General features: G+C 39.5%; 6 protein-coding genes, 1 long non-coding RNA gene and 1 other non-coding gene across 17 annotated transcripts; 4 read left to right on the forward strand and 4 right to left on the reverse strand.

The window, feature by feature from the left end:
- Nucleotides 1–22,012: 22,012 nt before the first annotated feature.
- On the reverse strand, nucleotides 22,013–106,905 carry EIPR1 (EARP complex and GARP complex interacting protein 1). 6 transcript variants are annotated; one of them, XM_065681561.1, is made up of 11 exons: nucleotides 106,783–106,905; nucleotides 97,648–97,731; nucleotides 92,314–92,446; nucleotides 67,006–67,162; nucleotides 52,734–52,833; nucleotides 44,439–44,575; nucleotides 41,311–41,478; nucleotides 39,891–40,058; nucleotides 39,782–39,805; nucleotides 27,011–27,230; nucleotides 22,013–22,499 (listed from the first exon to the last, which is right to left on the reverse strand). In XM_065681561.1, the coding sequence occupies exons 1-10, from the start codon at nucleotides 106,822–106,824 to the stop codon at nucleotides 27,056–27,058; spliced, it is 1,188 nt and encodes a 395-aa protein (XP_065537633.1). In that variant the 5' UTR covers nucleotides 106,825–106,905; the 3' UTR covers nucleotides 22,013–22,499; nucleotides 27,011–27,055. The 6 variants fall into 6 exon arrangements, with proteins under 6 accessions (XP_065537633.1, XP_065537634.1, XP_065537632.1 ...); XM_065681562.1 differs by lacking the exon at nucleotides 22,013–22,499 and adding an exon at nucleotides 24,859–25,821; XM_065681560.1 differs by lacking the exon at nucleotides 22,013–22,499 and having other exon boundaries at nucleotides 24,859–27,230.
- Nucleotides 106,906–107,562: 657 nt separating this feature from the next.
- On the forward strand, nucleotides 107,563–163,124 carry TRAPPC12 (trafficking protein particle complex subunit 12). 2 transcript variants are annotated; one of them, XM_065681567.1, is made up of 11 exons: nucleotides 107,564–108,799; nucleotides 112,978–113,094; nucleotides 121,146–121,259; nucleotides 122,089–122,227; nucleotides 133,966–134,078; nucleotides 140,644–140,716; nucleotides 144,359–144,432; nucleotides 151,721–151,819; nucleotides 159,491–159,591; nucleotides 160,386–160,473; nucleotides 162,788–163,124. In XM_065681567.1, exons 1-11 carry the CDS (start codon nucleotides 107,588–107,590, stop codon nucleotides 163,028–163,030), a joined length of 2,373 nt encoding a protein of 790 aa, XP_065537639.1. In that variant the 5' UTR covers nucleotides 107,564–107,587; the 3' UTR covers nucleotides 163,031–163,124. The 2 variants fall into 2 exon arrangements, with proteins under 2 accessions (XP_065537640.1, XP_065537639.1); XM_065681568.1 differs by lacking the exons at nucleotides 160,386–160,473; nucleotides 162,788–163,124 and adding an exon at nucleotides 154,287–154,351 and having other exon boundaries at nucleotides 107,563–108,799; nucleotides 159,491–159,585.
- An 8,901-nt stretch (nucleotides 163,125–172,025) lies between these two features.
- Nucleotides 172,026–177,756, reverse strand: ADI1 (acireductone dioxygenase 1). The gene is made up of 4 exons (XM_065681571.1): nucleotides 177,522–177,756; nucleotides 176,940–177,059; nucleotides 175,223–175,402; nucleotides 172,026–173,498 (listed from the first exon to the last, which is right to left on the reverse strand). The coding sequence occupies exons 1-4, from the start codon at nucleotides 177,639–177,641 to the stop codon at nucleotides 173,376–173,378; spliced, it is 543 nt and encodes a 180-aa protein (XP_065537643.1). The 5' UTR covers nucleotides 177,642–177,756; the 3' UTR covers nucleotides 172,026–173,375.
- Nucleotides 177,757–180,281: 2,525 nt separating this feature from the next.
- Nucleotides 180,282–187,568, reverse strand: RNASEH1 (ribonuclease H1). 2 transcript variants are annotated; one of them, XM_065681570.1, is made up of 9 exons: nucleotides 187,538–187,568; nucleotides 187,374–187,426; nucleotides 187,145–187,269; nucleotides 185,775–185,974; nucleotides 185,101–185,195; nucleotides 184,573–184,627; nucleotides 183,376–183,460; nucleotides 182,218–182,342; nucleotides 180,282–180,509 (listed from the first exon to the last, which is right to left on the reverse strand). In XM_065681570.1, the coding sequence occupies exons 2-9, from the start codon at nucleotides 187,421–187,423 to the stop codon at nucleotides 180,429–180,431; spliced, it is 816 nt and encodes a 271-aa protein (XP_065537642.1). In that variant the 5' UTR covers nucleotides 187,424–187,426; nucleotides 187,538–187,568; the 3' UTR covers nucleotides 180,282–180,428. The 2 variants fall into 2 exon arrangements, with proteins under 2 accessions (XP_065537642.1, XP_065537641.1); XM_065681569.1 differs by lacking the exon at nucleotides 187,538–187,568 and having other exon boundaries at nucleotides 187,374–187,529.
- A 5,625-nt stretch (nucleotides 187,569–193,193) lies between these two features.
- RPS7 (ribosomal protein S7) lies at nucleotides 193,194–200,272 on the forward strand. Its single transcript, XM_065681575.1, has 7 exons — nucleotides 193,194–193,228; nucleotides 193,827–193,908; nucleotides 194,209–194,280; nucleotides 195,994–196,137; nucleotides 197,634–197,698; nucleotides 199,356–199,506; nucleotides 200,157–200,272. Exons 2-7 carry the CDS (start codon nucleotides 193,834–193,836, stop codon nucleotides 200,232–200,234), a joined length of 585 nt encoding a protein of 194 aa, XP_065537647.1. The 5' UTR covers nucleotides 193,194–193,228; nucleotides 193,827–193,833; the 3' UTR covers nucleotides 200,235–200,272.
- A 6,631-nt stretch (nucleotides 200,273–206,903) lies between these two features.
- COLEC11 (collectin subfamily member 11) lies at nucleotides 206,904–245,539 on the forward strand. 3 transcript variants are annotated; one of them, XM_065681572.1, is made up of 8 exons: nucleotides 206,904–207,779; nucleotides 214,616–214,667; nucleotides 223,332–223,487; nucleotides 228,884–228,955; nucleotides 240,642–240,713; nucleotides 241,421–241,474; nucleotides 242,678–242,773; nucleotides 242,930–245,539. In XM_065681572.1, exons 3-8 carry the CDS (start codon nucleotides 223,358–223,360, stop codon nucleotides 243,337–243,339), a joined length of 834 nt encoding a protein of 277 aa, XP_065537644.1. In that variant the 5' UTR covers nucleotides 206,904–207,779; nucleotides 214,616–214,667; nucleotides 223,332–223,357; the 3' UTR covers nucleotides 243,340–245,539. The 3 variants fall into 3 exon arrangements, with proteins under 3 accessions (XP_065537644.1, XP_065537645.1, XP_065537646.1); XM_065681574.1 differs by having other exon boundaries at nucleotides 207,476–207,779; nucleotides 242,948–245,539; XM_065681573.1 differs by lacking the exon at nucleotides 214,616–214,667.
- TRNAS-AGA (transfer RNA serine (anticodon AGA)) lies at nucleotides 236,874–236,956 on the reverse strand. Its single transcript has one exon. It is a non-coding gene; the product is annotated as a tRNA-Ser (tRNA).
- Nucleotides 245,540–262,541: 17,002 nt separating the features above from the next.
- LOC136015801 (uncharacterized) lies at nucleotides 262,542–264,969 on the forward strand. Its single transcript, XR_010613355.1, has 3 exons — nucleotides 262,542–262,572; nucleotides 264,332–264,436; nucleotides 264,932–264,969. It is a non-coding gene; the product is annotated as an uncharacterized LOC136015801 (long non-coding RNA).
- Nucleotides 264,970–288,358: the final 23,389 nt, after the last annotated feature.

Raw genomic sequence — 288,358 nt, forward strand, 5'->3', positions numbered from 1 at the left:
GTCTCCTTGAATCAATTTGCTGAAACTGCAAGCTAAATCACAGAATGCTGCCAAGATACTAAAAAGTAGTACCTGCAAACTATAGGACTGCAGAGCAAGAAACCTTTTTCTTTCACCTGGAGATAATAAAGAACTGACTGAATGAATCAGAGAAGTTGTGAATGCTCCATCCCTGGCAGTGTTCAAGTCCAGTTTGGACAGAGCCTTGGGTGACATGGTTTAGTGTGAGGTGTCCCTGCCCATGGCAGGGGGTTGGAACTAGATGATCTTAAGGTCCTTTCCAACCCTAACTGTTCTATGATTATATCAAGGAATGTGTATTTTGTCAGCTTTGTAGCAAGTATAGTATCACCCCAGATTTAGTTAAGTATCTGAATCTACATTGTTGCCTTTTAAAGACTAAAGTAAAATATGTTGAAGGAATACATAATCTAAGTTCTCTGCTATTTCCACCTGTCTTATCCAATGGCCACATGCGAAATACTGCTTTTGGCTTTTTCCAAATGCCTTGTCATTGGTCTCCAAGATAACCACCTTGCTTGGAAACAAAAACTAGGCAGAGAAAAACTACAGCTCTGCTCTGCATCTTTATACATATTTCAGAAATGTTTAAATTCAAAATGAAATTAAAACCATAATCAAAAGCATTATTTCCTAGGAAAGCAAAACACACTTGGCTGGCAACGCCTTTGCAGGGCATCCCTCAAACACTGCTACAATGATGCCTCAAAGATGCACCTGATTAATACTACTGGAATCGTATCCTTTGGGAACCTGCAATCAGCAAGGCCAGGGAAGAAACAGAAACTTGTCACTGCAATAAGGTTTTCCATCCCTTACATTTACACAGCTCCGAAGGTGGCTGAGAAACATAAGCCTCATCTAAGAGGGATATCTAGCCTCTTCGTTATTCGGAAGTAGAAAGAAACATGGCTGTTGTGGATTTAATTACTGAAGTGTTAACAGTCAGTACATTTTAAAGGCCAAATTTTTCATAACTACAACATGCATATCTTCCTGTGGGCTCTGAAAATAATTTTCACGTACCAATGATACAACTAGAGGCAACCCCAAGCACACCCTTAAAATCTCCTTAGACTATTAGTCATTGTTATTACTTCCTTTCTGTTTTCCTCAGCAGAATTCTAGCAGGGATATGCTTGATGCATTATGTTTATTAAATATATTACCACTGAAATGTTTTATCTTAATCATTTATTGGAAAACTGAATTATAGTGACTTAGAATGGACTTTGCAAATGTTCCTGAGCTATTTACAGGGTGAAGCTCCAGGAAAAAAACCCACAAAAAAAACAACCCAAAACAAACAAACAAACAAAACAAACACCCCCCCCAAAAAAAAAAACAAAACAAACAAAAAAAAAACCCAAACATTATTTTAGTTAAGTTTGTTTCTTAATTTACTTTGGTGATTCTGAAAAAACAAAGGCAGTGGAGATGTTGCACACATCTGCATCCAACAACATAAGCACAGACCCTCTTATTTTGGTGTAGTTAATATCCTCTGCCTTACTACAGTCTTGCTACACTGGCTACTGCCACTCAGGGACAGATACAGCCCCAACTTAAAAGGAATATGTCTGGCTGTCTGATGCTAATTGCACAGCTTAGCCTTCTTAGTCCTTCCTGATAAATCCACGCCTGTTTCAATGAAGCTATTCCAGCTGCATTGATGAAAACTGCTCAACAGTCATCACAGAAGTAATTCTAGGCTTACACTATATATATTTTATATATAGGCAGAAATTAGAGTAGAATTTGCTCCAATGTTTTTCAAAGATCAACAGAGCTGAAGCTCTGCATTCATGTATTTTCAAGGCTCTTGCTACAGCGTGGGTTTTCAGCAGCTGCACAGCGCTGCAAGTTGGCATAAGTTCTTGTTATACTGCCACGGGCTAAACTCAAAATCCTAGTTTAGCGTTGATGGCAAACTACAATTAGTACTGTTCCTACACTAAGGAAAATAAGCCATGAAATCCATCATTTTCATAGCCACATAAAAATTTACCATGAAAATGTTCAGCTTTGCCAACTTCTGCTCACTCTTGCTATTTTTTTTCTTTGGATTTCGCATGAACTGCTATCTTTTATGAAAGAATAAAGAGAGCCAGAAAACCAAATTTGTATAAGATTTTAAAGTGGGGCAAAATTCCTTTACACATTTGCGGAAGTATCAACCAAAACATACAGACTGTCATTCCAGGTGACAACTAACATTCATCTAATTAAATATCTGTCTCAGACATGAGCTAGCATCAGATATTCAGAGAGGGACACAGAAAACCTATACATTGTAGATGTATGTTTTAATTGTTTGTGTCCTGACACAAGAAAAGGAACTTATCTAATGCAGATGTTCCCATTATTCCTACAACAACGTAATACACTTTTGACCCCTGCTTCAGTATCTTCCTGCAATGAGCTTTACTACTAATACAAACATATCTTTAAAAAAAAATCGCAACAGTAGAATATTTTACCTTATTTTTCCAAATTTGCCTCAGATTATCTGGAGTACTTTCTAAATCCTTGGTAATTTACCAAATAATCTTGCACTTCATCACAACAGTGAAGCCAAACTGTTTTTCACAAGAAATATGTTTGCAAAGTAAAAGCCTTTTAAGTGTTGCTTGAGTATCTTGTAATAACTGAAGTTCCTTATCACATAATCCAGTTCTAGGTCTAAGTATGTTCTTCTATGCCTGTCAGTTCTCTTCCAATATTATACTTGAACATTCAGAATGTAATAGTCTAATTATACATCATTTTAAATAAAAGTCTTATGTCCTTCATCACTGATACAGTCACATCCTATCTTCTATTCCGGTTTCTTTCTTCGTGCAAATTACAACCAATTAGGGTTCAGTACAACAGGGCTGGGTGTTTGGAGGTGGAAAACACAGGAAATCCATTAGTTTGCAACTACCACTAATTCACTAATACTTTCCACGGCCTGATATGTTTGAGCAGTAAGTGAAGAAATTCCTGAAGGGATATAAAGAACAGTGAATAAATGTCGTAATACTCAGAAGACCAATGACGACAAACAGTTCCACCGTAGCCATCTGCTTGTTCTGTGTCTATCTGCAGCTGTGAACCCTGCCATTAGGAATCTCAATACCTTGGCCATAGTCCTGAACTGTACTTGAATGAAGAGACACCACTGCCTGTGTTCCACTGAAGGCTGGGAAAGACATCTGGTTCAATGAGACTTGCCAGTACAAACTTTTAGCAAGAAGGAAACAAGAGGGAAAGCTAATGAATATGGTCAGATATATATCTGTGATCAGGAGGATGCCAAAGTATACAAAGGCCACTATAACAAACCACTCAGCTGTACAGAACAGGAGCCACATATAAAATAACCTAGCGATTGCACGGTTGCTAGTATCATCTAAAGAACAGAGGCTGTTACAACCAGAAGCCATGAGTTTAAGAACAAGTACTTTATCTTGGGACTGGAATTTATGGATGTATTTGACCTTTGGTTTTTGAAATTATGCATTAACTGCCATTCTCAATGCACAATTGAAGCATGGGAGAGAACTGATAACTGAGGACACAAATACTGCCCATATCCATGTAAAAGAACAGAAGTGTTTTAAGTGTCCCAGCGGTGTCCACTCTCCTCTTTTGTTCTGTTTCTAAACCTAGCTGCCAGAGTCTACCTTCCAGGAATGTGTCCCTCTTGAGCATGTTCTCAGGAAAGGAGCAATCTCCTTCTCCAGAGATTTCCGTACAATTCAAAATCCAGCAGCCACAAGAAAGGAACTAAGCAAACTATTAAACACAACATAAAATATCTATGTGGCAAGCTGTAAACGAATAAATAAAGCAGATATCAGCCTTTTCAACTAGAAAGACTACATTAGCCAACTATTCACAGAGAACAGAGATGATGAAGAGAAAGCCAGAGGGTTTAATGACTTCTTGCATTAGTCTTCATGAAGGAGATCTACCGGTGTTCAGCAGAATTAATAGGAACAACAATCAGAGCTCAACTGAGAACAGAGATGATTAATTACATTTTTCAAATCTAGTTGACCTGACAAACATCACCTAAGACATATTAAAAAAAATAGTAGAACTGACATCAAAACTTATAGCAGCCCTGTGATGTCTCATGGAAGACAGGTGAAAGGGCAAGCATATTGGCCACGCTTACAAGAGGAGGAAAGAGAAGCTGTGAAACCACAGACAACTCAAGCAGAACTTGAGATTCAAGAACGTTTCTGGATGAAGCAAACCACGGTGTGTAGCTATGTAAGAACACAGACATAAGCAGCAATCAATACAGATTTGTTAAGAACAAGCTGACAGAACGATCCAATCTTCCTGTGTGGCTAATAGGCGTTTTTTTGTAGAAGAGAACTAATTGTCATACATCTTGACTCCAGTAAGTTATGATGAAATCTGAAAACAGAAATTAGATAACTGTACCCACAGAGGACCAATGTTTCACTGTCAAACAGAAAGATGTATTGAGTGGTGCTTCAAAGGGTCGGTCCAAGGTCCCGTCTTTTTTAGTGCTTAACAACCTAGATGATAGCTAGAAAAAAATTCTTGACAGTTTAAGAGGGAGTGCAAGTATGCTGGAGGACTGGAGAAGGATTCAAATAGGTTTTAACAAGCTGGAGAAACAGCAATTACTCAATCTACAAATATAAGATATGGAAAAGCTAGTTAGTAACTGTTCTGTTAAAAAAAAAAACACAAAACTTCAAGAAAAAGGAGGGAATGTTGCCAACTGGGCACTATTTCCAATCTATGAATCACAAGTATAACACTACCCAATGGTTTTGGATATTGAAGGAAGATGTGAACAAAAGATAGTAAAAAAAAAAGAGCAACAAGAACTGTCAGAGCTGGAAAACCGGAGCCACAAAATAGGAAATTGAGGAAAAAAAAAAAAAAATCTGTTCTCCATACCAGTGATGGACAGAACAAGTAGTAACGGGCTCAAATGCCAACCAGCAAGATCCAGGATAGTGATTTTAGGAAACCCATTCCAAGAAGAAAAACAATGAATGAAACACTGGAATAGATTGTCAATGGAAGCTATGGGATTTCCCTTACTGATGATCTATACAAAATAGTAATGACAACCTGATGCTACATGGGGTGCCAAGAATGGCTTCTCCAAGTCTCTTCCAAGGCAGTTTTTCAAAACAATAAACTACTGCCTCCTCTGTCTTCTGGGCTTTAACACAGCATCCTCTCTTAAGGGCATCCTGTCATACATGTACATGTCCTCTCCCTAAACACCATCTGTTGTACAATGGACATTGATTCAACAGTTTTCATTTTAAAAGACTGGGTTTATAGATGTGGTAGTCCCAAACACGGCAAACACTGTTTGCATCTTTGAAACCAAAAGTAGGAAAAAAAGTCCCACCCGGACAAAAAACACACAGATGTGAGCCACATTTCAGTTTTGCTCATTTAGTGAATGAGACCTATGTCCCAATCATTTTACCCTTTCTACTAATGTGTTTTCTAGTACGGGTTTGGTTCTAACTGCTAAGTATGACTCTCCAATATGATTCAGTTTCCAGTCATAAGACAGGAATCATTAATAGACTTTACCCCAGGATTTTTCCTGATTATGCCCTGTTCTATAGAAGTCAACCTCCAGAGCAAAACTGGAAAGAAGAAGTACTATACCATTAATCACATCATTAATACAGCCCTAATAAGCTGAGGTTCATAACCCCTAGATGCTGATGAATTGAATCAGATAAACTTGCTCTGCCCAACGTTTTAATCAATTGCAATGTTTGCTGAAGGCCACGGTAGCATAGCTTATAAAAATACAGATGCTTTATTCATTTTACAAGTGAAAACAAACTAAGAACTGATCAGACTCAACTTCAATCCATGGAATGCATCAAAGTTTGTAGACAAAGATAAGATGCTCCAGCAAAGCTTCCTTATTTCATTAAAATTGTTCCGAAATAATTTCCAAGTATCAGGAAGATCCAATACCATTCCTTGTTAAGCCTCAAGACCTCTCCCCAAAAAATCATGTTGGCTATCCAATTTAGTTAATTTGATTGAAGTTTGGCACACTATTCTGTCTTACGGTATCCATACCGGGTACATCACAAGCAAGCAGTATCATGGCAGCTCAAAATAACATGAGGTGAGAACAGAAAGGAAGGGGAAAATTACTTACAGAGAATACATGACAGGTGGATCCTAACCTCCAGACAGAGATTTCCAAAATAATTACATTCAAGTATTCACCCATCACCTGCTGAAGAGCATGAGAGTTCTAAGGTAAAAGAATTGCTACTCCACACTTTCCTTATGTATCAGACTAGAACATAGTCTGTCACAAATATCCACAGATACTCTCATACTAGTATTTTCTCCCACCACTAGTCTGAGTGGCGACCTGCCTTCTGAAAACCATATCATTAGGCACCAAGTTTTTTGCTTTATGTTTTCCTGATGACAACTGAATTCTCTCTGGTTATCCTCCATTTTGGTTTAAAACAGAGGACAACTGGGTTTTTGTATATAATCATAGTATATTTAGGGTTGGAAAGGACCATAGATTACACAGTTCCAACCCCCTGCCATGGGCAGGGACACCTCACACTAGACCAGGTTGCTCAAGGCTCTGTCCAACCTGGCCCTGAACACTGACAGGGATGGAGCGTTCACAACTTCCTTGGGCAACCTGTTCCAGTGCCTCACCACCCTTACAGTAAAGAACTTCTTCCTTATATCTAACCTGACCTTTCCCTATATAAGTTTATATTCATTATCCCTTGTTCTATTGCGACAGTTCCTGATGAAAAGTCCCTCTCCAGTATCCTTGTAGGCCCCCTTCACATACTGGAAGGCTGCTATGGGGTCTCCACACAGCCTTCTCTTCTCCAGGATGAACAGCCCCAACTTTCTCAGCCTGTCTTCATACAGGAGGTGCTCCAGTCCCCTGATCATCCTCGTGGCCCTCCTCTGGACTTGTTCCAACAGTTCCATGTCCTTTTTATGTTGAGGACACCAGAACTGCACACAATACTCCAGGTGAGGTCTCACGAGAGCAGAGTAGAGGGGCAGGATCACCTCCTTTGACCTGCTGGTCATGGTCCTTTTGATGCAGCCCAGGATACGGGTGGCTTTCTGGGCTGCGAGCGCACACTGAAGCCAGCTCATGTTAAGTTTCTCATTGACCAGCACCCCCAAATCTTTCTCACTTATTCAACTTACTTAAATAGAGAACTGGTTATAATGCACATTTGGTTCACAAAAAATTTTCATTCACAGTAACTGTCAACTTCAGTGAACATTTCTATTATTCACAATCCTGAAAACTCTTAAGATACAGTTTAGCTCCAGCAAATGACCACAAAAACAACCTAACCCCCCTCATCCAACAGGCTATGTTTTCATACTGCAAGGTTTCTTTCTCAATTATCCCTAGCCCCACAAAGTCTTCTGGAAATCAGCCTTTGGTACAGATGGGTTAGAAATAACAATGATAATGTGATCATAAAGTGGTTTTAAATAGTTAATAAATGACCAGGAAACTATTTCTTCTAGTCATTTTCCAGAGTAAAATTGCCATTTAGCTGCTACCAGAATTCCAACAAAACAAAACCATACACTAGAAGTCCATCTCTTTCCCATAGCTACAGAAATCTGGCACAACTGAAAATGGAAATAAAATAAAGTAAAATAAAATAAAATTACCTATTGAGCTAAACAAGTGTAAAGCTATACACAACAACAAAAGGAACAAGTCTAGAAAAAGTGCCATATTACACCTTTCTGAACACAAGATGTACTCTAAAATGTTGAGTAATTCCAAAATGTACATATGCAGCTATTCATAGTAATTTTTTTATTAAGTATGCCTGTTTACAGAACAAGAGATTTTCTTTTAAATCCCTGTCTCCTATTTTAATCTATTTTTGGAATTAAATGCTTTTAATTAAAATTCCTAACACTGAAATCAGTGGAGGTCTTCTCTGAGCTTCCCTCTGAGACAAAAGAATTGATGTCTTTAAATTCAGTTGATTTACTGGATTCTGATAACAGGACTGAGGTAATCGCAGTCCCCCAACCATTCTCTATCTAGTGAAAAATACGGTCTAGAGGAAAAGACATTATATATATTTACACTGGGATAATAGGAATGAAGTCAGCTTGCAAATCTCCCCACGTTTATTCCTTCTAGCCGTACTTAGTATCAGAAGGAAGAAGTGAACTAGAGATGTCAAGCGATGTGGTTCTATCTCACAAGCACCCAAGGAGAATTTTACTGGGCTGAATACACTCTCTCCAGGTCTCACAGCAATATTAACCTGATCAAACAGCACAAGAAGTCTAAATATTCAACTTGTTTTGTATTCAGTGTACTCTCTCCTAATTGTTTCCAATTACCGTGCTTTTTCTCTGGAAACAGATAGTGCTTGTTTGTGCTTGGAACCTGTTAACATTGCTGCCTCAGTCACTGGAAAGATAGTGGCTACATTTCTGTGCATGTATCTGGGGATGCAAGACCTGACTGCACTGGAAATGTGCTTGACTTGCCTGAAACTTGCAGTTTCACTCTCTTCAATTAACAGATCTGGCTCATTTTTCCAAACAATGAAGAATCACCCTCTCTCATTTTCCAGCAGCATCATGGAGCTTTGTTAAAAGAAGCCGGTGGATGTTTTGAGTTTGCTAATCAGGTCTTTTATGTCTAGCCAGATATTTTTATGTGTTCATGACAGAGGCATCTAAGTGCATTTTCCAGATGTTAGTTATTTACACATTCATCATTCTCCTAAAACAACTCACTCCTAACTTGCATGTTAAAACATATCTGTGGAATGAGAAAACTTCAACACAATATCAAAAAAATAGGTAGATAGGTATTCAAACTACTGTTTATAACCTCACTCAACATCACATTTATAGACGTGATATTACGCTTATGTTTATATATTTATATGGTGGTATAACTCCTCTCCCTTTCTTAGTTGAATGTATTTGAATGAACTTTTGATTATATTGTGCCACTTTGCTCAGTAGAGGAAGCTTGTTTATTCAGTTTAGAAGATAATCTGATTGATGCCTTAAGGTGCGTATTAGAAATACCTGGTTATAAAGAGCCTCCCTCTCATTTTGCTCATTTTCTCTTGGATAAAGTCAAGGTCTGCTTGGAATTTCTGGAGAAACCTTTACTTCCATGTATGGATCTGATTCACTTAAGCTTGTCCTTATAAACAACACAGATTTGCTAAACAAAAGAAGCTTGCATAATTTTGACAACAGATAATGGGTTCACTTTTTCTACAGTTAAATTCATACCACATATTATCGCCTTGAGAAAACTGTATTTCAGCTGACAAAGGGCATTGCCTCATAGGCAAATTTTAGTATCTTTGAGACCATAAACATAAAGAGGAGACCACAAATAATGGACGAAATTACTGTATACGGTACTTGAAGAACCTCTATAAGGAAAGGTATCACCAACATGAAGACAACTAGTAACTTAAATACATACTTGATTTTGTATGTAAGTACATTATTAAAACCTTTCCTGTGTTGTAAAAATAGGAATCGACCAAATTCTTTTCCGACGGATTTCTAAAAGCATTTCCAATGGCTAAGCACAACACAATTTATGTAGGAAAAAAAAGAATAATCTGAGACATTTAAAACTGCTGACTATCTTCAAAGCAGGAAGACAGGAATTCAAGTGTACTGTTTTAATGTTGTTAGTTGTGAAAACTACAGACTTCTGTAAGACATCAGCCAAGAACTATTCATGTACAAGCAACTAAAACCCATTTTTCCCAAGAAAGTGGATCACATTCAGAGGACTGTCTGATAACTAGAGTCAGGCAGATGAATTTGACTTTTGATTAACACTACTCACTGTTAGTACAAAACACTTGAGCTGTACCATTTTGTTCTCTGATTAGTACATTTTAAGAAATAAGAAGATCTTTTTTAGTGTCTTCTGATGAGCACTTCAGATATGTTCCTTCCTATGAAAAGCTGTAGTCTTTACCAAAACATACTACTTGCTGAGATCTGGATGGATTAACAAAGAATCGTGAACACTGACCAGTGCCTTGCTTTCCCATCTAAACCTGATGCTTCTATATTAAACAACTCAGCATCAAGAATGATTTATGTGATTTATAACAAAAGTTAAAAGGTTTTTTAAATTAATTTCAAGATATTTAGAATAATAATAAAAAAGAATGCCTCACCAATAATCCTGATGTAACATGCCCCAAATCATTAAGTACAGAAACTAAACTCAATACACAAAAGCCATAAAAAAATCCACCTGTAAACCATAAGACCTTTGGTTTCTCCTGCACTGTCAGATATGCCAAGCAGCTTTCATGTACCTATACTGCAGAAAGGCTGAAAAATAGGTTACGGTAACAGAGTAGTAAAAATCATAGAATCGTGGAATAGTTAGGGTTGGAAAGGACCTCAAGATCATCTAGTTCCAACCCCCCCCGCCATGGACAGGGACACCTCCCACTAAACCATCTCACCCAAGGCTTCATCCAACCTGGCCTTGAACACCACCAGGGAGGGAGCACTCACAACCTCCCTGGACAACCAATTCCAGTGCCTCACCACCCTGACAGGAAAGAACTTCATCCTTATATCCAATCTAAACTTCCCCTGTTTAAGTTTTAACCTGTTACCCCTTGTCCTGTCACTACAGTCCCTAATGAAGAGTCCCTCCCCAGCATCCCTATAGGCCCCCTTCAGGTACTGGAAGGCTGCTATGAGGTCTCCACGCAGCCTTCTCTTCTCCAGGCTGAACAGCCCCAACTTTCTCAGCCTGTCTTCATACGGGAGGTGCTCCAGTCCCCTGATCATCCTCGTGGCCCTCCTCTGGACTTGTTCCAACAGTTCCATGTTCTTTATATGTTGAGGACACCAGAACTGCACACAATACTCCAGGTGAGGTCTCACGAGAACAGAGGGGCAGGATCACCTCCTTCAACCTGCTGGTCACGCTGCTTTTGATGCAGCCCAGGATACGGTTGGCTTTCTGGGCTGTGAGCGCACACTGAAGCAGGCCCACGCTCATTTTCTCATCAACCAACACCCCCAAGTTCTTCTCCACAGGGCTGCTCTGAATCTCTTCTCTGCCCAGCCTGCAGCTGTGCCTGGGATTGCTCCAACTCACTTGTAGGACCTTGCACTTGGCATGGTTAAACTTCATAAGGTTCATCAGCCACCTCACAAGCATGTCAAGGTCCCTCTGGATGGCATCCCTTCCCTACAGCCTACCAACCGAACCACACAGCTTGGTGTCATCAGCAAACTTGCTGAGGGCGCACTCAATCCCACTGTCCATGTCACCAAGAAAGATGTTGAACAAGACCAGTCCCAACACCCATCTGTGAGGGACACCACTCGTTACTGGTCTCCAGCCAGACATTGAGCCACTGACCATAACTCTTTGCACGTGGATCACCATAGAGCAGCACAGTGGTCAAAGCAGTAATAAACATGCAGTTGCCTTCACTGTAACTTTGATGGCCCAGAGAGCAGAGGTTGGGGAAGGAAAAGGGAAAAATTCTCTATGTAGCTTCAGCTTGCTGAACAAGGAAATGTTATTTCTTTATCTTGCTTTGCCCAGTGTGGTACCTCAATATAATTATTACAACTTCTCTAAAATAAAACCCAAACAAATGAAGCCAGAGTGCCTGCTCAGACTACTAGTATCAAGAGAGACCGTTCCTAATTCCCATACTTTTTAATGTAAATTCAGTTTCCATGCATTTACTACTGAGAATTACATATTGACAAACAAGCAACCAGTGCTCTAAAGCCTGCGTACTGTCTAATAGGCAGGGAGCTCTGTGCTTCTCAGTAATGCAGCATGTGCCAGTATGTTATACGAGCTATTCTTTATTACCACTGTTCTTTTTCTATTGTCTCTGGCAAGTTGTTGCACTTTAGCAGGAGCTGCTGCCTCACACAAAGGCAAGACCTAGCTGCTCAGCTGATTTTCCTAAAAACAGCAGTTCCCACCTCATGTCCCTGCCCAGGAGAAGCAGCCACCTCATACAGGAGCAAGCTGGAACACTGCACAAGAAAGGAACTCCTCAATGTGGCACCACACCTCTTCCCTTTTCCACCTCTTTGATTTGAGCTTCAACTTGTCTGCTAAGTATTGGAACAAAAGTTTACCCACAATATTAGAAGTTCGGGCATGCCTCTTTATCAACAGATACAGTATAAATCACAAAACAAGCTGACACATCACACCTTGGATGTATTTCCACTCCTAGTTGGTGTCCTTTTGAATCAGTTAGGAAAATGGCATTCCCTGCTGTAGGATTGGCTTTGTGTCTCACAGCAACACCTTCAGAACTGAAATAGGCTACAATAGGACCAAACTGATTCTGCAGATGCATGGCAGTGAGTACATGCATCAGGAATAATCAGTGGCAAACTGAGTTTTGCCTCCCAAGCCTGAGGTACTGGTTACTGACAGAAATGGAGAGAAGAAAAAGAGGACCAAAAGTCCTAGAGTTAGGCTTGTTGCTCTGCTCCCCGCTGGAAGCATGAGGGGTGCAGGCCAATGACTACTTTGGGTAACACTGGCCTCCCTCCTCTTCATGCTGACAGTCTTACCTCAACTCAGCTTCTGCTACCACGAAAAGATGCACCAAGCATGGCTTTTTGGAGCCCTGGACTACACACAGCTTTGAGCTCCCTTAAGATGTTTTGCCACCTTCAGCAAATATGTACCCCAAACATTGTCTCAACACCCAACAAGTGCGGAGCTGAGCCTCGGGTCAGAGCCTCAGGGAAGCACCAGAGTTCAGACTTCAGCAGCCACATGCTGGAAGAGCAAATAAGAGTATTGTATCCAAACACTACATCCTAGAACAGTCAGCTATAGTCTTCCCAAACTTTTAAATCTGGAAGATAAGAGACTAATGTGAGCTACTGTGAATTGTTTATCCCAGCTAGGGTATGATTATATCATTCTGCTTGGCAATGTGACATAGAGGGGGCAATGAAATACCCATTTCACAGAGAGGCTGGTATGACATAGGTACTATGGATGGTTAGGCTACTTAATTTAAGTTTCAGAACTCATCTGAATTCATTAAGCATTTCCTACTTACACTCAGCCTTGCTATAGATAGCTGCTTATAAAGGTTATAAGAAATAAATACTTTAGGCATGGGCAATTTATTTCTTCCTTCAACCTGGCTATCTTTTGTGAAATTGCATGATATAGGCCAGTAACTACAATATCTAATTTATAGAAAGCATGAAAACCAAAGACTTCAAACTGTTGCAAAATGGTAGAGAGCTGCAAATATGATAGATGAAGAATGAAAACAAACAAACAAACAAAACAAAAGAAAATGTTTTAGGCACTGAAGGTGCCCCAAAGAGTGAAGATTAATGTTTTATATTGTTTATATATTTTCAAGAATGCTTTCAAGAAAGCCACTTACCTCTTTCAGTGCTTTTTGCATTTGAAAATAATTAACCATGGGGTGGGCTTTTTAAAGAAGACAACAAGGCAAACATCTCCTGAATTCTTACAAAGTGAGAAGGTAAATATGCGAAGACTTGACTGGAACGAAATAGAATCCCTCAACTCTGTGTTGTTTGCTGTCCTTTAAAACCAGGCTAACCCAGTGTGCAGTTCATTAGTATTCTAATTGTCAAGTAGTGCTCAGTGGTCGTCTCAGGCTGTCTGATTAAAAATTAAACAAAATTAATTTTTTTTCCATTGCCAGATGTACTCTTTTTTTTCTTTTAATTAAACTCCCTTCCCAACACTTAAGATCACATACCATCATAGCAGAGCAGAAACTGACCGTACTTCACAAAAGTAGATCATGAAAGACTACTTAATTCTAAATTACAGTGCAGAGGTTTTATTTTTACAATGCATTGCTGTTCTGTTCATTTCAGCTGATCTTACTGTTCTCCAAGGACAAAAGAAAAATTGATGGGAGTGTGATCATACAGCATGGCAAACAGCTTCATGACCTACAACCAGCTATGGAGTACATGAGACAGCTTGCTTCCATTCCTAAATAGACACTGTACTCTGGTAAGGATGTTCTTGCAGACATGATCTTGGCTGCTGAACCGATTCAGATATTAGAAGTAACATCTGGGCACTAACCATCTAACTACTCTCTTCCACTTACACATTCACCTAACATAAAACTGTACTGACAGGTGTTTCCCTGAATCATGATACCATTAATAAATATCAACAAATTGTAATGCTTCTGTAACACAAAAAAGGATGACCTAAAATCTGAGGTTCTGGACAGAACCTCAGGACCCTGGAGTACATTTTCAGGCACATCCACAGGCACCTTCTGTTAACTTTACCTGAGTAAATCACTTAAACTACTTTGTGCCTTTGTTTTCTGTTATTACAGTGGGGATCATTCTTTCTCCCTGTTACAGCTGGATGTTATGCAAACAAAATTAACGGTGTTATGTGTACAGATAGTGTAGTTGTAGAGGACAAAATGAATTCTACATTCAGAATACCAAGATTAACAGGAGAGAGAGCATTCCCAAGATACAAGAAAAATATATAGTTATCATTTAAGCTACAGCCAACTAGAATAACATGCCAATCAGACTGATGAAGGACATGACAGGAGTCATGTCAGACTCAGGGTTTACGGAAGATTAGACCATGCCCTCTTGTTTTATTCGTATTAAGTATGCTGTCAGGGACACCAACTATGGTATTTGTAAATACATCTTAAAAGGTAGGCGGAAAAGGAAAAGTATTGAATGTGCTAAAAAGTGTACATGCAGATACATGCTAAGGTTGCATTCACAAACGTATCTAAAACTTCAGAGGAAATACTGAATGAACCTGTCTCTGGCAAGACAGAACTATTTTCTCCTTTGTAACCAGACTGTCTTATGCTGGGAAAAATGTACAAAGGAAAACACAAATAACATGATTGAGTTAGTTCTTTTTACATTTTGAATTATCATGGTTAAAAGTGATTGCTGGCAACAAACCAGAGCTGAAGAATCACAGAGTTTTTTAATAGAAATCCATTTATGCTTCCCACCATAACTTTTTTGAGAGTTATCAAGTACTGCTAAGGTATCCAAATTTCTTCCAATATTTCCATGTGGCTTCTTCATTTTAAGTCATTGCAGGTGCACAGCCAGACACTAATGTTGAGTTCACTATCATTTTTTTGGGTAAGACTCAACTGAATTCTTTTTCCCTGTGGAAACATTGGTCTCATTTTCAAGATTATGCATAAAAAAAAATCAAAGACTAGAAAATTTAACTGGACCCCAAATTTGTTCCCTTGTAATAGGGGCCATATTCTTAGGAAAAGTAAACATTACCTGCAGTGGTGAACCAGAGCAGATAGAAGGGAAAGCAAGAGAAAGAATTAAAAGAAACAGAGCAACTCAAAGTCATTGAAACTACACAGGTTTAACTAGGTGTGCCACTGAGCCTGGGTTAGCATGTATTTTCTGAAAATTAATTTATTATCCTTTTAAAGTTGATCTGAAAACTTCATATTTTATCCTCGGTTGTCAGAGTCCTTCCCATTCGAACACAGAAAATGTTCAGTGTCCAAAACCTGCAACTATAGCCCACATAATCTAGCAGAAAAAAAAGAAAAGCCAAAACAACAAACCCCAAACCCACCTCCCCCCAAAAAATCAAAAACAAACAAAAAAACCCCCCCAAAACTCAACAGGATCAACAATACAATCTAATAAAAGAACACTAATAATGACACCAAGCTGTGTGGTTCGGTTGATATGCTGGAGGGAAGGGATGCCATCCAGAGGGACCCTGACACGCCTGTGAGGTGGGCAGATGCCAGCCTTAATGAAGTTCAACCATGACAAGTGCAAGGTCCTACACCTGGGTCGGAGCAATCCCAGGCACAGCTACAGGTTGGGCAGAGAAGAGATTCAGAGCAGCCCTGCAGAGAAGGACTTGGGGGTGTTGGTTGATGAGAAAATGAACATGAGCGTGCTTCAGTGTGCCCTCACAGCCCAGAAAGCCAACCGTATCCTGGGCTGCATCAAAAGCAGCGTGACCAGCAGGTCAAAGGAGATGATCCTGCCCCTCTACTCTGCTCTCATGAGACCTCACCTGGAGTATTGTGTGCAGTTCTGGTGTTCTCAACATAAAAAGGACATGGAACTGTTGGAGTAAGTGCAGAGGAGGGCTAAAAGGATGATGAGGGGACTGGAGCATCTCCCGTATGAAGACAGGCTGAGAAAGTTGGGGCTGTTCAGCCTGGAGAAGAGAAGGCTGCGTGGAGACCTCATAGCAGCCTTCCAGTATCTGATGGGGGCCTATAAGGATGCTGGGGAGGGACTCTTCATTAGGGACTGTAGTGACAGGACAAGGGGTAACAGGTTAAAACTTAAACAGGGGATGTTTAGATTGGATATAAGGAGGAAGTTCTTTCCTGTTAGGGTGGTGAGGCACTGGAATGGGTTGCCCAGGGAAGTTGTGAATGCTTCATCCCTGGCGGTGTTCAAGGCCAGGCTGGAGAGAGCCTTAAGTGAGACGGTTTAGTGTGAGGTGTCTCTGCCCATGGCAGGGGGGTTGGAACTCGATTATCTTAAAGTTCTTTCCAACCCTAACTCTTCTATGCTTTTGCCGCTTAACAAAAAAAAACTTCTTCCTTCCCCCCACCCCAAGAGTGAACAACCTTGGTTGAGCTGGTTTTGAATTCAAGAGTAAAGGAATCTCATTATTAATTTTACTCCTCAGCATTTATTTCTCTTAAAATAATTCTATTTTATCAGCTGCATTTTGTAGTTGCAGATAGTTAATATACTGTCGTGGTTTAAACCGATCCACACAGGTCATCCACTCAACCCCCCCCTGAACCTCCCCGCTCCCGGAGGGATGAGGAGGACAATCGAGAGAATGTAACTCCCACGGGTTGAGATAAGAACAGCCCAGTAACTAAGGTATAACACAAATCACTACTGCTGCCACCAATGATAATATTGATAAGAGAAAATAACAAGAGAATACGATACCACAGCAGAACGAGTTCGACCCCCCCGAAGAGAGACCGTGCCCTTCCGGGTAACTCCCAGTTACCTCCCTGGGCATGACGTGCTGTGGTATGGAATACCTCTTTGGCTAGCTTGGGTCAGGTGTCCTGTCTCTGCTTCCTCCCGGCCTCCCCTCATCCCCAGCAGAGCATGAGACTCACAGAGTCCTTGGCCAAAATAAACATCACTTAACAACAATTAAAAACAATCGGTGTTATCAGCTCTCTGCCCAGGCTGGAAGTCAAAACACAGAGCTTGCATGAGTTACTAAGAAGGAGCAAAAAGGCTCCTGGTAAACCCAGGACATATACATCTGGGGATATTGCTAAGGTTGAAAGAGTTTTCTGTATGGGTGTAGAGAGGATTAAAGTTTGTCTCAGCTGCTCCACTTATGTACTTTCTCCCAAACTTTTCAGATCAAATTCTTCTTAAAAATTACAATAATTTGGAAACAAGAATTTACAAATACCACCAATCTGCAACCTAAATTACAAATTTTAGCAATTAACAAAATCTGATTTAAATGCTCTGCCTTCTGTTGAAGCATAGATGCCTCAGGTGAGCAGTGATAGGAACACAAACCATGAAGAGATTAACAGCAGCTGTGGTCTTTGGGAAGTGATCCTGTGACCATGGATGCTTGTGGATCAGCTGCTTACAAAGCCTGATGAGCAAGTGCCCACAAATTTTTAAAGATTGCTAACCCAGATCCTTTAGTGGAGTTTAAATATGTGATATAACAGGCTCAAGGTCGATATAGTATTGGAAGGTAATTGAAAGGGAACTATGGAACTGTTAACAGCAATTCACACAGGCTATTTAGTGGCAGTTAATACTTGTACTCTTACAAAATGCCGTAAGCATGAATAGCTGTACTAAGGTAAATGTCTTAGTGTTTGGAGTTAAACTTAGCTCTATGTGCTTTTATGTTTAAATTTACAGTATCTACTATTACCATAATATTGCAGGTTTTAAAACAAAAAGCATTCCTTTTTGCAACAAAATAGTATTGGCACCTTAAAAAAAAAATAGCAGCTTGTAACTTCCCCAGTATCCCCTACTGTGCTTAAACATTGTATAATTAACAGCTGAGCAACCTAAGAAAACAGAATCCACCCATGAAAAACTTCACCCACCTGACTTCAATCCCAGGCTGTGACTTTGCAAATTCTCTTTCAGGAGGTGAACTAAAGCAAACAGTGCTGGATTTGTGTAAAGGGCACCTCTCTAGCATTAACCATTTTTCACCAGAAACACCTACAGCTTCCCATTCCACCTATAAAGGAAACTGCCTACACTGCGGAGGAAGAACCAAGAAATATTGGCCTGCCCTGACGTTAAATCATTATGGCTATGACAGGCATTCCTACGCATGATGCATGTGCAGCTGCAAATAAGGTCACGGTGTTTTTCTCCTTGGCAGTTAACACTACATGCTGAGCATCTCACCTTCTATTTTAAATTTACACTAGCTTTCCTCTCTTAAAAAGTAGACAAAAAAATTGTGAAGTAATTAGATTCCTCCATCTAATTAGTAAAGACTTAATTCACTACTGATATATTTCACCCTTCTGTGAGCTACTTCAGCAAAGACTTTCACATATTCAGAGCTTTCCATGCCACAGAGCTCCAAACTAATTTACAAACTGGGTATTATTATGTATTGTAACAGTAAATAACAGAATCTCCAGATTGAGAGGTATGGTAGATCCAGACTTTCCTTAAAATATCCACATTTTCAGATAAACATCAGAGCTGCTGGGCTCACCACAGTCACGGTGTATGAATAAACCAGGTCAACATCATGTGTGCAGTCAGTCCTATGTTTCTAACAGCACATGGGCTTCATCAACATCCTGGCACAGATAACATCCAAGTGCTTCCTAACCATTATAATTACTGTGAAAGCACAGAACATCTGGCAGTGTATACACACACATTTCTGTCATCAGTTAGAATAAAACATTACAGCACTGATAAACGTCAATGGCAATGAGCTTATTTAAAACAGATAGGGCCTCAGTCTTGAAGAACCTACCTCTGCCAATTATATGAATTCAGTTTAGCAAAGCAGTGCTTTACTTTCTTAAAGAATCTTATTAGCTTAGCATTAGCTTGACTGCATTTGAAAAATTAGGATTAAATTCACTTCCTTCTTGCAGTAGTATGGCCTAGCAAAGACAGGATTCACTATGAAGTACCGTTGAAGACAGCTTAGTGAGAATGTGCAGGTAAAAAATATTATTTCAATAATCTCACTACTAGGCAGCATCTCTCATCATGGATGCTGGCCAAGTGCTTCCAATATTTTGTGAGTCAGTGCAGCCAGAGGCAAAAACAAACCCAAAAGTCACCAGGAGGATTTGTGGGGCTTCCCCTGGTAGCTTCCCATCGAAGTACGATGCATGCTTTGTGAGATCTGATACTACATGTGGCAGGGCTGCTGCTAAGAGGGTCACCACGGGATTATTTTAATGTTCACTGAAATGGAAGCAATTTATTACATACTGCAGTAGCATCGCTTTCATTCAAATTATAAGAGGTTGCAAGTAGCCTTTTAAATCTACTTTGCCTTTCCCTCTGGTACCAGCTTACCTTCAAGCTTCTTGGAAAGATGATGCTCTGCGAAGCAGGCTTTGGAGGTTATGCAAAGAACAGAGCACTCAGTAAGTACCCTGTTGACCTCCCAAAGCATGCAGGGCTTGAAACATACATTTGCATGCATAAACTGGGTTTCCCCAATGGCCTAAGAATAGGATGCATCTGCGGAACAAGTTTTGCACTTACTTGAATATTATTATAAAACATTTATATGATTTAATTAGATTATGTAAATGCTTTACTCCAGTTTGAAGCTTTGAAAATCATAATGTCATGCTCTAAATTATGCAAGTATTGAAAATGCTTTTCACAGCAGTAGAAGCAAAACCACAAGTGAGACAGTCCTGCCACATGCCCTTCTACTGTTCTTTACTCACCAAAGACCACACAGAATGCATTACTGTAATCCGGACTTTTTCTATTAACATTTTCTGCACAGACAGTAGTTATTCTGTGCCGTGTTTTTATGCTAAGTCCCAAATCCAAATTTGATTTGGAAAATGTTCTGTAGTTTATATGCATATCCTGACTAAGCAGCAGATTTTCCACAATGTCCTCCTCACCCTTCTCTGATACAGCTTACATTTCATGGCAAGAAGACCTCAGCAAGGAGATTCAGTAAGAGTTATTCATTGAAGCATCTTCCTAACTGCTGACAGTGAAAAAGGGAAGAAGGTAAAGCCTTGGGCAACATTTTTCTCTTAAGTTAACTTACTTAATCCTATACACCTGGACAAGATAATGCTGCCACAATACTGAGCACATGTCACTAAGAGATCCTGGACCCCATAGGACATTCTTTAAGCTATGCAAAACAGGCATTTATACAATTTACAGAAATAAGTTACAGTATGTTGGGATGGTACCAAATTATTTGGAAGCAAAAGAACCACCGTTAGGGACAAAAGAACTACCATGAATTAATTCTTGGAATTAATATGTACTCACAGAAAAGTCACCAAACTTGGGTAGCCTAATTTTAACAGGACTCTGCTATTCAGTATATCACTAACTTTAAAATACAAACTGAGTGCACCAGCTGCTTCCTCAATACTGCTGCTTGATGTGTCTGAGACACCAAAGTCTGAGCTGCTCCATCACACAGATTGCTGTAATGGGCTATAAAGCATGTACCACTTGACATTAGGGTCACAAACCTTTCTACGCAGTCAGAATACCTCACTCCCAAATCCTAGTGTTTCCCCCATATTCTGCCACCCCCTTCCCCAAAATCAAGATCATGGACAGAATAAAAAAATAATAAAAAAGAAAATAAACTTTAAGTTAATGAAAAATCCTAGAATGTTTGGGTTCCCAGGCAAGGGAACTTTGAAAATAACAGCTCAGGCAGATATATTTCTTCCTGTACATGCGTAGGGCTGTTCTTCACCACATGGTAAAATTACCTCCCCCATAGCTCTTCAGCCATGGGTGCCCAGAGAACAGTTCACATGTGGGCCAGGTTATGTCATATGATCATCGGTATACCTATGTTGATACAAACCATCTAGAGTAACACATCTCTCTACTGGCAACCTACATACCTGGCTCACCACAGAATAAACCTGCCCATTTTAACCTTACACAGGGCAGGACTCTTGAGAAAGCTGCTCTCTCAGCAACCCTGTGTCATCTATAGGTGGCATGCTGTCCAGCTATAGGTATGACTTTATGACTTTTGAAAAAGCTGAGTTGTGAGAAAAAGTCGTAAGAAAGTCTGTGGGGCCAAGCCACACATGATAAACATAAAATTGCACAGAGAGGTAATACTGCTGCAGCAGGAAGCATTAGCAACTCAAGAAATTCAGTAGGGAAAAGACACCAAATGCAAAGGTATAAATCCTAATGGGATAAATGGACCTGGAAGATGGCAACTGTAGAACTGTGTTCCAAGCAGCACAGAGGACAACCCTTCACTAGTCTACTGACAGCTTCCTGACCAGCAAAATTCACTTACCAGAATGGGAATAACACTAGTACTGGGCCTAATAGCCTGTTCATCTTTCGCCTGTATCCTGTTTGCACATTTCAAAAGATAGGTGAACTGACTCACACAGGGGGACACCCAAACCACTGCCTTTTCCCACATATCCTCCCCTCTGATTTTGCAGCTCTGATTATTATAAATATTTTGTCCATGACAACAGGAAAATATTTGCCTGCAATACACTTGCTCTCCTTCCTCCCTAGCTCTGCTTGCTAGGCTTTCCCATTCATTACTGACCTCCACCAGCCATCACAACCTTCCTGTTTTACAGGGCCCTTTACATTCACTATGCTTTCTAGGACAACCCACCCAAAATGTGATCTTTTTCAGCTACGCAGGAAAGTTACAGCAGACAAATTATAAACTCATAGGGAGAAATTTATTTTTAAAAGTTTCACATAACACTCTTCAGGGATGCATGAGCACTCTCTTCACGGTAAGGGCAGAACTGATGCTGATAACGACCCCAGAAAAATTCACAATCCAGAAGTGAAACATATATAAAACTCATCATATAAAAATATTTTGCTACAAGCAAGTGTAAAAAACCAACAACCTCCCAACTAAACAGTGAAGTGTTTTTAAAACACTAAAACTCTCATTATTCTTCCCAGCAGACATTATCCCATAATGCATAAACCAGAACTGACTCAGTCTCTGTCATGGGCAATACCAGAAGAGCTCAAGGTACTTACTCTCCAGTTCTGATGGGTCTTAAGTCAGCTCATAAGGCTGTCATACAGGCCTGGCAGCAAAATTAAGTTGCTCTTATTCCAGGTTCCACAATGTCTTTCCTGTGATAGGAATCCTTGAGATGAAGCTCCCAATCCAAAACTGCACCCTCCTGTGGTTATGGGAGAAAATAAATTGAGCACAGCTGACGGAAATTATTCTGATTCAATTATTTCATGAACACTTCAACTAACCACATTTATCAGCCTCCTAAACTCATAAATCATAGCAATCTCTGTTGGGAAATTCTAAATTGATGTGGCCCCGCCTGAATCAGAGAAGGCAGTAGGCATCTGACAGCCTTGAGGCGCAGCCTTGTGTGAGCTGATTGGAATTTCTAGCAGTATTAATCTTAATAACCTCAGGTAGCTTCCTCGCCGCAGCCTATGTCGTTACGCACAAGCAGTGCGGGAGGGAGCAGTGCAACAATTATTCCCTCATTCTCTCCAGCAGACTGTTTTCTGATGAATATGAACATGTCAGTCATGCTCAGCCTTCATCCATAGCTCTTCTCAACCCTCAGCAATGACCAGTCCAAAACTTGTAGAATTTAAATTGTGATTTGAGCCTTGACGTATAGGACACAGGAAAAGAAAACAGAATACCTACCAATACAGCAGCATGAAGACTTAAAAACAAAAGCAGCTTTTCCCTATTTCTTACAAGAAGCACCTGTGAACTGTAATAGAAAACTGTACAGCATTTATCCAAGTCATTCAAACAATAGGTTGAAGATATTCAAATAGTATTAACACTGAAAATAGATGATTAAAACACAGATCAGAAATATGCATCTATCCAGGAAACCGAATCCAAGTAACTGTCACTCACAACTGACAGTATGGTCAGAACAGTTGTTGAAGCTCTCTGGTATTCGCTTTGTGAAGGATTAAACAGCTCTCATTGTGAATGAATTTGCGCTTTTCATAATAGACTTTTCAATAATAACAAATCTACCAGATTTCTCCCCTTTTACACAGATTGATTTATAAAAAGTCCAGGGAGGTAAGGCAACACTGGACAAACATACAGCGATTCTCTGCCAGTGCTCTTAGTAGTGTCCAGCGGTTCATGATTTCAAAAGGATTTTCTAAGCCGGAAAATATAAATGTGTATATAATGTCTTTATATTCAGCAGCCTTTAATGGATTCATCTTTCAAGTACCAGTTCAGTTACTTTCAGGTTATGTAAACTTTCATGTTAATGAGATTTTTTTTTTGTTTGTTTCTTTGGGTGTTTTGGTGTTGCTTTGTTTTTTTCAGGGAGAAGGGAATGTTAAAGAGGAGTGCCACAGCTCACCTTCATGCCTCTGGAGATCATCTCATTTTATATGCCAGGAGCCACCACATGTAGATTCCATTTAATAACCTCCAGTTCTGGTATCAGGAGACACAGTGAACAATCACTCCCTATTCATCTTCTCCCTTTGCCACTTGTGATTTTATGGACTTTTATCATTTCCTCTCAACCATCTGCCTTTCAGTCTATTTAGTTATCCTCATACAGGTGTTGCGTGCTATTCATCATTCCTGTCACCCTCTTCTAAAACCTTTCCTGGTTTTACTACATTGGGCTTCAGATGGAAGAAACCAGAACTACACACAGTATTAAAGAGGCACATAGACCAGCAATACTTTATTTTCTTCTCTATTTGCCTTCTAGTAATTCCCAACATCTGAATTACAATTTTAACCTCTATTAAGATGACACCTTTAAAAATCGATGAAAACCCTAACCTTACTTCAAAGTCCTAGCTATATCTTGATAGAAAAATTACTATTTTCTGCCATATCTGCTACTTCACATTTCCTGCACTGAATTTCACCTACTGTTTTATCATCCAGCCACTCTGTGAGGTAAGGCCCTTCCATAATTCTTCGGTCATCTTCACTACTCCGAACAGTACCTGCAAACTTTGACACATTTTTATGCAACCCTTTTCCCAGAAAGGTCATGGGTATACTGTGAAGCACAGGCCTAGGCATAGATCCTTGCAGACTTCCTTGGTAATTTCTTTTTGCTGTGAAATGTGACTATTTATTCCTGCTTCCTATTTCTTATCTTTTAATCAGTTATTTAACCATCTTTGAGCCCTTCCTCTTATCCTACAGCAGCATTCTTTCTCTAACAGCCTGGGATGAAACCCTTTCAAAAGTCTTCCCTTTCTGCAGGTCATTTCCATATTGCTATCGGTGCTGTACGTGTAGCTCGGATCCCGTTTTACAAACAGCTGAAAATGATTAAAACTTGACCCTTCCTGCTCTCTTGATTCTACTGTAATGCATTTCATTCAAGTTCAACCTGCTACTGCCTTCCTTTCCAGTTGCCATCCCCTCTCTTCTTCCCTATCGATACACACATTTTGCAAAACTAAAATACAAATAATTTCTTGGTATTACTTGTTTACAGAGCTTTCCAGCCTTTATAAGTTTACAATATTAAAGGAAACACAGCCACATAAAACACAGTGTGAAAGCTATCCCACGTTTATTATATTTTAAATATCAAATCCCACATACCCTTATGTAATTTCCCATCACCTTCACACTGGTATCTTTATACATTAATAGACAATAAAGTTTCATTAGACCTTTATTGCTAATGTGAAGAAAGTTTAAAGAGTCCTGCTGTAGGGTGGTTGCTTGTTTTGGTAGGGTTTGTTTAGTTTGCATTTTGATGGGTCTTTTAGTTGCCTTTTTTTTTTTTAATCGGTTGGTTGGTTTTGTTGTTTGGGGCGTGGACAGAGCAGGGAAGAAAACGCCACAACATGAAGAACCAACAAAGCTGTCTGAAGATTGAAAGCTCCGCATATATAGCTGCAGCCCAGCCAAGGATTTTTATAAACAACTGAAGCACTACTGATTTGGAAATGTAATTTTTCTCCCAGTGTACAGGTGAATAGCTCATGCCTAATTACAGATTGAGACAATTCAAAATAATAGAAGTTTAAAATCTTAATGCAGAAAATCAGACCATCAGAATTTCCAATGAAGTATTCATTCTGGAGCAGACAAGCAGCATTGTAACATAAATACAAACAATAATATAGATGATTTAATTGGATTACTTCATTCCTATGAATTCTTCCAAACAAGCTCTTTAAGAAAGCCAGAAAAAGAGAAGACAAATTCCATCTTTTCTGGATGTTTTGGCTTACAGCAGTCAGTCATGCTCTCAAAGTGTGATCTCACTGAAGCAGCTGTGTACACACAACAAATCACATTTGAACATGTTTCGATCCAAGAGTGGGTAAGGACAAACAGAGGTGAGCAGCAGGCTGTCCCTCAACCCTAACACCAACAGTTGCCATAGCAACAGGAGGAATCACTGGAAGAGTCTGGGATTGATCTTTCCATCCCATATTCATTGCCATTTCTTCAGAGTGGTCTTACACAATGCTACTGCAACCAACACCACCGCACATACCCAGGTTCTAAAATTAATGGGAAATAATAGTGATGAAAAGGTGACAGAGAATAAATTACTGCTGTGTACCAAGTACACAAAGAATAAGCAGCAGAATTTCCATCTTCATGCAAGCTATGCAAAGAGAAGGGTGGGTGTCAGCACGTACAGGCATGTTTCACCATGCCTTCCATCTACATTTCAAGATTTCCCTGCATTCTCCTGCTGAGCAGCATCTGCCTGTTCTCAGCATCTGTAACAAGACAGTCACCAATGCCTAGGGCAGGTATTGCACAGAGTAGGATATAGCAAAGGTTATTTTGTGCTTAGTTAAAAAGCCTGTTACATCATGTCAGCTTACTACAGAATGGCACAGAGCCAAAAGGGTAAGAAAGAGAGACTACTTACAAATATTAAAGAGATTTTTCAGGTTAACAATGGCATAGCTCCAGAGTCCCTCAAAATATATAACAGCACAAACAAGTTTTGTAAATGTGGGACAGTACATTACATAAGTATACGAGAGATTTCGGTAAAGACTAATATTGATCCCAATAACACACAGCTCAAAATTGCATTTAGTTTGCAAATTACAGGATGGTACTTTGTTGATACGGCCATAAGGTTTAAATGAAAAATATATTTTGATGGTTTCCCCTTCACAATTAGCATTTCTTTTTAGGATATGCAAAATGGTAGAAAGTGTCTAAAATATTAGACTGAATTAAGAAAGCCTTAAAAGACGATTCCAAACTGTATTTATGAACACTGAAGAATGACCAGAATCATTAGCAGTATGTGTCCCTAGCTAACAGCAGAAAACTGCATACATCAGAAAGATAAAATATTATTCTTGTAAATGAGTTGATCACTTCTGCTACATGCACCCAACGTTGTTCCACTTTTAAATCAGCATAGTAATACCTCTGTACTCCACTATATTTGCATACAGCTGAAGTAATATAGTGATAGTATGGGAGGTACCCATTATCTCCAGAAACTTTGTAGTTGACAGTGATTAGCCCCTAAAACAAAACAAACCCAAAACATCTAACTAGAACAGCCTTCAGAAAATGCATCATAGTTTCCAAGGCAAATACAGAAGACAAAAGTGTCTACATTAGCACATATATTAACAAAATTTCATCATTTATACTTAGTAAAAACAGATCCTGAAAATAAAACAAAACAAACCCCAACCCCTAAACAATACCTACCAATTGTGTACATCAAGATAACAACTCCACCATGATCCAAACAAGTCATAACAGTATGTGATATTTAAGAGCTCTGGGAACCCTGTTAATAACAAGTCTCCCATCATAACTTAAAGAGGCAAATAGCCACGGGTCTGCTGAGGACCATTCAACTGCATATACACTATCTTCATGTTCTTCATAGGTGGCTATTACACTGTCCTGAAGGGGCTCTTTAATCCTAAAATTTGGGAGAAAAAAAAAAAAGTAAGTAAGGATCTATGAACACACTTGATTTAAAAGGCAGTATTAAGTGCCACTAACATCTAGATATGCAACCTCCCATGTGAAGTCCAAGAATGCAGCAGTAGGCTCCAAGGAATAATTTTACACCACATGTCTGCACACGCCTATGTTTTAGTGGTGGCTTGACAAGGCTTGACTTGTCTGTGCTAAAGACCCCATTTGCAGGGACGAAGTATCTCTTATTGACAACTTCACTGTACTTCCAAGTCTCTCAGAACCTACACTAAGTACCTCTCTAAATCAAGTAAAACTACTGGGTATGATCTAAATGCACTTAAACACACATTTTTACCAACATCATTTCTCTTGCCATGCTCCATGCCTTCCTTTCCCCATTTGTTGTTAACTGAATTCTTAAGTAATATTTATTCTCATTAGAGATGTGTAAAGAGGTAAGAAGTTGCAGTCCTTAATATCACAGTCTCTCCTGTGCTGCTATCCTGAACCCATTCTCTCCAGAGTACCAGAAGGCAGATGGAGGCACCAATCCAAAAACTTTAATTTTCATCTCCCATTGCTAGAGTTATAACAACACTGGATTCTCATCTATTATTGTATACCTCACCTCTCACTGCAATACCCAAGCTCCTGGTCACCTACACCATGAGACACAGATTCTCTTTTGCAATGCAAATATTTAACAATAGATTCAGGCATTCTCTGACATCCAAACCACCCAGGAGTCATTGACTGTGCTCTGCTAGCTGAGAATAGCTCTTCTTCCCTCCACTCACAGAGCCAATCCCTCCTCTCAGAGCAACACTGCAGCACATTATTCTGTAGCTACAGGGTAGCTGAGTTTTCAGAGGATGACCTTAGAGCTCCTTCACCCACAGAGGATCACCTCTGCTAACAGGAATCAGTCAGCCTTTCAGAAGCATCCCCCTGCCTCCCAGAAACAGCCTTGTATTACAGCTGCAATCCTCCTAACAGAACGCAAAGCCAAAGAGCCTTGTGAATGCCACTCAGTCATTTAAACAGATGCTGCTTCTACAGAAATGAAGTGCTGTTATTGGCCGTCTTTGCCCTTTACCACTGCTCTCTGAGAGCACGCGTCTCTGCGATCACAAAGCGTATATGCTATCACATTTGAATTGCTTGTGGGATATTGCTGCTCCACCTAGCCAGCCTAACCAGCTGTGAATCTAACATCGCAATTAAAATTCAATTGAATTTAATGAATAAACCAAAAGCAGCCCGATACTGCAGAATAGCTTCAGATGTTTAGTTCCAAGGACTTTTATTGTTTACTTATGCTACGTTTAAGGTCAACTAACAAAAAAAAAGGTCATAGCACAAATGACATGCAGCCCCTCGTTAATTGCAAAGAGCAGGCTTGTTCTGCAGTTCTCCTGAATATGTACTTTGATACAAACCATCTAACAGCAGAGAGCTAATAAACACACACACACACTTCATCTCCTGCAATGTGTTTTTCTAACTTCCTGCTAACTGACACGCCTGGTTAAGTGAAAGTTGGTCATGTCCCCAGACAGCAATGTGCTTCACGCAGCGCTCACCCACTTACCCACAACTCCATTATTCCGAAGGTTTCAGATGTCTCTCCGGATAAGCAGGGGAGTAATACACAATGCATACGACTGTCAGGGGACACGACCAACTTTCAGTTAACCAGAAGTCTCAGTTAACCAAAGGTTGTATAAACAAGGACAAATACACTTCTAGATTACAGTGTTTTCTGTATGCTCAGAGTTATTTCAGTGTTTCATTTAAATAACACAATTCATCTATTTTAATTTCCAGAACTCACAGGGGAATGAGTATTCAGGCAAATAGCCTGTAGATGAACTTCTATTTGGCATTTCCATTTATAAGAATAATAAAGAACAATTAAGAATTGTTGTCTATACAATGAATTTCTTCTTGGGTATGAAAGTAATGTTGTGCCTTCCAGAAAAAGAAACCATGCTCTTCCACGTGGATTTTCAAGGCCAAGTGAGTTCAGGATTCAGAGGGGTTTTTTTGTTGTTGATTTAAATAGCATAGGTCTATGATAATATTATGTATAGACTACTTGTGCATAGAAATGGCACAGCCTTGAAGCAGTCATTAAGAATATGAGAAAACCCTTATGGAAGTGATCACTTGGTATAAAAGAGCTAGATACTACACAAGATAATCAGGATGGAAAAAAAGTCATCTCAGAATGACATGTGTCTCAGGAACAACACAGAAGATCCAAAAGAAACTGTCCATGAACATCCTTTATTAACACTGTGAATGAAAACAGATTACTCTTCCAATTATGTAATGGGTAATGAGCCCAGAAAGATTCTGCCATCAGAATAAAGAGCAGAATTTATTTCATGTATGTGAAAGATTGTTCAAATAGTAAAAAAAAACAAAAAACAAAAAAAAAAACAAAAAAAAAACAAAAAAAAAAAAAAAACAAAAAAAAACAAAAAACCCAGGAACAGCAAGGTTGCTTGTGGTGGTGTTTTTCCTCACAACAGGAATCTCACAAGAGGGAAACAGGCCACCTTACTGCATTGTAAGAGATTCCAAGAAAACACCTCAGATTTACCTGCATTTTGGCTATGTGCATGCTTTTTTTGGTAATCCAAGAACAGGCTGAAGACACTATTTTTGAATCTATAAGAATTTAGAATATTTAGTTTCTGAGTCCCACAACTATTTACTCTCAATGGAATTTTACACAGCTTTTACACTTTTTTATTTATTAAAGAACCAGCTCAGACTTTCTAACTCCTTAGATATTAAATATAATCTGATTAATGCAAGAGGTTATGGACTTAACAGCTACGACACTGACATTTACTTAAGTGAGGTAATAAATAACTTGTAAATATATATATAAACAGAGTCTATGAAAAAAGATCATTTTGGTTACAGCACATACTAGTGGAATATATATAAATCAACTTGTATTTAAGTTTTTTTTCTTTATTTAGATATTTTAATTATCCTTCTGTTTTTATCAGTTGCTACAATTTTATTTCTCCTTAATACACAGCAGGTAATTTCGGAGCCTAACTTGTCATAGCACTCTTCACAATGTTGCAATGCTTAAAAGAATACTGCTATATAACAATACTTCCACATTTCTTATATCAATACCTTTCAATATGTTTCAATTTTGTAGCTACCAACTCCTGATGACAATGCCCAGGTTATTTACCTTCTTAGGTTAGCCGCATAACACTGAACACAGAAGAGGAGAGTGTTCAAAGTAGACTGGATACTGACCAAAATCTGCAGATCTTTGGCAAATTTTGGAATAGGGTGGTGAATTCCGGACCTTAAATTTCTTTCCAGTTAGAGAAGTTCACAAATAGGAAGAGTATCTATACAGAGGTGGATATGAAGTAAACTTCCCTCTATGATACTTTAATATATACAATTCAAGTTGTTGCCAAAACACAGATACTTCTGGTTTTGCATAAAAGCTGAAGGTTATGGGTGCAAAAATATAATTGCTATGCTGTAACTATTTTAGTGTACCACAGGAGTAGGTGCTTGGCCCATTGATACCTTCATAGAGCAGTCTGACAAGACTATATTTGATAAGCATAATTTGTAATCACTTGTTAATGCCAATCAAGTTTTGCAAGTTACATTCTTTCTTGCCCTAAATTCACTTGTCCCTTATAAAGTTCCTTTAGGTTCTTGTTTTCCTGTGCTATTTTAAAGACTTTTTCTGGCCGGACTAAAACACCTTTTTTCTCTCCTTACACGCTCCTGCATTGCATCAATGTAGAGTAAGAGATGTGCAATCTCTATCTACATTCGGCATAAATTTAAGACCTGTGCCACACAGAGTTGAAACTGGACTGTTCTTATTCTTATTTCTCGTTCTTATTTTTTATTCTCTTTTATTCACATAGCATGACCCTTACGAGGTTCTTTTATGAAAGAAAGGAGCTTTCATTTTACTAGATAATTTTGAGGTTAATTGTGTTACAGACTTGAGAAAGAAGCCTCTCAAGCTTTGGATAATTGTTTTCATGTAGAGAGCTGTTATTTCCAATTACTTCTCATGCTAACAACCACTTAAGTTTGCAGCGCTTGCAGTTCTGTTTTGTCACCACAATGTTCAATAAAATATGTTTTTTGAAGTCATCAAAATCATCAATTCCTCATCACAGTTAAAATTAAATCTTCTTTAACCTAAAAATACTATGAAATAAATGTGACTTAGTAGAGTGGCAACATGTGCTGCAGCGTCCAAGAACAAATCCTGAAAAGCAAATCCTGAAAAGCACGCCACTGGATTCCAGAATAAGCCCCACAGATGCTCTTTCCCTTTAACTGGAGGAGAAAACTTAGCAACTGTACAGTTTTGTTTCTGGTAAGCTTAGAAAAAAAACACTATTTCCTTTTCCGTTCTCTTACGGAAAACAGAACTCAAGGATGTTTATATTGGAACATAATTGTCATATATATGATTTGACCATTCACATTATTGTGAAAGCATTATTTTTTTCCTCAAAAACAACCTTCTGAACTGCTTCTACAGGAAAATGCCATCTTTAAAACCAAAAAATATATATTTTAATATAACAGGTTTCATAGTTGTCCTAATACACAAATAAATTAAGGAGTGTATATCTGATGAGGGTTAAAGAAAGAAATAGCATAGTTTTTAAAGCAAAATAGTCCGGGAATTGGAAAGTGCTGCTGCACTAGATTTGGCCCAGCTTCTTACATATTTAACCAACTAAAGTCCTGAATTCTGGCATTCCGCAAAACAAAAACTATTTAAGCCGTTTTAATTAAGTCTCTTGGTTGATTCCACAGTATAACCCTATGATTTCTAGATTTCTCTGAGACATAAATACCTGAAACAAAATATCAACAAAATTAACACTATTGGCAACTGTGTGAATACATCCTGGAAGTCTGCCTCACCATGACTGTTCCACAAATATTTTTCAAAGTATCAATGCTGACAATCGCTCTCCTGAAGTCATGGATATGTATACAAAGGTGTTATATTAGATCACACAGCTCATATGTATTAGCATGAAACCATATGATTTACTATTCAAAAGGCTCCAAACCACATTTTTATCACAAAAAGTAGAAATCATCACCTCCTTTGGGTGGAATTTCGAAGGAAATCTCTTTCTACAGAGAGGCCAGCCACCGTCTTCTCTCTGGTCCATTACAATTGCTGAAGACATTGCTACACTTAAAATCTCATTAAAAACTTCACTATCTCAATGATACTCTGTACTCAGAAGACCAGTCCTTTACATCTCTCAGCCTCAAACGCAAAATGGTGAGAAGTGCTTATGTCATACCTTGTTCTGTTTGTATCAAAGAACAGTCTGGCTAACATCCATAGCAGAAAAGATGGAAACCCAAGACTTGAGAAAAAGACTAAATGAATATATTTCCTAATGTGAATTGCTGATACAATCTTCAATAGATAACAAGAATAAGGATAAATTCAAGTCAAAAAATGTAGCATAAGGGAGAAGGCAGCATGTTATTAGTAACCAGTTTTGACACTGAAAACACAGCAGACATCTTAAGCCTGAAAACCCCAAAGAGACCTAAGGGAGCTGGGTAGCTCATTCTGTAGAATTAAAAGCTTAAGGGCAGCTTCCTTTTCAGGACTGATATGTAAGCTCAGCATGCTATGGACCATATAAATCTTTTTATTAATATGGGTACAGAAAAGGTTTTTTTCTCTTAAAACCCAAGTCCTTAATTATCAGTTGAGCCTTGTCATGAAGTTATGGCCATAGAAGTCATGAAGAATGGAAACGCTGCTGTAGATGTAGCATGTAGCTTTCTGCTCGTGATCCTAAGGTAGCAAATGATCTTTTCATGCTGTGTATCATCAGCATACCAGAGACCTACAGAGTTTAAAATTTAAACCTATAAAGCAAATAAATATATTTCAATACTAAAGAAAAGGAATCCTGATTGGTGAGTAATCATGCTAAACTACAAAAACATAGTATGTTTCATTTAGCCTGTCTTCATATGGGAGGTGCTCCAGTCCCCTGATCATCCTCGTGGCCCTCCTCTGGACTTGTTCCAACAGTTCCATGGAGGGTCACAGGGTCACTGTTCCAACAGTTCCCAGAGGAGGGCCACAAGGATGATCAGGGGACTGGAGCACCTCCCGTATGAAGATAGGCTGAGGAAGTTGGGGCTGTTCAGCCTGGAGAAGAGAAGGCTGAGTGGAGACCCCATAGCAGCCTTCCAGTATCTGAAGGGGGCCTATAGGGATGCTGGGGAGGGACTCTTCATTAGGGACTGTAGTGACAGGACAAGGTGTAATGTGTTAAAACTTAAACAGGGGAAGTTTAGATTGGATATAAGGAGGAAATTCTTTACTGTGAGGGTGGTGAGGCACTGGAATGGGCTGCCCAGGGAAGTTGTGAATCCTCCATCCCTGGCAGTGTTCAAGGCCAGGTTGGACAGAGCCTTGGGTGGGATGGTTTAGTATGAGGTGTCCCTGCCCATGGCAGGGGGGTTGGAACTAGATGATCTTAAGGTCCTTTCCAACCCTAACTATTCTATGATTCTATTCTATGATTGATAGAAATAGCAATGTAGAATTAAAATGACTGTCAGACTAGTTTAATACAACCAATACAGACTCAACTAACATGAAGATTTTGGGTGACCAAAGAATGCAGAAAGGATGTAAGACAGTCATCACCTTCCTTGAGGAGGATAGTTCTCAGTGCTCTGCAGATGTCTAAAGGAAACTGACAGACACCTTCAGGAGCTTTGGAATTAAGGCAAATTCAGTATCGCAAGGATGAAGTCCTTGCAACTCCAGAGTGCAAAGTCATTAAAGAAAGGCCAAAGAGAAGCCTGCCTTAATCAGCTGCATCCACAGATGTGGAATGACCTCATGATTTAAACATTTTGTTTAAACTGAGGCACTGAAAAGCATTCCCTATGTTCTTATATCCAGGCACACCAGCTTGTTTTGGGGATGAAAGTTAAATGCACCTGAAATACCCACTTCATCTGTTCTATTTTCATTTATTTTGTACACTTTTTTTCTACCTCTGGATCAAAGTGCTAGAAATTAAGCCAGAAGTACAGCATTTCATTCCCCATTTCTCAGATATTTTTTTCCGTATTTGAACCATGCATCAAATTATCCAGACTAGGAACTTGATCAAAATATACCACAGCTGTCCTCCAGCCACATGCCTATACCTTCTCTCTGTGGATAGCTTGATCCTTTTTTAGACTACCTACTTTCAACAGAGGCTTTGGGCTTCCAAGACAGAAAGCACTGAAGCCTCCCTTTATTCAGAGCAAGCAAACAAATGCAGTTGACATATTTCTCCTAGACACACTTCACAAAGACAGTGCATGCATAGCTAACATATTTTGGAACAAACAAAAACACAGTTAGTGAGAAGAAATAAACTCAAAAATATGGCTCATGGCAACAGAAAACCCTGAAGGAAGAACCAGAAGTCTCCAAAGATGATTCAGAAGGCAGTAAAGGTCCCTGAGCTGCAAACAGGGGCTAGAAGCATACCCAGGGGAAATATCATCTCCTTTTCCTGTTTTTACAATCTTTCCTCTTGGCCACTATCAGCAACATGATGCAGGTTAGGGACACCTTTGATGTGATAAAGGGCTGCTGCTTTTACATTTTTATGATTGATGAGAGAAACAGTAGTAGCTAAAAAGTAGAGAAGAGACTGAAAACTAGTTGCTTTGATCTGAATCAGCAGTTAAGAGGAACTGAAGGTCACTCAATTGTAACAAGACACAGATCCTCATAGAATAGTCCTATTTATATTGTTTATTCAATATTCTGGTCTCCAAGATGGGAGCATATAAAGTCCCAAGATGTCAACACATACATGGACAAACATCAATTATTCAATGAACCTGTATTCTTTTCCTTAAAAACAAAAAGAAGTTACCTCCAAATTATTAGTTTTCAGTTGCAAAACCTAAAAATTAGGCAGTTACTACAGAAAATAAGTGTGTGGGCTACAACAGTTGAGGTTGGAAAGGCCCTTTGAATGCCATCTAGTCCAAACCTCTGCAATAAGCAGGAACATCATGCACAGTATTATGTGGTTCAATACTGAAGGATTAAATTGACATATTACTTGCTTTTGTCTCCAGCCAAGAAATACAATAAAACCAAAAAAGTTTATTTCAAAATATATTAAAATAAAAAGAGAAGAGGTAATGGGCACAAGTTACTCCTGGGGAGATTCTGACTGGACACAAAAAGGAAATTTTTCATGAGAACAATCAATCATGGGAATAATTTCCCCAGGGAAGGGGGCGGATTCCTCAATTTTGGACACTTTCAAGATTCGGCTGGACAAGGTGCTTGCCTAGAAAGGCTGGACCAGAAAACCCTTGAGGCCCCTTTCAACCTGGTATTCTATGATTCTATGATAAGTATTAACATGAGTGTTTAAGATCCCATAAGTCTCAGCTGTGTAGAACAGTATAACAATCAATGTTTTCTAAATTATGGGGCTTTTGTCTAAAGTAGGGGAAAAAAAAAACCAAACAGAACAAACAAACAAACACAACCAAAAAAACCAAACAAAAAACCCGACAACAACAAAAAACAAACAACCAACCCCCACAAACCACCAAAAACTTTGAAGATACGACTGGTGCACACTCTTCATTTTTATATTTAGTCCATGGAGTATTTTTCACAAGTCATTGTGAAATGATTCTAAGTAACTGTATTCATAACATGAAAAACAGGTAGCATACAAGGAAAAGAGCATTCTTACAATCACAGAATCATAGAATAGTTAGGGTTGGAAAGGACCTCAAGATCATCTAGTTCCAACCCCCCTGCCATGGACAGGGACACCTCATGGTAAACCATGTCACCCAACGCTCTCTCCAACCTGGCCTTGAACACCACCAGGGAGGGAGCACTCACAGCTTCCCTGGGCAACCCATTCCAGTGCCTCACCACTCTAACAGTAAAGAATCTCTTCCTTATATAAAATCAAAATTTCCTCTGTTTAAGTTTTAACCCGTTACCCCTTGTCCTATCACTACAGTCCCTGATGAAGAGTCCCTCCCCAGCATCCTTGTAGGCCCTCTTCAGATACTGGAAGGCTGCTATGAGGTATCCATGCAGCCTTCTCTTTTATAGGCTGAACAGCCCCAACTTTCTCAGCCTGTCTTCATACGGGAGGTGCTCCAGTCCCCTGATCATCCTCATGGCCCTCCTCTGGACTTGTTCCAACAGTTCCATGTCCTTTTTATGTTGAGGACACCAGAACTGCACACAATACTCCAGGTGAGGTCTCACAAGAGCAGAGTAGAGGGGCAGGATCACCTCCTCCGACCTGCTGGTCACACTCCTTTTGATGCAGCCCAGGATACAGTTGGCTTTCTGGGCTGCGAGCACACACTGAAGCCGGCTCATGTTCATTTTCTCATCAACCAACACCCCCAAGTCCTTCTCCACAGGGCTGCTCTCTGCCCAACCTGTAGCTGTGCCTGGGATTGCTCTAACCCAGTTGTAGGACCTTGCACTTGGCATGGTTGAACTTCATAAGGTTGGCATCAGCCCACCTCACAAGCGTGTCAAGGTCCCTCTGGATGGCATCCCTTCCCTCCAGCGTATCAACCGAACCACACAGCTTGGTGTCATCGGCAAACTTGCTGAGGGCGCACTCAATCCCACTGTCCATGTCAGCGATGAAGATGCTGAACAAGACCGGTCCTAACACCCATCCCTGAGGGACACCACTCGTTACTGGTCTCCAGCAGGACATTGAACCATTGATCACAACTCTTTGTGCGTGGCCATCCACCTTATCCTTATCCACCGAGTGGTCTACCTATCAAACTGATGTTTTTACAATTTAGAGACAAGGATGTCATGTGGGACAGTGTTGAATGCTTTGCACAAGTCCTGGTAAATGACATCAACTGCTCTACCCCCGTCCATCAGTTCCACAGCTCCATCTTTGAAGGCCACCAAATTGGTCAGGCAGGATTTTCCCTTAGTGAAGCCATGCTGGCTGTCACCAAGCACCTTGTTGTTTTTCATGTGCCTTATCATGCCTTCCAGGAGAATGTGCTCCAAGATTTTGCCAGGCACAGAGGTGAGACTAACTGGTCTGTAATTTTCTGGGTAATCCATTTTCCCCTTCTTGAAAATGGGGGTTATATTTCCCTTTTTCCAGTCATCGGAAGCTTCACCCGACTGCTATGATTTTTCAAATATGATGGACATCTTCCTTCTTTCTAACTGATATCTCAACCTTCTTTTGTGAGAGATCCCATCACTCAGTCTGAAGGTGACTGGCTACAGATATTAGTTGTACAGACATCTGCTCTTCCTGGTGTATTTCAAGGTACACACAAAAAAGACATTTTCTTTTTCAAGATTTGTGTGCTATTTAATAGCAAACAAAACGTCCTCCAAACCAGAATGAAAATGGACCCTATGAGAATGTAACACTATTTTTAAAGCCTAGAATGCACTCAAGCAAAAAAAAAAAAAACCAAACAAAAACGAAAAAAACAACAAACCACCCACCCTCCACTAAAGCATACACTGAAAACGTGTTTTACAGAAGAGACTGTACCTACGGAATGGCTCAACAGATTCTTCAAAGAGGTTTACAGAAGACAAAAGGGGTACTAAAGCCTAAATACTTGGCACTGGGGTTGAGTAACAAGAAGTATTCCCAACAGCTGTTATGCCCTGCTTCATTAGTGCACTCAGAACTAAACAGACATTCACCTGGCAACAGTTCAAGGCTGGTGAGCACCTTGCAAACATCCTTCTAGCTCAATTCATAACAAGGTGGGGGTTGTGGGGGAAACAACAAAAGAAGACTTTGACAGTACCAAGCAAATGTTACAAAAGCCAGTGTTCTTTCCCAGGTTTTATAGAGAGTAGATTAGCAGCTGAAAAGCATATATATGAAAAGCAAATGTGGTGCTGATACTCATGTAGCCTCTGGGAACAGGCAAAGGCTCTACATCATTGCTATACAAGTAATTCATGATGTAGTTTACACCCATCCCATAGCCAAAGTAAAAGATGCATTATACTTGTACTGCTTTGCATATTCTTGGTTTCAAAAATTCCTATTCTAGAAACAAACACTTGTGTTTTAATCAGGGAACCTACACAGTCTACAATCAACAGAAATTCAGAGCTCCAGATAATCTACTACATAACATCTGTCAGAACACTATTTATCTGCGATGCTGTATTGCTACATTCCTTTTGTATATATTTAAAAAAAATCCAAACCAAACAACCTAGTCTCTTTCTCACTCCCATTACAACCTATTTATCTTCCATCCAGAACAGAGTAAGCTGTAATCCCCAGCCAAAGGTAAGGAACCAAAAGGTACATCATACATCATATTTAAAATGCTGTAATTTGGTTACATTACAGAGAGTATGTACTGTTGATGTGAGCAGCTTTCTAGGTACTTAATTTGATATGCCTTGATTTTCAAGGCACCTAAATCACCTTATCACTTCTAGAGACATCCTGCACATTTAAAATTAACTATTTCTATATATGGGATAGCTTCCTTATTTAATATTTCAAAAATGGTTTCCAGGTCCATTATGTGAAACCAAAATGTCAAAACTCTTTGCAGCAAAACTACATGTTTATTAATAAAGGAAAGGTGCAAGACCAACCTTAAAAATGCAACTACAAAACTAACCTTATTTAGAATTGTAACTGAAACATCTAGCAGACACAGCTGAATAACTGGGGATCTTTTTTGTAATTTCCTTGTTCCTCATCCCATCAGGCTATTCCATGTAAGCTAGCTGCAAAATTAGAAAGCCTCAGCCCGCTCTAGAACTCCTATATGTATATACATATACATATTCATAAAGAAGTACAAAGAGCACAACAAGCACCATCTATTACACAGTGAAAAAGTGGAAAGCAGACAAAAACGGAGGATGAAAAATTATTATTTCAGTGTTTCAGTTAACTCATTACTAAAAATCCAATCCCTCCAAAATTCACATGCAATATACGTGATTCCTTACACACCCAAGTGGATGATTTTTAGAAACGCTTGCAGAACATGCATTATTCTCTACCAGGAGTGTCATGAACAAACATCTGGTTTGCTTGAAGTAGGTCTGATGATTTACTGGTTTCTAGAACAGTCAGTAATATTAAGAGAAAAATTTACAAAAATTTATGTGTTTACACATCTTTTCTCCACCTGTGCAGAAGCTCACCATTAGACTGCTAACATCTCCTAAAGGCTACAACACATACACAGAAAACACAAAAAGCAGATTTTCAACTCTCGCTTAACCCAGAGTATTGTATATTCTTGATTTGGTCCAGAGCTCCCGCAAAGTGAATCTTTTCACTGATCCAAAGGAGCTTAGTACTAGTCCTCACCATCACCATCCCCTTCCTACCAGTGAACACACCGTGACCATGCCAATCAGATTTAAAGAGTGTATCCCACTTGAGACTCTTGAGTAAAGAAGAAGTAGGAATTACAACTACTTACCTGAAAGGCCTGTACACAAAAATCCTAGTCAACAAAAAAATAGCACGTTAACCATTACAATTAAAAAACAATCTATAATCATCTTCATAAAACTCAGGAAACTTCATACTTCTCTTCTTGATGCTGGTCCTCTTGGTCACTTAGCTCATCATCATCTACCATATGCCCAAATGGTTCAGAAGAAATTGATACCATATTAGACAGGATAACTCTGCTATCACTGCTTCCTGTAAGGATCAGCTGATCATGAGAATGATTGTATCTGACATTCCATACCCTAAAAATAAAATCAGAAAGAACAAGAGGCTATTCTTGGCAGGCAGTGCATCTACAATAAACGATATATTTTATTCATTTTTTTTAAACAACACTAAAAATTCATCTTTGACTTAAATGTTGTAAACACCCTTAGAAGTGACATGCCTTATTTCAAAGACTGTTTTTGCCATCTTCATTTGGCTTTTAAGTTTCCATATCATCTATTTCTATGAGGTGCCTTTAAAACTCAACAAACAAGTTTTGGGAAAAAACCCACAAACATCAAAGAACAAAACCCACTATTCAATGGCATCATTCCTTGAGGGCAGATACCAATTAATTGTTTAGTGCGACAGATAAATATTTAAGTTCTAAATATAAAAATTTCCTCAAAGCAAAATATGGATTAAAAATAAACTGTTAAACAAAAATCTCACAACATTCTTACAGAAAAGTTTAAAATAGGCCCTAAAACAAAAGTAGGATTATATTTCTCTACAATTTTCAGATTTTACATATCAAGTTAATACTAAATGTCTTATGGTTCTCATTCTATTCTTTTTCCTTTAATCTTCTGGAAAAAAAGTATAAATGCTGCTTTTGTTAATTCACATCTTCATTCCCCTCAAACTAGCCTCAGGGTCCAGATTTATTTTGCAAGAATTACTCCAACCCAAATTCTACAAAATATGTACCGCTCATCTTTTCTCAACCACTGAAGTCTGCAGACGTCAGACAAGATTCTATCCTTGCTCCAGCCAGAGGCCAGAGCAGTAGATACAGGCTCTAAGTATTATCTCAGAAAATAAAATTACTCCCTTGCATATTCTGGCTTAAGGGCTGTAAAAAGTATGAAAAACATGGGGCTGAATTACTGAGCATTTCAACCATTCGACAACAGAAGGATAGACGGCAGCTGCCTTTCTGTACATCAGGTGCAGCAGATCAAGGTGGATTTGGAAAGGCACACCTGTATCCCAGCTGGCCCCTACAAGCCAAGTTTTGTTCTGTGCTTCTCAAAGGAGTACCCTATCTCCCAACAGTGTTAACAACAGTTCCTTGCCAATTAGACTAATATCATCTAAACTCCTAATTTACAATCACACAAGGAACATTCACATGTTGAAACCTTTCCTCTGTGCAGAAAAACGATTATTCACAATAGCACAAAACATAGTTAGCTTGCATTGTTCCTAAACAGTAAAATAATTAGCTGAATAAATTACATAAGCCATCCACCCGCAAAACAGCATGCAGATAATTTGTTCTACCAGTGGGAATGCTCCTCTAGTGTCTTCACAGGTTCGGTGACATTTCTCGTGTCCCAGAATTTCACCTTGCAGTCATCGCCGCAGCTAGCCAGGTAGTACTGTTTATTGGGATTAAAGTCTAGGTCTCGTACCAGCTGTCCGTGTGCATTTTCTATGCAATATATCTGTCTGTAAAACACATTAAAAAAATTAAATGGTCTATAGAAAGCTAACTGCACTCCACCGACAGGAATCTGTTTCCCTGGAAACTTGCATAATCCCCTCAGCACCCGCAGACCTAGAGTTCCCATTACTACTGCATAGTTGAGGGAAATCCCAGCTGTTAACAACAGTGACTTGTATAGATTTTTCTGCTTGATTCAAAGCTTTGCTCTTTTCTTGTTTGCATTAGGATCATCTGAAGCTAAAAGGAAACAGTAGTTCCAGATGATTCTAGCACAGCTCTCTTAACAGCTGTTATGAAATGTCTGCTGTTAAACCATAATATTTTCAGATAAGAGCTTCTCCACTCCTAAGTGGTTTTACTAATTTTGTTTTTATAACATGTACTTCTCCCTACATGAAAAAACCAAGATGCAAGTGATGCAACAGATATGAACAACAGCTTTTTATTACTGCCCAATTTTGTACTTGCCTACCTGAGCTCTGGCATTTATCATTAATTTACCTGTGGCCCTTAAACTCTGCCATGCACATATTCGTCCAACTGGACCACTTCAGAAAACATTTATAGTACTGCTAACAACCTAGCACCCTTACTCAAAACACCATGTTCCGCCAGTTTGTCTCCCTACCTAGTCTCTTAAACTTGGGTTGTGGGCTTTTATTTTTGTTTCCGCTATTGCATTACCAGTTTTCTCAATGTCACGATCTACCAAAGTTCTGCTACGGCAGTCACTCAGGATAGAAGATACTACTTAGGTATCCCATGTCAACACTCTTCTCAGAGCTTGAGAAGTTAAGGATCTAACTCAGGTATGCCTTCCTCCCAGGTATTCCGAGAGCTGTATTCAATATTTCCTTTTTTGTTGAAACACCTTCATAGAATTATTCTTTTTTTTTTAGTCTCAAGCATGCTTCCAGCAATAGAACACTTCTTTCCTCCTTTCTTGCAACTTTCACTTCTTTCTTGCACTGCTCATGGAGATGTATTCAAGGGCTTAAAAAGAAATACCACTGTCCATCCTATATTCAATAGTGCTTACCAAGAAGGCCTTTATCCCAACTTAACTATTATTCTGGCCACTTGCTCCCCTGCCTTCCCAAACATGAATCTGCTTTTCTTTCACTCTCTCACCCTACCTACAGCAATAATACCTACACTGAATTTCCCTCTTACACCACAAGATTAAGGCCAGACCACACAAACATTTTCTTCAGCTTCTGGCTCCTCTGTCTCATATTCTTCTTCCATTTTTTTTTAATCTATTCTCGGAGTCTGAATTTTCCCAATACAATTCTCCATCTAAATCCATTCAGTCTAGTGTCTGCTTCCTAGTGCTTAGTCTCTTCTGCTTCACAAGCCCTATGCTGGATGAAGACTGTTTCCCTCATCTAATCTCAGGAGTCTTCCCAACAACCTCTTTTTTTTCCTCCCATTCTTTGTTTGCTATGTCCAAAATAATTTACTCCCTCTATCTTACAGCTATCATAATCACATTCTGTGGAAGTAGCTATTCTAGCTAGTTCTTTAGAATCACCCTTATTCTTTGTATAGCAGTTTTCCGTTCTTGATTTCTCCCTCTCCCTCATTTTTTGCATCTTGTACTGCCACAGTTTATACTTCTAGCCTGACTAGTCATTATCCAATATTCACATCATTCTAGACACATTACAGTGTAATTGCAGAAACGACTTTTGCACATATTTTTCAAGTTACTCAGAGTATTCACTTCATGCAAGACAAAAAAGCTTTTTCTAATGAGACAGATCATGAAGCAGACTTCACAATAGTTAACATTTTCTACTTAGAAACATAGGTTTTAATCTTAAGGTCTGCCTGCTATGTGTTAAAAAATAGAATTATTACAGAAACATCATAAAAAAATTCAAATTTAAAAAACCCAACCCTTTTTCCTTTGACCCTTCCTTTATTGTACGTTTCCTTTAAAAGCACCTTCATGAATGAAAGCATACACATATATATGAAGTTAGATTTTCATATATTCTTTTACAAGGCAAAGAACAGGACTTTCAAACTGATGATAAGCTTACAGGAACTGACTTTTAATTATTACATTTGTATTTTTAGATTTTGTTTCTTAAATTAAATAAACCTTTTCGGCAAAACCATACAGGGCTGGCAAGCATGGGGATTAATCGTTACACCCCTGAGCTGGCAGGAACCAGAGAACAAAATTGAAAGTCATCCCCCTTTAAGGCAACAAAAGTTATTGCAAGACATCAGCCTTCTTGGTTTAGTGATAAATTACTATGTGCTAAAGGGATAAAGCGTATCTTAAAAAAGCTTGCACAGGCTTTAGTAGTCATAGCAACAGATGTGCACAACATCACTCCTTTGCTTATCAAAATCACAACTGAGCGGTGGGGGGGAAACACCTTATTAGGTATATTCAAAGCTTTAATTTGGTCATGATTTTGACAGATTCAGTAGTTTCATACGACTAGCATATTAAAATCTTTAATATAGCATACTATGCTATTTGTTAAAATAAGAATATTGAGGAGTGAACTTAACCTATGCATTACTTTCAGAAATTAAAGTTATCTTTAAATAATATGCTATCAAGACAGTTCATAGCACAGTCAGAACTGCTGTTAAATCATTCTCAAGTTGAATTACAGAGCAGCTTCATTCAGGTAATGCCCATGTATTGAAAAAATTATCCTGAGACTACCGCATAATTCATTAAAACTCAGTATACACCTTAGAATTGAAGCTGAGAGGGGGAAACAGACAAAACCCTTTACTAAATATATCAGCTACTCAAGCCCAACCATTCCTTTTAAAAGTGATAGCTTTGCCACATTACTAATCCTAAAAAACAAAACAAAAAAAAAAGTAGTAAAAAGTTAGGAGCAATGACCAAAAAAAAAAAAAAAAAAAATAATTCTATCTCCAAAGGAGATTGTCTTTCTTAAAGAACACAACTGTGATTTCTCATTACCTCATGCTTCGTGTATCCCATCCTCGAACTGTGGTGTCATTGGCTGTTGCAATCTGTGTGCAGTTGTGGTGTGGACTCCATCTTCCAGAAGTGAATTTTAATTGTCCCTTCCCTTCCAAGGCTGCAGAACTAGAAAGCTAAAATAATGAAACAAAGCTGGCAATGTTTCTAAATGTAATGCTAAAATGAAATTAGGTTCACTGAAGACAAAACCTGCACAATTGTTCCAAGTGTAACAGACTATCAAAATCCTAGGATAAAAAAAAAATAAAATAGAACAAATGAAAAGCTAGAGCCGATTCTGTATCTCACCAAGTAATTTTTACAAAGGCTTATGCAGTGTAATGTATTCAGAAATATTAGAAGTACTGTTCTACTTCATAAACTAAAATAAACAGTTTCAGATCATTTGTTGAAACAGGGGATAGACAATATGGGCACACTGCACAAATTCATGCTGACAGAGGGTGAGATTTAGGTATCATGAAAAAAAATAAAAATCTTCACTGTGAGGGTAGTGAGGCGCTGGTTGCCCAGAGAAGCAGCGGATGCTCCATCCCTCAAAATGTTTAAGGGCTGGTTGGATGAAGCTTTAAGCAACCTGGTCTAGTAGAAGGTGTCCCTGCCCACGTTAGGGGAATTGAAACTAGATGATCTTTACAGTTCCTTCCAACTTGAACCATTCTATGATTATGTGACTCTGAATACACCCAGTTCAATTCCTCCAGCTGTAGGCAACCATGCAGTCCTTTCATACCTGAACCATCCTACAACTGTTTGCAATTTCAAATAGTCTCATCATACTGGCAGAACAGTCATTCTCAGAACCACATATTTTTAAATGCTGAGTTTCTACATCACAGCAAGAAAATATTTTTATTCCTTAAACACAAGTTTTCTGCTTTATACATCAAAAATTAAACATCAAGTTCATCCTCTGAAATCTACTGTTGCTCCTATATACTGATGATGGGTTCCAAGTTTCTGTCATCAACAATTTCCACCATTTCACTCCTAATTCTATACTACCATTAAGAAGACCATTAAACAAAATGAAACCCAACGCTAACTCTTTAAAAACTGGTCTTCTATCCTCTTTTTGATCTAGTAGGTTCTCTTTCATGTTTCTTCAGACATTTTTTGCTCTCCTTTAATCAATCTGTTTATTCTAGTTGCAGTAATTATGGGGCACTCTACAAAGTTCTCCACTAAAGTCCACAATGTATTTCCTGCCTTGAGGAACAGAAGACATCTTGCCAAGGAAGCATCTCATGCTTATTGTTAACACCCTCCTATATTTGGATACATTACTTTTATCCAGATAAGACTGTGAAATCTTCACCCACAAGATCTTCCATCTTGCCTGGAATGCCACTGCCAGGTATTTCCTGTTGTCATAGAACAGAATCATAGAATAGTTAGGGTTGGAAAGGACCTTAAGATCATCTAGTTCCAAACCCCCTGCCACAGGCAGGGCCACCACATACTAAACCATGTCACCCAAGACTCCGTCCAACCTGGCCTTGAACACTCCAGGGATGGAGCATTCACAGCTTCCTTGGGCAACCCATTCCAGTGCCTCACCACCCTCACAATAAAGAACTTCCTCCTTCTATCTAATCTAAACTTCCACCTGTTTAAGTCTGATGCTGTTACCCCTTCTCCTATCACTACAGCCCCTAATGAAGAGTCCCACTCCAGCATCCTTATAGGGCCCCCTTCAAATACTGAATTAAGATCACCTATACATTAAATGCTACTAAAGAACCCAGAAGGGACAAGAAATCTAAAAGAAATCTAACTAATCTTTTGGATTAAAATTATCAAATATGCATCTCTGCTCCTTCCCTTTGTGAAAACATAAGGCAAAGAGAAAAATATCTTTATTTTAACACCTCCATTTCATTCTGTAACACTCATCTGCCATTCCAAACACAATGCATTTACCCAAGAAGGACTTCTAGCGATTTGGTGACATCTGACCAAAAGTCTGCATACAGAAACATTAACTGTCATCTTTACAGCACAATCCACCCAGACCTTGTGGAATGGTTGGGCTTCTCTTGGGTTCAGCTAATGATTATAAATGACAAAGAATAGCTAATTTAATTGCAAAAGGTAATGATGCAGTGAGCATAAGATTAGTTTCCCCCCAGAAGGTAAAAGTAGTGATCAAAAGGACAGGAGAAGCTTGTCTTAATGCAAATGCAGGCAAATATTCCTGTATTAAGTACTGTAAGGAAGAAAAACCTTAGCAAAAAACGCTGGGGCACGGGAGGGGAAGGAGGAGAACAAAACCCAACAAGCCTACAAAACCATAACTTATGGTTAGTAAATGTTTCCTATGACAGGTTGACCAGATAATTCACAGAATGAACACACCAGTAATTTTATTACAAAAAAGCTCTGAAAATACCAGAACCCTAAAATTCTTCATGCTAATTCTAATTAAACGTGCATCTTGTAACTTCCAGGCAGACAGAAGAGATGCACCCAGTAAAAGACTCTGAACTTTTGAGCACTGTAAGCAAGCACAATTTTTGGCCTATGCAAAATTTTAAGGCAAGTATCAGATCAATTTTTCACCAGTACTACACTTGGGTTATAGATGAACTTTTTCACAAACATGAAAAGTCCATAAAAAGTACCACTGGGTTTACCTCTTGCCACGGAAATTAATACTGGCTATAATACATACCTATCCAAAAAGTAAGCACTTGAAATGTGCTCATGAAACAAGAGCAGTGCTGCACCAGTGTAATGAATACCCACTTATTCCTATTACTTGATACAGATTCAGCAGACCAGATCCTACTACTAATGATGATAATGCCATTCAACTTGAACACTATCACGGTTTTGATAAGAAGGGAAAAAATTCAAGCACACAAATATTTTTATTATTTTAATCCTAGGCTATTGATTTATTCAGTTAAAATAATGTATACACACACAGGTATATGGCTATTTCAGTAATAAGTCCATAGCAACAAAAATATTTTGTAAAGACTTTCTTCCCCTCAACAGTCCCTACAGAACATGCGAGTTTATTAGCTACTTACTGCTTTGTTACTATCTGCTAGAACCAAACAGCATATTAGGCAAGACTTCATGTGGCTAAGACATGCCAAAAATGGACAACCCTTTATTCTAGTGTACAATAAACACCACGTTTCTCATTTAAATAATTTCCTTCTGTATCTGCATAGAAAAATCTAACGTAAAATTCCTGGGAAGAATTTCTGTATAGCACCAACTGATGCCTATAATCGTTTATAGAATCATAGAATGTTCTGAGTTGGAAAGGACCTTAAGATCATCTAGTTCAACCCCCTGCCAGAGGAAGGGACACCACACACTCAACCATGTCATCCAAGGCTCTGTCTAACCTGGCCTTGAACACTGCCAGGGATGGAACATTTACAACTTCTTTAGGCAATCTGTCTCAGTGCCTCACAACCCTCACAGTAAAGAACTTCTAATGGTTTCCATGGACTCTCTCCAGAAAATCTCTCTCTTCTTTTTTTTTTTTTTTCTATTACAAGTCCCCTTTTTCAATGCTGGTGAGGGTTGATTTTTTTTCTGTAGGCTGTTCTACACTTGTTTTCAAGGCCAAAAAAAAGTTTTTTATTAATATTCCAAGGAAGTGTGCTTTTACAACCACCAAAAACACATTAAAACACAAATCGTGCTCTTTAGGGTTATGACATATTTTGCATCCAACAATCCTGAATAAACAGGATATACACAGAAAGAAATCACTATTTCACCAACAGCTGATTGGCCTACAAACACTCCTTGTGTATGGTGACAGGCAACTGCAAAGTATCTTTACTGCTTACCCCTACCAGTGCTGTCTTCTAACCAATTTGTTCTTACAGTTTTCTCTCTCACATTCTAAACACAATAGCAAGCAAAGGATGGGGTACAGGGTTAATTTTGTTTGATTCTGCTTGGGTTTTTTTTTTTTTTTCATTTTGTTTTTGTTGTGGTTTTTGGTTTGTATTTTTTTAACAGAAAGCTATCTCAGTAATGAACCAGTTCTTATTTCTCCTCATCATTCCATGTAACTGTCAGTTCTACATAATTTTTTTCAAGTTATTTCACAATAACAGTTATTGTTTTTCAGCTTCTATGGGTTCTAACAGGGAGGTAATTTCTTAGGCAGGAAGTAATCTTCAAAGATTTCAGAAACACACAGCAGTTGATTCTAAGCCTGGACTTCAGGTTGTCATCCTTTTAATTAGTGGAAAGTTTATGGTAGGCATTTTAAAGAGATGTCCATGCTTTCCTCAGTCTTGCTCAGCTGGACACTTAACTCAGGAACCAGCAGACATGTTTGAGACCATTTTTTCACAGACAAATATTTGCCTGGAATGCAACAATACCAGTCATTTTAGAAGAGATTCACCTGGCTTAAGATTTAGATACCTGGAGTTTTGCCTCTTGACTTAACTTCCAAAGTCAAGTTTCCACAGACTATCACTATTAAACTTCACTTTCAAAGTGGTCACAGACTCAGTGATAAAGTAAGTACCATTAAAGAGTAACTCAAAATTGCTGGAGCAGAAGAGTGATAATGGTAAACAGTTATTTCCAGGCAAAATTTTAACCACAAGCAATTCTAATTTACAGTGCACTCACACGAGATACTAGATTATTTTAGACAGAAATACAGAGAACCAGTCAAATTCTGTATCAGGTCTCCTGAGTACCCAACTGCAAAATCTAAATGACATTCATAACTTCTGCAAACTAAGGTTTTATCAAACATTTCTGAATGATCCTATATGAAGATGTCAGTCAGGGATTGACAGATCTACTTCCATAGCCTTAGCTTCGTTAAGACAAAAAAGGGGTTTTGATTCAGCATCTCACTTTTTTTCTTGTTTCGTTTTATCAAATATAAGCATATAACAAATGTTACAGCTTAAATCCCTTTAGCTCACTTATCATTTACTTTGCCTTCTGGATTTCTTCTTTTGGCATCAATATTTGATGCAGTATAGGCATACTTTAAGAGAATAAAAGATATTCTAGTGTCCTGGGTTCAGCAGTAGCAGTCATTTTTGTCCTTCTCAGTAGCTGGTGCAGTGCTGTGCTTTTGACTTTCAGCCCGGGAACAACGCTGATAACACCGATGTTTTTAGTTGTTGCTAAGTAGTGTTTAATCTGATCAAGGTCTTTCTGAGTCTCATGCTCTGCCAGGGAGGAGAGAAAGCTGTGAGGAAGCACAGACAGGACACCTGACCCAGACTAGCCAAAGAGGTATTCCATACCACAGCACGTCACGCCCAGGATGTAGAACTGGCGGCAGTTACCCAGAAGGGCGAGATCACTGCTCGCTCCAGCTGGGTATCGGTTGGCAGGTGGTGAGCCGTTGTATTCTCTTCCCTTGTTATTTCCCTTATCATTATTATTATTATTGGTGGTAGCAGTAGTGGTTTGTGTTATACCCTAGTTACTGGACTGTTCGTATCTCAACCCATGGGAGTTACATTCTTTCGATTCTCCTCCGCATCCCTCCGGGAGCAGGAGGGAGGAAGGGGGGCAGTGAGAGAGAGACTGCGTGGCTGAGTTTAAACCACGACATCTAGGTAAGGAATGTTAATTGAAATACTGAGAGGATCGGCAAACTGAATATTTCTTTGAGGACAGAAATATTGATTTTCAGATTCATGCTGAGATTAAACTGCTGAAGAGTCTAGTCCTCTGCAAAATTATGTAGATCCCAATTCTATCGATAGAAGGAAAGAAAATGGAAATAATTCACAAATATTTGTGTGACAGAGTGAGGAGGTTAATTTTGAGGAAAGGAATAGTAAAAGGAAGATGTAACATGCAAAATTTAATAAATTAATCTTAAGCAAAATAAAATGAGAAAAAATGGTATTCACTGCAAGACTCCCACATATACTTATAGAGAGACTGGTAACATACTCACTAGACAGCATCCCACAGGACATCATATTTTGGTCTGTATGTTATACAGGCATTAGGAAAGGAATACTGATAAATTTAGGAGTAATACAATTCCAGTGGATCCGATGCCACAGACAAGTTCCTGGAGGCTACCCTTCAGAAACTTTAAACATCAGTTCAACAACTGTTAACAAACAGTACTTGGAAGAAGCCTTGGCAGGTAACATAACACTGACTGAAGTTCCAGGTGGAAAAAACCAAACTTTAGTTTTCTCATCTAGTGAAGTAACCCAAAGGGCTTAATTATAAACACAAAGGATTAAACTACATTATGTTTCACTGACACTATGGAAAATCTAGCAAAATAATAACAACTCAAGCCTTCACCTATTTGTACACAGTCAGATAGTAAAACAGCGAAGAGTTTGTGGACCCAGTGTCTTGACTCTTTAAGCAATTGCTAAGAATCTGATTCAGCAGCATCTAAGAAATGAAATTAACCCTGAACTGATGAGTTAATTCAAGAACTGACAATAGATCAACTGAATAATAATGTCCTTGACATAATCAATTTTCATTTTTAAGGACACTGACCCAAATGAGTCTGTACAGAAAGATTTAAAGTTTTCTACATATGATCTATGTCATTATACATAAATAAGCAAACATTTTTGTTTATCTATAAGAGGTGCTAGCTGGAGGTCTGTGACTAGTGGAGTTCCTCAGGGGTCGGTGCTGGGACCGGTGCTGTTTAATATTTTCATCAATGACCTGGATGAGGGAACTGAGTGCACCCTCAGCAAGTTTGCTGATGACACAAAACTGGGAGGAGTGGCTGACACACCAGAGGACTGTGCTGCCATTCAGCGAGACCTGGACAGGCTGGAGAGTTGGGCGGGGAGAAACTTGATGAAATTTAACAAGGGCAAGTGTAGAGTCTTGCATCTGGGGAAGAACAACCCCATGTACCAGTACAGGTTGGGGGTTGACCTGCTGGAAAGTAGTGAAGGGGAAAGGGACCTGGGGGTCCTGGTGGATAGGAGGATGACCATGAGCCAGCAATGTGCTCTTGTGGCCAAGAAGGCAAATGGCATCTTAGGGTGCATTAGAAAGGGAGTGGTTAGTAGGTCAAGAGAGGTTCTCCTCCCCCTCTACTCAGCCTTGGTGAGGCCGCATCTGGAATATTGCGTCCAGTTCTGGGCCCCTCTGTTCAAGAAGGACAGGGAATTGCTTGAAGGAGTCCAGCGCAGAGCCACAAAGATGATTAAGGGAGTGGAACATCTCCCTTATGAGGAGAGGCTGAGGGAGCTGGGTCTCTTTAGCTTGGAGAAGAGGAGACTGAGGGGTGACCTCATCAATGTTTACAAATATGTGAAGGGTAGGTGTCAGGATGATGGAGCTAGGCTTTTTTCAGTGATATCCAGTGATAGGACAAGGGGCAATGGGTGTAAACTGGAACATAGGAAGTTCCACGTTAACATCAGGAAGAACTTCTTTACTGTAAGAGTGACAGAGCACTGGAACAGGCTGCCCAGGGGGGTTGTGGAGTCTCCTACACTGGAGATATTCAAGGCCCGCCTGGACAAGTTCCTGTGTGATGTACTGTAGGTTACCCTGCTCTTGCAGGGGGGTTGGACTAGATGATCTTTTTAGGTCCCTTCCAACCCTTGGGATTCTGTGATTCTGTGATTCTGTGATTCTGTGATTCTGTGTCATAATTAGACAGAAAATTATGCCAATGACACCTTTTTATATATGTTCCTGAATAAGAAATCTCTAACAGTGAGTGAAATAATCTGAATAGGTAGTATAGTACTAAATTCAATTAATACTAAGAAATCAACACAGTGAATAGTAAATAGAGACATTTATATTATGCCTATGTACACAACAAGGATGGTAAATTACATAGGGGGCTGCATGGTATTAACCAATGAGTTAATATATTATTACTTGAATTCAATAACTTTTGGCTTTACTGACCACCAATTTTCCCTTTTACACATTTATCAAATTAGCATTGTTTTATTTTAGATTGTTCACTGTAAAGCCAGTAAAGTAAGGGGAACTCTAGAAAAAGGAAAATATTTAATCACCAGCAACAGACACAAAATACCACCCTAATGCTCATATTCAAGACAACTCATGGAATATTCATTTCCCCCACCCACATTAAAAGCAACAAGGTGTTTCTAAAAAATAGTTAAAATATTAGCAAATTATAAGCTATCTTATAATTTTATAAGGTAGGTTATAATTTTAGCTTTATAGCCAAAATATTAGCTAGTGATGCTGTTGTTTGTACTATATTCAAGTATATCAGGCTTTGTTCAATAAAAAAATCTTAAAACTTAAAATTTCTTAAATTCTTACCACAGCTTTGGCTGAACTTTCCTGCAAATCCCACAATAATATGTTATTATCAGCCAGCGAAATCACCTTTTTACCGTCTCCCATTGGTTCCCACATAACACTGTAAAACAGAAAGAGAAAACAAAGAAAAACAACCTAACATTAAAACCAATCAGAATTTGCACGAGAAAGCCATTTTAATGCTGTGGATCTAATCTATTCCAAAGTATATTAAAATATTAAACAGTATTTCTTCAGCTGAAATCTGACCCAGATTTTAAGTACAAAATCTGTTATTAGCTAGCAATCTAGCAATTTTACACATGCTAGATGAACATTACTGCTGCATCAGTTACTTAAAAGCTATGTGATACCAAATTTACACTTGCTTATCAAATCTTTTAGTCAGTGCTAATGTACGTATCTTTTCCTTTTTGAGTACCCTCTGACATCCTGTCCAAAACCATCAGAAAAAAAGTAATGCTAGCAGGGTCTCTAGATGATCTAATGGTAAAAAGATGGCTTCTTGAAATCGTTACTCCATTTGTTGTCCATTCTGCATACTGAATCAGTGATTATGCAAAACAAACAGAGATTATGCCATTGTAGGGGGTTGGAACTAGATGATCTTCAGGTACTTTCCAATCCTAACTATTCTGTGATTCTATGCCTGTAGCAATCATTCTGCATACATACATAGCAAGAAATGGACCTTGACGTACATTCACTTTCAAGTGCTTTCTTTAGCTTGAAACCTCAAAGTTCTTCATATGTAACGTTGTGCATTCTTTTTGAAGATGCACCAAAAATCATAAGCCTCATAGCTTTGATGCAACCCTCTTCCAGTTCAGCAGCTGTCATCGTGACTCAGTCAACACACACACTTTACCTGTGATTCACCAGTTTTGTGCTACACATGAAGGAATGCAAGAAATAAGTCCTCATACTCTAGTTCTACCTATGTGAAGCAGCATATTCAAGCCAGTCAGTATGGGCAGCACAGCAAAATATATGCACTATAACGCTAATAAATTCACTGAAGATAACAGTAAGGTTAAAAGAAGACTCCTTGTATTTGATGAGAATAGGCTTCCATACCCAACGCTTCTAAAAGAAAGTTGTACAACCTCCTAACCATTTTACATTGAGTGACACAATATAGCTGATGGCAGAAGATCACAACTTTAGTATCAATAGCTACATGGAGAAACTTCTTCCCACCTCCAGACAAAAACTTAAGCTATTCAAAGGCATTTAACATGCTGTTGTCATCCTCAGTACACATATGAAGTACCACCCCTTGAGGTCTGTCAAGAGTCCATCACTAGATGTAAGCTCTCTAACTTTTTGTACAAATCAATTCAGTATCTGGACTGAGGAAATGAAAGGAAGTTGCATGAGCAGAGGCAGCCTTGGGCAAGTGAGCCCAATGTTAGGCAGCTGCTAACTACCTTCCTAACTTTGTGCTGCACAGTATGTCTGCTCCTGTTTTATCCCAAATTTTGCATTACTCCTACTCTCCCCTAAGACAGGTTCTTCTGTGAACAGCTTAATTGCTTTTTAACCTGCACTTTCAGTAAAACAAGCATTAGATATACAGGCAAAAGACTGCACCTGTTTGCTGCCACAGAGAAGCAAGAGTATGCAGAGAAAACAGAACTATGCTAAAAATAATTAAAGCCAAAAAGGTGAAGAAGCTTGAACTATACCTAAAAAGGTTTGTTGGCTGACCCCTCACCCACCAAACTTTTCCCTACTATATGAGAGCAGACCAAAGAAAGGATTAGCTTCTGCATCTCCTGCTGGAACCACGACTTACATCTTTATTGTGTTGTCAATCCATGGAAATGAACTACTTCTAAAAGTTAATTTGTAATGAGCTCTCCTGAATTAGGACAAAATCACTTCATTTAGCCCATTAAGCTACCATCGTGTTTTTAAATGTGTTTTAACAAGGGCATGGAACTAGAATGATTGTATGATTTGCTTCAAATTGGGCTGGTTTGTCTGTAGTATTCCCCATCTTGTTTTTAAAAGTGTTCCTTGTTAAAGTTGTATGGCACAACTGGAGAAAAGAATCCATCAATTAGATCCTTCACAGACATGAAAACATTTTATGAACACATGTAACAGGATAAAAAAATTAATGTACTATAACCTGTATGTGATCACAGCTAACTTTCCACAATCCAGTTTTCCAAAGCAAAATTCAAATACTTCAGGGTCATCACACAACTGAACGGGTAACTAAATAAATAAACTTGAAAATTTCTTAAGTCCAACATTTTTCTTACACGTTGCTGTAAAAAACATGTGATTTGGTGTGATTTATGAGATAGATTTTTGATTATAGACAATTACAGACAATGAAATCTGGTTTGACCAATTAACTCTTAAGAGTTCTTCCAGTCAGAGTTCAATACTCTTTATGCTTGTTGATGTATTTTCACCTCTTCTGCATTGATCACTGAATTTCCAGTTGTAAAATCTAGGTTGGAAGACTTTCTTTGATGTTTTCAAAGGTAGGAAGCAATTTCACATCTTTAAGTGTCACTGAGCTTCAAGGTAAAGAATTATTATAGCTGAATACAGTGTGCTAATTAGAGCCAATTATAAGCCAGCTGACATACGTTGCAAGGAAAAGGTCTCTCCACATTCCCTCTGTCCTTCCGAAATGCCTGCTTTTCTTCTGTTTAATTTGTCTTTTATGAAAGTTCATTGTTTTACAGGTGTGGCTGATCATTCAGATTTTATAATCTAAGTGAAGGTTATTCAAATCACTCTTCATAACACATTCTGCTGCATTTTGTAGCCATGACTGAATATTAAACATGAAATATCATGGAGAAGAGGAAAAGAAGCTCACGGAACACCGGTGAGTGAAAAAAACCCTGGCTTTCAAAGCAAGATACAAATTTTAGAAAAGCTGAAGTTTTCATTTAGAACAACTTTCAACACAGCAGAGGTGGTGATAATCTTTAAAAAAGGAAAACAGATAAACCAGGCAATACCATTTTCCTGAGTGTGCCAACAGTTGCTGATGCTTACAGTTTGTGGAAATGGACAAGATAATTGTCAAATTCACAGCTGCCACTCAGAAACTGAGTGTCAACTTCATGGCTGCTCTTTAGATAATCTACAAACAGCAGACAAGCAATTATATTTGTTGCCTTTTACCCTATTTTGTTATCATCTGACTCCTGATACTTCAAATTAGCTTCTAGCTAGTAGTTCTTGTTAAAAAAATTAAATCCCACAAAGAATGTTTTCTTAATAAAGAAAAAAGAGAATTTAAAATACTCACTCAAATGCGCACATGAAAGGACTCTATTATCTGTGTTTTATGTGAAAAGATAGTTAACACCATCATTTATTAACGTACTGAGCTTTTACAAATGAACAATTCAAAGTTCTCTATTATAGACTAAAGAAGAATAAAGCAACACGCAAACACTTTCATAGAAGTGAACTGCAGTCAGCCAGAATATGTTGGCCAAAGCAAACATTAACTACTGCTTAACCATAATTACAGAAGTGACAACCATTTATTTCTAGAAGTGCAAAAATTCTGCTAGACTGAAAACCCTCATGCACTGCAAAATTGAAAATACACCCAAACAGTTGGTAACCCAGCAGAACATCCTGCAGCCTCAATGCAGCCCATCAGAAAAATTCATCTGTTATAGACTCAAATATTCTGCCTTCTTTGCAGCACAATGATTCAAATTTATTTATTAATTTCAATTTAGATTGCATATGAGGAAATTCTTTCCTGTTAGGGTGGTGAGACACTGGAATGGGTTGCCCAGGGAGGTTGTGAGTGCTCCATCCCTGGCAGTGTTCAAGGCCAGGTTGGATGAAGCCTTGGGTGGGATGGTTTAGTGAGAGGTGTCCCTGCCCATGGCAGGGGGGGTGGAACTAGATGATCTTGAGGTCCTTTCCAACCCTAACTATTCTAAGGTTCTATTCTACAATTCTATGAAATCGGCACTAGGTAAATAAATAAAGATTCTAAATGCAAAGGCAACTCTGCTAATCATATGATTAGAACATGTATTCTAAGAGGAAGGCGATTAGACTGAGGACAACCTGGAACACACAATTCTTACCCCTTGCCACAAATGTTCTAAAGAGGGGCCACATTTCTGAATGAAAACAGTTCTGGATATTTTGCAGTGTATTAAAGTCCATGCTGCAGGAAGCACTTGTAAATTATGCTTTATCTCAAAATTCTCAGCCACTGAGATATAATTTGGTGTCCAACTTCTCAAGACACAGTAAAACTACAGCTTCCTAAAAAACCTGAAAGACAAGGTGAATTTATTTTAGGTGCCTTTTTAGTTAAGAGGCTGCTGAGAAGAATGAGAAATGAAGTTAAGATTATTTTGGACAAGAACCCCAAAGACAGATGGGCTTTATTCTGACTTTTAAATTTTTACATTCAGAAATACAAAGAGTATCCAAAAAGGAGGCAACTCAGAATAAGTACTTGTCTCTAAATTTTTTTTCCCTAAATTGTCATACTACAGTCTTAGCAACCCCCCAAAGTCCTTTTGAAAAAAATGATAAAGCAGAATGCAAAATAATAAAGGATCATCCTCAATATTTGTATTCACTTAATCTCCTTGCCTACTACATTTACAATTAAACACATTTAGAGCGAGAAAAGGAATTGTGATGCTTGCTTTACAGGCCACATAAATGTCAGCATTGAAAAGGTATTTATGTACACGTAAACATTATATAGACAGCCTGAATCACAGGAGTTCACAATCTAACAGAAAGCATGGTAGTGAATTTGTTACAAGAAAGCAAATACAGGAGTCACTGATTTTAAGTAGGAGCTCCTAAATATCCATTTTGTAGAAACAACTATTAAATTCCTGTTGAGCTATTCACGATTTAAAGTGTTGATCAACAGGTGAACACCCCCATTGTTCGTAACAATCTCAGACTTCTGGCTGGCTGGCCATGGCTTTACATAGTAACACTTAAAACAGAAAATCATGCAAATGTATTATACAGACTCAACATATGAGCTGAACTGAAATAAACTGTCACTGTAACATTTCAAGTCACGAAACATTATAGATGGGAATTAACATCTCTAGTCTGCAGTATAACCAAGTTACCTACATTCTGTACATGCAGCACAGTAATTACTGGTGGATGCAAAGCACAACCTATGCAATCAAATAGGTGAAACACTAAACAGCAAGACCTGCTTTACAGAAAGCAAGCTCTAACTAACCATTTTCAGACTTAAGACATCAGTCAGCCATTTTTCTGTGTTTATTTTTGAAGCAATAAAATATACAAGTTTTATACATGGACAGTCCTTATCAAGTGTGCAGCGAAAGCAGCCTACAGTTCTTCAGATTGCAACAACCTAAGAAATCTTTAATTCCTTCCCACTGACTTGCAGGTGAAGCCAATTATTTCTCCTGTGTTCAGAGAGATAGCCCATATGAAAATCCCACTGAGTAAGAAACTCATGAGTGGGACTAACTGTAATCCATACTACAAAGCAGTTTTGCAGCACAGTGTTATCAAGGTCATGGGGGCTCTCCATGTTCATTTGGTATTGCAGACAAGTCCTTAGAGCTGATTAACGACATTATGAAGCTTACTTTGCCCGTTTGTTGTCACATGTATTTATTCCAGACAGATGAGAAACGTTAATTCATCTTTCCAGACAAAGTTCTGCTTTCAGAGATACAAAAAAGTACACTAGATTTTTTTTAGAACACTGCTGTCTCCTCTAAGGTCTGCCTCTTACTAGCATATCCAGCATATTACTAGATTTTCGCTCAACTTCACACTTGTTGGGATAGACTGTTCTTGAGCTTGAAGGAGTAGATCCTTAAATATTAAACAGCTTTCTTGGACCCTTCTTCCCTCTAGGATCCTGTCACATGGGACTTATTCAAGCTGATCCCTGAAGAGGCCAAAGTCTGCTCAAGGATTGTGAGTTTGGTTTTTGCCCTACGCCCTCTTCTCAGGATCCTAAATTCCACCATGCCATGGTCATTGCTGCCAAGTCATGAATACTGGATTATTTACAAGTGTACTTAAATACTATGGCAGAAATTCACAAATAATACTCTAAGGCAAATACAAAACTCCTCTTAACTTCATTATGTTTCATCCCATATTGGTCAAGTGCTAAATCCACGTCTATGTATACAACATATCCATGTAAACACGTTTTTTTTTAAGTTTCTGTGACATTACCATGATGTGTATTTTACAGTAGTATTTGAATTATCCTTTAATTATCCTACTGTTACTGATGGTTGGAATATCTCAGGACTTAATGGCTATTTAAAACATTTTGGAAGTTCTTTTTGCCTTTTACAAGTGTTTTAGACCAAGTCCATATGACACACGTGTGCTCAAACAGCAAAACGCACTATAGCTGTAAGGGTTTTTTGGCGACATATCTACAACAACAAAAGGTCTGAAGTATATGCAGTTACATTACTTCAGGAATGCAGTGTTTTGGCAGCACGGTTTATGGGAGCTGTTGAACTCTATAACCCAAAAACATTTTACTAAGTGTAAGGCCATGTATCTGCATGTAGGATTTGCAGATACTATTGTACAGACAATTTAACAGTTTAAGGAACAACTCACTCAGGAGCTGAAACCTTATCACTGATATGAAAAAGAATCAATTGACAACATGCTTTGGATATGAAATATGTCCAAAGAGTGAAATCAGAACTGCCTGGGAAAACATGTATGGTTTAAAGATCTACATGAATATTAAAAGTTGTTTTCACCACCTTTCTTAACAACAATAGGAAAAAAGCTTCAAAGTAAGGAGTTATACATTTCAGATAAGCAGACACAATAGATTACTGTCACCCAAAGTTAACTGCTATATACAATGAACAGCACATACAGAAGAATGTAACTCCCCAGCACATATCTGAGTTTCTTCTGTGAAACATGAGGGAGGTGGGAAAACTGCATGCAAAAGCTAGGATTCATTTTCAAAGCAGATGGACAGAAGTCACATAACCTCTATCGTTGTACAACATCCTGCTCATAGAGCAGCTGCTGTCGCAAACACCATTTCCATTCTGTTGAACAGGGCTTAAAAAAACCCGAAGTGGATATTATGGATATGTGACATGTCATGAAATAAACATTTAACTGGCTTGTCTGACAGAGATCAGTAAGGTGATAAACCTAAAAAAACTTTTTAATAGTATGAATGTCTGGCAGGAAAGCACACAGGGAGCTGTCATGCAGAAGTCCTACTCAGTCTCTGGAGGCCACATGATGCCAAAAGCTCTTTCCATGTACTAATGTGAAGATTAAGGGCTGAAACAAGCTTATTTGTGAAACAGCTGGAGTCTCTGCAGACTCATTTTAGAGGAAATATATCTACTTTTGGGGGGACAATCCGAGTTTTTTCCTATGGGATTTTTCAAAAGATGGCAACATGGATATAGCAAATTCTTGCTAATTTATTGCTGTTTGTAACAAACAGGACATCTGCATTGTTAGACGGGAGCAGGGGGAAACAGAATATTCCTCTGAGTACATTTTGCCAATGAATTGAAACATGTGAGAAGGAGAAAATTACGATTGCCTAGAATCTGCATTGATAGTTGGGGTAAATTAGCACTCCTTCTGTTCAAAAGGAGAGCAAACCCAATAAAGGTTTACACAGACCTGGCACAGAACTACCCTCTAACAATCTTAATCCAGTGACTGTATACTTGAGAGTATTTCAGGTAAACAGGCTGCAAGCAGCTGGCACTCTAGCTAGTGTGGCCTCACTTAACAATCTCTCCATCACCACTGCCCAAGACTGAACACCAGTCTGGATGCACTGCTTGAGGCTGCAGCGCGCCCATTAAGTTCTCACATACATTTTACCAAATAGATGCACTTTGTTACAAATTTCAAGGATCATTTTTTTCACCCAACAGACATCCAAAAGACATTTCAAAGCCCTGAATGTTTAAGTACCATGCAAGTAAGTGTCAGCAATATTACTTCATCTACAGTCTTTCCAGAATGTTATGCTAGGGAAGCACAGTACTTACAGGGAAGAATCCTACTCTGAGGAATAAATATTCTAAATAATAAATGCTTAATGGCATTTTGGAGAGCAAACTGGAGTCTGAGACGAAAAAAACAGGGACACCTGTTCAAAGCCTGTTCCTCGTGAACACTTAAAATTCACCCACATAACTATTTTTTTCCACAGTTCTGCAACATCATTTTTAATTAATTAATTTATTTATTTATTTACATTTCCCACTAACCTTTTAAGCAATTCCATCAAAACTGGGAATAAAATCAGCTGGTACCTATTTCACCTGCAAAATCAGTTGAGGCAGACTGCAACTAATTCTTTTAGGGCTAAGAATAGCTAGAGGGGCATTACATACAGGAAAAAGAAAACCAACTTTTAAAAATAGCTGAGTTTTCTTTAGGTAGGGAAAAATCTCAACTAATTTGGCAGTAAAACTAGGGAATATGACAGCATGGTGAAAACTGAAGTGAAAAATTACTTTCAAGTTGGGAAGAAGTGAAATTGTACTCTGCAAACTCATTTTTTATTTGCAGAGTAACACAGTTTCTGTACTGTTTTCTGTATCATGATTTACAAACCCAAGGTAAACACAAACAACTGCAAAGACTTCACCCAAACTAATTTTCATTTTAATGTATGAAATCTATTGAAATTATCAGAAGTGGTCATAAGCTAACTGAACACATAGAGCAAGTTTGCATACATTAAACACAGCATACCTTTCCCTTAGTACTTGCTTCTATGTCAGATTTTGCTTTACAAGACTAGAGTCAAATTCTGATGAAAATTTAGCAAAATAAACTTGGCACACAACACAAGGATTTACTATTTTACTATCTAATTAAAGAATCACAATTATTCCTTAGTATATACAATTACATTGAATACCATAACATTTTAAACTTGCACACTACTAACTACTCCAAATTACTAAAAACATTCAATGGAATGGAAGACATGAAAGTTACAAATTACTCTACTGGTTCCAGACACATTTTAGAGGATGATAAAAGGGGAAAATGGAAGAGAAAATGTGAGAAAGAGACAACAAATGGTTGAACATATGGATTTATATATAATACATGGATTTATTTACAATAAAGGATAATCAAAGATTCAAAAGAGCAAAATCCTGTAAAGAATTGAAGATACCACACAGAATTAAGGCGGGAGAAGTGAAAGTAGAGGAACAGAAGATACAGTTAGGATTTTTACTGTTTTAGAAAGAATGAGAATATAGAAGGTAGAGTGACTGATAAGCTTAAACCACGACAGCGGCCCAGTGAAAACACTTATCATGTAGTAAGTTTTTTCCAAAAACCTTTCCTGTGTACTTCATCTTTGTAATATGAGAGGTGACTGATGAAGAACGTAAATGCATGGAATGAACGAGGTGTGGAAGAATTATTCTTAAACGTTGACAATGTTTTGAATCTGTAATTAACCGGCTTCACCAATATGTTTCTCCTGACAACTCTGAAATTTTATGCATTATGTGAAGAAACTGAAAGGCCTACAGCACAGTACCAGAGCTGGGCAGCTGTTACAAAAAACCTAAACCACCCTGGACTTCGGTTTGTATTCCAGGCCATGCAACTGACACTCCTGATGCTTTCAAAGAAACCTCCATATACAAATACCAAAGAGACCCCTTTCCTCACAGCTGTGTTTCTGGTACTGGGACACATGAAGTGTTAGGATGAGGATTTAATAAAAAAAAAATTAATTGTGATTACATTTATTACATGCCTTTGCTGTAAATCATATATAACAATTAATATACCATATATTAAGACCATATCATCCTCCTAAAAGGAAGTGTTACTTTCAGATTTAAATTCATTAGATGTAAACAATTAATTGTTTTGTACTTTTTTTCTTTATGAAACACTAAGGTAGAATTTCAGACATACTATGATGCCTAACAGAGGGGTACTATAGAAGAATTAATGTTACCAACATCATGATAGGAAGTGAAAGTGTCACCCGAATGCAATGTGAAAGTGTTCAGAGCTATTAAAAATACCACTTTCACATTTTTTTTTGATTTTTGGATTCTCTTACTTTTTGGCTTTTTTACTTTTTTACAATGTTATGGGATGCATTTGTGGTGGTTTTGTTTGTTTGTTTTAAATACTATTGTAAAGGCCAGAAAGAATAAGTAAAATGCTTCAGGATCTCAATTCTGGAATGCACGTACCTGTCTTCAGGCCATCAATTACAGATGTGTTTAACTTCCATCAGGTGAGAGTTAAGCATGTTCATTCCACTGATGAATGTGATGAAACTGAAGCAATAATGTTATGCATAGTACCTTATGTATTTTAAATAAAGTAATCTTCCATTCAAGCTGAAAGGCCTGCTACAGAAAATTTGTGCTTTGGTACAAAGCTGACCTTAAAGAGGTTGTTCCATACTGTGCAGCCACACAGCCAAGGTACTTATCAGTACTTCTCTATTTGGAGACCATAGGTGAAATATACATGGGTATATGTAAGTACATACAAAACCTGTGGGAATAGCTCATTTATAGCAACTTTCTCCTTTGTGAATTCAAAATTCCAGTTTAATATTTTAGTGGTAAGCAACCTGGAGTTCTTGAAACATCTGTGACTTCTAAAAAAACCTATTATTTATCTTCCTCTCTAACTTCTCTTAGATGTAGTAATATCTGCAAATCCATACTCAGGATTGATTGAGTGGGATACAAAAAACCAAACAGGCAACTTCAGCAAGTAGAGGAGCTTAATGAAGTGATGTACTGTTATTCCTAACACCCTTTCCAAATTTTTTTGGCAGCTATTGTTTTCTATATAAAACCTGAATCCTTCATTCCGCACCTTTCAGGACTCCCTTATTTATTTTGCTTTTTTTTTTATTCCAAATTTACTCCATGAACCACCAAACTAGTTCACTTGTTCCTCCTCTCTTTTGAAGCACTTACCTTGCTACTGAGCAGCGTCAGCTGTATGTTATGCCTGCCAAACTTGGAAAGCAAAAAGTAGGATATCAAGCAAATATAGGCATGCCTGCTTTCAGCACATTGCAAGAGGAGAACCTCCAGCTTCACTTCTGACAAAAGTAGTCCCTGCTGAGTTCCAAATTCAAGATCTCACAGATTACATTCTCTCACAGCCTATAGTACCCTCCGCTGAGTACTACTCTGCCAAGTCTACTATCAAAAATCGGAAAATGAAGTAGGCAGTAAGTTACTTCTAAAACGTAAGACTTCAGGATATTAGAAGACACAGTTTTAGAAATTTCTCCAAGCTGCACTCAGAGGAGTATCAAAATCTCATTAAATGCTGTCATGTTTTCTCGGCCTCTCCCATCCAGACTGTACCTTGGACTGCTTCTCGCAAGATACCCAAATGGCAAGTTTCTATAATCACTGAAATTTAAAACACTGCACAAATCAACAGACCTATGGTTATATATGTGTAACACTGTGAATACATACATCTATCAACAACACAAATGTATAGTAGTAGCTTTCTTCTTCCTTTTAAGCACAAAAATGCCCATGTATCTCTGTAGTTCTGGAAGTAATTCCAATGGGAGTTTTGCTCTCAAAATCTTTGCATTTTGGCTCACATGAGGAACAGCAGATAACAGATGAAAAAAGTCTTAGGCTTGAACCACACGGAGCAATTAATAGGCCTACTCATTTGCTTAATTTAAGCATCTGCTTAATTTTCTGAACTCCCTATGCCATAGAAGAGTTTGAATAAAAATTCTAGTGGGTTCCAGATGCAAAGCTTAGAGGTAGCAAACAATCTCAGTAACTGAAAGCAAAAAGTTATGCTTAATTTTTAAACACAGTTATCTCATCCAACACAGATAAAATAGAACTACAGAAAAGCATTTTGTTTTCACTTCCCTGTAATGTCTCAGAGATCAGACCAATTGCATTTTCAATAGTTTTGCTTTTTCCTTTCAATTATAGTCAAATCTCAATTACTTAAGATCTGCAACCCAGATCCGTGAACATTGTAAAGTAACTGCGCTATAGATGCTGAGACACACAAAATACCTTCCCATGAGCTACTGTCTGGAATCACGGAAGTTCACACTAGGTGCCACAAAGGCTGAGATCATCACACCCTGCATCCCTAAACTGTACTGTCAGCTACAGCACTCTGCCCTGCCCAACATATAAAGATGCGATAAAAGCCCATTGTATGTTTTTACTCCCTTTTTTTTTTCTTTTCTTTTTTTAAGCATGCTTTCTGATTAATCACTTCCAAACTTTTCCATCCTTAACCAAGGTAGCAGACCTGGTATGTCACTCTACTGCACTCTGTGGATTAGACAACCTTCTTAAAAGTGCATGTGGTCACATTGAACCCCTGAGTTCAGGGTTCAGCCTGTGTTTTGGGAGTAAAATGTACAGAAGAATGCTCTAATGGTAAGGCAAATAACAGAGCCAGAATAAGTGTTGCCCTTCTTACTGAAAGTGCATGATGCCAGACCACTGCTGATCTCATACAAAGTGACTGTGTACACCAGAATGCTGGTCTTACATTGAAGTTTCAAAACTATTTACACTTTGCATTAAGGAAAATTGCTTTTCTGATTAATGGTTGGTTGCAACAACAGTTGTACCATAAGTGTATAAAATAGTCTCATATTTTTTCTAAACATCTAAAATGTGTAATAGAAAAGAATCTTTAACTTGCTATTGGTAGTCAACACACCACTTAGTGGGACATGGCCTATAAGTGATACACATTCGGCACAAAATGTTTGTCTTACTCGTTCATGTGAACTGTTTCCACTATGATTCAGGCAGGAATAGAAAAGCCTGCTCTAGAACAAGATCCTCTAACTCAGCTGTGCTTGACTGAGATGATGTGAGGGGTGCTAATGCCAAGTGTTCTGTTTGTGCTTTTCATCTCTCTATAACACAGGACATTTTCAGATATTTATGTGCATATATACACACACATATAGAATGGATATTAAATTGTAGAAGATATTTGTGAGTACTATTACGGAACAAAGTCAGACAACAGGAAACAGAAAACTGCACATGAACTTGCTAAAAGCTATATTAGAGAAAAAATGAAAGCTTCATTTTGGCATTCACATAAATTCACATCCTGATACAAAGCAGTAATATACCCCCATTTCTCTTCTGGTGATCAGGCTATCAAACAGAGTTCTGGCATTCCAGCATCAGACAGAAACAGATTATGTAAAATTAAAAGACAAAAAGTACAAATCTTGAGGCGTAAACAGTGAAGATTAAAACAAAAAATAATATTCCCAACTATTTTGGAAACTAATTATCAAAATATTTTAACAATAAAAAGGGATTTCTTTTTAAATAACTAGACTTATAAAGAGAAGTATTCATATGAAAATGAGCAGGAAAGAATTAAAAGATACTACCACGAAGAAATTCGACATTCTGGAAGTTGAGATTTTAGAAAAAGAGTAGCCCAGACAACACACTTCCAAATACAATGATCTCTCCAATCATGCCCAAGAACCATCTAATAAACATGACCTTTAATTTACTTTTGTTTTCAGTTGAAGTTTAATCTGCAAGGCTCAAACTAGAAACAGTGGCTAGAAATAGATGCTTAAAACTTACAGGTATGCCCTGCATCTGTTCAGAAAGCAGTGGGAACCTATCATACACATAGCCATAATGCAAAGCACTTGCAAATACACAATGGACAAGTTTAACTTTCTTTCAAGGAACAGAAAGGAAGGGAAAGGAAAGAAAAACAAACCCCTGTAATACTCTCTGCAGGACTGCAGCTCTCCTTATCTGTTCTTAGGCAACAGAAAAGAGTAGTTAAACAGGTATCATATAATATGACGGATTCTTATCCTTAACAAACAATAAATTACTTGCACTTATGCAAAATCAATTGAGTGAAGACTGAAAAACAAAGATCGAAGTGTAACATCAAATTTATATTCCATAAAAAGATGGAAATGCTAAGGATTATACCTTTGTGCAACAAAGATTTTAGATGGGGGCAGGTGGAGAGAAACACATTAAAACAGTACACAGGCTGTTACTCCATATGTGTTTGCAGGACTACAATAAATGATTTTAATCCATGAAACATCTGGGGCTAAAAATCCAATTTGTACCTTTTTTTTAATGGAATGGTTTTAAAGTGCCTAGTATAACTCTTACAATATAAATCTGCACAAAACTAACAGTACAGGTCTATCCTTTAGGCTTTTTCTAGTAGTATAAAATATGCAAAATCCTACCAGGCCATATTGCCATGGGCTGTGTTGTCAAGGTGACAGAGTAGCTCCAGGGTTTGAGTGTTGCTTGATGAATCATCAGGGGATTCATGACTGCCTGATTCCAATTCCTTCGGCATCCTCCAAACAGCAGCACATGTCATGACTTTACTGTCTGAAGCTAAGCAACAGAGAATAATGTCAACAGATCATTGTATGGGAGATGTATTTTGTATACAGTGCATCAACATTTACACAAATCTATAAGCAATGCACATCTGCTGTTTAAAACATTTAAAAATATTATACCTAGATGAATTCAAAGAATATAGAATGTGGATAAGGATACAGACCTGAGGTTAGCAGTCAAGCCACTGCAAAACCCGTAATTAGCACACATTTAGTACGCTTTCCCTGTTTAAAGGCAAAATTCAGTGCTCATGAAAACATAATTTTTTGGGAGGCAACTTTTCCAAGCTTCATTCCACATATAGATGTTAATGAAAATAACCAACAAGTTTCATTTCTTGAGTCATTCACAAAAAGTATTTAGACATCATTTTCATGTTTTCCTTTTCAGGGTTATCTTCAGCTGAATCTACAGCATTATGTCACATCCTTTACTATCAATAATTGTTCAGCGATATTGCACGTTCTCCATGTAAGTACACATCTCTAATTCTAGCAAATAAAAGCAGCTTCCAAAAGAAAATCTGAACTTCCACATATATAGCAGAATTTTACAATCTATGATGAACACGCCAACTGTAGATTGAGGAGAAAATACCATATGGTCTATGCACATATGGCATTGCCCATCACCCAGTACAGCAATTTGTAGCAGTGCAAAATGGGAGGAGACCAGAGCAGCACTGCATATGCTCATGTTGTTCCAGCCTCTGGTCCAGGGTCTGCAGAAGACGAATAGGTCAGTACTATCCACTACAGCAGGAACAAAGAAACCAGCCACAGCTATGTTAAGCAAAAGCACAGGGAGCAACTACCTGCTGGAGGATGTGCTAAACATGAAGTCCAGAGGATAAGCAGCAAAGAATGGCATGTTTTCTTTTCTTAGGTCACTTTGCATGCCTTTCTCTCACAGCTCTGTCTCCAAGTACATTTTAGCTGATTTTACTGCCGAGTGCCTGATTACAGAGCCATGAGCAGACATGACCAACTTACAACAGTTAAAACAAAAACAGGAACAATTTTAATGACAGTGGTTTTAAGAGAAGGACCGTAACTCTGAAAAAGGCCTTCTTCAGCTAAAATTACATTAACAGGGCTAAAAACTTCTTTATCATAAAGCCTGTGAATCTGGATATTCTATATGGAAAAAAAAAAAAAAAAAGCACCCAAATGATAGGGAATAGGATAAAAAGGAATTGATGGGTACTAAATAACCCCAAAATGCAAGAATGCACACATGTTTAAAGAGTAGCCAAATGAAATAAAAATCATAAGTAGCTAGGTCAAGCCAGTAAGAGAAACAGGCCACTTCTGTGAGAAGGAAAGAGGGGTAGGAGGTGGACTTTAAATTCAAGCACAGAATTCAGAACACACAAGCACTGGGTATTTGATAGACTGTACTAAATATAAAATATAGGTATGGTGCACATAACTGTAATTTGGCATGTTACAACTTGACTACAGTATAAGGAGACCATGCATCTAAAGATGATGGACAGTCCCTTACTTCTTAACATTTAACTGAACTTTGACTAATTGTAGCGCATACTAACTAAACAGCTATTTCCAAATCATTTGAGGCAAATCCTTTACGTTAAATCCATGTGCCACTGAACAAAGAGGAAGAAGCAACAACAAATGGCTACCTTTAGCGAAGGGCAAAGCAACATGCAGCATGCATTATACACCATACGAATAATAAGTAAACTAAACTGAAAGTGCAATATAGTTAAAGAAGGTAAGATCTATCCAGTGTTCTGCCTCAATACTTGGTATGTGACAGAACATTAAAGAACACCACAGAAAAGTTTCTGGTATATTATGATTACCAAAAGGGCTGTACCATACATACAAAGCATTAGCTTTTCTACTAATAACAAGATCTGTGTGGAGAATCACAAAAGCAAGTAGCAGAAAACAAACTATATGTTTCTCAAGCCATCCATCCTCTCAGCACAACACCACAAGTCTTAAGACCACCTGGAAATGTCATGAAGTGCAATGGTCAGGAAGCTGAGATTTTAGAGTAAGTAGCCACACAAGATACTTCTGAATACACCGATACGTGTAATCTTGTCCAAGAATTGCCTAATAAATATGATCTCCTGTTTACTTTTTTTTAGTTGAAATTTAATCTACAAGGCTCAAACTAGAAATCAGTAGCTAGAAATAGATGCTTAAAACTTATGGTACAATGCATGACAATTTAAAAATCAACTGAATTAACTATTACTTGTAAAGTCTACTTTTTCATTTACTAGCTAGCTAATGAATAGAAATTTTTATGCAGACAGTTTAAAAAAATGAGATTTTAAATTATATCAAACAGGAACAATACTTACTAGAATATATTTAAGTATAATGAGATTATGATGGATACCTTACACAGCAGGTATCTGAACACACAAACCGAAGAGACCCTTTCCACTCTTATGTGAGACACTTACAGCAATAGCCAACATTGATGTTGAATTATCTTTGTTCAGATTCAGTTCAGAGTTGTCACATTTCACTTACACAAGTCTGATGTGTTATTCCACGGTTTTTGGGTTGGGGTTTGTTTTTTTTCCCCCTTAAAATTCTCTGGTAATTGTGAAATGGACAGTACAAATTTCGTGATAATTTCCCACTCCATATTCTAACAGACCAACATTCCTCAGACTACAGCAGATCATATTTGTATGGTTTCAACTTTTCCTGCCAATGGAAGATGTTCACATGCTCCCAAAATTATATCAAACACTGTAGTTGCTAAAATATGGACTGAATGTATGAACATTTGGTTGGCCTGCATCTGTTCAGAAAGCAGTGGGAACCGATCATATACATAGCCATAATGCAAAGCACTTGCAAACACACAATGGACAAGTTTAACTTTCTTTCAAGTAACAGAAAGGAAAGGAAAACAAACCTCTGTAATACCCTCTGCAGAACTGCAGCTCTCCTTGTCTGTTCTTAGGCAACAGAAAAGAGTAATTTTACAGGCACCATATAATATGATGGATTCTTATCCTTAAACAAACAATAAATTACTTGCACTTATGCAAAATCAGTTGAGTGAAGACTGAAAAAAAAAAAAAAAAGAAAAAAAGACCGAAGTGCAACATCAAATTTATATTCCATAAAAAGACGGAAATGCTAAGGATTATACCTTTGTGCAACAAAGACTTTAGATGGGGGCAGATGGAGAGAAACCCATGCTCAAGCCATCTTTTCTCTCAGCACAGAACCACAAGTCTTAATACTGCCTGGAAAAGCCATTTTAACTTTGTAGAACTGCAACATTTTTGGAATTCTGATGGTGTGTTCCTATGAAGTAACTTTTTAAAAATGTTCAGTTTCTTGCACAATCAGATTTCCAGATTGAAGACCCTAAAACAACTAAACAAGCACTGGCTAGAAGACTGAGTGAGGCCAAAGGAAAAGATCAAAAGAATCATAAAACAGTTTAGGTTCGAAGAGACATAAAAGACCATCTAGTTCAAATCCCCCTACTACAGGCAGGGACAACTTCCATTAGACCACTTCCCTCTTCCCTTCAGGGGTTTATCCCATGGTACTTTACCAAGCAGATGCCTAAATAGCCCGAAATCTGCTCTCCTGAAGTCCAGGGCAGTGAGCTTGCTGTTCACCCTCCTCACCACCCTAAGGATCTGGAACGTCACTATTTCATGGTCACTGCAGCCTTGGCTGCAAAGTGAGGCTTTGCAATGTGAACCTTTGAGCTTCATTCACATTCTCGGCCAGCCCCTCCTTGCTGGTGAGAACAAGCACCTCTCCTCATTGGATCCTCAGTCACTTGAAGGAAGTTATCATCCATGCACTCCTGGAACCTCCTGTATAGCTTACACCCTGCTGTGTTGTTTCTCCAGCAGATATCGGGATGGTTGATCCTAAGCCATAAACTCTCAGTCAGCTCCTCATCCGTCTCCAGACAGAGCTCCATGCACTCCAGCTTGTCACTGGAGGGTGACACCCCATCCTTGTCTCACCTGTGTTCCTTCCTGAAGAGCCTGTATCCTTCCATTCCAACACTCCAGTCATCAACACTCCAGTCATCATATCTCCATGATGCCAGCAAGATTATAGCCTTTTTATATCATGTATACATATTGAAATCCCCCTGAAACCTGATGTCACTGAGGCTCCTATAATTCTTTGGGATTTTGAAAATCGTCAAAAGCCAGCAATTAAATGAATCTGCTTGAACTTTTAATATGAAAAGCAATTCTACATAGGTTCTGTGCTTGTTTTCAAATTATTACTACAGATGCAGGTGCAGAGCAAGATTGAAATGTACCTTGATACTCCAGGCAGAAGATATTTGTTATAGTAGTGAAAATAAATTACCAGTTTTCCAGATTTTGCAGGCCTATCTATGCCATTCCTTGGAGCCCAGCATATTCTGTCCTCTCTGGAAAGCTCTGCAGATGCTTTGATGTGATAGGTATCTGATGCCATTTGCTCTTTGAGTACGCAAGAGAAGCTTAGCGTTTTGAAATGTAATTTGACCACATTAGATTTCTATATTAATGGCTGTTATTATGTAGTATGGTAGGCAATTATTTTTTATATTAAATTTTTATCATTAAAAAGATTGCTTTAAGTCTTGTGTATTAGCATATACCTTGAAAATACAACTCTAAAATTAAGGATGCCCATCAAACTTACTAGGGATCCCAACAGCACAATAGTCATTCATTCTTTCTCAAATTGTGTAATTAGTTATTTTCTTCAGTCCACACTTACAGATACAGAAATTAAAAATACCTACCTACTTTTAATTGAGACATGCTCAGTGAGATCTGAAGTACAAGTGGGCACAGAATTTCACAAGCAGAATTTTGTTCCATTCCATGCCTGTTTCACTTCATCAAGACTAGCACTGAAGGATAAAATTCACTGTGTATCAGAAATGGACAACACTAAAAGCCAACATATACAACTCCTTAACACTCAGCACCGACATCATTCTCTGCTTTCAGCTGGTTTTGAATATGCTCACAGAAAATGACAGACTGCTTTCCAGAAGCTGAATGACCATCTATCATGAACAACTGTATGCGCATCACAAATCTTCAGATTCTAATTTTAACTTTTGGATGAATTATGGAATTAGATACATGGCTGAAATCTGCAGAGCAGACTTGATTCAGAGCGCTATTAATGTCTCCTTTCACTTTTTATGTACTTATCTAAAGTTCTGACACTTTATTAATTCCCAGATGTGTGAAACCAAAGTGGAATTGTCGTGGCCTCCTACAGAAGCAATTTTAGATATGGCTAGCCTTAAGGAAGGCTTAATTTCCTTTTATATAAGGATTTTTTTTTAAAGATACCATTTTCTCCCTGGTAAAAGAGAAGACAAATGCTACTGCTGAGTGAATGTGTCACTCTTATGACAGACAAAGCGGAGCCTTCCTGTGTGTCACAACTCCTCTTAATCAAATAACCACTGACAACAAATCTACATGTATCCACAGACACAAGATAACTCTCATTGCATAGAAATCCAAGTCCCACAACAGGCTGCTCACGGCTGTATGACAAGCTTGTTAGCAGTGCACGGTACTGCTGGAGTTACTTGCATAGCCTTATTTCCCTAGTAATATTACAATTTTAAAATCCAGCATTACTACATAATTTCACTACAACCACTGCAGTACCACTGCTTACCTAGAATACCTGCAAGCAAAGAGAAACTCCAAATTTTCCCATCTTTTACTATCTCATCACCTTACTGCACATACACATACAAAATCACATGGTAGATGTAGAAAGCTAGATGTACTATTCCAACTGCAACAACCCCCTTTTAAGCACTGTTTCCCAAGTACATCAACACTATCTCCTGGGTAGAAAAAACCATTTGCTACAATGATTGTACAGTTTCGTCTACCTGGTTCTGTGGAAATGATCCAGGTTTACAAACAAGCAAACCAGAATTCAAGAAATAAGCAAATAACCCCACATTTTGACAGAACAAATTTAGGAAGGAACTACACATGATACTGGCAGCAATGAGGGAGCAGTAACCAACTACATGAAACAAACTTTGGTGACTTCAGACAAAGATTAAGAGAGATAACCATGGCTACAGAGGACAACACCGTCTTTAGATGCCTACTTTACAAGATGAGCAAGTGAGAAAACTCTCTGCATGCAGAGCGTGCAATTTACAAAGGGTCAAAACTTGGTCAAATCAATACCAATTTTCACTGCAGCACTCAAAAGGACTTCTCAATGAGGGCTATTTCCATGACAATTTTCAGCTTTCTACTACCAGCTGTTCCAGCACTGAAAAAAAAGTAAAAGTTGCAGACAGGTGGAAGCATCCCGTTTATCTTACTCCACACACTGTACCCCTTGGAGAGCTGCTGCAACTTAGTCACCTCTGAGAAAGGAATAAGCCTGGGGAAAAAAAAAACCCTGCTCAGAAACTAAACGGAACAGAAAGTTATTAATGAGAATTTGGAAAGAAACATATATAACATTAACTACAAGCACTCGTTACTCCTTTATAGAGTTACACCACACACAATAGATCAATTCACTGTACTGATGCTGCTGGAATGCAGTAGCCAGCACATATTCCTTAACAACTATACAATCATCTTGGGATTAGGTGCAAAAAGAAAAATGTGTCTGTAAGAACATAGACTGCTGATTCCAGATGGAAAGCATTTGCTCAGGATGAAAAAAAATAAAAAAAAAAAAAAATCACTCCTGACCTTCTGGCAAGTTACTTTTTGTTTGTTTATGAATTTGCAGATTTTTAAGGCAGAAGGGATTGTCCATGCACTTCACACAACCCTTGATTTTGCTTCAGCAAATTGGACACTTAAAGACTCACATAATGAGAGAAGTAAGCTCCATCACATTCCCAGATTTAAGGAGAAGGACCAAAGCATTTAAGTCATTTGGAATTATTGCAAAGATTCCTTAAGAAAATGCCACAGACTGCAAAATTACAAAGAACTGAACAATCATATTTATACAAACTTCTTGAGTGATACTTATTAAAGAAAATAAACTGTAACAGCTTTAAAAAGGATATTACATACAACCCCAGTAAACATACTGAGAAACCAACTGAAATCCGGAAAACTGATGCAATAAATCAGAACAGATGCACAAGAAAGATGCAGTCTAGTTTGTCACTGTAGAGACTGTGTTCTCACTTAGACCTCTATTTGGTTTTATATCCTTGAGAACAAAAAGCCATACTTGCCATGTTGGAGCTGTAGGAGATTTTCTAATTGAAAAGAACACGGTAATTTCATTGTTTTTTTATACTGAACCCCTTTAAGAAAATTCTCCCTCCCCATATGTGTTTTTTTAAGGAAGATACAGAAAGAAACTATCCTACTTAACAGCTTGATGGTTTGAGTTTTAACGCACACAAAAGAAACAAAGGCAAAAAACCCCACCTGAAAGCGGAGACATGTATTACTAAAACATTAAACAAAAAGATATGTATGGAATATAAAAAACAAACCCTCACTGGAAGTAGGACGCTAATCAATACTCTGCAGTTTCAACAAACAAAAGGTCTGAGTACACACAGAAACTGACCCATCAGCTCCATTTCCCTTCCTCTTTCAGGTGTGGATTGAGGCACACCCAGAAATTGGTAGAAGTCAGTAAGTGATATCACTTATCCATGTTCTGCTTGCTATCAGTTCACGCACTGTCATCGTTTCTCCAAAAGTGAAGTTAGTATCTTTTACAGGCAGCAAACAGACATACTAGAAAAAATAAAGGAGAAACTTCTTTTAAGATGAGTGATTGAAGACAAGTCAATCGTTATTATTTGATAACAAAATTTAAAACAAGATTTTAAGAAGCTAACCCTCCTCTTAAGCAAAGTTTTGAGTAGGTGTTGCTGTAAAAAGAAAAATGTAAGAATAGAGTTAAATGGACACATAAGAAATACTACCACCTGTTTCTCTGACCCCCCATGCAACAGACTGAAGTGGATTTTGATCCCAATTAAACAGGTCCACATCAGCCAGCATTACAGCTCATTGCTGTTCAATCATCCACCTTTCATTCTTCTGGCGCCACTTGCTGAATAAAACCTATCACACCACTGAAGCATGCTTTGACATACAGAACAACTGCAGTCTTGTCCTGTCAGAAGCTTACAGCAGCCACCCAAAGCAGACCAGATCCTGCTCTGCCCAGCACGCCCTAATTATAGAATTCTACAAAGCATTTTAATTGTTGTGTTCAATCATTCTTTATGATCTTTCTGAACTAAACACATGTGATAAATCAACCTTGATTCTTTTTCCTTCTCCCAAAATTCCACCTGGCTATTGCTAGTCTCCTATTTGCTTTTTGAATAATTTCTAAAAGCATTTTGTGTGTACATTAGTAATTGAGTATTTTCAAATTTATTTTCTTAAATCAATAGCTATACACATCATATGGTAGTATCTACAGGAACCATGTTTTCATTTTACTTTCTGCTGTCATTCTACTTCATTCCCCTGTGTTTAACCTTGAAACCTGAATGACAATGCTTCCTACATCACTGCCTGCAGACATTCACACCAAAGCTGGAGGAGCTGAAGTATCAGTGCCTGACAGGTTTTGCTCTTTGATCAGCTCAGGTGGTGCAAAGCCAGCTGGCTGCAGCTATTCTGTTGCCCAGGGAACAACAACTGAAGTGTATACTTCCTAAATCTGCACAGGAGGCCATTCTGCAGCACTGCCATAGCAGCTCTTGCTGTGCAAGGCTGAAGTGGTGAAGCTGCTATAGCTACAGCCCAGCTGGTGCCCATTAATGCTCTCTGTATGACAGGAACAAGCAGCTAGTGTTCAGAAGCCTCTTTCTTTCCATTGACAAACAGAGTTATCACTCTCCCTTATTAATCAATGTAAACATCCTCTCCTGGTTTAATAAAATGAAGAAATAAACCCAAATGATTCAAGTGTGCATCTTTTATCTTTTAAACAAATAAAAACCTTGTAGCCTTTTTAGTCAATTCATAAAAAGACAAACCATATTCTACTTAATCGACAATGTGTCCTTCACAGCAAAAGAGGGTGGAAGGAGGGAGAATAACATACCATTCTTTTTTGGGGTTAAGGATTTCATCGTTTGTGCTAAATGCTTCTGAAGTCTTTGATTTTAAATTTTTCTGAAATACATGGGGTGAGATATATGTAGGAATAAAGAAATGGAGGTAGTTTAATTTTTCTTTCCATCACTTAGATGCACATTTTCGCTACCAAAAGACAGCCTTTGATTTTTAAAGAATACAAACATGGAAACAGGGCAGAACATAACACAGCAGCTCACATTGTATCCTAATAGAAGTATGTTTGCAAGTAGAGCTGAAAGCAGAAATAATTATTAGAAAAACAGTAACATGCAACAGTCCAAATATTCATACACAAGACATCTGTCACACTTTGCTGCTGTCCCATTATTCCAGACTGTGGAAAACACTGTATAAATGGCAGCATTTACTGCACATCAGTACACCACAGTCAGCAGCTTAGGTCTCTAGACAACATGCTCCCTTGTTTGCATTGTGTGAACAGATGTCTTAAGGATGTTTTAAAAACCTCATATACTGGACAGTAATGCAAAGAGAATGAACTAAGAGTGTGCAAAGGTGTGGGGTATGACACGGAGAGACAAGTAAACCCATCATGTTGTACAGAAACAGGAGACAGAACCCACAGAGAGCAGGCAGTCAGCAGGCTGAAATATTGGAGCAGGTATAAATTGCTTTTTTTTTTTTTTTTTTTTGTACAGTCTGATGTCTCTTACACTATCCAGAGGTGACCTGAGACAACGTTTCAGCACATACCTTTTTTGGGGGGGTATGCTCTGCAGATATACACCTATTTGAGGGAGCTCAAAATTTACTTACTGCATTTCTGGAACTCTGCCACATGAAGACAGCCCGAGTGAAGAACTGCAGTCATCTCTATATTGATGAATTGAACTTTGCTCTTCAGGCAGAATCTGGCTGCAACACTGTAAAAGGTGCTCAGCAGCACAAATAGGCATGCTTTCTTTCTGACACTTCACATGACCAAATCTCGTAAGTCACAACGATGACTTACGGCTTGTTTGATACCTCATATATATCTCTCTAGGCGTTTTAACAACATAGGAAAGAACAGAGAAACTAGGACTCACTACACGCTTTTCTTCGTTTGTGATAATCCTCCTGCTATTGTCACCACCAGCACACTGTATCTGCAAGAGCAGGAGCCATAAAATCAGCTAGGTATCAGCTGGTCATATAAAAAGCATTGTGAGATTTAACCCTGTGCTGAAAAGAGCTGCACAATACACCAATAAAAGTTAATGAACCATATTTACATGCTAGCTTCCATCATCACTAAGGCCAGCGAACCTGAACACCATTATCAATGTTGGAGTATAAACAAGATATGTTATAGATATGCATACACCTGCAGAGCTACGATCTAATTGGCAGCATAGATGTGGTGGGATAGCTCCTATGATTGAAATGTGGGAATGAAAGGATACAGGCTCTTCAGAAAGGACATGCAGGGGGACAAGAGGATGGGGATATTGCCCTCTATGTTCATGACCAGCTGGAGTGCACAGAGCTCTGCTTAGGGATGGATGAGGAGCTGACCAAGAGCTTATGGGTCAGGATAAAAAAGGAGGGCAGGGACATGTGACATTATAGTGGGGGTCTGGTAGAAGCCACCTGACCTGGAAAACTGGGTGGATGAGGCTCTCTATACAAACAGGAATGGCCTCATGTTCACAAGCCCTGGTCCTCATGACGGCTGTAGCACCTCTCCTATGAGCACAGGCTGAGAGAGTTTGGATTCTTCAGTCTGACGAAAAAAAAAGGAGAGACTTTCTAGCTGCCTTCCAGTACCTAAAGGGGGCCTGAAAGAAAGCTGGAGAGGGACTTTTTATCAGAGCATGTAGTGACAGGACTACATGTCACTAGAAAGCTAGTTTCAATTATACAAGAAAAATAAATTATTTATGTGTTTGGGTTTGGCTTTTTTTAGCTGAAATCCACCTACCTGACACCTCAAGATATCAGCAGCTAGTACATCCAGAAAGTCCAGAGAAAGAAAAAGAATATTGTTCTGTACTAAATAGCCATTTTCTCAACTTGGGTCATTCAAACAATACACGCTATTGATAGTCATCTGCTAACGATTATGCAGTTCTCCTCATCTGTTTACAGCTCAGAAGTCCTTATAGGAGATAAATCCATAGGTTTTTTTGTAATCAAACTCAAGTGGAGAAAGACAAGACATATAGCTTCTCCCTAAAAAGCCTGTAATTTAAGAAGAAAAAGTTAAAATGTAACCAAATAAAAACAAAGACCCAAAAGACTTGCTGAGCTTTTTTTTTAAACCTAAGTTATTCCACAACCAAATCTTCAGCTCAGGATGGGATACAATTTCTTTCCTAGTACTGAACAAAAACATTTCATGTTTATTCCAAATGCAGAAACTGCTGGGGTGTACAACCTGACTGGAATCAGAGAGGCACGGCTTTTTAGGAGGGACAGATCAAGAAGGTGAGAAGAAAGAACTGCACTTTATGAACAACAGCAACTAGAGTGCATGGAGCTCTGTGGAGAGATGAGGGCCAGCTGAGAGCTTATGGTTTAGGTTAGAACGTAGAGCAATATAGCAACATTGCAGTTGGTGTCTGCTAAAGGAAGGATGAAACAAGGGATAATAGAACCTTTACAAAGAAAAAGGAGCTTCATATTCATAGGTCCTGGTCCTCGTGTAAGAGTTGAACCACCTCAGTGTCTACTGGAAAAGAAATTCAGCAGGGTACAGGCAATTTCCAAGTTCACTGATGATTGCGAACACCAGCGATCAACGAGACAATGGGAAGGTGTTTCTGCTATACCTCAGTTACAAATATCAAAGAACTGGTCAGAGATGCAAAGGTTGGGGGAAGCCTAGGCTACAAAGATCATGAGATGGAGGACTTCATCTTGTTCTCTTACATGAAGGAACAAGGCAGACAGCAGAATCACACATCACCCTGGGCTTCAGGAGATCAGGCTTTGGCCTGATCAGGGAACAGCACTGAAGAATGTCATGGAAGATGATCCTGGAGAGAAAAGAGATCCAGTAGAGTTCTCTTAAGAATCTGTCAAATAAGTGACACTGCTTCAGCCTCTCCAGTTTTTCAAGGAAGATGGGATAATGCAAGCTAAAGCAGGCTATCTTTCTGTAGGAGAAAGAAAGACACAGAACATGGAATGCAGGAAAAATGAGATCACAAGATGTCTTAATGTTCACTGGAAGGAACTTGTATAGTATACTTGATTTCACTTACATGATTCAGGAATACCTCTGAAGTCTAATACAAACCAGAGAAAAGCAAGCTCCTAAGTTTAACTTATTTAACAAGCTACTTGGACAAGAATGACTAAACACATACTAGTAAGAGCTTATGTGTATCTGAAAAACGTTATTTACTGCAACAATAGCATTGATTGGAGATGGAGAAAGAAACATTTTCTTTCAGTTTATTATACTAGTTCAGTTCAATATTTGACAATTTTGGGTTAAAAAGCTATTAAAATTTGAAGAAGGAAAACCTTTTTTCTTGTTCTGAGATAACAGGTAAAAAAAATTGGGGAGGAGAAAGAAACCTCCTAATGCTGAAGCACAGAGCAGCCTGATAATTCAAGTTCTTCTCACGGTGACAGTTCTAATTCATACGCATTTTATCCACTTTCTGTATTTTAGAAGCATTCTTTTCAATATCATGACCATCATGTAATACTTCAATTTCAGTCACTTTCTCTCCTCCTTCTTCTTTCTAACAGTAGTTCTATTTTGCTCCATAGCACAAATGTTACAATTATCAGGATAATGACTGTCAAATACAGATGAAATCCTAAATCAAGGGATAACAAGCATCTGTGCTTCAAGTTAATTATATAATATATGCTCTCGCAGTTCTTACACTTTTCCCTACGTGTCTGCTCTTACACACTGGCTGAGACACTACTAAGCTCGACTCCTACAGCAGTCTTCAATCTTCTGATTATAGCACAGATCTGAACGGCAATTAATACGGGACAATTTCTCAAGCCATTCACCACTTCTGTAGTGGTTTTCCATCATACAGATCAGATAGTCAATCATTTCAGCTAAAATTCACAGAATCACAGAATCCCAAGGGTTGGAAGGGACCTCAAAAGATCATCTAGTCCAACCCCCCTGCAAGAGCAGGGTAACCTACAGTACATCACACAGGAACTTGTCCAGGCGGGCCTTGAATATCTCCAGTGTAAGAGACTCCACAACCCCCCTGGGCAACCTGTTCCAGTGCTCTGTCACTCTTACAGTAAAGAAGTTCTTCCTGATGTTAACGTGGAACTTCCTATGCTCCAGTTTACACCCATTGCCCCTTGTCCTATCACTGGATATCACTGAAAAAAGCCTAGCTCCATCATCCTGACACCCACCCTTTACATATTTGTAAACATTGATGAGGTCACCCCTCAGTCTCCTCTTCTCCAAGCTAAAGAGACCCAGCTCCCTCAGCCTCTCCTCATAAGGGAGATGTTCCACTCCCTTAATCATCTTTGTGGCTCTGCGCTGGACTCCTTCAAGCAATTCCCTGTCCTTCTTGAACAGAGGGGCCCAGAACTGGACGCAATATTCCAGATGCAGCCTCACCAAGGCTGAGTAGAGGGGGAGGAGAACCTCTCTTGACCTACTAACCACTCCCTTTCTAATGCACCCTAAGATGCCATTTGCCCAGAAAAACAACAGGTACAAGCTACAAAGAACATTAGGAGAAAACCACGCAGATTTATTTCTTCACTCAAACTATGGGAATAAACTGTACATCTCACCACTACTGCTGAGAACACTAAAGAATATTTAAAGAGATGCATTCAAATTTCTTCGCTGTTTTAATGACTGTACCGTGTCACACAGCTGGCTGTAGCAAAGACTTCCCAACGTAGATGTTTTCACTACAGAAAAGTGAAACCAGTGAAGTCAGTGTCACCTGCTGGCTCCAATACTAAAGAATTGAAAGCATCACCGCAGCATTCTTTCTGATACTCTTACTGACAAATTTTCTCTACAGGAAGTTTTTTTAATACACAGGTTTACTGTGCAACAAATGCAGTGCACCAGAGAGCCATAACTCACACAGATTTAATGTTTTTAAAGGATACTAAATGCAAACTTTATTTTCCTGTTCATCAAAATTAAACATCAGGTTTGTGTCTGTATGCCTTTTTGTTTTGGTTCTACAAACCCAATCTAATTATACCGAGTCTTCATATGTACTGCACAGTGGCATCTGTCCTGTTTGGAAAAAAAACAAAACAGCAGACCAAGATGTGTGTTCGCTCGCACACGTGCCTGCCTGCATGTGTGAAGCGGCTTTCTCCATTCACAGAATCACAGAATCACAGAATCCCAAGGGTTGGAAGGGACCTAAAAAGATCATCTAGTCCAACCCCCACTTTCTTTCGCCCTCTGGTGGCTTTCTTTGACCCTACATGTAACGGAAGTGCAGAAGCTATTTTTGTAGGAGTTGAAAACCACATTTGCACTGGGAAAATAAATCTGTTTCCACACGTATTTCAATGGATTTGAATAAAAAATTAAATTCCTAAGAGAAGCAGGGGCAAGCACATAGAGATGGCAGCAACCTAGGAAGTTATTTGTTTAGTATTTCATTTCAAAATCATCTGGTAAAGGTTTCTAACCAACTTCAAGTGTGCTGCTTTCATTAGGCAGTCACTTTACAGCTAGACTATTTTTGTTGCAGTGCTAATAACCTGAATTGTCCATCATACTTAAAAAATCGTGGCAGTCAGTTGAAGTTCCCGATGACTGGAAAAAGGGAAATATAACCCCAATTTTCAAGAAGGAGAAAATCGATGACTCGGGGAACTACAGACCAGCCAGTCTGACCTCTGTGCCTGGCAAAATCTTGGAGCAGATGCTGCTGGAAGGCATGCCAAGGAACACGAAAAGCGATAAGGTGCTTGGTGACAGCCAGCATAGCTTCACTAAGGGGAAATCTTGCCTGACCAATTTGGTGGCCTTCTATGATGGGGCTACGGAACTGATGGACAGGGGTAGAGCAGCTGATGTTATCTACCTGGATTTGTGCAAAGCATTTAACACTGTCCCACACAACATCCTTGTCTCTAAATTGGAGAGACATCAATTTGATAGGTGGACCACTCAGTGGATAAAGAACTGGCTGGATGGCCGCACACAAAGAGTTGTGGTCAATGGCTCAATGTCCGGCTGGAGACCGGTAACGAGTGGTGTCCCTCAGGGATCGGTGTTGGGACCGATCTTGTTTAACATCTTTATCGCTGACATGGACAGTGGGATTGAGTGCGCCCTCAGCAAGTTTGCCGATGACACCAAGCTGTGTGGTTTGGTTGAAATGCTGGTAAGATGTTTCTTTTAGTCATGTTAGTACAGCAGATAACATAGTTTCAGGTAAAGCATACATATTAACCTGTTAAAATGTTCATTTTGCCTTCACCTGATGGTGCATTTCCACCAGCAGTTAAGATTAATCAGATATCAACGGGCACTTAAACATTTTTGGGCTGCATTTCCTACTAACAGTTTTCTTTTATATTGTTGAAGTATTTCCTTCATGAACAAGACACCCTTAGAACAACGTTATAAGTATTCTTCCTGATGATTTTAAGATCTGTGACTGTTGTCTTAAAACCAAAAAAAACCAAAACAATAAACCCAAAACCAAAACAAAAAAAAAAAGCCAAAAAAAAAAAAAAAAAGCCAAAAAACCCAACCAAACAGCTATGGAAAACACATATTCACTTCTTTTTGACCTTGCATTTCCATGTACTGTTGTACATAACCTGCCTTTCATACTCTGATCTTGAAGGAATTTTAAAGAAGAAAACCCTAAGAGAAATAACTGATGAGTGTTCTTCTCCATGTAATACAGGATAAAGTATTCTATGAAAAACTGCCTTCCTTCAAAACAGTTGCCATTTTTTTATTGTTCTCAATGAGACTGAATTCACACATTTCAACCATGACAGAAGTACAAGACAGCATGTGACACCAGCATCTTTGCTCAGGACTGCCTACAGCTCCCAGTGTCATCAAGAGCAAGAGAAGATGTCAGCTGCTTTTTAAAAACAAAAAGCTCTGTTGAGCATCATTCAAGTACAAGTGAAAGAATCACAAGCAACTTCTAAAATAATTCTTCAGTACGTTCCATAAAATTTACTGACGTTATTTAAGAGTTTTACTTAATGTCCTTTTAACTAGTCAAGGCATGAACATTTGTTAACCCTCAGATTACTCAGAACCTCTCTACAAACTCAGAAATTACCCTGCTGGCAGAGACCTTTGGTCCCAAATCTAATTCAGAGTTTAGTATTTGAAAGCAACTAGGAAAAAAAAAAAAAAGTACCCTCTTCAGAAGCGAGAGCTGGAATAAATTCAACAATTACCATCGTTAGACACAGATTTTTGCCTCAATGAATGTGTGCATCTAATATGCAGTAATTAAACGTTCACTTCAAATTGACAAGCGTGAAGCTTGCTTTTTAATTCATCAGCATTCTTTAAGATGTAACCTGCACAATACCTAGCAATTCTTATCACAAGACAACCATCCCACAGAACCAGACACTGTATAAATGCTATACAAAAAGGGTAACTGTTCCAAAACATCCTCTTCTCTAGAAGGACCAAATTAACTTTAACTTATTTATCTTAATTTCATGGAATAAACTGCACAACAGAACCATCAGACTTTCTGAGATTAGCAGAACAGAAATTCTTGACCATATTCCTCACACCTTAACTTGTTTCATATGCATCTATATCATGCCTTTTCCTTAATTTCTCAAGTATTTGCATGTTCCTCTGCAATACAGTTTCCAAAATGAACTTGTGTATTGCAGAACAATCTGCAATGGAGAATCATGACAGAGATTTTATTTTTTGCCAACTCAAAGTCAGGTACATTTCTACAGCTCTGAGGCCACCTAGCACAGCTAAGCTCAATTTTTTTTACAGGGTAAACTGAAAGGAGGGGGCTACACTCCAACCACTCATCATGTTCTTGGACTACCTGTGGGCATCATTGCCTGAAAGTGCTAGGTGGCCCACACCAAAACTGCTCATTGAGCATCCCAGCACTTTAACAGTAGGCACTACTGAGAGTCAGTCCCTAGGCGAATGCTATGGCCCTGTTCACACTACTGGAATATATATAACCTAAAAATATTCATCTAATTGCAGAATCATGGAATCAGCTAGGCTGGAAAACACCTTTAAGATCACCAAGTCTAACCATTACCACAGGACTGCCAAGGCCACCACTAAACCATGTCACTGAGGACCTCATCTAAACAGTTTTTGAACACTTCCAGGGACAGTGATGCCACCACTTCCCTGGGCAGCCTGTTCAAATGTCTGACCACCCTCTCTGTGAAGAAATTCTCCCTAATATCAAACCTAAACCTCCCCTGGCACAGGTGGAGGCCATTACCCCTTGTCCAATAGCTTGTTAGTTGGGAGACTGACTCCCACCTCACTACAACCTCCCTTTTACATAGTTGTAGAGAGAGAATATCCCAAGACTATTTATTTTATTTTATAGGTTGCAATTTCCAGCAAAAAAATATCATTACAAAAAAAAAAAAAGAGCAGCCAATTGTCTAATACCATAGCTTGATTATTTAATGTTAAGGTTTTTATAGTCAGCAGATTTTATCCCCCACAAGCTAGCAGGTATGGATTGTTTTCTTCTTAAATCATTTTCAATGTTGATATAGCTCACACACAGACATGTTCTACACCTGCTCCCACCCTGTTCAACATCATTAAAGTAAATCATCCCAAACATCAGACTTTAATGCTGTTATTTTTTGTGGCCCATTATGTCACATTCTGATTTTCAAGTTTTCAATTACATGAAGGTACTCTTGTGGCTGTGAGAATACCCTTGCAACCCAATTCACAATTGCATGAATAATCAGCATAAATATTTTGTTTAGTTTGCCAGCATAGCTCAAAACGATAAAAAGAGAGTTTTCAGTCTCCAGACAATTGTTCATCTTATAGCAGCATCAAAATTAAAGGTAGACACAAGTTAAAAATTACCTAATTATATTGCTGGTAATTTCAGTAAATGGCATGGAAAGGAAGAATGTAAGGCCTCTGGAAATCAGGGGAAGTTGCCACAGATAAAGAACAAAATACAAAACAAAGCACTAACTCAGAAACAGAACAGGCAGACATTTAACCACAGTAAGATTTTTGTTTTCTATTGACAGACACTCCAGAAAACACCTTCAAACTGCTAACACCTCAGGGCCACAGCTTACCACCAACTTTTCTACAGCCTTCCACAGAACAGAACTGATTACCCAAATGCTACATGCCACCTCATACCTTCTTGCTTTCTCCCAAGTGGTTGCAGCATGTCCTTTAAGTGACCTATCCCTTATTTGGTTTTGATATCTCCTTCCTTCAGAATCTCATTTTTCCAATTATACCATTTCCTTCATTTCTTCACTTAGTCTTTCAGTAAGCATTTTCCCTATCAGATCTGTGATAGTTAATAGTACACTGGCATTGCCTACGATTATGCTCCTGAGATATGGTCATTTACTTTTGCCTTCCCCCAGCACATCCTTCACCTGCTCAGAGGAGATACAGCTATGTAGCTGCTTACAGTCACTTCCCAAAAACTCACCTTTACAGTAATAGAGATAGGTACCTAGATCAAATTAGAGGTTCAGCAGGCAAACTATTTTCTACTAATGCAGAATTTTCAAGCTGAATTATCTCTATTTCCTCCCCTGTATTTCCCCATCACTCCATGTAAACCCACCTTACCCCTTGACTTCTCAATTTCGTCATTCCTTCCAAGCATCTGTAAAACATCTTCCAGAATGCAGTAACTAGCCAAGTAACTAGCTACTGCATAGTATTGAAATTTAAACAACCACTAGTTTCTCACTGAGCAATGACCAAATCTGATGTTTTGTTCTAGCTTATAGGATATAATGAAAGCTATATTCAGGTTCTGTAAAGAATAAAGTAGAAATGATCGGATTAAGAGTTCCCTTTATATTTACAGAAAAAAAAATATTTTAGAATGATAGTTTTTTCCAAACATCATCATGAATATTTACTATCTTTACTGAATATTCTGCAATGCAGAGACCAGACCCAAGTCATTCAGGAAGAAGCCATCCATTGCTAGCAAAGTGGCACAGATGCAAAACTCTTTAAATGGCCTACAGAAAAATCCCTCTGCAGTCCATATTCTTTTAATGAAATCTACTTTCTCCTTAGAAAATAGTCCACCCCCATTTTAACAGTATCCTAAAACAGTGGATGAAAGAAGGGGAGAGATGTATAAGCAGATTAAAATTAAGTTCTGTAAGAAACAAAGCATATGGCAAGGTACACACGCACTATCAAAACACATATACAATCTTTAACTGCCACTACGCATCCACCTAACTGGTAAATCTTTCAAACACCTGACAACAGTGTATTATAAACTGGACTGACAAAGTGGGAAATGCATCATTCAGAAACTGATGTATTTCCAAGTATTCTCTGACTTCATGTTAACCCAGGGATCCCACATTTTTCAGACAGCCTTACAGCTAAGACTTTCATCACCTACTTTACATACAAGAACTGTATTAGACACACTCTAGTCTGCTGACTGTTGCTATTTCTCCCTGCCTCGATACATCATCAGAAGTCCATTCAAATGGCTTTCGTATTTCTCCTCTTGTAGCCTGAAACTTCAGCAATACTGCTATCATATATGGATCATATTCCAACGGGGTTTGGGGTTTCACTTCCCAAGTGACTCTGCTCTACCGTGATCAACAGGGTTTTGACATTTCACCTTATCACCACAAAAAATTTACCCTAGCATAGGCTAGGATGCTCTTCTGAATACTGAAGCAAGACTTCTTTCAAACTTTAAGTAGTAATACACATGGGAAATGATTTTCCCCTTAGTGAGTGAATAGAGTTCTTGGATGGCTACCAACTTCTTGCACATTTAAAGACCAATTTATCTCAATTTATAAACTTACTATTATACTTAGTGTACCATTATTCTCATTGGTTTGTATCATAATTTGAAGGGTACATTCTTGACCCTTACCCCATCATTATTCTTTTCTGATATTTAAAAGTACATTTCTACTAAGACACTATAATCTCCTTAATTATTTTGTCACCTTTCTTATTCACTTTTTTTAAAGTGTCACTCCTGTCACCTTTTAATTAAAAAAAAAAAAAAAAGAAAAGTAAAAAATTAATAGTTAACTGACTACAGGTAGTTAGAATAGCGAAAAAAGAAGGATGGTATAAAACTCCTAGAATTTTCCTGACAGGGATTTTCCACTAAATCCAGTATGCTCCATTTTAATTCTGGGCCACTGTGAAGCAAACGATTTGATTTCTGTTTTGCTGAACATAACTTTAAGATGATAAACATCAGAGGCAAATAAGTGAATGTAAAGTAAACATTAACCAATCAAAATGCAACTGTAGCACTCTAGCTTATTGCCACTTTTATCATCACCAAAACCTCTGCACCTTGTACTCTTCTCTCAGCAATCCATCCTTTCAGCTTTATCTTTTAAGCCTAATCTGTACCATACTGAACTTTAACAATCTACAGCTAGAAGACTACTTTTTTTTTCTTTTTTTTTTTTTTTTACCTACTTTAAAGCTGTCAGTAGCAATCTGATTCTTTGGTTACAGCCTGACTACTATTTGAACACAAGACAAGCACTTTTTAATGGCAAAGGTAGCAAACAACAAAAAAAGCAGAAAAACATCACCTCTAATCAATTACTATATCTACCAACTACACATCTTATCTATTAGCAATGAAAGTCACACAGGAATGTTCTTACTACATTTCTAGCATACAATACCGCCAAGTATGTTAGATATGCACAGTTTAGGCAAGTACTGTGCCGCCAGCGTAGTAGATTTCTGATCTTGGCTGGAAGTTAGGCAATATTATACGTAACTAGTAAGCCTACCACTTGATAATAAAATCATTTTCCTATAACATCAGTATGAATAGTGTAAAATTCTCTGAGATATATATCCATCATTGGTGGGAGGAGGGACCACTGTAACTGAGAGAGGAACTGAGTAGAAAAAGTGCTCCCATTACAATTATGTGATTTTTCTAAATCAGTATTTTTAATGGTGGAGAGATAGCTGCATCATTTTATCTTAATACAAAGACAAAATGGCCTGCAAAATGGAATTTCTGGTTAATATCCAAAGATGTCTTTGTTCCAATGCTATTAGAACAAATATGATTCCAGCCAATACCACCATCCAGAATTAAAAGACACAAGGCTTTATTAATGATGCAATATCAAAATTAGAAATCAAAGTAGTAAATACTGATGCTAACAAGAAAAGGAGTTTTCCTTGGTTTTGACTTGAGAGCAAAGAAGCTTTTTCCTTTTTAAAACCTACTTATATAATGATACCCTGGTAAAATATCTTGAACAAAAGAATACAAAACATCATTTAAATTAACTTTATTAATTGTTTAGAGAATATACCTCTCAATCTGCGTATTCAGCAAGGATTTAAATTTCTTTGTGACTTCTTGAGAAGAAGAAAGCTATCTAAGCCACCTTATTTTTTAGGGAAGTTACACTTCTTGAAAGCATTAAAATTTAAGAGAGATTGGAATATTTACTATTTACTCGTGTACTGATTCTTCAACCAGCTTTATGTAAAATAGAATTCTCTTTTGACCTGTAAAAAAAATCATTCAGAATGATGCCCAGGGGGTGACGTGGGTAGATTGTTTCCACATTACCATCACTTCTGTTGAAGGAGGTTTCCTACCTGCAAGATTCGAGGGGGAAAAAAAGCCTCATAACTATGACTTTGGAAGAAGCTGCTGTATATGTATCATTGGAAGAGACCTTAAAGATCATGTAGTTCTAATCCCCATGCTATGGGCAGGGACACTGTTCACTAGACCAGGTTGCTCAAGGCTCCATCCAACCTGGTCTTAAACACTGCCAGGGATGAGACAGCCACAACTTCTCAGGGGAACCTGTGCCAGTGTCTCACCCCCCTCACAATGAGAGTTTCCTCCTGATGTCTAACCTTAGACTCCCCTCTGACAGTTTAAAGCCATTTGCCCTTGTCCCATCACTACATGCCCTTGTCCCTCCCCAGCTTTTTGTAGCCCCATTCAAGTACTGGAAAGCTGCTAGATCTTCCTGGAGCCTTCTGTTCTCCAGGCTAAACAAGCCCAACTCTTTCAGCCTGTCTTCATAGGAGAGGTGCTTCAGCCCTCTGCCAGAAGTACTGCTCAGACACAAAAGCTGTTGACAATTCCTATGACTCTTCCTGACAGTACCATCTCATTTGACTAGTACTTTAATGAGTAAAATAGTTAAGAGTCTTTAAAGTAACAAAAAAATACAATACATGAAAAGGCATTTTAAAGGTTTCGTTTGCTTAATTCAGTTGCATTACTACTTGAAATAAGTTGTCTGCTAAACTCAGTATACCTTATTATTAGAACCCCATGCTGTGTGCTTTCTGTTCTATACATTTCTAATTAGAGTCATCAATAATCATTTAAGAACCAGATCTTGTTTTCTGCAGCAAGTTTATGGGTGATGTTTGTAAATTAAGATGCATGAAGTATAAACAATACAGCTTAATGTTCAGAAACTAGGTAAACTAAATCTAGAACACGAAGCAGCTAGAATAGAAAACATGCATATGAATTAATAGGTCCAATAATGGAAGTCAGAAATCTCACAGAAATTTAGAGTGTTTGGTTAGAAGCTCAATTCTAGCAATCTCAATATGCTCTCTCCCAAAGATGATTTTCAATTAATATGCATATTGCTATAAGAAATTGCTATAATGTGCTATAAACATAATTTTATACTCTTTTCTCAGAAAGTTCTATATTTAAGTTTTGTTTTCACCGTATGTTCTAGAGCAATACTTGAACTCTAAAACAGATACAAGTAGAACAAATTAAGACTGTTAACATTAAATGGTACATTACATACATGAAATACTAGACTTGATAAGCTATTTCATATCATCTTGCTGTTCAGTTATGTAGGGAAAAAGAGAGATAAATACATTTTTTAAAGTGCTTCACACTGTTCTGTGCAGAACATCATTCTTTAAGAAAAAAAAATGCAATCAACTAAGAAACACTAGAAAAAGAAACTCAGAAATTTGTTGTGGTTTTCTCTAAAGGAGACTTCAGACAACATTCTCAGATTCTCCTCTGAAACTAGCCAGAAAAATTAAAGACAACTTTAGAATTTCAGGCTTGATAACTGCTTTCTCATTTTTGCTATGGATCACTGGCAAGTGGGGGGAAGTTATGTGCAGTAAAGTCAACCAGAGATTAACAAGTAACAAAAAAAAATGCTCTCTTATTCAAAATGCCTATAATAATTTTCAGTTTAGAAAACAAAAAGACCTCTTTATACTTCACTTATCTTCTCTAATTGTCCCTAGAAGAGTCACATAATATTTGTGAAATTCACATTTCAACACTTTTATTTCAATCAAAGAGAACTAGAACCAAGCAATCCTGGAACCTTCTTCTCTAACATAGCCACAAGGCTGAGCAGTGGGAATTCACATCTCTACAGCTGCCCGCAGATAGAAAAAGTCTGAAAATCACTACTTACTCTTATATTCTTGGACTGTATTTCCATGAAAGAATGAACTAATATTTACTAGAAGAAATAATATTTATTCCAATTGAAAGCACAGATTTCTTGCTCATCAGAGACAAAAAGATTCCCTTTACCAAGTGGCCTGGGTTCAGCAGTAGCAGTCATTTTTTCCTCCTTCTTAGTAGCTGGTGCAGTGCTGTGTTTTTGACTTTCAGCTGGGAACAGCGCTGATAACACCGATGGTTTTAGTTGCTACTCAGTAATGTTTACTCTGACCAAGGACTTTGTGAGTCTCATGCTCTGCCAGTGAGGAGGGGAAGTCGGGAGGAAGCAGACAGGACACCTGACCCAAACTAACCAAAGAGGTATTCCATACCACAGCACGTCATGCCCAGTATATAAACTGGGGGCAGTTACCCAGAAGGGTTAGTTCACTGCTCAGTCAGCTGGGTATCGGTTGGCAGTTGGTGAGAGGTTGTATTCTCTTCTTTCGTTATTTCCCTTATCATTATTATTATTGGTGTAGCAGTAGCAGTTTGTGTTATACCCTAGTTACTGGACCGTTCTTATCTCAACCCATAGGAGTTACATCCTTTCAGCTCTCCTCCCCATCTCTCCAGGAGCCGGTGGGGAGAAAAGAGGGGAGAGTGAGAGAGAGACTGCACAGCTGACTGAGTTTATACCACCACACCAAGTGATGCAAGAGTATTTTTCAAGCCTCATGACAGAATATCTTCACATCTGCTTCACCCATGAAACACAGACTGATCCTTAATCTCAACAGCTGTACACTTAGCATTAGGTCACAAAAGAAGCATTCCTACTGGTTTTGGTGAGATACATAGATAAGAATTTATAGCTCTCTGTGGGCATATCTGCATTTAACATATGACAAATGACATGAAACACAAACTTCACCTGCCATTTTAAATAGAGCTTGATCCCTGTTCAAGGCCAGGTTGGACGGAGTCTTGGGTGACATGGCTTAGTGTGTGGGGTCCCTGATCATGGCAGGTTGGTTGGAACAAGATGATCTTCAGGTCCTTTCCAACCCTAACTATTCTATGATTCTGTGTTGGTATGATGTTGTTTCAAAAGACATTTACTTTCACTTTCAAAAGCAAAGCACATAAAACAATAAAAAGAATGATGACTAAAATAACAAATATATTTTATTTGCTGTTCTTCACATAATCAGAAGAGCAATACTTTTTGGTTTTCCTCCTTTCCTTAACGTGAACGCCAAAGTAGACTACTAACCAAGACGACCGTCAGGATACGAGACAAAAGAGATATAAGCAAAGGTACAGGAGATCTTTTGAAAAATGCCTGTGTTGATAATCCCAAGTTAAAGTGTTAGCTAGATAGTAAAACTTCACACATTCAAAAAATATCAAAATACTTAAGTTATATACCGTTAGAGAGGACTTACTTTTATTGTAGCAGGTTGCTAGCACACCTTTATCTGCAGGACTGGTACTAATGTGCCAAATTTCACCCACTTGATGAAGGAGAACGTTTTTGTTTATAATGTTATTTTCATCATCAAAGTCTATGATGTGAATCTGCAAACACAATAAAAGAGAACATTAGGGTTTCAAATGCTTTCCTGTGGGTCTTAATTATACATGATGACTGCACAGAACAATTTAATGAGAATTTTATAACCGATATCTACTTTAATTAATTGTTATACTAACAATTTCATATATCATTGATTTCATGCAGGATTAACTTTTCCAGAAAAAACACAAGCAATTTCCCTGTTTTGAGGAAATACTGTGTTTGTTCTTCTCCATTTTGCAACTTTAAGCTTGAAGGTGATTTTTCATTTTATGGCTAATAGTAAATAAGCCACTTGTATTGCAACTCAACACTTCTTATAGCAATAAACAGAAATAACAACATTGCAATCCTTAGTCTTAATGTCTTCACCAATTCTGTATCTAAACCGCTGAATTCAAACAACCTATGAAGAAAGAAGGGGAGAGGGGGAAAGAACTCTCATTTCAAACAAACACTGTCAACTCAGCAAGAAACTTCCTGAGAGTTCACTTCAGCAATCACATACCTGTACCAACATATAAATCTGTAATACTTTTTGTATTATATGGATAAAAACACATTTAACTGAAAGATGAAGAAAAACAATAACATTTAAATATACAGGTTAGGGTTTTAAGAGAGAGCTAGGTTTGCTTTTTGTGATTTTGATTTTTGTTTGGGTTTTTGCCTTGTTTTTTTTTTACTAGGTCTACATTATTTTCATTTTTCCTCCTGATTTTTACTTAGTTGTTTTTGTATAGTTGCCTCATAAACGGAAGAAATTGAGAAAGATTCTAGCCTAGCACAACATACACAGGTAACTTTACTCATGGGACTAATTCTACTAAAGCTCAACAGTGGACAAATAAATTCTAGAAGACTCACAGTTTTCCGACAACTGTATCCCCATTAAAAATTCATCAGCAAAGTCAGGTGAATAATGAAGAGAAAACAAAAAAGTAAGACATCTCATCATAATGACCGAATTAAGTCTACTGAACAACTGCAAAAATCTTAGCTACAGAATACAGAAAATTTTCTTAAAATACAGAAGCTGCTAAACAGGTCTCAAGCCTAAATTGGTAATATGACATATCACCTTTTTTTTTCACCCCCTAAGGACTGACCTTACATATTACCTTTTCCTTTCTCATCCAAACACTGTCACCAGTAACTCCTCCTTGAAATATAATGCTAGATCCTCATCACCTTACATTATTCTTCCATTTTGTAACCAAAGGCATATAAGCACTTCTGTATTTGATTAGCAACTTGTCTTTTCAGACTTCACTTGTTGCCCTGAACCTAGAAACCCATCCAGGAATCAGGACACTATACATAAACCCAACAGCTGCCTATCAATCTTCCTGTCCAACTCAAAGAGTGACGTTCCTGCCTTTCAAAACTCTCTAGAGTAACATCATTTAGATTTATCTACTGTTTCACTTCATTTTGGCATTCTGTACATCCTTCTCTGACCTATTCCCTGTATCACAATTCAAGAGTTTGTCTATACAGAAAACTCTTGCTCCTTTCATTAGATACCAGTTTAACCTCATCCCCTGGTTTTTGGTTTTAGGGTTTTGAATAAAGACATTATCTATTCAACCTTCTATGCTGCTCTTATTAGACAAGTTTTGATGTCGTGAATAAACTTACAACTCAAACACAGTTGAAAATCCAAACAGCTACTTTACAAGCATGAACTGGAAGGCAAACAATAGCAACATATTCACAATTCTAAGATAAAATAATTTTAACAGACAGCAAGAAGAGTAACTCCTGCTATTATTTTTACACAGCAAAATAGTTATAATTGGCTTTAGCATAATAGAGGGGAGGGGATATCTCAATTTACTGAACTGGGTATTTAACAGAGAAACAGTGTGAACTATGCAAAGATATGTCAGGGAAAATGGAGAAACACAACCCTCCACTAGAGTCACTGAAGTGTCTTGCAGCAGCTCAACTCAGGCCCCTAAAGGTGAACCACAAATTTAAGTCACATTTACAAATCACCCGCATTCTCCACCCACACTAACCAGGTTAAGAGGGTTACTCAGCACATAAGCTAAGGGAGAACTCTTAACTACCCCATCTAAAGCCCCATGAAGGCACAGATAACCAATTATTTCTCTGCTGTTACACTCCTGCTTCAGCTAACATCATGAATAGCTACTGGAACACATAGTCAATCACATGTCCAGACAGAGATTTTTAGACAATACAAAACCTAATTCTTATGCAAGGGTATTGTTTATGCCCTTCTTAGTTGAAAAATTACATCCTTCACAGCTATGCCAAACAACACAGCCTACTGGAAAAAGCTGATCAGCTTAACAGAAAGAACTGCAAAGGTTCCTCAATGTTTTTCTACTAAGGATCATCATCATGTCGATTTAAATACATGATACATTGTATTCATCAAATGGAACAGTGACTTCACTAAATACTAAGGACAAAAGAGTTTCCACAGAAAATATACTAGTACCAAATACTGCACTGGTGTGATACCATGAAGACAAATATTTGCAGAAAAGAATATTCACCTGTAATAAATGCCTGACAGAACTGGTCAAACTTCAGTTCTGCAGACTGTCCTTCTTCAGTTCCTGAATCATTATCTTTCTAACTTACCTTGATGGAGTGCAAAAATGAGCTTTACCATGGATTACTTAGCACAGCATATGGACACCATAGGTGTGGTTATAAGAACCAGTAAGTGAGAACTTTCTCAACATGAGAATATATTAGGTTCTAAAAACACATGACTGAAAATAACTTGGAGATGTCAGGGAATGAGAAGGGTGAGAAAACAATAAGTGACGTATACTGCCTTTATGTTTCCAAAGCATTCAGTAAATGCATCAAACTAAGAACAATATAAAAAGCCACAGTTTAACAACAATGAAAGGACCGAGGACAAAAGTTCTAAAAGGACACTGCGCAGAACACCATGCAAATACAAACTACTTAAGCAATTTCCATGGAGTTATGAGGACCAAGTGACAAGTACCACACACTCTTAGTATCTCAAATATTGACAAAATATAAAATTGTGTAAACAATTCCTTTGAAATACCAGTGTTAATAGGAAAATATTTTCACCAGATCTCTCACAAATGCCTAAATTGCTTCATATAGCAATAAACCTCAGAGATGCAGAAGTTACCACACCAGCTATCATGTACAGAAGTTACCATGTACAACTACTGCACTACCCCTTCCTGTGACCAGAAGGGAAGAAATATTCTGCACGTGATGGCACTGCGTAAGAAAACTCTCACAGTACAATACTTGGTCAAGCACTAGAGATTACAAGCAAACTCCTAAATTAGGTCAGGTAACTAAAAAAGTTTTTAAGCAAATCTAGAGAACTTAGTGCTGAATTAAGCAATAATGACTTGAGGCCTAGGGCACTTCCTGGGGATTATCAACTAGCTGAGAGGAGCTGATGGCCTGAGGCACAGCTAAAGGCCAATAACCTCTAAACATTTGTTAATACACCTGGAAGTGTCCTGCATTTCTATCAATGTTATTCATTAGAAAAAGAAAACCATACTCAAAATATGTATTTCCAAAATATATAGTATATGTCCAATCAACTTATCTAAATCAGAACCCTTAAATTATTGAAGATTTGCTAGATATCAACTAGTGAGAATCAGTCTCCAAGTTTGTATCAAGATTTAATTAGTTGAACCAAGAAGTAAACCAAAAACCAACAAAACAAAACAGACAGAAATCACAGTAGAAACCACCTTATAACCAAATGTCTGAACAACATCTGAGACTATACAAATATGGTATTGTGTGTATTCACTTTTTAACTAAGCTTGTCTGCCACTTCTTTTGTTTCTGGTCTCGCACGTATTACCTGAAATGTAAAGAAACTGAATGCTCCACCCCCTTAGGCCTCTGAATATTTTTTAACTTGAGTCTCATCTGGTATTATCTTTGAGTAACAAACTCAAAACTTTATTGGTAATTGACAGCTCACATCTTGCAGAGATATATATACAGTTCCAAATTCGTTTTGTGCAGTCCATTACTGACCATCTTCAGAATAGGTGACTGTATCCATTCTAGGGGCTTCTGTGGGGGGTGTTAGCCTTGGCTCCCACCCAGCCACTTACTAATTTGGTAGTGGGAAAGAAAACCCTTAGACCAACACCATCTTTCCCACCTTTCCTAGGTTTAACTTCACTCCAGACTGCTTCAACCCCCTGAAAGCAGCGCAGAAGAGTGCGGGGCAGTGGTGGTTATGGTCAATACATGGGCCACAGTTCCTTCACGAACACCCACCTGCTCTGGCACAGGTGTTCCCCAAGCTGCAGTGGATACCTGCTCCACTGTGTAGCCCTTCTGATTCCTCCACTGTTTTCAGTCTTTGTTCCCTCCTCTTTCTTTCCAGCATTTCTTCCTTTCTTGTTTTCACAAAGCTGCCAGCAGGCTGACTGGCTCAGCTGTGTTCCATGGCAGGTTCACCAGAACCTGCAAGGGCAGCCCCTGGCCTCTTCTCATGGAGGCCACCACTGCAACACACCTGTCACCAAAGCCTTGCCACCTGCTCTCAATACAGCTTTCTAATTCTTCTGGCCTCAAAATCTTCCTTCTGTGTGAAGGCATTTACTGAAATTTAGTCACAAAAATAAAAATTGCTGTACAATTAGAAGTATTGTACTCTTAACTGCAGAGGAAACAGACTAACAGAAACTGAGCCACAAAAGTCTCTTAAATTATTGTTAAACTTGTATCAGAAAGGACAGTTGATTGCCAGTAATTAATAATGAAAAATCCAGTTTACGAAGCTTCACATACACAGAACTGTGCACATACCAGCAGTCCCATTAGAGGCAATCAAGACTTAAAGACTTTTGTTTTATTTTGTATCTCTTCTGTGATTTAAAGATAGCTCCAGAGAATCTAGGGATTTAAAATAATAAAAATATGGCAGTTTCTTTACCAAACCAATCTGATTTAGTCAGACAATTTATAAGAGTCATTTAATCTTCAGAAAAATACACATAGCTTTCATTCAGTTACATTTCTTACCAATATCTTTACATTCTATTTACAGAAGGCTTCAACTTGACTATATCTTAATGTTCAAATTCAATGGGAGGGGGGTGGGAGAGGAAGGAAGAAGAATGATATTAGAACAATGTTCTATAAAAAAAAAAAGAAAAAAATTACAACTGACATTTGACAGAAAAATTACCTGATTATCATATCTAAGAGACTGTGTTCCAACCAAAAATCTTATTGCATCTGTTTCTGCTGTCTGAGGTGTTAAAGCTCGTGCCTAGGGAAGAAGAAAGCCATTAGAAAAGTCCAATTAATACAATCCATTAATTCCAGAAAAAAAAATATTCTTGAAGTTTATATATCAAATATCATGCAAAACATGACATTCATGCAAACTGCAGACCTTCCTGCCCTTTATTTTGGTTAACACATTTTTTGTACAGTTTCTCAGATTTGTGAGGTGCAGGGAACATACAGGTGCTGAATGCATTATAACAGTGGTAATATTTGATATGCATAGAACTGTTTGGGTTGGAAGGAACCTTCAAAGATCATCCAGTTCCAAACCCCCTACCATGGGCAGGGACACCTCACATTACACCAGGCTGCTCAAAGCCCCATCCAACCTGGCCTTGAACAGTGCCAGGGATGGGGCAGCCACAGCTTCTTGGGGTAACCTGTGCCAGTGCCTCACCACCCTCATAATAAAGAATTTCTTCCTTATGTCTCATCTGAATCTACACTCTGTCAGTTTAAAGCCATTCCCCTTTGTCCTGTCACTACATACCCTTGTACAAAGTCCCTCTCCAGATTTCTTGTAGGCCCCCTGCAGGTACTAGAAGGCTGCTAGACCCTTCTCTTCGCCAGGCTGAAAAAGCCCTATTCTCTCAACCCGTCTTCATGGAAGATGTATTTCAGCCCTCTGAGCATCTTCATGGCCCTCCTCTGGACTCACTCAATCAGGTCTGTGCCCTTCTTATGTTGCAGGCCCCAAAGCTGAACAGGTTGGATCTCACAAGAGTAGAAGGGGAGAATCACCTCCTTCGATTTGCTGACCACACTCCTTTTGACACAGCCCACTATGCGATTGGCTCTCTGGGCTGCATATGCACACTGCTGGCTCATGTTGAAGTTTTCATCAAGCAACACCTCAGACCTGGTCTCAATACATCCTCTGCCCAGCCTGTAGCTGGGTTTGGGACTGCCCTGACCATGGTGTAGAACCTTGTTGAACTTCATGAGCTTAGCACAGGCCCACCTCTCTAACCTGTCCCACCGGGGTCCCACTGGACAGCATCCCTTCCCTCCAGTTTAATTATCTTCATATTATAGTAGTACTTCCAAGCTAATTCTCCTTTAGCAACTAAAAATAAACTCCACAGAACAGTGGACAGTTCTTACATATGTTTGCTACAATATCCAGGAAAGAGACTGCTGTTGCAGAAATTTTCACACCATTCAGACTGAAGATGCCTGCATAAAAATGAATTCTTTTTCTCACCAAGAGAACCAAGTTTAGAAGGAAGTTAAAAAACTAAACCCCTTCCTTGCCTCTGCAGACCACTGGATATAAAAACTGTCAGGATGACAGGAGAAATAATTTATTATTTACCTTTTCCAACTTGTACCAACCAGTCTTGGAAGAAGCAAAACATAACAGTTAAGGGCCACAGAAGACACTGAGAAATAAAGTATAGCTTGAACTAAAACCACAATTGCTAGTTTGCACTAGTCATTAGTAGAGGTTCTCTTAGCTAATTTTGAGTAATTGGGAGGTAAACTTAACACTCAAAGGCACTTTTAATAACCATAACTAAACTGTGAAGAATATCCACTACTTCCTCATGCCAAAAACACCCTGATGTTATTGTTCAATGCAAATTTTTTGTCAAAACAGAAAAAACAAGCCTTTGCAATTCACATCCTATTTGACATAAAGGAGTTCACATTTCTTCAGGCACTAAAGCCTGTATTGCAAGCAAATATTTCAGAAGAAGTCAGGTCTGTTGAATGGCGTTTCTTACTGCCACCCTATTGCACAGCCAGTTAATGAGCACATTCTGGATTCAGGAACATTTAGCTTCAGTATAGTCCTGTTTGGTACTTATTTCAAATATTCCCTTCCAAGCTTCTAGGCATCTTTCTGATATTAATATAAAAATACATTGTATCACAATACATAAATTTGGAACAATTTAATTCTAGAATAGCAACTTGAAGAGATTTGATTTTTCTTAAATAAGGCAAAGCAATCTAAGCCCTTTCCTGGCAGTAACAATAAGAACCAATTTCATTTTTTAGAATAAGACCTGAACTCCTATAAAGCAGATACGTCTCATGTTGCTTCTGAAATGAGCGATTTAGACAATTAATATTTTATTTAAGATTGAGTATATATAAAGTTTAAAAAAAAAAAAAAAAGACAATGAGCTTACTAAGTATAGGCTAGTAGCATAACATTTATATAGAAAAAAAAGGGACTAGAGAACACAATTTAGTGAGCAGTTTGTGTTCAAAACATACCCAAATGAGGATCAGAGATCAGTGTGAATCCATTCTGATTCATTTATACTGTCCTATTTATGCAGCACTTAACCTACAAGAAGCCTAGACAATGTTTCTGACTGACAGAAACAACTGAAGTCCACCAAGAAGACTGCAAAAACCTTTTATTTTGTCTTGAACAGAATTTGCAGACCTTTGGCAAGAGCTCCTTTTCATTTCAGATCTGCTTTCAATTATTTTGAAGAAAACATTAGCAATAAACAAACAGCTATGTATCTTTCAATCAGGCAAGCTTCTTTTGTTTAAGTCAAGCAGAAGAGACTTCCAGGGGAGTTCACCCCTATTAAAACCTTTTGAGTGGGTCTTAGCATGTTGCTTTAAAAAAGCATGATTAAAAAAAAAAATAAAAAAAAAAATACATTAACCCCAACATCTGAATATTTGTACTGCATTTAACACAATGCAAAGAATTTCTGCAACCCATGTATCATTTGAAATTCATACAATCGATCTCTAGTAACAAGCAGTGAGCTTGCAATACAAAATGTGAAGGATAAAGTATTTGGCTTGCAGTCCCCAAATCTGTATTTAAAGTTATTTGACCATCTGTTTATGCTAAAGACCAGAAATATTATACTGCCACTTTGGTGATGCCTCATTCTGGAGGCAAAATACAAGTTCTCCCCCCTACCCTAGAGAAGGCCCAGAGTGCTCATGTCATGAATATTATTTTTCCTTCTGGCATAGTTTCAATTTTCAAGTAGGTACACTTTGATTTTTACTTAGGACAGCCTTGCTTCTCCCACCCCAGCAGGAGACCCACGGTCAGTGACTGTAATAAGCTGCAGTGACTCTGCCAGTGAAGAGGCTGGCAGCACACATGCCCAGGTTACCTTTGGTGCTCTCAGACAGCTGCTTTCCCTAAGTCTTTCACAGCACAAGAATTCCCACCACTGATGTATTTAGTGCTCTGACCCTATTCCTAAGCCTGACAGATACCATAAACTCTCCCAGCAACATAAGGAACACTTGGACAGTCTTACACAGCACAATTATCCTTAGAAATCTCATTCACTTGTCATGAACTGTAATGGTAAACAATCATCTTTTAGTAGTTTCTTCAAGTTCACATAACTATATCTTCATATTGTCATTAGTCTGTACCATACCTAATATTAGTAATATCTTGCCAACTGCTTTAGGGTCCTAAAAGATATATCTTCCACCTAGTCCACTTCATGCATTGTGAAGGTCTTTGGGTGATTAGGTAAGAGAGTTTTGCCACTTATCTACTTTTGTTCTCCTAATAAAACTTTAAACCTAACTATGTTAGGACTGAAGTTCCACGAGAAGTCATCCCAGCTGAAATCCTGCCCTCAAGACAGATGCTGAAGAGAGAAGAAGACAGGAAAACAAGTGAGAGAATAGACACTCAGCCTGGATTAAAATATGCAGGATTGGCACTCATGAGTCTAATAATCTTTGAAAAGAAAGAGGACTGAGACAAAACCCAGGAATTTCACCAAGACATTACCATGCAGTTTATTGAACTGATTCAATTTTTAGAAGAAATCTTCTGAAGCTTTATCAATACAGCTGTATAAAAATTATTATCTATATTCTGTTCTATCCCACATTCTCTCTCATCCCACAAGAGACCACAAAAGCTCTCCCAGAGAAGAGAACAGGACTGCCGACAGAAGTTATAGGCCAAGAACCTGCTCCACTCCCATACTGGGAACACAGCTAAGCCTGAAAGGCAACACAGGTTTCCCTGAGTACAGCCAAGTGACACACATCTCCCTAAAAAGTCCCCTTTCCACACTCCTAATAAATCTACACCTACTTTCCACTCCATCAAAGGAAAGTCAATTGAGCTATTCTCAATACACACCAACATTATACATATACACACATTGTGTAAGACCTCTGACCAATCCATTTCAGTTGGTATTTTGCACTGCTTTAAAAATCTCATACTAAGAAATCACATTTAGCTTTACAGAAATTAAGTTTCACCTTACTCTTGAAAACAGGCAAGAAAGTCCTAAAAATCAATAGTCTCTATTCAGACTCATAAAACCTGTTAATAACTGACAATATAATACGGGCCAGGTATTGCTTATCCAAGAAGCACAACAGGACCACAATGCAGTACAAGAACTCTGACGAAGCATTAGTGCACATTTTTAAGACTACACTATCTCAGGGTGCAGCTGGAGTTGCCCTTGTGTAGTATGGCCCTGCTGTCCTTCCCTCCTCCACGTTACTGGTCTCCCTTTCAAGTCTATGTACTTTTGACATGTAACATGCAGTAGGAGTATCTACCATGCTGAAATTCATCTCAGTACTGTGGTATCCCCAAAATCCATCAACGGTGCCAAACACATGCTTCATAATTACCAGTCTCTGGCACAAGCAATGTTACTCCTCCATCCCCGCATGATGCTGGCTATCTGCGGGTTGTTAAACAAGCAAGATGTAGGCTGTCCCTGCAAGAATCACAGTTGGTACTGAGACTGAGCTAAATACCTGTCCCAGAAAGCACCCCTCCAAGCAGCTCATTCCCAGGTGTACAAGCATCACCCAGTCAACCTTAAACTAATGAATTTTGAGACATACAGTAGTGCTTATTCAATTACCCAAAACATCACTATTTAACCAATCAAAGAATAGGATGGGAAAAATTGTGAATACCTGAAAACAAACACCCATTCAACACAGGGTAAACAAAGCTGGTACTCCAGGTTATATAACAAACATAGGTCAGCTCTACACCGGACAAGTAAGAAGCACATACACTGACAACAAATGGCACTTAGAGATACCTCTAGAACCCCATTTACCACATTCCATAATTCAGGATATTAGTGAAGTCGACCAAGATCCCTTTTAAAAGAACAACCTTGCAGCAATGAAATGTTCTGCAGCTACTGCTGCTGCCCCATATTCACCATCATGAGCCACAGTCACATCACTCAGTCTCAAGTTCAAGCAGTATCTCACATTTCCACCCACCATGCCCCTGTAATTTCAGCATTTTCACTACAGTTAGTAGTGAAAACCCCACTACGATGGGTTATTGTCTTTTAAAGTGAAAAAGTCACAGAAAGAATCACCCTCTCTTAAATTCACACATATTTTGTATGTCTCTACAATCTTCATATAGCTCACAGACACACTAAAGAGACAAAAAAAAACCCACTCCAGAAAACTACACTGTTGGGGTTATACAAATGTGCCAAACAGCACAAAAAGAAAAAGCTGCAGCCATCTAGTAAAACAGGAGGAACTAATCAGATCAAAAATTTAACTAATCATACAGAAAATGGAATTCATCACTAGTTTTAATCTTGCTTTGCTGTTAGATGTTCAGCTGCACCTCTCTGCCCCAGTAAAACAAAACTGTTTCTCACTGTTACTTGTAAAAATCCTTGCACAGCAGTTACACATGCTGAGTAACTATACATAGTTGTATAAGGGCTCGGGATTTGTATCTTTCCATTCTCACATGCCAGAATGTGAGTGGTGCAGTGGTTCTATGCAAGACAAACCTGATTCCCTAAGCCTTTTTTTTTTTGGTGAAAAGTGAACTTAAAAAAAAAAAAAAAGAGACAGAGAAATGTGTATTTGTTAATTATTCTAAGTTACCTTAATTAATTATCTGGATACAATCAAACATATTTTGCACGTAAAAACGAACAGAAATTTGCACATAAAAATGAACAGAAACTGTGCATAAACAATTTAAAGTTAGTCAGTACACAGCACCCTAGAAGGAATCACATTTATGTCCTTATAAACCTAGCCACATTGGATCAGATGTAGCTGTGCAAATATGTCTTTCATTTTCTCCAGCAGTGGCCAAATCACAGAATGGTTGAGGCTGGAAGGGACCTCTGGAGATCATCTAATCCAACCTCCCTGCTCAAGCAGGGTCACCTCAAGTACATTACTCAGGACTGTGTCCAGACGGGTCTTGAGTATCTCCAGGGAAGAAGACTCTACAATGTCTCTGGGCAACTTATTTTAGTGCTTAGTCACCCTCACAGTAAAGCTGTTCCTCGTGCTCAGATTTTCCTCTGTTTTAGTTTATGCCCATTGCCTCTCATCCTGTCACCACTGACAAGAGCCTGGCCCCATTCTTTTGACACCCTCCCTTCAGATACTTACTCCCATTGATCAGATCCCCGCCAAGACTTCTCTTCTGTGGGCTGAACAGGAGCAGCTCCCTCAGCCTTTCCTCATAAGAGAGATGCTCCAGACCTTAATCATTCTAGCCCTTTGCTGGACTTGCTCCAGGAGCTCCATGTCTCTCTTATACTGGGGAGCCCAGAACTGGACACAGCACTCCTCATGAAGCCTCACCAGAGAGGGAGGCTCACCTTCCTCTACCTGCTGACAATGCTCTTCCTAACACAGCCCAGGACACTCTTGGCATTCTTGGCCACATGGGCACACTGCTGGCTCATGGACAACTTGCTGCCCATCAAGACCCCCAGGTCTCTCTCCACAGAGCTACATTTCAGGAGCTTGGCCCCAGCCCGTACAGGTACAGGGGGTTATTTCCCCCCAGACACAGGACCCTGCACTTCCTGAACTTGCCTATGAGGATATCATGGGAGATAGTGTCCAAAGCCTTGATGAAGTCCGGGTAGACAAAATCCACTGTTCTCCCCTCATCTATCCAGTCAGTTGTCACATCATGTAACTTCTTAGCCTGCAATTCCTTATGTAGTTTCTAGATGTCATGGTTTTGTGACATTCAATTTTTATTTATAACAAGAGTAAGAAGATCCCTCCCTCCTTTTAAATACTTTATAATTTCAAATCTCAACTTTGAATAAGTTCATCATAGAGTTGAAGTTGGGAAATAGTGACAAAACAAACAAACAACAAAAATAAATTAAAAAAAAAAACTAACAAAATTATTCAAACTGGGCTGAAAAACTCATCTGAAGAGATGCTTTCAGACACAGTGCTTCTGACACACACTGGAAAGAAGAAGTAGTTGTGCTGATGTAGCTAGCCATTAAGGTCTAGCAACAGAGAATAAAACAGGCCTGAAAAACATAATAATCTTTCTTACTAGGCCTGGAGATTCAAACTGGAAAAGCCAGACCAGTTTTAGGTTTAAGTCTTTCCATCGCAGCCTTTTTCAGAAAGTACCAACATGCAATTTGGTTGAAAGCCACACTGGCAGTTAACGGACATGAAGAACAGAATTTTCACCACAACGCTTCTTTTCCGAAAATAAACCACCTTTTCTTTCCCCACTTTCTCTTTAAGTGATCTGTATTAACTGCAATTCCCTCTGATTAAACCCACTTTCTGAGTCCTTTTCCTTTATGCAGCCACCAGACAGCCCAGTTGCTTTGCAAAAAGATAAGAGATCTGAAGATGTATGATTTGAGGTTGTGGGGACACAGGACCATGAAGGCCCCATAGAACACACAGACTAGCTTTTCAAACTTTCTGAAAGAGTTATTACATATGACCTACTAGAAGGAAGCTATGAGTTTTATTAAGTACAGGATGCATGTTCTATTTTGCAAAAAGATATTTCCAGTTTGAAGTGTAAGTTACAGTCATCTCTAGCCAATCACAAAACAATAGTATATTATCAGATTTTAGTAGATTCAATGTTTAATACAAATTAATACTACACACTAGCTCCTATACAATAAGAAATCCAAGCAAATATACCACTTTCTAGGGATATCTATTGGTATAGTCAGGATGACAAAGCACACAACTCAGAGGCAAAGACAACCAAACCTGTTACAAAGAACCTTCATGTATTATTTTCCACAAGCACTTTGGTTAAGGTGCCTAACAAAAAATAAGTGCATATGTACATATCTATATTACCGCATCTACTGTAGAATGAAAATATGGCTCTGTAAGCTGCAGAAGAAACACAGCAACTCTTACTACTGCCATAATGGCAACAATGATAAGCCAGCTGTTGCCAAAGTGAACACGTAAAAGCTAAGTAAAACCCTTATTGTGGGAAAGAATCTCTAATTAGGGTTCCTCTCAACGCCCCAGCTATCTAGCTGTTTGTTTTCCCAGAACTTGTAGAAACTTTATTAAACATGAGACCTGTGCTCCTCTGTGAAGATGATCAGTAAGTTCTTGAGTCTGACAGTCCCCTTTGCTTATAACCATAAATACCAGCGTGATGGCCAAACTTGTTCTGTGAGACAAATGCACAGAAATGGAACCTACAGCAAGAGATCCCACAGACATCAAGTAGCTTTACAGATGAGTATAACCAAACAAAACTGGCCATTTATAAGAAAGAGTTTCATGCCTTTGCCTCACAACAGCACTTTTTTATTATTATTATTTCTGAAAAGGAATAAACATGTACAAGAACGTCATTGAGTCTTCTGCTAGCTTCCTACAACCCAGAGCCAAACACTCCTCCAGAGGCGGACCAGGGACTCGTGACAGAGCAGGAGCCCCCAGCCAAGCTGGGCACGACTACGAAGGAAAACCGCTGGGTCCTCAACCCCTGCACCCACACTGGTGCACCCGCCCTGCAAACAGCAAGTTTCAGAGCAAACTCCTGTTCCCTGCTCAGTCACCTTTAAAATTTCCAACGCGAAGGGCAGGTACCAAGAACTACCAAAAGCCAGTGGTGCCACCGGCACCGCCACAGGGGGACGAGGGCACGCCGGTCATCCCCCTTAACGGGCCCCGCAGCCCACCCCAGCACTCCCCTACCCCACTACACACAACCAAACTGCAACCACCGCCTTCCCAGAGGTAGGCTTGACACCTGCTCTCCCTCCTTCAGCCTACCCCCAGGGCCCACCTGGAACTCCAGCCCGTAAATCACAGGCGCATCGTCCTCCATCGTAGCTCTACGACCCGACACACCCTGCTGCCCACCGCCTTTCTGGTCCTCGGCGCTGCCCGTCGCTCGCCGCTTCCGGGAGGTGCTGTGGCGCATGCGTAATGCTGTCTACGGCGCAGGCGCTGTGTGGCGCGGTGCTCTGAGCGGCGGCGGAGCGGGGGTGTCGGCGCTGTGGCGCGAAGGTGAGGGGGGAGCGCGGGTGCGTGTGTGTGCCTGGGGGTGGCTGAGGAGCGGGTGGATGCTGAGGTGGCCTTGAGGCCCCAGCCCCCGGGGAGCGCGGCGGGGCCTACGCGGGGTGGAGGCCGCGTCCCCCCTGCCGCGGGGCGGTCAGGGCTGGGGCCCTGCGGCTGTGGGTCTGGGCTGCGGGAGCTGGGTCCGCGGGGTGCGAAAAGACAGCGCTGCTGCTGCTGCTGCTCAGCCCCCTGCGCGGCCGGCACGGGCTCGTCGCCTGCCCTGGTGACTGCCGTGAGCCCCCTCGTTTCTTTTCCTGCATGGGGACCGAGCCAGTCTGTGCGGACGGAAAACCGGATATCGTTCTGTGCTCTTCAGTCCCAATATTTTTGCGACTTGCAGAAAAGAAAAAGATAAAGCGTTTTTCAGAATTAGTTCTGTAGATAGATGTCAATTAGTGAAATTACTGTATTTTTAAAGCAGGATTTAAGTATTTGCGTGATACTTAGGAATTTCAGAGTGGCACCTGAGCAGTACCTGAGTAGTAAAACTAACACTTGTTTTGGTGGGCATTTCCTCCTCTTCAGCTACCATGGAGGATAAAGAAAGTAATCCTAAGGATGCGAAGAGCACCTCAGATCAAGATGACAGCAGAGACCTAGTTCAACAGAAAACTCAGGAAGAAATTCTTTTTCACGAGGAAACCATTGATCTTGGTGGGGATGAATTTGAGTCTGAAGGGAATGAAACTGTGTCAGAAGACTCAAATAATTTTGTGGATAAACTTAATGAACAGATGATGGAGAGTGTCATTATTTCAGATTCTCCAAACAACAGTGAAGATGACACAGGTGAACTTGGTTGTCTCCAGGAGATTGTAGAACAAATGGAAGCTAAAGATAATCAAAAAACACAAGTGCAAGTGGATAAAGAAGAGTTTTTAAGTAATGAGAGTGAAACTGAGCGTGAAGAAACCCCCAAAGACATCTCTGAGATTGGAACAGATGATCAGGCTTCTTTAAAGGAAGAATCAATTCAGGAAGAGGTGAAGGAGGAACCAAAGTTGGAAAACAATGTTCCTGTTGAAACAAAACCAAATAATACTGATGAAAGCAAACCTGAGGATCAGATATCATCACCCAGTACTAACAAACCATCTTCTGAGGCTGAGCCTATCCCCGTGTGTACCATCTTCAGCCAAGCAAACAATGTTAATAACCAGCCACAGTTGTTTCTACCTGATGGCTTTGAGCCTCAGATGGTAAAATCTCCCAGTTTTAGTAGTATAATTGAGACTCCAGTGAAGCCTAATCCGCAGGTGGTTCAACCAAGTCCTAGTCTAAGCAAGTTCTTTGGCGATACTGTTAACACTAATACATTAGCTTCTGATTTTTTTGATTCATTTACCACATCCAATTTTATTTCCGTTAGTAATCCCAATGCAAACTCTTCAGTTCCAGAACAAATGTCCTCTCTTTCTAACGGTGGAGACAGTACCTGTGCTTCATCTAACCCAACTTTCTCTGTGCGAAACAGGAGATCTGAAGCAGGTGGTCCTCCATCATCTCTAGAAACCACTCAGTCCCCCAAGCCATTCTCACAAATCCAGGCTGTTTTTGCTGGCAGTGATGACCCATTTGCCACAGCCTTAAATATGAGTGAGCTAGATAGAAGAAATGATGCTTGGCTTCCTAGTGAGGAAACCAGAAATGTTCTGATTTCAGTTGCCACACAACAGTACAGCACCGTGTTCATAGACAAAGAAAATCTCACTATGCCTGGATTAAAATTTGATAATATTCAGGTAAGACTGATACTGTATCTTAGTGTATTATTATATTTAAGAAATACAAGAACTGTCTAAGAATCTGCATATCATAGGGCTTCATATTATTATTGATCAGAGAATCATAGAATAGTTGGGGTTGGAAAGGGCCTTAAGATCATCTCATTCCAACCCCCCTGCCATGGCAGGTTGATGGTCACTTTGTGTGTATTGCTTCAGTCCTTACTAGAAAATTCAGTGTTGCTGCCTGCTCATACATGAAGGGGCTAAAACCGTATCTGATTTATTCATAGTGAAATTTGTTGGGTGCATTGAAAATCAGTGTTGATAGTTTCCGTAGAATCCAAAGCTGGATGTACTTTTAAATAGTTTGTTTCTGGTCCTCCTAATTAGTAAGATAATTCTCACATTTGAATCAGTATACAGTACTACAAAGTCTGAAAGCAGGCAGCTTTGTTTTCATGTGGAATTCGCTGTTGCAACCAAGTGGGAAATAACATTTTTCACTGATATTCCGAGTGCTCTCTATAATATTAACACTGACTGAAATTACATCACTTGTATCTTCCCTAAGTAGTGGAAAGTGTAAACTGTAAGAAAGACTGACTGCTGGAGCAAGCTACTGAGAAAAGATAAGCCCCAAATTAAAGGGAAAACTCCAGATGACATCATGAAGGCAAAAACATAGTAGTGGAAACTCATTTCTTTCTCTTCTGTCGGAGTACCTAACTAGTGAGAAGGCATAAAATGGGGTGGGGTTTTTTCCAGAATTCAAGAAATTTCACTTGGATCTGTTCAGTATTTCTCATGAAGAAATTTCATCCTGTCTGCTCAGGCAAGGGATCATAATGGATTTTTTTTTTCTTTTTTGGTGAAATAGGCTAATCCTATTCCTTCCTGTCTTATGTTTCTGGATAATAGAATTGTTGTCTGGAGAGGTGGTGTTGAGGGTTTGCATACTTTAATCCTTAATTGTAGCATAGCAGAGATTATCAGTCAGTAGTCAAATACAAGCAGAGAGCAGTCTGCAGTAATTTCCCCATCTTCAGGAACAATTAGAAAAGTTTCTGGAGTGAATAAGGTCCAGATTTGTAGCTGAGTTATCTGACAAACCTTAGGCTTCTGTCACAAGCAATACATGACACCAGTTTTAGGCATATGCCATGCTGCTGCTACTTCTTGGGTTAGCTTGAGCTTAAAAAATTTCTGTGTCATCACAGAGCCCAATAATTAGCCCAGTGAAAGAAAACACTGTAATATGAATTTACTCCTCCTCCACACCTTCCCCAAAATTCCCTTAGACCTCGATGAGTAATTCAAGAGTGTGTAGCACATCTCTCCTGACAGCTAGTGGGATGGACAGCAGGAAGGATTCCTTCTTCAGGCCCCAAGGATGAGGACCTCCTATTGCAGGCCTTGTTTTTCACAGTATTTCTTTCTCACCTTCCTCAGCCCAGTCAAGGATTATAGGCTTGTTTCTGCTGATAATTACCTGAATCTGGACATGTGCATGTATGCAGATCTACCATTTAGTACCTAATCAAAAAGAAATGTGCCGGACATTGCCATATTTCTACAGTAAGACCTGATGTAAAGCCATGGGTGGAATTGAAGGGCATTCCTGCTGCCTTCTTCATTGATTATAATTTATAAGCAGTCCCATAGGCATGTCAGCGGGACAAGTTTTGAAGTGCTTTATGTTTACATAACTTACTTCCAGTTACTGCTTTTCAGTGGCCTGAGTACATGCCTTGACTGACCTGACAACCCCTCGTTTCGTATCATTGTTCATTATGATTCTAGTACTGCAAATTGTGTATTTAACTGAAACTATAATTGTAGAGTACATGAAGTGTCAACTAAAACATTGTAGGAGGCATGCTTTCAGTGTTAAATCAGCTTCCAACAATGGTCATGAATGGTTTGCTAATGCCAGATGTTAATGCAAGATGTTAAACCAGGCAGCATGCAGTAGACTAAGACTTTCAGGTTTTTAGTTTTGATTGGTTTGGGTTTTTTTTTTAGTTGAAAAGTGCATTTCCAGTGAACTGTAAGTGTGCTTCAGGGAAGGACTGAAATTTTGTATGATGTGTTGAAGAGCTCAGTCCTTTTTTATTCCCTGCTCACTCAGAAAGTGTTTGTTCCTATTACAAGTGTCTTCTCTTAAAAGTGGATAAATCACATCAAGAAAAATACTAAATGTACTTGGTTTCAGCTGTGTGCTACCTTTTGCTGACGATTCAAGAAACTTTTTTTTTTTTTTAACTATCTTGAATTGGATATAGTAGTTTATCTCTAGCCATGCTCCCTGAGTGTGGAAGCAAGCTGGAGTACTGCTTTCTATGCTCTTTCCATTATGCCTTACTTCATCAGTTACTGTCTGCTGTCACTATGTCCTTTGTTGCATTGCATTCATTTGTAATGTTTCCTCCTCCAAAGTACTGAGAGGGGAGGGAATTAAAAATTCTTTTGTATTCATGTCATTTTGCACATGCTGTCTTTTCTTAATCCTTCAGACTCTTCTGTTCAAAAGATGGAAATCTTTTTTTATTCATAGGATAAATGACAGCATTAGAGTTAAAAATTTTCAGCGTAATGAAACAGTAGTTGCAGTCTCATTCCTCACAAAACTAGACAGAAAATACAAACATATTTCCCATCGCTGTCCCTGGGGAAAATGCAAACATTTAGTATCAATTATCTTTATCGTTGCTAAGCTGTACTGTATTTATGTAGCTCACCTTTTTTTTAGGCAAAAGGCTTTGTGGCTTGCTTCATGCTCTCTGTGCTAACAGCTTCCTACCTCAGTTCTTCATGTTAATATTTTTGTGTTTCTTTAGAGGGATCTTCAGAAGTATTCCATTGTATGTTTACATTTTTGCATAGCCACTTTCTGCTTTACCATGTTAAATGTTGCATGCTGTTTTAGTTACCATAGGTCTGAAAAGATACGCAATTAAATTGCAGAGAGGAGGAATGGTGAGGAGTGCAGAGGTTCTCTCTGGTGAGTGGTAGCTAAAAGGAAGAGGACCTTTTGGCTTACAAAAGCAATAATGATAAAAAATTTGTCTATTAATGTTAATATTTTTATTAGTAGATTTTTATTTATTTTCTAGATTAAAAATGCATTAAAATATAAGATTGGGGAAAATGCTACGGAAGTAATTTTTGTTACCTGCTTTTGACATGTGGTAACTTCTAACATCATAAGGGGTTCTCTTGTATATAGTAATGTGTACAGTCCCAGCAAGAATAGGGGACACGCACCCCCTATACCTTGCCCTATACTCTGTATTGATAGACATAGTGCCTGAAGGGTGTGTAGACAGTAATATCCACAGTTTTTCAGTAGCTGCTTGCATTTCTTTATTATCTGTTGAAAATCTCTTGTACACAGAACCATAAGGATGTCAGCCAGCAGATGGGAAGGCACAGAAATGGATGATTGAACAACGATTAGAAGGGGAAATTTAGGCACAGGGGGCATCATATCAGTTACTCAGTTTGTTGCTAGCAAAGCTGGAGTAGAACCTGGATTTGGACACTCTTCCTCTTAGCTGCTTCATATTGTAAAGTCTAGAATTAATCTTGTCTGTCTTTAGAAATCTGTTCAAACATCTGTGTCTCAACTAGTCTCAAGTCTGAAGTTTCTGAGCTCAGATAACCTGATTTCTCCAAGGCGATGATTCCTCTAGTTAATTCTTTTGAAATTAAGCATACATGTTAAAATGTGCTGTTCACTTGGGTTTACAGTCTCTTAAAGTTTTTCGGTGGCTACTTAAGGCTGATAATGTGCATGTTTATCTTCCATCAGTAGGTTACACCTTTCAACGTTAATATCCATTTGAAAGTACATAAAACTTACTGGTTTTTACATCTTCGAGGAGTATTTTGTCAGATCTTTGAAGGATAATAATGAGAAGCAAATAAGCCTGAATGTTTCTATGCTAACAGAAATCTAAACATTGAAAAAAAGAGTATAGCAAATAATGTGGAGTAAATCTAGAAGTTTTCATTATGATGATGGAAACATATATACATTTATATTCGTTACACACAAAAAATGCTGGAAAATAAGCATTCCTCAAGGGGAAAGAACTATGTTGCTCAGCTTTAATTCAACATTTTATTTCACTAAAATAATGTTTAAAAGTGTCTTTTTATGTTTCTTTTTTTTCTGTTCCATGAACACCAAGGGAGATGCGGTAAAAGACTTAATGCTTCGCTTCTTGGGGGAGCAAGCTGCAGTGAAGAGACAAGTTTTAAATGCCAACTCCGTAGAACAGTCATTTGTAGGCTTGAAACAGCTAATTGTAAGTAACAGTCTTCATAATTCAATATATGTTAAATACCAAGCTTCCCTCCAGATAATTGGGAGCTACTGACTGTGAGGAGAAACTGAAAAAACCCTACATATCAGTCTGTTCATGATCCTGCCTAAGTACCAGCTAAAGTACAGTAGTTTTTAGTGGGAATGACACTAGGATTTAAATATTTGGTTTTAAATGCCATAGTAAATATTTTTAATATGCAAAAGTTAAAGAAAAAGCAATTTCAAGTTGCTGTGAATTTTATCAGCTGTTAATTTTTATGTAATGTAAATGGTTACAAAACAGATTTTTTTCTGTATCTACGTGTGTTTTCACTTTTTTTTTTTTTTTTTTTTTTTTTTTACAAAATATGAGACATAGCAGTCATTGTGAATGGTAAGCAAAGTTGATGCGGTAATTTCAGCATTTTAATTTTTCATTTTAGTATGGAAAAATTAAACTAAATTACTTCCAAATGAAAACTAATTTTTTTATTTTTAATTTCCTGTCCTTAATGTGAATGTTTCAGACCCGGAAATCGTTACATGTAGCAGCCTTGTGAACCTTGCCATGTTATTTCAACCACTGTGTTCCTGTTTGAAACAACTATTACATGACTGAGCCTTACTTAACCTGTTGAAATGTCTAAATATTTTAGGCTCATTTTGGTTTTGAAAAAATGGATGACAGTCTGTATTTTATATTTCACATCTTTTTGATTTGTGTTACATAGCAAACTCCAAAGGAGGCTTTTTTTTGTCATGTTAGGAAAACTCTGGATGGTCTGTAAGCACTGTTAAAGAAATTCAGAGGTAATTTTAGAATTTTTAGCTTGTGATCTCCATTGTGAAGGTAGATATCTTTCTATTCATCTCAATGTTGTGCTTAATTTGAGAGTTTAGAGGGGAAAAAAAGTCTTGGTAAGAAAGAAATCTTGTCTCTGTCAGTGTCAAAGTAGGAGAAGCTTTTTGCTGTGTTTCCTTTCCCTCTTCCAGGAGTTTTTATGTATGGGAAATGTTTTTCTGTTCAGCCTTGTAGCTGTGTCCATGCCAAATTTTATTCTACACTACAGATCATCTTAAATAGAATCATAGAATAGTTAGGGTTGGAAAGGACCTCAAGATCATCTAGTTCCAACCACCCTGCCATGGGCAGGGACACCTCGCACTAAACCATGTCACCCAATGCTACCACTGTTGCTGTTTTAGCTTTGAGTGTGCTCTTAAGCTCCAGAGGAGCAGTGTCAAGGACTTCTAGGATCAAAGCAAAGATAGAAGGCAATCTGCAGCTGTCAGATTTTGGTTTTGCTACCTGTAGCAGATTCTTTTCTTTTTTCATTTTTTTTTTTTTCCAATTCTCTTATTAGAAGGGGTTTGGGGTTTTTATAAAATTGCAGCCAGTCAGGTAGAAGTCAGGATGTTTGTCAGTTTTCAAGGCTTCTAGCCATTAGCTGCTGGTTGTTCTTAAGTATGCAATACAACTGTATCTCGGGGGTTTTGCAGAAGTATTCCTTTTTATTATTAGAATAAGTTTTGGGGCATTTTTTTCTTTGCAAACACTGCTGGGGTTTTTTCTGAAATCCTTAATGTGGAAAAATTATTTCAGATTGGCAACAATCTTAAAGTTAAAAGGTATTTCAGACTTAGAAACATTAAAATGCTATGGTAGACAATATTAATTAAAAAGATGCATGCTTTTTACATACACAGTAGGCCAGAATGACTTATAGTCAGTGCTGTGTTAGCAGCCTCTGATTTTGCTTTCTTCAAGTGAATTCCAGCCAAAATATGTTCAATGAATGTGTCTTTTCATAGGTAAGGTTTTCCCTTTCTATTATTTTGATACTACAAGTTGTCTGATCCCTGTTTAGTGATGTGATCCTTACGTATATTGACACTACTTCCTAGATTAAAAAGGACCACTTACAGGCAATATTAACATCTGGTAAAATAAAAACTAGTGAAAGTTAGAAATACTGCTGTGCAATTTTCACAAAATTAAGATTTTTTTTTTTTTTTCCTTAGCTGTTTGGTATCCATGTGAACATGAGTATTAATGAGATAGTTTCAGTCACCCAGTTCAATCCCTTGCAGTGATGGACAGCAACTTGAGAGTCTATTTCAAATAGGTCCTCAGTACAGAAGAGAAATGCATAGAGTTAGGATAGACTTCAGCTCCAGACTGATACCTATTATTTAGGTGTTTACATGTGAGGTGATGTCTTGAACTATTAAGGCAAAGGAAATCTAATATGTACAGTTACCAATCACATCTAAATTTGATGTGTAAATCTGAGATCCTGTCTGAAAATCTTAAGAACTATCATTTGCTGTATGAAGACACCAATGGCAGCTGAAACATAAAAAACCCCAGCAAACAGTATTCCAAGCCTTCCTAGTCCAGGGAAAACTGCTTCATTTATATCTGGTTACTGTTTTAATCCTGTGTGGATAGGAAAAGTATGCTCAGTGGCTGATCAATATCCCAAATCTTCATGCCACAGGTCTTCAGCTGCAACTCTGAAGCTTCTCTATTCTATTGGTTAATAACATCTGTTAGTGTATTTGGCTGTTTTAACAAATACATTTCTGCTACTTTCAAAGGCTATTCCAGAACTTAATTCCTTTGGTGGTTAATCAAAGAAATTCTAATCAATCCGCTCTCAAAATCTTTTTTCTAATCAAAGATAAAGTTGTTTACAACAGTTTAAGTATTTTGATCTCATGTTGCTTTTTAAGTCATTTTCTCTTCTTAGTATTTGCTTCCTCTCCACTGCTACTTTGTGTGGGTAGACAGCAGAGACATTTCCACTTTTCAGAGTTTCTTTTTAAAGGCAAAAATTACTCTTCTCTAGTCATCTCATCATGAATGTCTTCATAATCATCCTGGGAGCTCTTTTCAGAACCTCTTCCAATGGAAGCTAACATCTTTTTATTATCACTGTACAGAACTCAACAGATTCTATTGTAAAGTTACATGACTTTCCCTATTAATTATTGTGGTTTACATTTTCTATTATTCTTACATTACAAGCTATCTGATCTCTGTTTAGTGATGTGATCCTTACGTATATTGCCAATACTTCCTAGATTAAAACTCAAAATGCGGATACTAGTTTGCCAGGGTCACAAAATAATATGTTAAATTTATTCTAGTGTACATCCTTGAGCAGTGACTTCTCATCAGCCTTATAAAAGTTCCATTAAAAAATATTTACTTGTACAAGTTAAAAAACAATTCTGTGTTGTGTTGTAATTTAACTGACAGTGGATAAGATGCAGTTAGTGCTTTAAGCAAAGAATGTTGGAGACAGAAGTCCTTTTTGGGGGATTGTAGTGCAAACAGTCTGCAAAAGTTTCCTTAATTACAATTAGTTGTCAAAAAACAAATGGTATCAGGAAGGTAGTAAGCTGAACTTCCAAATGTGCACCTATTCTGATGAGACAACCAACAGCACCATCATTTCTAGGACAAATAGTTGTTCGCCAGGAACTTAACTCCGTGCTAAACTCAGCTAATAAAATTGTTTGTTCAACATGAATTTGATCTAGTTGATTTGAGTGAGATTTGTAGCAGTAACCCAAAGATAGATAGATGGTTTATTGAACAGCTCTGATTTCACATTTTAAGTTTCTGCTGTGGAATGGGTAACAGTGAATTGTAAATGCTGTACTGGTAGGGTAACGGTGGGGAGATTGTGCAGTAGAACTAGCTTTACAACTTTGAGGCTTTTAAGCAACATGGGAATGCTGGAGTGGTCCAGCAAAGTAAGTCCATAAATCTATGTGCTTATCATAGAGGTGATAACTTGTAAATAGAGTTACACATCTGTAGAAGCTTAAGTGTTTTGTTGGGGTTTTTTTGCAACTGAAAACAGAAAATCTGAGTTGTCAGTTTCTGAAAAGTTTTATTAGTCTGGTATAGGAACATGCATCTACCTCTACAGCAAATAAATGCAAGCAAGAGCTTGTTTATCTTCACAATGTTGCTTTGTTTTACAGCAGCAAATAAAAATTATACATACAAGGTGCAAGCTGCAATTAGGCTGGTTCCAGTTATTCCATATTTTAGATTAATGGTTTTTCATTTGAACAAATAGCACAGTATTTCTCACTAGAGGCATTTCTGATATTTTGAGTCATAAGGTGTTTGCAGACATGGGAAAATTATGTCTTTGATAATACCATACCTAAAAAAAGACTACTGGATCTTGCCACTATAAATACACAATGTTTGCCCTAAGTATGCAATCATTTCATCAAGCTACTGGACCAGGAAAGGGTTACTAACTCCATTTTCTTAAGTGATGTGGAAGTGCTCTACCAATGTAATTTACAGGGGAGAAAAATGTCATAGCTAGTGGAGGAGGACATTTTAATCACTTTAATGGTGTTACATGTAGAGTTAATGACTCCCTTTAAGTCTACTTAAAAAAAAAAAAAATCATATACTGTTACTTTTGCACATGATTAATGCTGTGCTGTTCCATATATTTTCAAATACAACAAACTTGGATGCAGTGGTATGGCGTATATATTCACTTTAGTGTTACAAAGTTATCCTTAAAAATTGCAGGCAGGGGGCTTTATTTCTAAATCGGTGATTAATTTTCAACATTTTTGCAGCCAATTTGAGAGGCAATGGGAGACACATGTAGCACAAACAGTAACTGGGGGCTTGTGAGAGAGGTTGCCATTCTATACTAAAAAGCATCAATTTATCAGATAAAATTTCGGCAGCTTATCTCTGATTCAAAATTGTTTTCCTGAGAGACTGAGTAAATTGGCTTCATGTATCAGGTGAGTTCCCTTTTCGTTAAACATGTTTTCTGTCGACATCTAGTCTGCATGACTCTCTTTGCTTGACAGAAGAATTCCACCTGGGTGTTAGCCGTATTTGTTGCATCACCTGAGTTTCACTGCTTTCATTCGGGAAAACAACATGCAGTATTGTATACACAGGATAAATGTGAACATTTCTGCAATCACATGTCTAAGATCCAATTTTATGATTTTAAAAATAAAAAAAAGTCAAGCAAAATTGGAGCACGAGGAGGCTTCCAAGAAACAGTTGTGTATGTGAGACAGTGGTATTCAGCTATTTGATACTACTTTTTTCAGTCCATACCAGTGAATATCTTCACAATAAAACAACACCACGGTCTTTCAGATATGTTGCAAACTGTGATAATTGAAGTTCTTATGACACTTTATTAGAAAAGGAAGAAATGTAAAAAATGTTTTTCCAGCCAGTTATTTGGCTTGTGTTGGGTCATTTACTCAATTGGAACTTTTCTTAATTTCTGAATCTAAACAATACAACATCTTCAGGGCTGTTCTTGAAGTTGAACTAATACCGTTCTATTTTTAATCACTAGAATTATTTTCTGCTACATCCCATTCCTCCCATTCATCTCTCTTTGTAGAAAATAAGCTTATTTGAAGGCATTGGAATGTATTAAATATCTCAGTTACTTGCTTTCACCAAATGGACTAGAAGCATTGCCAGATCTTTAAATGTGAACTTATCAGAATTTGTAACTAATTGTTGACTCCATTTCAGATTATTTTAGACTGTTTTATTGCTTTTAATAAAAGGAGATCACAATAGCCTTATTCAGATTCTTCTTTTGAAAATGGTGGAATGTAAGTCAGTAAAACGAGGATTTGGAAGTTGATCACCTTACACTAATTCTTGTCTCTTAAAGCTGCAGATACAGTATTTGATTAGGTTGTTGGTCAAATCAAAAGAAGCAGTAAGATAGTAAACATGCTATAGTTGTTTCAAAAAACAACGATTTGTGTGCAAGGTAAGCTGTCGCTGGAAAGAGGGAAAATAAAGGAGGGGAGGAGCTTTGTAGTCGGTAGCACACAAGTCTTCTCACCTCAAGCTATGTTAAACTTTTAGTTACTACTTCTGCAGGATAACAGTCTGACAAAATCCTGGAAATACTGTCTACATTTTTTATTTAAACCTACAGTCATTGTATTCAGATCTCGTCCTAAGAAGTTCAGTAAAAAGATTAAAATATATTGGGCTAGTTCTGTCATTCCTAAAGAAAAATAGAAATCCCTTGAATCTGAAACCTGGTTTACTATGCAGTTTTCCCTGCAGTTTTCCCAGTGGATGGATTGTTAGGACTGTGCAGCTGTAGACCACAGGAACTGTGAATATAACTGACCTGCAAGGTTTTGCGGGGTGTTTGAAATAACTGGGTAAAGATTTCTGGTGGACTGGCAACAGTAAATCTGGTACAATTTGCCAGAGACAATAATGTGTCCTGCTAATTTAAAATTAAGTTACAGTGCCCTGCCAGCAGCCTTCTATTAAGTTTCCACAGGGAATTATGCTCCATGACCAGCAGGCATCTCTAATTTTGAAATAATGATGAATATTATGTTTCATTTTCCAGCAAAGACTTTTTACAATGAATATCACATTTACTTCTCCTGCCAGTCTTGTTCTATAAAGGAAAAATATCTTCTGTCCACACCTGAAACAGAATTTTAAAAGTTGTAGCACCTAAGTTTGTCACAAATGCTCCATTACTGTTTCTGGATCCTAACTCTAACTTGGGAAGAAAAGTTGGTTTTAGAGTCCGTGTATGCTTCTGTTCTGAGGATAATAAGAAATTAATTTGTCACTGCAGAACAGGAATAAATTTCACATAAAGCATGTCAACGTCTTTCTGCTTTTCTAAGTTGATGCAGCTATATGTTGAAGGATGTTAGAAATGCATTATCAATTCCTGCTCTTCCATAAGTGCATAGGCGTCTCAGAAGCTGCTATTCTGCTTCATGGACTTGCTGACAGCTGACTTCTGTATTTCCAGGTGGATCTTAAATTTTTATCTGAGATTTGACGATGCAGGGGAGAGAGATGAGGTTGTTAGTGCATGGTGATCTCAAACTGGGGGCTAAAGAGTATGAAAACTTCAGCTGTTACTACTGTGTTTTTTCTATATAGTCGTTTGCTTTACTGACTAGACTCTAAACACTGGGGAGAATTTAATAAAATCCCAGTTCAAGATGAGTACCTGAACTTTGCAGACATATATAAATGCATTCTGTTCCTTTACATTTTGCCAGACAATGTGACAGTTTTGTTTTATCAAAATGTTTACCTTTTTTTTTAATGTATTTAAGAAACTATATGAAAAAAATACTACTTTCAGGAACAAGACGTATTTAATTTATAATGACCTGCTACATACATGTCCCCTGAAAAACTCTTCTGTGAGATAGAGAAGTATGATGGCTTAAAACCTGAGAAACATCATTCTGTGTTTTAAGTTTTTGGTAATGTTAGCTATACACGTGGCTTCATTAGCATATTCAAGTCAGAAACATTAGTAGAATGACAATACGACAAGGTAGTTTGACTTGTTTAACTAGGAATGTTGGGTTTTTTAATGAATTAAAGAAATGTATTAAAGAATATTTGAAGTTAGTCATGCAGTGGAAATTCAAATGTTTACATTTTATAGGTGAAGCAATTGCTATTGTTCTGAATTTATTGGTTGCTAAATTATATTGTTTCTTGTTCTTTGATCATAATTGATAGGAATTCTGTGTTCTGGGCAATGTTAGCAAAGTCTATTTTCGTTAAATAAACTACTAGAGGTTATAATCTGAAATACTGAAGTCAGTGAGGTAGGAATAGGCATTAAATATTTAATAACAGTAGAGGAACTTTGATGTGATTATTGAAATATGGCCAGCAATTATTATTGTCCTTTTAAGGAGAAAACAAAATTGTGGATATTATAGTATACTCAAGCATATTAGCAAACATGTTATACCTTTAAGTTTAGAATTCCATATGGTGGTGTGCATATCCTTTTGGTTTAGTGATCTGATAATATTAATGCTTGATTTCCCTTTCTGCCCAATTAGATGTGCAGCTTTGACAAATGACATTCTGCTTCTCACTGGCCAGCTCTCCTGACCTTGTCATTATTACTGATGGGAACCTGTGGTTGCTTCGGGCAAAATAAGCAGTTGTGCATTTTAGGGACTTTATGATTTTGCTACTTACACTTTTCTTCTTCCCAGAGCAGTAAAAACTGGAGGGCAGCAGTTGACTTGTGTGGGAGGCTTCTAACTGCCCATGGTCAAGGCTATAAAAAAAGTGGGCTGCCTACTAACCATACAACAGATTCTTTACAGGTATGTTTAAAGATACACCCTTGTAATTTTTTTTCAACAATATTCACATTAATATATTTTTTTAACATGATCAAACTTCTTTTTGTAATTTTTACCCCAAAACTGAGCTTATTAAAGCATTTTAGTAAGTCACTTTTTCTGTTTGTTTGCTTGTGTAAAGTAGATCTTCACTTAAAAAGGTAGTCACTTTTTAAAGGTAGTCACACTAGTAAAGAGAAATATATCGTGCTATTTTGGAAGATTCATTTTGCTAAAGTTCATGGACACTATCTAGACTGTGAACATTGTAATAAGATTTTAAATGTTAGAAATACGTTTTGTGATGATAAGGAAATAAATTAATAAGGGATCGTGAAACATAGCAAGCATTTTACTGAACAAAATATGACCTGATGACAGCATGGTTCTGGCCCTAGTAACTGTAACGCTCATGGAATTCTACGAAAATCATAACAGATTTTAAAAATTGCATAAAATTGGAAAAGCGATTAAAAAACAGTTTGATAATTCTTACATGCTAACTCAACTTAGATATTCTAATTTGCAATAGCAAGCTAGTTTTTAAACTTCAAAACTTCCAAACTTCAAAATCTCAATACCTTTACAAACAATTAAAATACCAGTCCTCTATGTTTTATTTTAATAATTTTGTGAAAAGTATTCAATGAATGCATGTAAATATGCTCCTCATTCTTATCAGTTAGTGACACACTCTTTACTGAACTTTATCAGGAAAAAATGAAAAGTTGAAATTGTGTTTGATTAGCTTGTTATTGAAGCTAATAACAGAACTTGTCTTTTCCTCCTTTTCATATGTATTAATTTTTAGCTGTGGTTTGTGAGACTAGCACTGCTGGTAAAACTGAATCTGTTCCAAAATGCAGAAATGGAATTTGAACCATTTGGAAATTTAGACCAGCCTGACCTTTATTATGAGTATTACCCTCATGTATACCCTGGACGAAAAGGTAAGATACTTGATTTTTCCTTATCATTTTTGTCAGCCATTATAAAATAATGGGTTCAGGGTTTTTTAATTCTAAAGCATTGTGAGCTTTCAATGTTTTCCCCCAGAACAGCATGATTGATTACTATGTTAAAGCATTGTTTGTGTTATGGGAGGTATCAATAAGGAGTAACAATAAGGGGTAAAATTATTCCATCACAGTATAGGTAGGCAATGTATTTCATGATACTGATACAACATTGATTTGAAAGCGGAATGTTTTTAAGAAGTAAATATAATAAACTAGTTTATTTCTAGGGTATTGTTAATTTTAAAAAGACAAACTTTAATAGTTCATTTTAACTAGAAACCTGTTGTGAAAGGCGATGAGAGAGTTTGTGGGAAGAGAATATATAAGCTTTTCCTCTTACATTTTTCCAGGTACTATCATTATCTTATTTTTAGCATTCATGTGTTCATGCACACATGGTAATGCAGGTGCTACTTTCTTATGTTTCCTGGATTGTAGGATTAAAAAAAAAAATAGATATCATTTAAAATTTTTCCTTAATAAAAGTTATTAGTTATATGCAATATTATTTGCTTAGTAATTGACCAGCCACAATTCTTCATAAGCAGTTTGTCCTGAGTTTCAAATGCGCTGCTTCCCTACTTGCTTCAAATAGCCCATAGGTTAACTATATAGTTCTAATAAGCCAGGGTATTCTAGTCCTCCAGGAGTCTGGATTTGAAAAGTTGGTCTTCGTATGAGCAATTTCACACCTTTTCAGGCTATTTTAAAAATTCTTTTTTTCTAGATCTGTTATTTAGAAATAAAATACTCTCTGATGCCTGTACATCATCAAGTGATTGTACTGTTCTTTGGCTTTCATATTTGAACCGCAGTGTATAATAAAATTTTAACAGTTAAAATAGGAAGTGCCACACTCTGAAAAAAATACAGTGTATTTTACATAAGATGCTGGAAGTCTCAGTGGAGTAACCTAAAAAGATACTGAGACTTTCAGGTTGCTGAGGAAAGGAAGTTGGTGTCAAGAATGATCAGAATCTCTTGCAGAGGACAGTTTCATCTCTTAAGTGATGCAGATCTGTTGTAGCCAGCAAAGCTGATACGGACTGCCTGGAACAAGTCCTTCTGACTTTACTTATCATTTTCCAGGCAAACACAGGCAAAAATTTCCCCTTTTGTCTTGAATACATTCAATCCACTGAGAAGGAACTGTGTTATTTTTAAGAGAGAGTTTTGGTCATTAGTTTGGGCAGCTCTTTGGATTTGGTTATCTTTTGGCAGCTGTGCACATGATGCACTGCTACTCAGGAGAAGTAGTCTTCACCAGGCCATATGCATATTTCCATATCTTTTTCAGTATTAAAAACAAGTTATTGTGCTTAAGGGAGAAATCCTCACAGGTCATGTCAGTATTTGAGGTATTTCAGTCCTCGTGCCACAGAGCATACAGGTAGCAGCAGTTCTGGGCAGTCCAGCTAGCTGTCGCAGGAGCCTGTCCTGTGACTGAGCTTTTGATCCAAACTCTCTTTGCAGCAACCAATCAACTAGTGCAGCTGTTTCATACAAATTATGAAGATATCTATGGTAAAAAGGTGAGCATAAGGAAAACACTGTATTTCATTATTATGTTCCTCAGTTCATTTTTAACGGTTGAGCATACCAACTGGAATCATAATCTGATCATCTCTAAGGAAAATACAGTCAAGGTTGCATGGAGCTGACCTGCTGATTGTACCTATCTTGTATCAATACAGCGTGATGAAGATGAAGGAAGAGCTATCAAACCTTCCTTATGTACTTTCGAGGAGAGAGAGATGTTGTTTGCAGGGATGTAGGAAAGAACAAGCAATTCTCTTCTGGCTAGCATTAAATTACACAGTGCTGGATTGTAGATAAAGGAATTTAGTATGCATGCATCTTTAACCAGCTAATTTAAATAATAAAATAGATAGAAATCATTCATGTATTTTGATTGTATTAGTATGAACACACAATCCACTGCTGTTTGGTAATTTTACATATCATTTTGTGGTGTAACAAGCATAAAAGGAACAGCTTTGTTTCAACACTTTAATTTTGATTCATGGTATATAAACGGAGTAAGCACTTAAAAATCAATTTAATAAATGAGAGTATAGATATAATGTACACATTAATTGTAAAACATCTAATATTTTGTATAATTTCTTTGTATTCAAAACATTCATAACAAGAAATGTAATGAATTAGAAAGTTTTCTGTCTTTCCTATGCTTGAAGTAAGGAAAGCTTATGTACCTGAGCAGCAGTGAGGATAGTCACTCATCCATTAATCTCTGACAAATATACCTCAAAGAATTTAAAGTAAATTCCAAGTAAATGTATGAGGAGTGGAAGATGGTTTTTCCATTAATTTATCTTAACATGGCCAACACAGTCATCTTAATTTTCTCCTGAAGCTCTCCCAAGGCTGTTTCCCTCCCAGCAACGCTATTAATCTGTTTTCCCCTAAGATTTTGTATGGCGTTTGCAGCCATGCTGTGCAAGATTTTGTCATCTTCAGGGCTCTAAGATCTAATCTTTCTGAAATCTTCCTTGCCTGATTTCTATGGTCTCTTCAGTCATCTCCGTTGCCTGTAGGTGTGCACCATCTGCGAGGTGGAATCTGCTGGGATCCTTCTATCAGCCAGTGAAGTTAGCTAAGTTCCTCTTGGATCATTCCTGTTTGATATGGGGCACAGAGCACACAATTCTCATTTTCTAGTGAAATCTTTAAATTGTTCAGTTGCACACTTATTTTTTCTAAATTCATCTGCAAGCAAAGTCTGATTTTTTTTTTTTTATATACTATTTTTTTGTCTTCTGATAGGTCTGTACTTTGGTCAGGAAGTTGCTTCCTGCACATCTCTGTTGTACTGTGAGGTACATAAGTCTGGATTTTTGTCACCATTCTCATGACTAATGGCTTTCAGGATTTTATTTCTTCATTTTTTTTAAAGATTCTGTCTTTATCTTTACACTTCTATTCATACTGTTTGTTTCTGTGTTCCTCATGATACTTAGTAAACTCTCAGGTGATAGATTGGCTAACCTGAGGTATCCTTCCCATTGGTAATGCTGATGTGTTTCTGAAAGAACGAGAGCCAACGATTAAAATGGAACATTAAAATGCTATTTCATTCTTTTATGAGATAATTTGGTCTTGTTTCTGCTTAATAGACCAATAAGTTATAGAAAAGTTAATGCTACCAAAACCAGTGTTCTAAAGCTACAATAATTGAGAATAATTTATTTTGAATTACGAAGGGGAAAAAACAAAACAAAACAAAACTGTGCACAAGTGAAAATAGGACTTTTATTCCCCTGACCAGAGGTTTATCGGCTTGGGGTTTTTTTTCTTTTTCCTTTTCCCTTTTCATTCTCCTTGTGATGGTACAGCATCATCTGTACTTTTCTACCATGTCTTCTGGTGTCTGGTGGCAAGTGCCTAAATAAGGAACATATTGTTAAATATTTAGTTGTATGTGCTGTAGAACTGATTTCATACTGTACACCTTCCCCTATATTAGCACAAGTGTTGGGTTTTTTAAAGTGTGGCTCTAGTGTGATCACAGGGATATACTAGTGTGTTGCAATAGGCTGACACTTTCAGATGGATAGTGACAGTTAAAAATATATATACGTGGTATATAAAACCCATGTATTTCTCTCAAACTAGTGCAAGTCTAGACATCACATTATTATAGCATATTTCACCAGGTCTGTATCACTTTTATAACTTTATTAATATCCACTGTAGTTAGAAGTTTTAGCAGAAATACATTAAGAAATTGGTACAAAAAATACGTGGATGTGTGAGATTTTATTTTTTATGTGTCCTTATTTACTTAAGCAGTGCTCTTAATTTGTTTCATCTATTCAGCTTTGAAATTCAGATCCCCCTAAAGGAATCCTTTCCTGCCTGGTCTGGAACTGTTGTTGAAACTCACATTGTAAACAGATTTTCAGTGCTGATATCTAAGGTGAAATGTAATAAATTACTATTATCACATTTGGATAAGCTCATAAAATAGCAAAAGGATGTAATAGGAGACTTGTCATATGTGTGCTGACACAGAGACACTGTGCTTACTGTGAAAGCACTCATCCAGAATTTTTCTCAAATACCCACAGAAGGCACATCTGGACTGCATGTAGTGCAGAGGACTGGGCACAGCTCCAGGGTCTACCTGCTTGCTGAAGCTTGGTCCTGCTTATAAATATCAGCCTATGCCTACGACAGGCATGGAGTGGGGAAATTAATAATGCTGTGTGCTTTCACAGTAAACCACTTTCATAGTGGCTCTTCTACAGTGATGTTTGGCCATTCCTTTCTGCTCGTCTATGCTAGTAGGAGGCAGCTTTGCTGAGCCTTCCTTTCCTTTTTTCTCAGCATGGTTTTGTATGATGCTATAAATGAAATGCCCTTTGGTTTTTTTCATCTCATCAGCTTTTGGTTAGTGGGAGAACTGTGGCAGGATGGGAAGTGGTGTGGGGAAAAAATTAAAATAGTTGTGTGTGAGGAAGCAAAAGGGCATAATCAAGGTAAAAACAGAGATAAGAAATGCATAGACTAAAGAAATTATAGGATATAGAGAGCTCCTATCTGTTAATAAGTTTTTCAGGAAAACAGAATTAAAAAAAAGCCTTATCATTGTTATATTCTAATCATTGTTTGAGGGTGGTGAGATACTGGAACAGGTTGCCCAGAGAAATTATGGATGCCCCATCTCTGGAAGTGGTCAAGGACAGATTGGATGAGGCTTTGAGCAACCTGGTCTAGTGGGAGGTGTCCCTGCTCATGGTGGGGGTTGAAAATAGATGGTCTTCAGGGTCTTTTCTAACCCAAATCATTCTGTGGTTCTGTAATATGTGGTACTAGCTTTCTCATAAGTTACCACAAATACTGCTGTGCCTGAACTTACACCCCCATGTTACACCAGTTGTTTTGACAGCTGATTGGAAGAGTTCTCCATTCAAGCTTATGTGGACAGTAAAAAAGATATTAAAGCCTTTAGAGGAACTGGTTTGCCGATTATTATTTACAGTACTATGTACCTTTGTTGTCTCTTTAAATTTGCTATCTGTTCTGTTTCTTTAGAGCTTTTACCTATGAAATCAGCTAATACCACTTGAATAAACACCACTCAAGTGTTGTGGTTCCAGTTGGCTACTTAAGGTTGTCAGACTTGCAAATACAATTTTTTATGAACTCATATTTTAGTCTAAGAAATATATGTATAATTTTTAAGAGGATATAGTGCTGCAAAAATAATTGTGCCATCTTTCTCAAGGCTATGTAGTCTCACTGTAGCTAGTACCAGCTTTATGTGGTATTTCTTAAAAATGAACAAGTAGCTCACTTCTGTATTCTGCCTTACTACTGGTAAGATTTGTGGTGATGTTTTCTTGGTATGGCAGTTGTTGCAGGGTTTTTCTGCATTTCTGTTATGTTTTCCTTGCTTCAGTGCAAGTAACTCCAGGTTACTCAAACTTTGAAACCTTTCAAAACCAAATCTTGAGTCACAGTATCTGTGTTCTTAGGTCATGTGCAGTTAAATTGTGAAGTATATAGAAATATGTAATTTCAGATAAAATTTTCAAACCCTTTTCTTTCAGTGATTACAAACATTCAGGCTCCTACCTCTTCCTCAGTCTCTCTGAAATGGAAGTAATAAAAACTTGGAAACTGGTCTGTTGAAGCTGGATTTTATTTTAAGTGTACTTTTAATTGACAGATTCAGAATCAAAGCTACTGAATCATCAGTTTTAAAAATCTCCTTATAAATTATATGAGTACACTGTTGCAGAAGTATCTAAAAGTGTGTTTGTGCATATAAATGCAAGGATATACATCCCTGTGTGTATATGTATGAATAAAGCAGAATGTCTTCCTGATACTGTATTTTCTGTATTTTTCTTTTACCCAGTGAAGGAAGGGTTTGTTTCTCTGTTTTGCTGGTTTTCACTGTTATAAGACCCCACTTTATGTTTTCAGTAAATAATAATTTGCCCTGCTGCTATTTTTTGGTATTTTAAGATTTGTTGAGTAAGCTGTAGAAGGCAGATCAGAAAACATTTCTGGTTACTGATTCTGCAACAAGAAAATACAAAGGTAAAATGACTGGCCATTGGAATTGTCTTTCTTCTGCTCTAAAAGGGCTGCAGATGAGGGCTGCAGTTTGAATTTGATTGACATGAGGTGATGTTTATGTTATGACAGTTATGAAAATGTGCAGCTGTTCATAAAGATACAGAAACTGAAATCTGTGGTCTTAGAAAATTCTGCCTGATCTTACTATCTATTCCATCTGTTCCCATGCTTTTGGAGTATCCATTTTCCTTTCAGCACACCTTTTTCACTTTTTAGTTTTGCCTTTTGTACGCTGCTAATATATATATGAATGAGATTAATTCATGCCAAAGTGACAATCAAAAGTCATATTCTTTGGAAAAAGTTCCCCACTGTGTTCAGAAATGATAGCTAAGAAAAGAATTGTCTTAAACCATTTTTCCATTACGAATTTTTTATAAATAACATTATTATGAAACCCCTAAAGAGGAGCAACAGAGGTCAACTGTAAAATAGCAAGATAGAATAAGACTTATTTAACTTAAAATTTCAATACAGAACAGTAATTGTAGGGTACTGCCTGCTGTTGAAATCATCTAAGTTTAGTTGATGTGGTTTTCCCATGTCAGAGGGCATTGCATCTTTAGAAATGTAAGTATGAAGTAGAGAGCAAAATCTATTCTCCTGTGTTCTTAAGTAAACATTTCAATTACAGGATACGCTGCTTGTTTAAAACATTTCCTCGACATGTTGCCTTGCTAAATTCAATACTGAGTGAAATATAATGGAGGACATAGGTTTGATTCCAAACAGTTTTGCCAAAGAGAGCACATGCCAAAATCCAGTGTTTATATAAAATTCCTTTATCCCTAATGGTATATCACAGGAAATTATATACCTACTTGTATAGGACCCTGTTACAAAGAAATATGTGTTTTGCTGTGTGTCTTAAATACGTGGCATAATAGTAAGCAAGTAGGTGAAACCGCCCAGACAATATAATGTCAATCTAAGCAGCAGCACTTATATCTCTGTTACAGCTTAGTGTACATGTAGTCAATCTTACTTTCTTGGGTTTGGGGAGTTTTTTGTTGTCTTCCTCTTCCACCCCTCCTAATATAACTGTGTTTATTGAGGCAAGTATAGGGGCTTTATTCCTGTTGTTAATCTGTTTTTTAATGAAATTGTGTACAGTGAATTCTACAGCCTGCCTTTCAGACCTTCATAACACTATTATTATTGATTTACTGAAATCATCAGCAAATGCTTTTTACCTCTTCCCAATTGTTTTCTTCTTAACCTAGGCAATGTAAGGAGTACTTATCAGAAGGCTAAACTTCTGTCCTGCAAAACAGTGTGGAAGCTGTGCTTTTGTAAATTCATGTGCAAATTCTTTTTCTGTTACATTTATTAGCAATAGGGATGGGCTCCTATGCACTGTTTTTCTTTCAGCTGAAAAAGTGTGAAGTGCCTCTGATACAACATGATACTGTGATGTCATAGAACAGCAAATGTGTGTCCTGTTATTTGAGCAAAATTCTTCGTGAGCTCAGAGTTAACCGTTCCAAGCACTTTCTGTAATTCTCTAATTTTTATCTTTTTACCTTTTTACCCATGAACTGATGTAGCTTTGAAGATTCACAAGCGTCATATTATGGTTTGCCTTTCCCTTTTTCATCTCCCACTCACCCCATGAAGCTCTCTGCAGGGCCACATTTCAGACCTGATATGCTTACAGTGTCCTCTTCCATCATGGTACGCACACAGGTCACCTTGCTGGGTCCTCTGAGAACAAGTTTTCATAACCATCCACCCTGTGGAAAGGTGTTTGGTAACTTGCTTTTGCTTCTGTCGGGCCCTTTCTTGACAAATTCTATTTCAGACAAATTCAGAGATCATTGTTCCATTTTCTTAGATTGAGAAAACCATAGATTTGGATTTTGTCTACTGGAGACAGTACAGTAATAGAGAACTCAGGGAGTGGGTGTTGTCAGTTGTTACACAGCTGTTAACCAGGGGTTAATATTTTGGTGAACAGGTATCTTTACACGTGTTTTCTATTATTGCCATGTATTTCTTCCTGAGAAGTGTTACCTGAATTGTATTAGCACCTCAAGTAGCACCAGAAGATCTGTTTATTAATGTAGGAACTGAATTAGATGTATTATCCATACCTCATAACGCTTAACTAAAAAGAAGTTTACTTATGGGAAGATGTACTTAGGAAAGAAACTTTGTGATTTTTGGTTAAAACCAGTATGTAAGGAATACGTTTGGATGAGTGGCTTGGATAAGTGCTGCAGTTTTCTTATGAGCAATTTGCTCATCTGATTTGACTTGTTACGAAATAACTGTTTACATGGAGTTGTAAGACAGCCTTACCATTTTCCTCAGTTAGCATGCTTGTGTGAGACCATGTGTACCATTTCGTGCTTTCTTAACAAAAAACTTATGCTATTCAGAAGGATTACAAGGAAACTGAGGAAGAAGGCAGAAACAGTTGATGTTTCTGAGGTTTTAAGTAAAGTTAGCAGCGTGTTTAATAAGCAGTAAGTAACAGAAATTTAATGGATGGCTGTACTGAATGCTTACAGTAAAATTTCTTGCAGGATACTAGTTATGTCATGAATTTCAAAAGGAAAGAGAAGAAACATGCTGGAGTTTTAGATCATCCTGTGTGAAATAGTAATATAAATTCTGGTTTGAAAAGTCACTACACTGACTACCCTTACACCGTGGGCCAGCTTTCTTGTTTTTTTGTGAGACATCTGTCATCACACTTGATGTACTTATTTAGGATCACACTGGAATGAATTTTGGTCACATGGTATGAAGGAAATACTAAGTGGTTGAGAAATAGTGCGTTAATAAAGTAACTTTTAAAGTAACACAGTTCTGAATGCCTTACATCTAAGGTCTTAGTTGTGATAGCAAATAAATGAGATTCTCACAGAGTCTAAGTTAGCCTGGGTTTGCATTCATAATTCTGACATCCTCTGATAGCACTTCTGACATTGTAGATTGGTAATGGATTATTCCTTCCCCTCAAATGGATCATAATAGTGTGGCTTCATTCAGCAATATGTAAGATCAGTAATTTACTAAATATGGAATCCCCAAAAGTGTTTTACAAATCAGTTTAATTAAAATTGATAATGTAAGATGTTTCATGTGTGCTCCATTAAATACCCATCTATCTGCACACTGAGCTGTTCTCTTACCAGTTCAGATTCTCTGTATGAGTATTTCTTGAATTGACCTTTTGCTGCATTTTACAAGAGAATGTAACGATACAAACTTGTTCAGAGTTGAAAATATTAGAACACAGTCATTAGCAAAAATGCTGTTAAATCTTCAGATTATTTTTGTCTGTATTTCAGATTTTCCAAAGCTTTGCTTATGGACAAAAGTTTTCCTTTTTTTACCTTTGCCTTAGAAATCCTGTTGAGTGCAGCAGTAGGTGTGTGGTTTGTGGGTTAGCAGTAAATTAAGGCTATGTTCTTCAAAAGAACAGTACCAAACCAGCTGATTTTAGGCACTGCTTAATCTTTTTTGCAAGATAACCAATGAAAGGTGGAGTTAGAACGTGGTCACCAGAGGAATTGTAGAGATGGAACCAGATGCGGGTCACATTTGCTTCTATAGGTTTGCAGTACAGGTTCTTAAGTTCGCAGTGTGCCTACAAAGCAATTTTTCTGTGTTGGTGTGATACGGAATTACTCTTGTTTTATTTACACGTTCCTTTTCATTGTTGTTCACTCCTCGCACTCCCGGCTGTGCATCTTCACTTGAGTCATGCTAGGTACATAAGTAGCATGTGTCAAGATACGTACATAAAACATTTCACATCTCTTATTACTGGTTGAGTGACTTTTCGTGCTTCTCTTACTAGATTTTCAAAGGCATTGTTTTCTTAATCCCTGTTCCACTTATGATGATGCATGAAACTCCTTTGTACATCTGTTACAGAAACACAGCAGTCATGTAAGCCGTGGGGAACAGTTTGCAATGGCAAAAGAGAACTTATGTAGATATAAGTGACTTACTCTGTAGGTCTTAATTAGTGAGTTCTGTGATTAAAATCTTGTGAACCTTTTAAAAAATGTCTAGAAGCAGTGACTCACTGTATATAGCATTTACATCTTTGATATGCAAGCCTGTTAAAAACAGGTGCAGAAATCTCTCTAAAAAGCTTCTCAGTCACATTTTTGAGAAAAGATGAGGCAAGAGGCCAGGTTGAATGGGGCTTTGAGCAACCTGGTCTGGTGGAAAGTGTCCCTGCCAATGGCAGGGGGATTGAAACTAGATGATTTTTCAGCTCCTTTCCAACCATTCTGATTCTAAGAGGTGGCTTGAGAGGGAAATCCACTTAGAATATGTCTGAAGTAAGCAAAGATATTGAAATATTGGGACTGCAGCAAGGCCTGTTTCCTCATTATGCTACCTCTGATTTGTTCTTGATAGTATCATTTAGTTTATGTTCAGTAGTATTGTCTGTGTATCAGGATACGCAGTTGTCTGAAAGCAGGGTGTTGCACAAGCTAGGATTCTCTAAAGCTCCTGAAAACTGCCTTTGAAATCAGCCAGGATGCTCATAAACCTAGAGGATTTGGTCTTTGGTAAACACTGTACTAAAGATGGAAGTAAACTAACATGAAAAGGAAGGAATTTCTATTTTCTCCCCAAATACTGCTTAAAATTCTTTCCCTGTTCTTTGATGTTTTCAATAAACCAGAAGATACAAAAAATACATCATGTTTATGAAGAGTAAGTCTCACAGTATAGAGTAATCCAGTAACTCTTCGTGGAAGAGCTAACATTAGTGGAGTAAAACTCAGACTAAAAGTCATCATTAGAGCAATGGAAAGTTCTCTGCACAGCATAATGGACTCAGACTATTACACAAAGCTATAATATTTATAGAAAAAAAGAAACAAAATATTTTGTAATGTATTTTAAGTTACCAGAGGACTTGATATATTGTCTATCATAGTAGTATTATTTTTCTCTTTCATTGTACTGTTTTTATGTTTTATTTCTTTTGACTCATGTTGGTTTCTGTTTTGGTTTTTTTTTTTCTTCTGTAGTATAGGGGCCCTTCATATCAGCTTTATATGGGAAAGGTTTACATAGATGTGGTTTTTCATGCCCCAGTTATATAACTCTTTCACAAGCATGCATTTAAGAGCAGTAATTTAATCTTATTTCTTCTGCATTGATTGTAAAATATGCAGAATTATAAAAGTTAGGACTGATGTTGTAGCTGCAACCTGAGTAAACTTCCGTTGTTTTAATCCTTTGATTTAATTAGTTTATAAAAACCTTTAATGAAACATTGTACTTCTGCGTGCAACTTGGTTATGAAAATTTGAATTAGGTGCACCTTTTTCTTGCCTTCTTGATTGTTGTTACGTGTGTGCTTACCTATTGAAAATGTTTTACAGTGTGTCGCATTGTAGCTGAGAAAAAGTTTGCTGCTTTTTTAATTTTCCAAATCTTTCATGAGGAGAATAAAAAGATACAAAGATTAAATGAACTTCGTGTTATACACACAAGTGCAAAATACCTCATATAATGTAGGCAAATCATAAGCTGATCATTATAGCAATCACATTTAATAAAATTAATTATGTTTCTAGGTTCCATGGTTCCTTTCTCTATGCGAATTTTACATGCCGAGCTTCCTCAGTACCTAGGTAATCCACAGGAATCACTTGACAGACTACATAGTATGAAGATAATCTGCACCAAGGTAACAGCTTCTCTATGCACTAGCATTTCTTAATGTTTAAGAAATATATTTTATTGTCCTGACAAAGAACATTAAGTTTCAAAACAATGAATTTTTTTATGCCATCTTGATACAAATAAGGAGCTCAGTAAGAGAAGTAATTGTGTCTTCAATTTTAGGACACAATCTCTTTTCTGTGGTAGCTCTGACTAAAATGAGTAGAACGGTGGACAAAACAGATCTCTTCCTTTCGTGCTCTTGCCAGACAAAGCATGGAGGACACTAAGCAGATGGTGTAAGGGCAAGTAGGAGAGCTTCATTGCCTCACTGAGCTGTGTCTGGCTAGCTCAAAACACAGTTGTTAATGATCTTGATCCTTCAGAAATAGTTTGAATATCTGGTTTTGGAAACAACAGTCATTTGGAAATATAAATACAACCTGCTGAGGTTTGTTCTGCAGGTTGTTTTGTTTTGTCAAGTGCTACAATACAAAATTTTGGTGTGAATTACATCATGGGGTTTGTTAGTGCTGAAATTGGAGTGATGGCGTTACAAGCACTAACCTTATCCACTAAACCTACTACCCTTTTTGTTAAACATTCACACTTAAACGTTTTTTTTCTGAAATCTTTCCTGAGTTGTCAAACGCAACAGTTTGAATGTTACAATGAGGTAAACTCTACAAGAAATGCAGCGTTATTGTTTTATCTGTAACACTTAAAAGTTCAAAACCAGAAAGACAAATACATGATTTATTTTTATTTTCAGTCTTCCCTGCAATTGTTCTGTATTTGCTCCTGAAAGTAACTTGGATAACAGAAGTAAAGGGATTTGATAATTGACAATCATATAGTTGTAATGGTCTTAAGTGTGTAAAATCAACTTGCTTCTAGCACAGTAGTTACTGGGATAACCAAATGTTTATAGTGAAAAAACGAAACAGTTCTTTGTATTATGAGGGGAAAAAATTAAAGGTTTAGGTAATAAGCGATGAGTGTGACATTTTTTTATAGAATTGGAAAGAAGTGATTTGGAAACAGTCGAGATGTATTTAATTTGGACCAGAAGTGTTACTTCTTACCATTTTACGAATGTTGTTACCTGTTTGTGGCCATCTAATAATACTACTGGCAGATTGTTCTCTCCAGCTTTTGCCTTCATAAACAGTTATCCTCAATTTGAAGTAATTTTTTTCTTCTAGGAAATGCCATAACTCTGTTGCAGGGTTTCACAGTGCTTCTGTTGATGTTTGCATGCCCTGGTCTGCAGCAGATCAGCCATTTCATATCTTGGTTTTATGCAGTCTGTAACAAGTGCTGCATTGTCTCCCTTCTGTCATGCACAGGCCACTAGATTCCATAAACTTAACTGGAACTTAGATAAAGGAATGAAAAAAGAGGAAATTAACTGCCCCATTCCCCTTTGCAAGACCTTCAAATCATCTGCAACCTTGAGGTGGCTTTGTCTGCACTCTTAAGTGCAGAACCTTAGAACATACCCAGTGTACTAAGGAAGTTTTTAAACTATAATACAAGATATTTTACTTTTTTTTTTTAAGCATGAACTGGGCTTATTATTTGTTGAAATAAAGAAATAAATCAGGATGTGCTGGAGAAGATGAAATAGACAAAAGGAGATTTACAAATTAATATATACACATTCCCCTTCCAGATGAGTTGTTTAACAGATCTGTTTAACTCATATTCTCACTCTATCAACTGCTAGTGGCCTAGGTCACTACAAGTTCCATATGATCCCTGGTGTCCTTGTGGAAAGCTTCTTTGAAGCTGGCTGAATGTTTTTCATTAGCTCTTCCAAGGAGCGTCCTGTTCACTTGCTGTCGGTTCGTGGGATGCTCTCTCTTTCTCTCTGCCTTCCTGTGTCTGAGTTTCCAAAGTTTCTTTCAGGTTAGTGTGTTCAGTAGTGGACAGAAAGAGAACCAGCTCCCTTTGCTTCTGACAGCTTCCGCTACAGCCAGGATCCAGTAGCCAGGGCAAGCTATTGTCTGTGCTGATGGATGCTCCTTTTTAAAGTACAGTACGTAGAAAACTACAGTTGAACAAATAACATACCATCCTTCTCAAGGGAATATTTCTGATCAGTTATTCTAGGCACCTCACTGCAGATTACTTCATCTGTTTGCATTCAATTAAATACCTGCTCTTTTAAAGCAATTCAGAAACAGCTGTAGAAACTAGAATGTGAAGAAGGACAGCTTGTAAAGATAAATATGTTGTAAAAGAGAGTTGTAAATTGGTGATAATTTAACCATTTGGGGTTATGGTTGGCTGACAAAAAATGTTGTATAGCTGTTTTGATTTTTGCACAGAATGCTACTTGTCTAATAATCTTGATTTCACATGGAATGTTCAAGAATAAAGTTTAGAATACTTATGAAAACCTATGGCATAACCAAGAAAATAACATAAAGGATCTACACTCATTAGTCTTAATATTTGTATATGACACTTGGGAACCATTGGGGTTATAACAGAATTAATTGGGGTGCTTTCAACCAAAAGCCTCTGGTGTTTTACTTCCTTATTTTAGAAAGTGGAAAAATAATCTTTGGTCATCCGTATTTACAGAAGGGCATAGCAATAGTCATTATGTAAATGAGATGATCTTGGAGTCATAGAAGCTGGAGGAGAGAAAAGACCTATTAGCTCACCTAGTCTGTCTCTCTGCAACACAAGGTTGTTTTCTAGTTTTTAATGAGCCACCCTATGGAGCTGAGGCCACGTCCCCTGGGAGGCTATACAAGACTAATGCTAATGCATTCTTATCATAAGAAAATTTGTCTTTCTGTTTCATTTCTCTTCCTTAATGTTGTTGTGGGCTTTTCTTTCCCTGTCTGACAATTCCTTTTAACCTGGTAAATTTCTCTCTTGCTTTCTGTTGTATGCATTCTACAGACACTTGTCAGCATTGTATTAGCCACTCAACTTAAAGACCTATCCGTATTTACTTTGTCCCTATTTTGGTAATTCATTCTCTTCAGCCCCCATCTACTTACGTATTTCTGGTACCTGAAGCAGGATTGGTGGTTGAGTGCATAAACATAATTTTCCTTTTCCCTGTACAGGTAATAATGGGTTTATCTTTTTCAATATTCCTGTAAATTTGTAATCAAGGTCTGGTTGGATATTTTACATCTCTTTCCATAAGTACAACATTTGGGAAAGAAAAAGCCTGTAGTGCCAAATGCATATTACAACCTGGGGGAGGAATTCAGTGAAATTGTTACTCGCTCTGTTATTGCTGGTCTTCCCAACATGAATTGCCACAATGAGTTATTGCCCTTATAAGTTTGCCTTGAAATAAATGGCTTCCAAACAGCCAATCAGTAAGAGTACCAATAGTAATTTAAATCACCAAATGGTTTGTTCTTTTCAAGTATTCATTTAAAAACATAGGCATGATCACTTTAGAACTCATAATGCTGAGGGCATGCCAATAAATGCCTACCTGGAGACCAAAATGTGGAAAGAGCAACAATCAGGCTTAATCTGAACTCCTCCATTGTCTGTGCCTAGATGAGTGAGGGAAAGCTCCTGGAAATGTGAACATCTCATAGTGGAGCTATTTCCCTTTTTAACCTTAACCCTTCAAGTGTCAGAGCCATACTGTGCAATTCTGTCAGCTGAGTGAAGCACTGGCAAGTGGTTTAACATTCTTGCTTCTTAAAAAGACTCTGCAAGAGTTACCTCTGCAAAACTTCAAAAACACTTTGTGCCATTTCGCCATCAGCCACTCCCTGTATATTTCCACTGTTCTCCTTCATGAGTAGTTATGTTCTTCCCTGGCCCGTGCATAGAATCTCTTCATATCTCCTGGACTTCTGATTTATTTACAAATTGATGAACTCTTGAATGTCTTAGCTACTTATTTGTTTGGGTTTTAATTTATTCAACTTCCAGTTCTGGCTCAGTAGCTAAGGTCACTTAAGTATTCTGTTTCTTATACATTACTTCAGTCTTGGGGGTATTTGTCCTGATGTAGTTTGATGAAATTTGTAGAAAAGACGATCCTGCACTAGTCTGAGTACTCAAAAGCCACAATTCCAGAAGCACCAGAATGGGTTATTTTGAGTAAGAAGCTAATGCTGGTGAAAACCTGTGGAAGAAGTAAAGCATTGAAGAGACATATGTAAGGATAGGAAACTAGGAGAGAAAATGGTGGTATGCATAGGCTAGTAATTAAAGTATACAGGTGGTTGATAGGGAATGAAACAGTGGACTCAATGAAGTAGTACTGCTGGTGAAGCTAATGAGTGTGTACTTCCAATACTCAAAACAAGAAAAAAACCTAGGCTACACGTAAAACTGATATTTAAAGTAAATGATAGAAGTGTTCAATCATTTATCTTTGTACCTGAACAAGGATGTTTAGAGCTATCCCGTGTGACACTGCTAGAATAGTTTGCCTTCTGTAGAAAAGTAGGATGAGGGGATTTGCTAAAATTACTTTGTGTCAACTAACCCACATAGCTTACACTGAGGAGCTACCTGAATCGTGCATGTTATTATTAAGCAGTACTTGGAAAACTGGTGAAATGCCCAAATGCTGAAAATCTGCAGATGATGTTCCTATACTTACAAAGGGCAAGAGGAGATGAACCGAGGGAATAGAACAATTAGCCTCAAATCAGCACCGAGTTCTGTTTTAATTACATTGAGCTTGAGGTGATGGCTAGATATATCCAAGTAATGTCACAGAATGGTTAATGTAATACTCTAATTGTATGCTAATATCTAATTCTTTCTCTTTCGATGTTAGTGAGCACGTTTTAAGATAAACACATTATCTTTTTTAATAGTACAGTGTGTCTTTTTGATGAAGATACCTCATTGCGTTTAGACCATTTCAAGAGTAAGAACTTCAAGCCTTACTGAGAATGGGAAGTGATCACTAGATGTTTTCCCATGGAAGAGAAATGGTTTTCCAGGGGAAGATCATGGGGTTTAGACTGTGCAGGAAACAGACAATATGGTGGTTTTGATTTGTGGGAAAGCAGAATGGGTTTTTTTCTCTGACAAGGTGACTTATTATACACTAAGCATTTAACACTGAAATGTGGTGCTTTTGGTTTCTAAGTGAGGTAAAAGTGGCTACACTGCTTTTGAAAGTGGGACTGAGACTCAGTCTTGCAGGTGTGTGCCACTGTGATCTTATAAATTGCCACCTATCAACTAAGCTGCAGTATCTACTGGTGTACGCTTATAGCCTCTCAAAATCTGAGGTAAGGCAATGTAGCCTAGCCCTTTGTGAACAAGGTTCACACTAAATCGTATCGCCTTGTATTTGTCATGGGCTAACAAGTCTTACTGGGAAAATTACCCTGGCTCAGCTGGCATGTGGTAACTGCTGTCATTTCATCATGTGTCTCTCCTTGTTCTTAAGTTCCTTGTAGCTAAATTTATGGCACCTAACTTCATGCTTTCACTCTCATCTGTGACAAGAGCTTGGTATCTTGTAGAGCAATTCCTTCCACCTTAAGATGACTAAAATAGGTAACATGAACTGGCTTCCTGGAGGTACCAATTGCTCTTCATTGGGTGTAAAAGGCACCAACATGGCTGGCTGAGCCCAGATTAATTCTACGTGTCTTTGCTTTGGAGGATTTCCTATGTTGTTTTTAAATATTTGCTTACAAAGCTCTGAGCACAATTTGAATGCTTGACTGGTGTAAGAAAAAACAATTACTTCTTATACTGACAAGAAGCTGGGAGCTCTCTATTTGGAAGTGCACTCAGTCCCTGGAAGAAGCAGCCTTGTATTTCCCTCATCAGCTAACCACAGCGGCTGATGAAAGAGCAAGTGGCCTTAATGGGTTTTTCAAGGATATCTCAAGCATTGTCCTACAAGCAAAGTTATAAATCTGTAACAGGAAAAGTGGGGTGATATGTGGGAATCAGAAAACACATTTGGAGAAATTGTAATGGGATTAAAAAAAAAAGGAAAGTCAACTTGCATTTCAAATGGAATCTTACCTACAAATTTTAAAGTGCTTAAGACACAAGCTTCATTAAGTATACATTTTTGTTCTTCCAGTAAAACAACAAGTGTTTTGTTCACTCAACAATTTATGTGATTTAAAATTTATACTAGAGAAAAAGAAGCAATAAAACCCAAGCTTTGAGGAGAAAATTGCATAAGAACTAAGAGGAGTTATTCATTAAGGACAGAAGGACTAAACTAGAGCCTCTGCTTAGGGTCGGGGAATCAAGAGGCAGTAGCTTTCTAAGAAAAATCAGATTGACTTTCTTTGTGGACATTAACATTCATTCTCTGGTGAAGCACGTTTCATGTTTTGCTTAACAAAAATGTGTATGTCCCTAGAGTGTGCTGACATTCAATGTTCTGTTAGTATCATAAACCTGAGCTCTAACATCCTTCTCCTGTACAATGGCTTTCTTACTTTGTGCAATTGATCTAGCTGTGGTAACAGTAATTTGGAACTATTCCTAGGTGAAGCATTCCTGCCTGAATTGGTTTGCATATAGACTGTCAATTGTAGATAATTTGCATTAAATGTATAGTGCTGTTTAAACTCATGTTGATTACGTCAAAAAATTTACTACAGATACTAGAAAATTTGGAGCAAGGCTTAGCTGAAGATGGAAGCATGACTAGCATTACACAGGAGAACAGACAAGGTAGGTATTCTTGAAACATTTTTTTCACAGGCAGTGTGTTTTTATTGCTTGCTTAAGTATGCCAGAAGTTTTCACAAGACTGACCCAGAGTTGTTAAAAACAGTATTTTTGGAATCTCATAGCCTACTCAGCCTCTCAAATGATACACCTTGTACTTTTATTTGCTGGAATTAATTTCACAGTTTTGCCCTTGATCAGACTGGTGCCCTAGATCAGCTTTTTTTCTCAATTTAGAAGAAACAAAGAACATGGCTGCTGGCCTTTAGGGATGAATATATAAGTGTATTGATGTCACAGCTAGATGGATGTTTTATCTTAAGCCTTGGCTGACTGACTCCTCTCGGTCCTCATGTCTGAAATCACTGTTTTGTTTTTGGATTGCTTTTTCTTTTAAATTGAGCTCCCATCATTCAAGGGCTGCACTGGCTTAGGATGCTGCTGCATCGATGGCTGAGTCTCACTAGCTGCACGATAGACCCTTGAAACATCTAAGTCACTTTTTAGAATAAGAGATGATACAAATCTCTGTTGTCATTTTCATGATTTTACATGCAGCAATGTTTTTTCCTGTTCTTAGTCATTTAGCTTCAATAGTAGAGGATACATTACTGCATAAAAAAAATTGGACAAGAAGTGACATTCTGGGTTATATGAACCACTCATAGTGCCTACCTAGCAAGTTAAAAACATCATACCAAGAAAATAAAACTCTTCCAGTTTCAGCTAACAGTCTAAGGAATCTTACCAACTTCTTTCTAGGATAACATTCACCTAGAGCCCGTGGGAAGCAAAAGTCTGGAGCTGCGATAGCAAGAGGCCAAGCAGAGTTGTTAGTGGAGTTAAAAAAATAATAACAATTCCCTAAAACAGTGCCTATATGGAAGGGTGTTCTTCAAACCGACTGGATATAAAGCAGCTTTAATGTCTTATTGTACTTGATTTAATACACTAATCTAGATATGTCCTAAAAAAAACCCAGATGGACTCACATGTGAGCAGCATATATCATAAAGGCATAATGTGCATGTATAGTCAAATGAATTCATTTACTACTCAAAAGGGTTAGGAAAAAGAGATGTAGTCAGATACTAAAGGTTTTTCTACAGTGCTCCAGGAGTTTCCGTTCTTCTCTCCATCTATCTACTATTTTTCTTGCCTTTGTTCTGCTTGCTTTTCCCTGTTATCCCTTTTTTACTATTATTTCTGTCCTTATTATCACCACATTCTTTTCTGTTTTACTTCTATAAAATCAAGACACTGATCCCCCTTTAAGGTACAAGGACTTTTTTCCTAGCTGTGTCATAATCCTGTGTCTTGCAGTCTGACTCGCTGCTGAGTTTCTGGCTCCTTGCTTTTTCTCTCTGCTGCTGCTTTAGAGCTGCGATGAGCTCAGGAGGAGACATAGTTAGAAAAGCAGCAGCTAGTAGTTACCGAGGGACTATGCTGCTGAAAATTTTGAGGGATCTTCCTATGTCTGCTATGCAGCTGCCTGTAGGTTTAAGGCTGCCAAAAAGCCAATGGGTCCTTTGCAGAGACTGTTGACTGCTATTGTCTGTGGAGGTCAGCCAGGTCTGCTCCCTGTCTACTTCTTTGCTGCATTTGGAGCTCCAGAAAGCTGATAATGGATTTGGTTTTTTTTCATGTGAGACTAGCTGAAGCAAACTTTATTAACTTTATGTGAAGACAGCCTTAATTCAAATGGGGATTATGCTTAGCCTGTAATTTCCTTATAACTAGCGTGAGAAGGCACCATACCAATTGACTTACCACGTACATTTCCTCTAGTCTGGAACATAGCACCTCATTTGCCAGTTTTTCAATGGGCAGAGATTTAGCATTGCACCGCTTGCTGGTAACACATTCTATAAGATCCTGGTTTTGCAGCTTCTCCATGCACAGAACTCCTACTGAAATGGATGGCAATGTGGAGTCCTTGATATGTAACAAGGAAAAACAAGCACTTGAAGTAGAAGTGTGACTGCCTGGACCTGCACAGTGGGTTTCAGGCATCTCAGTAACATACAATGATCTGCTGTTGGGTTTTTGGTTTGTCTACTGCTTTGCAGGTTTTCTTTAACCCCTTTTCTGCCAGTGCTAAGAAGCCTCATCCCACATGGGTACAGAATTTCCGCACCAGGTTCACATTTAGTTCATTACACAGACTGGGGGCATCTGGTCCGTATGTCTTGTGGTCCTTTCTGAGAACCATAGCTGATCCTATTCCATTGTTAATGGGAAATCTAGATGTCTCCACTGCAGGAATTGACATCTAATTTGTTTTCACTTAAGTCCTAGAAAACTGAATTTGGTTACCACACTGTCAGGACATACAAAAAGATGCATTAATACAAGTGAAATAATAAAGGAGAGTAATTACATCCTGGTTTTACACACACACACACACACACACACATGCATAGGCATGAAGGGAAAAACAGAAATACATCATACAATATTTGCTCATGGTTTACAGCTTCCTCTCCTTTAACAGCAGTAATGATATGTGATCAAGGGGGAATCTCTGAAACAAAAGCTAGGAGTAATGAATGATTTTTAAGTACAGTGGATTAAATACTGGGTCCAGTCTTGGGCCCCACGTTGTGCCCTTCTTTTGGCAAAGGTAATTTTGGAATATTCATGGGGGTTTTTTCTTTCATTGTTTAAGAGTATTGAAGGAGTTTTTAGGAAGGCATTTCACTAAGCTCTCTTATTATTTGTAATGGCATTTATGTGTGCTGAAAGAATTACCTATGTGACCTGCCATGCTTTCAGCAGAGACTACATTATTGATACAAATGACTGGTCTCAGTTATCACAATCTCGTTGAAATAGTCTCTTCTCCCTTCCTCCCCTCCTTTCAAATCGTTACAGTGACCTTGACAGCTGATTGACTGAGATACATTCATTTTCCAAATGAACTAAATTAATAACCCTAATGTTTATTTTTGAGGGTTAGAGGAATATTTCTAGCATTGATCTGTGGTACTGTAATGCAAGAGAAAATAAGCATCTGTGTGAACCATTTTCCTCCAACCTTAGGAGTCTGTCTGCAAAGCAAGAGAGGGAAATCTGCTGCTGCAGCTTTTAATGCCTGCAAGCTCCAGGAGCGTGGGGAAAGCAGACAGGCTTGGCAGATTTTTTCCAGCATTTCTCTAAGCCAGAGGCAAGCACAAACAGTCCCAGACTCAGACAGTTCTCACCCTGCATGGTTTGGCTTTGAAATGGCATTTTAGCTGTGTTTGATTTTTGATTTTTATCACATTTAATGCCGTAGATTACATGTTTTTAAACTGGTGCTCATTATCACTTGAATCTTTTCAGGCACCTTTTGTTCTGATATTGGAAAATGTGTGGCTTCTTTTGGTGTTTAATACTTGGCCTGAGCTCAAAGCTGAGCTGTCTATTGCTCTGCGTTGTTGCATCGTGTATGGTACCCAGAGCTGCTTGAGCAGTTCCCTTGGAGAGGTGAAGAATTTTCTATCTGATGGTGCAGGGTGACTGAGAATTACAAATTCTAGGCAAAAACCCAGCGGTGTTAACAAGGGGATCTTTCGAAATCGTAATTCACAGCACCAATAATTGAAGGCAAGAAAGAACCTCTAATTTATCTGTGCAAATTCACAAGCTGGTCTTATTTTGCAGCCTCTGTTCAACTGTGGAGGTCACGTCTGGGCCGGGTGATGTACTCCATGGCAAACTGTCTGCTAATGATGAAGGTACGTGGGTGGCAGCAACTGCAGAGGTACCGTATATTCCAGAATAGATTGTCAGAGAAACTGCAAGAGAATTACTGGTGCATAGGTAAGGGAAGACTGCCTGACCGTATGTGAAGGTTTTGCTTAGTGAAGAATTAATTAGGCTTAATAATGTCTTATTTAATAGATAACTATTGGCAGTAATGTTCTCTGGGAACATATCTGTACTTATTTCTCCCCAAATCATCCTGGAGAACATGCAATAACAATACAGAATTTGCATTTTTAAATTGGATTTTTCAAACACTTAACTAAATGCTGTAATTAAAAGCAAGTGTATGCTGTGTCTTTTTCAAACTGTGCACTAGGAATGTTGCTCTGGTTTGAGCATTAATAATACTGTAGCCTTTGTATATGGTGAAGATCCAGGATATCTAAATGCATCCTCCCTTGTCAACCTATCTCAATTGTAAGGTACCTTCTTTCAAGTTTAAATCCTCACAGGAGGGCATGGGTAGAGGAGAAGGGAATAAAAGCAAAACTAGCTTCCACTGTTGTGTTTTTGTTCCCTTGATACTTTCTTACTTTTTCAACCAATCCTACTGCATTTGGTGCAACACTCTTAGCTTCTCCTTGTATTCAGAAAGCAGAAATAAAACAACTGCTGTTCACCTCATGGTCAGGGAAACAGGGAAACCAGCATTCTTGCAGTGTACTGCTGTTAGCTTGACTGTATTTCACAAATCAGTTAGCAGCAACAGCCTCGGAGCAAAGCTTGTCAGTAGTATAATCTTCACAGGCCAAGATTTGCAGTCCTTGTTTCCTGATCTTTGGTTGCCCAAGGTCATGCCAGACCCGACCCTCTGATGTTGGCTGAGCTTCTTCCCAAATGTGGCTCCATTCTTAATGATACAATACCTCAAAAAGCATGCATTGTTTAGAAGAGATCCAGTTACCGAAATAGTGCCTGGCATGAAATGGAATATCCTTTTTATGAGAATTACAGAAAACAGAAATAGGTATTCATAATGATATTGTGGTGAGGACATTTCTGTCTGGAATAAAGATAATCGTCCATTAAAACAGGAGTTATTTTTAAGAACTAGTCAACATTTGTGTTTTGAAGTAGGTACTTGACATAGGGGTTTTTTAAGGAACTTCGGTTTTCAAACACCCAAGTACAGAAAAGCAGGGGTTTCCATCCCAAACAAAGTAGAAGATAGAAATAAGAAAATGCTGGTAATACTGTTTTTGTTTGGGGTTTGGTTTTGGTTTTTTTTACTCTGTCTTAAGAATTTCACTTTACTTTTGGCAGTGAGTTGTTTTTAACACTTTAAGTGTTTTTCTTCTCGTGTACACACAAATTGACATGCATGCATAGTTCTTTTTTTTTTCTGGTTTGGTCCCATTATTACTGTTTTCTTCTAGTGATGGAAGAATATTTGTGAATACTGATTATCACCATTTTGGAAGTGGTACTCCAGAAATACTGCAGCTCAGGTGCTTCTTAAGGTCGGTTGTATTTAGGGCTGTCAAGCAGCTGTTAAGTTAGAGATTCATGGTTAAACAGTAACTTCCAGGTGACCCACAACCACATATTAAACCATGATTACTCTCATGTGAAATTTGCGTTTCAGTGCATTGGCCATGGAGTTGCAAATGTCTCAGTTTTTAGAAATATCCCTATATGGAGTAGTAAAGTTTTTAAGAAAGATTTTCCAAACATTGTGTCATGGTTTAAGCCCAGCTGGTTACTCAAAACCATGCAGCAATTCTCTCACCCCTTCCACGCCTCTCTGGACATGATGGGGAGGAGAATCAAAAGAATGTAAACCCCACGGGTTAAGAACAATTCAATAACTAAAGTATTATATAAAACTATTACTACTGCTGCTAATAATAGTAATGGTAAGGGAAATAACAAGGGGAGAGAATATAAAACTAAAAGGGGAAAGGGAAAAAAACAATAAACACAAATGATGCAAAATATAGCTGCTCACCACCCACTGGCTGATACCCAGCCTGACTTGAGCAGTGATCTGCCCCTCCAGGTTACTCCCCCCGGTTTATATGTTGGGCATGACATGTTGGGCTATGGAATACCCCTTTGGCTAATTTGGGTCAAGTGTCCTGGCTCTGCTTCCTCCTGGCTTCTTGTGTCCCTCTTCACTGGCAGAGCATGAGGCTGAAAAGTCCTTGGTTGGGGTAGACATTACTTAGCAACAATTAAAACATTGGTGTATTATCAGCATTGTTCTCAGACTAAAGTCAAAAGCACAGCACTGCATCAGCTCATAAGAAGGAGGAAAAAATAACTGTTAAGAGCTGAAATCAGGAGACATAGTCATGTTGCAGTTAAAATCAGAGTAGTACATGAAGTTACTTTTTCCACTTATGTGACAGATCCTTTGTGAAATAATTATATGGGTTGTTTATAAATTTAATACTTTTAAGACCATTCTAACATGCAGCAATGCCATAATCATCTTCTCCACCTTCTAGAGTACTCAGTGTAAAACTGTTTCTTCAAATAGTTTCTAAACACACTTCTGTTAATTCTCCAATGAACAATTATATTAATTGACCAGTTCCACTTTTTTTGGCGATTGTGTAATACACTTTAAAAACTGCATTTGTTCTTATTCAGGTATTTCAAGTGTGTAATTTAGTAAGAAAAAACATCACAGATTTCATTCCACAAGTCAGTGCCATCTATTGCCATCTAGTGAACTTTTACAATATTGCAATATGGTCATATTTGAACCCCGAATGCTATTAGTTGAATGGAATAGCTTGTGCTATTAGTAGATTGATAATAATAAATTATTAAAGTAAAACTATGTGACATCATTATAAAAATAGAAAAACTTTATTACCTTACTTTTGCTAACCTCCTTCTTCGCCCAGAAAACTTCAGAGGTATTTAACAGGGAGCAATCTTGTTAGGGTTGACTCTTGAAAATAAAAATAAAACCCAAACACTTTGATTAGCTGTTGGGCCTATAACTGTTTAAATCTACTTCGGATATCCTCAACTCTAATTAGGTTTATTTCCTGTCATATCTCTTTTGTATTACTTGTCTGACTCCAGGAATTCTGTTTATGTAGCACAATGATTTTTGTCCTTTAAATATGGCCTCATTAGCTTCATAGCTAAATATCTCGTTAAATTAATGAGGAGGGGCATACTGTTTTGGAGGTAACCAATTAAGCTTAATTAAATTAACCTTAATTAAAGGCACTTTTTTTTTTGTGTTTTAACTTTTTCAGAACTTGCCTTTCATAAAAACAAAAGCATTAGGATTTATTTTGGTTTAGGTCTAATACAATTAAAACTGTACAAAGAAGGAGGTAACAGCTTGTATTAGTGACGCAAAGGATGACGAAGAACTGTGATTTAAAGGAGAAAAACTGCATGAATCATCATGTATTTTGCCTAACTGTGCTGCAATACTGCTCTTTGGATTCATAACACTGAATCTCTGCTTTCATAACCCTTCCACAAGTGCACTAGATAGAGAGGCTGGATAAGTTATCTCTGTCCTCTCTTCCAAAAAAATAATATCTATGAACTCTGCACTTTGTATAAATAAAGCTAATTTTTAGTCTAGGGTTTATTGAACCTGCTCTCAGCATTTGCACTTGGTGGTCATTTATGCTTATTTCTAAATACGTCACAGTTAATATTTTAAGTACTTAAGGTGGTAGTGAGGGAAACATGAAAATGTATAATGCATGAAGGAAAGTACATTTGTACTGCAGTGCATTAAATAAAAAACAAACGCCGCTTGCCATTTTTGTGCAGGTAGATCCAATGGCTTACTAGAACTACCTTGGATTAGAGTATTTAATATTCGCTCCAAATTTTATGATAATACAGATACTGAATTATAAAGCAATTCCATAACAAAGAGGCCAACTGTCATACTGAATTGTGTAACTTCAGTCATTTTTGCATGAAGGTGTGGAAAATCTGAAGGCTGATAATCTTTGAAAATGAAAGACTATGACAATGCATCAGCCCCACCTTTAAGTCTTCAGATCACAAACTGTATCATTGGGTTCTTTACTGGCAGTATTTAATATCTTACTCCTCACAACCACAACTTGTATCAGCCAAGACTTTGCCCTTCTGGGAGCGCACCTGGTTATCATTCTCTCAGGCAGTTCTTCTTGTACATTAGCAAAGATGAAAATTAAAAGTGTTTAGTAAATGAGACCCAATCTCATATACTTCACAAATATGCTCCTTCAGAAGGAACTTTCAGATAAGATGCTTTTATAACTTACCGTGGAATAGTGACATTCTGTATGACATATAGGATACTCTAGAAATACTGTACCTTCCGTAATAGTGGAGCAGAGGAAGAAATCCATATAAAAATCACCATGGGATCCTGGTATAACTACAAAATGAGGCTGTATTTAGAATTGAGCCTGGATATTGTGATAATGTTACAGTTTCATCCTGGGGCCATCCTTGCCTGTGTTTAGGGGTTGCTTTGGACTAATTTAGTCTCTTGTCATATCCTGGAACAAATGAGTTCCATTTCTGTGATAGGTACTGCAAGGCATGAGGTAGATAAGCACAGACACTACGTGCTGTCATATGGAAACAGGATGCTGTATGCACACTATGCACAGTGCATAGACTCTTAATGCTTCACCTATACTCTAACATTTTAGGAGGTGTGAATGTTCTTGTACTCCTAGTTATAATGCATGGTGATGAGTAATCACTTGGCAGGGAATGCAAAAGGGGAGGAGGGTTTCTTTGCCTGACTAGGCCAAGTCTATGAAAATCCCACAGCGTGAGCCTCTTAAGACATTACTGGGGTGCTTGTTCCTGCCAAGGCTGGCTACTACTTACCCTAGGGAGCCTGTGGTGGTGTAATTGTGCAGACAGTGCCCACTTGTGCAGCTGCATCTGGCCAAGACTTTTCTGCAGTCAATTCATGCTAAACTGTAAGCTGACAGAAGAGCTTTTCTATCAGCTTAACTGCATGATCTCCTGGGATTTGTTCTACATCAGTTTGGGGATGTGATTGTAAGGTCCCCATAGCTCGTATTGTGTGTAGCCTAAGCCTCAGAGTGTGCAGGAGACTGAGCACTGGGTAAGGGGCAGCTTTAGACCATGGAATAGAAGACACTGAGCATAAAAGTTAGAATTTTATATAATAGGAAGGGATAAAATTCAGTCATAGACAGTCAGATTTTATTAATGATACTCTTTCAGATATTAATAGTTAATACAAGCATGGCTCCTTTAAGGAGCCAGATCAGAGGGTCCCTATTCCAAATTTTTTTATGCCTACCTGATGTGTAGGACTCCATAATCAATGAAGTCCTTTAATGAGAGCTGTTACAGTAAAAGTTGAGCTTTTCATAAATCATAAATTTATGAAAATTTTTGTTAGTAAATTTCATCACATTTGACCTCTGGATGCTAAATAAATCCATATTTAAATAATTTTTCTTTTTGTATGTATGGCTTCTTGTCTTTGCTGTGAACTTTTTCCGTTACCAATAATAATCACAAACATGGATGGCACACTAGAATTGGGATAAAATGTTAACTGTTAACATGCAGTATACATGTTTGCGAGTAAAGGTCACACAGAGTACATCTTGGACTGTTTTAAGTCAGCCTGTGGTGGTATAGGACATGTAATTTCTCTCATATACAGATTAGACTCCAAAGACTTCTCTTGACTTTTTGTGTGTATGAAACAATTAGTATGTTGACCCTGGTGCATGGGTCAAGTAGTCATAGAATGGTTTGGGTTGGAAAGGACCTTCAAAGGTCATGTAGTCCAACCTGCCTGCAATGAGCAGGGACATCTTCAACTAGATCAGGCTGCTCAGAACCACATCTAAGCCTGGCCTTGAACTTTGCCAGGGGTGGGGCACATGCCACCTCTCTGGACAACCTGTGACAGTGTTTCACCACTGTCACTGTAGGAAGTTTCTTCCTTATATCTAGGCTAAGTCTACCCTCTTTTAGTTTAAAACCATTACCCCATTTCTATTGCAACAGGGCCTCCTAGAAAAGGGTTCAGCCTTTTTGGGTGCACTCTCAGGAAAAAAAATCAGTTACACCACAGACTAAGTGTGAGATGAAGATAAAGGACCTTTACCAGTAGCTGTGATCACATTAGGGACAAGTTAAATGGGTACTGTAATTTGACCAAGAAAAATAGTAGGGTAGAGAGTACTTCAAGATGTCTGTGCAGTTATGAAAAATTACTCTTTGTTGTCATTTGCTTCCCGACACCCACCAGAAATTCTTGTATTAAGCTGAAGGGCAGGACTGTCAGGAAGCATCAGATTAATACAGCGCAGTTTTTTGTGTATGCCTGCCAAAGACCATGTAGCTAGCTCTTAGAGGCATTTACTGCGCAGATCGTTGAATGACTGTGATTTAACCATAAAAGAGCTCCACTGCTGTGACCAGTCTCATGGATGTTTCTTTGATGTGGGAAATGGGACGATGATTTTGTTTAATCTTCTGTTACTTCTCATTATCTGGAGGTTGCTGTTGCACTGCAGCTTGAGTGGACAGATCTCAGAACTGCCACTTGCCAGCAAGTGGCAGCTTTATGCAGGTATTTATGGAGGAGGTATTTACAGTCTTTATGTAGGTATCGGCAGGGGAAGGGTTACTTGCAAGGCTTTCTGGAGTTCAGAACTAGCCCACTCCTCACTTAGTTTTAGCCCAAATCAGTTTTCTACTTAGATTATTTACTCCTTTTACTCTGTATGGTAGAAGGGAAGAGGGTTTGGGTGAAAGAATGGAGAAGGTCTCATTTCCCTTGGCAGTAGTGCTGGCTTGTCATCTGAAAATGTGCATGAATTGCAGCTTCTGTCACATTATATTTTTCAGAAGTTAAGAGCATGTGCACAAGCAGTTCCCAAAGCTTTGGAGCATAGTTTGTTAAACCATGTAAATTATACATATATTTGAAACATGAGACCCTGGGCACACAGAAGGCTTTTGACTTTCATCCTAAATCATAATCTAAGATGAAGAGTAAATGTTCAGATTTTTTTGGTCTTGGCATTTAGCTACAAAGAGAATATTATCCATTTGGGGGAAAAAGGAGGAAGATCCCCTGTGTTTGCAGTTCTAGTATAACTGAGAAATAACCAATATAGTCAGCTCCTACTGCCTGCAATGATAAGTAGAAATCCTGTTCCACTGACAAGTTGCAATTACTTTAATTCTGTTTGAATATGCCTTTAAAAAGGAGACATAAAGGCTGAAGAATGCTGAGCTTAAATACCTGGTCATGTTCTTTTCACTCCTTAGGACTATGTGCTTGCTGTAGATGCATATCACACCATCATCAGATATTACCCACAGCAAGAGCCTCAGCTGTTAAGTGGAATTGGAAGGATTTTCCTTCAGGTATGCATTTTATTCTAAATCTCCTGGGTAGTATTGCTGTTGACAGCTGTGTAGTGAATAAGTGTTGCATTTAAAACTAGAACTGTTTTACAGGGTATGTATCAAATTGTAGAGGCAGTGGTCAAAACAAATACTTCTGCCGTGTGATACTAGGTAAAGTTAGGAAATATGAAGCACCTACAATATTGGAAAAACATTAACGGACAAAGAACATGCTGTAGAAAATAATGCTAATAACCGAATCAAAGGACAACATTCTGCTTTCCCTGAAACTAATGGTAAAGCTCCCATTGACCTCAGTGAGCTAGAATTTCACTAAAAATTTCATTTCTCACTGCCTCAAACTGCATGCACCTCTCAGTCACACTGTATAGCTGCTATCATCATCTAGCAAAAACTTGAGAGTTTCCTTCTTTTGTCCAGGTTATATCCCTGCGGAGACAGGGGAGGGCATATTAAAAGCAAGAACAGGACTGCACAAGTATAATAAATACCCATGTAGATAGGTACTTACAATAATAAGTGAAAAAGATGTAAGTACACTAGTACTTTATCAGAATATGATGCAACTAAATTATTAGTATCTGATTATTTTATTATCTTGATTTTAATTTGTAGTATTTCATGAGTTCTCAGTTCTTTCATATTTCTTATACTGGTATTTCAAACTTTGCCTTTTTATCTACTTCCTCTTACTTATAAATCTGAGTTTACAAACAATTTTACAAACAATTATATTTGTGGCATTGTTATAAAATTTTATATTTTATTTTATAATTTGTGTTTATAAAATTTACTCTTGATAGATAATTCTATCATTAATATTGCTTGCTGGAAATCATAGAATGTCATTAAAACTCAGTTATGGATTTTCATTTCTCAGCAGGAACATGTTTTCACAGTGTAGTAAACATGTTTGTCATTAAAAGTCTCTGGTTGAAAGTGGATCTCCATCACTATAGAGGAATTTTGTGATACTGGCTGTGTGCATTAATTATTACCTAAATAAGCAACCTAGTAATTATACTTATTAAAGAATGGTACTGTAAATATGCATAATACTATTGAAAATACAAGTTATTAATAGCTTTTGTCTTCCTGGGAAACGACTGGGTATGTTACTGGTGCTGCCTTGCTGATGGGAGTATCTGCCCTACTGTCACTCCAGTCTGTTAATAGCTCTGTTTGCTATAGGATAAAGTTTATTCTCAGGAGGAAAGCATCTCCCAACTATGTCTGTCCAATTTCAAAAGCAGCGTTTGCAGGCTCTGCACAGTCATTTGGAGTTGCTGATGTCCTCAGTGTTGGCTGTGACAAACTTAGTGGTTTTACTGTCAGAACTGGACATAGCAAGAAAGTATGAGGAGCCCTTGAGATTTTCATCTGACCCTAGACAGTAGCTGATAAAAAGCATCACTTTTAAATTCAAATGTTTCCTTTCTTCTAGCACCTTAAGGAGATAAATCTTTATTGTTTCGCTCATTGGTTTTTTTTTTGTGACAAGATCTTCAGCTCTGCCTGGAGGGTACTGTTGCAACAGTTGCAAGATTTTGACGTATAAAAAAAATAAGCAGTGTGCAGGTAAACAAAACCAGGAAGTTCAAATGAAAGAAAGATAAATGTGTTGCAGGCCTGGGCACCATCATTTTTGTAAGATCACTGTGAGATATGTGAGCATTGTTGATGAGGCACTCTATGGAAAAGAAGAAGTCTTGCAGGTAAAATGGGAAAGCAGTTTTCTGGTATTGATGTCACAGCTTCTCAAAACCAGGTAGTGATTCCCAAATAACCTCAGACTGTTCTGTTAACTTTAAATATTATCCAAGAGGGGAATAAGAGAGCCAGATTTTAACTGCTTATCAGTCACAGATACTGTTTGACAATAGACATTACGCATGAAACAAAGCAATAATGTAGAAGTGTAAGTCAGAAGTTTTAGTAGAAATAAAAAGGTAATTTTTTTTCCAACATACAAAACCTTATTTTGTGTGGTTTATTTTTTCTTAATTACATTGAGCACACTAGACTAAGCCACCTTGTCTTCTTCATCTTCACATGTACTGGGACATAAAGGGGCCTGGATGCATGGTCTTTAGCTGGTGTCTTAATGTACATGGGAAATGAGGATGAGAGAAGTGGAGAATGCAGGAAAATACAGAGGCTATTGCAGAGAAATTCTCAGAAGCACTGTAATTCTGTCAGCAATCACCTGACCTATAAAACAGAAATTCACATGAAATAGGGAAACAGTGAACACATTTTAGTCTCTAGGATTATGCTGTGTGCTACTAATAGAGTCTGCTTGCTGGGTGACCTATCCAAAATTGCCATTTAAATAACAACATTAAAGAATTTAGAAAGTGTATAGCTGCCTGACTTTAGCCTCTGCAATAGACTGCTGCAAAACAGAGTTAAAAGCAATAGGTAAATCCAAGCAGTGCTTAAGAAGAATCATCTTGTTTTCTAGGCGAACAACAAACTGAAGTGCATACTACTCTGGAGATTCCATGTTGGAAGCTATGATTATTTGAGGTTAACAGAGGAATTTTCATTTTTATTCAAAGTGATAACTATTATTAGATACTGAAGTCAAATTTGTTGAACTAAGTTAAATAAAATTTAGTCATGAAGACCACTTTAAACTTTAACATGTTAGTGACTAATTAAGAGTAATTCTTTCTTCTAAGTGCTCTGTGTGTCGTGTCCCCCCCAAAAAAAGTAAACTGTTTCCCCTCAGTGGGATAGCTAAGAACTGAAAGTTTCACATGTTTCTTGAGAAGATACAAGATACTGCTATGAAATTAGAACCCTTCATGATCACAAATAAGTTATGATTAGTCTCAAAGCATATTAGATTTGGACTCATCAAGCTCCCAGTGGAGCAAACTGGTAGCTTGCTTTAGAAATTGATTAATCTGATAGTTAGGGGCTTCCTTCTAATTTCCAGGCTAAAAATATTCAAGGACAGATTCATTTACGCTTGTGCCAGCATTATCCTTTAGTTAAATGTAGTTTATTTTCTTGGTGGCTTACACCTTTACTGGTATTTATATAGAGAAACTGTATTCTTTGTCATTACAACTGAATGTATAAGCTTTTAGAATGAATGATATTTGGTTTCTTTGAGCCATTTATGTAACATCTGGGAGAAATGTGTCTCTTTCATTAGGTATTTGGTAGATGGACAGTTACATATAATCATAGAATCATAGCATAGTTAGGGTTGGAAAGGACCTTAAGATCATCTAGTTCCAAACCCCCTGCCATGGGCAGGGACACCTCACATTAAACCATGTCACCCAAGGCTCTGTCCAGCCTGGCCTTGAACACCGCCAGGGATGGAGCATTCACAACTTCCTTAGGCAACCCATTCCAGTGCCTCAGCACCCTTACAGTAAAGAACTTCCTCCTTATATCCAATCTAAGCTTCCCTGTTTAAGTTTTAACCCGTTACCCCTTGTCCTGTCACTACAGTCCCTGATGAAGAGTCCCTCCCCAGCATCCCTGTAGCCCCACCTCAGATACTGGAAGGCTGCTATGAGGTCTCCACGCAGCCTTCTCTTCTCCAGGCTGAACAGCCCCAACTTTCTCAGCCTGTCTTCATACAGGAGGTGCTCCAGTCCCCTGATCATCCTCGTGGCCCTCCTCTGGACTTGTTCCAACAGTTCCATGTCCTTTTCATGTTGAGGACACCAGAACTGCACACAATACTCCAGGTGAGGTCTCACAAGAGCAGAGTAGAGGGGCAGGATCGCCTCCTTCAACCTGCTGGTCATGCTCCTTTTGATGCAGCCCAGGATACAGTTGGCTTTCTGGGCTGCGAGCGCACACTGCCGGCTCATGTTCATTTTCTCATCGACCAGCACCCCCAAGTCCTTCTCCACAGGGCCGCTCTGAATCTCTTCTCTGCTCAACCTGTAGCTGTGCCTGGGATTGCTCCGACCCAGGTGTAGGACCTTGCACTTGGCATGGTTAAACTTCATAAGGTTGGCATCAGCCCACCTCACAAGCGTGTCAAGGTCCCTCTGAATGGCATTCCTTCCCTCCAGCGTATCAACCGAACCACACAGCTTGGTGTCATCGGCAAACTTGTTGAGGGCGCACTCAATCCCACTGTCCATGTCACTGACAAAGAGGTTGAACAAGACCAGTCCCAACACCCATCCCTGAGGGACACCACTCGTTACCGGTCTCCAGCCAGACATCGAGCCATTGATCACAACTCTTTGTGTGCAGCCATCCAGACAGTTCTTTATCCACCGAGTGGTCCACCTGTCAAATTGATGTCTCCAATTTAGAGACAAGGATGTCTTGTGGGACAGAGTCAAGCACTTTGCACAAGTCCAGGTAGATGACATCAGCTGCTCTACCCCTGTCCATCAGTTCCGTAGCCCCATCATAGAAGGCCACCAAATTGGTCAGGCAGGATTTCCCCTTAGTGAAGCCATGCTGGCTGTCACCAAGCACCTTGTTGTTTTTCATGTGCCTTAGCATGCCTTCCAGGAGAATCTGCTCCAAGATTTTACCAGGCACAGAGGTGAGACTGACTGCTCTGTAATTCCCTGGGTCTTCCATTTTCCCCTTCTTGAAAATGGGGGTTATATTTCCATTTTTCCAGTCATTGGAAGCTTTACCCGACTGCCATGATTTTTCAAATATGATGGCCAGTGGTTTAGCAACTTCATTCGCCAGCTCCTTCAGGACCCATGGATGGTTTTCACCAGGTCCCATGGACTTGTGCCCATTCAGACTCTTAAGATGGTCTCAAACCAGATCTTCTCTTACAGTGGGCCCAAGATCTTCATTCCCACAGTCCCTGCGTCTGCTTTCCAAGACTTGGGTGGTGTAGTCAGAGCATTTGCCAGTGAAGACTGAGGCAAAGAAGTCATTCAGAACCTCAGCATTCTCCAAATCCAAGGTAGCCAGTTCTCCAGACAGCTTCTGGAGAGGGTCCACATTGTCCCTAGTCTGTCTTTTATTTGCAATGTACCTATAGAATCCCTTCCTGTTATTTTTCACATCCCTAGCTAAGTTTAATTCTAACTGGGCCTTAGCTTTTCTAACCTGCTCCCTCGCTTCCTGGATAACATCCCTGTACTCTACCCAGGCCGCCTGTCCTTGCTTCCACCTTTTATAAGCCTCTTTTTTCATTTGAATTTTCCTCAGCAGCTCCTTATCCATCCAAGGAGGCCTCCTGGCCCTCCTGCTGCACTTCCTTCTAGTTGGGATGCAGCGCTCCTGAGCTTGTAGCAGGCGATCCTTGAATATCAACCAACAGTCTTGGGCCCCCCTGCCCTCTAGGGCTCTATCCCATGGAACCTTACTAAGCAGGTTCCTGAAGAGACCAAAGTCTGCTCTCTTGAAGTCCAGGGCAGTGAGCTTGCTGCACGCTCTTCTCATTGTCCTGAGGATCTTGAACTCGACCATCTCGTGATCGCTACACCCACGGCTGCCCTGGAGACTCACATTTCCAGCCAGCCCTTCCCTGTTGTTGAGCATGAGGTCAAGCATGGCACCTCTCCTTGTTGGCTCCTCTATTACTTGCAGAAGAGAGTTGTCTTCCACACAGTCGAGGAACCTCCCGGATTGCTTGTGCCAGGCAGTACTGTCACTCCAACAGATATCAGGGTGGTTGAAGTCCCTCCCCAATGTGGACAAGGGTCTGCGAGCATCTTTGAGTGCTATCACTGCTGCTATGATACATAAGCAAATTGGGAAGAAATCTAGATGAAACCTTAAGATGATTGTTTGCTGTGTCTGAAAAGTGTACTTGGAAAGTCATTTACTGGTAGACTAGAAGGACTTGCTACATGATCTTTTCCACAAGGTTCTCTTTAGGGGTTGCAGTGTTTGTATTTTTGGTTAGGTGCTCATATGATGAAATCAGAAGCATGCTTGTAAAATGTACAAGTGGTGCAGACACTATGAAGGGCAGGATCAGAATGCAAATTAATCTTGACAAGTTGAGAAACTGAAATGTTAAATTGGCTGTGATTCAAATAGCAAAGGCAAAATACTACCAAAGACTGGAAGCAGTATACAAATACAAAATAGGAAATAACAAGAAGACACTGTTCTGTGGAAAGGAATCAGCCTAAGGGTAAGCAAACTACACGAGTAAACAAACCAGACTCCAAAATACTGTGGCATAAAAGCAAACTTCATATTCAAATGTGAAACATAAAGTAATTCTTCCATTTTCACTGGTGGTGAGAGGTCAGTTGGAGTGTCATGACCTCTTACGCGGGCATTTGGGAGGATGTGAAGTAACAGGAAAGAGTTCAGAGAACAGCAAGAATGATGAGGGAATCCAGAAAGCATTAACTGTGAGAAACTGAAAATTGATTCTCATTCTAGAATTAAAAACATAGGAGAAAGTGCAATAAACATTATCAGGTATGTAAGAGACTGTTAAGAAAGAGGACTTGGACTGTTATCGCTGAACTACTGTGGACGGGACAAAAAGTTGAGGTAAAAAATGAAACAAGATAGACTTAGGGTGTATTTTTCCAACACTGAGGTAATTTAAGAACTCTGGAATAAGTTTCCTAGGGAGGCTGGAATTCACTATCTGAGAGCATTAAGGACACTTTAACACTTTTATCACAAATGTTTTTGGTAATGTCCTGTTCTTAAATAGGTGTTCACTTCAGAATCCCTTGAATCTCCCCACTGAGGGCTGCCTGGTTTCCATGGCTTTATGCTCCTGAACTAGATTAGTTTTACTTCTTTTCATAGTTGATTTTACCCAGTAATAAGTTTTCTTCTCTTTCCATCTCTCCAGCCTGAAATTAGGCACTGCATTGTGAAACCACACCAAAAGTAGTATATCCTTCTGTGAAACACACATTGCTAACTTATTTACCAAAGGGCCTTCTTCACATGTTTGTGTTGGGGGCTTTTTCATCTCCAATAGCAATGTATGTGACATACCCTTAGGTGAAATATCCCTTGCTTTCTTGGAATCCCCTTTCCTGTTCCCCATAAAATCTGCTCCTCTTTATGCCAATTTTCAGATCCCTCATTCCTTCGGCCTGCATAATCCACACTCCAGTGTTTTTTGATCTGCAAATAGACTGTCTTCCCAGTACCCCCAATAGCCCATTGCATTGGGATTGTTTTGAGACATGTTTTAGTGTGATGCTCTGAGGTCATCCTGTGGTCCCTGGCTATGACCCATAAGCTGTGGGTTAACTGAGTATGGGTCCTACACCAGCTACCAAGCTACTGTATTCCAGTTCCCTTGCCTTACTGGCAGCTTGTCTGTGGGCATGGTCTGTCTTCACTTCCTGCAGAATAACACCCATTCTCCCTGGAAGTAATTCTGACCTTTTCTCATTTTCAGCTAATTTTAGGAACTCTGGAGTCAATTACAACAAAAGAGCTAAATGAGGAGGTGGGGCACCCCTGCCATACAGTCCATGAATGCTCCACAACCACAGCTGAGAAACACTGCCTTAGATAAAATTTCTGGTGTTCTTTTTCCATGACCTTAATGTGGTTCTTCAAATACCTTGTTTGGTAACAGATGTTACCCAATCAGCTTGGTGCCAGATAACTATATAATGGACCTTGATATGTTTTCTCGTTCTTATGCTTTGTAAAAGATATAATCAGGCTGGACCTCTTTTCTTCTTATTGTAGTAACTTTCTTGTGATTTTACTGTCTAGATCGGAGACATAAAAACTGCAGAAAAGTATTTTCAAGACGTTGAGAAAGTGACTCACAAATTGGATGGACTACAGAGCCAAATTATGGTTTTAATGAACAGGTAGATAATAGCTAAATGAAAATTTAAAATACGGTTTTGCAAAGTATGCATTGTGAACATTAAACTACCCTTGAGACAGTCCTGTTCCTTTTCTCTCTTTTATGTAACTACATCTGTCATAAGTGAGACTGAATGGCATTTAGACCCAGGAGATCTGTATCACTTGGTACAGACATATTATCCTGGATTGAAATTGTGATCCTTCAGTTGATTTTACAAAGCTTTTTCTCATTCTTCCAGGCATTGCATATTTTCACTCTGCTTTTTCAATATACATTTGCATAAATAACTTTTAGGAGAGGAGAAGCTGTTTTGAGCCTTTATCCTACAATCAGATCTGCTGGTAAAGTTACTGCCTGGTAGTTTCAAATACTGGAATACGTTGTAGTAAAACAAGCTGCATGATGGGGGACCAAGTTTGTAATGGTTAGCACATTGGCTTAATATATTTGGAAGATACTATTCGCAAGTGCTCTGAAAATTACATAGCGTGACTAATTTCCTGAAGAGAAATAATTCCAGGAAGAGAGTATCTGCATTTAAATTAATAAAAACACAGTGAAGACAGTTGCTTTGGTAGGCAGAATATGTAATAGCCAAACGATCCAAGTTGTCGTTCCATTTGTCTGTAAATCAGTGTCTCCTTGCTGGTTGTAATTATACCTTGAAGAGCAAATGTCAGAAACTCTCACATCTGTAAGAAGGAAAATAAAAAATGGTGTCCATTCTTTTTAAAATAGATTATCACCTTGGGTTTCTGAGGAGGACTCATTCATATGTCACTTACTTTCCAGAGCCTTTCTCCACCTTGGTCAGAATAATTTTGCAGAAGCTCATCGATTTTTCACAGAAATTTTAAGGATCGACTCATCAAATGCTGTGGTAAATCTCCAAATTGCTGCATTTATAATGAACACCTCAATTATTCTCATAATGCTTTATGTGTGGATTTAATTAGTACCCAGAGTACGCTTAGAGCTTTATAGAAAAATTGGATGTGGCATGTGTGCCAAAGGGTTTTTAGTATACATAAGATACAAAGGGGATGGGAAATGAAGAGCCAGTCTATATGAATACTTAGACATGCATGTAAATATCATGAGGCATTAGGTTTAGTGGGATCTTCGCAAAAGCACTTCTTTTTGCATTCGCTGTTTTTAGCATACACATGCATGTCAGGAAAAGAAATGGCAGCTGCCAACGTATATCCGATTAACTTGATTTCACATAACATTGAAGAGATACTGTAATTTTAAACATGGCATTTTTAACACGTTGCGTATCAGAGCCTTGGATTCCCATCACAAGAGGAGATCAAAGAAGAGCTCTTTATTTACTTACGGGTTTTCCACATTTGGCAGCTTTCAGTGCGTGGTCACAGAATCACAGAATCACAGAATCCCAAGGGTTGGAAGGGACCTAAAAAGATCATCTAGTCCAACCCCCCTGCAAGAGCAGGGTAACCTACAGTACATCACACAGGAACTTGTCCAGGCGGGCCTTGAATATCTCCAGTGTAGGAGACTCCACAACCCCCCTGGGCAACCTGTTCCAGTGCTCTGTCACTCTTACAGTAAAGAAGTTCTTCCTGATGTTAACGTGGAACTTCCTATGCTCCAGTTTACACCCATTGCCCCTTGTCCTATCACTGGATATCACTGAAAAAAGCCTAGCTCCATCATCCTGACACCTACCCTTTACATATTTGTAAACATTGATGAGGTCACCCCTCAGTCTCCTCTTCTCCAAGCTAAAGAGACCCAGCTCCCTCAGCCTCTCCTCATAAGGGAGATGTTCCACTCCCTTAATCATCTTTGTGGCTCTGCGCTGGACTCCTTCAAGCAATTCCCTGTCCTTCTTGAATTGAGGGGCCCAGAACTGGACACAATATTCCAGATGCGGCCTCACCAAGGCTGAGTAGAGGGGGAGGAGAACCTCTCTTGACCTACTAACCACTCCCTTTCTAATGCACCCTAAGATGCCATTTGCCTTCTTGGCCACAAGAGCACATTGCTGGCTCATGGTCATCCTCCTATCCACCAGGACCCCCAGGTCCCTTTCCCCTTCACTACTTTCCAGCAGGTCAACCCCCAACCTGTACTGGTACATGGGGTTGTTCTTCCCCAGACGCAAGACTCTACACTTGCCCTTGTTAAATTTCATCAAGTTTCTCCCCGCCCAACTCTCCAGCCTGTCCAGGTCTCGCTGAATGGCAGCACAGTCCTCTGGTGTGTCAGCCACTCCTCCCAGTTTTGTGTCATCAGCAAATTTGCTGAGGGTGCACTCAGTTCCCTCATCCAGGTCATTGATGAAAATATTAAACAGCAGAAGAGTCACAGAAGAGTGTTCCTAAGAAGTGACACAGCTTACCCCCAGTAGCCTGGTCCAAGGCCCTTTAAAGACTGAGGGGACTGAGTTTAGGCAGCATGTGAATTGCATCATTTTGCAGCCCGTAAAACAGTACCTGTTGTAACTCGCACAAGTAAGGTTTCCTAAAGGAAGAGAAAAGGTGGGGGTTTTAAAGCCTGTGTTCTTCCCTTATCTGCAGCTTTCAGAAAGTGACAGTGTTTCTGCTGCTAAAGACCTTCTGTGACTATATTGTTTGAATGTTCTGGTAGCTCATAAAACCTATTTTGTGTGGAAGAGAAAATGGAGCCTGACTTGGTCATTTATGATGTATTTAGACTGCCCTATCTGCTGAATTTACTAGAAGTCAGTTGTAGATGCCTTTGTGATAGGATAATTCCTTCGTATGTGTAAGCCAGAGAGAAAAAAAAAAAAAACACTTGTGAAGATATAGTGAAGTCATTAAAAAAAAATATGAAAATGACAGTGTGCAGAGGCTCATGCAGGGCCTGAAATCCATTTCAGGTGACTTTCAGAATTAACTGACTAATGTCCTGTCCTATTTATATTGCATTTTAGACTCTGTTTTCTAGAGTTTGAACTCTTTAAAGTCAGCAGGTCCTTCTGGTACAGGATAAATCTTGAGAACAAGCAGAAAAGGATTGGATTGTATGATTGAGAATGTATTTTAGTTACTTAAGTACCTGCACACACAAAACACTAATTCTTAGCACACAGTATATCTCTTCTAACTCCAGACACTAGACTTCTTTTTTTCCTTCTCTTTCATCACTTGTAAATACATACATATACACACACACTTACTTACTCGTTTACATTTTTTCTCTAGGCTAATAATAATGCTGCCGTTTGTCTTCTTTATCTGGGAAGACTGAAGGATTCTCTCCGGCAGTTGGAAGGAATGGTTCAGCAGGACCCTAAACACTACCTACATGAGAGTGTTCTCTTCAACCTGACAACAATGTATGAACTGGAGTCATCCCGCAGTATGCAGAAGAAGCAGGCACTTTTAGAGGCTGTAGCTGTCAAAGAGGGCGATAGCTTTAATACTCAGTGTCTGAAGTTAGGGTAGATAATTCCCAACTAATTTTTTCCAGCAAGGCTGATTTTTTAAATTGTATATACTCTTGCTAATGTGTAAATGTGAAATAAAATCTATTCAATTACGAGTGTTCAGTGGCATTACTGCTGAGTTTGTTGTCTCTGACAATCGTGTCATTGTGAAGACTTTGTGTTGACCCAGAGCCAGCTTCATCCTTACGAGTCTTATGTACAAGTCAATTACCCAGGTTCTTTTTATATGAAAAAATGAATTGGACCTTATTTTGTCCTGATGGTTGTTACAGTTTTTCAGTAATCAGCAAATCACATGAGCTAATTTCATTAGCTAGAAGTTACTGACAGAGTATCAGTATGTGTATTGTAGAAGTGACGTTCTCACTGCACTTCCCTTCACTTGCTCCTACTGCATGTGTCTCATTTAGCCCCATCAGACTGTTGAATATTACACCTTTCTGTGTTCACTGCTCTTAGCAGTGGTTGCTTGGTAGTCATTATGCCACATCCAGATGGCATATGAGGGAGTCACACAGTCCCCCACAGTATGAATTTCCCACATTATGAGGGACTATCATCTGAATGACACTAAGTGGGCTCCCTGTACTTTCTTGGTGTTATGATCTTTCAGATCTTTCAGATTAAAGCATTCTGGGAAGTTGTGAGTGGGAGTGGAGGATTTCTCTATTCCCAAACTAATTCTTGCTTCAATACGTATTTCCTCTCTCCCACTCTCTGTCCCACATCTCCACTTGTCTGTCACTAGCAGATGCCACAAGGTTGTACTGAGGGCCCGTAACTTGTGCGTGTGTACTTCAACTGTTACTGTACTGTCTTCCTCATGCCTGCCCTGGAGGCTGTGGATTCCTCTCCGTGCAGACAGGCATAGCTGCTCCGCTCTGGCATCCTTCTCGCAGGGAAAGGAGCACTGCCGTGTAGGCAGAGCACATACGCAGCCCATTTCAGCTCAGTTCCCCTCCTCTTGCCAAATGAAAACACAGTGCAGAAAGCATTTCCCAGGGAAGAGGATGGGGAGACTGAGGTAGAGGTATCTAAGGGTTAGGCCACACAGTGAAAGCAAATGGAGTGATGCAGAGCAGAACAGAAGGAAGTTACCGCTGATGGGCCAATACCATCATACAGTGATTATGGCATCCCTTGGAACACACGTTTTTGGAATCACAGTACCGCTGTGGTATTTGGGAATTTCACATCCCTGCCCACATTTCTCCCTTCAGCTATATTGTAGATTAAATCCATATACTTCCTTTCCTTGTTCTTGAACATATACATCTGTTCATTGGAGGATTTTGTTGTTTTGAGACAAACGTGATGTTTAACAATTGGAGTAGCTTCTTGTCGTATACCACCGCCATGGGATAATTCTCTTACCTTAATTCATTTTTTATACCACATCCATCAGTTAATTCTCGCTATCTTTAAATACCCCTGCCCATATTTTTAAGTAACTAATAATTTGTGTTTGTCCAACTGGAGATACTGTACAGGGGCCAAACAGCTGTCTTCAAAAAGCCAGGTCATTTGAAAACTGCTGCAAACCGGACATGTGAAAAAATGAGAACGCCTTAAGAACACCAGGAATCTTATAAACCTACAGCTTATACACACACAGAATTTGTCCCATTTTTACAGGATATATATGGTTTACAGGTCATGCTTGTACACAGAAACAATGGCTGGTTATGTACCAGTCAACTGAAAAAAGTTAAACCAGTCAGTACTCCTGTTACTGGCTTGGCCACAGCTATATCTGAATTAAACTTGTGCAGCACTTGGGTAGACTTGTCCTGAGGTACCACTACTGAACTCAAAATTATGAATTCTGCACCACCTACTTCAGTTGGGTTTAGACACCATTTATCTATCTTCAGTGAGTACTAAAATACAGTGAAATAAAAGTAGTTACTTCTGCATTGCTCTTTATGAGGTTTTACATTTGTTTTAAATACTGCTATGACAAGGTTTAACAGTAACTGGACAAATTCTCAAGTTTACACTGTCACGACTGAGTTGAAATCAGGGTAGTTTTCAGTTTGTCACAACTATTAATCTGATCTGGTATGTTACGTACTGTTCTTATTACAAGTAATCTGAAGGTCACTTCTTGGGCATGGAGAGGTAGATAGAAAGAAATCCTGGTATGTAACCACCACTGTTTTCAAAGACTCTCAGAGCACTGAACAATTTACCAGGGCATGTAGTGACAGGACAAGGGACAATGGCTTTCACACTGACAGAAGAGAGATTTAGATTAGATACTAGAAAGAAATTCTTTACTATGAAGGTGGTGAGGCACTGGCACAGGTTGCCCCAAGAAGTTGCCCCTGGCTGCCCTATCCCTGGCAGTGTTCAAGGCCAAGTTGGACAGGGCTTGGAGCAACCTGGTGTAGCGTGAGGTGTCCCTGCCCATGGCAGGGGGGTTGGAACTAAATGATCTTTAAGGTCCATTCCAACCCAGACCTGTCTGTGATTCTTTGATTCCAGTTAGAATTTACAATGATGTGTAAATCAGTAAACTAGAGATTCCCATGCACTTAACTGAAGGTCAGGGGTTGTGTTAGATTGCTACACTATCAAGAAGCTTCATTTGTCTTTTCCTAGTTGTGAGTGGAAGTAGCATGATCCATCATCATCCAGCTTCAAGCTGAAGCCACTTGCTGCTTTATAATCTCGGAGTAAAATGCTTCCTTTTTGAATTCAGTAGTACCTTATACTCACTGCACGTGTAAATGACAGCCTGTGTTCTGCGCAGCAGAGAATAAAAATTTACGATCCCAGTCAGTCAAATAACCATTAAAAAAGAAACACTGAAAACATAATCCCCTGTTCTCCAAGTTTCTCTGAATTCTAATTCATACATATTACTGCATAGGTCTCACTTCAGTATGTTTGCTATGCTCTTGTTAGTAGAAGCTTTTACTTGGATAAAAACACCCTCAGAGGAGACTTGGACTGGGTGACCTCTAAGCTCAGTGAGCCATTAAACAAGTGACATCCTGGTAGACTTGCAGAATAATTAAAATTTAAATGCAAAGGCATATTATCGCTGCTGGATGTATGCAAATTGTTAACTGTTTATAAAACGCAAGAAAGAGGTGGCAGTGTCACTTTATGGTTTAGATTTAACATACGTACAAGTGTTTGACTTCCCTATATTCAGCCAGTTGCACATCTGAATGCTGTATATGGTGTTAAAGCATTAAAGCTAAGGACAAAATTTGTCCTCAAAACATTAATTACACCAGGCAATCCTGTTAAATTCAATGAATTCAGCTGAATTTAATGAGGGTTCCTGGTGTAAATGAGGGCAGAGCTCAGTTCTGAAACACAGCATGCATGTGTCATCTGGCTAAGTGAGAAAAGCTGTGGAAGTATAGCCTGAATGAGCTGATTGTTGTATTCAAGTCTTAAAGCTTAATGTGCCTTAACAGAAGTTTTGCATTTAAATTTCCTCTTCTATTAAAAGAGGAGCAAAGAAGCTGTACTTCAGACATCCAGATAATTACATTATGCACAGAGACCCTGATCCTCAAAAGGACTTCAGCAGCTATCTGCCATTTCTAGTACCCAGTGGCTGTTCAGGTGATAATGGCATCCCCTCACCAGCTGGTCGTTTACATTTTCCCAGTGCCTCAGGTTTGGGACTGGACCCGTTAAATGCTCCCCAGAAGGCATGTGCAGACGTGCCTGAGACTCCACACTGGACCTCAGCTAGTGTCCTGGAAATGATCGCTCTTCCTACTACCCTGTCCTTCTTGTCAGCAAGGGCCGGGTGAGCTCACTGACCCTGTGCAGAAACTCACCATGCCGGCAGACACCCTCTGCAGATTCATCTTCATCCTGAGGATGAAGCCTTCAGCCGAAGGATGTGCTGAGAATTCCCCCCTGCCTGGGTAGGCTGCCAGCTTTGCTGCGCTGCAGTGGCCTGGGAGGTGGTAGACAGGCAATCCTTCTCCAAAGCCTTTGCTGCAGTTGTTTTGCAAATCAAATTGGAGAGGGGAATAAGGGGTGCAGTCTGCCTCCATAGCTAAGTTACGTTGTCTTACTTGTGTGTCAAGTGATGCACTTAATCCATCACATGCATTGCAGCCATCCAAATGGAGATTGCAAGATGTGTGGTACTCCCATCTCCTGTTGTATTTCTCTGATAAGAAACATACAGGCCCTCTCTGCTTAAACTTGCAATCAAGAAATGTGTGAAAACAGGCCCGAAGCATCAAATACAGGTTTAATTGTATTCCACATAAGTAGAACAACAGTAGCCAGAGTCAGTCTCTGTGAGGCGGCTCAAGTAGCAGCCTAGATTGCTGTTGTCCTGGGCAGAAGCCAGGGAAACTAGGGATGTTACAAGGTGGGTTTAATCCATTAGCCCATGCCTCTAATACAAGTTGTAAGGAACCTGGCCATCCACCCTGCCCCACCCTGCTTTCTACCCACTTAATAAAACACTGGGGGAAAATGTGTTTTACCAGTGAGGTACTTCGCAGGGTGGGAACCTGCACAGAGTTTTTGGCGTCTGAACAGCAGCTCAGTAGCACCAAATGCAAACAAGCTCCCGCACTAACTTTGAGGCAACGATCGTGGAAAGTGGGAAAGCTGCTTTCCCACTTAGTTCTCTCAGTCGGCTTCAGAATTACAGATGCAGAGATCCTCATCTTCAGGGGGTGTGTGAGATGGTCACAATGCTGGATTTAGGGAGGACAGAAAGGGGCTGGGCGGGGAGGAGGACCCAGGTGCCACCTTTCCAAGCTGTTCTGGAGCAGCACCCGATCCTATCCCAGATTTGGACAGCCATTCGCAGATGTTTTATGTATGAGAGTTACTAAAATGAATCCATCTGAAAGCCAGGAACAATGGCTTGTAATTAACCCACAAAGAGAGAAAAGATTGGATGTTGCTTGTCTGAGGCAGGGAAGAAAGGAAGGAGGGAGAAGGCTCCTTTCTAGCTTTGAAGAAATGTCAAATCTGACAGCGCTAAACTGCAAATATTGAAGTGAAAGGATGCAGAGCAGAATTACTAGAGCCGTTTAGTAAAAATCCAGTGCAAGGTGTGAGCTACTTCAGGTGCTGGCACACGCCCCAGTGGCAGGCGGCAGAACTACTGAGCCCCAGCCTCTGCAGCCCATGCATAACCTGGCCACCACTTGTGTCCGTTGTCACGGCATCACCCCGAACAGCTTGGCTCTTCCCATGAATAGCCACGGGTCAGCTTTAAGTTGCCTGAATCATTCTGGAAAAAAAGAGAAAAGAAGCCCGAGGGTGGGCTCAGATCACTTCTCCAGGCTCAAATGCCTGTGATCACAGGGGAGACCAGAACCCTGAGCTTGGTTTGGCTGCTCAAGGCCATGTCTGTGACCAAAGGCAGTCCTGGAGCATACCTAGCCCAATTTTCTGCCAGTCAGTGCAGCTCATTGACAGGCACAATAGTGAGTGATCGGTACCCTTAGAAGCAGCAGAGAAGGAATGGAGAAATGAAGGGGCACTTTTAAATATCAGCACAGGAATCCCAGAGAGAACTGCAGCAGGGGAAGCCAGCGTTAAGAGAGATCCACAGCTCTTTGACTGCTGAATCTTTCCCCAGGAATCTGGGGGTTTGGCATTCTGCTTCCCTGTCTTATCTTGGTATTTATACAGTTATTTGAAAACATGAGCTAATGGCTCATGAAAAGTAGGTTTTTCAACTTGCAGGTATAGCAGAGCACCTTTTTGCCATCACCCAAAATGTTTTGGGAATCAAGCTGTGAAGTCACAACGAAGGCAGCAAATCAGATCAAATCTGGATCTCTGAGACAGAAACATTTAAGTTGTAACACTGATTCATCCCACAATGAGTTGATAACTTTATCTGGCTTCAGGAGATAGCAGACAACTGGCAGTGACATTATTTTGGGAAGAGAGGAGAGGATCTCTATCATTTTCACAGGGAAGACTCCCAGCCTGACGATGTAATTTTCAAGCATAGCACAGGTCAGGCCCACAGCCTCTGCCTGGCCAGATATCTAAATCCATTATTTGGCTACTAGGGATATTCTTCAAAGCAGTGCTCAGATGCCACCTCAGTCTTTACGCGCGATGGTGTCTGCCAGCTGATACTGAATGATGGCCTTTGTCAGAAAACTCTCCCTTCTCATAAGCTCCTACGTTCAAGCCAGATCCTGGGGTCAGGAACCAGGCAGGCGAGTGCCTGTTCTGCCAGTGGGACCCAATGCTCTGAGTGCAGGAAGATCTTGCATTTGTCAAGCTCAGCGACCAGGACAGGGCAGCTGCCAGCTCCTGCAGCTGCTGGGAAGCAGCACAGCCCCTGATTCGGGCAGCCTGGGGTGAGACACCCCTCACAGCAGCATTTCCCTTCACCCCTTTGTAGGCAACCCTAAGTGCCTGGCGTGGGTAGTGATAGTGCCTGGTAGTTAACTACCAACTGTCTGTGAAATGCCTTTGCATCAATATATCCATCCAGACACTTGCCCCAGGACATATAACAAGGGAGGGCAGCATCAGAGACCTTCCAGCTACATGTTTACCCACCTAATTTATTAAAAAGCCCAAAGCCCATCCACAGTTTGCCTTGAAACCATTCACGGAGAAGCTCTCTCAACATGGTCATGAGAAACTGGTATATATGGCACATGGAAAAAGCCTGGATTAAAGTGGAAAATAATACACAGGTACCAAAAAAGCTGTCTTCAAACCCCTCAATTCAGTACCATTTTTCCTACCATTTTTTTTTTTTAATCTCTAATCCTGAAGGTGTTGAAATATTCCCCTTGCCAGAGTTAATGCTGCCAACATGATATTGCTGGACCCTCCTACATAAATTTTCATTCTACATCAATGCACCAAGATTTTCCACTAGCTGCAGTAAAACACTCACGGGTTTCGACCAAAAATCCATTTCACTTTGCACTTTTCAACATGTGGGGGAAAAAAGAAAAGAAAAACCCAAACACATAAAATCACCATGAAAATAAACTGTGTTTTTCATCTGCAGGAACGGCATGTTCTCCCTCCCTTCTCTCCACTCTCTGGAGCATTTTCTATTAATATTAATGCTTTTTTCCTGCCCAGCTGTTTCCTCTCAGTGTAATCTCCCATGTAATCTCTTCACAGGTGTGGAATCTTTATACCAGCCCCAAATTGCTTTTTTCCTGGCTGACAAAAAACCCCCACCTTCAGAGAGCAAAGCTTTCACCCTTTCAAAGACACTTATAGCACTAAAGGGCACGGACTCAAAAGCATTGACAGCAAGACCCCCACAGCCTTCACCACCTCCCTGCAGCAGAATGCATTGTGCTGTGAAAATGATGAACGATCTTCAGCAGGGTGATCGTGTGTTATCCTTGACAGGGAGGAGATGGGAGCTGTACCTGGTGTATATATTCTTCCAGAGAGGCAACAAAACAAAGTGGCTTAGTCCTGCTTCCCAGGTCACATCTTACATCAGCAAGCTGCTGAAAGCAATTGCTGTGAGCAGCCACTTTACTGTCCATCCCTCATCACTGCCTCCAAACTGCAAATCTCTCCTGAGGAGAGTGTGTTACCTGCTCTCTCGTCCCAGTCGCCCTCCAGTCTGTTATGGGCTGGCTGTGCTGTAAACAGGGGTTCCTGAGAGCCCACACTATTGCTTCCACTTCTCCTTTTGCAGAGAGAGAGAACAAAATTGAAAGGCCCACAGGAGGAATGAACAGTGTCATGCTGACTTCTGTTAAAAAAACCCAACAAAAACCACAAAAACCCAACCAAACAACGAAAAGCAGGAGGAAGATGAATTAGATTGGATACCAGGGACTGATACCAGCAGCAGGAGGAAGCAGTCATTGTACTTTACATTCGAAAACACAATTTTCTGTGGCATATAAGTCAAAGGAATAAAACTTGCTGCAGGCAGTAACTGTCATTTATTCCTGTAGCTGTACCTTGAAAAATCCCCACAATTTATCGTGGGACCAGGATGCTGCAGTGTGCTGCACAAGAGGACACTCAAGTGCTCCTTCCAGACAAGTGGCACACAAATCCCTGAGCCGATGAGGCCCAGGATACAGCACAGCTCCTGTGCGAGCCCACCTGAGGTGTAGCTGACTATAGTCAAATGCCGTATTTGCTAGCAACACTGACGCTTCAGCCAGGCTTATCACTGCACAAAAACCGGCACAGGCTGCATTTTGCAGGCGTGGGTTGTGCCTGCCTCCTCTTCCACAAATTGAGCCTCCACTGGCACGACGAAGGGCACTGTGTCACGGCAGCTCATCCAGCTCACCACCCGAGACCCGCAGGCAGGAAACGTGCCTTTTTTGCAACACAAAGATAAAAACTAGCATAAATTCGCCTCAAAATTGCAACTTTGTTTTCAGAAACACTGGTTAAAAGTAACACTCAGTGAGAAAACATTGTTGCCTGCTGAAGACCAGCTGTGTGCGCACCCATAGGGAGGAGCCGCTGTGGGACAGTTCAGTTTTCTACCCTATTTCCTAATGTCTGCTACATTAGGAAAATTCACGTAAGCGCAAGTTTCAGGTTCATTCTAGAATCACGTTTATTCAGGAAACTGCAAGGCAGGAGCTTGTATTTTATCTGGCTGAAACGGACGCACAGGCTGAGGCCAGCACAGAGCCTGTGCCCCCATCACCCATGGAGAGCTGGCGCAAGAAATACTTGTCATTATAATGTAATTCATCACTGTAAAGAGCAAATTCATACCAAAATGCTTCAGTGCTCATTGCTGAGGAGCTACACGTCCTATGTGACAGCATGGCATTTACTGAGCACCAGACCAGCGTGTCTGTCTAGTCTTCTTCATTTTACAGCTAAAGAAACTGAGGCACATAGTGAGTGATTTGTCCCATGTTACAGAACAAGTCAGTAGCAGCACAAGGACTAAAAGCTGATTAGGAATTATAGTTTCACTGTTATTCAATGTGTCCTTCATGTCAGCACAAGAAAAAACTAACCAACCAACCAAAAAACCCCAACCCATACAAGCAAAAAACCCCATATCCAAGTCAAAGTAATTTTATTAATAACTCACAAGAGCCAATTGCTACATTGTGCTGAGAGAAAGCCACAGCTTTATGTACCAGGGCAGAACTTGGGAAGCTGCATATGAAAATGCCGATTATGCAAATGTCTCTTATGAACATTTTTAGACAAGAATGAAGCAGGCTTTATTTTCTTTAATTAAAACCAGAATCCTACATAGCTCATTAGCATGGATTCAGAGCAGAATGAATATTAATGTAGCCCACCTCTCCCAATTCTACCTGCCACAGATATCAAGGAAAACAAAAAAAAAAAAAAAAAAAAGAAAAGGTTAGAAAATAGATTCCTGAGCAAGTGTAAATGCAACTAGCTAATGTCACTGAGGCACTGGCATCCTTGAAAGGTCACAGAGATCAGGAAAACCTTTTTGAGTGGAAGAAGGCAAATGATACAGCCACCTTCAAAAGGGAAGAAAGATCTGTGGAACTATAGGCTGGACAGCCTCACTTCACTCCCCAGGAAATTACTGCATAAGCTGTTACAGAAGCTTTTTCAGGTACATGAAACAGCAGGTGATGAGGAGCAGCCAGCCAGTGCCAATTTACCAAGAGCACATTCTGCTGGCTCATCCTGACTGCCACCTGAGAGGCAATGGCTGGTGCTGTGGCAGAAGGAAAGCAGCAGATGTCATTCACCTTGACCACAGCTAGGCTTCCTACAGTGTGCCCCGCAGAAGCCTTGTGGCCAGACTGAGGGTATAAACTACCTGGACCATCAGGCTCAAAATGGTCAGCGGTTCAAGTCTAACTGTCAGGTGGTTACAGATTATATTCCTTTGTAGTCAAAGCTAGGGCAAAATGCGTTGAAACAACTTACTTAACAGAAAAATGGCCAGCTAAGGATGCTGGTTTGTCTCGCCTTGAGAAGAGCAGTTAGAGAAAACCTGTTTCCTACTGGAGAAGGGACTGTGGAGAAGACAAGAGTCACACTCTTCTCAAGCATTCCATGAAAGAGCCAGAGACAACAGCTACAAACTGCAACCAGGGAATTGGCCACAAAGGACAAATGCTTGCTCACAAGAGCAGCTGAACACTGGAAAGAGTACCCAGACAGGCTGTGGAACCTCCACCCCTGGAGGTTTCCAAACCCCATATTCTTTAGCTTGGTCTAGCTTTAAAGTTGGCCTGGTACTTCACAGCGGGTTGGACTTGATAACCTCCAAATGACCTTTCAATCTGATTATTTTCTGTAATTCTGTGATTCCAATTGTATACATAAGTAGAAGAAATCTAATCAGTGAAGAGCCACCAGTCACATTTATTCTGACAGGGCTTCAGGCTGTTCCACCTGCCAGGTCTCAGACACTGTTACTGCACTTCTTCAGCCAAAAACTTCATATATTGTTTCCGAGCAGGTAAATCATCAGCTGGCCTGTTGTATGGTGTCCAGACAGGTTCTCCAACGAACAGCCTCATCGCCTTGATGTAGTTCTGTCAAAGAACAAGAAGTAATTTAAGAGATCCTTTCCAAGGGATCTTCGTTCTGAAGTTAATGTTTCATTTGCAGTTCTATAGAAATTACTGAAACCATCTTAAGATGGACTGAAAGCTTCACATGTTTCACAAAACTACAGTGCTCTAGTGCTGTTCCTGCTCCTGTCTACTGCCCTGGGAGATTTTGCACCTATGCAGTGCAAACTCTATGTTGCAACATGTGTCTCCAGGTCAGGCAGAGATGCTATTTCTCCCTGTTTCAAGAAAAAAAACAACCCCAAACCTAAAACTGCTCTCTTATGCAAATCTTTTGCACTGGATCCACAATACTGAGGAATGCAGCATCTAAATCCTACTTGCTTAGTTAAACAACAGCAATCAGAATACCCAAGATGGCTACTCAATGCTTTGGAGGAATACCAGAAGCTTCAAAATGAGAGCCATAAAAGCTGAATGGGGAGTGCATATACAAGCCAAAAAATAATGCTTCAGGAAGTGAAGTCTCCAGATTTCAACAGGAAAAGCAACAGCCCCTGCCACAAGCTAACCAAAATTATGCCAGGTGCAAGGTACAGCTGTGGCAGTAGAAAATGGGATTTTACATCCTACAGAAGCACTCCAATCACTGAGTTATGGGGAACTCTCCTCTCCTGTCCACTATGCTACAGATTTAGGCCCTACCTACTTCGTAAACACTGCTAAGCACTTATCTTGCACCCAGGTGCTCAGCAATGTCAAGAATAAAGCTAGGTACCTAAAGAACTTAGCTGCAAAATAGCAAGGGTCTAGTAGCACCTGAAGAATTTACTTTGAAGCCACATCCAGACCAAATTTCCTGAAGTGGGCAAACATTTAAGACTTCCGCATTCAATCCATAACCCCTGCATTTTGTCTACGTAAAGGAGAAGCCTTAAACTAGCAATTGTAGCTGATTCACTGTGGAGCAGAAAATGCAGACAGGAAAAGCCACGTTTTTCACCAAAGCAGCTTCTCCCTTTTTTACGTATATGATAACTGCTGTCTGGATGGCTGACTCAAAATTATACCTCTCTCAAGATTACGCCAGAGATGGGATTTTGCCACACAGGAGACAGCATACATTTTCCAGGGATAAAGCTGCAGTTACAAACATATTTGTAAAAGCCCACAGGGACAGACACACAGATCAGGACTCCATGTGCCAATCTCACAGTCCCATTGCCAAAAATACCCTCTGAAAGCAGGTCACCTTCTGTGAAGCCAGCATCCAACCTGGCACATGCTAGCTGCAAGTAGTGGCCACTTAAATCCTTCTTTCCCTGAAGGTGAATTTAGCACTTATCAAAACACCACTGCTGGACACAGATATACTCTGTCTATCCTCATGAAGATACACAAGGCAACACAGAAGGATCCATCTACACCATCTCCACCTTAACTGACAGCAGGGGCAACTGGGAGAGGGACAGCCATAGGTTTGGCTCTCACGCTACTGTCACATAAGATATGCTACGGATATCACATGGCAATGACTTGCAGTTACAGCTGACAAAAAGAAGCTGGATTTCTGATCTGGAGATGAAAGGTTCAGATGCTGTGAATTATTTAGTATTTTTCATATTCCTACTTCATATTTAATATGTTTTGCTAATGAACTGCAAGTTTCAGGGCATGTAGTTACTAATGCGGTATCTACTCACATGATTTGTCATCAAAATTTACAGTAATCTATAACAACATACATTTTCATCCAGTGTAAATCGGTGATATATGCCAGCAGGGAGGGTTATCATGTCTCCTTTCTCCATGGAAATCCGGATCCATTTGTCATCCTTGTCTCGAACATCAAAGTAGCCAGATCCATCTAAGATGTAGCGAATTTCATCGTCTAGGTGTAAATGCTCTTCATAAAATGTTTTTATCTAGGAATAGCAAGTCTCTTAAAACTGCTGAACACAGAAAAACTGCAAAGAAATCTGGTAGAAACATGTAACAAAGCAGACAAAGGCTTTCAAAGGGTAACTGCACAACGACTAACGGATGAGACCATAATGGTTAAAAGAGCGAATCCAGCCAGCCAGACCCTGTCTCGGGACACTTCTAAGCAAGGTGCTACATTCCATTTTAAGACAGGATTTTCTCTGACAAGAAACAGCAGCCATAGCTGCACATAAGCAGCTGCTGAATAACAGCAAAGCTCGCATCCGTTTGAGAGCGAGAGAGATGGGTAGAGTTTCCCACTGTGGGATTTGGTCCTCGCAGTTGTTCATTTTTATAATTTTGTGCCTTTTTTTTCCCAAAATGCAAAACCTAAACAGAGTTACAGGTTATCCCCCCTCTTTTACACTGGTGTAGGGCTGAATCAGTCACACAAGCTACTACAGCTGTGTGTGAAAATGCAGTTATTGCCAAACTTGGCCACCTACAGCAAACTGATGTAAGCAGCATGTCACGCCTGCCCCCAAACAGCGAGCCCTAGCTCCAGGCTCTCTCCCTCCAGGTAACAGCAGCAACGTTCTGCTTTTTTCTGGAATGATGAATTCTTTGTATCTGGAATGGTGAATTCTTTGTACATTTCACAGTATTGAACAAAACTGTGCTTTAAACATTTAATCAACAGAGGCCTGAGCAGGTTAGTACGATCGCCATATACCATCACCTGCTCAGGTCTGGATGCTGTTTAGCCACACTAGTGCCAGTGTCCCTGAGCCAGTACCAATATAGCGCTGCAAGAGGAGCAGAAGTCCATACACCCTGTCAGTAATGGCTCTTTTTGTGTTCAGCTAGAGCCTGCCCAGGCAGCCCGAGTTACTACCTAGTCATTCTGACATCTATTTTAAACCAAACTTAAGACAAACTGGTAAATAGAAATATAATGAAACTATAGAAGTGACACTGGGTTGGTGTCCTCAGATCAGAGCAGCACGCCAGCACCCAGAGGCTGGGAGTAGAAAGCTCCTTCTAGGAGGCCCATCTGAGAGCCGGCACCATTGGCAATCAATTGTCGAGAAGCAGCCAAGGTACCAGCTTCCCAAGGTAAAAAAATCTTCTTGTACAGGGAATGCATCCCTCTGATTCCATATGGTTAACATTAATTTTGAAAAGACATGTTTTGCAAGCAGCCATTAGGATGTGTGAGCCTTCAAAGCCCATGCCCAGCTGGCAACCACCTGCCTTCATCCTGGGAGGCTCTCTGAGGACAGGCCGACATTGGCAGGGCTCTGCAGGTAGGAATCTTAGTTTCAAAACGACACAGTGAGGGAAACTAAAACCTTTGAAGGCAATCTACAGAAGCAAAAGCCCTCCGGTATTTCTTAAATCAGACCAGCACTGCTTTTTTAACGTTAAGGACTTCAGCACAGGATGTGTTTGACACCTGGAAAACTCACCCTGTGCCCCTGCTCAGCGTGGCGCAGGCGGCAGGGCGCAAATCCCCACCAAACATAAAGACTTGCATACCTTCTCCTCATAGTTCGGAAGCTTGTCTTTGTGTATGGTTATTATATCCATCCAAGAATAGTTTTCTGCTCTCCGGATCTCTTTCAGACATGGATCAGTCTCATAGTTATCAGCATCCAACTAAGAAATAAGCAAGGGGAAAAAGGAGGGGAGCGGGCATTCGGACACACGGCACAACTCAGGGCACTAACGCGGAAAACCCCAAGCCCCCAGGAGCGGGAGGTGAAGACAAGTTAGCCGCCATGGGTACACAAGCCGTGCCAGCTTCGGCAGAGGTACCTGCACCGACTGTCCCCCCTCTATCCCCTCACAGACGCTGCGGGGCCCCGCCTACCGCCTGCCCTGTCCCGGCCTGGGCAGCGCTGCTGGCACCGATCCGGCCGGTACCGGCTGCCACCGTCCGCGGCCGAGCACCGCCCCGGCCCCGTCCCACCAGCTGCCGCCGCCGCTCCCCTCCCCGCTCGGGTGCCGGGCCGGGCCTAAGGCACTGCCTCCTCCAGGCCACCCGAGGCCCCGCCGGCTCCGGGCCTTCCATGCGGTGAGGCCCGTGCGGCCCCGCCACCGCCGTACGCGCTCACTGACTTTGCGGTAGACCACGCCGAGGCGGCGCAGCTCCTCCAGGCCAACGGCGCGGTTGGGCCGCAGCCGGTGGGGCGCCCGCTGGTCCTCCGGGGACTCGTCCATGTACCAGGCCTCCACCATCCCGTCACCGCGGCTCCGCTCCGCTGGGCCGGGCTGGGCTGGGCTGGGACGGCCCGCCCCGGCCGGGCCGGGGCAGAGTCCTGGTGCAGCCCCGCACTGCCAGCCTATGGGTATTGCCGTAAAGGGGCACAGTCTGCAACTGAAACTACGCCGAACCGGGAGTGTTGTGCGGCAGACACGGCTTTCATTTTAGTGCACGGCCTTAGGCTCAGCAGCAAGAGGTGAGGAGAGGCCTCCATAAAGGAGATCTGTCCGCGTAAGGGGCTTCTCACCTGCACAAGCCCTCTGGGTAACTTGCTGGTTATAGCACAGGTCTTGCCTAAGTTCATCAGCAGCTGCGTTTACATCCAGCCCGCCCTTGGCAGTAGCACTCTGAAGGAAGTTAACAATAGGGCTCAGCCTCAATGACCTGCCCTGCAACCCCACAGCATGGAAAAATAAGAAATGAACTGCGGAGCGGCAGGGGAGGTATAGTGGTAAGAAGCATTCTGCCCAGAAAGCTCATGTCTCTATCTATGGAGATATTCATATCCTCAGTAAGCTGCTCGGGATGACCTGCTTGAGCTGGGCTGGACAAGACACACTCCAGCAGTGCCCATCGGCCTCCTACAGACTGCATACTTCAGCAGTTCTACCTGGCAAATAAACAAACAGCCACCTAACACAATGTAAGGGTCGAGAAACAGCTGGAATAATCCCTCCTTAAATGCTTTTCTTCCTAAAAAGTTTTATACTTCTCAGAAGATCTTAACCAGTGTTTCCCAGATTCTTAGAACTGGCAACAGATCCCTTTGAAGTATAGTATTCATATATAAGCACTACTGGCTTTTGATTCTGGGTAAAATTTAAGCCCCATAACATGACATCTGATCCAGTGCTGGTATTGTTTGCATTTTTAGAAGCATATAGGAATCCAGCCAGAGGTTCAGTGCCCATCCACTGGATGTCATGGCACTAAATGCCCTGAAAGAATGACTTTAACAGCCACCATCCTCTGCAGATCCTCAAGTTAAGTCCCATTAAGAAGTATTATTTGCTTTCCATCCTTTAATCAGCCTTAATCTTGTAACTTTCCTCTTAGCTTTGTTTTGTCCTACATTTCCAGAGCAAGAATGATAAACATTGGTACCAATTAAGCTAAAACTCTTTCCTATTAGATTTCTTGTTATATTCTATGTAATAGATTCAGTGAAGTTGCTGAAATTCAGTATTACAATGATGCTATGATTTACCCACTATTATCTGCATTTATTTTCCAAAGCTGCTGCTTCAAAACAGAGATTTCCATTCAGTAAATAGGATCTATGTACAGGCAGATGATTAGATGCCATGCCTTCAGTATGTTGTTGGTCACACTGATCCCCCAACCAGATCTGATCAGGGTTGATGGTGTGTCTTCCTTCAAGCCCGATTTCTAAAATAAACAAAGAGATGGAAAATTGTGTGCATATAAACAAGAGGCAGAGGGGAAGAGCTAATCAGTGGACTACCTTCCCCCTACATGAGCTTTACTGTGCAGTTTCAGATGAGAGAAAACAAATCTAAAACCTGCACTCATCTATTAACTACTAGTTAGCTGGTTTCCTCATTCTATCACAATCCACGTGACTCTAAATGTGTAAGAGCTTATACTTTGCCTCAGTAAAGATATTATAATGCATGAGTACTATTAAGACATCAAATTTCGGCAGCTCTACCATTCTGTATCAACAAATACAAAGTCAGCGACCTTCAGCTGAAGCCTTGCTGTTCAATGGTACAAAGGTACCTTACAAAGAAGCTGACAAAGATAACATACCAAACCTGCTTGCTCTTCCCATGTATATGCATAGAAAATAAAACTGTGTTGATTACTCGTAATTATTCTCTAATTCAACTGCACAACTGCACATTAGCCATTCCATTAATCTCATCATTGACTGGAAAAAATGAAGTCAAACACTTGACATCTGGAAGACCTGGAGAAGCTGATCATCTTCTAGTTCCATTTCAGATAAAATGGCCAACTATTTATTACCTTTGGGACAACACTGAAAAGGAACCAACAATGCTAATGTGAACCAGTGTGCAGAAAAATATACTTAATGGAAATGGAAGGCCAGAAACAAAGAGCTTGGACATTAAGCAGCCAGTGAAAACTGTAAAAAAAAAAAAAAAAAAAAAAAATCACCATTCAAGTTCTCTAAAGACCTGGCTTTTTACTTTATTCATGCTGCCTTGCAAAGCAAGTAAAATTGTAAAGAAATTTCAGGTGCTGTAGCTGGTGATGCTGTGTGGCACAGGTGAGTGTTACAAGCCCACCTGCTAATGCCAGAATGTCAAAGCATACCAACAGAGATCACTGTGTTAGGTCCCCTCCCCCAACTATTTTGGGCTGTTAATATATACCTCTGTACAACAAAATAATATGTTGTACAGAAAAATACAGAACACAAGATAAAGATTCAATATTACTTCTTCTGAAGTCTGTCTTTATGGTGAATTCAGAAGTCTGCAAGACGATTAAAACTACTGACTGAGGCCCTTCAGTAAGATGGGGCAAAAGCAAGCACTTTGTATCATCAGATTAAACAAAAAATACAAAAAAAAATTTGACTGTAAAACAAATGCTATAAAAGAAAACGTGAGGGTTTTCTCCCATGAAGTTGGTACATGTTTAATACTTCAGGCCAGAAAGAAGTACACTTCAAAGTTCAACTCTGAAATAACTGCAGCCGTTCAAGTTGTCACTGTGATGCTGGCCTTTTCCCTCCCACTGTGACAGTCTCTAGTCTCTGTACATCAGGATCATTGTTTACTAGCTCCTTCTCTTGCTAGTCTATCAGCTTCTTCATTTCCTTGGAAGCCAGCATGACCAGGAATATGCATCTGTTACGACAAAAGAATAGGAGTGTTAGATATGCAAGAAAAAGGTACACACATGGAATTTGATCAGTCCACACACTTTCACCCACAGTACAGCAGCACCTCTGTAGAGTCCCCCTCCTCCCATTTAGTCCCTACATGTTCTTATCAGGAATGTTCAGTCTCCCTTCCTCTAGGATAGTCTTGCCAAACTGTGGAAGTCATCCTGGGAAGTAGTGAACTGGCTATAAAGACTACCTAGCCTAGCCTTTAAGAAATGCAGACAACACCTCCAACTCAAAATTCACACTTTCAGAGAAGAGAGGAAAACCTATCTGTATTCAGTGCTTAAACCACATTAACCTTTACCCAGAAAGCCAGAGACCCCTATGCCACTAACAGCTTTGGTGGTTATGGCACTCGCCTCAGATACAGGAACCCAGTATGAAAAGAATCTCTCAATTTGAGGTATTGAACTGTCCATCCTTCAATTAGCAACTGAAAACACTTTCAACCCTAAGTCTATCCTTGTCAAAAGCAAGGGTGGAGCCCATGGAGATCCATAGGTCCATGATGGAGCAGATATCCACGTGCAGCCCATGGAGTACCCCACGCTGGAGCAGGGAGGTTACCATGATAAAGTGTATACATACATCACTCTTCCCAAAATTAAAAGTCTTCCCAAGTTTTGATTCAGCTGTTACAAGTGTGCACAAAGCAACACTACTTTTTTTCTTTCATGTAAATACTTGAAGGACAGTCGAACTTTGCTTTTAGTTTTAAATTTTTGCACAGTCTCCTCAACAGACAATAGGAGTAATTACATACAATTCTAGTCAGCCTTTAAATTGGAGTCACCAGCTCTAGAACACAGACCGACATGAGTGAAAGAGTATCTGTAATATTTTTCTCATAGGAAAAGCGCACATTAAAGATCTAATTCATCCTGGTTTGTACAGAGTAAAGACAGAAGCCCAATAAATATACCATTAGCAGCCAAAATGTCAATGGTAAAGAGATTTAGTTCTAGGATCAGTGGGCTTACATCACAATTAAGAGTAAAATTTAGAAGGAAGGGAGAGTAGATATCCCCTACAAAGTTTAGTGCTGAGGTCACAGAAAAATGTTTTATCAGGAATACCTGTATTCCTATTGTTTTTACTTCTTTACTGGAAAGCAAAACAATTTTAAACTTAACAATGGGTATTTTAAAGACCTTTACATGCAGTTTTCATGGAAAAAAACACAGTTATGGTACAGAGAACTAGAGCTGGTTTACTTGGGATTATAATCTCTTAGTTTTCCCATCTTAAAGACATCCATGCGATTAAGCTGCACCAATGAACCAGCATCTTAAGAGTGCTGAAAAGCAAATCCACAAATTCAGCTCTGACTTGAAAAGACAGTAGTGTTTTAAGCTTAACTTTCCAGGAACAGAAATCTCATCTACTAACAGTACTAATGAACTAGAAGTAATTACTGCAGGCATCTAAGTAGTAACAAGAGACAGAAAACAAATACAAGCATGTATTTTAATAAATGAAATCCTGGTTCCAAGAGTCTAGTTATGTTGCTTATTTACTTTAAATAAAAACAGCAGCTTCTTTGTATTTATGGTTTTACTTATGGATGTACAGTATTATGCTCTATAAAACTCTTAGTTACAATCATACTTGTCAATTTCTACAAGAAGCATGCTTAAGATGTCATTAATAAGAAATCAGGTGCTTACCCACTGAATTTCTATATCTTTTGATAAATTAGCAAGCCTTTCAAAATCTTCTTTATTTATTACACTTCTTCCTGCACTTGTCCTCCAGCCATTTGTTTTCCAGTTGTCAACCCAATTCGTAATACCTACGTAAAGGGGGCATCACCATGAAAATGCTATCAAAGAAGTCAGCATGATGATGACATTAAAGGTCTCTTCCAACCCAAACCATTCTATGACTCTAAAATGGAGTAAAGAGCCTTTTAACAAGACATTAACAGTACAAATTCTCACACAAAGACACTGGAGATAAAAGATATTCTTTTCCTGGTTCTCTATCACTGCCTTTCAGGATTGTATTTTTCCATTATTACTTGCATTACTAGAACATGTTTTCCCTAACAGATATTGAAACACTACAATCCTATGTATGCATTACACACAAAATTACAACATGAACTTTACTAAACTGAAACTAACGATTGCCTGATGCTACAGTAAGCTAGAACAGATCTACAGTTTTATTTATCCTGAGGAACTGGGGAGACACATGCATAGAGAACAAATAGTTGACCACCTGTCTTATGGCCTCTGCACACCAAACAGAATCCTTTAGAGAAGGACCACATACAGAGATTTCTACAGAACAATATTGAACATTCTGGCCATCCCCTGCTGGCCAGAAAATGTACTGTATTACTCCTTAAATAAGAAGGCAGATATAGCCTGAATGTTTGGAAATGTAGTCTACATGTAAAAAGCAAAGAAACTTGAATGGACTTCACAAGTGTGTATGAACACAGCCTCTCCAATCTGAGCAAAACAAAACACCTACAGGGTTACTACACCAACATCCAAGTACTTTCCTAAGTACATCCTTACCACAGTACATACGAATGACCTTTCTTCTAGATTTTTGTATCATACTGAATGCCTTAAGACAAAAATCCTGTAGTTACCTTTATCAGCCTTTAACATACAGTTTGTCTCTGCTTGAATTTCATGCAGTTAGCAGGAGATGCTGCAATATTCTGAATTCTTTCCCCAAGCAGTCCTCAGTGTTGAAGTTATGTATTGTATTCTGTATATCCCCCTTCCCAAGCCCATATTCTGTGGCCCTTATGTAATAAACATGCAGCATGTCTTTAAGAATCAGGAAAACTAACATCATTAACTTACCATTAATAGTGAACTTGCTATCAGTGTAGATAATTAGTTTCTTGATGTTTTGACTCTTTGCTTGCTCTATTGCTTTGCAGGCTGCCTTAAGAACATTTCAACAGAATCGAAGTTCAGACCGGGACTTCGAACACATGCAACTAAAATTAAAATACCAGCAAAATACCCGATGCTAACACAGAACTACAAAGAATATTACTGCAATCTCTCCATCAGTGAGTATCACCACACTTTAGAGCACAGGTTCCCAAAATTATGCATGCTGATGGCCACTTAACGAAACAGGCAAACAGGTAGCCACTGAAGCTTCACTGGCAAAGAGGAAGGATGCATACCAGTTCCAACAGACTGGAACCCCTAAAAGCTTTGCGGGGGGGTGGGTGGGTTTTGGAGTAGGGTTTTTTTTTTGTGTGCTCTGAAATACAGTAAGAGGGAGAAGTGGCCAGGTTTGGATGTAAAGCTGAAAAGATCTTTAGTGACAAGTTTGATCCCTGGCACACCACTATCACCTCTGCTTGTCCCTCACTAAAATGAACTTCCTGTCATTTTTAAGCAGATAAATTCTTCATTTCAGTTAATCTCCAAAACCACAGTGCAGGATAGCAGCAATACCAGAACTGAGCTGAGAAGGGAAGACTAAGTCTGCTGTTGCCAACAAAGTTTACTTCGTAAGTAACAGAAGTTGCTCCTGCGAGCCTAGAACTGCTATATTTATCTAAGGAATACAATACTCTTGAGACTACTGTATGGGTGCTGCCATAGTCAGGGATTTGGTTATTTAGAACACTGGACTCGCTTTGGGAAGCCAGGTCTACTAGATGCTGATTGGGGCTGGTCTGTCAAAGAAGGGAAGAGATTCTCCTGTTTATCACTACTCACCCTAAGATCCGAGATACACACATTAAAAATGCAAAGGATACAATACAAATTTGAGAATGAGGATTTCCAAATGCCAGACTGTTATAAATAGCTGCGCTTGGCCTGATGGTATTTGGGTATTCTCAAGGTGAACTACCTTATTCAAAATACAATAAAGATCAATAAAACTCAAAGAGAATGATTTGTTTCAAGTCATAACTCCTCATGTTTTGTGTACTTCTCCCACAGCTTCCCGTTTCTGAAGGCCAGAGCTGAAATAGTCATGAGTGTGCTACTGTGGTCTAACATGCAGAAGTATTTTAGCCATTTACTACTTACATGTATTTCTGCTCTTTGATTAGTCTGCCGTCCAGGAAGTCTTTCACTGGTATTTCTGTGTCCAAGGAATGAAGAGTTGATCAGTTACCCCCAAATTTCAGAATGGTGTATAATGAACACACATTCTAAAAATATAAAAGAGCTACCTTTCATTTTATAAAGGAGGATAAATAAATAAACTAGCTCTAACTTCCACCTGCATATTTGGACCTGTTATCAATCTGCAGTTAAATTTGTCATCTTCAGTGCACACCTACACCTATTTTAAAACTTTCTGCATCACATGAGTTATTTGTATACTATATATACATATATATATATTATTTCAAGTTGATTTTCCCTCACTCTTACCTCCCAAAGAAGCTGATTTCTCTTTTCACCTTAATAACTCACTTGTCTCATAGCACTGTCATTATGAGTCTCAACAGCATGGTTTCATATTCAAAAGGAGGCTGGTATTGTAAATTGCATCCACAACAAACAATAATATATATAAATAAAAAAAAAAAAGTACATCCAGCTACTTACAAAGGGTGGCCTGGCCCCCAGTAGACACCTATTCCAGCACGTGCCCTGCTACGTCCATTACCTGAGCAACAACCATCTGTATAAACGACTGCAAACTCACCTGCAAAATAATTACCAAAAGCAGAAGCTCAAGAACTCCTTCACAGGCATAGACTCTTTAAGCAAAAAGAAACGTCTACCAGCAGATTAATCCCCGAAACTTCCCTCCCACAGAATCCTTCAAAAGGTTCACTACAGAAGCAATGTAAATTAATAATGCAGAACACCAGAAATCCCACTGCAGCTTCACACCCCCAATTTGACTGGTGTCAAATTAGTCAGCCTCAAAAAGCACTTCCGCCCAGCTTCCGTATTTTCACTATAGTTCCCATGCTCTCCAATCAACTTAAAACTTCCCAGCTACATCAGTATATTTAAATATAATCTGTAATCCAGACACACACGATGATCACATCAAGCTCTATGTTGATACCAGTTAAAACCAACTAAATTTACCGTGAAAGACAATGTGAACAAATGTATCATGGCTCACATTTCCATCTTAAAAAGAAATTAAGTTAGGCTGGGCCTCATGTTGCCATACACAAGCCTTCCTAAAGGCTGTCTAATAACTACACCTGTTACTTATCAAAGAATGCAAAGAAGTTAAAAGAATTACAGGAATAATGAAAGACCTCACCCATATATGAAAATTTATCTTCACTGACTGTTGGTGCTGAGTATACTTCATCATGTTTTACACGCTTTGCAATGTGTTCTTCGCCTGTAGACTGTTCATATGGCCTTTTGCACGTATTGCAACACAAAGCATTTATTTCTGGATCCTCTCTCTGGCTACCTTTTTCCTGTGTTACATACGCAGGACACAGTGCTCCTTCCAAACAAACAAACAAACAAAAAAAAAAAAAAAAGGAAAAGGAAAAGAAAAATAAAAAGGAGAGAGAGAAGAAGTTTAACTACATAGAATCACAGAATCAGCTAGGTTGGAAAAGACCTTTAAGATTATCAAGTCCAACCTTTATCCTAGGACTGCCAAGACCACCACTAAATGATATCACTGAAGGCCTCATCTACACGGTTTTTGAACACTTCTAGGAATGGTGATTCCACCACTTCCCTGGGCAGCCTGGTCCAATACCTGACTTTTAGTGAGTTGATTTTTCCTAATATCCAGTCTAAACCTCCCCTGGATCAACTTGAGGCCCTTACCTCTTGTCCTATCGCTTGTTACTTGAGAGAAGAGACCAACCCCCACCTCAATACAACCTCCTTTCAGGTCATTCTAGAGAAGGGTCCCCCCTGAGCCTTCTTTTTTCCAGACTAAACAACCCCAGTTCCCTCAGCCATTCCTCATAAAACTTATGCTCCAGACCCTTCACCAGCTTCACTGCCCTTCTCTGGACCTGCTCCAGCACCTCAATGTCTTTCTTGTAGTGAGGGGACCAGAACTGAACATCATATTTATGCTGCAGCCTCACCAGTGTCCAGTACAGGGGGGGTGATCACTGCCCTAGCCCTGCTGGCCACACTATTTCTGATACAGGCGAGGATGCCATTGGCCTTCTTGGCTGCCTGGGCACATATATAAGATCAAATCTTACCTGAAACAACTGCTTCTAAAAACAAGAGCCATTATCACTTAATGCTAGCCTCTTAACTGACATCACTGCAAGCTACTGTGCAAAACATTTTATAGTACACACCATTCTCGATCTTTGATCAAACTGAAGAGGAGACACACATAGCCCCACGTAAGACACAGTACAAGCAACGCACAAGCACCTACAGGACTCCTTCCATTGCACAGACACACCCATCGCTGTGTTCAGAGGGCAGGGCCACCGCCGCACTTACCACTACGGCGCTCCGAGAGTTACCAGGCGTCCACCAGAGGATACGAAGGAGCTGCTACCCACGTGTAACATTGTTTACAGTGAGTCTACGCTGAAGCCAGACAGGCCGAGTCTCCCTCTCCCCCACCCGCGTCGGGCCGCCCTTCCCACCCGGACGAGAAGACGAGGAAGGCGAGGAAAAGACGAGCTACCTGCCGGCTCAAGCTGCTGCTGTGCCAGGAGGTCGGAGCGAACGAAGGCCCAGGCGTCCTTCTCAGTAGCGAACTTCTTGAAGCTAGCGGAGGGGAACTTGTTCACTTGCTCCTGACACTCCGCCCTGCAACACAGGGAGGGGACGGGGCTGAAGCCGGCCCGAGGGCGAGGGTGGGACGGGGCTGAAGCCGGCCCGGCTGCATCTCCCTGTGCTGCCGCGGCCCTTACCAAGTGCGGTAAACGCCCGTCCGCCGGCCCTTGCGCACCGCGTAGAACATGTCCTTGGAAACAAAACAGGAGTGACTGAGCACCGCCACAAGCCACCGCAACATGGCGTAACCCCGCCACCATCCGGCCCCCCGGGCCCAGGCCCGCCCCCGGCCACCACACACCGCCGCTCAGCGACCGCGCACTCATCCGCCTCTGCCTACGCATGCGTGGTGGCCGCTGGGGTAACGGGAGCGAGGGCACGTTGAGGGCTTTCCTACGGGCCGCGAGAGAGGACAAACCTGGTGAGAGAGGCTTGCTCTTGAGTTTTGTTTGTTCAGGGTTTGTCTTCCCACTGTTACCCGGTTTGTAAAGGACTATGTGTGGGAAAGCTTGGAAATCTTGAGTTTATAATTGCATGTAGCAAGGAAAAACAGTGTTTCCTTACAAGCCCATACACCTTGAGGAGTGACAGAAGTCTAAGCAATGAAGCACCTGGATCAGAAGACTCATAGAAAGGTTTGGGTTGGAAGGGAACTTTAAGACCATCCAGTTCCAACCTCCCTGCCATGGGCAGGGACACCTTCCACTAGACCAGGGTGCTCAAAGCCCCATCCAACCTGGCAGTGAACACTGCTGGGGACGGGGCAGCCACAACTTCTCTGGGCAACCTGTGCCAGTGCCTCACCACCCTCACAGAGAAGATATTTTCCCAATATCTAATCCAAATCTACCTAAGAGTAACATCTATCTAAGTAACAAGAGTAAATCTAAGAGTAACAACTAACTTCAGACAGATCAGGAAGGCAGAAGTAATTTTGAAAAGCCTAGCAAAACAGAGGATAACTCTGTTCCTAGAGGAACTTGTTTCATTACAATACTAAAAATCACACTCCCGGAGATAAGAGACCCTTGTCCACAGACCTTTATTCATGGAACATGAATTGTGTAATAAATATATACTTTGTCTTTAAACAGATATGTGAGATTGTAAGAGCCAATGATTGTAGATACAGACTGTTAACATGTACAGAATCCTGATTTTGAGACAACACCACCATAATAATTGTAATTTAAAAGCCATCTAAATCAGCTTTTGTTTTCTGGGGGGACACACAAGATGTATGGAATCGCAGCAGTTTACACAAACTCCTCATTCTGAAAGCACCTGTTCTTAAAAGACAAATGAATTCTCACAGGTGCCCTCAGCAGAAGTTCTCCTGTGCCAGCCCAAATACTGGTCCCGATCCTGTGACCAGCTATCATGAGTGCCCTCATGGCCTCTAATGAGTCATTAGAATGGTGACTGCACACCTGGGAATGAATGTACCCTGCAACATACTGCACAGGCCCCACTTGTCCTTCTCGGCTTGACAAGCACCCCAGGAAGGACTGCCACTAAAACATGGTACAAGTATCAATGTATTTAGTACATTCAAAAGTCTAGAGCTGATGAAGGTCATAAAACTGGTTCTCATCCCACTATTTAAATCAAGGGTTCCTGGTATGTGTGTTCCAGCAGAGCCCCATACCATGATGGCCTCTGAAGTAAGAAGAACCGCCTTGTCCAAGCAGGTTCAAGTTCAGACTGTTGTGAGCTGCAATCTGCTGTCACACATCCTCATATCAGGAGTGTCATGTGCTTGGGGACCAAAGCTGAGGGGTCCAGGTATGTGCCAAATCCAGTGCCTCGGCTGAGCTGCTGCTGAGATCAAAGAACAAAAGCTGGGGGCACTGGTGTGACTGCTTCCAGAAATAGCCCAACACATACACACTGCTGTTTTCAACTGCTAGGTTTCTCTTGTAGCTCTACCATAGCTGTGTTGAGACAAAGCCAACCTCAAGATGCCAGAGCTGTAGAGCTTTCTATTCAGATTTACAGGGTTGGCCTAGTAAAATGCCAAGAATGTGAAACACTGACACTAATTTTATCTTCCCTTGCAGAGACAACAAACGGGTTCAACTTCACTGCGTGTATCAGCTAGGTTACACCTCTCTTTAAAAAGAACCCAAAAGTAAACCAAAGTGCTTATTTATGTGACAGGCCTTGGGGGAATACAGAAACAATTTGGTTGAGGTTGTATCAGAATATAATTACTGCATTTTTCTTGCTTTTTCCAACATACTGATGACAATTCATAGACTCAGAGAATCATAGAATAGTTAGGGTTGGAAAGGACGTCAAGATCATCTAGTTCCAACCCCCCTGCCATAGTCAGGGACACCTCACACTAAACCATCCCACCCAAGGCTCTGTCCAGCCTGGCCTTGAACACTGATGGGGATGGAGCATTCACAACTTCCCTGGGCAACCCATTCCATATTTCTCCTTTCATATTGCACTTACTTAAAAAATGCTTACATCTGATTTTCTCAGATCAAGATTATTTACATTAGTTATCCCTGTAAAGGTTTCCAGTGAGACTTTCAGGCTTTTCATTACTTCCTGCTTGTGATATTTTTATTTTATTGCTCTTGGTTAGCTTTTAATTATGGTTTTCTATAGCAGATGGATTTCTTATTCCTTACATGTTCATACACATTACTCTTAGTCTTCTTGAGCAACACGTACTGAATGGAGTAATGAGCAGTCAGTGATGGAGAAAGAAAAGACCGTCTGTTACACTCATTAGTTCTCTAGTTGAACAGATTCAGACATCCAATTTATATGCAAGGACTAAACAGTAACTCTACTGCTGTCATGGCCAACATGCAGAGCTCAGAATAAAACAAACAAACAAACAAAAACCCCCAAATTTTAATTCCACTGAGTACCATACACATTACTTTCATTGCTTTTTCTCCTGGTTGGTGAAACTGAAGCTGTATATAGCCAGCCAACTCTACTGCTGCATCTCTGTTGCTGATTTTTCCTTGCTGTCATGCTGCAGTGGCAGGAGAGATGGATCCTTTCCCTTTTCTCATGTGGCAGCTGGCATTTTCACTATTGTGGCATTTAGCACCATGAGGCTAAGCAATACCTGTGCTTGCTTCATGGTACTTCCTCTCTGGTTGCTGTAGCACTAGTGAATTCATGGGGGTTTTCAGCCAGCCCAGGGCAGAGAGGATGTTTCAGGCCCTCTGATTCACATTTTTGTGAAGTGAGTGAAAAGACCCAAGAATTGACCCATTTAGTCCCCACCTGCAAAGATGAAGGCTCTAGATGAGCTCTCCTCATCTGAATACAGAATGTAAATCTATACATGGATAGGACTTTAAGTGGGTTTCCGAAATGATTTAGCACTTTTAATTAATGCCAGTTACACACGACAATTCTGTGTAGCCGCTGTAGAACAGGCTGATGAGACATACAAATCTAGCCAAATTTTGCCATATCAAAGCTTCCATGAGTGCTGAGATATTGGGAATGAGTGGCTAAGTGAAAAGGAAGGAGAATAAGTGCCCCTGTTTTGGTGGAAACATGGTGGCACTATGCTGAATGAGAGTGGTCACTGAGCCATGCATGGCCTGGTAATGAGCGCCACCACACTGCACCATAAATCAGCTGTGTCTTACTGCCCCTGTTTTTCAGCTCATAAGAGGTGCTCTGCTCTACACCCCCTTCCACCCCAACTTGTGTATTCATTTATTAACATATATTCTTGGCAGCCATTTCTGTGTTTATAACAGTCTGCAGGAAAAAACACACGACTTAACAGAAGTATACAAAAAATATACTCATCGCTTTAGTAAGGGCATGTGTCTTTAGGGCATTTTTATTTAAACTCACTGTAAATTTATCTGACTACTTTGCCTCACACTAATGCATGTATTGTAAACATTAGATAAGCATTTTAATCTTATTTGATAAATATTTTAGCTTGTAACATGGTTAACCACAAGGTAGTTCCTCACATAAGCTTTTAAAGCCAAATTTGATGTGACCTGAATCAAACATTTCCTATTTAAAACTGAGATTTTAGGTAGGTAGGCAACTAGGTAGTCATTTTATCTAGCATAGCCTGCGAGTATAAGTTATATTGCTAGCACATTACCTTGATTGAAAACATGACAGGAAATGGAGCTGTTTCATCTTCCTTGTCACAACTGAGATCTTTCAGAACAAAAAACTTGCTTGCACTTCAGTGTAAAAACTATGTATCAGTGAAGCTGCAAAGTAGTAACCCCTGGTATCATCGCAGTTTTTAGCCGACCTTTAGTGGAACAGCCCACCCATGAGCTTTGAAACTCTGGTGTACTAGCCTCTTTCAGGAAAGTGAGCTGGCAGTTCTAGAGGTAGCTCTGACCTTGACAAGTTCCGCCTTCTGTCTCTGTGTCTTCCACTTATTATATGAGATATTGTCCTACTGCTGTTGGGATACTTCTGTAACACACCTGACATTCTTTCCACTTCTTCATCCCACCCATTCTGAGTCTGCGCAACATAAGTACCTTATTCATTATACTACTTTGTCATGACATAATTTCTTTTAAAGATCACATGCCCACAGTGACTTTTGAAAACCTGTCAGCCACTTTGCATACCAGACACTGTTGACTGGGTAAAGCCAACATACATCTCAACATTGCATCTTCCCCTAATGCACAGTCAGTATCAGAAAGAAATCTATCTACACCTTTTCTCATTTCTCCAGTGTAGCATTCAGGTCTATTCAGCAGCACTAATAGCATGAAGATGGGCAACTGTAGGCAGTCATCTATATTTTTATTTCTTCATTAGCATTCTGAACAGTCAAATTTTGATCCACCTGTGTGTCACTTAGTCCTTCTTCTCATGAAGGCTTTCACAGTAGAAACTGCATGTGGACTACTGAGGTGATTACTTGTCATCTTTCTTTTTTTACTCTTCAATAAGATCCTCATCACTGTTGTGTAGATAATTTCAAATCTCTATAAATATTAATCCTGGCCATCAGCATGAGCTGGGCAGTTTTTCCTATTTGTTTAATTCATGCAAGGGAAGAAGAGTGACTTGGGAGAAAATGGGAACTGAACAATCTGCTTTTCGGACTATCATAAATACAGCAAAAAGCCCACAAATGTTTGAAAACATGGGCTGCCTTCAGCAGCTGCTGAAGTTGTTCAGGTTGGGAGTGGTAGTGTCCTTGTCCGGTTTTTTGTTTACAACAGGACAACACAGTAAATGACGGGAGATGAATCAGTGAGGGGAAGAAAAAGACCGCCCACTTTCATACTGCTTTTTTACAGCTGGCTGCTGGTGCTGTTTTGCACAGCACCTGATGCGGGTGAAAGAGCTCTGCAACAGAGGCAGCCGCACGCTGCGCCTGCGGGCCCTGCCACCGTTGGAGCAAGCCGAGCTGCGCCGCAGCGCCAAGCCCGGGATCCCAGTGACTGCTTACAGACCAAGCATTGCGCTACGAGGCGGCACAGGACTGCAGCCTGTGAGGAAGCGGCGGACAGCCCCTGAAGGCGAGAGGGGGGGCGGGAGCCGCCTCACGCTAGCCGGGCCCCCGGAGAAGCAAGCGGCGGCCACGACTTCGCATAACAGCGATGGACAGGGCAGAGCAGAGCAGAGCAGAGCAGAGCGGGCTTTCTTTCCCTCTGTTCCCTCGCTGTGTCAGGGGGAGCACCGCTGAGAGACGAGAAGAGGGGAGAAAGCACCACACTCCCGCGCCCGGCGGCTGAACACATCTCCCGCCACCAACCCCCGTCAGCGCTGCGCGCAGCAGCTGGCGATGATCTCATCCGCAGGCGCCGCGCCAGGACTACTCATGGTCCGCTCGGGCCTCGCCCTTGCAAGAGCCGCGGTGGAGTCGCGAGGCGCGCAAGTACGCTCGCTGCCCGTCTTCCGGGTTTGGCTTCACGCTGAGTGGGCGGGGCGAGAGCCGCCCACGGCCGCGGTCTGCGCCGCTCTCGCGAGAGCTCTCCCTTTTCCTAGGCCGGCGCTGAGAGAGGTGGGTCGGTGGCTTCGGCCGTCTTTTCCCCGGCCGCCGCCTCAATACGGACCCGGGCGTTGAGTAGTGCTCCCCGCCGCAGCCTCGGGGTGGGGATGCTCCCGATTACCGCCCGCCCGAGGCCCGATGGTCGCCGGGGTGCCCGGTGCCGGGGAAAGAGATGGGATGGAGTTTTCCTTTACCCTCCTCTGGTGGCGCCCCGGGGGAGGCCGCGGCAGTGGGCAGAAGGTCGCTGGGCGAGAGGAGGGGGCCGGGGCCGGGCGCGGAGCCCTGTGAGCTGGGTAGCACTGCCTGACCGCCTGCCCTGCGGCACGTGTGGCCCGGGGAAGGGCCGGGCAGCCTCCCCGGCGCTCCTGAGGTCTCACAGCTGCCGGTGCCACACGTGGGGCCTCGGGGTGGGCCAGCCCTGCTTGCCCCAGGACCGTTTTCCCAGGCTGTGGTTGGCATCCCCTGCAGCGACGTACTGGGGTTTGCGTGGCCCATGGGGGTCTCCCTTGGTTCGCTCTGAAGCATGTGGCCGGATGGCAGAGTCTCGCTGTGTTTGTAGCAGAAGATGACGTGTTCCCTTTGGCAACTGAGATGTTCTTTTGCATTGCAGAAAGGCCATGTTCAGCTCTAGTGCAAAGATTGTGAAGCCTAATGGCGAGAAGCCAGATGAGTTCGAGTCTGGTATATCCCAGGTATGTGTCTTTTCCTTCTGCTGTTTGATGATTGATTGTGAATTACAGAGGTAGTGCTGTGGCAGTTGTCTTAGAGCACGAACTTTGAGGGTGATGCTGTGTGTACTTTTTCCTAGTTTGATTGGGGAACGGGGCAGTCAGCCTGTGTTCCCAGCTGTTGCCTCTGCCTGCGTGTCTTTGATACTGACTGTGGTAAAAAGTATATGGGTGCTTTCTGGTGCTGTGGACAGACTTTGGGCTCAGTGGTTCTTACGACTTGATTTGTATGTTATGTATTATTTTACAACTTCACTTTTCTAGGCTCTACTGGAGTTGGAAATGAACTCTGACTTAAAGGCTCAGCTGCGGGAGTTGAATATCACAGCAGCTAAGGTAGGCTGCACCTTCCCCACAATTAATTGCTTGGTGACCTGCTGTCTGCGTGTTTAACTTTTCCAAATGTTAACATTTTAAGTGAATAGTGTCTTTAGCCTTTTCTTATAGTCTGTGATTATTCTACTATATGTTATTGTGGTTTATCTTACAGTATTTGCTGTTAACGTATAAGAGCTTGTAAAAGTTTTTGTTTTTTTTTTCTGAGGAACTGGTTTGAAAAGTCATAAAACCTTAAGTAGCAGTTTGGGGGCTTAAATATTCAGAAAATGGTAGTTCTGCTTTCTCTGTTAAGTGGGCTTGAGGTCTGAAACTGATTTTTTTGTGTGTAGATATTGGCTGGTGTCCTGCTTTTGGACCAGGACAGCTGGCAATGTAGGTGTTCAAGAACCTGTCTTAGGGACATAAGCTATAACACTTTTTGTAAAATCAGTTTGTTGTAAATCTTCTGTTATGTATTATGTAGTAGGTAGGTGGATGAAGGTACTAGAATGACTTGATGGCATAGGTTAGCCTGTTTGTAAATTTTAGTTCATAAAGGTATATGAAACCTCAAGGAAGAAAAGTAAGAAGAAAATTACTGTTAAAAATTGTCAGCTTTGCAGACTGTGTGGAACTTATGAAGTGGTTGCTGCAATCAAAAACTGAAGTAGGTTGCTTTTTCGTTCTTGCCCTGGCCCAGCAGTACAGACAAAGATGCATGACTGCTTGGAGTTAAGTTAAAGAATCTGGGAATGCAGAAATCTGCTTGGTATATGGGGCCTTCAGAAGCAGCACTTCGCTGCTGAAGTACATCAGTGTGTACTGTCCTCAGTTTAAAAATATCTTTGTTGTTTATATAGCTGCTTGGTTTTGTTTGTGAGAAATCTCCTGTGGGCATCTGAATTCAGCTTGTGTGGGAACATAGCTGGTGAAGAACAATTCAGCTTTCCATTCTGTTGGAGAATGAGGATGTCTCTGCAGTTAGGTTCATGGGAGAAGTACCTTGTAAGCCTATCCAAACTCTTCCAGTTTTAATCAGCTGTTGGAGAAGCAAACCAGGAGAAAGTAATCCATGTTGGTGTGATGTAAACACGTTTGGAGGAGAAGGAATTTTATGTTGGACACTTCTAAGACAGGGTGATGGGACATGCTTCTAGCACTGCCTTGCCTAGAAAAGTTGGATGAGATGATACTTGAGGTGCCTTCCAACTTGGTCTTCTATGAGTCTATGACTTTGTTAGTGATGATGCAGGCCTTGGCACGCAAGTGGTGGACAGAAGATGATTTCCATGAAGAGCTCAAAAATAAAAGATTTATTATTGTAAACTTTTGTCTAGAGTCTGCATTAGAGGCAAGTATTTTTTTTTTTGAAACTTCCTGTCAGCATGTAAGTAACCACTGCAGACACTATGATAAGCATTCAGTATAGTTAGGATACTAGCAATGTATCATCTTGCAGAAAGATTGAGCTTTGCAGTTCAGAGGATGTGACTCTGAAAAGAGCGGTGGGCTTTATTTACAGCAAAACAAGTGCTTTTACAGCTTTTATTTCCTTGTAAGCGCAATCCTCTTATATAGATTAAAACTAGTACTGCTGTGTGATGCTTCCCCTTTCTTTTCCCCCCCTCCTCCAGCAGTGTTACAAGTAAGACTGTGTTCAGAGAATTCATAATCAAACCAAACATTGCTTCTCAACCCCTAGGTAATGTTTACTTTCTGCTTCTGTTTCAGGAAATTGAAGTGGGTGGTGGCAGAAAAGCCATCATTATCTTCGTACCAGTTCCTCAGCTGAAATCCTTCCAGAAGATTCAGGTGCGGCTAGTTCGTGAGCTGGAGAAGAAATTCAGTGGGAAGCATGTGGTGTTCATTGCTCAGGTAAAACACTTAGAATCATAAAAATGTTTATTTGAAGGGATCCCTGGGCCAGCATTAGATCAGATCAGCCATTGTTTTGTCTAGCTGAGTCTTGAGAACATCCAAGGATGGAGGTTCCACAGCCTCTCTGGATAACCTGTTACAGTGCTGTGCCACCCTTTCTGTCTTGTCTACTCAGGGTAGTAATGATGCCATGCGTATTTTTGTACCAGCAGGAAATGTAATGAATGTCATTCAGTGCATGTGAGCTAAAATGCTTCAGCTAGCAGCCAAGGCTTTGTAGACCTGGTGAGATGTGAAACTTTTCGAAGAAGCATATAACTTTCTTGTTCTGGCCTCTCTTACTCCTTCAGAAGCTTGAGAAGCAAAGCTTAAAAAGTAAAAGGGAACAAATATTAATAGGAGCTATACTACATTTTCATAATCTAAGTACTTAAAATTCAGGTTAATAGAGGAATTAAAATCTGACAAGTTTTGAATTTATTGAAGGAGCTAAGCCATGAGAAGGTGATAGAAGGCTTTCCTGGGTAGTACTAAGGGATGGACAGACAACAGAGATCTCTGTGGCGTGGACAGTTAGTTGTTAGACTGAAGCTCTCTTTAGCAAAAATTCTTGGTTAAATAACTTTAAGAGCCAGAGCACCTTATCCTGAATATTTATGTGGCCAAGAGGATTTCTTTCAGTTAAGTGCCTCTGGCTCACTAAAACTAAGTGCTTGAGAATTTTCTGTCAGTTCAGTAATCTGTATTTTAGAGCTGAATGTGTATAGTTGTTCTGCTGTAGGTGAAATGTTGCTTTTGAATATGATGAGACCTAGTTTGGGTTACAGTAACCCTGTCATTAATACAGTCATGGAGAAGCTGTGATGTGATGTGTTGGTAGAAAATAGCTGCTGGTGGCCATAACTGCTTCTAAACTCAGTATAAAATAAGTTTCAGTAATCTAAGCTGGTATGCTTTTAAAAGCACCTTTAGATGCTGCTTTTGTGACAGATTATGCTTAAGACAGGGTTTGATCTGGATTGTGTAATACATCTCACTGTTTAAACTGGTGTTTTGATCTCTAATGACACCTAGCAGTCTATGGGGCTGAGACAGCTTACTGTTTCACACCAGAGGCTCAATCTAATAGGAATTGTAGAAATCTTTGTTATTTCTGTCCCTAAAGAAGTGTGTTCAGATTGCTAATGTGACACAGTAAACTGCCATGGTTGTATTCATGGGGGAGGAGGGCTGAAATACGAATCTTTTATTTCAGTGCACTGAATATAGGATGAGTAGAATACCAGTAATTAAGCTTCTGCAAGTATTTATCAGCTTCTAATGCTGGTGTAGCTTTGGGCATACTTAAGTTTTCCTTTTTGGTGTCTCAAGTATTTGCTGGGTGGGGAGTGCATGTTGCGTGTGTGTGTAAGTCTTTTAGGAGTTTTTTTGAGTTGATTGTAAACACTAGATACTGAGAAATGCGTTTTTTGTTTCTTTTCCTTCTTTGACAGAGAAGGATTCTGCCCAAGCCAACAAGAAAAAGCCGTACAAAAAACAAGCAAAAGCGTCCCAGGAGGTAAGTAGATAATACTGATTCAATAAGACAGCCCCCTTTTGTCACTTGCTAGTGTAGTCAAGTAATGTGTAGTTGAGTTTTTGGGAAGTCATTCAAGTGGTTGGGTGGTGTTGTCCTTTATCTTACTGCTTGAAATAGTATCTGCTATTTGACTGCTGAAGTGTGCAGTAAAAATCTTGTATTTGGGCACTGTGTTCCATTTCTTAGAACTTTCTGTATTCCAGCTACAGCTGTAGCCAGGTTTTAGCCAGCAATACTGGCTTAGGAAACCCAAATCTGTTGTCTGTTACCACAGTGTGCTGACAAGAATTATTTTTAAGCTGTAGGAAGAGCCACATCCACATCGTGTGTTAGACTGTACAAGAGGCAGGGGAGGCAATGAGGGTGGGAGTGGCAGATGACAGGTGTAGGTATAAGTAATCCCTCTGAGTATGAATTTAACAAGAGTTGTGCGGTCACTTGCATTAAATGGCCACCCTGCTCTCTTCTAGTCTCTTATTGCTAGGTGTGCAATACTGCTATACCCAAATGGATGTCAGTGCCTCTTCTGTACTGTGCTCTATCTTACTATATCATTGTGTTGTCAATATCTTTAAAGTTTGTCTTCTACGTGACATGTGGCGTGTTCCTGTAACTTTTCTTATCCTCAGTATTATGTTGTATCGCTATTTTGAAATCTTCAGCCATAGATTTTTGAAGTGCTGTTTCATAGTGCCCATTTAGCTGTGGTCCTGCCTTTGGAGGACTCTTTTATATTAAGACTGGTATTACACAGTGCTTAGAGAAGTTGGCATCTGTGTATGTGATTAGGATGCTGCCTTTCAGCATGAGGGAAGGGGAGTCCCAGGATTGTCGCTTTCTCAGCCCGAGACTAGATCAGGCTAGAGGCATTGTAAAACTTGAGATGTATAGGGTGAAGCATAAAAGTGCAATTGATGCTTGTCTCCCTTAGTGGTCCCAGTCTTTGCAAGTCTGAAATGCTGCTGTAGACACAGGTCTTGGTTACTAGTGATACTGCCTTGAAACTGTAGATAGAGAAGCTGGAAATCTTACTAGTCATCTAGACTCACACAAAATAACCTGGATTAATTTTTCTCCTTTTGACTGGCTTATGGAGAGTTCAAGAACACAGATGTAGATATCAAACAATCTTCTAAGTGTGAACTTAACCAGCTAGACTTTTCCTGTAATACATTGGTGTTTTAAGCTGCTTGGGCTTAGGCAGATGAAGAAACCAGTGTTTTCAAAACTGGGTCTTCTATTGTGTAGTTGAAGATGCTTACACACTTAAACTCTTCCAGGTGAGTCTCTGCCAAAAATGCAGATGGGACAACTTCATTCTCATTTAAATAAAATCTTCTTTTAATATGTAGAAATAACATTTTAGGACTGCAAAGCAACATGCGATACAAAAAAGGTCGGAGACCTGGCTGCTTTTTCCCTTCATGCAGTCATTACATTTCTGCACTTGGTGTAGAATTCAGCTTTTAATTTTTGCATGACCTGTGAAAAAGTGTGTATTGTCACACTGCAGCATTAAGGCAAAACGAAACACCACTGAATTTCAGCTAAAGCGTGCTGTGGAAGGTTTAAGCCTTGGAAAGCTGGAAAATCTGGCAAGAGGACATGTTTTAATGATATAAATATGGCATTTCAGCCGTACACTTACTGCAGTGCACGATGCTATTCTTGAAGACCTGGTCTTCCCAAGTGAAATTGTGGGCAAGAGAATCCGTGTAAAACTGGACGGCAGCAGGCTCATAAAAGTCCATTTGGACAAAGCACAACAGAACAATGTTGAACACAAGGTAAGTGAAAAAACTTTCTTGTGCAGGATGGGATGGCTTTCTGACTTAGCTAAGAGGCTGCTTATGTGATACAGCAGAAGGCTACCTTTAAGCTTGTGGTAATGGAGATATTTCTGTTTGTATTTGGAGTAAGATGCTGAGGAGGAGGCAAGAGTTTTGAACTGAAGCTCTAGTTCAACTCTCCAAAACCCCTGGATTACGAAGTACCTATACTGGTTCCCTTGTGGGACCAGACAGTGGTTTTGTTGTTGGGGGTTTTGTGTATTTGAGTTTTGAGGTTGGTTTGTTTTGCTTCTTTGTTCTGTTGTTGCTTTAAGTGAGGCACTTTGCTTAGACCATATGCGCTTGGTACAGCCTGAAGTCCCCTATTTTTTGCGCTTTGCTTAGGATTTTTCTATTGGGACATGTTTATGCCTGCTCAGTTCTCTGTGTCTCCTATGGTTGCAAATTGAAGAGATAACAAATATTTTCCAGAAAATACATCTTCTGTGTAAATGCTCAGCTACTTAGTCTAAAAGAAAATAATAAATAAGCCTCAGTTCACTTCAGAGTGAAGGCACAGTGAGAAATAGTGTAGTACTTAAAGTATGCTAACACAGATTTTTACTTCCATACACAGCATATATAAACAAAATTGTTTGTCTTCACAGGTGGAAACATTTTCTGGTGTCTACAAGAAGCTCACAGGCAAAGATGTCGTGTTTGAATTTCCAGAATTCCAGCTGTAAAGTGCAAAAAATGGCTGAATAAACAACTGTTCATATAACAGAGTAGTTTAATTTAAATTTTGAATTCCATAAACATAGATGGGAATTTACTGATTCATGGGACTCCTCCACTGTCTGGATGAGTGACATTTGTCTATCAGAGTATTAAGTCACCAGCATTTTAACAAGAGGCCTCTTAGGTTGTTCTTGGCACTGTTGCAACACAACTCTGGACAAAAGAGCCCAGGGCCTGCAAAAAGAATTAGCATTGAAAAATAAACACAAGTTTGTTGAGACTCACCTTTTAGGGAGTATATGGAGGATTGCTGTAGAGCGGTGGAACTCCCGAGTTCTGCACAAAAGTATACCAGCTGAAGATCATGTTCCTGACACACAGGAAGAAGTCTACATGGCATGTGATGTGACATCTGAAACATGGAGATACAACATCTGAAGAAGGGCACTGAATTTTTAGGAAATATGTTGGGGGGAAGGTATAGTTTGAATTTGAGGTGACTTTCTTGCCTTTTAAGTGGCAAAATTGCATACCAGTTCTTACCTAAAATCAGGCCCTGCAGCTTCTCACCTCTAGCAGAATGAAACAGGGAGATATTTTCACTTCTGAGTGTTTGAGTACCTTGCTGAAGAAAGATATGTTTTTTTAGGTGTTGCTTTTGCTTTGGGGAATAATGGATTTTTATATCTCCATATGGTAGCAGCACATATATTTGTATACCTAGTGTTGAGGTAACCTTTCTCATGGCCAGTAAGTGAAGGCATGGATAGATATGCCAGAGTGAAGTAATTACTACTGGAACATTTGGGGATTTTTTAGATGGTGTGTTAACATGGCTCAATACACATTTGGTTATACGGGGAGAAATAGGGAAAGGCTAGCTTTGTCACAGCAGCCAAAAGCTGCGTGTAGTGTTCTGGAAATCTTACATTTTTGACTTGGGTTTCTGTTTAGAAACCCTTTCAGCATATAACCTTTTTTTCCAGTGCAGGGTTTAACATAGATAATGTTCTGTGCAATTTATATGGATTTAGTACTTCAGTGTACAGATCAGGCTATTCTGTTACTTAGAAGTGTGTAATCTAGTAAAAGACACCTAATCATGGAGACAGCCTGTTGGGTAGAGAGCAGAGTAACAGTCTCTGTACCAGGAGCTCATAATAACTTGTATCTTTCTGGCTGAGAGGAGTGCCATTTAGGTTTTTTATACCTTTACTTCTTTTCCCCATTTACTGTGGTTTTGGTTGCTTCCCGTTTCATACCTCTCTTCTTCAGTTGTGAAGAACTGAAGGGTTAAAACAAATTCTACATTTCTTTTGCATTGAAAAAGTTAAGGTTTTTAAGTCATGCCATAACTTCTGTTTAGTTGGGCAAGACAGCTGTATGGTGTTGGTTCTGGTGCAGAGAATGCCGAGAGAAGGGAAACACATGTGCCTGGCTGCAATTAGTAGTAAATTTCTTGCTACTTGCTGATAAAGCTTGAATGTTTGCTCAGAAAAGCAGGTTGTTTCTTTGAAGAAGTTGGCTTACCTTAGGGCCTTTTCCTGTCCTTTTTCAAACTTCCATCTCTGGAGTATGACTTTATTCCTTATTCATTCCTCAACTATTTGTTGTTCATCTTGGATGGTTCAGCAAAAGTGAATTTGTCAACTTCCATTAGAATTAGATGAGGGGAGTTGTGGGTATAGAATAACCCCAAGTCCTGTCTGCTTGCGTGGAAGAGTAGTCACAAAAGATCTTACAGGAGGAATGCCAGGACTTTAGAATTCAAGTTTTCCTTGTTAAAATTGGTACTACGGAGGTTGGAAATGCCACCCCCTCCTCCCCACAGTCTCACCCAAATAATTCTAAAGTCAGACATGTTACTAAGCTTCCCGGTACAACAGTCCCAGATGGTAGTCTGGGCAAATAGGCTGGTGTGGGTTGGAAAAAGCAGCCTGGGGAGTATTTGGGGACTTACCAGATGTTAACTACCTTTAGTTAGAGGTTGGTGAGTCTGCTGGGGCTGTGTAACATCTGCAAGAAGAGGTGATGCTCAGGCAGCAGGCTTGAGGAGACTGTTTCCTTTTTAATGGTGAAATGTAACTCAGGTCTGATATCTTCATAGCAATAAAAATGTCAGTAGTGTTTCTAGTTTTAAAAGCACTGGGAAGGGGTAATAAGCAGGGGAGGAGAAATCTGTTAAACTGAATGAAAAGACTGCAAATGTTCCCAGGCGTTACCAGCTGGCTATAGATTTTTCTTGGCTCTTGTTGCAAGCCCTTTGAACTATGTGAAATGCAAAGCCTGGGATGGCCCCATAAGCAAATTCTTTGAGTGAAAGGATAATGCTGTCAAAGCCATTTGTGGTTCTTACATCAACTGAGCTGTAAGTGAAAGTGGATTTTCATGGCATAAAAATACCAGGCTGTGTGCTTTGCAAAAGGCTTTAGTCCTAGTTTACCTTTATCCATGAACTCCCTTGTGTGCTAGTGTCAGTGATACAGTCAGACAACTCTCACTGTCCCTTGACAAGCATATCAAGTGAATGCTTGCAATCTGGAAAGTCAGTTGATGCCATCTGGCTCAAGTGCTAATGAGGCTGATGGCATACTGGTGTCAAATGTTACCTTAACCTAAACAGACCCCATATGAGATGATGCTAGACTTTCCCTATACCTTTCATGCACTGGCACAATTGAACTCTCAGCTCAAGATTCCTCAGGAGTTTATCAGCTTATCTTTGCGAAAAAGCAATGGTGTATTTTGTACCAAGACCCTGTGCAGCAGTAGTACATGGTTAGTGACAATGTGAAGAAACTATCACATACTGAAAAGTGTAAAAGATCTGATTACTTCCTGTAGTAGCCCAAAATGAGAAGCAAGGGTTTTACATCCATTAGGCACTCTTGAGACTTACATCTGATATTATAGTTTTCAGTGTTTATTCCATACAAATCCTTTTACAGATGTTTTCAGATATTTTTGTTTGTGAGGAAGGCTGTTCCTTGTTGATTCCCTTTCCCAGAATTCTAGTGTGGCAGAACTTGCTTGAAATTCTGTGTGGTGTTTGACCTATCTTATGTTAGAGATAATTTGATCCATGATAACATCATGTCTTATTAGCCCCTTTTGAGTGTGAGAGCATCTAGAGAGTTTGAATGTAGTGATCCTCACACTAGGCAGTATTGAAGGAAATCCTACCGCTCCTGCATCGTGAACTGAAATATCTTTCCTATGCCTTTTTTTTTTTTTTTTTTTTTAGTAAATTTTGTAAGTGGAAGGCCTGAGTTTGGGTCCCTGTAATACCTGAAAGAGCCATGCTGAAAAGCTAGACCTTTCTCTGTTCATGGCATTCCTAGGTCTCTAGAGGTGTATCAGAACAACAGGAGAAAATATATTGATTACAGAAAGTCATGAAGTCTCATAAAAAGAAGTCTTGTGGTTAGGTTGAGGGGAGTGAGTTCTGTTCTCCACATGGGCCTGACTGCAGCATTGATCAGTAGGAATGGTTGGCTGCTTTAACAAAGTATCTTTGCTGTGTCTCTTACTGCCTACCTTCAAAGTGCTCATGTGGAAAGCGTGTGTTCTGCTAAGAGCCAGAAGGGACACAAGCATCTCTTTGTACTAGTGCTCTGTTCCCTGCAGAGAGCTACATTTAGAGGATTTTACTTATGTCTGGTGATGAAGAGGAGAAAGTTTGTTGGATTTGTTAGTCTACAAGACCAGGGTATCCCCTCCTTTACCCTGCAGTTACTGTCATTCTTTTTTTTCAGGAAAATCATTCTTAAGCTTAGCAACAAGCAGTTGCTGCCTGGTGTTGCTAAATGATTAACAGGTAATGCTTTTCATTATTGGATACTGTGCTGACATGTCTGGCTCAGTTTTGATCTGCCCCTGGAGCAGCAAAGATAGAATTAAAGCCAGGCACTGAAGAGGTTATTCTAATTTTAAGAGATAGGGAGTAACAGAAAAAGCACTACTGCTGCTGTGAATGCTGCTCAGGAATTTTGGGGAAAAAACATCAGTTCCACACCACTAATGAATGGATCTTACACAGCTGCAAAGTTAAACCTGTGTTGCTGTTTCTGCACTGACCATTCCCAGCATACATCCCCTATATTGCACAGAAGGGGTGGTGAGGATTGTAGCTTCTGTTGTGTCCTTCCTCTTGGAGGTCCAGGTGGTGCTGTGTGCCCTTTGGGGCTGTGCTAAGGCGGTGAGGTTCACATGCGTATCTTCATGGGGGGCAGCTCTACAGGCTGTTTTTTCTTTACCAGGCGTATCTTAATGTTTAATAAAATTTTCTTTTATCTTGGCTAAACAGTTATTGATCGGTGAAGCTAAAGGGAATGGGACACAGCATTAACATTATTGTTGGGAGCAAAGGAGGGGATGCACACAGCATGCCAGCATCCGGATCCATACTATGGTGGAGTCATGCGTTTGCTGTACCTCATTGTCACCTTTGGGGGATTGTGCCTTGGGAGGTTTATGGGGGATGGTTAGTGAGGAAGCCCCTACTTTCAAGAACTTGAACAGCATTTGTGATGGTCCACAATAAGCTGAGCTCCAGCAATTGAGCTCAGATACTGACTTACTAATTAATGAGTTTGGATACTGGCAATTTTAATCCCCTGGGAAAATCTGATTGGGAATGCTGCTGCTAATATTGGATGTTTTGCCAAAGCAAGGGGAGAATTAGGGCCTTGTCATCTTCTCGTAAGAAAAACATTCTTAAATGGCCATTGTGTTTTTATGTTTAATCCTTTCACAGACACAAAGATAATGCCAACTGACTATGGAAAGAGTCAAAAAAAATGCCTGAAAGCTTCTAAAATATAAAACACCCTCCCCTGTTTTCTAACAGGTGACTTGTCACTTCTGTTTGTGATTTTGGTTGGTTTGAGTCCAGGACTTACCTGTAGTTGTGTCAACATGGTGTTTGATCTGACCATAAGGGCAGGGTGAGTGTTGGGTTGTGTGTCAGGCTGAGATAGCTGGTCTAGCTGGTGTATCTTGCTGTATGCCCTAGACTCTGAAGGGTATAGGTCAGCCACCCTTGCATCCCAATCCAGCAAGGGTGGCTGAAACACTTGTGAATCAGCTCTTGAAGTGTTACAGTTTCTCAGACAGGCATATAAAATGAAAAACTAGCTTAATAACAAACAGCTGTTGTGACCTGATGATGGTTTAAGCTGTACTCAATGTGTCAGTATCCCAGACTGCAGGTGTTAGCCTGATTTAGATGATGCACCGATGTGGTTATATAGTTGGCTTTCTGGGTAGGTGAAGGATGCTTATGCCTTTCTGTAAGGGGTCTGCACCCTTTTCTCTCTTTAGATGAAACAAAACCAAGTAGTTGCCTATTTCCCCCTTTCCTAGGGAAAGCACTTTCACTACGTTTATAGTGTTTGCTGTTTGGTTTATTTTGAACTCTGGCCATTTATGTTCATTTTTTACTTCTGTTTCCCCAGTGTTTAATCCTACCTTTTCTACTAACTTTCCCTGAAATGGCTCTCTTTCTCCTTGAATTCTGTTTCTGGCCTCAAAGTTATTTGCCTGTGTTTACAGGGAGAGTAGATATGTATGTAAATGAACGTTTCCTTTGCCATTGTAATATGATCTTCAAAGGCTTGGACTGCAGTCATTCTGCTGCATTCTTTACATCAAATGTTTGTCTTGGCAAGTTGCTGGCAACAGAGTGCTGCAAGGGCACAATCCTGTTGATTGCATTCTGCTGCTGCTGAACTAATGGGGTTTGTGTGCATAAAAGTGAACTTTCAAGTCAGCGTTGTGTGGTCCTGACATAGTTATGTTCGTGTTGTCCTTACTGATGTAATCTGGAAGTGATCACCAGTTCTTAACTTTTTATGACCATTTGGTGTGTGTTAAGATACAGTAGTTCATAGCATGTTCCAGCCCAATGTGGAAACAGGGTGGTTTAGGAGAGGTTTGCCTTTATGAAGGTCATCCATAATGCAAAGCTATGATACCAGCAGTACCTGTTTTCATCTTCTTGCTCAGCAGAGCTGCTCAGTATGTGCAGTGCTGTGGGGTGGCAGAGCGGGAACTATGGCAGGAATGAGGTTGCTGCACACCCCAGGGCTGGGGAGAGGTTTGATGGGAGAGAAGGGGATATGACATATTATGGCCAAAGCAGTAAAAGTGTGCATCAGTACCGTGTGTCATCAGCTTGTATTGCAACCCCCACCACAGCATGGAATGCTCAGTGAAGTGGACCTACACCTCCCACAAAAGCAGATCAGTAGGTGGTAAAGGAGTGAACGCATACACATGATCCTATTACTTTCTCCATTTCCCTCAGTCTAAAATCTTTTTTGTGTTCTGATACTTTTTTTGATTTTGTACTGTGGAAGATGGAAAGGAACCTCCCGCTACTGCCCATCTTCCAGCGAGAGGTCACGGACTGGGAGTATGTGACCCAGGCTCAGGTCCTGCTGGGTGCTTGCTTACAGCATGACCCCTCAAACCTTAGCTGAGGAAACTGGGGGGAGGAACAGTGGTGTGAGCAGGGGTGGGGGGATGGGTGGCTCACAAGCCTTTTGTGTAGAAGCAGCTTATCAGAGCTACAGCCTTGCAAATATAGCAGCTGTTTCATTAGAGTGTATTAATTGGTGTAGTCATAAGTGGTACTGTGTATTTGCCCTGGGAGTTGAGGGTGAAGCCAGTAATATCTGTTGAAGTCTAAACTGCTATAACAAGGAGGTGTTCTCAGAATTCTGCTTCCCACCATTAGCTGGCATCGTAAACTGTGGTTTACTCAGGGTTCAAACTAGTCTAGCTGTTTAAGATGAAAACCGCAACTGTACAACTATCTGGGAGCTAGTGAACGATTTATATCTCCTCTTTTTCCCTTCCTATTGACACAAAAGGTGATATTGCAAGTTATTAGAAAAACCAACCAACCAAACAAAAAAACCCCAAAATTTTGTGAAGCAGCCTGCCATGTGGATAATTTAGCGTTTATGTTACTGTGTAGTTTTGAGACTCAGCTCTCAAATAGTTCCGTGTTTTACTCAGGAATGCTACAGCCAATTGCAAGAATGGAAAGAAGGGGAGAGTGTGTTAATTATCTGCGTAAGATGTTCGTGTTTGGTGCCACATTTCATGTGTTTTTGTATCCACTGAAGCAAAGTGAGGAAAGTGCTGTGCTGGGGCAGTGTGTGTGTATGGCTTAGAGCTGGATAGATGGAAATGGTTAAAAGGGGTTCTCTGCTAGAGAGGAGGAGGGGAGAGTAAGAGTGCATTCCCAAAAAAGTACATTCCCAAAATAAAAGGCTTACATCATGGACCTCTTCAGCTTTCCCACACTTCTTTCCTAATTATTGTCCTGCAGGACAGCTGATCTATTTCAAACAGGAAGCTGTTTACAGATAACACTTGCAACTGTTTTGTCTGATTTGTTGAACTGTCGAAAAGCAAAAGACAACCTCTTTTCAAATTAAAAACTGTCAGACTTCTGTAAACAGCAGCAATGAGGTTCATCTGTGCAGTGTCCCTGCAGGCACAGAGCGTTCTGCAGTTCCCGTTTTCTCAGGAACCATAAGGTAAGAAACTTTACTTTCACTCTTTAGAAGCACGTAGAGGAAAAAGCCTGGGTGTTTGTTAGGGGGCTGCCTTGTTAAGTAGCAGAGTATGATTGATGACCCTCAAAAAGTAGGGGAAGGTAGGGAAAATAAGAGCTCTCTTGATTCTATGGGTTAACATTGGACCTTTCTGTTGGGAAGCACCCATGATCACTGAATTCCTGTCTAGTGGAGGGTTTGTATTTTAAATGTATAAATGACATTGGAAGAGCTCACTTTCCTTTGTGCAGGAAAGGACAAAACAATATATGAATTTTAACTTTCCCTTCAGCTGAAACTTATTGCAGTTCATTATTAATTATTCAGTTCATAATTATTAATCCAGTTCATTAATGGATTGCAATTCCCAATAACAGATAATCAATATAAGTTCAATTTTTTAAATGCTAAATGCTTTTCTCTATCCTGCTACTTCTATTCCTAAGCATCTGTCTGTTTTCTACTTTAGAATTGAGCTTTTAATACAGTTGCAAAGCAGGGAGTTAAGACTGATATTGCAGAAGTGAAACAGATGACAGAAGATCTAGTAAGGGCTGGAAATATACCACTGGATAATTAAGAACAAACTCAGTGAAAACCAAATCAAGTTGGAAGTAGTAGTATGCAGGAATGCTTAAGAAATTTAAGGATGTGTAAAGATCTAAAATCTTGGTCTAAATGAGCTGGAGTATGAGCGTAAGCTGTTCTCTAGTAACCAGAAGGCTACATGCCTGCTTTTCAGTCATGAGGTATGAAAAAATGAATTTCCATTCTGACCTCTGTGCGTACATACATATATGTTTGATATAGACAGTGAAATTTAGGAGGGGGATTGTTTCCTAGGAAAAGTCAAATCACTGTGGAGAACTGAAATACCCATCTTCCCTTGCTGTACAGTGAAACAGCAGGAGCCTCTGGACTGGAAATACTACAACTTTGGTCCTTGGGTGCTGTAAGATTTTAAAAATACAGCTAATGTCAAAACTATTGCCCTATACTTTTCTCTCTGTAGTGGAGATATTTTTGTGGTTCATATCTGTGATTGTTTGCATGGTTGTAATTGTTGAAGGCATTATAGTGATCAAAGAATATAAAAACCCCACTGATACAAGGGCCTCACTTATAAGAATGACTTTGGGATCTTTTAGCCTATGACAACTCATTAAATATATCCCTAATATTTTATTATGCTACTGATGCAGCATAAATAAGGTATGGAGATGTATGGGCAAGAAGTAATACTTCCAAGTTGAGTATTCCTTTAAAAAATGTTTGGGCTGTCATTCAGAAAACTTAGATGTATCTGTTAAAAATAAAAATATTTTTTAAGTTAATAAAATAGCTAACTTAAATTCATAGTTAAAACAGCATTTTAAACATGGCGTAGTTCTAGAGTCAGCAGAGAATTGCACTGTGGAAGCAGCAGAAATCTACTGTGTAATTTATAGATTGTACATTATGTTGAATGCTGTTTTTTCTGATTACTTTTGAGTGATTTTACACTGTTTCTATAGCTCTTATTTAGTCATCTTCAGGGCTGTCCAAAAACTCTTGAACCAGAATCCTTTTGAAGTGGGAAGGCTTTTGGCAGAGTAGCTTTTTAAAGAAAAGTGTCAGTTTGCCAGGGCAGTTCAGTTCTTTTGTCAAAGTATTTTGGCTGAAAACCAAAAGAGTTTAGCCAAAAATACTCTCATGGTGTCTCCTGGGAAGTGTAGTTTGTGCTTTGCATTGCATTTCACTACTGGCAGAACTTCACAGCTGAACCCCTTTTCCCATAAGGCCCTGTGGTCAGGATCTTGCTATTTTCATTTCCCTTGGAGAGGGGAGCATTAGGATGTATTTTGGGAAAAGTAGTCTAGTGAAAGAAGAATTACTGGGCTTGTAAGGCATCAGCTGTAGGCAAAGCCTCTCGGATTACTGGTCGATAACTAGCTGGCAGCTTAAAATTTGAGCACTTCCTTCTGTTTTGCACATGAGCTACAGACAGTCCTGTTTGCGGGCCTGGAGAGTAGGACCCTTCAAGAAGATTTAGTATGTCATTAGAAGACTTAAAGCCTTTTGACGGTTTTTAGCCATGGAAACACCTGTACAAGGGAGAGAACATTTAAAAATGTTTCTAAGGCTTTCTTAGTGCTTCTGCTAACTTTTTTTTGCTGAAAGTACTCCTTTTTTGTATTCGGAATTGAAAGCTGCAAGGGGGTATGGCTGGATATTAAGTGTTAGGCAAACTCTTAATTCAGGAGGAAAATGACCCAATAGGAGCCTCAAGCTTTAGAAGGAGGTGGTTTTGAAAATCCATCACGTTTTAATCTTGCCCATCTAAATGCCTCATCAGAAAAATCTATTCCTGGATGATTTATTTGCCTATAGTTGTAGAAGAGGTCTGCAGTCAAAAAGAGAATGGAAGGTGGTCTGCTTGAGTTCATCACTGGACCAGTCTTATTTATTTATTAACATCCAAGGATCCTTAGCTGCTGTAACTGTTTAGGTGTTACTTCCTCAAAACCACATCAGAAGATTGGTTAAGTCTCTAGGGTGTCCCAGAGGCCAGAACAGGGCAATAAGATGGATGGTGAGGAGTTTCAGGGTTTATATTGTTTTCCTTCTATACTGAATTATAGAATGACTTGGGTTAGAAGGAGCCTTTAAAGGTCACCTAGTCCAACAATAAAACACATTAATACAGTTTCACAGGGCTGCAAGTTAGATACCTGACTCCAGACCAAGAATCAGCAATGTTTGCATGCTACATGGAGCTAATGGAGAAGAACGAAGTGCTTAAGAAAATGACTTGCTACAGCCAGCAGTGTGTGATGGCCACAGCAGCTATCTGGAAAATGCTTGTGAGGGAGATGCTCTGGGATTCCCTCTGCTGGATGTGGGAGTGGATAAATTCACCAACTTTATTGCCAAGTGCCTGCAGGAACTTGAGTTCCAGAAGCTGTAACTTCAGCTTGAATGTTTGAGCCCAGTTGTCCTACAGGCATGGAGACTTAGAAAACTGGCTCTGAGAAAACAGGTTTCTACCATTCTTGTTGAAAAATGAAAACTGCTGCTACCCAGCTGTTGTGCAGTAATGTACTGGCTGGGAGCACTTTCCTGGAAAGCAGGAGCTCTGCATGCAGCTCATTGCACTGCTTCCAACCCCACTTCCCATCTGCTGGCAAGTTGCCCTTGTTCTAACTGACATGGTAATTTGGAAGTGGGACCACTGAACGTCTAAGATTGTGTCCACAGCTCCCAAGACAGTTTCTGATGTTGATACTGCTTTGATTTTAGAAAAGAAAAAGTCTGAACAGTCAAGGGAAATACGTTCCTTGGAAATGGCAGTGTTTTCTATTAACTTTTCTGCTTACAGTGTGCTTAGCGGATATTGAAGGAGTTTGGGCGTGTTTTCTTGATGGGCATAAATGACCTATGCAGAAGAATAGTGTCTTGTTGCCCCCTTCAGGCAATATGTCGGCCATCTCTGGTCTGTGAAGTAAGAAAAGCTTAGGCATCCAAGTTTTCTGCTAAAACTATAGGCATCTTCTGCTTTAAGGTTGCTGAATTGTTGGGAGATGGTTTTGGATGCTTTATTTGGACTTGGGAACAGGCCATAGATAAAGATCAGGTTGCTAGTATTGCCAATAGTGGCGTAAACAACTTTCACCTGGAGATTTAGGGGTGAAAAATAGAAAAGGATGGAGAATGCAAAGAGAAATTTCTTCAGTTCTGGCTGTTTTTTGAGTGAGATCTTGAAGAATGTAGCTGTGTCCATAGCTGTACTCAGGTTCCTGGTGTCCGTCTTTGGTGCTAAGCATTGCTCACTTTGTGATAATTTCTCTTTTGCTCCTGTTAGTATGATTAGCTAACTGTGGAAGAAGTATAAATAGTAACAAGAAGTCCTGGATAGCACTCTTAAGATTTTCAGTTTAATTTGGGTGATTTTCAGGCTTAGTTGTGGAACCCTTCAGATTCACCTGTGATGGTGCTGATGATTTCAGCAGGTATTGAACCTTGCTGATAATAGGCATGCATTTATTCATCTTTAGTGGACTCCCTAGAAGGAGTGCGTGGGCCTCCAGGAGACCACAGATCATGGGTTGATTTGATCTCCAGCTGGGCTGCATGCTGGGACAGTCTGCTGGTTTCTGTGCTGTGAGGGCAGGACAATGCAGCTTACATGAAATGGTTTGGGTGGTTAACAAATGTACTGCACAGAGGCTGAAGGGCTCAAAAATCATTTATCTTCACTGAAGAAGGCACTAAAATAACTCATATCCATTTAAAAAGGCTTCATGAGCACTTCTTAAAGTGATTCTTGTACATGAGAGGCTGTTGATTATACTGGAGTTCAGGAGAGATAAGAAAGCATGGAAGTCTTTGTGAGGACATTATTTAATATAAGTAGAATTTTATGATTATCATCAGAGAAGGATTCATAAGAGAACATCTAATTTGGGGAAATTAAAGAGCTTTAAAAATAATAGTATGAGAAGTTGCTAGCAAGGTTAGATGGCACAGTGATCGTGGCCAATATAAACATCAGGCAAGAATGTAATGAAATGCTAGCACAGGAAACAGCAAAAAAGTCTTGTTACATAGGAAAAGTGTCTCTCAATGAGCTCTCCCATCAGAATGGTGTAACGAGAAAACAGGTCTCTGATGGCTGAGTGGTTAGTGGAGTGCAAGAAATGCTAAGGAAACAGATATTGAGAACATGTGGCGGAACAAGAGAGGCGCTGCTTACGTGTGCTTGAGATTCCAGGGTGGTAGATCTGTCAACTGCACCAACAGATGTGTTTGCAGTGTTTCTCTCTAGTCGTGCAATGAACTTACAGTTTAAAGTTGATGCAGAGATGAGGTGAGGTGACGTTATGAGAGCCGTGTTATGAGCTGCAGCTGAAAAAACTCGTGATTTGGAGGTTTTCTTCCTTTGCTGTTTAGTATCTTCATGACAGAACTGCTTTTCATGTAGTTGTGAAGTGTCAAAAACTGTAGTCACTGCCTGCTTTCCTTTCTTTTTTTTAATGAATGTTATATAAACCCCTCATGAATACATGAGTATATAACAGTAACTTACAATTAAATACTTCAAAATTAGTTTAAAATCTGTAGACAACATACATAGCTATTTCCTTATGTCTGCTCCATTTAAATAGTTCTGAACGTAGTCCTCAATCTTAAATCTTCAAGGGAGAATTACTGATTTTTCGGTACCATTTTTCTTTTTTGTTTTCAAGGGCAGTCCTAGGCGTATTTCTTCACAGAGCATTCATAGATAATCTTTTCTTGTTTTGTTGAGGAAATAGCGAGGAGGAAGCTGATTTTTCTAAAGAAGTCCTTGAGATGTTGTTCTTGGGTAGAATGTGAGAATTTCTACCAGTTTCCAAATATCTTCACGTCTTGAGTATCATGTCTTCAGAATTATTTAAGCTCAAAATGTCTGTGTGTTGTATATGGACGCAGCTGTATTATCTTCAGTTTTGTGGATTTAGGTAAATAGGTGATGTTCCAGAAGTACTCTAAATGGCCACTGATTTTTATGCAGACTGTGCTCACTGCTGCATCTGCTTCCACAGTGCAATAGGTATAATGGGAACTTAGGACACTGTTGAAAAAGAGTGCTCTCTATAGAGACTGGGGCAGTTTTACTGTCAAATTGAAACCCTCTCATCTGTAAAGAGACCAGCTGGGCATTGCAGGTCTTGCAAATCTGGAGTTTAGTTTCTGGATGGCATGTTTCTGGATGGTATGTACCAAGCTTGTGTAAACAACACCAACTTGATATGCTGAGAGAAGTTGTTGTATCAACTGCAACAAGGTGTGTGTCCTTTCATGTAAAACAATCTGTTGACACTTGACGCTGGGATCTGTCACATGCTTTGTAAATGATTCTGATGTATAGAGTCTGGCTGAGATGGAGTTAATTTTCCCCTATAGCAGCACTGATAGTGCAGTGCTTTGTATTGGCTTCTAGAAAGGTGTTGGTAACATGTGAGTGTTTTGGCTACAGCTGTGTAGTGCTCACACAACATCAGGGCTGTTTCTCCAGCATCCCCCTCATCAGTAGGCTGGGGGTGGGCATCTTGGGAGGGAACATAACCAGGACAGCTGACCCAAACTGGCCAAAGAGATATTCTATACCATGTGATGTCTGCTCAGCAACAAAAACTAAGGGAAAGAAGCAGGATCAGGGTATTCGCTAGTAACTGCTATGCTCAGGGCAGCTGGTTAAATGGAAGGACTTGAATTAAAAATTTCCAAAGGGATTTGTTTACCTCAAGAATCTTTTGATCGTAGAAGCATTATGGTATACAGATAAGGGAAGCAATGCCTTCAGTTTATACAAATTCAGAGAAACATCCTTGTTTGCAGGTTGTATTCTACACGTTCTGTTTCTTTCAGAATTCACATTTCTTTTTCCAAACGAGATGGGATTGTCAGAAGCATCTCAAACCTGCATAAAATCACTTGTACTCTTTCTCAGTTTTAAAAAATATTTGTACACCATGCATTGTACATGGCAAAGGATTTCAAATGCATGTGTTGTGGTATATATAAGAGCTGCTCTGGGGAATGTTTTGCTCCTGAAAGATGTTCTTTCAGCCTGGTTTCCATTTGGTGTACCTTTAAAAATAGGATAGTGACTGTTGCCAGTGATATAGACTAATCAGTGAAAGTCTGCTGTAGCATACTAGTGTAAGAATACTTAAATTTCTGAAAACTAACTTTGTGTCTAGTCATCTGCAGGAATATACATCTTTGCATGTGCTTTTACTAAGTCCTATTAGACCCATATAAACCTGTTTTCTTTCACTGTTTTTCTTCTACAGCTATTTCTATGTACCAGCCGTATGATTTCTCTTAATCTGGGGAGTCGCTTTGGTAGGTTCCCATTACTTTTGTCTTCTTTCCCTTATCTGTTCTTAGAAAGATGTTTCAGGGCTCTGAGAGTGAAAGGACATTGTATAGTTGTGTTGCTGTCAAGCTCACCCTTCACTTGTCCGGTGAAGATACATGGTTGTGTTTCCTGTGAGGCTTTCTTCTGATGCTCTTACTTTTTCTCTCAGAGTGAGGCTTGGCCATTTTACTGAAAGTATTGTTGGTCTTTGTGTCAGTAATATAGCTTGTTTTCCTCCTTTTCCCAGGTTCCTGTGAGCTGATATGAAAGTTTCAGTATAGAATCACGTATAGAGTGTTATTTGGTCTCTGCAGATCCTCAGCCTGAGAACAAAAATAAGCTTTTGTTGAAATTGCATTGACACTGCCAAGTTCAAATGCAAAATTTCGATCATGTGTGCTTTTGTACCATCGTGTTTTGTTATATTGAGGATATCCTTCCGAGAAGTATGTCCTTGTCATTTGAGGATAACACTCTTGGATCATGTCCATGACTTTTGGTGGCTTGCATGCCTCATGTTGCTCTGTCTCCAATGCTCTGTATCTTTTGCTGGATATTATTTTCCATTGCAGCCTGGTGTTTTGCCATATCTTTCCTCCTTTTAAAATGTTCTCACTGTAATTATGTGCCTTTCCCCCCCTCCCCCTTTCTTCCCTGGTGTATTTGGTCCCTTTAATTCTTTCACTTACGCATCTTTCGGTTTTCTGTATGCTGCTGGCATGTGAAGGCGCAGTTTTGTAACACGCTGAAGGCCATCTTGGCTGCTGGGAAGGGCATTTGTTTCCCTGACTGGCAACATTTGTCACAGGAATGATGGCCATGTTTCCCTCACCAGGAACCAAGGAACTAAGTCAACTGAAACACATTACAAAAAGAAGAATAGCTTTCTGCTGGCGTAGCAGCCTGTGCTAGCTCACGATGGGATCAGATGGTGACACTACAGAGAGGGGGAGGGTAACGTGTGACTGCAGTGGGGGAGCTAGGCTGCTGTTAGCCCTCCCATAGATTGGTTTAGCTAATTGGCAATGGTGGGACTCCCCTCACCTAACTTTATGTACCTACAAGGCTGAGCTAGTCGTGCTGGGCAATTAATAGGTACCTCCAGAGTCAATTGTGACCTGTTTTAGGATGAAATGACCACCCATGTCAAGGTGCCTCTCTCTGACTTAATTATACAGGACTCTCAGGGTGACTTTCTCAGATCGAGCACCCCAGACAGAATGGTTAAATCACACCCAAAGGTTTGCTTATAATTTCTACTAGCTTGAGATCTGGATCTAAGCAAAGTTGTCCCAATAAACAGGCATCTTCTAATGCTAGCTGTGTTCTGTCTTGTGGCTCACTTTTTGAGGTATCATACTTGCAGCACTGGGGAGGACTGAGCAGCAGTCAAGTGGCTTCCCTTTATTCTTAAAAGCTCCTTTAAATATACCTGTCACGTAGCTCGTGGGAGAAAATGGGGTCAAAAGCTGTTTCTGTTTTGTTCTCCTTCTCTTCAATGAGGACTAGGATACTGGCACAACCAAAACCAAGTGTATCTCATATCCACTTGTACTTTGGGATGGTGCCATCTTTCCCTCTGCCCTTTGCCACTCTCCCCTAGTCAGGCCTCTCTGTTTTTTCACTTTTGCTTTGTGTTTGTCCTAGTGGCAATCTGCATCCTGTGTCTTTTCTCTTGCTTTCCTCTAGCCTCATAAATAGCTTTGCTTAGCTTTTTGTCTTCTGTCTGGGCATTCCTGACCTGTCCATGTGTTTATACATAAGGCAGTTGGGATCCATTAAATAAGAAAGCAGGGAAGGAAGAAAACTCATTTTGTCCCTTCTTAGTCTTATGTCCTACCACTAGCCTTGAGCTGGCTTCTTCACCAGACCTCTTCCCTGCTTGCCTTCCATTCTTTAATGTGGCATGCCTGAGTGTAGTCTAATTCTACCTTCTGTGTCCATCCAATAGGAGAAATTACTGTCAGGGTGAACTGGAGCTTTGGGATTCAAATTCTTTTAAGTTGAGTATGTTCCGTAGCTGGTACTTCTCACCTTTTGGGTCAATAGTTGAGTGCCATTTCTGTTGTGCAAAGGCATACACTGCTGCTGACATGTCTGGGGTGCTTGGATAGGGCCTTCCTACACCTTTCTGTCTCTTTGCACCTCCAACAAAGCAGCAGGACTGGGACCACCCTCCACAGGTTACGTTTGCCTATTGAGCCTATCCAGTGCCCTCAAGAAGAAAACTGTCAGGCCCACCTGAAAAACTTCTAGGTACATGGAGGGGGAGCACATGTTGGAAAGCAAAAGTTAGTTGAATGGGCATTAAGCACTTAAACATTGCACAACTGTGCCAACTTCTGCAGCCATTCCTAAGCCTCTGTGGATATGGAGGGCTGAAAAGCAATGCCTTAAAGCTTCAAAAATAAAATGACATGCATATGTAAATAACATTTATTCACGTAAAGAAGTGTATCCTGCAGCATTCTCCACCTCATTCACTGGTTCTTGCTGAATCCTTTGTGGTTTAGTTCCTACATATAGGTCTGTGGGGATAGAGTCAGGATTGTATGTGGTGCTTTGTAGGAGTGGGGCTGAACTGAGACAATTTAGACACAAGTTTTAGAACCGACCCCTGTATTTTCTTTAATTTTGGGGTGGTTAAGAACACTGAAAATTTGATCTAAGGACCGTACCCAAAATCACAAACTGTTTCTGTAAATTATAGCTGAAAATGAGGCTATGGCAGAGATCTTGTATTCTTATAAGGGCTTTGGTTAAAACATAGCAGAAGAAATTTTGTTTAGCATTTCCAGTTATCCCTGACTGACGTTTTATACAAATCTAAAATTCTGCTTGAGTGTTATTCTTCACCTAAGCATACAGAGCTATCGTGAGAGATTTGACACTCAGGTCCCACTGCCCTCTAGTTCCAGGGTTTGAAAACATACTTGTCCCCTTCTGGAACTGCTTTCATCTCACCCTTGCTGAAGCCCTGATTTTTCAGCAAAAAACCTGTGTTTTCAGCACAGATGCCAATAAGTTAATTCTGACATAAACTCATTGACTTCAACAGAAATACATCGGGAAGAAATTTGTCTCAATTTAAAAAAACATTCTTCTAGGTGAAAAGTGGAGCTACTATTCCTACATATGACAAGGACACCTACATTGTACACTCAGAACTAATAGCCGCTTGCATTTCACAAACATCGTCTGAGGAAATAGCTCTGTTGAGCCAGAATTAAGTGTGCTTTGGGGGGTAACCAATGACTTCCTATCAGTTAGGTTTTCAGGTAATGTTAGCTTCCCATCAGCTTACACTCACTCTTTTGTCCTCTGCAGCAGACCTTGCTGCTGTTCAGCATCATCAGGACCTGAAATGTATTATGTCTCTGCTTTATGCTGCTTCATGCTCCATAGATTTCACAGAGACTTCATAGCCATGGCAGTTACAATCCTTGGTTTTGCAATTCTATTATATTAACATTTAAGGATTATATATATTTAACTTCAGAGTGTTGCAATGGTATGAAAATAATCACCCATAGTTTAAGAAGCTTTATCATTGATTCTGGGTTTTTATATTCTAGCTAAATAGTGAACTCCTGATTACTCAAGGTAATGCACAAAGGAGCTCGGAGGACAAATGAAATGAAGTAAAAGCTTAGCTACACAAAACATCTGTAGGTTAGGATTATCAGCAAGGCTGTAATGGGGAAAGAAGAGGTCAGTGACACAGATTTCATATCCAGTGTGAAAGACATCTCCAGGGAATGATCCACAGCCCTCAGGCCACGGGTGAGAAGCAGCTTGCATGCACAGGCTGGAGGCTTGTCCCTTCTGTGGCTCCCTGCTTTCCGTAGAAACATATCCCTGGTCTGTGCTGAGCCCTGGTGGTGTTACCCTTGTACCCATGGGACTTAATTTTTGGGGTTTTGGGGTGGGGAGGTTGTCTGTTCAGAATGTTTGAAATAGTGTGAGGTCTGTGTCACAGCCTGGCATTTCACTGGCATAACTGTGTGGGCATGTGTTGCATCTGTTAGGTTGAGGCTCTGGGCATGCTGGGGCGTTTGAGGATACACAGGCTGCCAGATAGTTCTGGGAGGTGTGGGGATGCAGATGACGAGGACTGGAAAAGTCAGGAGAGTGAAAACTGTTGAAAGCTGTTGATTCATCTGTAGTGCTGACTCAAACCTGCTTGGGAAAATCACCCACCAAATGGCTGTGGCTCTGCAGATTTTTGTGCCTGCCTGTACCAGGAACATTCTCAACTCAGAATATACATAATTCAGCTCAGATCCCTGAGAATGAAGTATAGTTAAAAAAAATCATGAGTGAAAACAGCTCAGTGATAATGAAATAAAAACAGATCCAAGAGGAGCCCCTTAGGATTATACAGAGGATAACAGCCACTCCATAGCTGTTGGCTTGCTGAGCATTAATGCCAGTGAGCAGCATTTTCCTTCTGCATTTCTCAGCCGTTTGGATTCAGCTGGGCAGATTATCTGTGTTGTTGCTTCTAGATCCGAAATAACAGTGTGCAATAAGCCCCCAGCCCTTGTGGAACAGGGTCTTCCAGCCTGAGGCGTTTGCTGGTTGAAGTGATCTCCAACCTTTCCATTCACAGCCTGTGGTGGAAAGCTGGGGAGCTCAAGGAGTGCTGGGTGCCAGCTGCCTGGCCCATCCTGCAGCAGTTCTGAGTGAGCCTACGGTGCTTTGGGGATTCTCTGACCTCTCAAGGATTTGTTTCAAGCCTGGCTTAATAAACCTCTTCTGTCTTGGCAACTGAGGCAGATCTTTTTAAGGAAAGGCCATGTAATTGCTTCCTTTTCCTATTCCTTTATTTATTTTTTTTTTCAAAGCTTTCAGCTAATGCTGATTTAATGGCCACCATTGTTAATGCTGCAGATTTGACTCCTGACCCCTGTGTAGACAGAGAAAATATTTATACTTTTACAAGTGCTGAACATCTCTAGGTTTCTCTGTGGCACTGGTTTTCTCAATGCTGAAGATAGTCCAAATACCAGAGCTAAAATTGTGTTTGAAAAAGCAGGCTGGCACCTTTTTCTGAGGACCAATTTCAGTGGGATTTAGTTTTCTAAATGCCTTTATGAATCTGGGGCTGAAAGGACTTGAAGGTAGGTCAGAAAGGCAAGGAATTTTCCAGGATTTTAAAATGAAAGGTACTGCTGTAGCACATACCTGGAGATCAAACACTTATTTCAATCATATAAGGTAATTTTAACTGCAGAAGAGAAGGTTTCTTTTTAAAGCAGGAAAAGGCAGAGAAGGTGATATCCAAAGTGATTTTGGTTTGATTTCTACTCTCTTTACTGCAGCTGCAGACTCTATAAAGTATTTGATCTGCAACCTCCAGAGGTTTCCTATTAGTGGCTCTTCTCAGACCAAGGTAATTTCCCAAGTATTCATGAAGGTCTGGATGTTGTGACCTGACTGACACTAAGAAGCTCCGTTTTATAGAACAAGTCCATTTTCTTTGCAAGTCATCATGAGATTGGGTGAGGTGTGTCTCTGTCTCTGAGGCTCTTAAGCCCTGCAGCATCAGCAGGTGGTGGGGAATGTGATGAAGCCTCATTGGAGGTTTTGTTTTCCCCAGAAAATCCTTCATAACTGGCTGCTGAGCAGAGCCACCAAGCAGCCCTGACAGTTCTCTGCTGCTTCATGCTCGCATCATCTCTGAGCTGTGTAGGAGTTGGCAGATTAATATTTAATGTATCTGGAGGCTTTGATGTTTCAGCTGTAGTCTGGATACATCTAAAACCTCGTAAAATGCAACCAAAGGAGGTGTTGCTGCCTTTTTATTCACTAATGCAGTCTGGAGCACCCTCCTAATTTCAATTCCTTCTTCTGTCTCCTTTGACTTGTCTGTGGAGAATCCTTATCACCAGCTGGCTGGGTGCTCATGCTGAAACTCTAGGCTTTCAGCTGTGTATCTGAAGCGCTTTGCTTGAAAGACTCTTTGTCTGATCTTCTTCTGGATCCTGAAGTATCTCTGCTACCAAGAAACAGTGGGGTACCGTGCCTAGGGTGTCCTGCAGGCTGGTGGCCGGGTGTGCTCCTGGGCTGCGGTGTGGGTGCAGGCTAAGGCAGGCAGGTCCTCTCTTTGCTCAGCCCACAGAGCATCAGTGTGACTGTTGTCCAGGATGGTCCCACTCCCTGTCCTGCAAAGTTTTCCACTATTGAGGGTTAAAAACCTACATTCAGGTGTCAGGAAAAGACTACCAGGCACAAGTTTCTTCTGGCTGGCTGAGGTAACCACACACACTGCTTTCCCACATAGGGAGCATTGATCCTCTACTCGGGATTGTGAAGCCTTTTGTTGCCATGGATCCCCTCACTTTCCAGTCTGCCAGCACTATTTAAGTGCTAAGAGTGGCCATAGAAGCCTTTGAAAGGAGGATCTGGAGCAGTATCCTTCTCCTCAACCATTCCTCTTAGCTAATTTTTATTGCTCTCTCTTCTGCTTGCTGGATCATGGATTTGGCAAAAAGAGGCAGGACCATCCACTGTTGATACTGTGGGCTCCTCTAGGCCACAAAGAACACCAAGATGCAGTGCCTTCTACCCTGGAGTTAGAAATCTGCATGTGGGGAGGTGTGGCCAGATTCAAGCTCAATGTGTGTGAACTAATTTGTTTGGTATTCATATGAGGATATTTGGAGAAGAGTGCTATCACAGAGGTCTGATACTTCAAGACTGTGGTCAAATAGTTTGCATAACCTTAGAAAATAGCACTGAAGTGGTCAGTGGCCTGGCCTGGTTTCTGGTAGTTTGGGCTGTCTCTCTGCATAGGCAAAAGAGGCAGTAGCCCAGGACAGAAGAGGACAGCAATGCAGCAAATGTTTTCTTGCTGGTTTTGTCCATCAAAACTCTGGGAAGCTGGGTTGGTTGCTGCTTCTCCATAGCAGTAGAAGCTTTACATCCAAATTCCCGTTACTCTTCCCTTGAGTGGCAAAATTCAGTTTTGCCTGAATTCTTGAGAAGCCTTGAGTGATGTACCTGCAATTGTGACAAAACTTAATGTGGCCTAAATACTTGAGCAGCCAAGGTTTGCACTTCTGTGGCTTCTGTGCTCCTGGCAATGCCTGAGCTAGGTATTTTGAAGCTGATTCAGACATGTATATATGAGCTGCAGTCATCTTATTTGTGGTATCATAAGTAAAACTGTGGGAGCTGAGCACTCTTGAAAATGGAAAAAGTACTGTAAGCATCCGCATATGAGTGAGCGTTGTCCCTCCAGAACCTGTACCCTGAGATGTGAGAGGCGACTTTGTAAATGACGTTAGTACTTAGTAGTCTGACAGGAGTGTTGGTAAGGGTACAAAATGCATGTCTATTAAGATAGTCTGTATTGTCATCTGCTAGACTCAAAGGTAATGAAGTCGAAACAGGAGCCTTGAGTGGTACAGGCAAACCTGATTTTTCCTGCACATGGATGGTAGTCTGCCCCCTTCTTGCTCTATCCCATAAATCTTTGGTATCTGCTTCACCAGGACATTCTCACCCTGAATCTCCTTATTATTCCATCCCTGCCGAAGGGCAGTTATACGTTCAGGCCATCCCCAAAATAATAGATCCACTGTCCTACATCCCCAGCATGGTGGGACACACAGACCCATATACTGGCCCGCCACCTGTGCCTAATCCTACTTGGCTTATTTTTGAAGGGAATCAGGGAGTGCAGAGTAATACAGCCCAGTTTTCTTGCTCTAGATGTAAAATGCACATCTGTATTGTGGCTATAAAAGATGATATACAGGTTCTTTCTCTTGAAACCCTGATATGACTTTCAGCTTATTTGTGTAGTACAGAGACTTGGTGAAAGAAGGACTGGAAAAGCATACTAGAAGCACATAAATAACATTTTTGTCAGAGTATTTCTACAGGCCCCCTAAACATCAGCTTTTGAATGTCTTTTCACACAAACTCAATTTCTGTATTGTTTTTTTCTGAGAGATCTCTTCACAGTGTAATACCAGGCAAGCCATTTCACTTGTAGGCTTAGACAAGGGTATGTTTCAGAGATGAGTCTTTTCAGGATTTATTGAAGGCTCTGATGTAACTTCATTGCATGATACAGTGAAATATTATCTACCTTCCACCCTCAATGTGCTACATGAGGGCTGTTATATCAGCCAATTTGCTGGGCATGATTTCAGTGCTCAGGTAGATGTGAAGTGAAATTTCAGGCCTTTAGGTTGGTCTTACCGCATGTTGAATTGCCTCTTTAGAGCAGTATGCACTCTTTCTAAGTGGCAGCTTAGTACTAACAACTTTCAGTGCAAGCCCATGTGCTGTATTTTCCCCTTTGACCTTTCCAGATCCCTGCCTCTAATGAGAAATTGTGAACACAGAATTGCTTATTATTAGCATTTTTTAGTCTCCTATTTCTTAACTAAATTTCTTCTGAGCTTTATGCTACCCAGTCTAACACCAAAATAAACTGCTGAATGTCTGTTGCATGTTTCATGTATGTCTGTGGAGCATACAACCTGCTTGGAGGACCTGCACATGTCCTTCTCATGCCGTGTGGGTTATGGCATGCAAAAATACTGAGTGTTTGTAGTAGGATGCTGCATATGTTCAGAAACTGTTGAAAGTCTTTGGAATTCTTATAACTGTTTATTCATTCTTTTGTTTAGGAGTCAGTGACCTGTAAGTGCTCATTATGAAGAGAGATCTGGTTTTCTTGGTGACTCTAATTAGCCTTGCCTTCCTGTCACTGCTAAGGTCTGGATATCCTCAACATATTGCAGAGGAGTCCTGCTCTGTTCAAATTCTTGTTCCAGGCCTCAAAGGTAATGTGGAAGCCTACTCCATCATTCAAATACTAATCCTTTCTTTCTAACAGGCTCATCTGCGTCACTGACAGTTTATAACAGAGACAAAGAAGGTGCCTTTCAGGTGTCCTCTTGCTTGCCCATTTGTAGCCTCCTTAAAAATAGAGTGTTAAGATCTGTGGGATGAACTTAAGTCAGTTAAAATAAACACAGTTCAGAGAATGCATGCCAAAGTTTCCCAAACTTGCTTCTGATCAGGAGCCTGTTACTCTGACACTCTTACCTGGTTGCTGTCTCTGTGTTCGTACTCGGGATTGGTACACATACCCAAAGACTTTAAAATCAGACCCTACTTTATACCTGGAAAGGTTTTCATTGCTATTTTGCAATATAATGAGAAGTATTTTGTATTTTATAGTCTTATGCTTATCTTCCCTTGATTTTTAAATGCTGAAGTGCCTTTAGAAGAAATAGAAAATCAGGTTTTTGGTATTTCTATAGTTTCTGTGGACAAAAGCAACTTTTTACTGAAATATGTGCCCAAACTATTGCCCCAATTTTTTTTATTGTTATTATTATTGTTAGTATTAGTATTAGTATTATTGTTATTATTATTATTATTATTATTATTATTATTATTATTATAAAAAACTGCGCAACTAACCTTCAATTTTTTCTGGTAGTTTCACATTGTAATATCACAAAACTCACCTAGCAATACTGGTGCCACTAATGTTATCTAGTGCAGATGTGGGCTTTACCCTGGCCTGAGGGCCATAGTATGGACTGCAGGTGCTGCCTGTGTTGGTTGATTGATTGGTGAGGGCAAGGCACATAGAATCATAGAATAGGGTTGGAAATGACCTTAAGATCATCTAGTTCCAACCCCCCTGCCATGAGCATGGATAACTCACACTAGACCATGTCGCCCAAGACTCTGTCCAACCTGTCCTTGAGCAGTTCTGTCCTGCAGTTGTTCATACAGTTAAATTGTGAGCACAGCCTGGCCACAGGCTTGGTTGTGGTGTAAACTGCCCTTGTCAGATCTTGCCTTGTTTTAATGTGGTTGTGCTGTGTTGGAAGCAAAAGAATTGGGCTGTTGTGCTTGACCTGTTAGCTTCAGGAACAAAAAAGCTCTCGTTCTGCTTATTATTGATGCAGTTTTGGATGCCTGAACTGAACCAAAATCTGTATTTTTTGTTTTACTTCAGTAAGCAGCCTTTAAAGTCTCAATATTTTCACCTTCAGCAGATGTTCTAGTTAGAGAAAAGAGTACAATATCCAAGTCTTCTGAGGTTTGACTAAGCCTTGAGTAAAGTTGTTTCACTTGTTTGATATATTTTGGTGAAATAGGCATAAGATAGTGCTGTTGATGTGAGTCACAGAGAAGAACACAATCAAATTAAATATATGTTGTCTAAAATTACAGGGAAGATCAGTGAAAGAGTCAGACTCCACAGCACTGGGGACTGAAGCTTTGAAATGACTTTTCATTTCAAAGAAGTTGACAGGCTTTCACAAGTTTTCTTACTGCTTTAGTTTCCTTATTTGTGTAATCAGTCAAAATTAACACCTGTGATTACCATTTCAGTGTGAGGACCGTTATTATATGAAGCAGAGTTTTCTAAAGCGCATAAACTGTGCAGGATCCTGGCCCTTTTTAGAAGGCAATCCTGAGCCAGGAAACAACAGAGAGGCCTGAAAACCTTCACGTGTTAATGATTTCACTTTGCTTCATGAAATGTAAGCCTCACAAAAGTGAGAAATTGATGTACAAATTCAGTGAAGCACAAAATGGCCTGATGCAGCCCCAGTTAATGTGACCCCCCCTAAAAACCTATCAGTGTTCCAGCTACACTGCCAGGGGGACTGGCTCTGAAATTGGTAATGAGATGCTGCTGTCCTCTCTGGCACAGCTCCAACCCATTTCAGTGGCCAAGGCTTCCTTTAAGCTGAGCATATATGTGGCCGTGCACCCAAATTTTGGCTCCCACGCAGTGGGTTTTGCTTGCTGCAGCTTTTAGATCTGCCCCATCTCCTCCTCTGCTGGACTGCTGGCACCATTTCCTATAATGGAGGAACAGAGCCCCGCACTGCTGCTGGGCACCAGCCTGCCGGGATTTGGGAAAAATAGGTACAGGGAAGAAGTGGAAGAAATGAGGCAGACTGTTGGATGTGTGAAAGGGAAGAAACAGGAGGAGAGGGTTCAGCCTAAGAGGTGGTGAGAAAGTGGAGCCCAAATAGAGGGTGGTGAAGGAGAAAAGTACCCCAAAGTGGGGGAGCATAATGGAGAAATTTTAGAACAGGAAGAGGTAAAGGGAAAAGAGAAAAGAAAGGCACAAAGAACGAGACTGAGTGGAGAGACTGGAAACTAAAAAATAAAATAGAATTAAAAAAAGAGGAATAAGAAAATGCCACAAAGCCAATTAGGACCCCACAGAATAAAGAGGTGAATCTGAAGGGGGATGAGATGAGAATGGAAGATGAAGACAGCCAGTAAAGACACCAAGAATAGAAAAAGGCACAAATGAGTTTAAGGTCAGCAGCTTAGGTCTTAGGAACTGATTTTTTTATTTTATTTTTTTCTTTTTATAACCCAAACAGTGTAAAGGAGTAAGATGAAATGTGGAAGGGAAAAATACTGTGGCTCTGAGAATCCAGACAGCAGACTGATCCATGTTTTTGAAAGCCGACTTAATGGCAAAAGTGTGTTGTGTCTGAAGAAGGGATGGATGATGAAGCCTCACTACATTGCTACTCATATTCTCCCTGAAGCCTGGTTCCTTTTGATAGGCCCATGAGATTGAAGTTACTGTTATTGTGGTGAAAAAAATAACATGGAACAGTCCTTCAAAGCTTGAATTCTCAGTTTGCCACCTTGTTTTGTCACCCTTCTAGAATCTAAGGCAGGAATTGTCTTTAATAATCTCAGTGGCATATAGTACATACAAACATTGATACTACGTAAATAAAATAAACCCAATATTTTTACACCCAGGCTTCATTTGTTTATTCACACAGGGAATATGAGTAATGGAATAAAGTTATCACTAGCCAAGGAATGCTTAATAGATCAGGTAGTTAATATTTGTCTTGCTATTTTCTTTATAGTAGATGGTACAGCTTAAGGTAGGCAGGATGCAGACATAATCAGAAACAAATCCTGTCCCAAAGAATTAACAGAAGGAGGCAAATCAACAGCAGTGGTAAGATATATAATCTGAAGTACGAAAGATCTCTATCAGAGATAATGGGAGAAGTTTGTAGTAGTGTCAGGGTTGTGCCTGATACCGGCTGCAATCCTGCTGCAGTTCAGTTCGGTATCAGGGCTGGATTTCTTTTGGGAGTGTGGGGCATCACAACACTGTGGAGTGCTGCTGGGCACATCGTGCCCTGTCTCAGCTGCCTGGGCAAGAGCTGCATTGCACTGAGGATGGAGGTACTCTTTCATGCAGAAGGACTAGAGCAAAGAGCCGTCCTGGAAGGGATGGAGAGGAGATTAGTGTTAAATGATGATAAATGAAATTGATTGAAATGCCTTGACAGAAATCTGTTCTGTTGCCTGTGACACTTGTACCGACTTTGCTTCCTCAGCTTGCATAGTGCTCATGGTACGTACAGCAAAATTAGGGACTTAAACACAGCAAAGCTGAACTGGACCACTGATCAGTCCCCCTTGGCCAAGGTCTTACTGCTTGAAATAGCAGATAACAAAAAATGCAGAATGGTTTGTAGCTGGGCCTGTAATGGGGCTGTCTCTTCCCAGGGAAAGTTTCTTAAACACCTACACTAAGGAATGCAGTGTCATCTTATTATAGGAATAAATGCAGGCAAGTGTAATGGCCTGAAGCAAGAGTGATCTATTTTATTGATCCCTAATGCACAGCTTTCACTCTGAAGAGCGTGTAAAGCAATAGGCTGTAATAGCCTGCTCTCAGCCTCCAGAGAGCAGGGAAAAGTCATTGTCAGGATTTATCTTTGGGAAGCAAAGAACTCATAACCAGCCCTGAGGGGGGAAAGGCAATCGTACAAAGCCGATTGGTTACCTGATAATAAAAAAAAGTGACGTTCCCAAATGTGCCAAATAATAGCCTGTTTCATACTAACAATATTATCCGCTGGGGATTATGTGGAGTTTGTCCTCATTAAGGTCAAAGAATGGCCTACTTTTGATGTCTGAAGGTAGGTCTGCAGTCGCCTGGCAGCCTGAAGAAGGAAAATATAACAGATGGAAGGCCAAGTTCAGCTCACAACCACCTATGTCTGCAATAAGAAGAGAGAGTGAGCTGGAGGCTGTATATTTGAAATATGCCATGTTGTGGCTTGTTTTTACATGTCATTTCTATGGTTCATCTCTGAACCACAGCTGCCAGCTATGCCAGAGAGCAGAGCTTGAGGGGGGTATGATAACCATTGAGTTTCCTGCTATAGTGCTCCCTTCAGCTTACTGGAGAGTAGCTATTGCTCACTCTTCTCTGTAGATACACAGCATTGGGCATCAGGTGTGCTCTGCTAGCCATGGCTTTTAGATCCTGGCATTTTCTTGTCTGTGGAAACTGTAGAACTTGCTGCTTCTTTGTATATTTTTTTTTTTTTGTAAAAGTGGCTATGTAAATCATTCTTTAAACTTCTGTTTGTTTAAGAGATTGTAATTTTATGTCGGTGGCAAACTACAATAGTAGTACAATAGTAGGGCATGAAACAAGCTAAGCATCCTCAAATTTCCAATGAAATGCAGTAAGGAGGTGAACATTTACAGAAAGTGATGTTTAAATATGCTGAATATAGTAATCCACCATGAGCCATATGCATGTCAATACAATGCACAGTGGTTCATACCACAGAGATTAAAAGGCACAGTATATAACTGAGAATATGGATTAGGAGATACTCTTTCATGCTAAAACATCGTCCTCTAAATGAAGGATGCCTTCCTGTATGTCTTTGTAAGTGGCATAAACTTTTTTCTTTTTCTTTTTTTCTTTTTAATTTGATGTTACAGTTAAGCCATTTTCACTTGAGACTTTAGTGTATCTTTGGCAGATAGTTGTGAAGCATTTGAACTCGGTGCTGACTTGGGTCCTAATTCTGAAGCTTCTGCTTAAAGCAAATTGTGCTGTTGGGCTTTTTGGAGGTTGACAGTATGAGTAACATCCACAAAACTAGACCCATTGTGTGAGACTTCAGTAATGTACTGACTGTGGTTTTGTCAGTGTTACCCCAGTTTCAGGAGACACTTTTCTCCATGCATCAAGTAAAGCTAAGTCGGAATGCATCTGCTTTTAATTTTTTCCTGTCTTGTTACAGTAGATATTTATGTTCACTGGGGAAAATGACACTTTTGTCACTGCCGCCAACACAGAATAGTCCAGGTTTAATGCGATTCGTATTTTTGTTTCCTTTTGTATCAACAGGGGAGGCTGGAGAAAAGGGGGAGAAAGGTGCTCCAGGTCGTCCAGGCAGAGTTGGGCCTCCAGGAGAAAAAGGTAACTTTATTAAAGAAGATGTTTTGAAAGTCATTCCTGACCAAGTGGTGCTTTTTCTTGGAAGGCAATGATGATGGGGATCCTCTGTCCCTTTGCTAGGTGACTAAATCATGCTTGGGTATTTTCATATACCATTGTTGTGTTTTCACCCCGTTGGCGGCTCATCCCCATGCAGCCACATGTTCATTCACCGCCGCCCGCAGCCCGGTGGGAAGAGGAATAGAATTGAAAGAGTGGAAGCGAGAAAACTCATGAGTGGGTTGAGATAAGGACAGTTTAATGGGTAAAGCAGAAGTCTCACATGCAAACAAAGCAAAACAAGGAATTCATTCACTACTTCCTATTGGCAGGCAGGTGTTCAGCCATCTCCAGGAAAGCAGGGCTCCATAATGCGTATCAGTGACATGGGAAGACAAATGTCATCACTCCAAATGTCTGCGCCCCTCTTCTTTCTTCTTCACTCAGTTTTTGCTGCTGAACATGATGCCTTATGCTGTGTGATATCCCTTTGGTCAGTTGTGGTCAGCTGTCCCAAGCTGCGTCCCCTCCCAGTATCTTGTGCACCCCCAGCCTGCTTGCTGGTGGGGTGAGAAACAGAAGAGGCTTCGTTGCTGTATATAGGCACTGCTTGGCAATAACGAAAACATCCCCATATCAACACTGTTTTGGTCACGAATCAGAAATATAGCACCCTACAAGCTGCTATAAAGAAAATTATCTCTGTTCTAGCCAAACCCCATACAATGGGATGCACTTCTTTGTAGACTAACTATTGTTTTCTGGTAAAAAAGATTCACTTTGGAAAAAAATATTCTTGATCTTCTAGGAAGGTCTCTGTGAAGAAAGGCATTGTGTCTTCTTCATGAATTTCCTTCTGCAAATGAAAAGCTCAGATCAGAGGGAAAAACTCATGAGGCTCGATTTTCTTGGTTCCTTTTGTTTGTAAATGTGAGCACTCACAATTACCTGAATTAAAATGCTTGAGGGAAGGCGATAAGCTATAACAGGCAGAGATGGCCAGGAGTGGTTTTCTTTGGTAAGTCGTGGGAAACGGGAGAGGTGCCTGAGGATTGGCAGATGGCAAATGTCACACCAGTCTATAAGAAGGGCAAGAAGGAGGACCCGGGTAATTATAGACCAGTCAGCCTTACCTCCATCCCTGGAAAGTAACTCCATCTCTAGGCATATCAAGGATGAGGGGGTCATTAAGAACAGCCAACATGGTTTTATGAGGGGGAAGTCATGTTTGACCAACCTTATAACCTTCTAAGAAGAAGTGACTAGGTGGAGGGATGATGGTAGAGCGGTAGATGTGGTTTTTCTTGATTTCAGTAAGGCATTTGATACTGTCTCCCACAGCATCCTCATAGATAAGCTAAGGAAGTGTGGGCTTGACGATCAAGTAGTGAGGTGGATCAAGAACTGGTTGAAAGGAAGAAGGCAGAGAGTTGTGGTCAATGGCGCAGAATCTAGCTGGAGGTCTGTGACTAGTGGAGTCCCTCAGGGGTCGGTGCTGGGACCGGTGCTGTTTAATATTTTCATCAACGACCTGGATGAGGGAACTGAGTGCACCCTCAGCAAGTTTGCTGATGACACAAAACTGGGAGGAGTGGCTGACACACCAGAGGACTGTGCTGCCATTCAGCGAGACCTGGACAGGCTGGAGAGTTGGACGGGGAGAAACTTGATGAAATTTAACAAGGGCAAGTGTAGAGTCTTGCACCTGGGGAAGAACAACCCCATGTACCAGTACAGGTTGGGGGTTGACCTGCTGGAAAGTAGCGAAGGGGAAAGGGACCTGGGGGTCCTGGTGGATAGGAGGATGACCATGAGCCAGCAATGTGCTCTTGCGGCCAAGAAGGCAAATGGCATCTTAGGGTGCATTAGAAAGGGAGTGGTTAGTAGGTCAAGAGAGGTTCTCCTCCCCCTCTACTCAGCCTTGGTGAGGCCGCATCTGGAATGTTGCATCCAGTTCTGGGCCCCTCAGTTCAAGAAGGACAGGGAATTGCTTGAAAGGGTCCAGCGCAGAGCCACAAAGATGATTAAGGGAGTGGAACACCTCCCTTGTGAGGAGAGGCTGAGGGAGCTGGGTCTCTTTAGCTTGGAGAAGAGGAGACTGAGGGGTGACCTCATCAGTGTTTACAAGTATGTAAAGGGTAGGTGTCAGGATGATGGAGCTAGGCTTTTTTCAGTGATACCCAGTGATAGGACAAGGGGCAATGGGTGTAAACTGGAGCATAGGAAGTTCCACATTAACATCAGGAAGAACTTCTTTACTGTAAGAGTGACAGAGCACTGGAACAGGTTGCCCAGGGGGGTTGTGGAGTCTCCTACATTGGAGATATTCAAGGCCCGCCTGGACAAGTTCCTGTGTGATGTACTGTAGGTTACCCTGCTCTTGTGGGGGGGTTGGACTAGATGATCTTTTGAGGTCCCTTCCAACCCTTGGGATTCTGTGATTCTGTGGTTTTACACTTTTTGGACAGTTCACTAATATTTATGGAAAGATGATGGTAATGCTGTTTGCATTGTAGTTAAATGTTTTGAGCTCTTGAGAGGACCATTGCTCAGTAGTAGTCCATTATACAGCTGAGAGAAATGTGGCATTTCTGTCTTGCAGGAAATTCTGTCTTTTTAAATCTGTGGGGTTTTTTTTGTTTGTTTTTGTGGGGTTTATTGATTGGTTGGTTGGGGTATTTTTTTGGTTGCTTGTTTTTTTGGTTGCTTGTTTTTTTTCCAGAAGCAAGGAGGAAATTTGACCGTCATAAGTTTTCCAGGAGATGCACATTCTGAAAAATTCACATTAGGGATAGTCAAAACCTTGTATTTCAATACTGAAATTAAACATCTGACATTCCTGTCATCAGAACGATGGAGTTAGTTTTTACTGAACTTGAATATACAAACTTCCTTTCAAAGCAAGCACAGAGGTAATTTATACTTCCTTATGATGGTGCATGATCCATTATGTAGTTCTTCTGGGCAATTACAGAAGTCTGATACATGTAGGTTTTCCTGGGACCAAAATGCATAGCTAGAGCTCTTCCCCTTACAATGCATTGAAAAATTTATAACTCCTGTTAGGAGTGTGTGTGTTCAGTCAGTGTATTTCCCTTATGGAGATGTACTCTTCAAGGATGATTCTTAATAATGGAAACTAAAGTTTTAACTCCTGCAAGGTAATGCTGCGTTAATGCTTGCATTTAATGCTTGCAAGGTAAAGCAGAAGTGATGTTAAAGTATCACAGAATAATTTAGATCAAAAGTGTATAAACAGCTCATCTAGTCCAATCTCTTGTGTAAACAGGTCAGATTCAAATTTAGATCAGGTTGCTCAGGGTCATGTCCAGTAGACTTTTGGAAATGTCCAAGGATGGAGATTCCATATCCTTTTTGATTGGTCTGTTCACCACTGTAATTGTGAAAGACCTTTTCCTTAAAGCCAACTGAATTTTTTCTTCTTGTAATTTATGATCATTGCCTCTTGTCCTTTGTATGTGTCTGAGAAGAGAAGGCTTCATCTACTCCACAGACAACTTGTAGTGGTGCAAGACTGCAATTAGGTTCTCCCTTACCTTTCTGTGCTCCGAAAGACCATCAAAATCTTGGTGTAAAGTTTAGACCTGTGATCCAGGTACTTAATAGATACCTTGGTAGATAATGAAAGATGGATAAAACTGTTGCCTCATTTTGGATTTGCCCCTTTCTAAGAGCATGCATGAATGAACACAGCAGCCCTGTTTCTGTGCCAGCAGCCCTGTTTCTGTGCCAGCAGCCTGTGAAACTGCAGTTACTGTGTTAACATGTGTTTGATGCCCTATTTTTCTATTGAAGCCTGGTAATTGTTGTCTTGTTGGACTAATATTTGTCTCCTTCTGTTGATGGAAACTGCTAAACTTCATTGTATTTTTCTGCTAATTGAGGAAGTGATGGTTTACGTGAGGGGGGAAATTAATTCTTCAGCAACATTTGTAGAGTTTTTTCCTTCTGGTTTTAATTTACATTGTCACAATCACAGTAATATTTTTTTCCCCCCTTTATTTCATTTCTGAAGCAAGTTTGTCCCAAGAAAATGTGCTTAGTGTCTTCGAGCTCCTTAGGTACGCAATAATCAGTGAACAAATAACTTACTTACAAAAGAAAAGGTTTTCTTATGGTATTGACCTGAAATGAACACCTCAAGATTAGAATGTGCTGCAAATGTTTCTGTTATCTCCTTTCCTCATGATCTTTTCCAGTTTTGGTAGCTCTGAAACAGATAAACATTAAAACTTTCTGGTGCTTACCTGAAACATATCTGGTTCTGAGTGTCCTGATATTTCAGGGTGACATCAGACATCCTGATGTCTTTGGGAACTGATTAAGGTTAAGTTCCACTTACATTCCTCATTGCTTTTAATTAATTGTATAGGTCAATTATGATGCATAGCATGTCAGCAGAATATAAAACTGTGTTGGCCTTCTGCAAAGCATAGAGCGCTGGGTCATGTACAACAGCTAATTCAGATGAAAGCAGCGTGTACTGCAGTGCAGGTTTTGGAGTGTGAAGTTAATAGATGTAACTTTCCCCACTTGCACTGGTTGCTGCAATGCGTGCTCCCATGTTGGGAGTGAACTCAATTATTGGAGTCATGATCCAATCTGTGAGGCCATAACAACATCCATGTATACAAATTCCACACAAATACTTTAATAACAATACAATCCTGTGAATATTCCCAGAGTAGCATGGATTCTGCTTATGGCAATCAAAAAAAGGGTGAATAGAGGGTGAATTTACTGTTGGAATGCATAATTGAAGGAGCAGCACAGTCCAAATGTGTTCTTCAAGATATTTTAATTTTTTTAGAGCCATAACCATTTGAAAATATTTTAGTATTTTAATTTCAGCCTTCATACACTGTACTTCATTTATAGGTCATTATAATGGTATGTGAAGCGGAGTCGCATACTATTCTTAGGGGTGGAACTCAACTGTCTCTACCTTTGCAGTGTTAGCACAGTAATTCTGGCTTTTGCCAGCTAACACTTTTCCAGGCAATTCTTGGACACATCTTGTAAGATAACACAATGAGCAGCTTGCAAGTGATTATCCTGGCTTGAAGAATAAGACAATTTAATATCATTGAGTGTACCATTCTCAGCCACCTGGTTCATACTGCTAGGGAACCTTCCCAGGCATTTAGTTTACTAGTACAGACATAGCCTCTTAAGTAGGAGAGAAGACTCATTAATTTAACTGGATTGGAGCCAGAGTGCTCAGTCATTTGTATAATCAAATTCTAAAGAGAGGTAATAATATCTTAATTTATATTTTAGTATTACTGATTGCTCGTTAATATGTAATCAATCAATCCTTTACATTTCTGAGTCAACTTTTACATGAATTTATTGCTCACTAAGGAGTGCTGCAGGCAGGATTCCATATAAAAGTCCTGACATTGACAGTTGTGGATTCACAAAGTGGATATGTGTTTCAGACCTGTCTTTCCATTCATCTGAACTCAGTCGAATTTTGCGACAATCCGTGTTAAATGGAATGGGCAAAAAAATGGCAGATGGGCTTTAGTGTAAATAAATATATAGCCTAGGGAAATTAGGGGTGCATAATTTAATCCATACTTACACAATACAAAAAACCAGAATTGTCACTTAAAACTCAAGAACTGCTCTTAAGTTATTAGCAGCAGTCCCAAAGCTAAAAAAACACTGCCCATCATAAAGAAGATACCAAGGACAAAATAGGAAGCTCATTTTTGTGGCTGATTTGCTCTGTGTAAAAGCCTGATGTGCACCATCTCATGCAATGAGTGTGGTTCTGGCCTCTGTCTCTCAAAAAGGACATGAAAGGTTAGAAAGGGGCACCAGATATGTGAAGAAGATGGAGGAGCTGCCTCATAAGGAGAAACTGGACAGGTTGAGACTCTTGCATCTGTACAGAATAGTCTGAGAAGGATATGATCGAGGTAACAGAATCACTAGATCCCATCATACCTGAACTAAGAGGCAGTTACTTAAACTGCTGGGGAACTGATTCAGCAACTCTGTCTGCAGTGGACTGCAGATAGTGGCTGTAGTTGCATGATCTCCATTTATTGCACCTTCTACTGCCACTGTGTGAATCAAAGTCTTGGGCTTAGGTGGACCACTGATCTGATCAAACTTGGTGTTATGTTGTCAATGTAATTCTGGCAAGGTATGTGTTTTGTAAGGGAAGTTATTTGTATTTGTGTGCATCTGAATATACAGTCCCCCATTCAGGAATGGATCATGCTATTTCCATTTCTTTTTTTGAATGTGTTTTAAAATTCTTTAAGCTTTTCTGTTGCCTTCAGATTGGATTGTGTTTTCTTACTATCTTTAGTTTCCTTTGCAAATTTTCTAGCCTTTCTGATTTCTAGTCCGTATGGATTGATAAGTTTCCTCCTTTTATTTTTTTTCCCTGTTTGTTATACAAAGCTTGTAGAGTTTCACTTCGTCATTAAGATACCTATGTACCTGTCCCACTAGAGTGGGAGATGTGGGGTATTTATTTCTCCACTGCCTTCCAAGGGAACTTGGAGAAATAGCTGAGACTAAACTCCTAACTTTCAGGCTGGCTAATGAAATGAATTTGTCTCAACTACATAAAATGCCACCTAGCATTATACTAGGGGGAAGATTCTGTAATCTTGGACTATATTTTGCATTCTTTTTCTACGTATCCTTTGCAGATTGCTGTCAAATATGGCACTAGAGTCAAGAGGCCTTTGGTTTGGTACACTTCTACTTTTGTTGGTGGATAGTTGTCTGTGATGTCTGCTATGTCAAATCATGAAGAATTTTGTCGTGGCTTAAGCCCAGCTGGTAACTCAGAACCATGCAGCCGCTTGCTCAGTCACTGCCTCCCCTTCCTCCCCCTGCTCCCAGGGATGTGTAATTGCTAAGCACTTCTATTATATACCTCCCAAAGTATAGAGGTGGTGACCACACTGGGAACACAAGCCAGATCAGTTTCATGACCAGTGAGTCTATTGTATTACAAGTCATTACCATAAAGTACAGTGAAACGAGAACCTTAGCCCAGGCCACCCAGCTGATAAACACTAACACAGCAAATACCGGCTGTAAGTAAGGTACGACATGCTGAAACTCTGAGATCAAGAGCAACAACTTTGAGAGCCAATAAATCAGCATTGTGACGAGTGACTATTAATCTGAAACAATGAATTCTTATCACAAATACGATTAGACACACTCTGGTCAAATCTGTCGTTATCTCTATCCTTTGTGCCCCACGTTGGGCGCCACAATATTCCAGAGATTTAACACATCAGCATAAGAAGGTAACATGAAAAATAGTTTTAATATCAAAAAGTCACTACTGTCATTGTGTAATTACTTTTCAAGTTTTTCCTAAGGTTTTGCAATTACTTACTAAACATAGTTATTATCATAGAAAATGTTCTTAAAGTTTACTCCCATAAGGATATTTTCCACACTCATATGTCTCTCAGTTCAACTAACTTCAACCCAAAGAGCTTTATTATTTCATTTTTGACTCCAAGATCAAGCTCATGTTCTGCAATGGATATTACTTCTACAATGTAAAATTTCAAGTAAAGGTAACCAACATGTTAACTCTCATTTGAAATATAACCGTGCCAATCTAAGTCCATCTGAGCCACTTCAGTCTTAGTAGCTTTGTCCACTTGTTGGTTGTTCTGGTGTTCCTCAGTGGCCCAACTCTTGGGTACATGCGCATCTACATGTACCTTCACCACCAGGTTCTGCACCCGGGCAGTGATATCTTGCCACAGTGCAGCAGCCCAGATGGATTTACCTCTGCATTGCCAAAAGAATTGAGAAAAATGCATTGGCAGTATAAATTGTGGCATACCACTTGGCTGCCTTTGAGTCCAGAAAAACAGCCGGGCACCGTAGCTGGCAGGATTCAAACTTGCACAGGGAAAACCCAAATGGATTTCTAGTCCATTGCCTTCACCACTTGGCCACAACTACCTGCTGCTAAAAGAATCTGTCTGATTTGTTGAAGTTTGAGAAGTAAACTACTGCTCTCTTCACTTTGACACAATTCAGTTCACCTGTGACACGGTGAATTTCTGTTTCTGCTGTATTTGTCTTTCTGACACTTTCTTGTAAGTACTCTTAAACCTTCTTGTCCCAATTAATCCTGTCTGAGATTTGCCACGCTGTATAGAGATCACCATTTATAGTGTAGCACCCAGACAAAGCCTTCACTTTTTCACTGGTTGTGCAGCCCACCATTTATCTCTGGTATTTTATTTATTTTATTTATCTCTGGTATTTATTAGGCTACTAAGAAGATCATTTCGAGTTTCCTTCTCTTCAGTTCCTCCCAAAATCCTTCAAGTCTTCTATAATTGGTTTCAGTGTATACCACCTTCATCTGAAAGATGACAGATGACTTACTTCATATTTTCCATTCAAACTTTCTGTTAGATTTCCTACTTTTGGTCTATGGAGACTTAATTTCTTTCATTGTCCTCATTTCTTTCCAGGTCTGACTTCCTGATTTCATTAAGACTCTTTAGACTGCAGTTTTGGCAATCATAGGGCCACTAAAAAGGACTTTACAAAAGGCATTCAAACTTTTGAAACCCTCAAGGCAGATGGGTCTCTCTTGAAACCTTGTGATTTATTCTGCAGAAGCAGCAGAATAAGCAGGCCCCTGGAGTAGAAGCAGGGGTTAGTCACTGTAAGAGAAAACCAAATCCAAACAGTTCTTTTAATGAGCGCAGGAGGCTTAATGTATGTCTTCATTGTTTGAGATAACACACTTTTACTTCTGAGCAGGTCATGTAGCTTTTACTGGCTGTTACTGAGAAGTAGTTCATTTTCTGGGCAGTATTTGTGAGAAGGAAAGTGAATTAATTTTATATATTTATGCATTAGATTTATTTAATTTCTTTCTAGTGTTTATTTAATTTCAGGTGTAGCAGCCTGAAGAGAGAAAGCATTAAAACACTTGACAGTCTTTTATGGTAATCTCAATTCATAAATATCCAAAGCAAGAAAGGTCACTTTTAAAGCAACTCGATAAACACATTACAAGCTGATACTTTAGAGATTTGTGAGGAAATACCTTCTCAATATGCTGCCTGTATTGGATAAATATCCAATGGTAGTATCAGTACCTTTATAACCCACACAGCCTGATGGAATGCATCTTTAGGGCAAGCCATGAATCTGTTCTGAATGTGAAGCTATATTCAGAAAGTAAATCTTCAACTGGCAGAGTGGATTACTTCCATTCTTCCAGTAGGAATATATAGCATAAGAGAAAAATATTTGTGTTTTCTGGTAAAATTTCCTAATTGTGTCCATGTCCGGTAGTGACTGAATTTGATCCTTGTTGAAAAAAAAGGAAAATCATTGATTGTAGGATTTACCAGTAATTAATTAGACCAAGAAGTCATACACCTTCATTTTCTCTCACTTCAGAGGAAATGATTTCTTTCTGACTCATACAATCAAGTGACAGTTGCTTGAGATTTTATGGAGTAATACAGAGGACATCTCTTAGCTCTGTGGTGATCAGTTTATATTCTGAAACTTGTTACTGATTAATTGGTCATAAAATTATCCAGCTTTGAAAAATAGATAGAGGAAATACACGACTGTCCAGTTGCACTAACAACAGAGGGCGACAGATTTTGAGTTGTCATAAATCTGTAACTGAGGCTGAGCTGTGACAAATTACACAAGTTCAGTTGCTGTATCCCTATGGTAGATTGTCCTCCTAACTTGTCTCTCCTTGCTCCTGTGTAGCTGAACAGTGTATAACAGATGTTGCTTTGAGCAAAGAAACAACCTTTTCAACAGTCCTTAAAAAACCTGCATCAGTATTTCCTTTGGTCTTGGGTTTCTGCAGGATGGGAGCCTCAGAAGGCATTTGGCTTCTTTTCTCTGTAGTTCCTTCATACCTGATCTCCATTAATATTGGGTGGTACAGTGGGAAATCTATCTCATATGAATGACATAGCTGTGCTGCCTCCAGACCACATTTCTCCTCAAAATCATGATACAGAGAGGCCTAAATCTGATGGTGGAGCATTGATTTGTTCAGGTGTTGCACCCAGGAAAGGTTATCGCCACGTACAGTGAAATCATAGAACCAACAAGGCTGGAAAAGACCTTCCTGATGTTGCTCCGGCCATACGAACTGCACCATCAGGCAAGCTGTGCCACATGCCACACATGTTCATGAATGTAACAAAACGACAGGTCTCGTTTCATAGGTCTCAAAGTCTACCTAAAACAAACCAGGGGATTCTCTTTAAACCAATGCCAGAACCGAAGTATCATTTCAAAATAATAATCTGGCAAGCTTAGACTATTTAGGGTTTATTGACTAGAAGTGGCTTGGTTTCTAGTCAATAGAAAAAAAAGCCAAAGCCTTCAGTCATGTGTAAACCTGCTGTATTTACTTTATTAGGTGAGTAGCGCTTATTAATTTCAACTGCTGATCTCCTGAACTTGTACATGAGCTCTGTAGACATGTGATTGAGTAAGTCTTTGCTATTAGAGGCTAAAGCTCTTTTCTCAGATTCACACCATCAAGATACTTATTTTTCATAATGTTTGAGAAATGTCATCTAGAAAAACTGTACGACCTAACAGGGATGTTTTATCTGTTTCATTCTTCAAGCTTTGGAGGAGCTCAGATCAGTGACATCAGTACTTGAATTGTGGCACACATTTTATTAGTAACAGTGCTTCAGCTTGGTTTGTGAAGACAGTGGTGGCAAAGAGACTGCCTGTTCCAGTGCAAATTCTGTTTCCCCTAAAGCCATTCTAATATTCCCTTTACATCACACAGGAAAGTACAACTAATAGAAAAGAGGTCAAAGTTAGACAAAGTAGGTGAATCAACCTGTCTTGCATCAGATTTCTGGGTATGCTTCATGGACACAGATAGGTGACAGTGGCTGGTTCATGCAGATTTGCTGACAATTTCACTTGACCTTAAGAGGTGAATAGTTCCCTTTTATTTGCAAGAACACAGCTGAGGAAAATTACTTTTTTAGCAGCTCCTTTGCTACAGTTGTACTTCAGTGGCTTCAGTCAGATTTTATATGAACATGTGCATGTGTCTGTGTGTATATATATATTTCCATTAATTTTCATTTTTCAATAATGTCCTCTTCAAATGTAAGAGCAAAGAATGAGGCTGTGACTGCTTCCACAGTGTGTATATTGTATAAATAAGCCATTTAGCCCAAATTTAGCCCTCAGTTACAGTGGAGCTACTGTGTTAGATGAAACTGTCACTTGTGTTTGGATCCTTTAGGTTTTCTCAACTCCGTAATAGTTTTAATCCACTGATCAATGCTTGCATGCAACCCCCATCGTTTTCAATGTGACTCTGGCATGATCATCTGAGAGTTTGCAAAAGCTTTTCCAGTGGATCTGAGCCAAGATCTGTTTTCATTTACACCTACACACCTTGTTAATGTCAATTGCTTTGCTAAGATCAAATCACTGTCTAGGTTATTATACAGAAGTTCTTCACAAGGAGTGAGCTGGACCTCTGGAGTTCAATTAATGTTTGGGATATAGTTTGTTTTCACTTATCGTAAAAGCTGGTACTGAAGCATGCTGGAATCTGAATGAATTGGTCTAGATTCCTACCTTGTGTTTGTCATTTTTCTGTTCTGTGTAGGAGAAATAGGGGACAAAGGACAGAAAGGCAGTATGGGACGGCATGGAAAAATTGGTCCTATTGGTTCAAAAGGTATGCTCAGTTCAATTTTGTTTTCTCCATTTGTGTTTCAGATGAATAATCTAGTGATTTATGTTTGAGAAAAGCTTAGGGGCTTGAACAATGGTTAATGAGTCTCAGAGTTTATCAGCCAGGGAGTTACGCTGGTGTAGTCAGATACATGACTGATATCTCTCAGGCAGTTACCTTTCCCTCTAAGAGCAGTGTATTTAGGCTTATAACAGGGTAAGAATCCTGGTTTAAGGTTACCTAAAGAACTTTGTGCACTATCGTGCAAGTGTGGCAGTTAAGAGCAGCACATGAGAAGATGCACAGTATTTTGGCAGACTTTTAAGCTCCAATTCTAATTCTAATTCTAAATTCTAGTCTTGCCTACCCCATAGGCCTCCTATGTGACTTTGATTAAGTCATTTGGACCAATGGTTACTTAAACATCTAGATTATGAATTTAGATTTAGGCACCGGTGTAACATGTCCAGCCCTTTTCCCTCTACAGCATCTGAACTTACTGGTTCTGTGAAGTTCATGAATGTGAAAAAATGGATATTGGTACATATTCTTTGTGTTCAAGCTTTGGCTGGACAGGAAAATTTGTATTTTTGTTTGGGCATATTTCTACTTTTCGTATTTGAATGTTACTAGAGAAAAAATAAACCAGTGCTAATGAACTGTTGACCAAAAAAGCTGCTTTAAATTTATATTCTTTTTCATGTCTTTAGGTGAAAAAGGAGACATAGGTGACATAGGACCACCGGGTCCTAATGGTGACCCAGGTAAGCCATCTAACACCTTGTGTATGTGAAGGATTTTATAAGATGCATGCATCATCACCAAAGACACATGCCAGTTTGCATATTGGGGAGATAAGAAATAGTTTTTGAATAGGCACTGTAATGTTTCAGTGTAATATTTTCACATTACTTAAAATTATTGAAACTGTGGTAGTTGCTGGACATGTAGTGTATTTATCGAAACAGTGTCTCATAGCTCCTCAGAGCTGTGATCGCTCCAGAAGACTAGCGGGAACTGAAGTGCAACTGTCCGTATCATTCATCACCAGTGCAAAGGGACATCTCTGAGTATTTGGGTAGTCAAATGCAGATTTGAATAAATACACAGAGAACCGGATTGATCCTTATTTTGAGATTTGGGTTCATAGCTGTAACGATTATCCTTTTAGCATTCTCATTCAGATTATCTTTGTCAAACAAATGTAAATTTGGGTTAATAGATTGTTATTACTGTAAGGTTTTGGATGTGAAGGTGTCACAACTCTTTAAAACAGCCCAGGCAAACCAACAAATCAGGAGTCCTACCAGTTTTGTAACATAATTTTATTAAACTGTTCATAGTTGTATGGGAGACACTTAAGTAAACTGTGTTTCAGTGCTGAGAGAGGACAGAGTTCTTATAATTCAGTATTGAAGGAGGGATCCAGCCAGATGGTTGTTTTGAGGTTGACTAAAGGTAAATGTGAGACTTTGGTTTTCTGCATTCTGTAACTGAGAATGATTCAGTGCATGAACTATTTACGCCCCAAATGATTTCTTAAAGTACACACATTTCACATTTGCATAAGGTGGTCTTGGTGCATCTTGTTACAAACCAAACAAAATACCACTCTCCATAGACAGACAATCTATGTTTCATTTTTGGGGTTTTTTTTTTGGTTGGTTGGTTTGGTTTTGGTTTGATCATTGTTTTAGTGTATTCTTAGGGAATATCCATCTGTTTTTAGGTTAGCTGTAATCATGCAGGGCTGAAGCTTCATGGGAAATGAACTGAGCTGTTCTGGGTAGGCATAGACACCCCTGAGAACCATATGATGCGGGGTAGTGAAGGCTCTGCATTTCTGTCTGTTAGTTGCCAGAGAGCTCTTTCCAGAGCTTCCAGGCTGGGCCTTTTTCTATAATTGTTTAGATAATTATTGCGGTTAGATAGCTTTTTAATTTTGGTGTATCTGTGTCACTTCACAGGCATCCCCTGTGAGTGCAGCCAGCTAAGGAAGGCTATTGGTGAGATGGATATCCAAGTGGCCCAGCTGACAACGGAACTAAAATTCATAAAAAATGGTAGGTTAATTTGATATGAACATTTTCCTTTCTTGTTGCCTCATTTTACCAGTGTGATTGCTCGTAGAGAGTGTCACTGTTCCGCACCTGATCTGTGAAGCTATTTTGGGGTGTGCAGTAACTTGGTTTATAGAAATGCGAGTGCTCACTTTTCAGCACTGCCCTCCCCCGCAGCTGTTGCTGGTGTGCGTGAGACAGATAATAAGATATATCTGCTGGTGAAGGAAGAAAAAAGATACAAGGAAGCCCAGCTCTACTGCCACGGAAGAGGAGGGACGCTGAGCATGCCCAAGGATGAGACTGCCAACAATCTGATTGCCTCGTACATCAACCAAGCTGGGCTCACCAGAGTTTTCATTGGGATTAACGACCTAGAGAAAGAGGGAAATTTTGTCTATTCTGACCGATCACCCATGCAGACCTTCAACAAATGGCGCAGTGGGGAGCCCAACAATGCCTATGACGAAGAGGACTGTGTGGAGATGGTGGCATCTGGAGGGTGGAATGATGTTGCATGTCATATTACCATGTATTTTGTGTGTGAATTTGACAAGGAAAATGTGTAAGCTTGTCTGTTCACTCTTTATTTTAAGAAAAGATTTAAAGCCAATTGTACAAGTTACCCCATGTTTATAAAGTACAAATGATATTTTGCAAGTACGTAGCATCAACGTTGTACAGCTGTAAATACAATTTAGGTATTTCAAATATCAGTATATACCCTTCAGAAGGGAAGAGCAATGATGAGACAGCTTGTTTTTTCTGTAGGAAAATATGTGTTTAGATAAAAATGTGGTTTGGGGCCAGATTCTGCCCTCACAACAGTTAATAAATGTGACTGCATGACTGTAAGGAAAGGCAGAATTTGGCCTCTAGTTGTTAGAATGATTATTTCTGAAGAAGTAGATTCCTGATATTCTTTTATCTTAGCAAAGTTTGTAGTTATAAATGTTAATTGCTTGTAGTGCTACAGGGATATTTCTGTAACAAGGCAACTATTTTATATACTCCAGTTAATAAGTACAAATATTACTGTAAGGTTTTGGATGTGAAGGTGTTAACAACTCCCTTCTTTTTAAAACAGCCAAAGCAAAACAACAAATCAGGAGTCCTACCAATTATGTAACATGACTTTATTAAACTGTTCACAATTGTATGGGAGACACTTAAGTAAACTGTGTTTCAGTGCTGAGAGAGGACAGAGTTCTTATAATTCAGTATTGAAAGAGGGATCCAGCCAGATGGTTGTTTTGAGGTTGGCTAAAGGTAAATGTGAGATTTTGGTTTTCTGCATTCTGTAACTGAGAATGATTCAGTGCATGAACTATTTATGCCCCAAATAATTTCTTAAAGTACATGCATTTCACATTTGCATAAGGTGGTCTTGGTGCATCTTGTTACAAACCAAACAAAATACCACTCTCCACAATTTAATGCAGACTTCATAAATAGGCAACAAATTGTCAGATTGTAAGGTTGACCCCCTGAAAAGCAGCAAAAGTTTCCAAGTTTTTCTTCGTTGGGTATATAGCAGTAATAAGTAACTTTGCACAAATGATGTATGTACCACATTTACAATTGCATGTGATGGAAAAATGTGATGTATATTAAAATAAAACCCAACAACATCATTTCACAAAGGAAATGATGAATTACTTTGGATCTTCCTAGGAGCCAGTTGCATAACATCTTATCTTCCTGTCAGGCATAGAAAGATTACTTCAGAATCTCTGACTGTGTTTCCTCAGCAGTACCTTGCAGAGTGATTTTTAAGGAGGAACGGTCCTTTGTATAACATAGTAATCAAAATACGTATCTGATCATTATCAGATATTAGTCTACAGCATATCCACAGAGGATGTGGCATGTGGTTCCAGAGATTTCCCTGTAGCAAGACAAGACCAACTCATATCAACTTTACAGTGCTGTGGTATATAAACGATCAATGACCATACAATTCTGTTTCTATCCACAGAGTCTGAACATATTTGATGCAATGCTATTATTTTATACCTAAGAAAACAAACCATTCTGCTTGATGTATTTGCTCTGTGAATTTGAATCCATTCTATATATAATTTTATATATATAACGGATATTATTATTTTTGAAGATAAGTAGCAAATTCCTATATTATTTGAATATCAGCCTGGCTCCAGAGCGGTCGTTCTAAGAAATGAACATTCCTTTGATTGCTTTGCTTTCTTTCTAATAAAAGTAGGTATCATTCCTGTATGTTAGGCATTCTTCCAACTGTATATTGAAATCTATTAAATAATGTGAATATGGTTCTACAATAATATTCAAAGACTCTTTACATTTTTTGCAGGGAGCTAAGAATTTAATGGTATGATTTGTTTGTTTAGAATAGTGCCTTTTGAATATTATGATTGTTTCCTGCCTGCTATAGAAATCCTCAGAAGCCGTTTAAATCTCCAACATACTTTTGTTGAATCATTGTAGCTATATTAAAACAGACCAAACCTGAATTACAGATACCTGGAGCTTCCTCATTATGTATGTGCTGAAGTTGCTAACTTTATTGTTCACCCAGGTTTTGAAAGTCTCTATTGTAATGTTTGATTTCCTCAGAAACATGAAAAGAGGCCTTTTGAGGAGGTGGGAAGCTTTTTCAGATGCCAAATACTCCTATTTTAGCTGGAAGTCACACCACGTTTATAAAGATTGATTTGACATGTAGAGCATTTAAGCGGTCTCAATTCCTATTAAAATTTAAGATGAAAAATAAAAGCAATGGAGAAAACATTTATTTCCCCCAGTTTTTGTGTTCTTTGGGATATATTTTTGCAGCTCTTGATATAGAAGACGGGAAGGAAATTGTATTGTCACACTTGCAAGAGTCCCTATTTCACCATTTGGGCAAGTAGAACAAGGCTAGTGTGTAAGAGCTTTAGCTCTCTGTCCTGCAAGGAGCAAAGACTGCACATATTACATTTACCCACGCAGGGAACTGGGTAAGAAATGATGGAGGGATTGGAGATAAATGAGCCCTTCATTTATTTCACCCTCCAGTTGCTGATCCCCATAAGTGGACGCTTGCTGGGGGCAGAAATCAATGTTGCATGTAGCGCTCAGCCTGGGCAGAGCCTGCTGACGTGCATGGTAAGATTTCCACTGCTCTCAGAGGAATTGTTTAAAGGGGAAAAAAGAAATCAAATGATACTTTAGCTTTACTTGGTGCATTTTCCATGTGTATTAAAACCTGCATTGTAATGTCATTAAGCATGTCGTGTAGCTTTATAGAAACTTTTAGAACATGTCTGTCTGGCAAGCATATGCTGAGGTTTCCCAGGCTTTTCTTACATGCTTTAATTTTGATGGATGATTTTTCTTCATAAATATTTTGTTATAGCCCTTACTTATTCATAATTAAGAGGCATGTTGGTGCATTTTAAGAAGGCAACAATAACGGATTATTATTTTTTGTAATATAGTCACCCTTTCATGCTCTTGAGTAACTTCTTCACATAAAACGCATATTTCATTCAACTGTATTCCTCATTTTAGCTTCTAGGGCTATGTTGTTGTGTTACTGATGTCAGGGCCAGATATGCAACCCCTTTCTAGGAGATGACTTGGCACAGGTAAATTATTTAGCTGGCTCCAAGGGGAGCTCCACTGTCGGGAAGAGCCTTGCGTCCCTGTAGATCTCCTGACAGAGCAGTGGACAGTGTCTGAGTCTGATAAAGACCTGGATTTGCCACTCTGCATCCTGGATCCTTGGTTGAAGGTGCTGCTTCCACCTGCCTTGTTATCCTGCTCGGCTCCTGGTTTACCATCCTTCATGGACCTACTGTTCTCACTGTGCCCTCACAGCTGACATGATTATCCCTGAACATACAGTTTTGTGGCAGGTTGCAGGTTAGCAGCAGAACTTCCCCCTGGCTGTAAGTGTTAAACTGTCTTATGTCAAAGAGAAGAGCTGTAGAAAAGTAGTATTTATACATGGGATATAGAGCATCTTTATTCATGTAAGTAAAACTGAGTGCTTTGTTTTTCATAAGCTCAGGAAATGGCAGTTCAAATGTGCATTACAAAATAGGAGCTGGTTGGACTTCTTTTGTTACAGTTTTTGATGAAAAGTGAAATAAGGTGAAATTAAAAGAATTTTGATTGTAAATAATAATGAAGGTCCAGAATGAACAAAGACACTCTGAAGTAGATGCTTTTCAAGGTGTTTCCTTTTGGAATTTTTCAGAATTTCATTTCTGAGTTCTGAAGCTTCATTTTGACCCATAACGGGTTTTCATTTTCATATTATTGCTAATGTGCTCTACACTGTGTCAGTAACAGTGTTCAGTATAATACTTGAAATATTTTAATTTAAGGCTTAATTTCCAATAGGAACAAGTCATCTTTTGAAGAGTTCTGTTCTGTGGAATTTGGCATCTGAATGGTTTCTCCTTCTGGGACTAATGTGATGCTGTAAACACTCTGAATACAAAGCAATCGATAGTTAAACCAACATTAAGTAAAAGATATTCTTACTGATTATGAAAATTAGTCCTTTAAGTATGCCATATACTTAGCAGTTTATGCAGTGTTACCAATGGCCAATCATTAAACAAGATAAAGCATTTTTAAAAATGAAAGTCATACAAATTTACTTTCATCCTGAATTAAAATGAAAGATATCAAAGTAACCAATTACCATTAAATTGGAAATTCAGGATTTCGTCTGTGTCTATATCCAGATTTAGTTTTTATGGGAAACTCCATGACTTGTGATGTTGGTGGCTGAATCAAATCCTAGAGTACAAAATTAGCTTCTAATGCAAACACTGATTATATATGACTCTACTCCTTGCACTTCCTGGACTGTCCCCCTTAGCCTTTCTTTGCAAGCATTCTGCTCACTTAGCTCTGTGTATAAATGTGTGCATGAGTTTGTCCCAAGGGTCAACTCCTTTTCACTGAGCATTCTGGTTTTCAGTTTTTGGCTTGCCCTATGGTGCCAGCAGGTCTATGATACTCAACCTGTCTGCCACAGATCACGGACCAGGAGATTTATGATTCTATGTGGTTTTTTTTTTTGTCCACCAGGAGCAGCTGGAAATGCTCCTTGAAATGAAAGTGTCCATGAAGTCTCCTATGATGGGGAGGGGTATTGTGCAGGACTGGTACTGGCCGCTCACCCATTCCCTGGGATGCATTTTCATGGTTTTGGAGAGGCATTTCAGCCTACCAAGAGAAGAGCTGACCTTGTTACTGTGGTTAAAAAGAAACCAGAGACTTAAGACTTACTTAGGGTAAAAACTGTGCAGTGGAGGGTTTTGACTATTTACTTTACAGAGTAGCTGAGAGGAAGAACAGTTTATTTTTAATTTTGCTGTGTTAGGAGAGTACAAACTATGTGAATTGGGAGAGAAGGGGTTTGTGGAGAGCGTGATAGCTGTGTGCTCAAGGTGTTTTTCTGGATGCATGTCTCATCCCAGTCAGGAGCTTTTCAATTGGATGAAGAGGGGCGTCCTCTTGAGAGGGAGAGCATGAAATGGAAAAGGTGGGAGAAGCAGTGAGTGGATGTGCAGAACCAGCAGTGAGCTGGATGCCCATGAGGCAGAATGTAAATGTTACCTCCAGCCATTCTCCTGCTTCCTGCTAGGGAAATGTAATTATCTTGCCCTTTCTGTCAATATGTCTCACTACAGCTCTGGATGGGTAGCTACAAAAGTAGAGGGAGGTGACCAGTTTAGCATAATGTCTTTGTGTAAATAAAGCCCAATTTGAGTCTATGGCCAAATAATAGCATCCACTACTCTTTGGGTATATTAATGTATGAAATCACTGGGGATATAATTACGCACTGCTATTCAAAGGCTAGCTATGTAGTATTGATGAGTTTCTGTATATTCCTTACATGTAAAAGTGTGAAAACTGCCAAGAATTCAGCAGCAGAAGGGCTGGTGTGCAGCTGAACCATACATGTGTTACCATACTATCATCTAGTGGCAGTAAGAGGCAAAATGGAAGAGCTGAGCAGTAGTTTGCTTTTGCTTGCATCAGAGTCACCATGTTACTGAGTGCATCCGCTGATACGGTATTGAACAAATGATTTCCCAGCTCTGAAGTCAGCTTTTTTCTCTTGTTTGTGAAAAAATTATTTTGATTTATAACAAAGAAACGTGCACTGATTTGAAGTCCAATGCCCAGGTGAGAGTTTCGACTAAGAAGTGAGAAGTGTGCCCAAATGAGTTCAATTATCATGCCTTGGAGTTAAGAGAAAAAGTCAAGCTGTGCTCGGCAGGCCAGCATCTGAATTGCAGGTGCAGATCTTCACCTGGCATCAATCAGCTTCAGTGAAGCCAAATTGATTTATACCTGCTGAGGATTTGGCATAGTATCTTCATAAATTCTAAATATATGCTTATTTCAGAAAGAAAGAGAGAGAAGTATTTTGATGTTCATCATTCATTCTGACCACTGTTATTCAAAGTCTGATACAGTGTAAGGGATACATCTCTCATGCAAATTTCTGGGCTATAGTCAGCTATGACACAAATATTGAACATAAAATAGCTGACATAGATGTATAGGGTGAAACTTTACCCTTGTGCACAAAGGATACGATGCGGAACACAAGGAAGCAGTAAAAGCATTCAACATAAAGAATAAGTCCTCTATCATTTTATATTCTTCTATGAAAATTAAACTTCTGCTTTTTGCCTTACTCAACATTGATGCATAGGAGTAGATGGGTGACATCTAGTGAAGAAAAGATTTGTTGCATATCTAGAGAGCCATAAGTCCAACTCTGTTCCTGCTTCATTCTTTAGCATGATCAGAATAATGACAGACAGACATTCTACAAGAGGGAACTTGAACAATATGTACAGTTCACTGTTCTTGTAGCACACACTGAAATAAAAGTAAAAAAATGCAAAACCCTTGTTACAAAGTGCCCTGCACATACATATATCAACTTGTTTTATTTAATCCCATTCTCTGCTTCTTCCACAACATCACTTCCTTCCTGCTCTAGATAAAAAAAAATCTGATATAGTAACTTGAGACTTATTTAGGTAAAGTTCAGTATCTCTCCTAAATACCCCCAACTGGATTAGCAGAAAAGTTTATAGTTGACCTTGACGTAGGCAATTCCTTTTTCGTGCTGATTTTTTGCTATATCTTACCATTCTGAAGCTTTTGAAAGTGGAAAATAAACTCTGGATCCTGTAACCTTGCACTGGAAGAGCACAAATGCATTACAGCTGATGTGTTGACACAATGCCTAACAGTTAGTGATAACACCTTCATTTAAAAAGTACTCTTTGAAACTACTGTTCTGGTCTCCACAGAGTCCTCAGTTTTCTTCTTAAAGCTTCTCTTTTTGCATCTCGTCAGACCCAAAATGAAGTTAATTATATACTTTAATTATGTATTCCATACTGTATAATCTTGGAAATTGATTTACTGGTGCAGTTGTTTTGAATCATAAGTAATTATAATGGATTCTTTGAAAATATAATTTATACTATTAACTAAGACAACTCTCCTTTAGGTCTAGACCATTTTTGCTTCAGAGTAAATAGAACATCAGCAAATGTAACCCATGAGACAAATCTGCTTCATGGTTTTAAATGAAACTGAAATGGGCTGGTTGCTAACAGCCGAGAAGTCAGTGTCCCTTAATCTTATAGTCCGGATAAAGGAGGTACTGTGGCATGTCTGCTGTTAGCTGACAACAGAGGTACCTGCCCTGGTGCTTTGTGGGCCTTACATTTGGCCACTTTTACACAGGCCCAATTTTCTGTTTCTGATGCTGCTTGCAGATCATTATCTAGCAATTCCTGCCTCAGGTGTTGGCTGCTCCTTCTATCATTAATTTTATCCGGGTTTTTTTAAGAACAAGACTAACGTGCTTGCATGCGGTATTTCTTCTAATAACTTGTGAACCTTTTAGCCATTTTCAACCAGGTGTGACAGAAGGTCTCAGGGATCTGAAGTTTTTTAACATCTTGTGTAAAGATGTAAGTGGGTAGTGAACAAAGATTTCCCTCAGTGCCTCCTCAGGAAATGGCTGCAGCGTGAACTCATCTGTTGCTAGACACCAAAGAGTCATCTTGGAGACAGACTACACAAACTCCTAACCACAGGAAAAGATTTGATTAGAAATTGTCCTTTTTAGGCACTGAAGACTTGAGATAATAGTGGCGGATACTGTAGGAAACCTGCCTTTCTCAGTCTGATGGCCCACAGAACTACTCATCTGTTCTATGATGTCCAGTTGATGGTATGCTGGCTGCAGTGAAAAGATCATTACCATTAGATCATCTCTTATCCTAGAAGAGAACATTTTACATACATGTCTCTTTGAACCAACTTCACTGTGATTTGAGTAAAAATGATATTTGATCTTTTTCTGTTTTTTTTGTTGTTTTTTGGGGTTTTTTGTTTTTTGTTTTTTTTTTACTTAATCCCGTGTTTTTTCCACCAAACCAGGGATGAAGAACAGAAATTTTAAAACCACTCAGCATTGTCCTGGCTCTCCTGGGAGCAAGAATTGGGATTGACAGAAGCAGGCAATACAGAGTCCTGGGCATTCCACCTTTTCTGCTGGATGCATGCTGCATGCTTTATATTTGCATTTATAGAATGTTTTATGCCTTTTCCCACTGGTTGGATTTTGCTTCCTTTACTCTTTATCTTGTTTAGACAAAAGTGTTGCCTTTGCTGTTTAAACAGCTAATGTGTATATGTGATTGGAGGCTGCATATAAGAGTTTTCGCAGAAATCCATATTTGATAGTGAGCAGACAGGGGAAAATAACTTGCCATAAGGTTACAGAGAGGAATATTTAAACCTGTGCTGAACTTTTTAAAGATCTTAAGGAGTATGATAATGATTATGCAGACTAGGTTTATTGCTAGGTATGTAATGAAAATAAAGAAATCAAAGACAAACACACAGTGGAAATCAATATTAACTAAAGCATTATGTATGAACTTAGCCTAGAAAAGAAAAAAGTAATAGTTCATGTAAAAAGGGTCGAAGGAAAATAATCATGGAGCATAATTAACTGGTCAGTTCCTTACTTTTGTGTTTTGTTTTTGGTTTTTTTTTAATCCTGTTTTACCTTTAATTGCCACGGACAGATTTTTGAAAAGGGTTTCTTCAAATTAGGTACTGTTTTGGAGTTTATTCTTGCAGGTTCTTTTGTGTGTTCTCAATCCCTCTCTTCATTGCCAGTCTCCTAACAGAGGCCGGTTCGCCTGTTGTGAGTGGCTGTGTGTAGGGTTTACTGTGCTGGAGGCACCACTACCATAGACAGCCAAGCCTCATTAGGTGCTTTCTCTAGCTGAAGTCAAATTCTGGCATGCCTTGAACATGGACAGTGGATAAATTTGCTGAATGTCTTGGATGTCTTGGAGTGCCTCAGAGGGCACTCGGTGCCTCTGTGTGAAGCAGCTGAATTAAGCCCATTGTGACAATCAGTTTAGCCTCTTGCCAATTACCACCAACAGCTTTGACAGGATTTTTCCGCCGGCTGTGAGAGTTCACACTCCATGCACATAGGCCAGCACCTAAATGGAGACTTTTGAATGTAGGCGTCCAAATCCCTTTGCTCCCCTGACCTCCTGGTTTGCCAGAACTCTTGGCTCAGATTTGTTGGCTGGGAGCTGTCTCCATTAGTTTTAAGCATCAGAACTGTAGATATCTGCATCTGAGCTATCACACTGCCTCTCTTTACAGTCTGTGGGGAGAAATAAGTGCATTCCGGGTATGAATCATCTGTCCTATTTTAGATGTCTAAATTGGGATGGGAATGTTCCTTGTTCTGACTCCTTATTTCTTTCCATTGCCCTAAGGTGAGACCAAGGTGACAAGCTAAGTGCAGATATTTCTGTCTGATTAGATAAATCCCACCCATCAAATCTTAGGATCTTCCACCCCCAATCAAATCTCAGGAGCTTCACCCTCAATTCCCCATTATATAGAGCTGCCACTCAGATGTTTCCTTTGCTGACTACCCGTGCTTGTCATGTGAGGCTATGAAGGGAAGCTATATGAGGTTGTGAAGGAGGTATGATCTCCACTAGAAGAGCATGACCTGCCATGGGTGACTTTTTGTCACATGGTGGATCCAGATGCCCCTTCTATCACGCAGCTCAGTGTGGTACTGACTTATGAGTCACACTCAGGAAAAAAAATCCATGCTCTGCCTGCAGAAAATAACTCTCTTTTCTCCCCTTCTCAAACTGGCAGTTGTGATCATTATGTTAGAGGCAAGCTGAATTTCTTCTTACCCCTCTTTCTTGCATGAGAGAGAAATAATGGTTGCCTGGCATTTTTTTCTTCCTTTCCTGCCACCTCTGATGTGTGCATTTCCTATTCTATGCTGCAAAGCAGTAAATAGCACCTCCAGGAGAGACAATGAGCAGCAGAAAGAAGAAACCACAAGCACAGCCATGGCAGAGACCGTTTCAGTGATTTCCATGCAAAGAGTGTCTCTCTTGACTAGTTTCAGCAGCAAAAAAGCTCGACAGTGAAGCACTGTGGGTGTGCTCTATAACCAGATGGGTACATACCATATTGAATGTGTTAAAAAGGTTACCGACTTCCTGCTTGTAGATGTAAAATCAAACATCTCTCAGTAATCCAGATCTATCTAGGTCAGCACCGGGTTTTTATAAACTGGTCCTCATCCTTTCATCTAAATCTGTGAGCTAGGAGACTGAGGAAAAAGAGAAAGGTTCCTTTTGCACGGAGAGTGCAAGAACTCACATGGGGAGATGAGAAGATCTGAGGGCAAGCCTGAAACTCTCAAGACAAGATGGCTGATGTGAAAAGGAGAACACTGCCCAAAATATCTCTGAAGGAGTTATGATGTGCTCATGTGAGAAGGTATTGTAAGCATGGTGCTGTTTTTCTTTCAGACGGGAAGACCCCAAGGAGCCTTTCCTTAGTAGAGGGTATGTTCAGAGCTATTTATAACATAAACAGCTTTTTTAAAGTAGAAGAGACAAAATGTTCTGCCTTTTTTCTTGATACAAAATCTGGGTTTGGTGGCCTTTCTGAAAGGGTTTAGGCTGCCAGGGGAGGCATATTCTGCAAAGAATCATAGAATCATAGAACTGCTTAGTTTGGAAAAAACCTCTAAGATCAGTAAGTCCAACTGTTAACCTAGCATTGCCATGTCCACCACATCTACATATCTTTTAAATACCTGCAGAGTTGGTATTTAGCCATTTAACCAGGGACTCAACCATTTCCCTGGGCAGCCTGTTCCAACTCTTGACAACCCTTTCAGTGAAGAAATGTTTCCTAATAGCCAATCTAAACCTCCCCGGGCGCAGCTTGAGGCCGTTACCTCTTGTCTTGTTGCTTGTTACTTGGGAGAAGGGACTGACCCCCACATCACTACAACCTCCTTTCAGGCAGCTGTAGAGAGTGATAAGGTCCCCCCTGAGCTTTCTCTTCTCCAGACTAAACCCCCCCAGTTCCCTCAGCTGTTCCTCATAAAACTTGTGCTCCAGGCCCTTCAACCTTCATTGCCTCCATTGAGGTGCTGGACCTGTTCCAGCACCTCAATGTCTTTCTTGCAGGGAGGGGACCAGAACTGAACACAGGATTTGAGGTGTGGCCTCACCAGTGCCGAGTACAGGGGGATGATCACTGCCCTGGCCCTGCTGGCCACACTATTGCTGACACAGGCCAGGATGCTGTTGCCCTTCATGGCTGCCGGGGAACAAGCTGGGTCATGTTCAGCTGCTGTTGACCAACACCCCGAAGTCTTTTTCCCCCCAGCAGGTTTCCAGACACTCTTCCCCAAGCCCGGAGCACTGGGTGGGGTTGGTGGGTTTGTGGTGGCCAAAGTGCAGGACCCAGCACTCAGCCTTGTTGAACCTTATAAAATTGGCCTCTACCCATTGACCCAGTTTGTCCAGACCCCTCTGTAGAGCCTTCCTACCCTTAACAGATCAACAGTTCTGTGCAACTTGGTGTTTGAATCTCCTTGTCCAGATGATAGATAAAGATATTAAACAGAACTGGCTTCAATACTGAGGTCTGGGGAACACCACTTGGACCTCCTACAACACGCTGTGTATCTCTGCCCTTCTAAGTGTCTGCTGGGGAAAAACGCCATTGTGGAAGGGTATGGAGGCATCACACTGTTCTGGCACAACAGTCAGCGCTAATCAGTAGAGAGAGGGGTCAGGCCTGCAAATCCAGCAGCATCATTAGAGAGCACAACTGCATTTAGACTATGCAGAGGACAAATGCCTGGTTGTGCACCTTGAAAATGCTTTACTGAGGTGCTGCTACTATATAGACTATATATTTCTTTTTAATTTGATGGAAAAAGCTTTTGTCTGCTGTGATGAAATAGGAAAGGCTGAAAGATTTACTGTCTCAAGGTTAATTGCAATCAGATCTTTGGTGCAATTAATTTTAACAGGGGAAGAGAATGACAGGCCAGAAGAGGGAAAGGGCAGGTTAAAGAATATTTAGATGAGTTAGAAATGTTCTAGTCAGCAGGGTCAGGTGAAATTTGCTGCAGAATACTTAAGAAAGTTGCCAGAGCAATTGCTGAACTATTAATGGTTGTCTTCAGATGCTTATGGAGGATCAAGAGGTCTCAGAGCCCTGGAAAAGCTTTCACATAGTACCTGTATTTAGAGAAAAAGAAAAATAAAGTAACATTGAGTAGCTCAACTGGGATGCTAGAGCAAATGTTGAAACAATTGAGAAAAGGCACTGAGTACATAAATAAGTGATGGTGACAGTGATTGTGGTTTTGTCAAGAGCACATCATGTCAAATCCACCTTTATGGTTTTGGTTTCATTGCTGATCTGGTAGTTGTAGAAAACCAGTTAGATGTGGTATTTTTTGATGCTCACATACAAAATGGGGAATAACTGTGATTAATTCCCAGAAAGTGAGTGCAATGATTAAGAAAACTACGGCCAAAGAAACATCAGCTTTTTGTGGTAAAAATGAGAAGGCATTTCAAGTAAGAGTTCTGTGAGGTCTATCTTAAACACAGTTCTACTTAGTGTTTATACTGATGTTTTGAATAGTATAATAAGACAGGAAGGAGCATTTCAAGAACCATGGGAGACAAGATTGTATTTAAAATTGACTGCCTGATATCAACTAATGAAATACAGTAACAGAAAAGGAAAGTATTGTACATGAGAAAAAGTGAGCAACTGCCCCAAAATTTGTGAAAGGCAGAAAAGATTGGGGGGTTTTAGGCTTAAAGTGAGTCCTAAATTGCAAAAGATTTGAAGCTCTGATGGTTTATTAAGACATTTATTTCTGAGATATCATATATAAAGACATGGAAGAGAGTTATTTTCTTTTCCCTTGTGTAGGTGGTGTTTTAGCTGGAACACTGGGCTCACTTCTGAGCAGTGAATATGGACATGTTGGGAATCCAATGGCAAAGAAACAAAACTGTTCAACAGCTGGAAAATGTGACCTGTAAAGCAAGACTAAGAGCTTCATTTAATCTAGAAAAGAGTTAAGTAAGGAAGTGTGTGGTGCAAGATGTAATGTGTCTTTATAAAGGAGATGATAACTAATCATTTTCGTCTTTTTATGCTGATGACAATGCGTAAGAGAAGTAGGCTGAATGTGAAGCCAGCAAGATTTGTTTGGATAACATGAAAAATCTAATAAAAAGGACAGGTAAGCTCTAAAACAGATTTCCTGGTGAAGCAGTGGTATTGTTGTTATCATCATCATCATTATCATTAACTTCCCTACTACTGCTGTTGCCTCTTCTGTGCTCCACCACTTCTGACTCCTGCTGCTTCTCCCCTGCCTGCCCTCCAGCTGCTGCTCTTTCCCTTTTGCTGCCATCCTGTCCTCCCTACACCAGCCTATGCTGCTGCTGTCTTCTGCTTGCCTATTAACTGCCACTTCCAGTAGTGGTGCTTGAGAACACAAAGGGCCCCTGAGAAATTGCTACTGTCACACCTCACCCCTTGGAAGACACTGGGCTATATAGTTTCATCTGGTCCCTTCCAGGCCTATATGTCTGTGCTGCCATGGCGCTGTGACTTCTTTTCCTGGCAGAGCATAGTGTGACACATACAGTGCTTGATAATGAGTGTGAAGCATAACTGTGAAAAAAAAGATTTTGAGTCTTCTTCTCAGTCAGCTGCACACTGATCTGGCTGCATATCTATGCATGCCCAGCATAAAGGATGCACAATTATTCTTACTTCCAGTAGCTGTGAAGAATTTGTTGATTTTCCCATCCAAATCCCTTGCAGCTCTTGTTTGTAGCTCAGGCACCTTTGGGCTGGCTCAGCACCAAGGGCAAATCCAGTAATAACAGGGTGAGTCTCCTGTGGCTGGTAATGCAAGTGCTACTGCTGTGCTATGCTCCTGGCACAGTGCAACGCAGGCCAAAGACAGCCAGGAAAATGTGCCCCAAATGAAATCTTGCTGTGAACATGTTAGGCTAACTTCTACAATGTTAAGATATAAATAGTCATATGTGTTTACACTGCAAAAAGAATTACACCCACACACATACAATATCACTCCAAAATAAGGAAACATAAACTGTTCATGTTTGGACTTTAAGAACCAATATTAAGTCCAGTGATTTCGTTCTGCTCATATGTGTGACTTCATTTTGGGATCTCCATCATATTTTCCCAACTTTGGTCTCTTAACAGGCTATCTCTGTCAGACAGTGGAGTGGAAACAGGCATAAGGTAATTTTTTTCAAGTTTTCTGAATAATATTTTTGAGAGGTTAAATTACATTTCACAGAAGTATAAGGTATTCCCACTGTAATTAATTGTTCTAACTTACGGATTTGTTTTCTAAATTAATTTCAAAGGAATCTTGGAAATATTTCAAGGAGTGTTCCAAACCACTTGCTTGTATTGAGCATGACTCCAACTATCTTTATCTGAAGATAATCAGAAAAAACTCAGTATTTATCTGGCTTTCTATATCTGAATGAGTTAGCATGTTAAGATACAGGTGAAGATCAAAAGGTGTTTTACAGACTGTAAAAATTAAGGTTCTCAACATCCCTGCACATTAGGTAGTGATCTAATTTTACATGTGGGAGAAACTAAGGCAAAAAAGAAATAATCAGATTTATGAACCGTATCACTGCAAGCCGGTGATAAAGATCAGAATAAAGCCCAAAACGCTTTAGGATAGTCTTTTGCTTTAATCAAAGTTCTTTCTTAAAAGTAGTGGTTCAGGAGTTTCAGCAGATGTATTTGTTGAAATTCTACTAAAATAATTACTTGAAATATATATTGAGTCTTTTGAAAGCTTTAAAATGAGGTTCTTGTCTTCTGAGGGTGGGCACAGACAGTTTTTGTTTGGCAAACCCCTCTCCTTTCCTCCCTATACTTTACCATAAATACAGATCAGCAACATAATCTGTGGTTTTGGATGTCCTTGGAGTAAATAGAGTTATGTGTTAGAAGCAGAGATTATTAGTGAAAAGATGAAAAATATCCTGCTGAATTGCTTTATGTTGTGAAACCTCAAGCTTACGTCATTTGCATTAAAGAGGAGAGACTGTGTTCTTTAAAGTCAGTTCTAATTAAAAAATTGTTTTTATGGTGCATTAATGACTTATTTATAAATTAATAGGGAGAGAAATCAAACTAGCTGGTATCTGCTGGAGAAAGGGGTGGTGGCTGCTGTTATAGGCAGATGTGTATCTTGTCACTGAACTGCTTGCTAATGTCATGTGAAATACTGAATATATTAGAAATAAGAATTACACATACAGAAGTTGATGACCATGAAAAAACACGCATGCAGCTTTGGGGCTGCAGGCTAGAAATTTCCCTTCCTATGTATATTCAAAAATCTTTGGAAAGGCTCTGACAGATATAGCTGCAGCAATTTCAAATGTCACTTCACCTGCCTGCCCTGTTTTTCTGACAGAGGTTGCCACCACTTAGCAGACAAGGCAGAATGGCACAGATTGCTGCACTTCACCTGCTCCTGGTCACACCTTGCATATTAACGCCATTCTCTCTTTGCAGTGGATGGGGTTAATACACTGAAATGGGGTGACTGAGGTGTGGACACCCACATGAGGTGTGGACAAGGCTCTCTTACTGTTGGGATAATGACGGCAGTTTCTGTCAGAGAAATGAGGGAAGAGCCTGACTGGTAATGTTCTTCCCAGCCCATCATGCAGTCTGGAGATCAGAGCCCATTTTACCCCCTTGTTCTTGCAATGGTCCCACTACATAAGCTATCAGGCAGGCTGGTTTTGAGATGTGTCCTGGTATCAGCTGCAATAGAGTTAATTTTTTTCCTAGTAGCTGGTATGGTGCTGTGTTTGGGATTTAGCCTGAGAACAATGCTGATGTACACTGGTGTTTTAGTTGTTGCTCAGTAGCACTTACCCTGATCAAGGACTTTTCAGTCTCTCTTGCTCTGCAAGCGATGAGGGGCACAGGAAGCCAGGAAGAAGCAGAGACAGGACACCTGACCCAAACTAGCCAAAGGGGTATTCCATACCACAGCATGTCATGCCCAGGGTATGAACAGGGGGAAGTTACCTGGAAGGCCCAGATTGCTGCTCAGGTCGGGTTGGATATTGGTCAGCGGACAGTGAGCAATTGTATTGTGCATCCCTTTTATTATTCAATTGTTCTTATCTCAACCCACAGGTTTTACCTATTTCTGATTCTCCTCTCCATCCCACTGGGTGGGTGGGAGTGAGTAAGCAGCTGCATGGTACTTAGCTGCTGGCTGGGGTTAAACCACGACAGTCCTTTTTGGCACCTAACTTGGAGCACAAAGGGTTGAAATAACAACAGATCTGACTGGAGCGTGTTAAAAAAAATATTATGAGAATTCATTACATTAGTTTAATAGTCCTTGGTCATAATGTTGATTTATTTGTTCTCAGAGTTGTGCATGTTCTCATGGTTGCGCTGTGTAACACTTCACTTGCTGTAGATGTTCCCTGTGGTGATGCTTGTCACCGCTGGGGACTTGGGCTAAAACTATAATTTTATTGTACTTTGTAACACCGGCTTATGTATGATCTGCTAGAATTGCTGGTCGTGAAACTGATCTGGTGTTTGTACTCAGCATTGCCGTCACCTCTGGACTTCGGGAGCCATCTATTGGAAACTGTTAATAATTACACCTTTTACCTTTTCGGAGAGCCACCCCGTGGATGAGACATTTTCCCGTATCTTCCCCTTCTCTTCCAGGCTAATTACAATAACATTTGAGAATTCTGAAAAGTTTTAATGTCCTTGAGATGTTGAAACCAGCATTGTCCTACTGCTAGGAACCATGAATGTGGTTCAGGTATTGTTCAGGATTAAGCAACTATTTGCAGTTACTCCAACCCCTGTGACAAGCACTGGAGCTAGGCAAGCCCTGGTGACAGGCACTGCAGCTACTCAGACCCTGGTGATGGATGACGCAGCTGAGCCAGAGGACCAATTCATGCTGGCATCAGTTGCCCCTATACACAAGAAGAAATGGACATGAAAGACAGGTCATTTAGTAAAGGAGGACAAAGTAGAAATATCACAAGAACAGAAAGAAGAGGCAGAACAGGAGGTAACCATTCAATCCCTACCCCTGAGTGAGCTGTGGGATATGTGAAATTATTTCAGCCATCATCCTGAGGAGTGTGAGCCGTCATCCGGGTGAGTACATTATCACCTAGCTGCTCCGATGCTGGGATTATTGGGGGAGTAGAGGGCAGGGAAGCCAAGAAGCTGGAATAATTTTCAAGGGAAGGGAGATAAATACAGGGCAATTGGAAAATGGACAGAAGCCCTCAGCCTCTGGAGGTGACTTCTGTCAAGTGTGAAGGAAAGGTATTCCTTCAAGAAAGATGTTATATGTCACACTGTGGGGTCTGTTACAGACCTGCCTGACCAAGAAGATAAAACAGACGAGGCCCTCTACAGACAGATAGAAGCAACCTCACATTAATAAGACCTGGTCGTCATGGGGGACTTCAACCACCCTGATACCTATTGGAGAGAAACACATAGCAGGGCATAAGCTATCCAGGAGGTTCCAGGAATGTGTTGATAATAACTTCCTTCCCCAAGTGACAGAGGAGCCAATGAGAAGAGGTACCATGCTGGACCTTGTTCTCACTAACAAGGAGGGGTTAGTGGGGAATGTGAAGTTCAAAGACAGCCTTGGTTGCAGTAACCATGAAAGGGTGGAGTTCAATATCCTTAGGGCAGCAGGGAGGGTCCACAGCAAGCTCACTACCCTGGACTTCAAGAGAGCGGACTTTGGCCTCTTCAGGGATCTGCTTGGTAGAGTACCATGGGATAGAGCCCTGGAGGGAAGAGGAGCCCAAGAAAGCTTATCAATATTCAAGGATCATCTCCAAGCTCAGGAGTGATGCATCCCAAAAAAGAGGAAGTCAGGCAAGGGCACCAGGAGGCCTGCGTGTGGCTGAAAAGGAGCTCCTGGAGAAACTCCAACTCAAAAAAGGAACCCTACAGAGGGTGGAAAAAAGGACAGGTATTCTAGGAGGGACACAGAGAAATTGTCCAAGCAGCCAGGGGTCAAGTTAGGAAAGCTAAAGCCCCAATAGAATTAAATCTGGCTAAGAATATCAAAGGCAACAGGGAAAGCTTTTATGGGTATATCAGTGAGAAAAGGAAGACTAAGGAAAATGTGGGCCATCTCTGGAAGGAAATGGGAGATGTGGGTACATGGGATAAGGAGAAGGCTGAGGTACTCAAAAAACTTTGCCTTGGTCTTCACTGGCAAGTGCTGCAGCCCCATGACCCAAGCTGCAGAAGGCAAAGGCGGGGACTGGGAGAATGTAGGAGATCAGGTTCGAGACCATCTAAGGAAGCTGCAGGTACGCAAGTCCATGGCATGTGATGAGATGCACTCATGGGCTCTAAGAGAACTGGTAGATGAAGTGGCTAAGCCACTATCCATCATATTTGAGAAATAGTGGCAGTCTGGTGAAGTCCTTACTGAACAAAAATGGGGAAACACAACTCCCATTTATAAAAAGGGGAAAAAAGGAAGACCTGGGGAACTACAGGCCAGTCAGTCTTACCTTGGTGCCCAGCAAGATTATGGTGCAGGTCCATGATGAATTGCCAGCTGGTGTTAAATCATGACTCTATGGCAGACATGCTGTGTGCTGTATGCCCTTGACAACAAGATGCAGAATTACAGAGGTTAGATTGACCTTTGCAGGTCATTCGGTCCAAGCCCCTGCTCCAAGCAACGCTAACTTCACACACAGCTATGCATGTGTGCTGGCAGAGATTAACATTTCCTCTGCAAACGGATTTCATGGAGCTTTTCTTTTTCATGAACTTTTCAGGAGTAGTTCACAGTTGTAGATCAAGAATACAGAGCACAGAAAGGTGATTTTTTTTTAAGGATAAAGTGCTTGGTTATAGATGGAAGGTGACGTGTAGGCACAGATTTTTTTGTTTGACACACAAGTTTTCACAAACTATTAAATTTCCTGTGTCTTCTTTTAAAATGATATCGTTTACAACAAGTGAGCCCTTTGCTCCATCAGAAAATCTGTTAAGGATGCAACAGGCTGGTGCTCAGCTTGCCCAAGACTGGAGAGTTTGCATGCTATAAAAACAAATAAATCCAATGTGGTGGGCAAGAGGAAAAGTAATTACATGCATAAACAAATATGTAGTTCATGTGTCTGGTTTCACGTTGGTGCTACACAGAAGCTGGCTCTTGTTCAGTAAATCTTAGGATTTTTTTTACTCACATTCCTTTACCTCTCAAGTTTGCTCTTGCTTCTCAACTTTCCAGGTGAAATGGGTCAAAATGTGCGTCTTCGCTATGAGCAGAGGTAAAATAAGCTGTCTCCTTCTCCTGAAGATTATGTGTAATCCTGGAGCTCTATAACAAGCTCAGAATCTCTAGTTGTTATCCAATATGGCAAGAAGCAAAAGTTCCCTGAAGAAAATCCAGCCATTAAATACATAAAGGCGTAATGAATGTCTCTAGATGGTGGACCAATAAGATACAGAAATTATGACCAATGGAACACTCAAATCTTTGAAATGCTAGCTGGTGAGAAAGTTTCTGAGCATTTAACCTCTATCCCTTCACTGCTTACTTCAACTGTCAAACTAAGCAGACTGTGGGGAGCAAACTTCAGCAAGGATGTGCTAATTATTTAAACCATATTTATATTCTTGCTTCTACATCCCCCTTTGTCAGTGATAATTACAACATTTCAGCAGGATTCTTATTCTTTGGACAAGGAAAGCAGCTAATTATATTTTGAAGTGTAGGCATATCCTTTGAGAATTGTGAAGTGAAAATGAGAGAATCAATGAAATCTGATGATTATCGAGATCAAAGCCAGCCTCCAGTTGGCCAGAGGAATGGAAAGCCCTTGTGATGAATTTTTTTGCATTTAAAAAACAAATGCAACACTGGAACAAAAATTGGTAAGCACACACCGTCAGTGTGAGATAGAATTTATAGGAGAAAGAAAAGGTAAAATCAAAATGCATTTTTCAAATTTTTGCCCATCTCATGAACCTCTGGCTTTACCAGCTCTGTAGTAAAACAGCTTCTGGGAAGTGCTATGGCCCAGAAAATGAATAGCTCAGAAAGGAAGCTACTGGGAATGTTCAGAGAGCAGAATTATTAAGGAACTGGTTACCCGTACAGCTCAGACAGCTTGCGAGACTCTTGAGGTAGCATGTGTGGTGCTGTCTGTGGCTTGCTGGAGCCAGCTGGCTGCAGAGTGAGGCAGTAGCTCGAGAGAGCTCATCTTTGTTGTTGTACTATCTTGATTTCCAGCTGCCCAGGGAACTGGTAAGCCTTACCAGCTCCTTTATGAGCTTGGATGGTGGCTGAGAACTCTGCCAACCAGACTGCTTATAAAAAACCCCAAAGAGCTTGAGAGATTAAGCAGTGCAGGAATTGGCTAGATAAAGGGCTTTAGCAGCCAAGTACCCAAGAGGTAGGTGGGGGCCAGAGTGGCCAACAATTACTAGGTTTTACTCAAAGGTTGCAACAGAATTGTCATGTTCCTGTGAATGTTTTGATCCTGTCAAATCCATTATTTTCTGGCTGCTGCTGGGAAATTTCTGATAAGCTCCAAATCTAAAACCAAGTAAAAATCTTTGTATTTATGTTTTTGTCTTTTACATGATGATGTGATAAGATATGTAGGGTTTACGTTACACCAAGTACAGTAGCATATAATATAGTTCTGAAAACAAAGTACCTTATTTTGCATTGTATTTTGCATCATATTTTCTTTCATTTGCATTTGTGAAAGTGACTGTAAAGTAGGTTTTACAATGAACACACTAGGAAAATGCTCAGATACCTTCTAAGATGTGTTTCCTCTGGGCTGTGGCTGTTCTTCCAGTGGGCAAAAAATTTGTACAAGCTTGATTATGATTACAAAGCTTTCTGATTTTTGATTAGAGATTTAATTAAATTGCTGGCTCATTACTGCAATAATAAAAACTCCTGAAAGGTACTAATCTGTAATCAAACCTCAGGTGTAACAATATGGTTGAAAATTATTTCCGTGAATCAAATGAGATGGTTTATCCTTCAGTTAACATTTTCTTTCATTGCAGGGTAAATAATGGCACAAAACCGCCTTTGGACTCCTCCTTCTGACAGGCTCTTTTTAAGAAGCAGTTGAAGGTTTTGCCTCATCTCTGATAGGTTTCTTTATTTAGGTAAACTATTCTATAACATTCAGATATATAAGAGTCTCATTGAAGTCAGCATGGTTATTGTAAATTTATAATACTTTGGTATTGAAGGTAAAATTTAGCGTATTGAAATGGACATTTTCAGCTTCTTTTAATGTAGGGCATACTTTGCTTGGTGCAACTTACAATCTAGCTATGACATGAAATATTGGGGAAAAAAACGTTCTATTTATTACAATATAAATGTCTGCCTGTGTTTAACTGAGAGAAGAGCACAAAAGCACAGTCCAGAATTTAAACAAGATCAATTTTCTCACTATGGAAAACAGACAGATAGGAGACAACAAAAGAATTCAGGTAATATACTGAATACCAATCAGATTACAAAAAGCAGTATTCTTTAAATGACACTCAAAGCAGATGGAATGAAGCAATAAATTGGGTAATTTTATTGTGGTATTTTCTGGTTCTCAGACAGTTGTAATAATTTGACTCATGCTTGAAATAACTACTTTACAGATGAGGCAATCCTGGAACTACTGATTTTTTTCTTCCACTCAGAATGCACAGCTTCATCTTTCATGTTATCTAGTAAGTAAAATTCATCTGTCTGGCCTGTGAAAAGATTCATACATATCTGGGTTTTTTCTGTGGTCTTCTCAAGACCTTTTCAACTCAACCTTTCCTTTCACATCTAAAGGTGGAGGAAATTCTCCCACTCCAGCCTTCCCTTGTGTAATGGTTTTGTAATTTGTAACTGGAAGCCAAATTAGTAAGTGAATGCTACCCCTAAAAACCGATTAAATCTAATACAAATACTTTCACAAATCACTGCTTGCACGAGAATTCTTAGAAAAAGAATAGGGATGTACTATTGGTTTTTAGATTGCTTGGCAGCTACAGATTGATTTTTGTTTCACAACCTGCATTTGTACATAGATTTCAGTGTTGCCACACTTTTATGTGCTAAAATAGCATTTGCATTTGAAGTTTACAGATTGCGTGTATCTATCTTAGTTACAAACAAAACTTAAATTCTCAGTATGTCTTTCTTGTTCGTAAAGCATGGTTGGTTCATTACACAGCTGTGAGCACCTGGTATTGTTTGTTAATGTGAGGTAAACCTTTCTTTGCTGGAAACTGTGTTCTTTGTGTATCAATTCAAGGCACCTGTTTGAAGCAACATAAAAGACTAACACTGAAACAAGGTAAAAGACTAATTTCTGAAAAGTTGCTAGATTTCATAGAGAAAGAGCTATTGGATCATTACATTGTTAAGGCTACAGTTGTATTAGGAGGAAGTTGTTTTCAGAGTTCAAAATTGGCATAAATAATTCCTTAAAACATGACATTTGGAAAACAGTATTGCTGCAATAGCTACATCATGTCAAGGACAATATGGCAGTGAGAATGACTGAGGAAAGAAACAGCTGTTAATTTCCTTGTTTTTTAACACATATATGAATCTTTTATGCTGTATTTGACATTAATAAATGTTTTCGATAAGATCATATTCTTTGTATAAATGAAGAGAAAATCATACAGGATACAAGGCCAGCAACCAGCAATCATCCAGAGAACCATTTTCCTTACAGGATTCCTGAGCTGCTTCTATAAGAGCAAATGAAATACTACCCTCAGGAGAAGACTGGAGAATTAGCATAGGGCACATTTGCCTGTCTGCCTCCATCCTTTTTCTTTTCTAGTAGCTGAGATGCTAACAGTTTGAACAAAGTCCTTGCCACACATGTATCACTGTGGTTTTCCTTCAATGGTTTTTTTAGGTACTTCCCTCTAAGATCTACCTTCTTGCCTGGCAGATCTACTTTGGCTTCACTGTCAAGGAGTCTCTTGTGCCAGGACAAGGGAACTGGGTTTGTCAGCAAAGATTAAAAGCAAAGAATGAAGCTGCTTTAAAAGAATTAGCAATTACTTAGAATTAGATTTTTTTTTTCTTTTTCCCCAAAAAAGGTGATACTTCAGGCAGACCTTCATATAGAATCATGGAATTGTTTGGGCTGGGAAGGACTGCCTGCCATGAGAAGGGACATATGAAATGTTACTATGTATTTTTCTGGTTTAACCATTTGGATGTGAAGCAGTGTCACTTATTTTGTTTAGTAATAACTACGGAATGTAGGTTTTTTGTTGTGTGGAGATTACTTACTTTGCTGTAAAATGCAACACAACATGCAACACTGTGTTTTTGAAACTTGCATTTCAAATAGCACTAGGCTATGAAGATTGTCACCCCTGAAGGTTTATTGTGAATTGTCTATTACATGGAGATTTATAAAAAAAAACAACCCCGAAACTATCACTAAAGAATTAACCATTTTATAAATTTAAAAATTAATCCTGAATAATACTGTTCTGTTACATAGTTTGCTTTGTTCTATGCACATATACAGCAACATAAATCATGACATGAAATATCACTCCTATGTTTTGTTTCTTTTTTATACATAAGAAAGTCTGTATAAAAATATTAACTTCAAAAATAATGTAACTGTGTAACTAATACCTATACAATATTAGTGAAATGGCCCTCATCTCCAGCACATTTCTGCTCAGAATACCTTGTGTGACAACCAAGTACTAGGGTATCTATTTTGTCCAGAAAAATAAGGCAGAAATGACACGATTTATAGTTGGTAAATAGAAAGTCTATAGGAAATATGAGATTTGATTCTGTATCTCCAGAGCCAGATTAACATTTTAACCATTACTTTTCTTCCTTACCAGTGTCTTATACTAGAAATGATCTGGTCTTCTTAGCTGGTCTTCTGATGCTTTCTGGTTCATGCTGTAATTTGTGGCCAATGATGCTATGTGTAATGCTATCATAAAAAGATGGGGTTTAGTTTATCTCTGTTTCTATTTTCTGTGTTTCCATTTAACCAGAAACTTCATCATTCATTATAGAATAAGAATCAGGTTTTCTCTATATGTAAACAAGCACTGTTTGTTTTACTAATCCAAACAATGTGTTTTAGAGATTGTCTTTCACAGAAGGACTTTTTGTCCTTTGGACTCCTTTTCTGTGTTGCATTTCTTACTGGAAAGGGCTAAAACTGTCGAGAAAACCTAGATAAAATAGAAACCCATCACGAGTGACATTCTAAACTTGAGGCAAATGCCTGGGAATGAAAAGGCTCCACTGCATGAGCCACAGCTGAGCTCCTCTGTTCTCTGCCATTGCTGCATCTCCAGGAAGCTGGTTGACCTCCTTAGTGCTTGATAAACACTTCAGCATCCATTAGAGAGAAAACATGAAACAAAAACATGGAATAGGAAAAAGAAAGGAAACAAAAGCCTCATATTTCAAGTAGGTGTTACTGGTATTAAAACCTTATTTTCTGTTAGCTGGGAAGCAGTTTGTAACAACCACCCCAGAACTGTAATCTCCCCTTCTTGGTGTTACTCAGGGCATTTAACATTTAACCCCTGGAGGTTTTAACACTCCCACCACCTTTGTAAATCTCACGCTGTCAGAGCACATATGCATGCAACCCAACATGACCGAGTAATGTGAATGACATTTCACACCAAAATGACTGTTACAAAGGCTGCCATGATTTTGATTTTGATGATTTTTTTTCTTCCCTGCTCCTTCTTTTGACACTCTCATTGCCTTGGGCCAGGCTGGGCTGGAGCAGGTAGGAAGCCATCTGCTGGTTCCCAGCTGCACCCTGAGGGGAGGTTGCAGGGCTATGTGGTCTCCACTCTGGGTTTGTTGGGATGGTGAGGGGCCAACACAGTGCTTGGCAAAGAAGGGGAGAAAACCTTTATGAAACCTGACAGCAACTGTGCTTTCCAGGCCTTTGTCCTTGGCCCAAAGTGCTTCTTCTGCAGTTTGAACCACCTCAGGCAAAGGGGCTTAAACATTGGCCACAGAAGGAAAGGGCTGCCCAGGCTGCCTGCTGCCCCTGTGGTTACAAACTGCATTAGGATTTGCCTTTGATTATAAAGTTCCCTTTGCCTTTGGTTATAAACTACCAGGATTTTATCATTGTGAATTACTGTACATCAGCCAAAATGTGCTTGAAAATGCAGAAGGGAGAATGAGGAGAAAGAGTTAGGAACATACATTTCCCTACCACACTTTTGCAGTGGAAAGGCAAACTGGTTACTGAAGAAGATGCCTAAATTCTATTCAGCTGAGTTGCTCCTCTGAAAAATAGTGCCAATGAAAGGGTTTGAGTATTTTTCTTTCTTTAATACTGCAATTAATTTGTCATCATGCAAAGCTTTTCAGTGCCAATCTTAAACTTGCCTGCTCGAACACGGAGCACTGTAACAAAGTTTAGCTGTTCTGCTCCAAGAAGACAGCATTGCGATTGTCAGTAACAGCAAAAGAGAATTTTGATTTTTACCAGTGAGAGTGATGGTGCTCACAGTGGACAGTCACTTGCAGAAAAAGGCATCATTGACCTTTTAGGTTTGTGTTTCATCCTGAAATTCTGTGCAAATTATGAATAATCTTCCCAAATGTATAGATAACTCCAGTATGTTTCTGTTTTGGCAAGAGAAAAACTAGTCAAAACCAGTGAGATTTATTCAGTTTTACTGTTTCTCTGAAAAACCTTAGAGTGCAGTGGAAATAGTCAAGAACCACATCAGCTTCATGCATGCGTGGCCTTTACGGCCCTTTAGGGAAACAAACAACAGAAACACCCAATGGCTTTTATTTTTTTCCTGAAAGGACAGTGCTAGATGTAATGGACTGCTGCAACACAGGATTCAGTCATTTGAATTCAGATCTTGAGCGACTGGTAAACCACGCTTGTGCTTTCTGTTGTGTATTTTTCACAAACATTTGTAATTAATTTTTTTTTCTTACACAGTTCATACAGTATTTGGAAACTAAATGATTTTTGTATGAGATTTTTTTCTTAATAGAAGTTGATGCATGTAGTTTCTTGAAAATTCTGAAGGTCTTTTCATACATCAATGTTGCCAGTAGCAGCACAGGTGCAGAGATGTAGAGAAAGGAGGGCTTGGACAAATAAAGCCTTAGCCTTAAACACCAAAGGCTGGTGTCTGTGGCTTCTGAGCTATAAGGAAACCTTAACCATGGTTCTCTCTTGGAGTTCTGTAGCTGCTTTGATAGCCCCATGTCATCAACCAGGCCAAATTTTGTCTCTGTCTCGTCATGCTCCATCTCATTTTTGTGCTTGTCTTATTTTTGCTGGTACAATTTTTGGCAGTGCTGTGCTAATTTTGGCATTTCCAATGGATTTGAAAAATAGCAAAATTTTATCCTGCAGTTAAGCTGTATTGAGGAATCAGTCACTTCCCTGTGAAATTAAGGAGTTCATTGTTTGCATGAACAAGATGAGCTAGCTGGCAGATCTCAGCTTGAACAGAATCAGATTAATTAGTTTAGATATCTAACATGAGGAATTGCTTAACTGTGATGTTAGGGTGGTGAGACACTGGAATGGGTTGCCCAGGGAGGTTGTGAGTGCTCCATCCCTGGCAGTGTTCAAGGCCAGGTTGGATGAAGCCTTGTGTGGGATGGCTTAGTGTGAGGTGTCCCTGCCCATGGCAGGGGGGTTGGAACTAGATGATCTTAAGGTCCTTTCCAACCCTAACTATTCTATGATTCTATGTGGCACTGAAAATTGCACAGAAATTTTGGTCAGAATTCACTGAAAAAGAAGATTGCAGAAGTAAAGCGCAAGGCTTTTATTTATTTATTTATTTTTATATGTCTATTTATTTATTTATTTATTCTTTGGCAGAGAGATTGTTGATGTCTGAACTGTGGATTTAAAAATGTCACTGACATGTACATGATGGTACATAATGGTGCCTGTCTACTATGATACATAGCAAAGACATAAGTATCTCCTTACTTATCTCCTTATCTTCTTACTTCTTACAGGTGTAGGACCTTGTGCAAGGTCCTACACGTGGGTTGGAGCAATCCCAGGCACAGCTACAGGTTGGGCAAAGAAGAGATTCAGAGCAGCCCTGTGGAGAAGGACTTAGGGGTGCTGGTCGATGAGAAAATGAACATGAGCCAGCTTCGGTGTGCGCTCACAGCCCAGAAAGCCAACCGTATCCTGGGCTGCATCAAAAGGAGCGTGACCAGCAGGTCGAAGGAGGTGATCCTGCCCCTCTACTCTGCTCTTGTAAGACCTCACCTGAAGTATTGTGTGCAGTTCTGGTGTCCTCAACATAAAAAGGACATGGAACTGCTGGAACAAGTCCAGAGGAGGGCCACGAGGATGATCAGGGGACAGGAGCATCTCCTGTATGAAGACAGGCTGAGAAAGTTAGGTCTGTTCAGCCTGGAGAAGAGAAGGCTGCGTGGAGACCTCATAGCAGCCTTCCAGTATCTGAAGTGGGGCTATGGGGATGCTGGGGAGGGACTCTTCATTAGGGACTGTAGTGACAGGACAAGGGGTAATGGGTTAAAACTTAAACAGGGGAAGTTTAGATTGGATGTAAAGAGAAAGTTCTTTACTGTAAGGGTGGTGATGCACTGGAATGGGTTGACCAGGGAAGCTGTGAATGCTCCATCCCTGGTGGTGTTCAAGGCCAGTCTGGACAGAGCCTTGGGTGAGATGGTTTAATGTGAGGTGTCTCTGCCCATGGCAGGGGGGATGAACCTAGATGATCTTAAGGTCCTTTCCAACCTTAACTGCTCTATGATCCTATGATTCTATCTCCATGGTTCAGCCTGTTCAGACAGCCAAAACCATTCCAAACCGCAGATTTTAGTTGACCACTTACAGAAATCTGTACTGGAACTGTAGAGTAAATCCAGCCACAAAAATCCTTCTCTATATGCTTACACATACATGCAAATACTATATATCAGAGCAAGCATCACAAAAATAACTTGTGGACCATAACTTAAACCACAGTGTTTCTGTACAAGTATGTTAGTCATTAGGTTATTGCGTTGGAGATGGGTGGTGCAGCCACTAGCTACAGTATGAGCAGATGCATGGCAGTCTTGAGGGAGAGTTTTGGGCTCAGGATTGAGGGATGATTGGCGCATTCTCTCTCCTTGTCTCAGTAAATTATTTCATGCAGTTACATGTGGTTAACATCTCTTGCTGGCTATCTGCAGGCAATTCCTAGCCAAAAGCCTTAAGCATGGGAACCCCTATGCCTGATGGGAATTTGGATTCTGTGATGGTGACAACGTGTAACATTCAGTTTCCAGTTCTGGTAAGTTGAAGTAATGGTACCCATGTCCTTTTTGGGGTCTGTTTTAATCCTTATTGAAGGATTTCACAGTGAGGCCAAAGTATTTTTAGATTGTCTGTTTCATCTGGATACAAATGACCAAGTTTTACCTATTGTGTCTTTTTTTCCTCTACAGTTATACTGAAACAGGAATTAAAAAACCTTAAGGGAAAAGGAAAGAAATGGTGGCAAGTGTTTAATTATGAATACTGCCTGTATAAATTAATATGAAAAAATACTCATTCATTACTGTAGGCTTGTATGTTTAACAGGTAAAATTTGCTATTTCAGGGAAGAATGTGATACGGTAATAATATCAATTTACCTGAGATTCATTATGTGAAAATTTGGATACAAAGATAATGTTGCTCTTGAAGTTTGTTCCAACTTTCTTTTGCCTGTACTGTGTAGCTATTTAAACATCACTTTACTGGCAATAAATATTTTCCATATTTTTAGGAAATAAGGGTAATTATTACTCTTCTGCATTCTTTGCTGTAGGCTGTAAAAGTAGAAGTTCAGATAGTGTAGGCTATAAATGACATTTAGTGATTAATCACCGAGTCATGGAATTGTTGATGTTGGAGGGGATCATCTAGTCTAAACCCCTACTCACAGTGGGGTCAGCTAAAGCAGGTTGCTTGGCGTCATATCTAATCAGACTCTGAATGTCTCCAAGCATGGAGAATCTACAATCTATCTAGAAAACTTGTTCCAGTGTTTGAACACCCTCAGAATTAGAATGTAAATTTCATAGATCATAATCTTAAGCCTGGTAAAGGCTTGGTCACACAGAATACATACAGCCATTTTTTTAACTGCTTATTTTGCAAACAGAATGAGTTTTAGTCGTATAAAATCCAACTATTATAGGGAGATTTTGAGGCAGTATTGATACAGATAAAGTGATGTTAAACTTAACCATTTTGGCAGTTTGACCTGCAACATGTACATTTGCGTTGCCACATCTCCTGCTGTATTTATCGTTATGATAGCCTATTGTTGCCTGAGACATAACAGACAAAATGGAAGGCTGTATCCTACTGAAGTCCCATTTGAATCCTCCATACAGGTTCTCAGTAGTTCAAATATCTTTTCTTAGAATTTAAATAAACCAAGTGGTGGGCTCTTTTAAGAATATGGGAAGCCCTGAATGCTGTGTGCAGAATCAGAGTGAGTCTGTTTTATATATGCGGTGAGTCTATTTTGTACTTTACCCAGCCTTTTCCCTCTGCAGAGAAGTCAGAGTTCAAATGACTAGGTATATGTCCTGTCTCACTGAATATTTGTGCTGCACAATCCCGGAACCTTTTTGCCTTATTGCCACAGATATAGCTAGTGAGGCTGACTCAAGGCTAAATATAACATGAATGTTGAAAGAGAGATTGTAGATTTTGGTGTCTAACCAGTTCCTTGCCTTACACATTTGCAGATAGAATCCCATCAGTAAAGATCTCTGTCTCACTGATTCCTCACACCTTTTTTATTTTTCCTCACGTAGCACCTTGCCTGTAAGGACAGGTTATGCTGGAGATTTATGCTTTCCTACCTTTGCCAGCACACTAGCACCAAATCTTTTTTTTTTCTACTGGGTCCTCATCACCAAACATGAATTCATTTGGATGAATAGATTGAAGTTACAGAAAAGTTTAGAATCACTGCAGTATCATTAATGGTAACAGGGCTTTATATAGCACAAAACAAGATGTTGCCAGCAATGTTTTTGTTTGTTTGGGTTTTTTTTTTTTTTCTTCAATAGATAGAGAAAACAGGTTTTAGAGTTACTGTCCTACTTAATACAAATATTTAGCCATTTATTCTGGTTTGGATTCCCATATGGGAAATCCTTTCTGATTCCAAGTCTCCATTTTTCACTTCTTGGCTTAGCAAGTATCAGAGATGCTGTGGTGGCAGCTTATTTTCTCAGAGGAGAGACCTTATCAGGCCATTTGACAGAGACTTCTCTGGTTGATTAAATTGTGTCAGCCACTTCAGAGCAGAGAGTCTTTTGGATAAATGGTGAATGAACATGACACAGGTTTTTGAGGATAGAAGACATGAAACAGTGAAAACCTTGGGATTCCTCAAGTATGACAGATTTTCCAAACTACTGACAAGTTAACATATCTCACTGAACAAAGATAGCTTTTGAAACGGGGACTAGTGTTTATATTTTAGGAATGCTTCTGAGAACAAAATATTTTAAACATCTTGCATCAGCTAATGATGTATGATTTATTTCTTCTGCAGATTAAACCAATAGCATTATCTGTGTGCCTTCCAGATGGCAATTTATCTATAATATGCCACATGATATCAAGTATGTTATAAATCAGGCATACATGTTTGGTTTTAAGTTTTCTATTCTAGCAGTATATACAAATTCCGAAAGGTCTAGGTACAGTTAAAAGCTGAATGTGTGTAGCGAAACTCTGGTTAACCACGTGTGATTTGAAATAGTCTATTTCTGTCCTGATTTAGAAACTGTGAATTTAAACTAAATTTGTATGGTATGACAATAGGTTTAATTTTTCCAAAGTATTCTTAAGGAAGAGAATGACAACGGATTGCTATGCATAGTTGTTTGATGTTAGTGAAATATAAAGAAAAAATATTATATAATATTTAGAAAAGTTATATGACTATATATTATATGATTACATATGTATATATATATTATGTGATTATATATGTATATTAATATATATATCATAGATAATGTGGTAAAATGACACTTAATCCAAGGGTTATTTAGAAAAAAATCTCAGAATCACAAAGCATCCCGGAGATTTCTAAAACAGTGGAGTGTTATGAATGGAGAGTTTGATCAATTAATTCTGTGAACAGCTAATGAAGCCTAATACCAAATAGATTTCTGTACCATGTGCCTTTGGTCACCGTGCTGGGGCAGATGGAGTGGTGTACTATGGTTATGGTCCTTACCAACAAGTTTCATTACTCAAGCAATGTATATAAAAAAATTCAGGCAATGTCACCTTCTTTGGAGTTACGATACTTCCTACACAGCAAGACCATTAACTATGCAAGAATGGAGCAGTAAAGTACTGGCTATGGAACAGAAAAAGATAACAATACTTTGTTTCTCCATGCTTGTTAGGACTTATTCTATGGAGAAGCTATTACTTACAGTGATGAGCATTTGAAGTGGTATAATTAAAGAAAGGGATATTAGTAGAAGTTTGTAACAGTTGCTTATCTAAGTTTCAATTTGATTTGAGCTCAACTCCTAATAATACAAGCCATTGCTGTGACAGTGTGCACATGTAGGTAATTCTAACAAGTTACAAAACCAGAGCGATTAAAAGGCTCTGCAGATTTTGCAGGGTCATCCTTTAATTAAACTCTTTTTATATGACCTTTTCTATTATCTCCACCTAAAAACTTGTCTATTATAGAAGAAGCTCAGGAAAAACAAGTGTTTTCTCATCACTAACTGAAACTGAGTAGACTTAGACTCTGAGAACTGTAGATGACAACACTGATGATGGTGTGTATTCTCTCTGTATATAAGTAGACTGTTAACTCCAAAGATTTGTACGATCTTATCTGGAACTCTGTTGTGGGGGTCCTTGAAATAATCATGATAAATCTTATAAAAAGGTTTACACATTAAAGCAAATAATGGTTAAATAGCACCCAGAAAAAAATACAAAGCTCAGGTAATTCTCAGAGTGCACATGAGGTATAGGTTAATGTTGAAATATTATTTTTTTTCTGTAGTGAAGCAACCACAAAGGATTCCAACATCAAAGTCAAGAGCTAAGATGAAAAAATGAAATTGAAAAATATCTTTGACATATGATATGAATTGCTTCTTCAGGGAAAGGAAGTATTTGTTTGATTGAATAATTCTTGAACACTGTCTGTCTTCCACTGGCCAATTAAAATAACAAGATTTAGAGATGAAGAAGATTTTTTAGGTCATGTAGTTAATTCCTGTGGCAGCCATACCATACACTGTACACAATACCTTGTATTTATAGGTTTTTAAGGATGAAGTTTCTAAATCAACCCTCAGAGGATCATTCTGCAGTTTTGTACTTTGCATGAGCAGTAAATTCTTTGGATACTTATTTTTTTCTTAAACTCGACCAACAAATGTTGTGTCAAATTACACTGAGGAAAAAACTGCTAGAAGTGAAGATGGTTCCCCGTTTTGTGGCTAACCGAACGTACGTTCATTTCACGTACATCATCCCCAGGCTTTACATGCTTTTACTGAAAGTTCCACTAGATGGCCCCAAACTTCTTCCGAATGCAACCCTTATTATTTCAAGATGTTTTAAAGTGGCATGCAGACATAAATATTTGCTCTCGGCTGAAACTTGACACACTGTGCTAGGACTTGCCCCAGGCGGGTATTTTGTTTTGTCTTGTTGTTTTGGGCTTTTCTTTTTTTTTTTTTTTTTTTTTTTTTTTGCGTGTGTGTTTTGTGGTTTTGTGTGTGGGTTTTTTTTTTTTTTCCTGATTTGTTTTGCTTTTTTTGTGTGTTTTTTTTTAATCTTTTTGGCTTTTTTTTTTGTTTGTTTGGCTTTTTTTTGTTGTTGTTTTTTTTCTTTGTTTGTTTGATATTTGGTTTTTGCTTACAAAACTTGTGTACAAGTTCCTGGAAAGCATTTTGCTTGCCACAGGATTCTTACCTATATAGGAAATTGTATTGTGCCACTTACACGATAAGCAGGTGATTAAAATATGTTCACTTGGTCTTGAAACAACAAAGTATATTATTGCACATTAAAATAAAGTAGGGAAGAAAACTGTTCTCTATTCAGCATTTAAATCCTAGCTGCATAAAGAATACCTAACTTAATCATTAATTTTTATTCAGTCTAAATTATGCTAGATCCATAATGATACACAGAAGCAGCTTCAGATTCCTGCTTGGTGTAAACAGATGATTTATTAAAAATTACTTTGTTGTTGAAGAAGACACAGAAGATACTTTCTAAAGAATTTTAGAGCAGATTTGTATGACTGTCAGTGTAGAAAGGCTAGATTGCAAAAACCCTTTTAAAACAGAGTTTTTTTTTTTTTTTATCAGCTTTAAGCTTAAAAATACAGCTGTCTGTACAATCCCTTTTTAACGTTACAAGACACAGCGACTTGCTCGCAAAATGCTGGACTCAGAAGTTACTTTTTATATACTTATCAGTTGTTTCAGGTTCTAAGTTCCATCATTGTTTTGGGCGACAGACTGGGTATAAGACTGAACACTTGATAACAATTATAAATAGTACAAAGTAGCTGGAAATGTTTACATATAAGGTAAACATGTAAGTTTGTTGTGTAATGGGTGAATATCATAGGTGAAATGTAATAGGTGAATGTAATGAAAGAATGTAATAGGTGAAATTGCAAGGAATTTTCAGTTGAGTTGCAATATCAAAAGAGTGGAAAAGATTTAACGGGTAAAAATTAATGAAAAATGAGTGAAAATTAAATATTAAGATAAATATTGGTGTTATTAGTGATGAAGGAAAGGGAAGTATTTTAATGTTTGGGTTGTGAGTTATGGATAATCTTTAGAAAGCAGAAAGTTAAACTTTGTGAAGTAGTGAGAAGAAGTGAAGAGTTTCAAAGAGAAAGAATGTGTAATGCTAAGGAAGGTGTCTTTACCCGTTGGGTTTTTTTTTAATGACAAAATGTAGGTTTTGGTAAGGAGATTGTAGTATTCAACATAGAAGATGAAAACAATCTAAGTATTTTTCTTCGTTTAGTGAAATCTGGATTTAGGAGAAGTTTATGTTGAAAGTGGAAGAAAAATAGAAGAAATAAGAGAGCAAATAAGATAAAAAATTGGAAAATAAGACATGGGTTTAGGTAATTTGTCATGGATACAAAATCATACAGAATGGCAGAACTATTGAAACTGGAGTCTCAAAAATTTAAACCCTGGATGTTCAGCTAAAGCAGTTGCTCAGCACCATACCCAGTCAGGTATGAATAGCTCCAAGAATAGAGACTGTGCAATCTTTCTTGGCAACCAGTTCCATTCTTTGACCACCTTCACTGTAAAAACTTTTTTCTTCTGTTTAAGTGGCATTTCCTGTCTTTCAGTTTGTACCCATTGTCCTGTGTCTAGATATCACTGCAAAGAGTCTGCTTACTTTACTCCCTCTGTCAGGAATTTATACATACTGATAAGATCCCCCTGGGTCTTCACTTCTCCACACTGAGCAACTATTTTGGCTACTTCTTACAATGTCATATACGCTCCAATGTCTTCCTCATCTTTGTGGTCCCTTGCTGGCCTTGCTCCAGTAAGCCTATGTCTCTGTTGTACTGAGAAGCCCAGAACTGGACACAACATGTAATGTGGATTTCAATCATGAAAAAAGTTGCTTTGCTATCTGTTTTAATGAGCTGTACCTTATTTCTGCTAGGAACCATGAGAACTTCTTTGGAAAAAATGAAGAAAATGTAGCTGAAGTCTGAAAGACAATGTGTTTCACTGTTGACTCATCTATCATGCCAGACAGGCATATTAAGGATATGATCCTGCATTTTTATGAATGAGTTTTAAATTTTAATGAAATAGACTAAGGTTTAAAATGAGCTATTGAAATCTAAGTGGCAGAGTGGCAGTACTAATAAAGATCCAGGTTACATAATTTCATCAAATTAATTAGGTTTGTCTTTTTTGGGTTTTATTACTTTCTTTACTAAATAAAATTACACTGTTTGTATCTTGGTACTGTTTTCCCTAATGCAGAGATGATCAAGTCACCTATGAAATTTCTTATAGGGAGGTTTAGTCTGAAAAGGTTGCCCTAATTAATGAAAAAAGAATGTCTTCATTTGGGAGCTGTTCACAGGTAAGAGAAACTATCAACAATTTTATATGGCTAGTAAAATTGCTCAATTTGCACTTTATCACTCTTATTCATGTATCATTTTTATAGCATGCATCAGATTATGATGCTCTACTGTTTCATTATATATGGAATACATGAAGAACAGCCCATTATCAAAAGCTTTTTTTCAAGCGTCTGAGTTAGAGCTCCTAAAAATATATATTCAATTTTCTCCTATGGATGTGGCCACACTCTAGTCAATCATACATGAACTGAGTTCATATTTCCAGGCAGCTGGAACCATAAGTTCAACTAATATGCAATCACATCATACTACGACGGTGTGCTTCCCCAACCCCATCACCTGACCTTTGTTTCCTGTAACTCTGCTGAAACTCTGCTGAACTGACATCCACCAGTGGTGATCGTAATAGGTGTGTCTGGTTGTGATGGCTGCATCCGAATCCAAGTGGATTTTGGAGGAGACAGATAATAACACAATAGTCAAGGGCTAATCTGAGCAATGTGACTCCCCCCACCCTGCCCCAGCCTTACTGCAGCTGACTTAAACCTGTTTTGGGAGAGTCTAACTTCTGCATTCGGTATGCAAACCTGACTATGAGTCAATTATCTCACTCCATAAATAGTGGACAGCCCAGGGCCTGTTGAGCAATCCTGCATAGCAGCGGGCTGCAGAACAGGGTCTCCCCTTGAGTAGGGACTTCTCAAGGTCACTCTTAGAGGTTGAGAGGCGCCTTGCTGCAACAGATTCTTGGTAGGTGATTAATAGCATGATAAACTTTGAGATCTTGGCTAAGTGATTTAAAGGATTGATTGCACATACATAACCCTTTAGACATAAACCGCTGAACTTAGTCTGTGACTAAGTCTAAAAGAAGCCACACTGAGACTCCTTTCTGAAAAGGGGTTTAGAAAGTAAGGGGTCCTTTCTGAACCTCATGACTCAATGGGAGGGTCTCCTTGACAGTTCTGTCTGATCCTGTCCTCTACCCACTAAATAATCAAGTGTACCTCACCATCAAATCTTGTTAAACCACCGTCGCATTTACCACTGGACTTTGTAGGGTAGAAAATAGGGTAAGTCACATGGTGAGCTTGTAATGTATCACCAGAGAAATAAAGTGAAGTTCTCCCTATCTAGATAAAATTCTTCATTTCCCAAGACATTAATGGAAGTTTATTTCTTCTGTGCTTAGAAATCTTCCTTTCAAGACAGAGATAAAAAAATATCTTTTCCTTTATGCTTAGGATCCTTCCCCTCATTATTAAAAGATCAGGATCTTTACACTTCAGAGAACCTTTGGGAAAGCGTTTGTGAAAGAAATCTTGACTCAATACTCTATCTTGGTCTACGTAACTGTTCCGTTCAGATCTACCCATATGTTGAAAATATTTATCTGGCCGTGGCAATGTTCCTTAAAGCAACAAATAAGAATTTACATTACACCAAACTTTATTATGCTGTTTTCCAATGTATCTCTCAAGGCCTTTAGAAAGTGATATGTTTTCTGCTTTCATATAGATAACAACTCTCAAGAGTTCAGAACTGCACAGTGATAAACAGCACATTATTTATTACAGAAAATTTTGCTTTCCTATTAGTAGAAACTATTTTATAGATTCAGCATGTTTTATTCTGTAAATATAGTGTTCTCTCTCTTGCTTTACATCAAAGCTGTTGTTCAAGGCCTTATGTACTGACTATGCTTTCCTGTTAAATTAATTTTTTAGTTTGGAATGTGATTTTTACAACCATGTTAACATATTTCTTTTGGTTTTTTGAATCACTAGTTTGTGAAACATTGAAAAACCACTGAAGTTTATGCTACGTCATCTTCTGTTTGTCTCAGACAATTTATTTCTCTTTTGAGAAAATGTACATAAATGCAATTGTTGGAGCTTTTAGCCTCAGCAGCTGCTGTAGGGATGCATTTATTCTTCATCTCCTCCATATGTTACACATGTAGTATAAAAAAGAATATGCAGCTCAGCTCCCATCTTTTATTCTCAGCAACATGGCTGGGTCACAGTGATTTTTTTCTGAGTCTGATGTTGAGTTTGTGGTCAAGCCCAGGCATCTGCTCCAAGTGCCTTGCCTCAGTCATTCACCATTGCCTCTTAGATGCAAGCAGTTTTAGTATATCTACATTACTGGCAATGATTTCCTTATACACAGGCAGTGGAGATTGCAGTTTGAATATGCCCTAAGCATTTGTCTTGTTCCTGAGTTATGCTACTCCACAAGAGGTATGGCATGTACTTCCCTTTCAGTTTCCCTTAGTCAGCTGGCTGAATCAAGCTGCTTTTCTGTGTTTTCTGTTGTTGTCGTGGTTTAAACCCAACCACAAACCTCTTTTACTCACTCCCCCCCTTCTTGCCCTCCCCCTGCTTCTGGAGGGATGGAGAGGAGAATCAAAAAGAATGTAACTCCCATGGGTTGAGATAAGAACAGCCCAGTAACTAAGGTATAACACAAATCACTGCTGCTACCACCAATAATAATAGTGCTAAAGGAAATAACAAGAGGAAAGAATACAAAACCTCAACACCAGCCGACCAATAACTCACCCCACTCCCCCTAGCCAAGCACCGACCGATACCTCCTCCAACCCTGCAGTCCCTCTACCCCTTCCGGGTTACTCTAAGTTACCCCCTCCAGGCATGACGTGCTATGGTATGGAATACCTCTTTGGCTAGTTTGGGTCAGGTGTCCTGTCTCTGCTTCCTCCCGGCCTCCCTCGTCCCCAGCAGAGCATGAGACTCACAGAGTCCTTGGCCAGAATAAACATTCGAGCAGCAACTGAAAACATCGGCGTTATCAGCACTGTTCCCAGGCCAAAAGATCAAAACACAGCACTGTACTAGCTCCTAAGAAGGAGAAAACTGACTGCTGCTGCTCAAACCAGGACAGTTGTGTAAAACTGTCATCTATTTTTTTGCTACTGAGACATCTTTCCACATTCTGAAAATTTTATCAGAACAGTTTGTTATTGCTGTCAGTGTAGACTTCTAGATGAGAATATTATAGGCATCTACTGCTGTTTGAAATCCTCTAGTGTATCCTACCTGTTCTCCAGCTGGTGCTCCAAGGTGACATGAGGCTCCAGAAGTCCTGTAGCTGCGTGTGTCTCACATTCCATGGGAATCTGAAAGAGCACTAGATGACAGTGATTAGGCAGCTGAGACTTTATGTGCGAATGTAGGTAAGTTTTGAATTTTTATCTGAGATCTTCTGAGCCAGCACAACCTGTTACAGACATAGGCTACTTTCATCACCCTCAAAATTCTCCTTGCCTGTTTTTATGGTGCTTTTGCCTCCCACGCATACGTTCTGGAATCCTGCAAGTCCACCTCCAGATGAGTAGATCTAAAAGACTCTTCCAAAGGAAGTTTCTAGAACTGATTGTGCAACAGTTACTTTCTAGGTGTAGAAAGATCAAACTTGGAGTCCAATTCTGGATTTTAGAAATCTGCATGCTTTTCAAAGTAGCATGGCTATATAAGAGAAATCACTTTCCCACTGACTTTCAAGAGGCTAGTTCTTATGATGTTTTTTTCAGATCTTTACACTTAACTCTCTACACTGAAAGAGGACTTGGGAGTTAAAGTAAGCACTGAGAAACCTTACAGAAGGATGCCAGAGCTCTAATTCCATGTTAGTCCATACAGAACACATTAGAATCAACAGTGGCTTGCCTTACTGTGATTTTGTAGAAGGTGGACAATACATACAAGCCAGTTTCAGAACTGAAACCTCAGATCCTTCTAGTATCATGGCTTGGATGTTGGATGGCCTTGAGAGTTAAAAGAATATGCATCTTATATGGTTAGATACATCCTTACAAATGACAATACTCAGTCTAAATAGTGAAGGTTCATAGCTTTTCTTATGACACACAGTGATTAACTTGTCTGCTTGTCATGCACATTGTCTATTGAATCTGAAGGTTTTTATTAGTTCAGTCAGAATTAGCCTGGTGGTTATTTTACTCAGCTTCCTTGTTTTATAGGTTTTTGTGCAATCTCATATTCTGCAACTGGTAGGCTTAAAATATTATAAGAGTTTTTCCCGTGGTTAAAGAATCTGGTACCATAATAGGATTTAAATTGAGTGCTAATTTTCTTAATGGGAAAACCCTAGATAATGTGTTCTCTCTGTTGTTTGTCTAACATCTGAAATGTTATTCTCTCTCTTTCTTAAAAATTTAAATAAAAAGGTTACTCTGAGAACTTGAACTAAGTTTCATACAGATAGTATAAATTTCAATTAAATTTGTATTTTTTCTAAAGCTACACAGGTTAGATGCACAGTTAAAATTGCATAGTGCATTCTGGCTGGTAGATCTGCTTTATCCTTTTATACTGGCAGAACTTCTTTTAAAGAGATCATGTTTAGCTATGTGTTGCCAAAGAACATACAGGTTTGTTGCTGAATGATTGACTGTGAGATGTGTTACAAGGTAGCTAAGGCCACCCTCTCTTAATTACAGCTCATTCAACCATAACTCAAGACAATAAGAAATATACCATTAGTTAACATCTACAAGGCTCCTGTAAGAAACGTGATCTTGCTGAATGTTTGTGCTGTCTTTCAGAGGGAGCCCATTTTTATTAAGCTTTTGGCCTTGGAGCCTGCAAATCAGATGACTGCCTGTCTGCACAGGTTAGTGTTGCAGGGCACCATTTCATTATTAACAAACTATTTTCATACCTTCTCTGTAAAAATACTGATGGAAGGAGGAGCATATGCTATCCCTAAGATATCGGGGGGAAGAAAGGAGGTTGCTCCTATCAGGTAATCTCTCAAGCCACCAATTTTTTTTCCTGTCTCATTTCTGACTGGTTTAGACAGCCAGATGGGCAAAACTGATGGAAAATCCCCAACTTCTGGGTCAAGATAAACACAGTTTAATGTGCATCCTCCCCAAACAGCAAAAACCCTTTAGGTGACACAAAAGCCACCACTTGCCACCAACAAGCCAATGCCCAGACATCCCCAGCAACTGCTGCCTTTGAAAAAATCTTTTCTAGCTTTTATTGCTGAGCATGACACTATATAGTCCTTTTAGTGAGTCTGGGTTAACTGCCCTGGCTATGTCCCCTACACATTTGTGTGAGAAACAGAGGAGGCCTTGATGCTGCGCAAAGACTGTTAAGCAATAGCTAAACCACTGTTGTGTTACCAATGCCACTTTGCTCACCAATCTAAAACATAGCACCATTCAGGCTGCTATGAAATAAATTAACTTGATCCCAACCAGATGCAGTACAGATGTCCTTTGAGTATGTCCTTCTTTCAGAACAGAGTACACAGGCTTAGCACATGTTTTAGAAAGAACCAGAGCCTGTACATTTTCATTATTTTTTCCTTTCTCCACTGGTTTATTTTTCTGTAGTGATTTGTCTGCTATAATTATGAGATCTTCCTTGGAACTTCTCTAGCTGGATAATTTCAGCACGCACACTGACTTTCCCTGCTGTTGGGAAGCAGGGCATATTAATTAGCACTGCATTTGAGACAGCATTAGACCCTCTCAGCAGTATTATTATCTGCTTGCCTTCCACATTTGGACAGCTTTACCAAATTATCTAACCATTTAGAATGAACCTTTTTTCCTAAAGCTTCAGTCTAATGGTGGGTAGCGACTCTCAGTTCCTTCAGTCGGGGTCTGTTTTTCTAGTTTCCAAACGGTCCCTGAAGTTTCTGACTGTGGCAGCAACTTCAAAGAGACCTCGGCAGTCTCAGCCTGCTGTCAGGGTTGAGATATATTCGGAAAGGCCTACGCTTCTCTTTGTTTTGTCAGTTTAGGACATCAAACAAACTTTCAGTGTGCATACAGTACTCCTACAGTTTTATCAACAAAATTTCTAATAAATTGGCCTATATAGAAAGTGGATTACTTAAATCAAGAACGCTGCTTCCAACAGCCCTGGATGAAGCAGATATTGTGACCTGGTTCAGGACATTGCAAATGGTGGTGCATCAAACCACTTGGTAATCCAAGCCGTTCATGGTGGCTCATGGTAATGAAAGAAACTGCTGTTTTTAGGTGAATTAGTAATCCCAAGAGTGTACATAATAGTCATGACAACTGTTTTTACATGCCTCCAGAGAACAGAAGTTATCCTTTTCCCATAATCCCGTAACTAGGGATTTGGTCAGTAAAAGTGGTTCTTGTGAGCAGGGTTCAAGCAGTATGGACAGCTTTGAGAGTCTTCAGTCCACAGGGACTGCATTATAGAAATCACATCTTAGAATTCACTGGGGTAAACAGGACATAGCTTTTGCCTAGAAACACAGAAAATTTATCTTTCTAACAATAATTTCAACCTCTATGGTGTCAATTCCTTTGTCTCTCCTCAGACAATTTTAAGTGCTTGTCTGGCAGCTCTGAAACTCATGCCTCTATGCATGCAAGTTACTTTTTATGTTCAACAGCATATACATATATATCAAACACAGCTACATGCCTATGAAACAGAATGTTAATGTGAATCTCCTTACTGGGTATGATCTGAACTTCTTTACAGTGGTTATAGAGCCTGATTAGCATTTCTAAAAGGTCTTCTTTGAGGCATATATTCCACCTGGACTATAGGGTTTAATATACACTATTACCTCCCTGAAGTGTCGACTGTGGTGCTGGTCTGTATTGCCTAATCGGTGTAAAGCCTCATTTACACTTCAAAGCATTTGAGATACGAATGGCTTGGAAAATGTGCTGGAGTCCTTGTCATAAACATCATAATGTTTAAGTGATGATTACCAGTATTACTAGGAGGAGACACATCTCCCCTTCTCTCTGGAGATGACAAATCTCTGTTACATTATCATCAGTTTATCTGCCCTGAAGTTTAAGACCTCATGTTGAAAATCTGCATTTTCAGTTAGTCTTGTTTCAATTGAGAAATACGGATTGCCATGCCTGAAGTGAACTTCTTCCAGAAGCCCTTAAATGTCTTGAGTTGTACTCATATTTTGATGTATGCTAGAATGGCACTATGTGTGGAAGAGGTGGGATGATAGCTTACCTGTGGTAGAACTGTTGCAGTACTGCGAAATGGCTCTGGTTTGGGTGAGAGGGAATATGCATGTACTGTAACAATGGATAATGCATTTAGTAGAAATACTTTCTCATGGAAAATATTCAACTGTGAGGAATTAATTGTTCTTTCTGGAGTTAACTGTTTTCTCTCTCTTGACTGCAAAGAAAGACTAGAGAAATTTACTGTTAAATGAAGCTCATAAAATCATTGTAGGTGAATGCTGACCACTGCTGCAAAGTACAACATTTCAACCTACAGTTCACTGGTAAATTTGTTGGTATTATGGTAGACTATACAGGTTCAGAGTGAACACACTTTGCAGAAATGGCATTCAGAATTTTAATTATTTTCCTGCATTTAGTATACCATCTTCTATTTTTCATCTTGCATACTACAAAAATGACATTAATTTTAAAAAATTCCTGTCTTTGGTTGTAATTTAACCTTTGATGCACATGCTGTTCATTCTTTGTTACCATTTTAACATTATTATTTCTAATTTGTGGTGAATGACTGTTTCCGTGTCTTGAATGTTGCTGTAATTGGCACTTATGATGAGGTCTTTCTGACCTGTGTGTTGTTGACTAGGCCAAACCAATTACTTTACGAATATATATCTGAACTATTGGATAGATAGCATTTGTGCGTTTTCAAAAGACCTTCACTATTGCTGTGTTCATGTTGGTATGAAATAAAAAAAAGTATCAATAATTTTTACCCTTCTTGCAGAACTGTTTAAATTACATTGGGCAAAATGTCACTTTTCCTTTTAACCTCTTTTTTCTTCAGCCTAATTTTAATTTTTACACTTCACACTCAGTTCCTCAATTATTATTTTTAATGGCTAATTAACTGACAGTGCATGATTTCTGATTGCTCGTTTAAATTAGCTAATGAGAATGAAAGACTTCATGTAGGTTTGATGCTGGAAAAGATGTTTCAGTTGGTATGTTCTTATCAAACTTCCTCTCAGTAATGCGTAAGTGACTAATTTATTTATTTACTTATTCAAATTTAAGCACCAGAAGGATGGATGTTAGGCTATGGAATTTTGTAATATGAAGAAATTAGCACAAATCCAATAGAGGTGACAGAACAATGGGTATTATTTCTTTTTACAATCAGTAATTGGAATTCACTAGTAGTTAACAGGGACAGCAAGAGAGTTTACATGCTGCAGAATTTACCTAGATGGTTATGTGCGTCCTAAAGCAGCCACACTTGGGAATTGCCTTGTAGACTGGCTGTTAAACACAACATTTTATTCTTAGATCTGTTGTAATGCTCTTGTATTATGTGAATTAGTTGACTGTTTATTGCCAAATGTTTCATGTATTTCTGGTTGTCACATGTATCTTTTTTCTTTGTATCATGTTTGTTATTTTACCAATATATTTATATTTTTGCAGTTGTCTGGGGAATCATTATGTCACCATATGGTATTTCTTACAGCTCTTTGTTACTTCAATGCTAAGTTTTTCTTTAATATTTTTGAGTTGTGTTATAGTATTAGAATTCATTAAGGGATTAAGTTATTGGGCTTTGGTATTGGCCATATGAGTAGTATGCATGTATTTTATTTGTTGATGAAAGCCCTGGTTATTCCCTAAAATGGAAATAATGTAATCAATATTGTGAGCATGTTTCTAGCAGTGATGAAATCAGCTAAGTGACAACTTCAGCTAATTAAAATAAGAAATATACAATCAGAATGCATTATATTTATAAATTATTCAATTTTTAATGATGGTGATTTCAATACCACCAAACAGGAAAGTTGCCATACTCATAATGCTTGGTAACTTAGGAGGTGGAACTGTCTTTCAACCTCTTGTAATACTAGCATTTAGACACTGTCTGATCTGAAAAAATATGCTATTAATCCATGGATCCGAGTATAATGTTGGACTTAAATGTAGCCAATAAATGAATAATTTACTTTCTGCTGGCTTTGAAATTCTGCTAGCAATTCCTTAAGCTGCTTACTTTTTATACAAATGCTATAATTGGGTAGTAGTAATAAGAAATTTAGCCAACGTGACAGATCTGGAGACAAACTGGAGGATCTACTTCCATAACCCAGACACTGGACTGCTAACACTGATAAATCCAGTTTGTGGTTTCAGTGAAACAAAATAAATCATAAGGAATCCAAATAAAGAAAATATGAGATACCACTCAAACAGGAATGAATCTAATAAAAACACTAGATTTCTTGGATCAGACCTGGCTTCACTTAATTATGATTTTGTAGGTCATCACAGAGGAGCCTTCAGGGCAGGCAGACCAATGGTTCTTCAAAAGCATTTGGTTTGGCTGTTGTATATACTATTGAGATCTTCTATTATGATATTTTTCTAAAAGATTAAGATGAACAGTTTATAATATATTGATAAACTCGCATTCTAACTTACCATTCTGCTTGAAAGATTTTTTTATCTTATGCAGACCAAAACACTTCTGTCTTTTGCAGTGTTATGTTTATTGCCTGCATGGTGTTGCATTCCTTTTGTAGTATGATTTGGCATGATATTGTTATTGCTTTTACAGTTATTGAGAGCAGGTATCTTTGTAGTTGGCATATGTTTTATATTTATAGTTTGATTGCATTTTTAATTTAATGTGTTTGTAATTTTTGCTCAGCCTGCTAAACTTTCCATTTGTGAGTAATAATTCTTGCTAGCTTTCCTCATTTTATTTTTTTTTTTCTTAATGGAAAAAAGAAAAAGTCTGCTGTAAAAGTCAAGTCTGCTTTTAAAGAAATCTTTAATTGATACTGTAATTGGTCATATTGCAAATAAAGAATCATTTAACAAAATAAATTTCTGAAGTTGTGAACTGCTTAAATTCATGGAAG

The sequence above is a fragment of the Lathamus discolor genome, chromosome 5 (assembly GCF_037157495.1).
Source record: "Lathamus discolor isolate bLatDis1 chromosome 5, bLatDis1.hap1, whole genome shotgun sequence".
NCBI classification, from domain to species: Eukaryota; Metazoa; Chordata; class Aves; order Psittaciformes; family Psittacidae; genus Lathamus; species Lathamus discolor.

What these genes read in the sequence shown, in the direction of transcription:
- TRAPPC12 (XM_065681567.1), top strand. Translation starts at nt 107,588, where the DNA reads ATGGAGGATAAAGAAAGTAATCCTAAGGATGCGAAGAGCACCTCAGAT. An exon ending in TGTATACCCTGGACGAAAAG is followed by an intron (nt 122,228 to 133,965) that starts GTAAGATACTTG and finishes TTATGTTTCTAG; the next exon opens with GTTCCATGGTTCCTTTCTCT. An exon ending in TTGGAAGGATTTTCCTTCAG is followed by an intron (nt 151,820 to 159,490) that starts GTATGCATTTTA and finishes TTTACTGTCTAG; the next exon opens with ATCGGAGACATAAAAACTGC.
- RNASEH1 (XM_065681569.1), bottom strand. Translation starts at nt 187,477, where the DNA reads ATGTTGCGGTGGCTTGTGGCGGTGCTCAGTCACTCCTGTTTTGTTTCC. An exon ending in AATTTTCATATATGGGTGAG is followed by an intron (nt 185,196 to 185,774) that starts GTCTTTCATTAT and finishes TTTGCAGGTGAG; the next exon opens with TTTGCAGTCGTTTATACAGA. An exon ending in TGGGGGCCAGGCCACCCTTT is followed by an intron (nt 184,628 to 185,100) that starts GTAAGTAGCTGG and finishes CCTTGGACACAG; the next exon opens with AAATACCAGTGAAAGACTTC.
- EIPR1 (XM_065681561.1), bottom strand. Translation starts at nt 106,824, where the DNA reads ATGGAGGACGATGCGCCTGTGATTTACGGGCTGGAGTTCCAG. An exon ending in TTTACGGGCTGGAGTTCCAG is followed by an intron (nt 97,732 to 106,782) that starts GTGGGCCCTGGG and finishes CTTCTTCCCTAG; the next exon opens with GCACGAGCTTTAACACCTCA. An exon ending in AAAGTTCAGCCAAAGCTGTG is followed by an intron (nt 44,576 to 52,733) that starts GTAAGAATTTAA and finishes TCATTATTTTAG; the next exon opens with CTTTCTAGTTCTGCAGCCTT.
- RPS7 (XM_065681575.1), top strand. Translation starts at nt 193,834, where the DNA reads ATGTTCAGCTCTAGTGCAAAGATTGTGAAGCCTAATGGCGAGAAGCCA. An exon ending in TGAATATCACAGCAGCTAAG is followed by an intron (nt 194,281 to 195,993) that starts GTAGGCTGCACC and finishes CTTCTGTTTCAG; the next exon opens with GAAATTGAAGTGGGTGGTGG. An exon ending in AGAACAATGTTGAACACAAG is followed by an intron (nt 199,507 to 200,156) that starts GTAAGTGAAAAA and finishes TTGTCTTCACAG; the next exon opens with GTGGAAACATTTTCTGGTGT.
- ADI1 (XM_065681571.1), bottom strand. Translation starts at nt 177,641, where the DNA reads ATGGTGGAGGCCTGGTACATGGACGAGTCCCCGGAGGACCAGCGGGCG. An exon ending in TCGGCGTGGTCTACCGCAAA is followed by an intron (nt 177,060 to 177,521) that starts GTCAGTGAGCGC and finishes CTTATTTCTTAG; the next exon opens with TTGGATGCTGATAACTATGA. An exon ending in GATTTACACTGGATGAAAAT is followed by an intron (nt 173,499 to 175,222) that starts GTATGTTGTTAT and finishes GTTCTTTGACAG; the next exon opens with AACTACATCAAGGCGATGAG.
- COLEC11 (XM_065681572.1), top strand. Translation starts at nt 223,358, where the DNA reads ATGAAGAGAGATCTGGTTTTCTTGGTGACTCTAATTAGCCTTGCCTTC. An exon ending in TGGGCCTCCAGGAGAAAAAG is followed by an intron (nt 228,956 to 240,641) that starts GTAACTTTATTA and finishes TGTTCTGTGTAG; the next exon opens with GAGAAATAGGGGACAAAGGA. An exon ending in ACTAAAATTCATAAAAAATG is followed by an intron (nt 242,774 to 242,929) that starts GTAGGTTAATTT and finishes CTCACTTTTCAG; the next exon opens with CACTGCCCTCCCCCGCAGCT.